This window comes from Glycine max, chromosome 6 (genome assembly GCF_000004515.6).
Source record: "Glycine max cultivar Williams 82 chromosome 6, Glycine_max_v4.0, whole genome shotgun sequence".
Classification (NCBI taxonomy): Eukaryota; Viridiplantae; Streptophyta; class Magnoliopsida; order Fabales; family Fabaceae; genus Glycine; species Glycine max.
Window position 1 is genome coordinate 158,908 of NC_038242.2, and position 273,381 is coordinate 432,288.

The 273,381-nt window shown below is 32.0% G+C and overlaps 29 protein-coding genes, 3 long non-coding RNA genes and 1 pseudogene across 55 annotated transcripts; 10 read left to right on the plus strand and 23 right to left on the minus strand.

Annotated features, from left to right (window-relative positions):
- The first annotated feature begins 3,544 nt into the window (after positions 1–3,544).
- Positions 3,545–8,376, plus strand: LOC100807755 (chromo domain protein LHP1-like). Its single transcript, NM_001255255.2, has 6 exons — positions 3,545–3,785; positions 3,879–3,904; positions 3,989–4,075; positions 4,173–4,628; positions 7,857–7,917; positions 8,057–8,376. The coding sequence occupies exons 1-6, from the start codon at positions 3,561–3,563 to the stop codon at positions 8,102–8,104; spliced, it is 903 nt and encodes a 300-aa protein (NP_001242184.2). The 5' UTR covers positions 3,545–3,560; the 3' UTR covers positions 8,105–8,376.
- Positions 8,377–11,644: 3,268 nt separating this feature from the next.
- Positions 11,645–12,666, minus strand: LOC100809897 (50S ribosomal protein L3, chloroplastic-like). Its single transcript, NM_001317607.1, is given in 2 exon segments — positions 11,645–12,052; positions 12,131–12,666. Coding segments are annotated over 2 exon segments (795 nt in total). The 5' UTR covers positions 12,636–12,666; the 3' UTR covers positions 11,645–11,762.
- Positions 12,667–13,657: 991 nt separating this feature from the next.
- On the minus strand, positions 13,658–27,396 carry LOC100812583 (UTP--glucose-1-phosphate uridylyltransferase). 4 transcript variants are annotated; one of them, XM_003526814.4, is made up of 19 exons: positions 26,545–27,396; positions 26,355–26,445; positions 26,217–26,277; positions 25,923–26,000; positions 25,795–25,845; positions 25,657–25,709; positions 25,045–25,117; positions 24,767–24,824; positions 24,599–24,645; positions 24,451–24,501; positions 23,941–23,973; positions 23,722–23,759; positions 23,564–23,639; positions 23,433–23,459; positions 16,884–16,967; positions 16,701–16,799; positions 16,516–16,620; positions 15,032–15,103; positions 13,658–14,095 (listed from the first exon to the last, which is right to left on the minus strand). In XM_003526814.4, the coding sequence occupies exons 1-19, from the start codon at positions 27,269–27,271 to the stop codon at positions 14,069–14,071; spliced, it is 1,851 nt and encodes a 616-aa protein (XP_003526862.1). In that variant the 5' UTR covers positions 27,272–27,396; the 3' UTR covers positions 13,658–14,068. The 4 variants fall into 4 exon arrangements, with proteins under 4 accessions (XP_003526862.1, XP_006581086.1, XP_040872137.1 ...); XM_006581023.4 differs by having other exon boundaries at positions 26,355–26,448; positions 26,545–27,387; XM_041016203.1 differs by lacking the exon at positions 23,433–23,459.
- A 2,824-nt stretch (positions 27,397–30,220) lies between these two features.
- Positions 30,221–35,262, minus strand: LOC100801746 (MLO-like protein 1). Its single transcript, XM_003527546.4, has 13 exons — positions 34,917–35,262; positions 34,671–34,846; positions 34,457–34,573; positions 34,290–34,350; positions 33,949–34,043; positions 33,696–33,770; positions 33,493–33,581; positions 33,304–33,353; positions 32,857–32,897; positions 31,288–31,497; positions 31,052–31,119; positions 30,860–30,920; positions 30,221–30,762 (listed from the first exon to the last, which is right to left on the minus strand). The coding sequence occupies exons 1-13, from the start codon at positions 35,104–35,106 to the stop codon at positions 30,529–30,531; spliced, it is 1,467 nt and encodes a 488-aa protein (XP_003527594.1). The 5' UTR covers positions 35,107–35,262; the 3' UTR covers positions 30,221–30,528.
- Positions 35,263–39,578: 4,316 nt separating this feature from the next.
- LOC102664389 (uncharacterized) lies at positions 39,579–49,236 on the minus strand. Its single transcript, XM_006581024.3, has 12 exons — positions 49,202–49,236; positions 43,724–44,878; positions 43,530–43,643; positions 43,404–43,436; positions 42,960–43,131; positions 42,657–42,835; positions 41,692–41,828; positions 41,365–41,460; positions 41,206–41,275; positions 41,043–41,120; positions 40,790–40,916; positions 39,579–39,950 (listed from the first exon to the last, which is right to left on the minus strand). Exons 2-12 carry the CDS (start codon positions 44,747–44,749, stop codon positions 39,889–39,891), a joined length of 2,094 nt encoding a protein of 697 aa, XP_006581087.1. The 5' UTR covers positions 44,750–44,878; positions 49,202–49,236; the 3' UTR covers positions 39,579–39,888.
- Positions 48,923–51,083, minus strand: LOC100305970 (uncharacterized). 2 transcript variants are annotated; one of them, XM_006580860.4, is made up of 4 exons: positions 50,807–51,083; positions 50,044–50,159; positions 49,588–49,951; positions 48,923–49,238 (listed from the first exon to the last, which is right to left on the minus strand). In XM_006580860.4, exons 1-3 carry the CDS (start codon positions 50,913–50,915, stop codon positions 49,598–49,600), a joined length of 579 nt encoding a protein of 192 aa, XP_006580923.1. In that variant the 5' UTR covers positions 50,916–51,083; the 3' UTR covers positions 48,923–49,238; positions 49,588–49,597.
- A 2,580-nt stretch (positions 51,084–53,663) lies between these two features.
- Positions 53,664–58,891, minus strand: LOC100802811 (protein FAR1-RELATED SEQUENCE 2). 8 transcript variants are annotated; one of them, XM_014777170.3, is made up of 9 exons: positions 58,735–58,891; positions 55,473–57,591; positions 55,323–55,379; positions 55,153–55,221; positions 54,941–55,006; positions 54,796–54,858; positions 54,656–54,721; positions 54,521–54,559; positions 53,664–54,438 (listed from the first exon to the last, which is right to left on the minus strand). In XM_014777170.3, exons 2-9 carry the CDS (start codon positions 57,543–57,545, stop codon positions 54,361–54,363), a joined length of 2,511 nt encoding a protein of 836 aa, XP_014632656.1. In that variant the 5' UTR covers positions 57,546–57,591; positions 58,735–58,891; the 3' UTR covers positions 53,664–54,360. The 8 variants fall into 8 exon arrangements, 7 of the variants coding, with proteins under 7 accessions (XP_014632656.1, XP_006581090.1, XP_006581091.1 ...); XM_006581027.4 differs by having other exon boundaries at positions 54,796–54,864; XR_005891916.1 differs by having other exon boundaries at positions 54,405–54,438; positions 54,796–54,817.
- Positions 58,892–60,933: 2,042 nt separating this feature from the next.
- LOC100780849 (DEAD-box ATP-dependent RNA helicase 50) lies at positions 60,934–64,361 on the minus strand. Of its 2 annotated transcripts, XM_003526838.4 has the most exons (5): positions 63,424–64,361; positions 62,366–62,579; positions 61,832–61,963; positions 61,551–61,726; positions 60,934–61,430 (listed from the first exon to the last, which is right to left on the minus strand). In XM_003526838.4, the coding sequence occupies exons 1-5, from the start codon at positions 64,266–64,268 to the stop codon at positions 61,205–61,207; spliced, it is 1,593 nt and encodes a 530-aa protein (XP_003526886.1). In that variant the 5' UTR covers positions 64,269–64,361; the 3' UTR covers positions 60,934–61,204. The 2 variants fall into 2 exon arrangements, with proteins under 2 accessions (XP_003526886.1, XP_040872139.1); XM_041016205.1 differs by having other exon boundaries at positions 61,551–61,963; positions 63,424–64,352.
- A 1,012-nt stretch (positions 64,362–65,373) lies between these two features.
- Positions 65,374–69,351, minus strand: LOC100781926 (uncharacterized). Of its 2 annotated transcripts, XM_003526840.5 has the most exons (6): positions 69,211–69,351; positions 69,107–69,138; positions 67,380–67,568; positions 66,733–66,780; positions 65,675–65,736; positions 65,374–65,593 (listed from the first exon to the last, which is right to left on the minus strand). In XM_003526840.5, the coding sequence occupies exons 1-6, from the start codon at positions 69,285–69,287 to the stop codon at positions 65,534–65,536; spliced, it is 468 nt and encodes a 155-aa protein (XP_003526888.1). In that variant the 5' UTR covers positions 69,288–69,351; the 3' UTR covers positions 65,374–65,533. The 2 variants fall into 2 exon arrangements, with proteins under 2 accessions (XP_003526888.1, XP_006581092.1); XM_006581029.4 differs by having other exon boundaries at positions 65,374–65,736.
- A 357-nt stretch (positions 69,352–69,708) lies between these two features.
- Positions 69,709–72,675, plus strand: LOC100803333 (uncharacterized). Of its 2 annotated transcripts, none has more exons than XM_006581030.4 (6): positions 69,709–69,845; positions 69,914–69,988; positions 70,055–70,238; positions 70,360–70,451; positions 70,875–70,985; positions 72,444–72,675. In XM_006581030.4, exons 1-6 carry the CDS (start codon positions 69,738–69,740, stop codon positions 72,603–72,605), a joined length of 732 nt encoding a protein of 243 aa, XP_006581093.1. In that variant the 5' UTR covers positions 69,709–69,737; the 3' UTR covers positions 72,606–72,675. The 2 variants fall into 2 exon arrangements, with proteins under 2 accessions (XP_006581093.1, XP_006581094.1); XM_006581031.4 differs by lacking the exon at positions 72,444–72,675 and adding an exon at positions 72,064–72,365.
- An 858-nt stretch (positions 72,676–73,533) lies between these two features.
- Positions 73,534–75,523, minus strand: GSA1 (glutamate 1-semialdehyde aminotransferase). Its single transcript, NM_001251114.1, has 3 exons — positions 75,300–75,523; positions 75,061–75,234; positions 73,534–74,957 (listed from the first exon to the last, which is right to left on the minus strand). Exons 1-3 carry the CDS (start codon positions 75,456–75,458, stop codon positions 73,890–73,892), a joined length of 1,401 nt encoding a protein of 466 aa, NP_001238043.1. The 5' UTR covers positions 75,459–75,523; the 3' UTR covers positions 73,534–73,889.
- Positions 75,524–77,366: 1,843 nt separating this feature from the next.
- LOC100803866 (exportin-7-B) lies at positions 77,367–98,533 on the minus strand. Of its 7 annotated transcripts, XR_001388954.3 has the most exons (29): positions 97,899–98,533; positions 97,659–97,819; positions 96,906–96,971; positions 94,889–95,015; positions 94,685–94,794; positions 94,496–94,591; positions 92,687–92,810; positions 91,930–91,997; positions 91,057–91,143; positions 90,710–90,862; positions 90,488–90,583; positions 89,224–89,283; positions 88,999–89,117; positions 88,776–88,863; positions 86,618–86,722; positions 85,657–85,761; positions 85,530–85,582; positions 85,375–85,438; positions 84,537–84,671; positions 83,348–83,460; positions 83,170–83,263; positions 81,138–81,357; positions 80,669–80,799; positions 79,425–79,577; positions 79,146–79,274; positions 78,680–78,778; positions 78,338–78,376; positions 77,742–77,963; positions 77,367–77,634 (listed from the first exon to the last, which is right to left on the minus strand). XR_001388954.3 is itself a non-coding variant. In XM_006581034.4 (28 exons), the coding sequence occupies exons 1-28, from the start codon at positions 98,134–98,136 to the stop codon at positions 77,820–77,822; spliced, it is 3,159 nt and encodes a 1,052-aa protein (XP_006581097.1). In that variant the 5' UTR covers positions 98,137–98,533; the 3' UTR covers positions 77,367–77,819. The 7 variants fall into 7 exon arrangements, 6 of the variants coding, with proteins under 6 accessions (XP_006581097.1, XP_003527598.1, XP_006581095.1 ...); XM_006581034.4 differs by having other exon boundaries at positions 77,367–77,963; positions 79,431–79,577; positions 85,657–85,758; positions 94,898–95,015; XM_003527550.5 differs by having other exon boundaries at positions 77,367–77,963; positions 79,431–79,577; positions 94,898–95,015.
- A 3,617-nt stretch (positions 98,534–102,150) lies between these two features.
- LOC102665955 (uncharacterized) lies at positions 102,151–104,763 on the plus strand. 2 transcript variants are annotated; one of them, XM_006581035.3, is made up of 4 exons: positions 102,151–102,410; positions 102,486–102,635; positions 103,416–103,624; positions 103,781–104,763. In XM_006581035.3, exons 1-4 carry the CDS (start codon positions 102,299–102,301, stop codon positions 104,507–104,509), a joined length of 1,200 nt encoding a protein of 399 aa, XP_006581098.1. In that variant the 5' UTR covers positions 102,151–102,298; the 3' UTR covers positions 104,510–104,763. The 2 variants fall into 2 exon arrangements, with proteins under 2 accessions (XP_006581098.1, XP_040872140.1); XM_041016206.1 differs by having other exon boundaries at positions 102,507–102,635.
- A 3,855-nt stretch (positions 104,764–108,618) lies between these two features.
- PIP2-2 (aquaporin PIP2-2) lies at positions 108,619–110,113 on the minus strand. Its single transcript, NM_001368852.1, has 4 exons — positions 109,661–110,113; positions 109,294–109,589; positions 109,080–109,220; positions 108,619–109,001 (listed from the first exon to the last, which is right to left on the minus strand). The coding sequence occupies exons 1-4, from the start codon at positions 109,938–109,940 to the stop codon at positions 108,882–108,884; spliced, it is 837 nt and encodes a 278-aa protein (NP_001355781.1). The 5' UTR covers positions 109,941–110,113; the 3' UTR covers positions 108,619–108,881.
- Positions 110,114–115,278: 5,165 nt separating this feature from the next.
- Positions 115,279–120,117, minus strand: LOC114255746 (uncharacterized). 3 transcript variants are annotated; one of them, NM_001368854.1, is made up of 13 exons: positions 119,870–120,089; positions 119,648–119,785; positions 119,466–119,547; positions 119,307–119,383; positions 118,994–119,094; positions 118,491–118,620; positions 117,941–118,057; positions 117,768–117,853; positions 116,808–116,874; positions 116,491–116,569; positions 116,075–116,166; positions 115,791–115,934; positions 115,279–115,717 (listed from the first exon to the last, which is right to left on the minus strand). In NM_001368854.1, the coding sequence occupies exons 1-13, from the start codon at positions 119,969–119,971 to the stop codon at positions 115,682–115,684; spliced, it is 1,251 nt and encodes a 416-aa protein (NP_001355783.1). In that variant the 5' UTR covers positions 119,972–120,089; the 3' UTR covers positions 115,279–115,681. The 3 variants fall into 3 exon arrangements, with proteins under 3 accessions (NP_001355783.1, XP_040871971.1, XP_040871972.1); XM_041016037.1 differs by having other exon boundaries at positions 119,466–119,542; positions 119,648–120,107; XM_041016038.1 differs by lacking the exon at positions 115,279–115,717 and having other exon boundaries at positions 115,791–115,930; positions 119,870–120,117.
- An 11,677-nt stretch (positions 120,118–131,794) lies between these two features.
- LOC100812030 (uncharacterized) lies at positions 131,795–133,759 on the plus strand. The gene is made up of 2 exons (XM_006581037.4): positions 131,795–132,130; positions 132,749–133,759. The coding sequence occupies exons 1-2, from the start codon at positions 131,852–131,854 to the stop codon at positions 133,583–133,585; spliced, it is 1,116 nt and encodes a 371-aa protein (XP_006581100.1). The 5' UTR covers positions 131,795–131,851; the 3' UTR covers positions 133,586–133,759.
- Positions 133,760–136,558: 2,799 nt separating this feature from the next.
- LOC100815248 (probable BOI-related E3 ubiquitin-protein ligase 3) lies at positions 136,559–138,139 on the minus strand. The gene is made up of 2 exons (XM_003526900.5): positions 137,422–138,139; positions 136,559–137,168 (listed from the first exon to the last, which is right to left on the minus strand). The coding sequence occupies exons 1-2, from the start codon at positions 137,728–137,730 to the stop codon at positions 136,614–136,616; spliced, it is 864 nt and encodes a 287-aa protein (XP_003526948.2). The 5' UTR covers positions 137,731–138,139; the 3' UTR covers positions 136,559–136,613.
- Positions 138,140–142,345: 4,206 nt separating this feature from the next.
- Positions 142,346–144,625, minus strand: LOC121175029 (uncharacterized). The gene is made up of 2 exons (XR_005891918.1): positions 144,254–144,625; positions 142,346–142,743 (listed from the first exon to the last, which is right to left on the minus strand). It is a non-coding gene; the product is annotated as an uncharacterized lncRNA (long non-coding RNA).
- A 4,502-nt stretch (positions 144,626–149,127) lies between these two features.
- On the minus strand, positions 149,128–159,157 carry LOC100818972 (E3 ubiquitin-protein ligase UPL3). The gene is made up of 18 exons (XM_003526907.4): positions 158,091–159,157; positions 157,868–157,978; positions 157,653–157,769; positions 157,323–157,493; positions 157,082–157,243; positions 156,665–156,916; positions 156,373–156,494; positions 154,859–156,293; positions 154,436–154,531; positions 152,019–153,590; positions 151,693–151,917; positions 151,504–151,608; positions 150,730–150,810; positions 150,563–150,631; positions 150,340–150,468; positions 150,065–150,187; positions 149,457–149,708; positions 149,128–149,350 (listed from the first exon to the last, which is right to left on the minus strand). The coding sequence occupies exons 1-17, from the start codon at positions 158,940–158,942 to the stop codon at positions 149,643–149,645; spliced, it is 5,688 nt and encodes a 1,895-aa protein (XP_003526955.1). The 5' UTR covers positions 158,943–159,157; the 3' UTR covers positions 149,128–149,350; positions 149,457–149,642.
- Positions 159,158–160,401: 1,244 nt separating this feature from the next.
- On the plus strand, positions 160,402–166,977 carry LOC100780850 (synaptotagmin-2). The gene is made up of 12 exons (XM_003526921.4): positions 160,402–160,680; positions 161,084–161,182; positions 161,284–161,334; positions 161,428–161,551; positions 161,729–161,847; positions 161,941–162,042; positions 163,511–163,585; positions 164,078–164,154; positions 164,255–164,501; positions 164,587–164,934; positions 165,837–165,965; positions 166,818–166,977. The coding sequence occupies exons 1-12, from the start codon at positions 160,570–160,572 to the stop codon at positions 166,944–166,946; spliced, it is 1,611 nt and encodes a 536-aa protein (XP_003526969.1). The 5' UTR covers positions 160,402–160,569; the 3' UTR covers positions 166,947–166,977.
- Positions 166,978–181,341: 14,364 nt separating this feature from the next.
- MYB48 (MYB transcription factor MYB48) lies at positions 181,342–182,343 on the plus strand. The gene is made up of 2 exons (NM_001248708.2): positions 181,342–181,695; positions 181,767–182,343. Exons 1-2 carry the CDS (start codon positions 181,433–181,435, stop codon positions 182,209–182,211), a joined length of 708 nt encoding a protein of 235 aa, NP_001235637.1. The 5' UTR covers positions 181,342–181,432; the 3' UTR covers positions 182,212–182,343.
- Positions 182,344–197,837: 15,494 nt separating this feature from the next.
- On the minus strand, positions 197,838–198,866 carry LOC100785493 (actin-depolymerizing factor 5). The gene is made up of 3 exons (XM_003526930.5): positions 198,760–198,866; positions 198,411–198,670; positions 197,838–198,100 (listed from the first exon to the last, which is right to left on the minus strand). The coding sequence occupies exons 1-3, from the start codon at positions 198,778–198,780 to the stop codon at positions 197,950–197,952; spliced, it is 432 nt and encodes a 143-aa protein (XP_003526978.1). The 5' UTR covers positions 198,781–198,866; the 3' UTR covers positions 197,838–197,949.
- A 3,456-nt stretch (positions 198,867–202,322) lies between these two features.
- On the minus strand, positions 202,323–205,217 carry LOC100788681 (peptidyl-prolyl cis-trans isomerase CYP21-1-like; annotated as a pseudogene).
- A 1,254-nt stretch (positions 205,218–206,471) lies between these two features.
- Positions 206,472–207,787, plus strand: LOC100804930 (protein EXORDIUM). The gene has a single exon (XM_003527552.5). The coding sequence runs from the start codon at positions 206,720–206,722 to the stop codon at positions 207,623–207,625; it is 906 nt and encodes a 301-aa protein (XP_003527600.2). The 5' UTR covers positions 206,472–206,719; the 3' UTR covers positions 207,626–207,787.
- Positions 207,788–209,916: 2,129 nt separating this feature from the next.
- On the plus strand, positions 209,917–210,874 carry LOC121175030 (uncharacterized). The gene is made up of 2 exons (XR_005891919.1): positions 209,917–210,079; positions 210,153–210,874. It is a non-coding gene; the product is annotated as an uncharacterized lncRNA (long non-coding RNA).
- Positions 210,875–215,203: 4,329 nt separating this feature from the next.
- Positions 215,204–218,620, plus strand: LOC100806005 (endo-1,4-beta-xylanase 5). The gene is made up of 8 exons (XM_006581039.4): positions 215,204–215,576; positions 215,668–215,702; positions 215,781–215,928; positions 216,200–216,372; positions 216,471–216,572; positions 216,778–216,924; positions 217,014–217,652; positions 218,097–218,620. Exons 1-8 carry the CDS (start codon positions 215,501–215,503, stop codon positions 218,430–218,432), a joined length of 1,656 nt encoding a protein of 551 aa, XP_006581102.1. The 5' UTR covers positions 215,204–215,500; the 3' UTR covers positions 218,433–218,620.
- Positions 218,621–224,996: 6,376 nt separating this feature from the next.
- On the minus strand, positions 224,997–229,417 carry LOC102667561 (uncharacterized). Its single transcript, XR_005891920.1, has 2 exons — positions 229,283–229,417; positions 224,997–225,526 (listed from the first exon to the last, which is right to left on the minus strand). It is a non-coding gene; the product is annotated as an uncharacterized lncRNA (long non-coding RNA).
- Positions 227,920–232,651, plus strand: LAX7 (auxin transporter-like protein 7). The gene is made up of 8 exons (XM_003527554.5): positions 227,920–228,450; positions 228,584–228,769; positions 228,891–229,003; positions 229,234–229,417; positions 229,551–229,648; positions 231,028–231,235; positions 231,343–231,600; positions 232,101–232,651. Exons 1-8 carry the CDS (start codon positions 228,295–228,297, stop codon positions 232,341–232,343), a joined length of 1,446 nt encoding a protein of 481 aa, XP_003527602.1. The 5' UTR covers positions 227,920–228,294; the 3' UTR covers positions 232,344–232,651.
- A 5,857-nt stretch (positions 232,652–238,508) lies between these two features.
- On the minus strand, positions 238,509–240,431 carry LOC100807066 (uncharacterized). The gene has a single exon (XM_003527555.5). The coding sequence runs from the start codon at positions 240,429–240,431 to the stop codon at positions 238,509–238,511; it is 1,923 nt and encodes a 640-aa protein (XP_003527603.1).
- Positions 240,432–248,763: 8,332 nt separating this feature from the next.
- On the minus strand, positions 248,764–250,244 carry LOC100805096 (uncharacterized). Its single transcript, XM_003526966.3, has one exon. The coding sequence runs from the start codon at positions 249,999–250,001 to the stop codon at positions 249,048–249,050; it is 954 nt and encodes a 317-aa protein (XP_003527014.1). The 5' UTR covers positions 250,002–250,244; the 3' UTR covers positions 248,764–249,047.
- Positions 250,245–253,539: 3,295 nt separating this feature from the next.
- LOC100807596 (uncharacterized) lies at positions 253,540–255,848 on the minus strand. Its single transcript, XM_003527556.5, has 3 exons — positions 255,604–255,848; positions 254,400–254,844; positions 253,540–254,089 (listed from the first exon to the last, which is right to left on the minus strand). The coding sequence occupies exons 1-3, from the start codon at positions 255,752–255,754 to the stop codon at positions 253,738–253,740; spliced, it is 948 nt and encodes a 315-aa protein (XP_003527604.1). The 5' UTR covers positions 255,755–255,848; the 3' UTR covers positions 253,540–253,737.
- Positions 255,849–258,688: 2,840 nt separating this feature from the next.
- On the minus strand, positions 258,689–262,553 carry LOC100808127 (probable magnesium transporter NIPA6). Its single transcript, XM_006581040.4, has 8 exons — positions 261,988–262,553; positions 261,831–261,921; positions 261,580–261,740; positions 261,363–261,490; positions 261,146–261,283; positions 259,685–259,777; positions 259,466–259,583; positions 258,689–259,241 (listed from the first exon to the last, which is right to left on the minus strand). Exons 1-8 carry the CDS (start codon positions 262,250–262,252, stop codon positions 259,147–259,149), a joined length of 1,089 nt encoding a protein of 362 aa, XP_006581103.1. The 5' UTR covers positions 262,253–262,553; the 3' UTR covers positions 258,689–259,146.
- A 3,525-nt stretch (positions 262,554–266,078) lies between these two features.
- Positions 266,079–266,864, minus strand: CYP3 (peptidyl-prolyl cis-trans isomerase CYP3). Its single transcript, NM_001251759.3, has one exon. The coding sequence runs from the start codon at positions 266,816–266,818 to the stop codon at positions 266,300–266,302; it is 519 nt and encodes a 172-aa protein (NP_001238688.2). The 5' UTR covers positions 266,819–266,864; the 3' UTR covers positions 266,079–266,299.
- Positions 266,865–273,381: the final 6,517 nt, after the last annotated feature.

Genomic DNA, 273,381 nt, shown 5'->3' on the forward strand with positions numbered 1-273,381 from the left:
ATCTATAATGCTGGAAGCAAAAACAAAAAAACTAACTAAGATAAAACAGAAATATTCTCTTCTAAAGTTTAGGAACTACTTTCCTAGAGTTTAGTAATTCAAATAAAACAAAAATATTCTCTCCTAAAGTTTAGGAATTACTTTCCTAGAGTTTACTAATCACTACTTTGACTAAGAAGTCTTATTCTGTAAAGTCCTAACTTCTTTCTTAGAAACTCGAACTTATTAACCAGTAGTGGTTTGGTGAATAAGTTTACAACCTGATTTTCTATTTTGCAATAAACAAGAACAACAACTCCATCTCTCTGCACTTCCCTTACAAAGAACAACTTGATATTAAAATGTTTAATTTTCCCATGAAAAACAATATTATGGGAAATAGCGATCGCAGCTTCATTGTCAACAAAAATCTTTGTACTCTCCTTTTGCTCCATGTTAAGATCAATAAATATTTTTTCACAAAACTTGGTTAATAGCACGACAACAACAACAAATCCAACTTATGCTATAGACTAAGTAACTGTATCTTGTTTTTTCGAGCTCCATGAGAAAGCACTTAGATCCAAAGTTAAAACAATACCCTGAAGTACTCTTCATATCATCAATTGAGCCACCCCAATCACTATTTGAGAAACATGTTAGCTTGAACTTTTCAGTTCTCTTGAACTTGATGCCAAAATTGCTAGTGCCTTTGACATATCTTATCACCCTTTTTGCAACCTTGAGATGCATTTCACTTGCACAATTCATAAACCGAGACAAAATGCTTACAACATTTAAAATATCAGGTCGAGTTGTTGTAAGGTACATCAAACACCCAAATATCTTAAGAAATTTCAAGATGGTTTGTAACCATACCAAACCTCAAATGGTGTTTGATCCTTCAATGCTTTGGTGGGAAGTCTATTTTGAAGAAAAACAACAGTACTTGCTGCCTCTGCCCAAAATTTCTTTAGCAAATTCTTCTCATACAACATGCATCTCATCATCTCCAAGATATATTTATTTCTCCTCTCACTAACCCCATCTTGTTGTGGGGTATAAGGATTAGTAAGTTGATGTTGGATGTCAGAATCCTCCCAAAATTGATTAAATTTTGCAGATGTGTACTTGATGCCATTGTCAGACCTCAAAATTTGAATTTTGAGACCACTTTCATTCTCTACTTGACTTTGAACATCCAAAAAATTTCAGCCACCTTTGATTTGAACTTAAAGAAAAAGTCATCAATAAATATAGTGTAATACAAATTGCCTTTCAATGAAGGTGTTCTTTGAGGCCCTACAACATCTGTCTGAATCAATTGCAACTTTCTTAATGCTATCCATGCTATCTTTGGAAAAAAATTTCTATTTTGCTCGCCAAATTGACAAGCTTTGCAATTTAAAATTTTATCCTCGAGCGCAGGGACATCAAGTGTTAACCCCTTTTCACTCAACTGCAGCAATGCTTGACGATGATAATGCCCAAGCCTCTTGTGCCAGATTTCTGTGTGATTTTCTATGAGAGAGAAAATAGCTTGCTCATCCTCCAATGGATTTAGAGCAAAAAAATTTCCTTTCATTTTCACCTTGAAGATTTCTTGACCAGCTGCATCTTTGATTAAGCAATATTTGTCTTCAAATACAACTTTAAATCTTCATTCAATTAGTTGGCCGACACTTAACAAATTTTGGTTAATTTTAGGAATGAATAGGACATCAACAATACATCTAGTGCCCGTAGAACTTGTGATTGCAATTGTCCCCTTTCCTTTGATTGAGATATAATCACCATTACCAATTCTGACTTTGGTGACATTTGTTGGCCTCAAATCTTTGAAGAGTGCCCTGTCAAAGGTCATGTGATTGGTACAACCACTACCAATCAACCAACTTTCACTTGATTCACTACTTAAAAAGCACGTGGCCACAAACAGATGGTCTTCTTCCTCTTGATTAGCAATTTGAGTTCCCTTATCATGGTGATTTTTGTTGGGGTAGATCACAACTTCATGCCCCCGTCTGGTTGCACTTGTTGCATTTTGCATTTGGTCTCCTCCAACATCTGAAAGGTGGATGACTTTTTCTGCCACAATGTTGACAAGGTGGAAAGTTTTTCTTTCTTCCCTTGCCTTTAATTTTGTTGTTTGTTGTGTTTTCATTGCTCGACACCTGATTCTGCTTGAAAAAATTCTTTTGTTTTTATCAACTTCATGATGTTTGATAGGCAAAGCACCTTCAACAACACAGTCTTGCTTTATCAACCTTCGTTGCTCTTAAGCTTGCAAAGCATGTAGCACTTCTGCCAAAGTGATTTTAGACAAATCCTTTGTGTTTTCCAACGAAGCTATAAATGCTTTATACCTCCGGCACCATTACCAAAATTTTCTCTTCAATTCTTGAATCAGCAAAATCAATGCCCAACAACTTTATCTTGTTGCCAATACCCAACAATTTGTTTGAGTATTCCTTGATTGTCTCTGACTCTTTCATCCTCTGGAGCTCAAATTCCCTCCTTAAATTAAGCACTTGCATGCTTCGTATTCTGTCATCTCCAGCGCATTCCTCCTTTAGATAATCCCAAATTGTTTTAGGTGTTTTCAGAGTCATGATTCTGGTGAATATCATTTGTGAAACACCAACAAACAAACATGACCTCGCTTTTGCCTTCTTCATCTTTCTTTCCTTGTGATTTTTAATTTGAGCCATGGTAGGATTTTCAGGCCGCGAATATACCTCATAATCTTCTTCCACAGCATCCCACATATCTAAAGACTCCATGTATGATTGCATTTTCACTTCCCAAAGATCATAATTCTCTCCATCAATGACTGGAAGAGTAATATGGGAAAAACTTGCTTCACCTTCCATGTTATAAGTCCCGTAAGAATATAACTCTTGATATCAATTATTGGTTTTTAACTAATAAAGACAATGTTACAAAACTGAGAGAGTTCCAAGGAAGCACACTCACAATTTGTATCATATTTTAATTTAGGAGACATATTTTTTAAAACTCCAAACAAATATTTATATAAAAAAATTGAAACAAATAAGATAAAAAAGAAGAAGTAATATACATGAGAAAATACATACTTAATGTATGTATAATATTATTTATAAAATCTAAAATATCAATTAGATATCTTTGTTAATGTGTTAAAACGTTAAACATCAAACACAATAAATAAGATAAAAATTGAGGGAGTTACAAAGAAGTTGAATGTGACCTTAAAAAAAATTGAAGTTGCTTTAGTTATGGCGTGTATGTTTTGATTCAATAAAAATGTATTAGTATTTGTATGGAAAGACTTATTATTAAGAAATGATTAAACATAGATATGGAAGCAAATGCAGAGGTACATGACAGGTAAGAGTAAGACAAGAGTTTAGTATTGTGTTGTAGTAAATCTGAATTAATAATAAGAGAGGTTGTGTTACTTTTAGTTACTTTGGTGGGTCCCATTTACATGGCTTTAGTTGGAGAGAGAGAGGGGTTAACTAAGCTGAGAGTGGGAGGAAAAAAAATATAAATAGAAGGAGCAGTGGAAATTGGTAAAGCTAGAACTAGAAATTGCAATGAAGAAGAGGAGCTGCAGCAGTAGTAGTTCAGTTTTTGAGGAGGCGAATGGAGTGGAGGATGAGGCCGAACCTCAACAACCTTCATCTTGTGCAGCAGCAGCACTTGATGAGTTGCATAAAGAGAAAAATGAGAATGGAGAAGAAACCCTCGTGCCTCCCAATCCCAATCTTGACGATGGCTTCTATGAAATCGAAACAATACGCCGTAAGAGGCTACGCAAGGTAACCATTACAAAGAACCGAATCACTTGTTTTTTTTCTTTTTCTTCTTCTTCTGACGCTGAATTAATGTTGTAAATGCAAATGCGAATATAGGGTCAGCTCCAGTACCTAATCAAATGGTGAGTTGTGTATTTTTAGTTTACTTGTTCACATAATGATAATGTATATATAGTTTGTGAAGTGAAATGTGTTGTGATTGTCAGGCGTGGATGGCCTGAGACTGCCAACACTTGGGAGCCTCTTGGAAATCTACAGTCCGTTCCTGATCTCATTGATGCTTTTGAGGAAAGGTAAGCTACTTCCTCTATGAATATCATATCCTCTATTAATTCTCCAAAAAAACAAAAAAGAAGAAGAAGAAGAAGCTAATTCTCCACGTTTCTCAAGCCTCCTCAAGTCAGGAAAACATCACAAGCGCAAGCGCAAGCATGCTGATGTGGTTCAACTCACCCAACTCAAGAAGCGCTCTGAACGTTCTACCACTTCTTACAGCCTTAGACATTTCCCACCCCAAGTTCCCACCCTTACAAATGATTACGATCCAAAGCTCAGTGAACTTAAGGAGGCACCAACGAACACTGGGGTTCAGCTAGATAACCTTGCAATACATTTCCAGCATCCAATTCCAAGCAGAGGAGCAAAAAGGAGAAAATCTGCTTCTTCTGTCAAGAGGTTCAAGAGAGACCCAGATGCAGCTGCAATTCAACCAATTGCTGCTCCTATCCACATGCCTGATGCTACTAATACTGCCTGCAATATTGTCAAGATTATCAAGCCAATAGGCTATTCAGCTTCATTATCTGACAACATGCACGATGTTTTAGTCACCTTTATGGCTATGAGGTTTGTCACTCAACCAACAACTCCAAATTTTGCTCTTACACCTTTCATAAAAAAATAAAAAAAATTATATAACTGTATTAGTTTTCTTTACGAGTAGGTTTACTTAACTAGTTCGATATTTATACATATTTAATTTTAAAGGTTTTGGTTTTCATGGTTTGGTTTGTCAATTTTGAAACGGGGATGTCTTAGGATAACCATTTCCATACTAGTGCTATAATGATTAGGTCAATACTCAATAGTTGGGTTATTTGTTAGTGCTACAAGAAAAAATGTTAATAGTATTGATACATTATTTACTTGAAGTTTCACAACCTAAGGGTGTAACAGAAAAACGCCTTTTTGCATCAGATGACACCCTAATAGCAAGTTCATTTAGAACTGGATGCCACATTTTGCAGCATTCCGTATGGAAAAAGGAACACTTTGTATTAAAACACATTTGAAGACTCTATTATACTATCTTCGTCCCTAAATATACGACTTTTTTTTTTTTCAAATTTGATTGCCATAAGACTCTTTTCAAAGTTATTTTTTGCATTAATTTTTTTTTTACCAAAACATCCTTAATTACTTTAAAATAAAGGCTATGAATTAAAAATATAAATGCATTCTCTCTCTTTTAACGATTGGAAAAGAAGCTAACACACATTAATTTGAAAAAAATATTAAGGTTAACACACATTAATTAATTAGGAAGAAAATAATTATGTGGAAAGAGAGATGATGAGTCCCAATAGTATCAAGGGTAATTTTGGAAAAACAATACAAATTGTTTACACATTTAATGCTACTAACTAAATCAATCAATTTTCTTAATGTGAATTAGTTAAAAGAGTCTTATATTTAGGGACACATGTAGTATAAGAAAGCTGTTTTGCAGTCATCTTGTAAGAACCTATTTTAGTCAATGGGAATATCAAAAGTTGTTATATTGTTTGTCCTTGGTAATTGGCAATTTGACAAAACTGAGCAGGTTTGTGCTCGTTGGATGATTTTCCTGTAAACCAACATATTATGCCAGTTGAATTTATCTTATTTCTTGTAATTTCACTTTGACTATGTCAGCACTCCACTCAATTGTCAAAATGAAATATTTGGGATGATTTAAAATTTTATTCTTCAGCATACAAAATGGTTTAATCACCTTGATTATTAACTAATACTAAAAGTGGTTAGGTTGATTTATTTATTATAAATTTTAATTTTATTTAAAGACTACTCATGACATTTAATGTTTAAGAGGTGATTATTTTTCAAAAAGATAATTTTTCAACCAATGAGTATACTTTATTTTGTTGATAGTTCAATAAATGCACTCATTTTGATGGGAAAGAGTTAATATCATTAATAGACCTCACAATTAATTAGGGGTAAAAAGGAAATTTAATAATAAAGTAATCCTATGTTCCTTATAATTAGGACCAAAAAAATGTTGTCTTTTATTTCTTATATATATATATATATTGGACCGGAGGTAGCATTTGTTATTATGTGAATGTGATGAAAATGCTTTGTTATTAAATCAATTTTAAGGCATATCCAAACACGACAGAAAAGATTTTGAAAATTATTGATGAGGGTAATTTAAAGTCTAGTAGCTTTAAATTTCTTGAGATTGAAACTTTCTTTTATAGTGCCAGTTGAAGGTGTTGTTTTTCTCTTTGGTTATTAAAAGGAAATGCTGTTGATAAAAGGGAAGGAGAAGATAAATGCAACTAAGAAGCTTAGATTTTGTTCAATTCCTTTCTAAGGAAAAAATAATACAATTGAAAGAAATACTTATAAGACTAATAAAATCTTCAAAATCTGAACACTAATGCCTTCAAATTTTGTGGTTCATTTACTAGAGGATAGATCTCGTAGAGAAAGAATCTATTTATCTATCTATTCATAATATATAAAATTTAAAGCACGAACTATATAGCATTGCTATGTAAACAATATTTAACAACATAATTTATCACATCAACATTTTAGCTCAGTTGTCATTATTCTATCTTTTCAAAGACAACTTTTGATATGATTTCTTCCTTTACCTTCATAATAACTATTTTATTCAATTCTCATTGATCTTCATAACTTTCTCAAACTCAATAAATGTATATTACTCATTTAAATTGAGAATGAAAATCTTATTATGTTTAAATTTTCATAATTTATAATTGAAATAAATATAGATTTCAAGTATTTTCTATATATCAAAGTTAAAAAAAAAACTAAATATTTACAATTTATGCAACCATTAATGGCATTGATAAGTATAACACAAGACAGGATCAATGGTAAATGCATATTAAGATACAAAAGAAACGACATTATCAATTGAAGAAAAATATTCACTTGTCATAAGCAATTTGAAAATAAGACATTCAAAGTGAAAACACCATGAGATAAAGAGACAATTTTGGGATGAGATTCAGTTCTTGAAAAATTTAAAGTCATCCAAACAAACAAATGACACAAGATCCTACGATAAAGAACCAATCTTGATTCAAAGTTTGAAGAAAACTAATTTAAAAGAAAAATAATGTAGGAGACAAACATGTTCAAATAAAGACAATTTCTGTCAAAAAAATAAACACATGTTGATTGTATTTAGTAAAAAAAGAAACATTTTTACTTTTAAATTATATCGTTAGACTATTATCTTGCTTTAATTTAAAAGAATATTTATTTTCTGTTACATAAACACTAGCAAAATTTATTCTGAAAGGATTTACTATAATATTATTGTTATATTTTATAAAACATTAAAACTGTCACAAAAATTTAGAAGATATGAACATTAAAGCTGTTTAGATCCCTTGTACATCTTGATGGAAATCCATTGAAGAAACAATGGGACAAACATCATGGAAATGCCATAAAAATGATCCCATCCCATACCAGATCTGAGAGATGATGAATTTTCGAATATTTGATTTTAGCATTGCAAACATTTAATAAGTTGTTGGTGCTAATCCTCTTGAGTTCAAGAAACCAAGTCAAACCCTTAGTTTTAAATGGAATACCAGCTGCACAAAATTAGCAAGTGAAAAATGATTTTGGCGTTACATTACTTGATTTTATGGGAGCCTAGGACTTCATTTCCTTATGTAAGTTTGTTACTGGTTTTGTATCTTTTCCAACGCTTTTATGGAAATTGAAGTGAACTGGGTTATTTTCCATAATCATACTGCATGCAGCATGCTTCTTTACATAATGCTTACCTGATTAACGTAACAGGTCTGATGGAACAGAAGTGATGGTGGATAACAGATATCTCAAGGCATACAATCCACTTCTGGTAATCCACTATCTGATAGGAATAGCAATGTTAGATTGAATTGATTATTTCCCTGTCAATTTTGCTTGGATTCAACGTTTTGAAAATGTTTATGTGGCCTCTTTTTACCTAAAGCTAAATGATTTTCTTAATTTTCCAGCTGATCAATTTCTATGAGATGCATCTCCGGTATACTCCTACGGCGTGACTGAACAGAGTAATGAAGGGGCTTCCTGTGTTTGCTGTTAGTGACAACAATGTAGTTTTGTAGATGCAGCGGATCGTGAAGGGTAATACTTTTTTGGTTAGTGTATGACGATATAACCATTAGACCAATTGTTTTAAATGCCTGCCTGCATGACTTGATACTAAGACAACCAAGTATTAGAGACTAGGAAATTATATTTCAAATATTTGGAAACCTCTTTAATCTAATTATTCTACATCCCGTTCTATCCTCTCGTATTATTACTGACTAACATGTACAAGAGAGAGACACAAATATAATTTGTCATTATTTGTGTTGGATTTATTTTTTACCTTGTGTGTATGTGTGTTTCACTTTTTTTAATAGCATTGTCATATCGAAAGTTATTCGAGAGGGTCTAAACTCGTATTCCTTTATATTCTTCATTTATAAATACTAGATAAAAATCTCCAAGTGGCATAACCTTTATTTTCTTAGCTCTGCTTTTGCGGAAAGCAAAGTGGCCAAGCCATGACTCGTGTCCTGTGAGAAAGGGCTGGCATACATTACAAGTGTTCCAATTGCTAGGCGGCTTTATTTTTCTTCTCTTGATTCCAATTAGTTTCTATTTTCTCCAAACCTTGACATTTCTCTTCCCATATAGGAAATAAATAAAAGATAAAATAAACCAAAAAGATAAATATACGTAATTTTTTACTAAATATCTTTAAAATGTGAAAAAAAAAGTATTTATAACTAAAATGAGCATCAGGTTTGTGTCAAGTCAAACATACTAGATTCAACCTTTAATTTGATACATTTTAAAAAATTTAAAAATCAAAATCAGTTTTCAATTTTTTGTTTGTTGTTTCAGACTGTTTTTGTCAAGGTTTTAAAACTTGTTTATAGTTTTACTTTTTTTGTTTGTAGTTTCACCTCATCACAACCTTATAATGTTCTTTTAAAAAAATAATAGTTAAAAGAGGTTAGACTCTTCATATAAAGTTATGATGAGGGAAATTTTAGAATGAGAGCAGGACATAATAGAAAATTTTAATTTAATATTGGACATTTTATGGGTTATGTCCAAATTAGGTCATGATTGGGTCAGACTAAAAGACCTAAATTTAATGTATACTTAAAGTTTAAATTCAAATCCTACATTTCATTTGATCGATTCAAGTGGAGCTGATTTCAAGTTTGATGTTGGTTAGATCAAAGAATTAAAATTCAATTCAGACTTCTAAAACAAGGCCCAAGTCTAGTAAAAGATAAGTTTGTATAGATTTTTATGGGCTAATCTTAGATCTAACCATGATTGAATCAATCCAAAGAGTTCAAACTTAATTTGTGGTCAAAATTTAATTTTCAAGTCCTACATTTCATAGATAAATTTGGACCAAGTTGTTGTTTGTTTGCAAATTTGATGTAGGTCACATACCACAATGGGCCAAGTTGAAAAGGCGCATATTCAATTTTAGATTCTAAAATAAAACCCAAGCTAATGAAAGCTCATTTTTTATGAGCTTTTGTGGGTTAAGCCTAGATTAGGCTAAAAAAAACATAAACTTAATTCGTGCTCAAAATTTAAAGCTCAAACCCACCATTTCATTAAATGAGTTCAAGTTGAACTAGTCACGAACTCAATACAAGTCACGAATAATAGCAAGTAAGGCTAAAAAAACTCAGATCCTATTTAAATTTATAAAATGAGGCTTAAACCAGGTGAAAGTCAATTTGTATGAACTTTGTGCGCTAAACCCAAATTGGGCCATGATGGATTAGGGTAAAAAAAAAGCTTAGATTTAATTCATGGTCAAAATTTAAAGCTACAACCCTACATTTTATCAAGGTCACTAACTATAATAAGTCAAACCAAAAATATTGTATTCAATTTGGGGAACTAAAATGATACACAAATCTCATCGGAACATGATTATATTGCACTAAAAAAGCTCAAATTTAATCAAAATTTAAAGCCCGATTCCAATATTTGATTGAGTGGATTCAGCTCGAGAAGGTCGTGGGCTCGATGCGAATTATAGACTATAACGGTCTAGCAAAAAAATCAGAATGAATTCAAGCTTCAAAAGTGGAGCTCAGTTTCTCTCTCCAGCATGCCATACGAAGCATTAGTATTCATTGATTATGTGTACAACTGTGCTGCCGACAGAAATAAAGCCAAAGATGTATGATTAAATTGACAAGTAGAAATAATACGGAGACAATGCAAATATTCTTTAAACCCTGAATTTTCAGGAAGAGGAAGCCTCATTAATTCTTTCAGGTCTTGCTACTGCACCTACGTTTGATATGGGAAATCAGAAGTCTAGAGTTGTACATTGTTTGCCCTGGATGCTCTTTTCTACTTTACTTTCATTTCCACAATCAGAAGCAACACTGCCACGACTTGGTCCAATTCCCAGTTTAGGCAAACCTCTATTCGGTCCATCAAGCAGAACACAACATTTCTGCACATAGTCAAATAGTTTTGTTTATGAGCGGATGGGAGGGGAGGTTGCTCCACTTCATCACAATATCTTACCCAAACAATATAACATAAAGCCAAGTTTAGATTAGATTAGGTTTTGATGGTGTCAAGAATAGCCCTAGGTCTGATTCTTTCCAAATCCTTGATGAACTCGCGAGCAAAACCTCGATATGCATTTGGAGAAGATTGGCAGTTTAGATGGGAAAATAGAATAGAGAAAGAAAGGTTACATTCAGTGGGAATGGTGGGATCTCAGCCTCTCTCTACTCTTAAGCTTTACTCCACCACTTTTCTTTCCTCACTAAAAACTAACACTTGGTTATCTTAAATACGATCAACCACTAAGGAAACTCCTCCCATTAATATATTTTCACACCATTCTTAAAATTTTACGTATTTACGGGATTTAAACACCTTCCACTCAATCTCACACATGCTAATCAAAGAGTGACAACGAAAATACTACGATTGAAGTCAAACCTTTTTGATTTTGCTAATTAATTTTAGTCAAATCTAATTCAGATATGCGGTTGAAGTCAATTTCTTTTATTAAAATTAAAAATATTCTTCATTTTTTAAGAAGAAAAAAACAAACTTATAAGAAAAATAGACGTAATTAAAATTTCAAAAACAATACATTAAAAATGATTTTAAGACTTCGTTTTTTTAGGAAAAGATTCAAATTCAAACCCTTTCCAAAAAAATGTATTTTAATTAAGGTACGAGGAAAAACATTAATTTTGATAAATCTTATAACATTTATCGGACAAAACTAACTTAAAAAGATAATTTATTTAAGGGAGCCCCTCCCATCAATATTTTCTTGTACACGCATGAATCTTATATAAAATAACCAGTAATTACATGTTAAATGATTCAAGTTCCTTCCACTCAATCTAAAGACATGTTAGCTAAGTAGATTAACAAAACAAAGACATGCAAAATCCAATTTTGCTAATTAATTGGAAGTTTTGGTTTTGATTTCCCTAGCTCTAGCTCTAAATATAACCGCGGCGTCTGACATGACAAATTACATCAGTTGTATCGAGTAAGATGATACTGAACTCATAGTAATAATGTGCTGTGTATAACTCAATCAATGTAAAATGGGTTGAAAGAAGCAATACATAAACTTGCAACTAAAAGGCTAATAGGAAGGCACAACAAATACAATACAGAAAAGATGTGCTAATTCTTTGGAATGTTCTTGCCGACAATCTTGGCAGGAGTTATCCTTAGAAGATTGCCTGGCTTACCAGGGAGAGCACCTTTGATCATGAGGACATTAAGATCTTTATCAATTTTGACAATCTTAAGCTTTCTGATCTTCCTCTTGGTTCCTCCCATCCTACCAGGCATCTTCTTCCCCTTGTAAACACGACCAGGCGTGGTTCCAGCACCAATTGATCCTAGTTGTCGGTGACTCTTGGAACCATGTGTCATTGGACCCCTTTTGAAGTTATGACGCTTGATTCCACCTGTCAATTAAGCCACAGTCACCCCCATTGTTGAAGGAGCACAAATAGATAAGAAAGTAAAAATGAAAAAGAGACGACCTTGGAAACCCTTGCCAATGGTGGTGCCAGAGACATCAACAAGATCACCCTCCTTGAAAGTTTCATCAAAAAGAAGGCGCTGATTAAGGTCGAAGCCATCGATGGCTTGAAGACGGAACTCCTGAAGATGGCGCATGGGAATGGCGCCGACCTTATGGAGATGACCCATTTCGGGTTTGGTCAATTTGCGGTCTCTGACCCTTCGGTAACCAACCTGGACGGCGTCGTATCCATCGGTGGCCTCAGTTTTGATCTGGGTGACGATGTTGCCTTCTTTGAAACCCACGACAGTGACAGGAACAACCTCTCCGTCGGATTCGAAATAGCTCATCATACCCAACTTGGTGCCCATCACTCCAATACCTGCCTCCATGCTCATTACCACTTTTCCCCCTTTTGCTCTTCTTCTTACTTGCAATTGAAACGGCAATGGCAATGGCAATGGCAGCCGAGAAATCGAAATGGAACAACGCTGTGTTGGTGACGGAACGGACAAGATCGACATGGCAGCTTATCTCACATACACACAACTCAACTAAGCTATAAAAACACTCTCTTTAAGTCTTATCCTCTCTCACAATTCAACCCTGCAACCCGACCCGATTCTTTTTCTGCATTCATATTTTGGCCCAACTCAAACAAAATACAAAAAACGTTTTCCTGTATTTGATTAAAACTGTAAAACAATAATTAGTACTGAAAAACATTTTTTTTTAATTTTATAAGTTGAAAAAAATCTACTCAAAATGAATTGAATTTAATGCGCATTTCATTTATTAATAACTATATTTTTAATATAAATTTAATTAATTGACTTAAATATCTAGTAAACATAAAAAGGTTCATTTTCAATTTCTACAAGATTATCTTACTTTAACCCTTCATTTATAGAAATGTGTCAAATGTAACATTTATCTTTCTTTCACAAAAAAACATCTATAAAAATAAAAATCATACATAACACATTTTCATAGTTAAATAATTAGGCTATATAATTATTATTTTAGAGACCAAAAATAAACATACCTTTATTAATAGAAAATAAAACATATTTAATCCATTAATCTTTGTAAATGAGAATTATATCTTATTTTAATTTAAAACAAATCAATTCATTTTAAACCAATTTGGATCCCCTAAAAAAATACTTGACAAGTGTAAACATTTTATCCACCATTATATTATTTATATCTTTACTCTTGAATGAAAGTGATTCTAAAAGTTATCATCTTTTTCATCAAGTCGTATACAATAAATATCTTTAGTTTCATTTTTTACAATTTTTTATTCCTTTTGAATACTATTAATTTCATTTTAAATCATAATACACTATCAAATTAAAAATACCTTTTTCAGATAAATTAAAATTTAAAACTAGGCAATTTTTGGAGTAGCCTATGTAAGTCAATGACAAGAAAGATTTTCAATTCAGAAAAATCTTGGTCAATTTGATTTTTTTAAAAGCAAGGCAGAAAAAGAACAAAGCAGTAAATTTTGGGGGTAGCTTATATAAGTCAATGACAAATATGCCTTAAAAATGTCTTTTCTGTAATGTATGCTCCAACTCATTGGTACAGTAAACAATTGGTGTGATTCTAATAGTATCTAAGGCAAAAAGACCAGCAAAACTGAAACTATTCCTATTCCTTGTCTCAGCTTCTCAGGCTCTCAGCTGTGACTATATCAAGCCTTGCCCTAAGAGTTACAGGATGAATAAATAGATGAGCAGACAATTATTTCACCACTATCATGCCGCTTGAAAAAAAAATGTGTAAGGAACTATTTGCTTCTGCAACCTTTTAGTTCCCAGCAAATAGAAAAGCTAAAAGATGGCTGGCTGCTAATGTGACAAACTAAATTGTATAGCACTGCAAATCAAAGTTCAGCAGTCATGTATTCACTGGAACCAAATCTCAGCAACTTCGACAACATTCATCCTTAGATATCTGCAGGGTCGTTGATCTCCTGTAAAACAGCAAATGTGATTATCAGAAAAATATCATAATCATTTCATTGATACTAATAGCTATAGATAGAATGCTGGAGAATCAATATAGTCCTCATGCCCTTTGGGTCAGGATGCTGAAAGGCATTAATTTTGTTGAAACATAATTTCTTCACCCTAGTCAATTTTCAATGCCACCTGCACATCAAGTGCTATCCTCTGCTGCATGAAAGCTTTAAATTGAATGCTGAACGTGCTTTAGTTGCTAATTCGAGCAAAGCTAATGCAAGATTCAGATTCTAAGGCAGTTTGTGCTCTTGATCAAATGAAGCCAGAATTCTGAAACTCTAGCTTCTTTTTTTTGTTGATTAAAAGTTTCTTGAAGGACGGGGAAAAAGAGTTATCTGAGGTTAGAAAAGAAATATCAAGATTCTGGTTCCTGGTTGTAGGATAATTCAAATTGTACATGAGATAAATTGTTACTAAGGATTATGTTATTCTCAATCTAAGCTTGCTGTGATTCTTCAATTTGCTAACAAAATTCCAGACATGAGCAAGTGGGTCCAACATCCATCCCAACCCCAACTAGCCCACCACCCCTAAAGGTCAAAATATGGTCATCCAAAATCCAAATATGGTCATCCACCTCCATCCTGCTCTTAAGCTTGCACAGTCAGGCTATCCAACTGAAAGGGTCTCCCAGTCAATGATGACAAAAACAATTACAAATCCCCATGCTTTGATCAGCAAACAAGAAACAAAAGGTACCCATTATACCAAGTCCAAACGCTGATAAAAAAAACAGTCCAAACAAAACAAATTCTCCCAACACGCATCCAACCTACAAATCACAACCCCACAAACAGCACCAACAGAACAGAGAAAATAAAACCAATGAAAAGGTGAAGTTTTGTAATAAAGAGACTCCAAAGCTCGTACTGAAGTTAGTATTATACCTTATTCTCAATCGTCACCCCATCAGGAATTTCCAATTTCAAGCCAGGTTTTGCAGCAATAGTCACTTGCCCCTGAAAAACAGTGTTAAAGATCACATAAATGCAAGAAAATCATAACACATAAATGCAAGAAAATCATAACACATCAGTCTCTCATATAGTAGTTCAAACAACAAAATATATATTAACAGGAAGTTCACTGAATTTGAATGCTTACAATAAATTATAATGAGATTCGTATTGTACTTCCAGTGTACCTAATTTCAATCTTCTATTCCATACGAAAAGCAAATCATTTACCACAAGTTTCTAATAAGCAGAAACCTTAGAAGAAAATTTGTAAAAGAAAAAAGAAGAATCCTACAATTATTTTCATAACGAGGACTTAACAAGCTACTGCCTAAGGATATCCAGAGATTTATTACTTTAAAATTAAAAAATAAGAAGTGATTTATATCTTTAATGGATTATTCAGAGATTTTCCTTTCTAGTTAATCTAGGATAATTTGAGTGCTAGAGATATAAAGCCAATTTAGGCCTTCACCTACTAGGTTATGGTCCTTAACATGGTATAAGAGCTTCTATAATGTAATGGTAGTCATGAGTTTGATCTTCATTTCCCTTCATTTTTCTTCTAAAATAGAGTTGAATTTCAGTACAAGTGAGCCTGTATGTTGTCCATGCTCTGTGTCTTTCCCTTCATCCTTTCACTGGATTCTTCCATGAGGGGATGTCTTATAGATATAAAACCAAGATTAGCATATACCTAATAGCTTAAGCTCTTAAGAGAAAGATGGTCCTTGACCATGAGACCAGAATTATCTTGAGATTTTTATGCTTTTTAACTTCACAAATTATGATATAGCTGTCTTTATGAGCAATGCAAAATTATCTCTTTTGATGATCAGCCCCCCACTTTTCCACCCCCACTGCACACAAGATCTTCCAAAAAAACTGCGTGTGTGTGTTTTGTTTGGGAGAGGGGGTTGTTCTTATGTTCCTCAACTCATAGGAGAAGTTAACAACTTAATTCTTCAAATCTTTACACTATATGTGGATTCTGCAAGTGCAAGTACTATTTCCGTCCAAATCTCTCAGCCCCATTATACTCAGTTGTAGGAGTAGGACCATATTTTGGACCTGCTCAGGCCTTCAAATGAGCTTTTAATATTGGACTGCAGTTTGGAGTCTTTTGACATCACCAGCAACCCATGTTCCAATGTTTTTAGAGCTTTTTAAAATCTTTTGTAGTGTTGAAAATTTGCTATAAATTAAGCAAGATCAAAATCTATCGGCATAGAAATACTACTATAACTTATGAGAAAAATCCCTGGTATTCAGAAAAGGATAAACAGAATACTGCATACAATTCTTAAAAAGTTCAAATATGAATGCCATCTTGTACTATATAGATAATTAAAGGGAATGAAGAGCAAGTATTCAACATGCAGCATGACCAACAGGGAAAGGAACATCTATTATACCTTCAAAGTAATATTAGCCCCAAACCACACATCACCTCTCACCATCAAACTGTCCAACTCAATGATGCTTGGAATGGATCTGAAGCGACTTTGAAAGTCACCAAACTGAGAATTAAAAACAAATACAATTCATAAGAAAGGTCAAAACTATGCAAGGATAAGACAATAAAACACTAAATTTTCACCTTTTCAAATTCAGGTCCCAAGTCTATCACAGGATTTAAAGGGTTAGTTCTAGCTGGATTTCGAGTTAAAACACCTTCTCTACAAGTGTATAGATCTGACTGCAAGAATACATAATTGGTGAGAGAGTCAGTCATGTACAACATCAGTAACAGAATTTGAATATACAATTAAGTGAGTGTCACCTGAAGAAGTAATAGATCTGATGTTGCATCCAAGGGAAGAAAGCGAGATTCGGGCACGGAGACACCAAATACATTATCAAAGAACTGGCGGCATAGATAACACATTAAAAACAGAAATTAGTAACTTCATATCTAACAGCAACGACCTTTTGGTATACCAGTTAATAGTTTCTTCTCTCTCATTTCACGAGGACCCAAGGCCATTGTCACACCACTTAATATTTAATTATGGATTTATTATCTTTTTGGTCCCTCATCTTTTGTGGATTTCCATTTTTAGTCCCTCAATTTTTTTTATTCTGTTTTTGGTTCCTCATATAGAATTTTTTAGGGACTAAAAACAGAATGGAAAAAATTGAGGGACTAAAAATGGAATGATTTTTTTTAAAGGACTACAAATCAGTAAAAAAATTACGAGGGACTATAAAAACAGAAATCCACAAAAGATGAGGGACAAAAAAGTTAATAAGCCATTTAATTATTTATCCAAATTAAAGCTTGCAAATACCAAATACAACATAAGATATTATTAGTATTTATAACACTGGTAGTTCTAAATGTTTTAATAATACAAATGTCTTGATATTTAAATATTCATTCTAATTAAGCTTGCAGATACCAAATGCAACATGAAAAATTTTAGTATTTATAACACTGGTAATGCTAACTGATTTAACAACACAAATGACATTTAATACATGAAGTCACAACATCACATATTTTAAGTCATGAAAATCCTATTAACAGGCAATTTAATTTACATGGCTGCACCTTTGGAAGGCATATGAAAATGATATGAACATGCAGTCCAAGATTGATATTGTGGACCAGGGACCAAAAGCTGTAGCAAGGCATAATTCAAGTCAATTAGTCTGAGTAGTTCATTTTTAACAGTCTGGTCCACTTCCTATACCTCAAATAAAGGAAAGGTCAAATTCAAAGTAGTAGCGGTTGTTGAATGTTGAATATTTCTTTTGTATTTTAGCTTTGTTTGGTAGCTTAATCTGTAAGCCTTATTCAGAAGGCAGCAGTGAGATGTCACTGTCATCTCTCCTCTCTTATTTTTTTTTTTATCCTATATATATGTAACATTTTGAATCTAATAAAGCTGAGAGAGAAAGTGAGGTTTTGACTCCTCACCTTCATTTCAAGTTGGCATCAGAGCAGGTATCATCCGCCGTCGCCCGCCGCCGCCGCCGCCACTTTCCGGCGGCCATTTCTCCGGCGAAGCCAGGGTTAGGCTCGCCTTGGGAAGCGCGAGCCAGCCGGCCAACTCGCGTCGGCAACGGAGCAGCCACGCGCCGCCACCGTCCCGCGCGTCCTCCGGCGCGTGCAGTCCACGCGCCGCCGTCCCGGCGCCGGAATCGCGCCGCGCCTCCGCCGTTCTCTTGGTCGGCTTCTCCTGAGTCCGTTCCAGCCCTCAGTTTCCAGTTTCGTCACCTGGAACACTACAGCCCTATTCTCTCCACCTTTTTGCTCCCTTAGGGTTTCACCTTGTGGCTCAAAATGGCTTCCCCTGGACCTGTTTTCTCCTTCTCCGGGACTCCAACCATCACAGCTGCTAAACTCAACTGGAAAAATTACCCCTCATGGTCTGCTTCCGTAGAACTTTGGTTTCTTGGTCAAGGACACCATGACCACTTGGAGAAAGCTTCCGATTCTGTTTCAAGTGACAAAAGAGCCGAATGGGAGAAGCTTGTTTATCAACTGTGTGCTGTGTTATGGCAATCAGTTGAACCGGATATTTTGGATATCCTTAGATCATTTAAAACGTGTCGTTCTTTTTGGAAAAAGGCTCAAGAAATTTTTGCCAATGATATTCAGAGCTTATTTGATGCAACCATGAAGGTTACAGCCCTCAAGCAAACCAGCCATGACATGATTGCTCATGTGGGTAAGGCTCGGGCTGCCGTGGAAGAGCTGAGAAAGTTTCTTGTGGCTGATTCATTAGAAGAAGTGAACAAGAAACTGGACAAGTTTTACATGGTCCTTATCCTGAGAAGCTTACACTCAGACTTTGATCATGTTCGTGATCAAGTACTCGCTGGGGATCAGGTTCCATCCATGGATTCTCTCATCACTAGGCTTCTCCGTGTGCCTCACTTATCGAAGGATGAAAATCCTACTGATAGTGTGGAGACGTCAGCAATGGTTGCATCACGTGGTAGAGGAGGCGGTCGCAACAGCAGAGGAGGCCGCAATGGAAGGGGTGGACGTCCTCATTGCACCTACTGCAAGAGGATGGGTCACACCCAAGAGAATTGTTATTCGTTGCATGGGTTTCCTGACAAGGTTGCACAGGTTTCTAGATCAGAGAAAGCAGAGTCTAAGTTCTCTGATGAGGAGTATCAGGAGTATTTGAAGCTCAAATCCGAGAGACCCAGCAACCAAGCTCAATCCTCATCTGTACCATGTTTTTCAACAGCTTGTATCTCTCAATCAATTGAAGGTCCTAGTCCTTGGATACTCGACTCAGGTGCCTCTGACCATATTTCTGGTAATAAGTCTTCCTTTTCATCCTTTTCCTTACCAAAAATTCCTCACCTCGTCACTGTAGCTAATGGCTCCAAGGTTGCGTCTCAAGGAAGTGGTCAAGTTTCATTGTCTCCTTCCTTGAAATTAAACTCTGTTTTATTCCTTCCACAGTGTCCCTATAATTTAATCTCACTAAGTCAATTAACTCGTTCGTTAAATTGTTCAGTAACCTTTACTGCTAATTCTTTTGTTATTCAGGAACATGGGACGGGGCGACTGATTGGAGAAGGACATGAATCACGAGGACTTTACTATTTGGAATCCAATCCACCTGGGTCTTGTTTTGCAATCTCAAAACCCAAACTTTTGCATGATCGTCTAGGACACCCAAGTTTATCAAAATTGAAGATGATGGTCCCTAGTCTTAAGAATCTTCGAGTCTTAGATTGTGAGTCTTGTCAACTAGGAAAACATGCCAGGTCGTCATTTCCTCAAACTGTACAAAGATGTAACTCGGCTTTCTCTACCATTCATTCTGATATTTGGGGACCAAGTCGTGTTACATCTTTTGGTTTTCGATATTTTGTAACCTTCATTGATGAATTCTCCAGATGTACTTGGGTTTATTTAATGAAAGACAGATCTGAACTTTTGCCTATATTTGTGTCATTCTACAATGAAATTGAGAATCAATTTGGAAAAACAATTAAAATTTTCAGAAGTGATAATGCTAAAGAGTATTTCTCTCATGATCTTTCTTCTTTTCTGTCTTCCAAAGGTATTCTACATCAATCCACATGTCCTCACACACCACAACAAAATGGTATTGCAGAAAGGAAGAATCGTCATCTTCTTGAAACTGCACGCTCCCTAATGCTAAATTTGAATGTTCCGATACATCATTGGGGAGATGCGGTGCTTACTTCTTGTTTCCTAATAAATCGGATGCCTTCTTCTTCTCTTGAAAACCAAATTCCTCACTCACTTGTCTTTCCTCATGATCCTTTATTTCATGTCTCTCCTAAAGTGTTTGGTTGTACCTGTTTTGTTCATGATTTGTCTCCTGGTTTAGATAAACTCTCTGCTAGGTCAGTCAAATGTGTCTTCCTGGGTTATTCTCGTCTTCAAAAGGGTTACAAATGTTACTCTCCAACCATGAGACGATACTACATGTCTGCAGATGTAACCTTCTTTGAAGACACACCTTTCTTTTCACCCTCCGTGGACCATTCTTCATCTCTTCAGGAAGTTCTTCCTATTCCTTCTCCTTATCCCCTAGATAACTCAGGCCAAAATGTCAGTATTGTTCCATCTTCCTCACCAAATTCACTTGAAGTCATCTTACCACCTCTGACTACAGATCAACACAGGACAAGGCAGATTGGATCTCCAGTACCTGAAGCCTCTCCTAGTGATTCTCGTCCTTCTTCAACCAGTCCTCCACTCATGGATCCGCCCTCTCCTTCCACTTCTTCTCCTCATTCTGATTCACATTGGCCCATTGCCATCAGAAAAGGTACTCGTTCTACTCGTAATCCTCATCCTATTTATAATTTCTTAAGCTATCACCGTTTGTCTCCTTCATACAGTTCCTTTATTTGTTCATTGTCTTCCCTTGCCATTCCTTTCACTGTCCGTGAGGCACTTGATCATCCTGGCTGGAGACAGGCTATGATTGATGAAATGCAGGCCCTTGAAAATAATGGTACTTGGGAGCTTGTTCCTCTTCCCCCTGGTAAGACCCCTGTGGGTTGTAGGTGGGTCTACACTGTTAAAGTTGGGCCCACTGGTGAGGTTGATCGGCTTAAGGCTCGTTTGGTAGCTAAAGGCTACACACAGGTATATGGCATTGATTACTGTGATACTTTCTCTCCTGTCGCCAAACTCACCACTGTTCGTCTGTTTCTTGCTATGGCTGCTATTTGTCACTGGCCCCTCCATCAGCTTGATATTAAGAATGCCTTTCTCCACGGTGATCTTGAGGAGGATATTTATATGGAGCAACCACCTGGGTTTGTTGCTCAGGGGGAGTATGGCCTTGTGTGTAAGCTTCATCGATCTCTCTATGGGTTGAAGCAATCTCCTCGTGCTTGGTTTGGTAAATTTAGTCATGTTGTTCACATGTTTGGACTGAAACGAAGTGAAGTTGATCACTCTGTATTTTATTGTCATACATCTCCTGGAAAATGTGTTTATCTAATGGTCTATGTTGATGATATAGTGATTACAGGGAATGATGCTACTAAGATCAGCCAGCTAAAAGAGCATTTATTCAGTCATTTTCAGACCAAAGATTTGGGATCTTTGAAGTATTTCCTTGGTATTGAAGTGGCTCAATCAGGAGATGGTGTTGTGATCTCTCAGAGGAAGTATGCCCTTGATATTTTAGAAGAAACAGGTATGCAAAATTGTAGACCTGTTGAAAGTCCTATGGATCCTAATTTGAAGCTCATGGCAGATCAAAGTGAAGTTTATCCTGACCCCGAGAGATATAGGAGGCTTGTGGAAAAACTCATTTACCTTACCATCACTAGACCTGATATCTCCTTTGCTGTGGGAGTGGTTAGCCAATTTATGCAAAATCTTCATTTGGACCATTGGAATGCAGTCATGCGTATTTTGAGGTATATTAAGAGAGCTCCTGGACAAGGGTTGTTGTATGAAGACAAAGGTAATACGCAATTATCAGGATATTGTGATGCTGATTGGGCTGGCTGTCCCATGGATAGGAGGTCTACATCAGGCTATTGTGTCTTCATTGGAGGAAATCTTATTTCTTGGAAAAGCAAGAAACAGACGGTTGTAGCTCGGTCTAGTGCAGAAGCTGAATATCGATCGATGGCTATGGTTACTTGTGAACTCATGTGGATTAAACAATTTCTGCAAGAATTGAGGTTTTGTGAAGAGTTGCAAATGAAGTTGTATTGTGATAATCAGGCTGCTCTTCATATTGCCTCAAACCCAGTCTTTCATGAAAGGACTAAGCATATAGAGATTGATTGTCATTTCATTCGAGAGAAGCTTCTGTCCAAGGAGATTGTCACTGAGTTCATTGGTTCTAATGACCAGCCAGCGGATATTTTGACTAAGTCCCTAAGAGGACCCAGAATTCAGACTATATGTTCCAAGCTTGGTGCATATGATTTATATGCTCCAGCTTGAGGGGGAGTGTTGAATGTTGAATATTTCTTTTGTATTTTAGCTTTGTTTGGTAGCTTAATCTGTAAGCCTTATTCAGAAGGCAGCAGTGAGATGTCACTGTCATCTCTCCTCTCTCTTTTTTTTTTGTATCCTATATATATGTAACATTTTGAATCTAATAAAGCTGAGAGAGAAAGTGAGGTTTTGACTCCTCCTCACCTTCATTTCAAGTGCGGTTAAGGGACCAGCCAATTTTTCATCAGAACCTACAATATTCACGCTTTCATAAATTGTCCACACATTTGTTCAATGTGGAGCTTGTTCTAACATCAAGAAATGTTTTACATCATACAGGAATTTGAGTTAAGTATGGTCTTCATCTGAATGGTTGGGATGTCGATGCAATAGTGAATGTGGCTCACATACAAGTCCTTGGAAACTTATTTCTCAAGAAGGATTTTGTATTATTGAGGATTTCTTATCCTCCAATCTTTTGTATTTGTTTCTTTCATTCAATAATAAAAATTCTTCTACCCAAACAAAAACAAAAAAAAAAGGGTTGCTCTAACAAATTTAGGTGCATTTTTTTATCCATGGTTGCTATATCAATGGGGAGATTTCTTTAATAAAATATATGGGAAAAGTTTCTGCCCCTTTAAGGAATGATCTTCTTAAGTTTTTATGCCATTAAAGCTTAGATAATCCATAACATCCCACAACATTTTAACTACATGTTCGTTTTAAAAACATACTCTAATCTGAATCCCTGATAGATATTTATGGCAGTAATTAAATAATTCAAAACTCAAGGGCTGCAATTACTTCCACCTCAAAGTTGAAGGCATGATTCTAGTTTATACCTAAGCAAAAATATAAAAATAGAAGCACAAGCACAAATGGACCACAGAGAAGCGTAAACAATTATGCATATACCTTTATTGCTGGTCCAGCTGCTGTGTCCTGTAGAAGAGATAGTCATTTTCTTGGCGGCAGTAAGCCATTCAATTCATTCTTACATAAGCTATCAATAGAGTAATGAACTAATGACAGCTAGGGAATGATACCTTTGAAAATGAGGGCTTCTTCTGCCTTACTTCAACAGTGTCAACAAACCTCTTGATGGCTCTTAAACTCACCCACCTATGCAAAGTATAACACATGGAATTTAGCACATTTGGTAAATTTCAAAAAGAAACTGAACAAAAACCAGTTTTTCACTCACATGTTTGTTGTATCGATGAGTTTGAAATTGTCCTTCAACTTCAACACATCAATCAGGAAAAATAAATTAAAATACAAATGAAAAAAAGATTGTTATAATATTCTCACAAGTCTTGTCAGCAATTCACAATAAAAAATTTAAAACTATTTCTTAAAATGAAACAAAATATAATACAAACATGCAAGTTATGAAAATGAAAAAAAAAATATTATAACTTACGTGTTTATCTTGGTCTCCACCAATCTCCCGAAGCTGCATAGATTACATAACATATAGTGTTTAGCCAAAGCTGCTCAAGTTACATTAGATATGTCATAGCACCAATTTAACAAGTTGTTAGCAACCAAATTACCCGTTACCTTATCAGCATCTGACAAGAGCTACTAGGTCCTGAGTCCTGATCCTCAGGACCTAGACCATTCCAGTTAAGAGAAAAAGAACTTGCATCAAACAATCATAAAATATGTTTCCCCATAGTATCTTCAATGACAATGAAATTTTCAAATTCCAATAAACTTCACTTATATGTGAATTCAAAAAATTTCAACATCCAGTGTATATATTAAATTTTCTGAATTAAAAAAATTGTAATATATGCTCATATAATGTCACATGGTAAAAACTTACACAATTATTGAAGACCAGTTGATTAAGCATCACGCAATTCCAAGTCTGGCACGAATGTTAAAGAGACTAAAGGGGAGTAACAGTGAAGGAAAAAAAATATACCTTAAATTTCGTTGTGGGTAACATTAAATTAAACGAATTGCTTGGTGTCACCTGGAAAAAAAAAGTAAAGAAAATGAAAGAGAACTCATATGCCTTAAAAAGAGAAGTGGCAGCTCTTCATGTGATAGATAAAAATATTTCTGCATACCTCCATGCAATATTCAATATCATTTATCATCAAATGATTTAGTATGTCTACAAGATACAGTCAAGGTTGACAAAAATCAAAATGTGAATCTCGGAGCTAGGTTAGTAAGTAATGAGCAATGACTCCAAGCAATAGTGTCATTAATGATTAGAACTATAAGAAGGATACTTGGATCAAGGACTGTTGCCACATTGTCCGACTTCAACACTAGGATATACTCCTTACCCTGGAAAATAATATGAATAACTTAGTTAAAACTGCACAACAAATGTGCACATCCCACACAGGCACATGTACAAACATATTTAATTATAGCCAGTGTTGTTACAGTTGAATAATTCAAGAGGTGTAGGCACAATTGTCCTACACCTCTTGCTTATAGATTTTAAAGGAACAGGACAAAGGCTTTGATAGGACCAGTGCTCAACTGCATAAAAAGTCCATACCTGTGATAATAATGAATCAAGGGTTCCACCAGTCATTAGTAAACGGAACACATCAACATCATCAAATGGATGCCTTCACACGTCGAATTAGCAGGTTAGTTTAAAATGCTAAAGTATATATCGTGAAAGCCAATTTGCAAGTCATGGAGAACACAATTCAATAAATTGAAATATACATTCTGTCAAGTCAATTGTTTTATTTACGGATAATTAAATTTTGACCATTTGACATAGCCAATTTGTAGTTTCATAGCTGACAAATTATTTGGCATCTCTTAATTTACAGATATTTAATATTTACTGTTAAATTTTTTTTTCAAAAATTAAAGTAGAAAACTCGAGGTATTTTAAAGGAATAAGATATTTAGACTTTTGCATTTCTTTATAAATTAACCCAATGACTCTAAGCTTCGTCTCCACACCTAAATTACTGCTATAAACATCCAGACTATATCATGGTAACACTAATACCTAATAACAGTGTTTTTTAAATGTCCATAACAATAACAATACCAATCAATCAGTACATAAACGAGATATCTCTACAAAAATGGAAATAAACATCTAGTCTAGAATAGAATTTAATAGAAACATATTTAAAGGATGACATACACTTCCTCCTTGCTATAATATTCACCCAATGATTTCAACTCTCGATCTTCACCCTACATAATATATATTATGATGTATTGATCAAGAGAAATCACAAACCAATATCAATTCATCCAAAAATATAAAACAAGCACAAACCTGTTTAAAAGTGTGCACTTCAACACTTGATTTAGAATACTTCTCCAAAACCTATGAAAGATGAAGCTAAAAATTCAATAGTGGCTGAGGTCAACAATCGCATATGGAAATTGAAAATGACATTTCACCTTTAGAGAACTATCATGAATGTCATCTTTATTGAAAAGAAGCAATGGAACCCTGCTTCCATACTTGGAATTGAGGGTCTACAAAATCACAACAGCAAAAATAGTAAGAGTTAAAAACAACAGGTCAGTGGCAACATATAACAAGGGAACATAAGAAAATGTAGGTGAGGCAAGTGCACAATCCAGATCATTCATAAAAAAAGAGCAAGGAATAAACCAATGATTTGCGTAGGAAAATGGTCATATAAGAATGTGTAATTATCATAATTTGTACATTAAGTATAAATGTCTCACCTCAATCTGGTTAATGATCAAATCCAGATATGTCAGTCCATCACAAATATCAATTGCAGATCTACATGAGAGCAGAAAAAAATTTATCAGTGTAAATTCATCAAGTGTGAAGTTTTGAGGAGTTGGATGAATGCTTACTTGGGACCGTCAAAACACATATTTCTTCCTTGAGAACCATTAAACTTCAAAACAACAAGCTTGTCCAAAAGCTTCTTAGTTTCTTCTATATCTGCTTTAGATGTGAAAATTGCTCGGCTCGGCTCAACTTATATCTAAAAGGCAACAAAACAACGGAGGAGAAAACAGAAAGCAAATAAGTTTAGTTTACCTTGAGGTAAGGGAGCTAAATTATCGTAGAGAACTACGGTTACGTCGACCTTATCCAAATAGGTCTTGCCCTTGCCCTTGCGCGGAGCTTCTTCCATTTGAGCATCAATATCGGGATTGGCAGCATCAGACTTGGCCTTCTCGTGAAGCAAGGTTTTGGTAATCAAATTACAGAACAAATAAACGAATTGGACAGAATGATTGGCGGGAACAGGATAGGCAATGCGCTTATAGACGTCGAGGGGCATGGCGGAGTCGACCAAGGCGACGACGGGAATTTGAAGCTTGAAAGCCTCGTTGATGACAGAAGACTTACGCTCGGTGTCGACGATGAAGATGCAATCGGGAGGCTGGGTGGGGCCGAAGACGAGCTTCTTGTTGCGAGAGCGGAACTTCTTGGGGCTGAGGCTATTGGTGAGGAAGCCGCCGGTGCGCCAGAGAGAGTTGGTGGAGGGGCTGTAGGAGCCCACCTTCTTGGTCATGAGGTCGAAGATTTCGTCGAAGAGAGGGTTGGTGTTGATGAACATGAAGCGGCCGTTGTGGCGGGCGAGGGAGGCCATGAAGTTGCAGGCACTGCGCATGCAAATGAGGGTCTTGTCGGAGTCGATGATGGCCATTTTGTTGCGGAAGCCATAGGTGAACTCCTTCAAATGGTGAGCGGCAACACGTCGACCCACCTGAGCATTGGTGCTAAGCAGCTTCTGTATCACCACCGAATGGATCGTCATTTACTCTCTTCACTTCCACTTCCGGCTCCACTAGGGTTTCTCGATTTCCCACTCCTCTCTCTCTCTCACTCTTTTCCCAAAAATTAAAAATAAAATATGACTATGTGAAATGTCACAAGGAGCAACTTTTTACATATTCAACCAAACTCAACATGATTATAACGAGTCATGTTGGATTAATCGGATTTTAATATTTTTAAAAATAAATATTTTGTAAAATTATTTTTTTAAAATAATAATTTGTTTTTATTTAAGTTTTATAAATATATAATGACTAAATATACTCAAAAGATATTAAATTATAAGAATAATTAACTAATATAATTAATGATTTCAACATTAGTAGGATATTCTTATTTTAGATAGAATAAAAGTATTATACTAATATGTGAAAATATAAATAAAATAAAGATATGGATAAAAATAACAACTAAAAAAAGAAAAAGCATGAATGACTAATAAATTATGTGATTTAAAAATTAATGTGCAATAATTAATTTATATATAATAATAAATTTAATCATATGATATAAGTCAAGTTAGGTTAAAAAAAACTAAAATTTGTTACCCAATTTGAATATTTTAAAAACTCAATTCAACATAATTGGATTGGATTAGATTACAAGTTAATTCGGACTCATGACCCTTAGGTAGGAGGGTTTCAAAAGTACATTTAAGATTAAGATCAATTTGAAATTATGTTTGGTTGTGTCTCAAAAACAGGTTTGAGAAAAAAAAAAAATAAACTACCTTGAAATTCTGATTGTAAGACAAAAGTAGTTTCAGAAATAAATTTTGGCCTTGAAATTTAGTTTGAAAGAAGTAAGACTTGAGGCACTTTTATAAATTATGTTTGTAAACTTTAATTTAAACATAAACTAAATTATTCGACTAGGGGATGAACTATTTCATGAGTAGTGTGTATTATTCAACCAAGACTTAGTGTTCTTGGGCAGTTCGATTAGAGTGTAGGATAAAAAATGCAAGTGAAGGTTTGATCCAATGGGATTCGATAAAATCCAGTGATTCAGACTGAGTTGGTTCAATTGATTTCTTTTTACAAATTTTTTATGTTATTTCTTTTTATATTTTCTATGACACATTCAATTGTTAATAATTAATTATTGAATAACATATAATATGTTCTTATAATATTATTATTATTTATCTTGATAACAATAAATAATAACTAATTATTATCATATTAATCATGATATGATTTAATATTTATGTATTTTATACATTTTTATTGAATTTGTTTATCATCATTCGATAACTTCCGTTACAAAACATATAATATTTATGTATTTTATACATTTTTATTGAGTTGGTTCAATTGATTTCTTTTTACAAATTTTATATGTTATTTTTTTATATTTTCTATGACACGTTAAATTGTTAATAATTAATTATTGAATAATATATAATATATTCTTATAATATTATTATTTTTTATTTTGATAACAATAAATAATAACTAATTATTATCATATTAATCATGATATGATTTAATATTTATGTATTTTATACATTTGTTTATGATCATTTGATAACTTTTATATTTAGTCATAAAAAAATAAAAATTTATTTAGTTATTTGATGATAATACTCATAATAATTTATAGTAATAAATGATTATATAATAATTTATAATATAAAAATATAGGTTGATCATATTTTATTAGATATATTACATATAATTTTAATATTTTTAATATATATACCATATCAATGGGATCAATAAGTATCTACAGATGAAACCTTTGACCTAGTGTATTGATCTAATGTCTGGACTGAATGGATTAGCGGATTGGTTTTCTTCCTCCTCTGATATATATTGGGAACATTTGTTCTCAAGGTAACACGCCACCCCTCATGTTATTAGAATTGCTGTTTAGGGGTCGAGCCCCTCCCTCATACCAAAAGAAAACGTATGCTGTGGCTCGCAATTCAACTCAGCTCACTACACATTTGAGTTCAATTGGATTGAAAAATTCAAGTTCATGACAATTATTAATAAAAATAGATTTGACTCATCAACTTGTGATTCACTCACGTTGAACTCGCAGTGAGTCGAACTGGTTGGCATGTTAAGGGTTAATAATTTTCTTTTTTAATTTACCCACTTACCAAAACCAATACACTATAATAAGTCATGGGTTAGAAAAGGAAAAGTAGAAATATATCACTTGATCATGGCTGACACAAATAATTGATTTTTCCTAACTTTTGTTATTCGTTGTAATCAATTTTTTTACTTTCATCTATTTTTATTTTTTTTAGACAGGTCAACTCGTATAACTCACTAACTTGTGGCAGATTGCGTTGAATTGTCATTTTCTTGGCTCATCAAAAAGTGACCCGAGTTAATTTGGACTCAATTTTTGCCTAGCTTGTGGTGAGGCAACCTACGCGAGTTGTTGGGTTCGTTTCTTAATTTACATAATTTCAATTTCATTACCATAATAATTTGAATGCACCCGCCTAGGTGCACGCAAATATCTATTTCAATTTATCAACACAATACATTATTAATTGACATTATTTATTTTTATACTTCTAACTAAATGATGTAGAGTTACAAAACACTCATACATTTAATATATTAATGTCTATCAATGTCATATTCACAAATAAATAAATGTTTATTTGTATATAATGATAATTTTAATTTTAATTATATGCAAACAAATATTTATTTGTCCTGTGTAGAGAGTTCCTATTTTTATTTATATCCAAGCCTTTTTTTTTGGAGTTATAACTTATTTATTCTGCTGTCCTACCAGTTATTGTAAAGAAAACTTATTGCAAACTGTTGAGTAAAGTGCCGGGCGTTCCATGTACCTGTGGGGGTATCAGAAGTGATATTTCTGATAATGAAGGAAGATTCCCATCTACCAAGTTTGTCTTGAACTTTATCAACCTAAAGTAGCTTAACTTTACATTAAATAAAAGACACATAATTTTAACAGGAACTCAAGTTAGAGAGAAAGGCAGTGTCAGCCTGTCTACGGAAGTATCAGAGGCAAAAACCTGAGGGAGGACGAGTGTAGTAAGGAGGTGATGACGAATCTTAGAAGTTAGAAATGCCAATGGCATTACTAGCATCTACTCATATAGAACTTCGACCTTACGCCTACACCAAGTCAAACACATGTCCCACAATGCTACACTGTTAGCAAACAAAATAATATAAAGAAAACTGCAATTTGTGAGCAACTTTACAAAATAAGACTGTAAATCTTCACTTCTATAGGCTACACTGAGTTGGTCCCATCAGCTTTGGTGGCAGAAGAACTGCCTCCTGGAGCAGATGCCTTCTTGAAAATTGACCCAAGCTGGATTCCTGTATTAGCACTCTCCTGAGAACTTCCTTGGCCAGGATTGCCATCAGCTTTTAGTCCTTTCCTCTTCTTCGCCTTCTGTGCCCAACCAACAATGTTTTGTTGCAAATGCTCATTAAATATTGCCCTCTTATAGTGAGTTCCCATCTACAGTGAGAAAATAATGAAAACCAACGCAATGAGGATACAATTTAAATTCACAAAATTAATCTGCACTTCAGTTTGAATAGATATGCAAGCGTACCTGCGTAACAATTGCATACAGTGGCAGGGTGCTGTAGCTACATAGTACCTGAATAAATACCCTGTAACCCCAATATATAGAAGGGGATAAAGGGGAGGAGAAAAAGATAAAAGATTGAGCTTAATAGTTCAAAAATTACGAAGAAAGAAAGAATTCATAAGCTCAAAAGAAAAGAAAATTGTCAACAGTTACCCAATAACAAGCCTTGGAACAATGTATCGAACTTGTCCCATTATACAGGAGTCAAATCCATATGTGACCTAAGAAGTCAGAACACAAGCTGTCTATTATATTCAACACAACTACATAAAATTACCACCAACTCCACCAAAAAGGAAAATGAAACTAGACAAAGAAAAGAACACGAAGAATAAGATGAAAGGTTGGCAGAGAATAGCCCAACTTATGCTTCAAAAGAATTTACTTACCCATATCCAGAAAAAAAATGCTATCTCAAAGGCATTTTGGAAAAGGATAAAGTGAATCAAAAAGAGGACAACATGGGGCCGATGAAACCAAAAATGTTCATCTGATGGCTGCACAACTAAATCACCTTCTATGGCTGCATGCTTTTCAGCTACTTCTTGAGCTAGTTGGGTTATTACGTGCCCCAGCTTAGTGCCCACAGCAAGTAAAAGCTGAACAAATGCAAAACAGAAACTATGAAATTAATGAAGGGGGAGGCACAAGGTGTGGGGACAAGCAAGAAAACAAATGATATTCCAGACAGTGAAAACCTGTTAATACATCAACTTGCACGGAGAAAATAAAAATATAGACAAGCATGTCTATGCATACAGGTTTAACAAGAAACACCGATGGAAAGGACAACACAAGCATAAATGTGACTCTTCTATAACCAATAATAATAATATTTAGAAAAATGCAAAAAGAAAGGAAATTCCAAAATAACCAGCAACAAATGTCATTCTTAGGGGGCATTTGTTTCAGAAGAAATAAAATAACATTTTATGTTTCGGGGAGCAAGATTCCTTGGAATAAATATAATATACCTAGGAATGGCATTCCTAGAAATCTATCATGCTCACAATTGATATTATTATGGCTTAAAACTTATTCCCAAGAATATTTAATTAGAATTGCAAAACAAAAGTATCACTAAAATAAATAAAATTTCCTTCTTCCCTCCCACAACTCATTACCCTTTTTGCAAGACCTGCGACATGAGTCATTCCTGTTCCAGATTAAGTAGCAAGGGCCCAATTAAGTGAATTCACCATGTATCAGGACACTAATAAGACCCAAAAAGGCTAGTGTCAGCACCTCCTTACATTTCACTCACAAGGGGTTCAGCAAATAGGGGAATCCACATTCTATGAGGATTACCTAATGGCCACACTTGGCTGCCGTAGCTGTGACTCACAGCCAAAGACTACAAAATAGACCACTAACAGAGACACAAGATATACACACCCTTTGAATACATTGTTACTGGCGTAGGCATTAAAGTGCCTTTGCAAGTATCTCTCCATTTCCCTCTATCCTTCTGAATCAAACTGAGACTCATCATTAACCTTGAGCAGAAAAGGTGAGCCTCAGAGATCTTTGGAGACTGAGCTTGATTAACTTCCATTTTAAAAAACTATACCTGCCTACCTCACAATGATAAATGACATAAACTAGTGGGAAATAGTTTGACATGGTAACTTTTCTTGCTTAATTTTACCAAGTAATAGATATGATATTATACTAGTGTTACATGAATTTTAAGTATATTGTTGAACCAATTTCCTGGTTATCTATGCAGCAGAAAACCAAGGTATGACATAAGTTTAATAGAATAAAAAATCAATAGTTTTTGAAACAATCTACTAGCTTGATTTGATTAAGAAGCTTGAGGAAACATTGCAAATTTTTTTCCAACCCTTGAACAAAATTAAGACAAGGGTATGCAAGCCTAGTAAAATGACTGCATGGCCATGGAAATGTCCACACTCCACACAAAAAAGGGGCAAAAATTTAACCAAGATACTTACAACGACGGGAATAAAAGCAATCCAGAAATACGTATGCCAACCTGGAAGGATTAACAGACATCATAATAGCAAGATTCAAAGTAATGTTCTTCGGTAATTAGCAAAACAAGCAACTAGATCAACTACTATTTATAGGAAAAAGTATATGTCATTATTGTTAATTGTCATGCTTGAAATTCATCCCCAAATCATAAAAAATATCTTAAGCTCAAAGCTCGATTCCTTTTTCACCGCAAAAAGTGTTATTTAAATTAACTTCATGACAAAACACACAAATAAGGAGATCAATAAGACTACCACGTCCATAAACAAGATCACAAGGCGCATGCAAAAACATAAAACCAGGTTTTAGATGCCAGTCTTGACACTGCAAAGTAGTGTCAGCCTAGGTAGAACCAATTAAATGATGACATGCATAAAAACATAACTTCCTGTCTTGTAGCATACCATTGATGTTAAGCAACAAGAAGATAACCACAAAGAGCCAAAGATACCAACTGCAACCACAAAATATAATTGTTATTACAAAGAATCAATAACTTTACACAATTGACACAAATGGGATAAAGTTTTCTTGGCAATTAAATTTATGTATATGTGTGATATGCATAGAAGCAATAATACAAAAGCATTTACCTTATACCAACAACTTGCTTGAAATCATCTTCGAGGGCACGAATCATGTACTTGTGAAAATTAAACTTTGGATTTGTCCTGCAGTGGGTCTACAACAAAGAAAAGAACCAAAGGATAATTTTTAAGATTCAAGCTTGGAAGCCATTGACCAATATCTAGCTGAGAGATTATTTGACAACAAATATGGAACAGTAGAGCTTTACCATAATGAACCCATGTCGCAATGTCACATAATCTGATTTTGTCACAGATCCATAAAACTGCTTTAAAAAGGATAGCTGAAAGAAACAAAAAATGATTAGGTGAAAACACTATAAAGATACTCGCTTAGCTTTTGACTTTCTAAATGTAAGTGTTAGGAATCCAAAAATGAAAAGACGCAGAGGGGTTTTTTATGATAATGATAAAGAGTATATATTCTATTCATTCAAACTTACAGACCATGACAAAACTTACCAACCAACCGACAATAGCAGAGTCTTTGTCAAAACCGGCAAAACGACCCCTGATAAAATCATGCTGGTGTACCTGAGTGACCTTTGGTTTGAGAACTGCATTTAAGCAATAGGCATTTTAAGTAGAAGCAGGAAAAGAAAAAGATTTAAAACATAATCAGAAAAATTCTTTCGAAAGATCATTTGATGGTTTGGTTGACAGAAAGTAAAATTAGGCTGTAGACGTTGAATTGGTTTGAAAAGCGTGTTAAATAAAATTGAATAAGAGTGAAGGATGCAGACGATAAGAAAAGAATCGAAGACAACAAATAGAGAACACAGTGAGCAAAAGAAATAATTAACCTCGGCCAGTTTCGTAGTTCTGTTTAGCAATTGAATCTTCCCAGTGTTTCCACTGACGTATCTATAAAACAAAACAGAAAGAGAGTGAAGATTGTAAAGAAGAAAGAAAGAGAGTAGAAATGAAGGAGGATTAAGAAGTGGAAGAGTAGAGGTAGGGGTCTGCTCACTCTGGCGCCTCCGAAGACAACGGTGAGTAAGGAAAAGGAGACGTGTACGACAGCGAGGACAAAAATGAAGATGTGAAGATGGTGAAGTGCTTCCAAAGATAATAAAGGTACCTTGTTCTGAAAAAGTGAAAAACAAAACAAAAGGCGAGGACGAGGGGTGGTGGATTAGATGAGATCTAAGGAAAAGAAAAGTGAGGGAGTGAGAGGGTGTGACCTTGCGGACGCAGTAACCAATTTTAGTGGCGGACTCGGACTCAGGCGTGGAGTGTTCACCGGCGTCGAGATTACAAGGGAGCATGTGGCGCGTCAAACTGGGACGAACGCAGATTTTGGTAATGCCGTTTTGTGTAACCGTGAGAAGCAGGGAAATGAAGCCCAGAAGCATCAGCTCTGCCAGTGCAGCCAACAGATCATGAATTTGATTTGAAGGCTCAGTGCAAAGAAAGAAAGAAAAAGAAACCTTCTTTGATCTTCTGGAGAGCTTCGTAGAGCGACTTCTGGTCCTTGGCTTTGAGAAACTTTCCGCCATAATGAAGGAGGCGCTCAGCAGCGAGAGATATGGCGACGATGACTGTGCAAACGGCGGCCACAACCCACGTCGGAGTGAACTCCAGAGTTGCTTCCTCTTCTCCTCCTCCTCCGCCACTCATTCTCTCTTGTTTTGTCTTGTCTTTCTGCTCCCATAAATTATTATATAATACTACTCATCATCATAAAAACAAAACAAGCCATCCATTGTTTTTCAACTTTCATCATTTACGCTCCATTCCCCTGTCTCACATCTTTTCCACCTTATAGACAACTTCCATTCTTTCTCTAACCACCTTTTTTCATATTTATTTTAAAATTTAATTTTTTAACATTAAATCAACATAAATAATTAAACATTGTGTGTTGACAAAATTTACATATAATTTATTTTTACATTCATAATCTAAAATTGTGAGATAATTATAAAATTATTTATAAAAAAAATTATGAATTTTAATGATCTTCATTAACATTATCAATATTTTAGAAGAAAAAAAATCTAGGATCATGAATCCCATTTTCTAAAGAAAAGGCGGGCAGTACAATATAAAAATGTTTTTAATAAAAACAACTAAATAAGATATTTAAAAGCAAAGCAACTTTTCCGGTGATTGCTGAAATGATATTTGCTTTTAAGCTGTCATGGTTACACAACTAGACATTCCCTTCCCTCGTCACTCACAACTCCCAAGTAGTGACAATTGACAATTATCTTATTTTTTTTATTTTCTCAAATAAAATAAATAAATTGTGGAAGAAAACCCTTTGTTAATGAAAAATGTTGGATTAATACCTACATGCTGATGATATACTTAGAAAGATAAAGGAGACAAAAGTGAATCAATAATTGATATAATACAATAGAAAAAATATAAAAAGATCATACATATTAGTGATTAAGTGTTTGAAATTAAATAGTTTTAATATAACGTGTCTCTATTATATAGGTTATATTCAATAAATTTAGCTAAAAAACTAGTTTGAAACTAAAAAAACTATTTGATAGTTTAAAAATTATTTTATTAAATTATAAATACTCGGTAAAATTAATTATTAAAGTAGTTAAAAAATATAAAATGATAAAAAATAATAATATTATGATATATTAAAAAAATATAATAAGAAAATAAATAAATATATTAAAAATAAAAGTGAAAAAATATAAAAAAAATTAAAAATTACATGTTAGTATTTTAAAAAATGTTATTTCAAAAGTAAAATTTTAAAAAACGTTAAAAGTTACTGATAAATTACTAAAAAAAAATTATTTATTAAATAATTAAATAAATTTTTTAGCTAATAAAAAAAATAAAAAATTAATTGAAATACCTTATCAAATATAATCATAATAAAATTAAAATAATGTAAGATTTTGTTGTATTTATAAATGTGTGAGGATGTATTTAACAAATAAATTTTACTCAACTTTTTGTATTTATAATATTTTTTTAGATTAATAACAATCACACAATATGTATAAGATTAGTATAAGTGGATTAAGAAATACCCATACAACGATTTTTGTCCCAAGAAAAAGATACCATTACTCTTAAGATATATTTGAAACGAAAAAAAAAACTTATGATAAAAGCTAGACAAATGAAAAAGCCAAACTTGGAATAAATTATAATTTAATCCCCTGTAATTTTTCAATTCGTTATTTTAGTTCTCTGAAATTCATAATTTTTGTTCAATCTATTACATTTTTTTTTTTGTCTAATTGAATCCTAAACTCGAGCAAGTTGAAGAACACATGTGTTCTTAACGTGGCAACTCAGACTTTCTAACAATGTTAATTAATACCGCCTAATATAGGAAGTAAATTGGTTGATGAATTATAATTCAAAAAATTTTATATAATTTTAGAGATTAATTTGACCAATATTTTTTTTTGAAGTCAAGGTTGGAAATATATTAATGAGGATCAAAAGACTGTAAAGATCAAATTAGTGATTAACCCATTCTTATACCCAAATTAAAGTAATATACTTCATGCTTTGCTGATAAATTTTTTATCTCAATTGTTAATTTAATGTTTTTTTTTACTTGAGACCTTTACATTCCATTTTAACTGTGAATTAGAAATTACATTTCAATCGAATATAATTTAAAAAATTCAATAAAATATTTTGAGCATGCTAGTGAATAAGTATAATAAATATTTTTAAAATGGTTAGTATTTTGAAAATTAACTTATTTTGACAAAAAAAAAACAACCATTAATTCCAAAAATTAAAGTAATATACTTCATGCTGGTTTAATTTATTTTGACAACAAAAAAAACAACCATTTTAATCGATTAACTTCTCTATAAAATTTTCAATAAATGGTTAGTATTTTGAAAATTAATTTTGATCTAACATCCATTAATTCCGAAAATGTTGTTTACGGTAACATATTGGCAAAAAAAAACTATCAGTCACGATTGGTAAAAAAACAAATAAAGTGTAACATAATTAATAAATAATTTTATCTTTTTACATATGATCATGAGTTTAATTAGTGATTCATGCCTATAGAATCAATCCCTTTAATAAATTTGAATACCTCAAAAAAATTATCATTGACATTCAATTGAGGGGTATCCTATTTCACCAATAAGAAAAAAAAAATAAAAAACTGGTGCCACAAACCGAAAAGTCTTTGTTACGTGTAGTAGTTGACTGTAGAATTTATTAGGTACAGAATCGTGGTTGCATCGAGCCACCGACTCCCAACAAAAATAAATGAGTTGAAAGCTAAAATTAAAAGCAAATGGTTGCATGTACTAGGGCTTGAAAGGGGCCAATTTATATTTTTTGTGGATAAGAATGGTTATTTATCTCTAAGATCCAGATTCCCCTTAAAAAAACTCTAAGATTGAGATGTGGATATGTGGTGTTATTTGTTTATTTTTTAATGGTTTTTGAATAAGTAATATATCTCTTCGTATAGAGCTGTTTCTATTACTAATCGAATGATTTTTCTATGTTTTCTTAAGCAACAAAATGTACATATATTAATTTGTTAGAGCTTAAAATAATTTAAAAAGTGCGTTAAATTTTTTTTATATTTTTAATATAATAGTCCTTGAAAGTATACAGCCACAAGATTCAATCAATTGAAAGAATAAAAATTCGGATTCAATCATTGAAAGAAGCCAAGAAGTACAATAATTATATATTGCCCTACAACTTAATTTAACTGTTTAATGTTAATTTGATCCTCAAAAATGATAATTTAATGTTAAATCAATTCTTAAACATTACAACTTAACGCGAAATAATCTTCAAAAACTTAAAAGCATGATGTTATTATCACACTTTTTACACATTGACAAACTTAATCAAAATTTATATTTTTTTCATATATCTCTTTCATCCCTAATTATAAGACACTTTTGTTTAATTTATGTTTCTTTAAGACAAATAGTTAGTATACTTAATCACATTAAATTTATCAATTATTTGTGCTATTATTTTAAAATTATCATTTTTTATCCTTCTATTCACTTAACTATCTTTTTATTAATGTTTAAAGAGAAAAATAATTAAGGGTAAGTAAGGAAAAAATAATTAATATATTTAAAAATTAGAAAAGAATCTTATAAAAATGAAAAAACAATTTTCTAAAAAAAATCTCATAATTAAAGACAAAAGCAAATTATCACCGCTAAACAATTTTAGGGACAGAAATATTTATTTATCCTAAATATTTTAAATGTATTTGTTTTTAACCATATATTTATATATTTATAGACACACCATGCAACTAGCTTCTATATATATATTTCAGTGGCCTTGAAAAGTAAAACCCGTGCATGATTTACAAAACCATGATAAAAAATAGCTTAATTTGTATATCTTTGTAAACAAACTAAACCAAATGCCTTTTAAAGAAAAAAAAAATCTACTGCTTAAGGGAAGCAGAATCAATATGCTTCATTGCAACTAAAAATTAATATTCATTAATACTAGAATTGCATAATCCAAAAAAAAGTCTTATAATAGTTTTTTTATTCAATATAATTTTTTAAAATTATTTTTCAATATACTTAAATTGTAATATGATTGTTATACTCTTAAAATATAAGATTAGTTTTCATTCAAGATACTCGATTTATGTTTTTTTAAGTAATAATTATAAGATGCAAATAAAGATATTTAAACAAAGAATCTTACTAACTCGAGTGGACATTGATTAAAAATTAAAAGAAAAAACATTTTATTAAAAATTATATAAAAGTGCATTCTCACATAGAAGCGTACTTTTTCGTATTTTGATAAAAAAAAAAAAAACATTTTTCTTTTTACATCCTTAACTGATTAACATTTTGCCATAAACAAATATTCGCTTCTCATACAAAAAGAAAAATTGAGTATATTGATGATTTAATATGATGTCCAATTTTATTAGCATGCGAGGTATTTTATTACATAATAAAGATGGATCTTCTCATATGTTAACTTGTCAATAAAACACTGTTTGAAAATAATTTGTGGTGGATTTGAAATGATCAAATTTCACTATAAAAAACATTTTATTATTTAAGATAAAATATATATCCAGCACGCTATACAATAATTAGATTGCTTGCATCCGAAGTACTCTAGCATGATTTATGAAGTACTCCAACATTCATCCCAACATATTCTCGTGTCTACTAAGGCAATAAGTAGCAGTATAAAAACTCTTGGTACATTTTCATGGTCGATCATGGGCATGACAATATTCTGAACACAAATTCAATATATATTAATTTGATATTTCTTCCGACCTGAGTACGAGGATGGCACACAGTATATTAATTAAACACACACGCCAATACATAATGTATTTAATTATTGACGGATGTTCTTAACACAAAATATCTTTGAATTTTATTCACAGATTATTTATGGTCCAACATTGTATTGCACGTGCTACTGTTTATTGCCTTTTTCAGACGAATTCTTGTACCAACTCATGAATTTCGCTATAAACTCTGTAAGAAAAATAAAAAAATAAAATTGTGTCATGAAACATGTAATGGGATTGATGGATGGTCCAATATCATATTATGAAACAACAAAAATAAAAAATAAAACTGAAACAAAAATTTCGGCCGAAACAATACAGAATATGTATTTGGGCTCAAACAGAGCTGTAAATAAAGCTTCTGCCATAATTAGAGACGGAATAAAATAGGTTATAGACGGAATATTGTGGTCTCTACCAAAGAAGGATTGGTACTTTCAATCGGATAGAAATTCTCTCCATTTCTTTCAGCTTTTGAAAAAATAAATGAAATGGCGAGGATACATATTTTTTTAATAGTGATATTTATTTTCTCAAAAGTTTAGTAATACAAGAAATGAAGAGGATCCATTCTCCTCTCAATCAAGGGACGGAGACGATTCTTACTAGAAAGAAAGCTTAATTATTAAAATGGTTCATTTGTTTATTTAAAAAATTAATTAAGTCCTCGTATTTTTTTTCAAAAAATGTATTACGTAGGCCTTTTTCATTCAATTGAGCTTGAAGTCACTAAGTTACGAATTCTAACAGTTTCTGCATACAAATAATAACGATTAAAAACCACCATGTGTGTATTACGTGGAACCAAACCAAATAGTGCAATCTATACTTAATAGGAATTATTTGATATCATTTAATATTATATTTATTATCTATAGAAGAAACTTTTAACGACCCACGCCTAGCGTAAAAAAGTAGTTTGAAACTATTAAACTGAGTTACGCCTCTGGTGTTATTTGCAAAACAAATTGCCATGAATTAAACATAGTAAATACTAAAGGACACAAAATTAGAAAGTATTTTTACCTTCGACTTTTAAGTAAGTTAACCTATTCTGATTGGTTGAATCATAGTTCTTCTCATCCGATTCCGCTTGTTTGTTTTGAGCATGACCGAACTGCTTCATAGTTTGAAATTTGATGTCACTAGGTCTCTGAAAAGGAATAAAATATAGTTTCATGATCCCCTTTAGCTTTACAAAATTTAGGGGACAAAAATATCCACCAAACACAAAATAAATTAAATTACAAAAAAAAAAAAAAACAGTTTGAGTTTTTACAATGAACTCCTTGTCGAGTTTGGCAACCCCTGCCCGTAGCGATTCATCAACTAGATTCGTTAACTCTGGTACCAATGACTGCATGTATAGTCCAAATTTACTTATCTCATTTTCACGTTAACAAAATATTTTTTTTCTTCTGAAATACACCATCATGTCTTACCTTGTAAATAAAGTCGGGAGGAACATCATGAATCATAAGACTTTGAAGTTTTCTACGAATGACGTACAACCTATAAGAAAGGAATAATGGTTGTAAAGTAAGTTCATCAGAAAATAATAAGAATTGTTTTCAAATGAATTCTAAAGCTCAATTCCTTACTGTCGTGGACTTTGCTCTTCGGCTACTTTTTTGGCAATATTAAAAATATCTTCCTCCCACCCAGTTAGAATTAAATCGTCGTCTTTGACAGCATCCCTGCATGCAAAACAATTAATCATTTGAGAAAGTAATGCCATGCAAGTGCCTGAGCTTAATCTCCCTCAAGATATTTCTTTTTTAAAATTTCCAAGACTGCTATTTATCTGTTTCTTTCTTAAGTTGTTTTTCTCTCTCTTATACATTTCACTCCAAAATTGATCAAATAATGAAATTGACTAAAACAATTTTCTATATGACAATAGAAAAAAAAAAACATTATCGACTTACTTATTTCGGCAAGTGGCCTCCAACGATCGAATGGCTTGGCGTAGATTGTTTTTGGACCTCAAGATTATCTTCTCCACTAAGTTGCGTGATAATTTTATTCCTTCCTCTTTTCCAATATTTTCCAAAATCTGAACAAGCTGCTGACTCAAAAGCATGAAAAAAAAAAAATCAAAGCCTTATCAAATAACGTAACTTTAATGGTTAATTTGGTGTCTTCTCAAAACATTAGTGAAGAATCTATGATTTTTGTTACATCTAAGTAGTATAAAATCCATTTCTAAAGTTTTTACTCATAATTTAGAAGAACATCAAACTTAGTATAAAAGGAGAAACATCCACCGTGATGTCAATCTCTAACCTTTATAAAAACTAATAATGGATATGAAAAGGGAAGAAAACTACACCCTCTCATACTAGTTTTAATTATTGTAATTTCTATCGCCTGTCCATTAGGTTATACATATGTTTGGTTCTACCAAAAAAAAATACATACATGTATATTTTCTTTCTTCCCTCTAATTAATTGCATATTATATGCAAGGATTTAATAACACGATACAAAAATGTACCAGATGATTAGATTTTCAATCTAGCTATCCTTCTACTGCAACTCAATTTGGGATTATAATTACACAATTTTGCCAACTGGATGGCATTCCAAAACCAAAAGTCACAGATATGCCAATCTTGCTTATAAGTGTTTTTTTTCACTCAAGCAATTCCGAAAATCTCTTTTCAAGTTATGTAACGGACTGAAGCAGTTAATGCGTTATATTTTTCAATACATAAAAGAATTTTTTTATTTCTAGGAATCAGAAAGAGAGAATGTATAATAATTTATGTATCTTATTTGATCAACCGAGGGATTAAATTAATGGGAGGATAAAATAGTATTAAATTGTACTATTAGTTTTGAAAGGAAATAAAATGAACTGAAACGGAAAAAAGATGTTGGAAATTGTAACCTCTTGGGTTGATGGTGATGAAAGGCGGACAGTGATGCAAAGTGGCTTGACAGGTTGGAGCTTTGATTCATCAGAGCAACAAAAGAATACCTTATTACAGCCTTTGTACTTCTCTAGTAACCACTTAATATACAACAAGGATTCTATGGATAGTTTCTCCGCCTCATACAAAATTATTGCTTTCCAACAAATACAGTAGGTACTCAAACGTGTTAGTATTAAGTTACTTGATCAAGAAACAACGACACCTTTATTTTGCATTACTAGCGGCTAATTAATTAAAACTCTTAAGAGTGTAGGTACCTTTGCAGTTCTCTGGGCAACAAGGCTCCGAGTTATTTATGAGCTGGCCATATGTTTCCTTGAATAAATCAACAATTACATGCTTTTCATATCCCTTTGTCTCTGACAGATTCACCTCAACATGGTGGAGTGATTTCTTCACTCGCACTTGGAGATTATTCACCATTTCACCCTATGCATGGAAATAAATTTAACCAGGCAATCAATTTATTTTTCTTGTTAATCAACAAACGTAATATTACTATGGTGGCCTCCAACTGCCTTAGCGGGAATAGTGACATAGATATTTGGGACTATTCGGTTGTAAATTGTTTTTAAGGAACAGTTTGATTTTTTTCTTCTTTCAATTTTCTGGTCCATAGGAACAATTAGTGTATCATTTTGTTGAAGAAAGTGATAAAAAAGAGAGCATATAAATGATGACTGATGGTAAATACGTATTACCTTCATATTGAAGTTTCTACATTCTTCTATGACCTGTCATTCAGTAGCAAAGTAAAACTATCATTGTAGTTTTTCTATTGTAAACACACACACACACAGGTTACAAATATATCTAAAATCATTTACCTGCACCTTGTCGGCGCCAAATACCTCTCGAAGCATAGCCCGTATCATGGATCTCTTTCCAACACTTGGTGGTCCTTCAAATATAAAATGACTGCAGCCACAACCCTCTTTCACCTGTGCAATTATCCCAAAAGATGTTGCGAAGTTGCTCTTTTCTTAATAGACACTGATAAATAAAAGCGAACATATCTCACCTTTGCTTTGAGCTGAAGGGCGTTGTCTTTGTTGCAGATGAAGTCATCTAAGGACATGGGCTGGTATTTGGTTGCCCAAGTATACTGGTAGACATTTCCACCCTCTTCGCATTGTGATTCTGAAACAGACAAGCTTAAGGCCTTCTTCTCCTCTACATGGTCGCTTCTTTCTGTTTCTGATACTCTCTCCCTCAATGGCTTCTCTTCAATAATCATTTCCTTTTCCACCAAGACACTCTCCCTCAATGGCTTCTCTACAATAATCATTTCCTTTTCCACCAAGACACTCTCCCTCAATGGCTTCTCTACAATCACCATCTCCTCCAAAATCATTTTCTCTGATGCTTTGTCTTCTAACACACTAATCTCTCTCAAAGGCTTCTCTTCATCCATCACCTCCACATCAATTTCTTCTAATGAATAATTCCCAACTTGACTTTCTTCGGTAAGAAAGTCAACGTGATGATGAGCTGCATCGAGAATCAAGTCCTTCAAAGTGGGTACTCCTGGTGGGGTAGTTTTGATACTGAAAGGAGGAGGATCAATTGATGATAGAAGGGCACTGTAATCGGTGAGAAGACCTCTATAGTAAGGACTAGGGAGGTATGAAAAGGAGTTGTTGGGAGGAAAAGGAATAGGATGGTCGTCAGGGGTCCAAGAACTAATTTTAAGAGCAAGAAGACCTTTATAATATGGACTAGAAAGAAGGTGATCAGTGGTAGTGGTAGGGGTATGAAGCTGAGGCTCAGGGATAGCAAGGGATTGGTCAGTGAGACCCTTGTAATATGGACTATTAGAACTCTGGTGGTCATTGATGTGATCATATGGGCGAAGGTTGAAGGAAGGGAAGGAAGTACTAGTACTAGTGTTAGTGTTTTTCCTCCTACTTCTCCCAGACTTGTTGGAACGGATGTTGTGGCGGGAAGGTGAGATGCGAGTCTTGGATAGGCTCTGATCGGAAACAGTTGGTTGCTTCATTCTTGGGCTTGACAGTTGCATTGCCAGATTGTGCTCACCACTCACCATTGCTTCTATACCTCAACCATATACCATATGCCTCACAATTTGTACTCGGACTACCCAAGAATGCGATACTATCCATGCAACTACTTCGTTACTCACTAGGTCCACCTTTTCATTCTTTCCACGCCAACTCTGTAATATTCCCATTAGCTTAATCAAATACCTTTTTTTTTTTTTTTTTTTACAAAAACACGTATTCATCTATATCTCCTGCAGCCTACGGCACACATACTCTACATCTCTTATATGATGGTTGTATCTATTTCATTTATCACATTATATTACATATTGCATCTATATTTCTTTCTTTCTGGATGTATATTAGCGCTAGGTTTCCTTGCATCATTTTCGTTATCATTTTTATTAGGGTTAACTTAAATATGCTTTTTATCTTCAAAATATTGACTCATTGGTTTTAGTCATTCAAAAATAATTTCATTACATTTGGCCTCTAAAATTTTCAAAATTCTCCTTTCAAGAATCATTTATTTATCGTCGTTAATTTGTTTTAATGTAAGCTACTCCACCTATTGTTAACAATGTGACCGAGACTCAAACTATTACGGTCAATACATTTGTTGATGTTTGTTAATTACTAGAATCAAATTTTACCAACAACAGGTAATATATGAGTTTAATTGTATGAATAATAGTTATAATATGATTTTTTTTCTATTCGTGTAGGAAACACCAAATGCTAATGGTGGAAGAGATACAAAAGCTAATGTTGAACATAATGCTGAAAATGAAAGTGCTATAATTACAAGTATAACTTAATGATAAATTAATCTTTTAATATAAAATAATATCATATTGGTCTTAAATATTATAGTTTAATGCTAAAATAATTTCATAAAAGTTTAATAATAAAACATAATTATTATACTTTTTAAACATTTAAGGACTAAATTAATTTTTAATTTTTTTAAGGATTAAATTGTCATCAAATTACATATTTAGGATCCAAGCAAAAATTGTTATTTAGCCCATGGTAAAAGACATTAAAATAAGAAAGATCGACAAACTTCAATGGAATTAGTGGTCAACAACAATGATTGTTTCGTGTTCATATTGTAGTCTTTAATTTGAGTGCAACGTGTAGAGAATTGTATGCATCTTCAACAATGGCCAATGGGTTTTTGTCCTTCAACAAAAAATGCCAAGAGAATGGGTCTTCGAGAATGGTGTTAGGCAACAAGAATGACTTGCAATTTGGAGAAAAAAACCATGAAGAAAGAATAGACAGATCGTGGCCTAAGTTCTCTGTTTTAGATGAGCCAGCATAGAAAGGATTCTGCAAGCGATTTGTCTCGGTAAAGGTCTCTGGACTCGTAAACTTGTACGATTCTACAAGTTGATTAGTGTCTGACGGTCACTTTTTGTGATTTTGTTTTGTTGCAGTGATAATGTTTTGATTCATATTGTTAATGATTCACGTTCTAGAAGTCTAGAACTTTTGAGGGGGGAAATATAAAACTATCTATGGCTTTAAATCTAATAGCAGTAAATTTGGAGTAAAAAAGGTACTTTTTTATTTATTTAGTGAATTTCAAAGTTGTCACAAATTTCATATAATATTTTCTTCCGGTAATCTCTTCCTCGTGTTGAATAGCATCGACGGTGCATTCCTTCAAAGAAGAGTTGCTGAATAGTAATTTAGGAGGTTGAATTAGAGATTCATAATGAAGTAGAAAGGGAGTAATTTAGGAGTATGGACTAAGAATAGTAAACGGGAATGAAAGAGTAGGATTGTGAAGAAGGAGGTTGCTTCATATTTGGCTATATATGCCTCTTAATTTCATAATATCCACGCAACGCCTACCTCGTTACGTTGCTCACTAGGTCCCCCTCCACCTTTTTCTTATCACCACGCCAACTCTACATTGTTATTAATGGAGTAATCGAGGATCAAATATTTTTATACAGACATGTCTTTATTATTATTTTTGAGTTTGTCTTAGGCACCTCAAGTGAAAACGAGATTATAAAATATTAAGAATCTTTAATCGTAAAAATAGATTCTTTCTCTTCAAGTTATATATTTTAATTTAAAATATAGGAGTAAATTTATCGTATGTATTTCATTTTTAGATTCATATCATATAATACAAATTTTGGAATATAGATTCAACAATTTCACACTTTAATTAACTAACTCTATCCTCTCTTGACAAAGGACAGATCTCGCAAATATGAAAAAAAAAAGGAGTTGAAGACAATAAAGTTTTAATATACATAATTATATTGATTAACAATTTTTTGGTGTATCATATAAATATATTTAAATTTATGTAAAATTAAAATTAAATTATTATAAAAGTTTAATAGACATGCACTACTGTTTTAGTGTTAGTTTACAAGTTTTTATAGTATTAACCAACAGGAAATAATTTTCAATTTAATTATTATAAAAGTAAACACATTTATTATACATAACGATATATATTAATTGCTTACATTATTTATTCTTGTTATAATTAAATAATGAAACCACATGTTTTAACGATAAATTAGAACCTTAATATCATTATATAAGAATAAATTAAAGAAATAAAATTTTTAATTTAAGATAAATTAGGCTTACTTATTAATTTTGGTTTTTTTATTTAAAATTTTCAATTAGTTCTCTGCTTTTGAAAACTTCAATAAAGTCCTTTTTCAAAAAAAAAAAATCTCCCATTAAACCTTTTTCGTCCAATTAACGCTAACAAACAAATACTGGCGACTTTGATTTATGCATAATGGTGGTTATATAAAGTGCTACCATTATTATTTTTTTGGATAAATTTATGAAACTGCCACAAATTTGTTTCCTTCTCTTGCTCTTGTCGTAGCACAAAGCCACAAACTGACAACAACAAGGTCGAAAAGGGGATGCTAGAAAGTGCGATGTTGGAGGACACTGAAACACTGTGTTTGATCCCTAAGTGCACTTGTCTCACCTCCCACACTACTCAAGCCCAAAACCCTGACCCGCTGATCCTCGTAATCATCATTTTTTTAATATTGTAACTCTATAATCGCCATTATGCATCAATCAAACTGTCGGCATTTCTTTGTTAATGGTGTTAACATTAATTGGACTTTTTTTTATAAAAAAAAAACCTGATTGACCATTTTAAATAACTAAATTAATAATTAAGTCAAAAAAATTTAAAAAATAAACAGTGTAAAATAATTATTAATTTGATATGATATTTAAAATTTAAATTTATAATCATAAATAATTAAACGTTAACAACCATATAAGTTGACGTTAAATTTAAAACATTTGAGATAAATAAATAAATAACAAAATAGAAATGTTTAAACAAAGAGAAATCACATATATTAAATGAAAATTGACCAAGATAAGTTTTCATTCTACTATATTAAAATAAAACATACTTTTTCATATAAAACCATTTGTTCTGAGCATCCGTGCCTCCTTGCCTCAAATTTGTCACTGCTTTTGAATATTTAAAAAAATCATGTAACGTTGTATATAGAAATATAACTAAAGAGTAATTTCAAATTTTACAACCACTTCATTTATTTTGTATATTACCATGTTTAGTCTTGAGATTGAGGCTGAGTACTTAAGAAAGTCTAACAACAATAACATTGAATGTCTATTACAGAATGGAGAGACGGACAGGTGACTTTCCTAATGTTATGTTCCATTTATTTTGTGCATTGAAAATGAAAAAAAAAAAAAATCTGGTAATTTAGAAGGATCGTCTTTCTCAATATGGTCATGCCAAACCCACAATCATACTTGGTGCAGGACATCACAAAACTTTTAAATTTATCATACATTTTTTGGCATAATAAGATTTTAACATCCTAAACCAATATAATTGTTTAATGTTTTGGAATGACAGACACTCATGGCACAGTATACCATGAATAGAACTTGATATTATATAAAAGGCTTGAATATGTTTTTAATCCCTGTAAAATTAGTGAGGTTTAATTTTAATCCTTATAAGAAATTATCTTTGGTTTTTATCCCTACAAGGTTGAAATTTTGTTTTTGGCTCCTACTATTATGCAACACTCATTAACAACTTAGATGTTTAGCAAAAGTTCAAGTGACCATCCTAGGTAATACCTATTAGTGATGAACTTTAGGGACCATTTGAGATGCACTAGCATACACTAAACTCTAGCATACACTAAACTAAGTCAAGCATGTGAAAATTCAAATTCTACTTAATAAACTAGCCAAAATTTACAACTCATTTTGTTCATGTATACTTTAGGGTGAACATGGATCAACTTTGAGAGGATTTTAAATCTAAACCAATGAAAATGATAGGGCCAAGTTGGGTCAAATGACCCAACTGATCACAATCATGTTGGGACGAGTCATCGGATTAGAAATTAAAATTTCAACATGTGACTTGCAAAGGAAGAGTCAATTTTAAAGATTTCAACATGTGACTTTTATAATACCAGAGGCAAAAACCTTACCACTGTGCCAAGGTTCACCCTGAGCCTATTGCCAGCCCTAGACATTATATTATTAAACAAAAATTCTTAGATCAACTGAATAGAAGAAAAACTAAAAATGACCTAAAGCTAGCTTACAGTGAAAAACTTCTTTACACATCATAAAGACTATGATTTGTGAAAATGAGTAATAATCCATAAAATTGGGTTTTCATTGCAAAGCTTCATTCAAAGCAAACTGGTTTTCATACGTTACAATCATTTTGAACCTAGCACTCTGAGGCCACTACTTCTAAAAGAGCTCATAAATCTCATTCACATCATCGAACAGAGATTCACAAAAATGATATCATAATCCATACAGCGAATTAGATGTTGGATATTTAGGAATTGAAAGGTCTGCATACCTACAAAATGTTAAGAATCCTTCTCATCTGGAGGATCACGATCAACTACAGCAAGTGGATCTTCTCCAGTTTCCGATGGGTGCTCAGATGGAGGGGGTTGTTGCTCTTCATTTTCATTGTTCTCAGGGTGGAAATTGATGGGGAACTTTGTGACCCTTGGTTTATCAGACAAAATGTTCCTTTGAACCCTATCGATTAAAACCTTTGGTGGAGGTTCCTCTCTCAGCTGCTCATCATCATAATCATTGTTCACATAATAGCCAACACGAATAAATTCCTGACCCAGATAGGAGCAGGTCAACAGAAGCACAGTGACACCAATTATATCTTCTTCACGAATCTTGGATGGATCTGGTGGATCTGCCTGCAATCCAAACAGTGTATTAAAGGTTTGAGTGTATGAATGATTGCATGGTGCAACACAGAACTCAAAAGATTAGTATTCATAAAGCTTGCCTGTAAAACAAAACGATAGTTTCCAACGTTGACAGGACCAACAAGGACACTCTCTAATAATTGATCATAGGTCTCATCCTCAGCAGATCCAACATAAATGAGCTTCCATTCCAAATCTGCACCCACAAGACAACATACATTGTTACAACCAAACATGGTAAAGTAGACCACAGAAATAAGATGATGCGTGAGTAAAATAATAGTGAAAACTGAAGAAGGTGGGAAAATAGGCTTTTAGACCCAAATTCGACATGAGAATTTCAATTAAGCTTGTTCCCTGAAAATCAGTCAGCAGAAAAATGAAATTGAATATTTCAGAACTGTTTACAATGGGGACAAAAAAAATGTTTACAGAACAAGGAGAACACTAAGTTATGAGAATGTATGATCAACAAGCAATGCTTTAATAGTTGAGCAAAGAAATCCCCCCATTCAGTACAAAGAAAAACTATAGTATGCAATCCGTGATATGGTTGAGAAAATACATGTTTTCGGGTAAATTGGGGGTTTGCAGAGAAAAAAAGGTGTCCTCCCTTTTACTTATGTATAAATAGAAGAAGAAATGAAAGGGGGATACAGTATAGAGTAAAAAGATCTGACAGGGGTTGAAAAGAAAAAGTCTATATGTCATATAGCTTGGTATCTAGAACAAATAGTGAAGGCACAGGGAAGAAACTAGTCCTAAAATCAAAATAGTTAGCGAGAAAGAGAGAGTAGAGAATGGAAACCCTAAAATAAAAAAAGAAGAGAAGGAAGGAGTTACCATCTTTGAGAGCGGTGAGACACTCGTAGGAAATCTCGAACTGAAAGGGGGTCAGAAAGGAAGCAGGGTTGTCCAGGACGGTGACGTTGGTGATGTTCACAGCACTCATCTCAGTATTCACAAAACACAAAAAAGAAGAAGAAGAAGTGTGTTGGCGGGAGAGGGTTTTCAAGACAACACAACTCGCCTCCGCCCAGAAAAATATCACTAATGCATACCCTATGAATTAAGTTGGATAAATGCATACAAAAATGTGTTTAAATTTCCAAAAATATCATTTTTCTTTGCTTAAGTACTACTACCAACCCAATTGATAGTCCGTCTCACAATCCAATTAACTAACAAGTTTAAATTTTGGCAAAATAATGGGCTAGTTCATACTTCTTAGGCCACTCGCTTTTTTAAACATAAAAATACAAAATTATCAAAATAAATTAACTTTCATATAACAAATTAATATAATTTCTTAATTACTATAAACTTTTATAGTATGCTTGGACTTAAATTTTTACAACTTAGTCATGCATTAGATGAGTGTTATTAGGTATATCAACTTTATTGCTTGTGTATTCAACATTTTTTGTTAATTCTAAAATTATCTTGCGTCAAAAAATATGCAAATCCGTGGTTGATCTGTATGATTTGTACGGATGAATTTTATCAGTATGAGTTATACATATCATGTTGATCCGTATGAGTTATACGGATGAGCTTAATTCGTATGACTCATACGAATCAACTTGAGTAAATGATATTTTTGCTTCGCATTAGACCAATCATATTGGTATATCAGGCTTGACCCATTCTAACATTCCTTATCAATTGGTTATTGCAAGGGCTAATGAAAAAAAATACTAACAAGTAAGAATATATCTTACTCCGCTTAAACATTTGTTGTTGTTAAAAAAATAAACAATCAATATTACATGTATACGTATAACAAATTATAAACTTACTGAAATATTAATTTTTTTTTTGTTTTTATCAAATGAGATTACTTTACTTATTCATTTTAAAGGAGATAAATTTATTAGAAACATTTGTACGTATTTATGCAACACCCTTTGTTGTGGCAAAAAATCATTTCAGATCTATTTTATTTGCTAAATAAATAAAAACATGGCAACAAAAACTTATTGTGTCATGTTTAATGAGCCAAAACAAGGAATAAGAGGTTAACCTCAAAAAATAAAAAATAAAACCTAAAATACACTTGTATTCTTCATTTCTTTTTTCAATTTAGTTTGCTAGATTTAAAAAATTCTACTTTCATGCCTCAAAGTATCTTTGTTAGACCAAATTAATTTTTTCTATTAATTATGTTAATTTTGGCTAATATGACAAATGCTTATTTGATGCGAGAACTCTTATAAGTTATTATATCACCAAGTTGACCAAGTTAACTTACAAAATAATTGATTTGACCTAACAAAAATAACTTAAGGAATTAACATTATTTTTTTCAACTTAAAATACCAAAATACCAAAATATAAGAGACCAAAAGTGTATTTTATCCCAATTAATATTATAGTCAAATCAAAACAAAAAAAATAATACAAGCATTAAATAAAATAATATAATGCATTTAATATGATAATTGTCAAATTCAATTTCTTTAAATTGTAAAAGTCAAGTTAAAGAGTAGTAGTACTTTCGGTCTTTTTTTTTATAAGAAACAAGTTATAGTTTAAAATACACTATTATTTGTTTCTTATAAAAAAGGATTAAAGGTAATAATAATCATGATAAAAGAATCATCAATATTAAGATGATAATAAAATTCATGCACATATAACATTTTATAAAATTGTTGAATATTGTTTTCTTGATTTACTCATCAACAATTACATCTAATCACCTTAAAGAAACTCAAAATAATTAAAAGAGTTTAAATTCGATTCAAATATATTAGCTTTCACGCTTGGTTACCTAACGTTTAGTTTGGGCTTGACATGCACTTTTTTAATGAATATTCTTATTCTTATATCAATAATAAATGATACTTTTCGGATTTTTCAAAAAAGTTTAACCTAAATATTAAAAAAAAACTTATTTAGAGATGTTAAAAGCACCATAGAATATAGTAGGAAAAAAAAAAGCACCATAGAAAATGTTTAAAAGTATGGAAAAACATAATAAATAAAAAAAAACAACATTTCAAGGAATATCAAAAATAAATTTTCAAAACTTATAACATAACAATATTGTTTGTCGGTCACACAAATAACAATGAAACAAGTTTACCTATCTTCATCCCCGTCTCCACAAAAGGTGGGACAAGTTTAGGTGTATAAAAGACGAAAGTGAAAAAATAAAACTCAACCCATTTCCACCGAATTTTATTGGGTTTGAAAAAACCCGCAGAAAATCCATCTCACATTTTAAAAAAATTCTGCTTATACTTTGATTAAAAATTTAATTATATTTTAATTCAATCATTATATAATTTAATAAAAATAAATAATGTAAACATATTTAAGAATTGAATATATTTATAACTAAATGTATAATTTTTAATTTTATTATAATTAGTAACACAATTATAATTATTTATTTAACTATTAAAATAATTACTTTATATATTAATAATTATAAACAATAAAATATGAAACTAATTATATAATTAATAATTACATATAATTTATACAATAATATAATTATATAACTATATTATTAAAATTATAAAAATATATGTAACAGAATGGAACGGAAAGTGACATACCCAAATCCAATCCTGACCCTACTTCCCAAGTTAGAAAGAATCCAACCCCCACCTAGGTCAAAGCAAGTTTTTTCCGTGAAAATGAGGGTGGGTCGGATGGCTACCCATGAGTTTAATTTTTATAGGCATGCCTGTTACAAACTCACAACTAGTATTCATTCAGGAACGGATTGCAAATACAACATGTGGAATTATTTGTTTAGGAAACATCACAATGATCTTGCCTCAGTCAAATTCTAGCATATTTGGATTTTAGTTGGAAACCATGAAAAGTTATCATAGGCAAATTTTTACCAAACCATAGCCTGGATCTTTTCCAACTACAATCCAGAAACACGAATATGCAGTAGTTGTAAGCACTTCCTCTTCATCCCTCAGAGCCCAGAGGCAAAGGTCCTTCACTTACCAGTCAGTTACCACATTTGACCTCTTCTTGCTGTGCTCATGGAATGGTGGGAATAAACATTTACTTAGTTATTCAATTGTTGTGCATGCACTTGATTATGAAATGATAGTGTGCCCTTTGTACTTAGCACATGCCTCAGACCAGTGTGCAGTTGCATTTCGCACACCATCATTAGGATCATTCCCAAGTAGATGCTTTGGCCTTAGAGCCACAAAGGATGTGAGTTACTCTCTTATCTTTGCATGGGCTGTTTTAAACTATGCGCAAGCTTTTTATGACTGAGCTAAGTGCAAGATTTTAGGTAGATAAAAGTGTGTGGTGGAAGTCATCTTTTTCCTGTTTTTTTGGTTGAGTGCAAATTTTCCCTACTCCTTAAGCAAACAGTGGTTCCTTAAAACATATTATCTAAAACTGCATTCTTCCAGCTAAGAGGAAAGTGATTTATCAACATCTAGTTGCTTTGATGTAATGCCATGGAACTGCGAGTCCCTAATAGGTTGTTCCTGAAACAAAATCATATCTCATGAATCTACTTTGCAGTGAAAACTGAAGTGCAAATTAGAACTTAGTCACGTAAGTGCATACCATAGCTTTTGGCGTTCTGAAAGTGAGCAGTCCTTGAAGCTGCAAACACAAACCAGCAGAAGCTAATTTATCTTGGATTTAAAAATAGTAAGCTATATAGTTTCAAAATGTAAGCCATAACCAACTAGTAACTACCGGTCTTTGCATGCTGTGCTGCATTTCATAATGTGAACCACGGCTTGGCATGGAATGCAATTGCCCCTGAATATTGAAACAAAATGAGATCCATAAAGATCTCGGAAAAAAGAGCCTAGGAAAAAGTACATGCGCCCTACCAGCCCAAGAATGGCCAGTTGACTACCATAATAGCAATCACGCATGACAGAAACTGAGTTCAGCTGCGACTTTTAAAGTACAAAAAACAATTAATTTATACAATATCCAACTATAAAAAAAAGTACAGAGAAGAAAAGAGAATACATCTCCAAGCACATTCCGTTGAGCCCCATAATAGACATCAAGAGTCGAAGCTCTAGAATCCAAGTCCTGTGTGAGAACAAAAACTTATCTTATGTACCCAAAAGAATAAAATAGAAATTAATGGAGAATGAACATTTAAGAAAACTGAAAGTGTTTAAGTACTATAATTAGATACTTTTCGGGACAATCATGGGCACAGAAATACTACATACCACAGTTTGAATGTCCTGCTGAGAAATGTAACAGTTATCAAAGTTGTGTGCTCTTGTATTTCTCTGTTCCTGCACATAAAATACCACTGATGATCCTACAAAGTATGAGTGATATGAGTTCAAAGCTTTATCCATGCAAGACAAGGCTAAAAAAGTAATAAGTAACAAACCCTCTTTTGGAAATCGTCCAGCATCTTGATATTGATTCTTTCTGGATCAGAGCATTCCTGTAATATACAAAATCTGTTTAAGAAGGCCCATCACTTACTACAAGTCAAAACAAGTTCTAGCAAGACCATATTAGTTGATCATCAACTAACCCTTTTATTAAATGACTTCCTTTTCTTAGTAGGCTTTGCCCTGTGGCAACCATCATTTTTCTCTTCAACATCAAAACCATTAAGAACCAACTTGTTGGACTCTAAAGTGCTTCTAGCAAAATTGTTTGCATTCACACAGTGTTTATAGATTTCTTCCAAGGCCTGGGATGCAACACGGTAAGTATCTTCAGATAAAGATCCAATTTCACTTAATATAATGGCCTGCCTACAAAGGTCATTAAAACGTTGAACTCGATGAGCAGTCCTGGTAATAACATCACCAACAAATTGATTGGCCTTTGCATCTTTCATCCATCGTTTTAAAATATAATGGGATGGAATGTTGGTTATGCCAGACTTTTGAAGGACAAGTATTGCATGTCTACATAGAAAACCTTTGTATTGAAACAAACAACATGAACAACTGACATACAAATCTGCTTCCTTCCAAGAAACAATAAATTTCTTCTGCTCCTCAAAATCATCAACAAGAAATGTTACATTTGCCCTTTTCTCTGTTTCCTTCTGGAGATGGCAAGACATCATTCCCAATATTTCCAACTGAAATTTTCTAAATATGGCATCTGTATAAATTGTAGATAGCTGCTTCTCAAAAGGTGATAAAGACCTTAATGCAGGTTGCTTTTGTTTTGTTTCAAAGTCAGCTTTGGCTTCCATGTCAAAACTGTCTATAGAGAAAACTTTATACTGTTCAATAAACTCCTTAAAGGTAGAATCAACACAGATATACTTGTCGAAGGATGATGATATACTTTCATACCTTACAGTTGTTGACAATCCAGCCAAAGAAATGTCCTGCATAAATGTAGGCACCCACTTTTTACGATCTTCATACAATGACTGAACCCATTCATCATTCTTTAGTTCAAATCTATTAATCAATTTCCACCATCTCTTTTCAAACTGCTCATCTGAACAGGAATGATGAATGCATTTGTCAAATTTTCCCATAAAATTATTATTTTGATCTATGATATAATCCAAGTTCTTGGTGATTTTACATAAAATATGTGATAGACAGAAACAATGACGCTTATCTGGAAACACTTCCATAACAGCTTCTTTCAAGAATTGCTCTTGGTCTGTAATAATAACCTTGGGAGGTAGGTTACTCATTGCTTTAAGCCATGCTCGCATTAACCATATAAAAGCTGAAACAGTCTCCTCCCCAACCAGTGCACATCCAAGTAAAATGTACTGGAAGTGATGGTTGACTCCGACAAAAGGAACAAAAGGAATTTTATATTTGTTTCTCAGGTAAAAAGTGTCAATCAACACAATATCATGGAAGTTTTGATAATCAAGTCTTCCTTTTGAGTCAACCCAAAATACAGTTCTCAAGTGTCTATTCTGATCCAAGTCTATTGCATAGAAAAAGTTGGGATTTTTACACTGCATAGAGACAAAGTATTCAATCATTGACTGCACATCTCCCTCCTCTAGAGCCAATTGCATACCCTTCTTCTGAGAAGCTACAATACTTGTTTGTTTGCTACCCCTGAAAAAATCATCAGGACAGATCCCATGATTGTGCTCTTTTACAAAATTGTATATGATCCAGTTACCATCTTGCTTCTTCTTAATATGGATACCAGCCTTACAGCCTGTCTTTTTACATGGTCGTGGATTAACCACTGTACCAGACTCACGCTTACTTCCAAATCTGGAACAAGCAATTTTAATATCAATAAATTTACCAGACTTTTTTGAGCGTCGGCTGGCTTTTATTGTGATGCCAAATCCCACTGAACGAGCATATTCTCTGTAGAACGAATAGGCAGCCTCCTTTGATTCAAATTCCAATCCATTCTGTGGTTCTTTAAAGGGAAATTTATCAATAGCATCCACTTGATTGGAATTCAAATCTACCTGATCCTGGCAACAGAAAGCATTTTCACTTAAAACTTTCTTAGAGTGTTCAGTCATTGACGAAGGATTGATGCTTTGCTCCTCAAGGTATATATCACATGCTGTATCTGTAACATCATTTCCACTAGATCCACTCTTAAGCATCTCATGCTCACATATAGGTAGCTCCAGATCAATTTCCATGGATGACACGGGACATTAACAAATGGAGAAGCTTCTATCATTAAATCTGAAATGGAGAGAAAAATACAATCTTATTGAGACGAGATACAAGCACGAACTGTTGTGTAATGAAGACATAAAACATTTGGAATGATCATATTTAACACAAAATAATGAAGAAGACAGAAGCACAGAACACTTCAGCATATGTGAAATTTAAAGATTCCATACTGAACAAATTAAATATTTAAATTTTATATTACAAATTAGATCATGACTATAAATTCCATATTTAATTATAACTGATTTTCCATATTGATATTTGATTCTATATATTCGTAAATTGATTTCAACAACATAAAACTTAAACCTAATATTTTTACTAACAAAACAAAAATAAATAAATCATATCTGAATGGAAGAATAATTAAGCAATAAACAATTTGTCCTTCCATTAAGGAATTTGAAATAACTTCAACATACAAGAAACTTGACTACAAAAATAAAAACTAGGTCTGCAATTAATCAATTGATAGGTCCAGCCTCAAGCCTTGAGGGAAAAAATGAAATAAAAAACATAAAATGAAGGAAAATGGACAGAAAGCAAGCAGTAGAAATCAGTATATCAAGGGAGATTATTGCACAAGAAGGGTGCTAGACATTGGAGTCTTGATACATGGCGATAAAATTCTATTCCCTAAGTTTCTACATGTACGAAGAAGCGAAACTGTTTATACTCAATTCTGTGCTGGAACTTCTAGTGGTGTCCAAAGTTTCTGAAACTTCTGGTAACTACATTAAGAAAAAAGGAATTCTTGGGAAATGTACTAATTCTAGTTTTGAAAACATTAACTACTCAAATGACTAATAAAGTCAGTAAGCCAACAACTACTTCATTAATTAATTTTGACAGGAAAGAAAGACAATGGCATCATAAGAGTAGCAGGACTCCAAGTCACAGTCAATAATCCGAATGTGAGCATATGAATGAATTACTTGAAAAACTAATAATAAAGAATAAGCGAATCATTCAGTAAGCAAAAATTTGGTACCCTCTCATCTCATGTCAATATCAAGAAAGCCATTTACTCCAGATTCAATAATAAAGCGAGTAAAAGCAAGTTATGAAGAAAGAAAAGCAATCGTAAATTCGTAATTAAAAGAAGAGAAAGGATGAAAAATCGAAGGGAAGGAAATTGAAGCAAAGTACCGAAACTGAGTTGTTGACGAAACCGCCATTGCGCAGAAGATGCTTTGCTCTCTCTCTCTCTTGTTTATTTGTTTCTTTTAAAGACGATTTTAGTATAGAAGTTTTTTTTTAAATAAAAATCTCATTTGAACACATTCATTTTAGTATTTCTAATTTTTGGAATTTAGTTTTTAATTTAAAAAAGGTTTTAATTCTTAAAAAAATCTCAAATCATTAAGTCTTAATATAATAAAAGTATTATTAAACCGTTAGGAATTAAGGTTATAGATTATCTAACCTTGACTATTGAAAAAAAAGAAAAGAAAAGAAAATAAAAAATTACTTGGAGTCTTATACAAAGAAAACGTATGAAACTAGAATAAAATATATTTTTGTACTCATAAATATAAAAATATTTAGATTTAATTCTGTAAAATTTTGAGTAATGTTTTCATCCTAACAACATTAAAATCTGATATTTTTTTTAGCTTGATTAATTTTATACCTACGTCACTCCCTCCTTGGTCTCATTATTGACCGTGGGAGTGGATGATTTATGTTAAAAATCGTCATGGAATACAGAAAAAATCAACACAATTTTTTAAACTCGTCTTCTTCTTCGAACCCCATCAAGCAACACAGTGGGAGACAGCACCTTCGCCGCCTCGCCGACGCAATTGAACATTATCAAATCCAGCAAAAACAACACAGAAAATCTCCAGAAACAATAACAAAGACAGAAAATCGCCGGCGCAACCCAGATCTCGGATCCGCTACCCATCACCATCCCAAAACCCCCACCACCCACCTCTTAAACCAACAACCGCGCCGCCGCGGCCGTTTCGATCTTAGCAAGGACGAAGAGGAAGGATTCGTCCTCAAAAACTCAACCACAATTTTTGAATGCGAGGAAGTTTCTCGAAACAGAGAAAAAAAAAACGAAGAGAAACGGCAACGATTTTGTGCGATGTTGATATTGCTGCAGTTGCGACGCGGAGGTTGTCGAACGCCGGCGGCGGCGAGAAATCGTGATCGTAGCAGCACAAAAAGAACCGAATGACATACGGGTGACCACAAATATCTTTTGATGGGTTTACTTGAAGAAGGTTGTCTTAGGCACGGTTTTGCGATTTGTGCTTCTCTTATCAATGAATCTGGCAACAGCAAGGGTGCCCTTTTGGATATCAGAACCTCTCAAAGCACCCAAGTTACCTAGCATCCTACAAGAAATTATTAAATCTTTGAATTAGAGTTTAATTAATGTTTCTGATGTAGCAAGAATCAAGAATGAGTGCTTCAAGTTTCGATTGCTTTTTTTTTTTTCTTAATCTAAAAATCTTTAATTTCATTGTTTTTATTCTTTCGTTTCAATATTTTACGCTGGCAAAAGCAAGTTGAATAACAAGACATAATCAAACCAGACTGAAGTAGAGCACTTGCGTTCGAAGAAGATGAAGAATGGTTTAAAAATTGTGATAGTTTTATTTTTCATTTTGTTGTGGCTTTTAAATCCTAGAAATTTTTTCTGAAATTTACATTAAAAATTATAGGTTAAGTCCAAGCCAAAAAATAAAAGATTTTTATTTATGAGAACAAAAAATTATTAAAATTTTTACAGAAATTAAATTTGAATATTTTCATATTTAAAAAATAAAAAATATATTTTAACCTTGAATCTATTCAACATAAAAATATTAGTATCTCTCACTTTATAATTATTTCGTATAAATACGTCTCAAAAGTATACTTTAAACCTAAAGAACAACTTGGGATCCCTAAAAGTTTAAGCTAGGTTATTTTAATCATTGAATTTTTTATTTATGAAAATGTCATTGAAAGTGTAATCTATCATAAACTATAATCCTTATTTTAACACTAATTACTTATGTTTAATAGACAAACTTATGAAACATGTTAAGTGTTCCACAAGTTACTTATGTGGCTAATAAGTACACAAATCTCTCTGTTCAATAACTAAATTGATGGAGCATGATAAAAAACGAATTTAACTGTAAACAAAAAATTGATAGGTGGTGGATATTTAGATACCCGTTTTTACATTACAAAAAAGCCTTCAAGTACTAGTTAAATCCTAACACATTTTGTTTTTCCTTTCTTACTAGTTTCATTGACAATAAAACGAGTGAATGTGGAAAACGAGTTGATGCTTGCATTTTGCAAACTACGACAGGTAAAAATGCACCTAATAACTAGCTTAGGTAACAGTCAATCTTCCATTTCATACTTTAAAGAAGTAGATAATTAATGTAAGTCATGCTTTTGCTACAACATGTGTTGCAAAGTGCAAATCACCTTCTGCGAATGTTACTAATAAGCCAACTATGGATCAGCAAGTTGCTCTTAATAAGGTGGTTTGGGATGAGAGAAGTAGTTAAGCAGCTGCTAGCTCACTCAAATTAATACAGTATGTTTCAGCAGTCGAGTTGAGAGCAACCTCTCCAAGTACTAACTCAACTTTCTACTTCACCAGCTAATAAGCCGAAGGCACATCATGTAGTGGGTGACCCTTCTGATTTCTTTCCATTATTTTGCGTGCAAGGGATACTTGCTTGCCAACCACAAAGATAAATGCCTTGCCCACTCCCTTGGCACCTCTGGCTGTTCTTCCAACCCGTCGTACATATTCACTTGGATCACGTGGGAAGTCAAAGAGTATGACATGATCCACTCTTGCAAAATCTATTCCCCGTGATGCTCTGTGACACGTTACCATAATGACTTATTTTCAACAGATCATCATCAAACCAGTGAAAATTAACTTAAATATAAAACTTCAGAAAGGCAAGCCAAAATTAAAAAGTTAAGACATATAATACCTGTCGGTGCAAACCATAAACTGGGAGACTCCTTTTGATGGAGAACGTGTAAACTCTTCCATACTAGCAAGCCGTGATTCTTGTGTCATGGCAGCATGGAATGGTAGAACTTGCACGCAATTTCCTTTTCTATCAAAACGCTTTAATAAATTTTCAACTTTTCTGCAGGTTTCAATCTGCAATTTTTTTTTTTGGAGAATTACACCAAAATAAAAGGACAAATGCTGCATAGAAAATTGAAAATATAAAAAATAAGTCTCAAAGGTAAGAATGTGGAATACTTTGTTGCAGAACACAATAGTTCTTGGGACAGGACTTTCCTCCACAAGCTGCAGAAGTGCAGTTTTCTTGTTCAAAAATGCTGTATCAGGAGTTTTTTCTTGTCCATCTTCTCCACTGCAATCTACTATAATCTGAACAAATGAGAAGATAATCATCACACCTAGGTACATGGAAACTGATGATTCAAAAGAGAAAAACTTGCACAGAATTCAGTTACATAACAAATATTGATTTGCATTATAGTGGTCTAAGAATATAATAAAGCACCAAAATATCCCTTGCACGCTAAGAATATATAATGCATGTGTGTGCCGTACCAGTTTTATATCTGTTACAAGCTATTGTATGAAGTTTGTGAATAAAATATCATTCAATTTAAATCTCATGTAGGAGACAGTGGTTATGTTTCCCATACTTTGTCGGCAAATACATGGACTGAGTTTTACTGTATTCAGTCAGCATATTCAGCCATGCTGTCTTCTATCCAAGAAAAATGAAATAGAAGGAAAAGGAAGTTACAGCTGAAACCTGACCTCTTGAAGGCGAGAACTTATTCGGTGCATGCCAGGCCCCATAATCATTTCACAATCAGGAAAAACTTCAACCAATTTGGTGTAAACATTTTTAGGTAAAGTTGCAGTCACAAATAAATACTGTGTGTCAACTGGTGATGAATTGATCAAGGATTGAAGAGCCACTTCGAAGTCCTCATCACCAAAGAGTATATCTACCTCATCCAACACAGCACTGCAACAAATTATTGTTGTTAAGATAAATTTCACAGTCGGTGTGGGTGGATAAAATATCCTAAAAGGAGACAACCACAGTGAGGAAGGAAAGAGCATGGAAGTCAGGTACTTTTTTTATTCATTTAACAGGAAAATGATACAAGATATTTGAATGGACATATATCCACACCACAGCAGCTAACATTTATCCCAATGTTCAGATTCATGCAAAGTGTTAATCTTAGGTACTAAGGGAATTGCATTTATATGTAGTTAATTCTGAAATGTATATAAATATATGACCGAATGCATTTTCACTCCAGCAATTCATCTAGTCTAAAACGGACTCCTCTAAAATGAAGAAACATATAAAGTGAGAAAGGGAGAGTGAATTTACTGTTGATTTGGATCAAAGAACCTTGATTTTTACAGTCCTCTTTCTAGAGTAGCCATATTCTTATTCCTGATATGATATCAGTGCAGTTTCAACATCAATTTCCACATTTTGGATACTTCATGTCATGCCATAATGACAGCAGATCAATCAGCAACAGAGATCAATTTTGTAGCACACATCAAATGAGCAATAAAAATTATGTGCTTGTATATAATCTACGTCATACTATTTGAGTCAGAGATTAAAGATTTGTCTCCAGCAACTAGACCAAGAAACTCCAAGAACCAATTTAGAACAAGTTACACTAGCTTGTATTTCATTGTTGTGCATGGTGTCAACAAACTGATAAAATAGTAATGGAAATTAGTTTCATGACTGCTTGTGTAATGATAAAACAGAAAACCAGTGTATAAATTTGTAATGGTAGTAACTTAATTGAATAAAAGAAAAAGACGGCGAGGTTTACCATCTTAGATTTGTTAAATGCAAGAAGCCTTGATTGATGAGGAACAGAAAACGGCCAGGTGTAGCTATTAAGACATCAACTCCCTGCTGTAAATTTTCCAGTTGAGTTTTTTGTCGAAAACCACCGGTGACAACCATAGACTTGAATGGAACGCCAGATTTAGACAAGGAGCGACAATTATCTAAGACCTGAGAAGCCAACTCAGCAGTTGGTGCAAGAACAAGGACTCTAGGACTAGGAGCTTGTGAAGAGGATTTACTAATAATTCCTTCAAGCTCTTGTTGTCTAAGGCGCTGAATGATAGGAGCCAGATAAGCAAATGTCTTACCAGAACCACTCTGGTCAGCAATGACACAAGTCTTTCCACTAATAACAGGTGTGAATGCCATGGCCTGTACATGGGAAGGCCGGCTAAACAAGAGTTTTTGGAGGGATTCAATCATATACTCACTGCACCCTATTTCTTTAAAGGACTTGAGGCTGAAAAACTTGGTGTCGCTCACCGATTTGCTTTGTGCCGGTGGAGTATAATTGGGAATCATATCCCATCTTTCTCCTCCTCGTGTACGAGACTGAGAGCGTCGGGGTCTAGGGGTGGCTACATAATCATCATCATCTTCAAGGTGAACGGGGCGTCTATGGCTTTGGTCCTTTCCTCTTCTGTGGACCAGGAGAGTCTTCACTTTCTGGGCCTTGAGTCTTCCGAAACTTGAGAATGGAGAACCGTTATCCGTGTTATTGGTTGAGGTTGTGTCATTTGCAGAAACACAAAGAAGGTGTCTGTGTCTGGTCGCAGCAGAACGATTCAGGAACAAATTCGAAGGAACAAGCTGCCCAACCACCATTTCTCTGCTCTTCGCTCGTTGCAGCTTCCCAAGATAAGTTTCGTTTCAACCCGCCTCCAATTCTTTTAGTTCTAGGCCCAATATCAAAATTTTATTCCAATCAAGACAGCTATTTTTATTAAAATTTCAACTCAAATAAACTCATTTCAACTATTTCATAAACTCACTCTCAAGTTACAATAATCATAAAAAAAAATATTCTAAAGTTATCATAGTGTAACACATAACAATGGGAGTCTTTTCCCAACTAATAATAATTGATATAAGTGATTGCAATATGTATTTTTTAATCAAATGGTTTAAGTTTGAATCTTAGTTAACCCTTAAATATAAAATAAATCATATTAAAAGAAAAATATTTATCTTATATGCACTCATATTTTTCAACAAAAATTAATTACAAATAATTTCATACCAATTCCATGGATAGAAAAAAAACAAAGTAAGAGTGGCTTCCCTTTAAAACGACTATTTCTTGTTCTTGAGTACATAACTTAAACTTTCTAGTGTTTGCAAGTTGTCACTTTGCTATTCGACAACCATGAAGCTCTGCCACTGTAAATTGAGTAGAATTCAAATGTAGGAATAAAATAAAAGTTGATAAAAGCATTTCATGCTATTCTGTCAAATTTCTATATTATATTCCTCCCTTTATTTAGACTTGCAAGTCCAAATAAGAAAAAAAAAATCACCTGCATATTTATTAATCTTATCGTTCCATCAAAATAATAAAAGAAAAACTTCATTCTACACAATAGTCAAACAAAAGTGTGATAATTGAATTTGATATCAATTAATTTCATTCTTTCTTCATTTCATTGTTACCCATCCATAAATATCCAAACATCGCCGGACGACAAAACAGAAGCCCCACGGATGAAAGGCACAAACATGATATATATACTCTATGATAATTAACCTTGAAAAGTTTATTATAGTTCGTGTTATATCAAATATTTCAGTTTAAATTTATTTTTAAACAACAAAAAAACGTCATACCCCGGCTCTATTATGAAAGCTACTATTTGTAAGATACAGAATAAATCTTTAAATACAATTCCTGAATGAGCGACACCCCAATTTACACATACACAGGCGAGGTTGATATTCTGAATCTGATTTTCAAGATACATATATTAGTAATGAGTTTGACAAAACAAGTCACAAAAACACAAACAATAAGTAGCTGAGCATCAAAGTGTTCTTAAAGCATTCAGCAAATCCACGATCATCCAAAAACTTTATTAAACAATCCAAGCCAACCATCATGTGGTGAAACTAGGATTAGCACTGTGCATTTGGCGACGAAGTTCTCCAAGGAAGTCCTGTTGTGACACAGAAGAGGAAGCACTTGTAGCTGGGGCCATAATCTGATGAGATGATAAGGGGGAGGAGAAGGAGATTACCTGTTGAGGGGGTCTGAACGGAGTCCATCCTGATGTCCCACTCGAATACATAACTGGCTTTTCTGAAACGTCAAAGTAGCAAGAAAAAATTAAAAAGCTTTGTACCAGCAATACAGAACACACGCCCATGCTTAACAGTTCATATGCAGCACATAATTTATTATTGCTAGCCTTTACCAAAGCCGTCCATGATATCAATCCTCCATGCGATAGATGCTCACAGAAGTGAGAAAAATGGTTAAACAAGAGATCCCAACATAGAGACAAAAATAGTCAACACTGCTGCATATAGAACGATGCTTCAATGAAAGAATGATGATATCCATCACTTAATTGAGTTTTCAGCTTGAAATACGTCAAAGCACTTGGACTACTAAGTATAAATGAGAATCATGAATAAAAGACTGAATTACTGATACTGCATGTGGTTGAGATGCTGACCTACCCAAAAAAATTAAACACTATTTACACTAATTAGTGTATAAGGTAAGAAGAACATCTTTTAGTTACTTGATTAGAGTCAACAGAACTCTCATAGGCATCTCAATTATACAATAGACCACTCCTAACATATCTAATCATCAATTACTCATGAATGACACAAGATTAATCCAATTAGTAATTAACAACTTTAATTAGGTGCTTTAAAATCACCAGACTATGCATATTAATTACATGCGCAGGAACTTTGGTTATATGATAGAAGAAATTATCAGAAAGGAAGATAAAGTCAAATAAGTTGTCCAGTTTCCAGCTTATAATGAAGTTAAAAATATATGTTTTTCTCCCTTTTCCATTTGTAGTTTAATATAAGTGCAATTACACTTACAAGAAACTGCTAGCCAAACATGCAAAAATATTTGGCCTACAGTAGTCAGTCTGAATCACTTCATATTCATAGTTTCACTGATGACCTCAAATTAAGTCGCTAAGAAATGGCGATTTAAGTCTGAGTTTCATCATCGTCAAGTTAAATACTATAAAAAAGATGCCATTTTTTATGGTTGTGAAGTCAAATACTATAAAAAAGATGTTATTTTTCATGGTTGTGCACTAACCAGATGAATCTTTGGGATTATTGTAGGATTGTAGTGCAGCTGTCCAACCTGAAACAGAAATTTATGGTCAACAAAGATAACCAAGGATATGGACAAAACATACTAGGCTTGTAAGTAAATGAACAAACTCCAGCCTCCCCCACCCATCCCTTCCTCTTTGCAATCCAATAAATTTAAATTCTGTTTGGTGCAGAGCTGAATAGTTAAAATACTGAGGACAATAGAACCTCTAATGAAAACAAAAGGCATGCAACCACTTAGTTAATTATTCACTAACTGCTCCTGACTATAATTGCCCAACACCGTATTGAGGGTCTAACAGAAACTAACTCAATGGAATGCAAACGAACACTTTTCGAATCCAACAAGAATAGATGAGCAAAAACCATATTAGACAAAACTAGAAGTTGGCCTTAGGCATCCTCATTCAACCAAAAAGCTCAATGAAGCCATCATGATCCATATGCCCCAAAAATCTGCACGTCAAAACTATGCTTACTAATTCAAACTGATTGTCATTTGTCATTTGTCATAGACAGACTCACGGTAATGTTCTAATAAGAAAACCTAGAAATCATCAGAATGAAAGAATATGTAATTGCTCAATATATGCAAGTAATCTCAAGCAAAGTTTGGGATATACTTACGATCATTAAGCAGCTGGGCAGCTGCACTACAACTACACCCTTCTAAAGCTATTAATCTTGAATAGTGATTCTCATTAAGAAGATTACTGCTACCAGCATCTCCGTGATCTGGAATGTGAACACTTCTTGAATAAGCAACTTGATTCTTTTCTAAGTCATTCCCGATACTGTTTGTCCGATCAAGCCGATCTACATAAGTCAATAAAAGACAACCAACTTATAGAAAAAAAAATCACTTGCAACAAGAGCAAGTATAAAGACTTCCTCTCAACTTCAATAGTTTAACCATATATTTTTTGCAAATCTGATGGCTAAGAGTAACTGACAGTAATTCTTATGATATTTCTTTTAACTTCTTTCCCATAAGACAGTTCCTGAAGGCTGAAACCAACACTGTTATTAGTCTGTTGTCAACAGGGATGGATCTAGGGGGGACGAGGGGTGATGCCTTGAAATATGCCCCCCAAAGTCAAACTGATTCAATTTATGTTTATCCTTTTCAAAAACCATTTCTATCTATTAGATTTTTCATGTAAGTAAACTTTTTTGTTAAATTGACAATATTTTGATATACAGAAGAAAATCATTAATGCCTAAAGAAATACTAAAAATTAAGATATATAAAGTAAGAGTTTAAAAGGAGTAAACAGGTCTTAAATCTGTTTTGTTTCTGTTAAGTTGTATAAACTCGTAACTATATGCAAATGTAGGGCGTGCAAAACTAACTTCATTATGTTGTGTCTGACTCACCCCTGCAGTTTGTCCCAGTTTCAATGTCTCACCTTGTCATTAAACTTGAGTCGTGATTTTTTGACACCCACAAATATAAAACACCTAGTTGACACCCTTATTTTCTCTCTATCTCTCTGTTCCTATCTATTGAAAAAAACACAAGTTTCACATTGACTAGATATAAGACCAAAATAAAATATAATCAATATATTAGTAGAGAGCAACCCTCACCCTATGAGCTAACTTATGAGGTTGAGTTAGATCCAAATCCACATTTTAAGATAATATTAGAACCTATCCTAGATCCATTAAATGAACCACCTACCATGTTTTCCACGCACCAAACCCAAAAGTGTTGGGCGTGAGGAGGTGCATTGAGAAAAATTCAAGTCCCACATTCTAAGACTATCAAATCATATCACTATCATACCTATACTACTTTCTCTCGAAAGGTGTCAACTACCATTGGGTGTCAAAAACACTTTTTTCTTTAAACTTTGTCATACTTCCTCTTGTGATTCATTCCATCATCATATAACCAACCTATTCCTTTTATATCCTTTTTCAAAATGTGTGAGAGGTGTATGTATGAAGGGGGGAAAAAAGGTGCTGTTTTTTTATTGTTAATATGTCTTAAAAAAGATGGTTATATGAGGGAATAAAATTGAAACCAGGGGATGATAAATGAAATCAGGGCATATCCCAGACTAGGAACTAGATATAAGTTATCTACTTCCCATTCTATAAACAAAAGATAAGCACGGTAAGAAAAGTAGCTGAGCTACAGCAAATAGAATTTGCAACCGAAACCTGACTTGCGCAATTAATAAGGGCTCAACTTCAAAAGTAAATAAAGCACATCATACTCATGAGCTATATTTCTTTGACATAACTAAATACCCATTTGGAAAAATGAAATTTTTGGCAGTGGACAGAGCAGGTGATTCAAACATCTAAAAACAAATAAATTGGATGAAAATAAGGAGTGAACTGACCAGATGATTTGCGCCTGTTGGCAGAACGGTTCCTGCAAAAGAAAGAATGGGAAGAATTAGGAATTGAAAAAATATAAATATAAATATAAAAGAAAATACATTACCTCTGGTTGGGAGGAGCATAGCGCTTCACCACTGGGGCCGATTCCGTTGGCGGAGGAGCCTGAAGATTCTCCAGCATGTTTCTGTAACTACTTCTGCTTCTTCTTCTTCGACAGAAGAGAAGAGAAAGAGAAAGAGAAGAGTTGAATTCCAATTCAGAGAGAGAGAGAGAAAGCGCATCCTCTTTCCCTTTTATCTTATCATACCATAATCAATCAATCAATCAATTCAATTGAGCCGTAGCTGGGTCGGGTATTCGGGTCGCTCCGCATCAAGCGAGTGACACGCCATTCACTGCTCACTGCCCGCTTATATTACTTGGAAATTATTCAAGTGTGTTAATAATTTATTGTGTTTATGAGTTTAACTATTCAATTAAAAAAATAATAATTTATAATTAAATGATAATAAATTAAACTCATGAATAAAAAAAGTCCATGGAATCTGAATATTAGTGAGTCTTGAAGTAAGTAATTTGGAGAGGGAAAAACGCAACCTAGCGGCAGCGGAAGGGTGGCGCGTGAGAGAGATGGAGGAAGGTAAAGAATGGAGCGTGAAAGAGAAGAACGAAACTACGACGCGACCATCCCTAAAATCGGATGTTCCATTCAACAAATATGAACTATGGAAACACAAGGTCCCTTTCTATCTAATCACTTGTTTTTTTTCGATTCATAAATAAAACTTATTGGGTGCGATTCGCAGTTGAGGGACAATTGCTACAAAAGGGTGCGAGAGGACAGAACTCGCTTACTCTGGAAATTTAGATACAACCAACAGGTAAGTGGTAACTGATGAATTCATCATTTGTTGTTGTTATCATGATGATGACATGTTGGGTGGCAGGAGGAGGAGGACATCGTCAAGTGTGCATTCCAGGATATTGTATCTGATGAATTGAACAAAATCAAACGCACGGATGAGCTGTTATGGGAGTATGAAGGTCCTCACCAGGGTGAATGCCAAGACATTTTGTTAGAAATGCAAAGGATCTTTTATCAAGATCTCAATTCCCAATCAACCATACAAGGCAACCTACTTACTCTCAAATTTTCCATATTCCTCTCATTTAATATTATACATACATATATATATATATATATATATATATATATATATATATATATATCAATAAGTGAATCTCCCTGCAGATTTAGAATGTGATATTGAAACTTGGGAAGATGAAGTGGATGAGTACCTGGCTCGTGCAGTTTTTGAGCATATGCAGCTAAATGAAGATGAGGTATACTATTCAAAACATTACACTTTCCCAAGTTTTCTTCTAATTAGATATTGGCACCAGGCCACCAGCTCTTATTAACACCAGTATTAGGTTTTCATTCTGTATCTATAACTCTCTTCTGTCTCTGGATCATGAGCATGTTGTTTTCGCTGCCAATATCTGTATCTGTAATATAAACCAAAGCTCAAGTGTCCTATGGTCATTTCTGCATAATCAGTGACATTTCCACGTTGCATTGATTAGAGAACCAATATCCTTGATGATGTTTCAGCGGTGTGTTGCAAAAAATATGTACTTGTGGTGTTTTAATAGTATTTTCAACATAAAAGAATACAAAGTAAGCTTAAAAATTGGAGTTTTCATTTTTCATTTTTTATTTAATTGGAATAAAGTCTCTGATTTGATTGTGAAAATTGATAATAGGCTCATGGGAAAGAGATTTGGTGTCCTATATGTAAGCAAGGAGAGCTTAAAGACAGTCACAATCTTATACACTGCACTCGTTGTGAACTTCAACTAAACAAAGCTAGTGAGGTACTTATATTTACTCCCTTTGTTAACCTCCCAATGTCAACACACTTTCATATACCTTTATAAGTCAATCTCATATCACCAAAATTACTTGGAGTATAAGAACTGAAAATATCCATCTTGGATGCAAAATGTACCAAAGCACCACTCGAATCATAAAAAAATAGTCTAGTGTTTTTTGTAGGGGTATTTATGGGTTGAATTGGTTTGGATTTTCCCACTATTGGAGAACATGGAAGTGGTTTTTGTGTATTTATTCTTGAACTTGTTTGAGAATCAAGGGGCAATGATGCTATAGATTTGAGTAGCCTAGCTCTATATTAAAAATTCAATGCAGTGATATGGATTATACAAATGGATTGAATGTCAGACTGAAATAAACTTTATGCTTCTGGATCTAACTTCTATGCAGGAGAGAAATTCTCCAGCATAGATAGAGGATTGGCTACTTCCTTTTTTTCAAACTCCTATGCTAGACCATGTGAGGCATATGTGCAAGGGTGAGAGGGGGATTTAAATAGGATATTACAAACTCTTCTGTGTGGCATTAAGTGTGGGAACTGGGAAGCAATGTAGTAAAGTTGAAATTGCATGGGACATAAGTGGGTATTGGGTGGGGGGAAGAGAGACAAGAGAGGTCAGCAATTATTCAGTGAGGATTTGGGGGAGGTTTCAGGTCTCTTGAATGACTTGTAGTATCTTTTCTTTTCTTATGGAATTCTACAGAACCATCTCTGTAAGAATCCAAAGGAAAGAATGATTTTTTATCGGTGAACCCTAACTCCCAATTGCTATGCCAATATGGTAGCCGCTTTAGGCTAGGCTGAGGATAATGAGTGGTTTCCCTGGATATTCGATAGACTAGGGCTCTCCCTACTTTGTAAGAGTCTAATCCTTTCTTAAATGGTAAGATGATTTCTCTCTCAATCTCCTCTTTTTATTTGTAGGCAATATGCCTTATTTCTTCTACTATCTCAGCCAGCCCAACTAGCCTAAATCCCTCCCTCACTAATAGACACCTAATTAACTACTAATGGCTATCTATCAGTACTCGGCCCTAAAGTTTCACCTTGTTCTCTAGGTGAACAGTTTGTGGCTGCTGGAATGAAGTTCCATCGATGTACAATTGATTGAAGCATGATGTCCAAGCTATTTGTGCCTACAGCCCAAAAATAGCTCCCACTCCTCCCATGTCAAACACAATCTTTTTATTTGTTTATAGTAAGAGCAGTATACACCCGTGAGAAAAGATTGAGATATTTGAGTGTATCTCAGCTTTGTGATTTGGGTGAAATATAATATTTTGTAATCACCATTCACCACAATGATCGTTAATTGAATATATACGATAGTCATATCTGCATGTGGTTATAAGTTGTAAAAGCTGAATTACATTTGTTCTTACACTTTCGCTTTATTTACACAATTATTATCACACAATCTTTTTCTTCTGAGATTCAGCTTACTTTGGACTTTTTACGGGACCGGCTGGCTGAAGCCCACACAGAGCATCTTGATAAAGGTTGCAGATTGAAACCCAAATTTTGTATGAGGACAAAGTTTAATTTAACTGCACTGTACATTTCATGTGAAGGTTGTGATACATTTGAGGTTGTAATTTAACAGTTTCGTTATTATTTGTTATATAAATATCTGATCAGCGTATGTCAAAAAATTTCCCTATCTTGTTTTGCTTCATTTTAATATGCATGGGAAAAAGGTAATGTGCTGGTAGAAAAAAATATGTTGAACTTAGAAACTCTTGAGAATACAGAAATGGAAGTATCTCTCTTTAGATTTTTATAAAAATAAAAAGAACTCAACACTATTTACCATGTCAAAAAGTCTATAACTTTGCTCCATGCGACAGCAAGTTCCTTATTATTATTTGAAAATAATTCGTAATTTGTATATTGCTCGTCTCTTGGTCTTCCTAAAAAATCCTCCGAGTAATGCACCGGCTAATTTATTTTCCAGTCGCCGCCATTTAGCAGATTTTTTTTTTGCCCGGAATGTTTTTGTCTTGAAAAGTGAAAAACTTTCATTAACAGTGCAGAAGCTTCTGGCTTTGGACGTGAGCACCTGAGTTGGTTTTTATTTAATTGCTATGCATTATTGTAATGCTCTTTGTTTAGTATCCTATGTTACTTAAGTGATATTGTACATTTTCAATTAATGATACTTCGAAAAAGAAAGAAGAAAGAGATTTATAAAACTTGCAAACTGATGGTTGGGGAAATTTCGGAAGGCACTTGAGACGCACAGTTACAGTTCAACTACTCACTACTCAGACCCATAAATGGGAGAACCCTCGCTAAATAAACCAGTATGTAACTGTGCTGTGGCACTTGCTGATAATTGTCGTAAGAGGAACAGATATGCATACAATGTAACTTTAACTAATGATTTATGCAAACTTTGTTCAATTAATCTACAAGTAAAGCATACAGTCCATCCTTTGAAAGCTACAACAAACTTTGACATCATGTTCAGGTTCATCCGTCCAGTAAATAATAAGGTTCATCTATGTTCCCTAAAGAATATCAATATTGGATCACAGCTCAAAAATTAGTTCAATTTATCTAGCACAAAGACAATTCTCTATCTATTCCCACCCCGAAAGTGTGTAGTCCACAAAGATGTATACTGATATGTAATGCATTAGCAAAATGCATGCCTACATTAAAAACATAACATGTGAAACTAGAATGAGGAGTTAAACAATGAATTCGAATGCTTACAAGCTTCAAATTCAAGTAACTCACAGCTCAACATAATACACTGGATAGATACAGGATGCGAAAATGATACAGATCATAACGAAAGCAACTGCCATAACAATAATCTAAATTGACCTAAAAATTCACCCTCCGAAAATTAAATTTGCAACAAAACAAAATTTAACCATCAGATCTCCCTGAAAACCTTCTCAGCAGCGGCTATCGTCTTTTTTATGTCATCAGAAGTATGTGCCAAGCTGGTGAAGCCAGCCTCAAACTGGGAAGGTGCCAAATAGACACCTTCCGCCAGCATTCCCCAAAAGAACCTAGCAAACTTGGCCGTATCACTCTTTTTGGCATCTGCAAAATTATACACTGGTCCTTCTGTGAAGAAAAACCCAAACATCCCCCTTATATGCCCACCACATATTGCATGGCCTGCCCGCTTCCCAGCTTCGATGATGCCCTCAACAAGCTCACCAGTGATTTTGTCCAAGTACTCGTAAGTTCCTGGCTCCTTAATACGCTGCAGGGTCTCTATGCCTGCAGTCATGGCCAAAGGGTTCCCACTCAAGGTCCCAGCCTGATACATTGGGCCAGCTGGTGCCACCTTCTCCATAATATCCCTCCTCCCTCCATAAGCGCCTACCGGCAGACCTCCACCAATGATCTTTCCTAGAGTTGTTATATCTGGAGTTATGCCAAAATACTCTTGAGCACCTCCATATGACAAACGAAATCCAGTCATGACTTCATCAAACACAAGAAGGGTATTGTTCTCCTTGGTGATCTTGCGCAAGAAACTATGAAAATCAGGCTTAGGAACAATGAAACCAGCGTTTCCAACAACAGGTTCGAGGAAAACTGCGGCAATTTCTCCTTTGTTGGCCTCGAAGAGTTTCTCAATGGCCTCGGTGTCATTGTAGGGGGCTGTAAGGGTTTCAAAAGTGGCAGCTTTGGGGACACCGGGAGAATCAGGAAGTCCTAAGGTGGCAACTCCACTACCTGCCTTAACAAGAAAAGGATCAGCATGGCCATGGTAACAGCCCTCAAACTTGATGATCTTCTCTCTTCCGGTATAAGCACGGGCCAGACGGAGCGCACCCATGCAAGCTTCAGTGCCTGAATTGACAAACCGAACCATTTCAATGCTGGGGACGGCATCGATAACCAGCTCTGCCAAAGTGTTTTCCAGCAGACAGGGTGCACCAAAGCTGGTTCCTTTCTTCATGGTTTCACCCAGAGCTGCAAGCACCTGCGAATGTGTTCAATATAGAATTTAATTTTCACATTTGAGTACGACCCTATCTATCCATTTTAATGTTTTTCTATAGAGTATTTAGCATTTGAAGAATTACCTGATCATCAGCGTGACCAATGATTGCAGGACCCCAGGAACCAACGTAGTCAATGTACTCATTGCCATCGATATCCCACATACGAGACCCTTTGACTGAATCAATCACAATTGGTTGACCACCCACGGATTTGAAGGCACGAACTGGGGAGTTCACGCCTCCAGGCATCAGCTCCTAAAATCAAAATCAATTTCAATTTCCAAATAAATGAAAGGAGGAAAGACAAAGCTAAAGCGTACCTTGGCCGCAGCGAAAGCTTCCTCGGACTTGGTAAGAGTGAGTTTGTTATCGGTCTTGGGGTCGATAGATACGGCCATTGCGACGGTTCGTGATCGCGTGGAAGAGGAAAGAGACATCCCTAGAGTTAGCCTCGCTCCAGTGATAGCCGAAACAGCCATTTTCGGAATGAAGATGCGATCAGAGATCAGAGACGACAGATAAGACTCTCTCACTCTTCGTCAAATGAAATGCAAAACCTTACACTCTCGAGTTTCGCCTCATCCAACACACTCCTTTATCTCTCTCTCTCTCTCTCTATATATATACTGCCTCCTTTAAATTCATCATTTTCATTTTTATTTTATTTTTACATAAAATCAAGTTTTGCAATTTACAGAATTCAATTCAATTTTATTACTGTAACATAATTATGCTTATAATTTATTATAACATGCATGTGATTGGATAAGACATAATAATATAACTATACAGTATAATATTTTATGTGACATTATACATAAAAATTCTTACACTTACAAAATTCACTTTGTTATTTAACAAATATTTAAAGCAACTGGAATCTAATTTGTCATGAAGTATATACACATATGTTACTCAAATTTATTAAAATATTCTAAGATTGTTGTCTCTCAAAATGTTAAAGATACCTTTTCGGAAAAGAAAAAAAACGAGTTCATTTTTGAAAACACAAAAAAGACCACCCAAACGATATGCTTTTAAAATATTATGGATTACCTTTTGGAGCGTTCTGAATAAAAAAAGAAATTTTCACTAGATAAAACTTGATAAGTTGAAAGTTGAATTTACATAAAGGCTAACAATTGAAATATATATAGGTATAATATGACATTATGAAATGAAACTATTTTATATTAGAGCGAGAGAATTAAATCTTAACCCTATAATTAAATATAAACGGTTAAGAATTAATGTTATATAATCACTAAAAAAATCATGTGATTTTTTTTAAGAATTATGTGACTTTTTGGATATTAAATCTCAACTCTTCATTTATGATTATATGATCTAAATTTAATATTTTTACTCATAAGATATTTTTTTTCTCGTATATAAACTCAATTTAATTAAATGATATAATTTGAGTTTTGAAAATCATCATGTTAAATATTAGGTTACTTGTTTATTTAAAGAACGGTAAAATCCTACTTGACTTTTACTGCTATCGGACAACTTATTGCTCCATCTTAAAAAGTTACTATGTGAAACAAGAGAGATCAAGAGGATAACAAGGTTATATTAAACAATAATAATGACTCCAGAAATTTCAAACACTTGGTATTTTATGTGATTGGATTTGTGGCATTATTTCCTCTAAATTTTGCAAATGCTAAAAATAACCATTCTCATTCCCATCATGCATCCATGATAAAAGATTTCTCTATAAAAATGAGTCAAAGTTTAAAGAAGTGAGAGCAATCCTAAACATACAAGAACAGAGAAGGATTTTTTCAATAACATTTTCAATTGCCGATAAAACTCACTTTACACCATCTTTACGACCCTTTGTAGTTTGGAATTAGTCAAGTTTCATAGTAATCATGCAAATAAATTTAATAACCTTATGAAAAACACAACTCTACATCAAAATACTACATTTAAGCGACATTCAGCGGCTCTGAAAAACACAACTCTTAAATAGAAAAAGCGAAAGAATAAAAAAATGTAATAGAAAAAGGGAATGAAGACAAACTATGAAATTGCATTCAAACATCAAAATAACATTGGCCAACACAATAAAACGCTGCATCTAAATTTTGTCGTTTCAAGACAACCTAATATTTAAGCGACATTTGTTCACAGATTTTCTGCCACAAATTGCAAGTTCGAGTTTTCTTCAAACAAATATGAAAAATCAGTATTAAGCGACATTTGTTCACAGATTTTCTGCCACAAAGTGTAACCTTTAGTTTTCTTCAAACAAATTGGAACATCTCCCCCCCCCCCCCAAAAAAAAAAAATCATAATGTAGTCAATTAGGTACAAACTTTCAAAAGATTGAGACCGAAATGAACATTTCTCTATCACCATCTAAACACATTTTAATATCAAATAATATCTAGCATGTTTCTAAACAAATATCATCGATAATAATATACATGATTTCTACAAAGAATATATCTAACCCAATCACTCTACATTTCAGGTGGTTACCGTTTTATCCCTCCACTAGTTTTCTCGTCCATGACCCTTTTTGTCCCACCCACTTCCTTACATCTTCGAAATCTTTCCATCATCTTTGAACTTTGAATCATCCAAATCTGAGTATAAAGAGAGTTATCCGGTACCACCAAAAGTATACAGCTATCTTCCACACTGCATGAACAGTAATTACAAAGAATACATTTGTTACAAGACCAAAATGAAGAAACCGCATAAAATGGTTTTTTTTTTCCATGATAGGACTCCAAGGTGCCACCCACCAGAACAGAGTGCACCAGATTCTCCAAAAAGACAATATACAAACACCAAACTCTCATATTTACTCGCATAAATTTGAATTATTTGGCACGGAATTCATGCCGAAATATGGTGAGATTTTGAGTAAACTTATCCCTGTTTTTAGAATCTATGCTTAGAGCAACATCTGCCATGAGTTTATCAAAGCATGAAGAGAGCCGCTGATGCTGATGCTGATCCATTGGCTGCAAAAATTAACCAACCCAAGTCACACAACATAATCATAGTAGAAAAACACAACTCTTGGTTCCCAACCACCCAAATACATGTAAAATATTATAACAGTAACAAAAGCTGAACCACTAGTTTTCTATTAGCAATTGCCACCACTTTGATGTATTCTAAGTGAGAGATAGATACAATAATAACTATGATCAGTGCCCCACTAGTGGAGCAATATTTAGGGTCCTTGTGTCTCTTTGTTCAAATGACTTTGTCATGTGTGAAAAATGAGAGGCTGCATTCTCAGCCATATATCCTCAGTACCTGATCTGTAATCCAGATTAAAAAAACAAAGAAATAAAAAATTATAGCCCAAGTTTAGTGAGAAGAAAAATACCTGTGATGACAAGATTTGAGCTTTCAGATCTGAGAATATCTGCAAGTAAATAATAACTCAGTCTATAAATTAATTGTGCCAAATAAGAATCAAATAGAGACTGGCTAGAATTGTGTGGGAAATCAGTCGATAATTGCTTATGCTTATGCTAAAAACATGAATAATTACATGAATACTCGACGCCTAAACAGGAGTATCAATAAGTTAGGCAATAAATGCACTTTAATGTTACACTCAACTTAAGCTGGAGTATATATATCATATGTACCAAAGCTCATTACATATATAACTGTTTGCAGTAAATTTAATGAAAATAGAACAGAGATTGAAAAGGTTCACTACCTGCTCATTAATGAGTATCAAACTCAACATTGGCCTACTCAGACTCCATTGGTTCCCACAGTCTTCAAACAATATGATCTCAAATAGGGTCTTCAAAATCTTGGGATGCAAAAGAGAGACACCCAAGTCAAATAACCCAACTAAAATGGTCCCTCGTTACCAGTTTCAAAGTAGGAAAAATGAATAAGATGAGCATTTTTCATAAAATAAAATGGTAGTTTGCTTTCTCAAGTATTCTTGAGCATGTTATATGCACAACACAATGAACACATAACTTCTATCCTATGATTTGAAGGAAGGTTTGCAATCAATATGTGAAAATTGGGGTGTAAAACGAGGACACTGTGGTTTTAATTGAAGCTGAAAATTTTCAGATTCCAGACAAATAAATTCATAAAAAAGTTAGAGCAAAATTGAAGAATTTTTAACCGAGCGGTGAACAGCAAAATATAAAAAATATATTTACTTCTGGAAACAGATTGGGACACTCTGCAATATGTCGAGCAAGATTGACAGATGCAGGTAAATTTGGAGCCTCTCCCATAGTGATATTGTTGAAATAGAAAGCAGCCAAATTATCAACAGCAGATGCACACTGTAATCAGAAATTTGAAGAGTTGGACAAAAGCATAGGTTAAAAGAAACCAAATACTTGAATATTTACATCAAGCAGAATCTCCTAAAAAATGCTATGGAAAAATGTCATTTAGTCTGAAAACAGGAAGATAGAAATGAGATTTATTACAATAACCTGTGATGAGATACTTGTATCCAACCCTTTAAGTCCAGATTCAAGGGAGCCAACCATATGCATAAAGGTGTTTGTGTCCAAGTTTAATACAAAAGTGATGTGGCTGTTGAACAAAACCTCCAAGAAGGCAAAATAAGCCCTTGTTAGCTGCATAAAAGCAAAAACTAAGTGAGATTCATCTTAATGTATTTCGCAAGCTGACAGAAAACTAACCCAACACATAATTCAGGAGCAAGATAAAAAAGATCCTAGATAAATGAACGCTCATGGATGTTTTTATATTTAACATATTTCCTCATGCAAGAGCCCATTGGTCTTGAAGCAGTGTCAATGCATATACCACTGTGCCTTGTGCTGAAATTCAACTTTTATTTAGAATAGAGGAAGCAAGCATAAACTCATAACCACTTGGCCACAGAAGCTTTGACACCATACGAATCACCAACATCCTAAAAGTTTAAGCTGTTAGGTAAAGGCTCGTGAATTGTTTTATATTCGAAAGTGTCAAATATAACCCTTGGGGGTAAGGATCTTTCAAGCAGAGGCAATTTTAAAGAACCTAACATGTATAGCCAAGATTACAACCAACATGTACATAGCTATATACATATACATACAGGGTTGATCTCTGGAATAACTTGGTTGGTGTTTTGGTGTATTATTTAGTTTGCCCAAGGATCTCCAGCAGCTCCTATCTGTTAATTTTAGAGGATTTGGCACCAGCGGAGATGCCAAAAAGCGTTGGCATCTTTATTGTTCATAAGACACCTCTTGAGTTCATATGGGACCAATTAGTTTTCCTAGCTTTATGTTTTAACAATGATCCTTTGAAGGGGAGGGAGGTGTTGTATTTACACAGATTACCATGTGTTGTAGGAGATATAAGGTTGGCTTGGTGGTAAAGGATGAAAGGAGGGAAGGGTAAAACGTGAGTTCGAATCCCCCTGCTAACAAAAACTAACAAACTGACAACTAACATTTTCCGATTAAAAATAATAATAATGTTGTGTTGCTTGTTTCCTATTCTTTTTCCCCCTTTTATTCTTGGTAATAGTTCTTCGTGTTGAAGATCCCATATTAACCAACGATATGACCAAACATTGCTCATAAAAAGAAGTTTTTAAAAAGATTTTAATCCATGTAATCATTTAGTTTTATATCCTTCACTTAATTAGTGCAAATTTAATTTGAAGAGTACATAGGATAGGACTTATATGGCAAGAAAATAGTTTGCATACCTTCCTATAAGCCAATATATCAGACATAGGAATTGACAGTGTCATCTTTAGAGCAGCATCAAGAGCGTCAGATAGAGCTCTGTCACCATATAGTTCAAACACACCAAAGTTGACATAATTTCCTGAAAGGGCTGTCATTTGATGCAAGATATTAAATTTAGCCCGCCCACATACAATTTTGCTAGTACATCAATCATGCAATCTACTCTCTAAAGTATTCTGTCCCAATAAATAGATACTCATTCATGTAACTCTATTAAGCAAAATCATAAAACAACTCAAGCATTTGACTAGAATACTCTGCACCAAATTGTATATAAATAGATACACCAGTTTATATAACTCTATTGAAAAACATTATAAATAACTTACTATCTGCAGCAATTTACAAGCACACCTAGCAAAACTCAAGCAGAACACTAGACCATGCTCCAGAAATAAAAAGAACCAACAAGGCATAGGATTTCACCTCTTGACAGTATCGTTAAACAAATCCATATTCCTTTATATTTGTATGTATAAATATCAGCAGCATTTGGAAGAGACAGAACTCTAGATCCATAAGCAACAATCAGTTTACTAACTTCCCGGAAGAGAAGTATGCCATTTGGAGAAGAAGAGTCAAATGTCAAACGCTGAGCTTTATTTAGCACAAACTCAGCCATGAACTTCAACAATGGGGTCGTAACCTGCAGAATCAAGCAAACCCCAGGGGGGAAAGAGGAACATACATCAGAAGTAATTCCACCTGTAAATGACAAAGTACATTTCACATTTGTAAAGGGAAAATTAGAACCTAACATGTTTATTCTTGCACATTTCTATCACTCATCATCAAGTGCAAGAGAAAGAAACACAATAGGAAAAGAAGAAAGCAGCAACAAGAGTGTCTCTACTAAATAATCAAGATACTTTGTGAACATAGGTACAAAGGAATTAAAAGGAAAGAATAGAAAATAAGTACTTAAAACTTATTCTAAGACATCATCGAGATACTTATTTTTCATCAATTCCAATATGGGGTCCAACTTCCATCTCTAGTCTGTACCACTTTTTGAGTCTTGGCTATTTTGTTACCTTTATTGATGACTTGTACAGAGTACAAGGTAATCTTTCAAAAAGGATGTTCAGAGTTGTTTTCTATTTTCAAAGCTTTCTGTACTGAAATTAAAAATCAGTTTGCCAATTCAATAAAGAATTTCCATATTCAAATTATACTTATTATTATTTGCTCTTAAAATTATACTTACTATTTACTGTTCATGCTAGAGAGTATGCTCACTGGAGACCCTCAGTCTCAGCTCTAAGCGAACACAAGTCTAGTTAGCATCAGAAATGTGAGCCATTCCTATGATTTTCAAGAGGTGGCACGAAGGGTAATTTAACTAGATTCATGGGAAGGATCTAGAAACCATTATACAGGGCCCAAAGGTCCAAGGCTTACGCATTCCTTGAGGTGTGGTATCTCTCCAAGTTGTAACTGCAGAGGTTAATTAGCCACATTGGTAGGTAAGCCATATAAGGCCACATTAGCAAGTCAGTCTTTCAATTAGGTGATCCACGGCCCCTCAGCATCAAAGCCTTGAATGGTGTAGGTGTTATTGTAGTTAGCCCTTGATCGGGCAGTCCAAAACCCTAGTTCCTACTAAGGCAAGTTTTCTCATAAATAAGACCTCACACTGCTCTTATCACAGGAAAATACTTCCAAGCTAAAACATTTCAAATGGTCTCAAGATTAATTGGAGGATAATAACAGGCATGCCACCTCTTGAAAACTGAAGCATGACAACTACCACTTGCATTATTAGCAGTCAAATGTTAATGCTTTCTAGAAATAAAATGTTTAGCTGGGGTTGTAAGTTTTGATTTTCTGCAGATTGATCAACTGATAGCTTTTTCTTCTATACCAACCCTAGCCAAAAAAGGTTTATGTAGAAAAGTATCAGCATTTGAATTCAAAATAAGGTAACTCTAGTCATGATCCAATCTGAAAGAACCAACAATAGAAATATCATGAGCCATTGGAGGGTTGAAGGTAGCAACCCCATATCATGCATTAGCAAACCCACAAGAAAAGTGAAATCACATGGCTGCCAATTTTGTATTGAGATGGCCAAGGACATCTAAGGAGCTTGGGGTTTGCCCCATAAGCCACCCTTGTCTCCTCAGCCATCTGCAACTCCAAAGATATTGATTAAATGATTAGAGATAAGAATGCTAGCTCACCATGACATAAGTCATGATAGGAAAAGTTACTAGTAAATATAGCTGAGGTAATGCCAGAAAGGTTACAAAACCAAGTTGCTGTCAACAGGGCTGCAAACCATAAATTGAGCCCATGTTATGATATTATGTAACAATTCATGCATTGCGCTAGCATCTACCAAATGATATTTCAAAATCACAAATCTTCAGTTTTACATGAGTGAAGAATAATGGGACCAAAACCCGCCATTTGAATGTATATGTAGGCAGAAAAAATTATCAGCAAGGTTCATTACCTCTGGGGTGTCTGTCCAATGTGAGATGCCTTTTAAGAGTAGAGGCATGTGTGCAGGATACAACCAATCAAATAGAAATCCATATGTTCGGCGGCTAAGAAATACAAATATGAAAAACAGAGAGATCAGTTTAATTCCTTCCCTCAGCTTGAAAAACAGAAACAGCACAACTACCAACCTGTTTGTGGCCATTGCAATTCCTCTAAGGTCCCTCATCAAACCAACAAGTGCATACCTTACAGCATCTGTTCGAAATACTGCATCAGGAGTTGATTCCAAACTGAGAAAAACCTAAAATAGAGAGGGGGGGAAATATCATATGCTGACTTTGTCCAAGACCAAAAAGTTAAACAATTAATTATATGAAAAATCTATCTAGGTGTTATAATTAACAAAATGAAATAAACAGCAATTGCTATTATCTTTCACTAACCAATAACATAGAAGGTAGTCGAAAAGCTAAGGCATAAGCATACTCATGTCCACGTAAAGTTTTACTTAAAATTATATAAAGAATTAAGAAAGTAACAAGTTACAAGAAAATAGGTCCCTGAACAGATTAGCTAACGAACAGAAAACCAAAAGGAACACAACAGAAACCCCAATCGAAATAACAACACCTTCCAGTCATGCTCAATACCACGATAGTAACATCTCTTCTGAACAAGTTGATCTGAATACCAGAGACAACAACAACAACAACAAGTGATAATTCAAATACTAGAGATGAGGAAGATAAATAATGAATGTGTGAAGCAGTCATGACCATTTAAACTACGGGCAGACTCTACTATACTTTGTAGTGGATAAGACATCAACAAATAACAATCTTGGGCCTTTTTATCATAGGCAGTAACATTTTGCTTTTTACTTCTCATGTCACCAGATTTCCTCCCAGAAACATGCATTACCCTGCAGTATACCTTTTTTCAACAACTGATCCAGCATGATCTATATAACAGTCACTATTTTTATATGATGCAGAATTTTCATAATGCAGATCCAGGAGGACAGGGAAATCACCAGAGATAGTACAGATCCCCATTATTTATGTCTAAAATTATTTCCTTATATAAAATTTAATGTTTTTCATATTATCAATGCCACATTATTGTGTTCAGTATTTACTTATTCAGATTCACTGTGCAATTTTGAGTGATAGAACCTATATAAATCGATGAATATATAAGAAATTGCACCAAGATTAACAGAGCATAACAGGCAGAATGTAAAATCCAGTCATATTATACATCCAGTAATGTTAAAATATTTTATTAACTACACAATCCAATCTGCACTCATTAGTAGAGAGGCATGAGATTAAAAATTACTATACAAGCATATTAATGAGATGAATGATGGAGTACATGCTGGAGTGGATCCATTGAAGATTTAAATTTCACAGGGCTATCTTCCATGAATATCAACCAGCCAATAGTGTAATAGAAAGTTGTTCTGCTGCGAGTGCATCTTTTTGCTTCCAAAAATGGAAAATGTTCCCTCTGAGATTAATTACAGTGAAAAAATAATTAGAACAGAGATAAGTGAAATCTAATTCTACAAAAAAGAAAAGTGGAGAAATACAGCAGTGCAGAGAGGGAGGTAGGAAATGCAACACTACTCAGAATCAAATCAATGTATATCATTCCAATCTGCCTATTATAAGACACAAACCACTAACCAAATAGCAGAGAGATCATCACTAGCAAAACATGATGTCATCAGCAAGAAAAATTCAGAAATGATGACAAGAAAGAACTCAAGATTGGAAAAAAGAAGCAATATCACATGAAAAGGAGACATAGATAGCAAGGAATGAAACTCAGCCATCCTTGAACCATTTTTTTAAGCAATTTACATAATATTGGTACATGAACACTAATTTGTATGCAACATAGTTATAACAGAAAAGAAAAGAAATCTAGATATTACCCATCCAGTTAATTTTTTAACCAAAAACATAAGCCAAGCACAATCCTGATCAACAATTAGCATTATGCATGAAAAAGAAACAGCTAACTATATATACAAAATAACTCCATATTACAATCTTAGTCAAGTGTACTTGTAATTGTGTCATGCAAAGCTCAATTTCTGTCTACACTTTATATGTCAGTGTATCAACTACTGGTCAGCTTTTGCTTGTGCACAGTAAATGATAAACCAAGAGAAATTAATGAGCAAATGAAAAAAAAGATATTCTACCGTATGATTGGCAACAATAAATTTCACTGTGTCCAACTTCAGAAGTAGCTTTCCGGTCATGTAGCTGTTGCAAGAAAAATCAATTTATTTGGGTGGCTTGTCCTAATTACAAAAGAAGAGGTAGCTAAATACTCTTTAATCCAACTAAAACTAACCCAGATGCAAGCTCCAAAAACAAACTCAAGGCGTGGTCAATGACTTCTTCACTCTGAAATTAGCACAAACACAATTAGTGTGTTAAATCACGAAAGAATTGAGATGAGAAAACAAGCTAAAAAATACCTCTGTGTAGCACTTAAGGTTAGTCACAATCTTGCCAATAATCACATTCAACAGTAATAGATGATCATGTAGGCCAAGAAGTTCAGATAACCGGGCGTATAACTGCTGCAACATAAAATATACAAATGAAGAGATGCATATATGCCATGTTAAATCTTAAGCATGGGTACTTCAATTTGTGAGCCATACCTGTACCAGGTACATTACATACTACACACAGGTATGCATTGGCTATGCCTGGGTATCTACTGGGGGGGTATTCGTTTCAATGTTGTTAAATGGAGGCGCCAAGGCTACCCAGGCATGGCAGGTTTTTGCCAACTGCCATAGACAATTTATAAAGGGAAGCCCGCTATGGCGGCAAACATAGGCCACAATGGCGTGTTTATATCCGCCAATGATAACACTGAATGTAACTGGGTACACCTGTCTCAGCCCTCAAGTACTAGAAATCATTTTCAGTTAAAATTCGATGTTTTTTTCCTTCTCTCCCAATTTTACATTATTCTACACACTCAATTAAACTCATTAATCATTATTTGCCAAGTTGAGAGAAGAGCGTAATCTCTAGTCATGCTTGGTGGTGATAGTAGGTTGGGACAGTATACCAACTAGCAACAGTAGTGCACAATTGCAAGGATTTAGGAAATCAATTAGCTAGCTTTTTTTATTAAAAATATTTTCACAATTTACAGATATATTAGTCCATTTATGTATTTTGGATTTTTTTGATTTCATCATTTATATAATTTTGTTATGTTTTACTATTTCCTATATAATACATACATATGTGTGCACAGGTCTACATATATAAATATAAATAAATAAATAAATTTATAGAACTTTTTAACATACCCATACTTTTTTAAATTTGTCATATTTTGTACATGTACCCATACTACGTACAGGGATCATATCCATGCAAAATGGCTTATTCTCAATAGTTAAAATATTTTATTACCTTGGAAGAATGAATAGCCTGATCTCCTACATAAGACTTTCGGAAATGCTGAAAGAAAGTAAGAATTGCCCTATCTAGTCTTTGTTTGCTTATCTCACCATATCTCTGTCAAATGCCAATAACATGAAATTATAAGAAATACATTCTTCTAAAGCACGTCATAAACTAAATTTATCATCAAGAAAAACAAAATCAAAAAACAATAAAACAATACCAAAAAACATAAGATTTCCATTCTGCAATTGCATTAATAGAAAAGAAAAATACTAGGTATGGTAGTTGCCCAAAAGAGCAAGTGATTACCACCAGTTGCATGTGAACTAATCAGTTACAGTGGAAAAAAAATAAGAAACATTAGAAGGCACTTCATTTATCACATAAAAATCTTAGCAATAAAAAATATAGTAAAACCATGTTCTAGTCTCTAGAAGATACACTAGTTATCAACTTCACCCTATCTAGATTAGTTTCATCAATTTGAACCCCTAAAGTTTGAATGTTTTGGTAGGAAGGCCAAATTTGTGGCAGTGTGCACTTCATGCAATCCTTTGGTGTTAAACTCATGAATTTTACAAGGACTCCACCGTCTCTGAATTATGACATCCTTAGTTTTTCTATTGTTCTTCCGCACCCTTTTCTTTTCTTGTGATAGAGGATGCCTTATGCTTACAAACTTTTTATTTATACACCCCTTCTCTGTTTTTAATAAAAATTATTTATGCTAACTAATAAAGAAGACAATACCTTCAACCAACAACATAAATACAAATTCCTAAAGATGGATCTCCTAACATACAACCAAAGACATTTTTCAGTTAAAAGTTAAATGTCATTGTTGAGAAAAAACTCAAGTCCCACATTGGCTAAAGATAAGACCACAATAGAATATATAACTGAAAGGCAACCCTCACCCTTTGAGCTAGCTTCTGGGATTGAGTTAGACCAAAAATCCATATTCTAAGCAGTATTGTCACATGGCGGTTATGACGATGCCATAACGACCTTACGAAGGTGTAATGGCGGCCTCCGCAATCCATTAGGCGCTATTCTAGCTCATATAACGTCGTCCACCATTAGGGCTATGGCGCCTGCCATAACCGTAACGTCGTGGCAGTTCACAGTGAGCATGGTGGAAGTGGCAGGTTTTCGGTGTTTTAATTTTTTCAAAATTTTTGGGCTCAGGTTGGCCCATTAGCAACAACCTGACACGAAACACTACTATTACTCTTAGTTGAACCCTTTCCTCTATGAATATGAATCTTTTCTCACACTCACTCAAACCCTAGCTGCAAAAAACCTTCCCCTATGGGTGAACCCTCCGGCGACCCTCTCTACAACGGTGACTCTCTCTGCTCTGGCGTACTCTGTTTTTATCTTTCGTTTTTCTTCTTTCTTTTTTTCCTGAACTGATTTTCTCTTCTTTTCTACTCTTTTCAAATGTTCTTCACTCTGTTTATTATGTTTGTGTATGTTGGTGCTGAAATTCCCTTTTTCAGAATTGTCCTCTGTTCTGTTTTTTTAATTTCTGAGTTTTAATTCTGTTTTTTCAGAATTATTATTTGTTTGTTGTCCTGAGGTTTTCTTATAAAACCTTATTCCAATTATTTTTCAGTTATAGGATAATGTCAGGGAGATGGACAAGCACTCAAAACTAAAGCAATGATATATATATATATATATATATATATATATATATATATATATATATATATATATATATATATATATATTTCTTTTTCTGCCATAGACCACCACACCATCCGCCATTTAGAAATGGCTCTTAAAGGTGTTCACCGCCATCTGCCATAAAATGCTATTGATAACCTTGGTTCTAAGATGGTATCAGAGCCTATCCTAGATGCATTAAACAGGCCACCCACCATGTCATCCGTGCACCAAGCCCAATAGTGCTAGCCGTGAGGGGGGGTGTTGAGAAAAAACTCATGTCTCATTGGCTAGAGATAAGGCCACAATAGAATATATAAGTGGGAGCCAACACTCACCCTTTGAGCTAACTTTTGGGGTTGAGTTAGACCCAAACCCACATTCTAAGAGCAATGATGCAAATTTACAGCTTTATAGGGTTAAAGAATAAAAAAGGGAAACAGATAATTCAAATTCCAAGGCATGCTAAAAAACTAATGTTGTAACAGTATACCTGACTGTGTATTCCACTGTCTGTTACATTTATCAACTGTAAAACTCGAGCTGAAAGTTCAGCATCAAGCACTTCCTGGGATTCCACACTGCGTATAAAAGTCACAGGAAAATAAGACTACAAACAAATTGAGATGCTTGATAAGCTATGAACACTGCTCAGAACTTCTTTGGCGATCCACATCATTCCAATTGAAAAAGGCAAGAGCTAAAAAGGTTTTTACCTACAACCAGTACATTGTTTTATCTTAAGAATTGCAGCAATGATATGAACAATCCAAGCAAGTTTATCTTCAATCACAGTGAGGTCACTGCTATCAGGAACATGTAATCTTGCTCTTTCCTATTCAGTCATTAAAAAGGGTTAAACATCAATTAATAACTCATTTCCCTCAACAATAAAGTACAAAAGGATAACTAGAAGCATTCAGGGAAAGCTATAATCACACCGTGTATATTTGCAGGACTGGCTCCATTATATTCATTACAAATAAACTACTGCTTTCATACTGCACAATGAACAAAAGAGTCAAACAATCAACATAGTTCAATATTGCAGCAGAATTGCAAAAAAAATTATTTAAGAATGAAGAAAGAATTTCCTATGTTGGAAGCTAGATTATCTTCAGCAAAAGAGTAACGTAACAACCATGATATCTATCTTATTCCTTAATCAGACACAGGAGATTTGGATTCAGTTGGACAAATTAAATCAAAGTTGTCTCTTGGCAGTCACTTTCTCTCTGGTTGAAAGGTTAACCTAACTTTAGTAGGTTACAAGGTTAGAGTGGTGTTAAAATGGAACACTATTTACCCTTTTTTGTTTAGCTTGATAGCCGGTGTGCTCAGTATAATGAATTTCAAGAAAATATTTTGAATAAGACAAATTTTATATATAAACCAAAAAAAAGTACATAAACTGAAAAGAATAAGATATCCTCCGTAACAAGGATACAAAATAAACAGAGAAAAAAGAAACAGCCTGATCAAAGAAGTTAGACATTCCAATTTCTTTGCATATCTGATTTCCATGTGTACTAACAGACACTGTAGAAATGGTAATTTCTCATATGTAATTATCTGAAGGAGATAAGCATAATTTAACAATTGGTCATACTCATATCAGATTTTTTAAGTCAATCCTGACTTGAAACTCAATTTGGCAAAGACTAGATTGGCAAGTATGGATGTGAAGAGACAGGTCCTTTAATCTTGCAACTCTAGGTACTTGTGTGTCAGATTGGGGAATGATTATGAGGAAATTGTCAGGTTGCTTCTTATTGGGACTCTTATGATTCATAATATGGCACCTCATTTTTTCATTGGGAGGTCAACTTGCTCCCGGGAGAGACAAGATTTTGGCTCTTGGTAATTTGATGCCCAAAAACATTGGTTCGGAGTATTAACTAAAGGTATCTTCATTGTGGAATCAGGCTGTTAACAGTATGTCTAGTTTAAATCATAATACGTGGAATGATAACCTAGCAATAGTCACAACTCATTCCAAACCTAAAACATTCATTTTTATTAACATGCCTCTTTTTAAAAGGTGTGTTAACAGCAATAAGTTAGATTCCTCATTCCTGTTTGTTTTAGCTTTGTATTGATGTATTCTACTGCTTTGTTATATCCTCCTATGGAATCCATCTTGCCTTCTAATGAAATTTCTTCTATTAAAAAGAGAAGAATGAAAATATTAAATATGGATGATACCTGAAATCTACATAGGCATGGGAAGCAATCTAATTGATCCTGAAGAAGTTCAGCATTGTCCAAGGGGTTCTCAGAAAGATCATCAGGTAATCCAGCCTACAAAAATGGACAGATGTTATATTTATGACAGCTGACTTATTAACAGAAGTTTAAAATTAAATAATACAGCCTGGAAGTATGCAGCAGGCAAAAAGTAAAACATGCATGGATAATTGGAAATACCTGCACAGAGTTGAATCTTGATGTGATGAAACTTTCAGTAATCTTGGGAACAAACTCATCCAGTAAGCTTGGTGCATCACCTTTTAAATATGGAACAGAAGACACCAATCTAGACCACAGCCCTAACAGGTAGTACACACTATTGCTAGCCCACTGACAACAAGGTATCAGCTTAATCAATATCTCAACATTTCAGAATACAGGTGCAAAAAACCTAATTTGAAATTATTAACTTATGAAGCATATCTTAATGATAATTATCACATGATGTAATCCTGAATATGATTTTTAAGCGCAATATATCATGTATTTTCTGGAAAATATTTTAAAGCAACACAATAATTAACCTGCCATGATTGCAAAGATTTGAGAGTAAACTCTGCAACCAAACGTATCCAATCGCTGTAGCCTTCCATATTAACAAGCTCTGACAACTGCAGCATTTAGTTTAAAAGTTTAGGTGACAAGTTCCTGGTTAATTGGGGGAAGGATGTGATTGCAGACCAAAAGGGTGTTTGGATGGCATAAATTATAGAACATGTAAAATTTCTCCAAAGTTTATCGACATAACTGTCCACTGTATTGTTAGAGTAAGAAAACTAACAAATCAGAGAAAGTCTATTTCCTAGTTTGGAGGCAGCAGTTTTGGGGGAGATAACATTTGAGGTTGATTTTCAGGTGCATTAAATGCTCCCCAAATTTGAATACAAATTTGTAAACACTACAATAAACATACAATTATATGAGAGACATAAAGGACAAGCTACAAATAAAGCAGTGGGATAGGGATAGGATGCCCCCATGATAATTGACTTGAACTGCCCCAGTTAATAAGTACAAATTAAACATTTGTGCCACTTATTACAAGGATAATACACAAATAATAATTACATTAAATTTAAACAAAATTAAAATAATATGCTAGCTAACTACAATAAACAATGGCAAAGTAATTATAAAAACTATTGTAAATCTTTGTAGTTACTCTCCTAGAATGGTGTGTATTAAGGTTTAAAACTTAAAATCCCACAAGTGTTACAAGGGACAATTTGTATGATGCACACAGTAAAGTGCCCTTCTAACTTCTAAGCCAAAGTATGTACCTAGCCTCCACAGCATGAACCCCATCTCCCTGCTTATGTACATAGCATTACTACCAATTAGAAATAGAAACCACTAGATACACCACAAAAAGGAGAAAAAACTACACATACGTCTACCTGATAATTCACTCTGAACCGACCAAGAAGACGACAAAACTCATGGTAATTATCATGATCTGCAAGACCTGCTTTCCAATACAGTTGAAATTATAAATGCATGACCAAACAAGACAACAAAAACAATGAAATGAAAATAAAGGATTAAATAGTGCTTAAAAATGTAAATGCAATAATGGCCAATATTTGTGGTGTGTAACTTCTTTCTTCACAGCATTTTTTGCTTTTCTGAACCTAGAGGGATTTACTATGGCTTTCCCCTTTCAATGCTGCTGAAAAATAGAGCACAATTGAATCTTAAATGAATCTATTTCCTGATTAATAGTTTATAAAAGATAACCACATGTTCAGCCCAATTTCACCTGTGATTACAAAACCTCACCAAGAGCTTTTACCTAGGTCATGTAAGAGCATCTACAAGTTACCATACAACCCATTGATGCAAAAAATTAGATTGAAACTCAGTTCCTACACTGGCAGGAAATAACTGATCGGTTCGTTGAAGTGGAAGAAAGTTTGAACAACCCAAGGCAGAGATAAATTGCCATGATGACAAATGCATGCATAAAAAGAAAATGAGATAGAAAGATAATCTTTTTTATTTAATGCCTGCTCATAATCAATATGTAACAAGAAATCCAAAAAAAAAAAGGAAACAAAAGACATATTTTTCCTTTAGCGTGTAATAATAGAAGATAATATTTCCAGTTTGTCGTTACAATACAAAAAAAGTGAAGAAGTAACAAGCCTACAACACCTTGCCCTGTTTGCAGGATTACTTTGGTTCCTGTCATTAAATGGGCCAAAAATTTAGAACGGGCAGCATCATTTGTAAACAAAGAACGTCTTACTGACGCTAGTCGCACCAAGCACTCCAGTGCCTGGAAAGAAAAAAAATTAATGCCTAAGAGAGAGAAGGTTCAAAAGTACAAGCTGATGAACCATCAATAAAAACATTTCACAAAACAAAATGAACATTAATTAATGATTACTAAGGAAACACTTCTATTGTCAATTTTCTAAAATGAACAACATAAATCAATAAGAAAACAATTTGTCATCTAATAGAAGTGTTAATATCAAATTGAAAAATATTCAAGAAAAGCCACCTTATTTAACACCTCAATATTACGTTATCGTAGTACTCAATTTTCATGCAAATGTACCATAAAGGATAAGGTAATGTTGAATAACTACTTTTCTCAATGCAGCGCATTGCTTTATTTCAGAAGGAACAGTAAGTTTACACTGCCCTGCAGCCATTCACTACCATACTCTGGTGAAGCTTAGGATGTTTACTTTGAAGTTGATACTAATCAAAAGGTTTTGGAAGAGTCATGAACAAAGGTTTTCAAACAAGACCACTTGCTGGCATCACTCTTGACCTTATGGTTCCTCCCTGTCACACATGCCAGGAAATTGAAGAGGCCTGTATTTACGAATTTTCTTGTTTTCATTTCCCTTTTCTGTTTTAAAGTTTACTAATCTGGAGGTTGCAACAGGAGTCCCAAGACATGATGAAGGTAAAAAGAAAGGTAGGCTAAGTGTGAGATTCCTATGGAAGAAGGCAGCTGCTAGGATAAGGCGGTTAGCTGTAAGTGCTTTATATATTTCGCCTTATGACGATTAACAGAACAAGTCATCTTTTTCATTCTTTTTTTCAATAGAAATCTTCTTCCTTTTTCTCATTCCTTTCTTCTCCATTCTAAAAAAAATTATTCTTTTATTTCATAAGAAGAAAGAAAAAATATTGCTCCTAGGGCCAAAGTAGATCATCTTTTTCACCTTTTGTAATCTATTAACTGGAGATTCAGTTGTTTATCTTTTTTTTACCCCCCAAAAAACACTTATATTATCTCCCTGATGTTCAACCATCACATTATTTAAAAATAAGAAATCTCTGCAACAACCAAGAAGGTGTGCCACCAGAATTTGCCAGTCATCCTCTTTCAAAAGACCATGTTTTCGTTTCAAACTTACTAATATATGGTCACCGTTAAAAACATCAATCATGCTCACTTTTGCTTCATTATAACATTGTAATCACTTATTCAAACATTTAAATAGCACCTTATCATTCTTTGGCCAACACATTTCCATTCTAAAGGCTTTTTCATCATTGCCAATCTCAACTCTCAAATAGCTAGCCTACATTTATAAGTTCAAAGTCTAACAAGTGGCAGGATAAAACCTACAAATAGGCCACAAAAGAAGAAAAACTAATGAACATTGATGGTTGACAAAATCCTTTGAATGCAGAAAATTAAATAAACCCAGAAAAGTATGAAATAAAATGCCATTACATACATAATATTTGCCCTTGATATGTTAACACTAAACTTTGACACTGATATACACAAAATCATTTTAAGTTAATCAAATTTGATCATTCATGCTAAGATAGTGCTCTCACTTGATATATATTTAAATAAAGGGGGCTATAATCAATGTAAGTAGTAGACAATTTCCCAAGAACCAAAAAAGATTCAAATTTTAGTGGTTAATTAGTGAACTTCAAGGCCTAAACATTAAAAATACAATCATAGAAACAAACGTATATACAGACCTCCTTTGAAAGAGGGGGCTTTGTAATGGCATAGTAATCAAAAAATATTTGTAGGGTTGAAGAATCCTCCAAAACAGGCTTCCAAGGTGATGGAATCTGCAAACCACCATATTCCAAGATAGTAGATGAACCAACATTGAAGGAATTCATGTAGGATTTTCCATAAATAAAAATAAAACAACCAGATACCTGAACTGTGCCAAACTCATCTGAACTTTCATCAACAGAAGTCCCCACAAAATCAAATGATAAACATTTCAAAGATAGAGCAAGTGCCAATTCTTGCAATTGATTGACAACTGCAAAGTATATAATCTCAATGCTCAAAATCATGATAGCAAAAGGTAAGAAACATGGTACTAAAGAGGGACAAAATTTTAAGCATGAGTATACCCATTTTACCATCATTCTTCAGTTGACCCAATGATGTTAAAGATATCTGAAATATCTGAAAAAGATATTGGTCCCTAAACGAGCAAGCAACCCTTCGATGATTTGTTGCAGGCATACCAGAATTGGCCTGAGGAAGGATTTAAGAAAAAAGAAGAGATCTAAGCACAATAACAAATGTATAAAAGTAATTTTGAAAAGGTTTAACAAATCAGGTTTTTAATTATTATTTATTAACACAAACCTATCAAAAGCATCAGCAACCAAAACAATTATTTGAATTGCATAAACCTTTGGAATGAGGTTAGCACAAATTTCAATGATGACCTCATGAAGCATATGTTGGCACATGAACAGTACTTTAAACTTGTTAACAAATACGTGACAATGTGAAAACTCATAAAAAGTGCAAGAAAAACAAAAAGTATTAATTAGAAATTCCCCCAGTGACAATATGAAAACTCCTAACTCGTAAAAAGTACAATAAAAAAAAGTATTAATTAGAAAATTTAGTCAGTCTCTTAGCTCTATCCCTAAAAAAACATTCATACAAATGCCCAATGTTGTTAAGATAGAGATCCTACTTAGGATCGGGAGGGGGGTTGCAAGATCGTAAGACATAGAATCGTAAGATCCTACTAAAATATAAAATTATACATACATACATACATAAATACGCACACGCACGCATGCATTCGCGCGTGCGCGCGCACACACACACACACATACACACATATATATAGAGAGAGAGAGAGAGAATATGATAAGAAAAATTATAAATGTCAACATTAAATTTTAGGATCCTAGACATAAAAAAAGATCATAGTACTTGTATCAAAAACAAGAGTAATATACATGGACCACAGAAAAACATGAGTATCAAATATGATCTATTTGAGAAAATTAAAGTTCAAATAAGTCATAGTGAAAGATATGCAGGTCGCCAGGAATCCAGAAGACAGCAAAGAGGGTTGAGGGATGATGTGCAAAAGAGATGAGAGAGATGGCATACACAGGCACAGATACTCAACAATTCAGATCATATTTCAGAACAAGAGAGGGAGAGAGATGTTTGAGAGAGAATAGGGCGCAGGTGTGTGGAGGCGCGTGTTCAAAACTCGAGAGAAACGTTTGGCAAAGAATAGGGAGCAGAAAAGGCATTTTAGGGCAAAAAAGGGGGGTGTAAAAGGGGTTTGGACAAACTGGGCCACGCAACCCGACCCAAAAATCCAACTTGCTGGAGCATAAAAATCATCCGATGTGACAATTTTGCTCCTATCTCGCTGCAATCTCACCCAGGCACAACACAAATTCCATGCACGATCCAGCTCAGGACAAGGGTGCGAGATCGTAAAATGGAGCAACCTTACGACCCATCCAGCAATCTTGACAACATAGTGATACAATTATATCAGCACACCTAAGAAGGAAAAAATTTAACAAAAAAAAGGAAAAAAATCCTATATCCCAGAAATTCCAAGAGTACTACAAAAATCTTCAGAAAATTTGCCAACCAAAGACACAAATACTTCCATGAACTTCAAAGGATCTTACTTACACTTTCAAATATCACTTAAATAAATTTTCATATTGTTATAAACAAAAAAGATATCATCAGTGACAAGCAAATCTTTTTAAATAAAAAGAAGCACAAGAATACTATAAAATCCATGAATATGAATACTCTACTAACTCACAAAGTACATACAAAAAGCAGTAAAATAGGAATATTAAGACAGCTGCCTCAACTGATAACTTGAAATCTCTATGTGGTGTATCAAGAAATCTTCTTTCTGTTTTTTATACAACTTTTCCAATAGTAAACCCTTCCTGTTATTATGCCACAACCCCCATTTTTACTGTTCGACTTCCATATCAATGGACGGACTCCATGAACAAACACAAACAAGCACAGACCCACTCAATACGATAAATCTGCTTATCTGCCAACAGTATTTTGTAATGTCCACACTACACACCAGCACCAAACATATTCAAGTAGCACAAGTTAAATTCTAACCTGGTTCATCTCAGAGATAAGCTGACTTAGGATCTTCAAACCAATGGCATAATGACCCGGTGTTGCCTGGATTGAAAAAATATGTTATGAGCAATATGTCCCAGAAACATAAATCTAACAATTGAGATGGTGCCTTAGGCAATAACTTCACATTAAATACTGATGTCCAGTTAACCTAATAGGATTTAAGAAAAAAGTTGCAGAAACCAAAGCAACTACTAAAAGTGATAAAATTAATAGATCACAACTTAAAGAATAATAGCCTATTTACACAACCAATACACGTCTGACAAGGTGAAGAAATCAGAAGTGCGATCCAGTGTTACTACTTCAAGTAAATTGAGACAAACCATTTTTTTAGTTCAAGAGATATAAAGCTACAATTGACGGCTGTGCCAAAGAGAATAAACTACATTCAAGATTTTAAAAAATGGTACGCGGCCTCAATTTTAGCCACAACATCAAGGTTTGTTGGAATTACTGTGACCACAATTGTGGCCACATCGGGCTCATTTGCCCACAATTTCCAGCAATGTCAAGGATCGTGATGAAAACACGACTTCAACTTAAAATATTACCAAAGTATGTACGACTGCTATAAAAGAAAATTTCTCTTGAACAGCATGGATAGGAAATGGCTGAAACGTAATGCCAACAAACACCCTTATGCCTAGGTTTTATTCGAGTCCGGCAAATCATCCTTCGATGTAAAATATCGCAATGCATACAAATTAAACAATCACTTTTAGTCACCTGACTCAAGAAGTTCATGGACTCTGTAACCAGGTCCCGGAATCGGTCATCATCAAACCATCCGAACTTTGTGACTCGACACAAAAGTTGGATCAAAGAAGCAGTGACAAATGGCTGTAACTCGGGTCCTCTGGTCGCTAGATAGTTGATAAGGTACGTCCCTGACATGCATTAAAAATAGTTATATGAATTCCAGCATTTGGAGTCACCGAAGAGAGAAATGAAGAGAAATAATAATACATATATCAAGGCGAAGCTTCAAGGCAAGGCTATGTTCGGTGACTTGTTTCAACAAACTGGAACTAGCCAGCATCAATGCATAGGGTGTCAAGGCATGATCAAGAATGTATTGGCATTGGGAAATGTATTCAGTGTTCATGGAGAAGCATTTCAGTGTGTTCTCCGCGTGAGCACGTTCCACCGAGTCCTGCGAATTATATAGCCTCTCACACAATGCTTCGAGTTGTGCCAACTCCATCGCGAATCTCAGATTTCACTACGGACGATAATTAGGGTTGCGATGCCAACGACTAGGCGGCGGCGAGGACGAGGGAGGAGCCGCCGGCAACCGCGAGACGACGGGGAAGGTAAAGAAATCGGAATAAAGAGAGGATTTGGTTCTACCACAAGTGCGCGACTACGATCACATCGCATTGGCCAAACGGAAGAAATTCTTGTTCTTGATCCATCTAGGTTTTCTCAATCTCTTTCTTCCTTCGGACTTCAGAGGAGTTTTTCTTTTTTTTCTTTTCTTTTCTCTTGCTTATATGTTATGCGTGAACGACAAAAACCGTTTAATAAATAAATACTTTCCATTTTTTTATTCATGCACCGACTATGTTTTCTTTATTTTTTTAAACCGCGAAATTAGTGGTTTTAAGATTCTTTTATTTACTACGTAAAAAAAAATGAATAGGTTAAAAAGTTATTTTATTTTCTACCATGTTAAAAAAGTTATTAGAATATTTTTTATGTACTTGTGTATTTCTTTAATAGCAACCCACTTATATTATTTCCAACGAAAAACTTGATGAGAAATAGATTAAGGTGAACTGGAATAAAAATGGTGATCGGTGTTGAAACTAGCTACCCTATATAAAGTAGGAAAAGTCAAATTCACTCGTCTTCTTACAAAACAAACTCTAAAGTTTGGTAATTGTTGAAGCAGCATACGACACTGATTAATGATAACTCCATGTTCATAGCGATAAGTACAACTGCTATGGGCACTATTCACGACCTGTTACCCGTCCATCTTTATGATAGCATCTTCCACCTCTAAGTCTCAAAGCAAGATAATTTACTAATACTACACTCAAAAACTAATCTATATCATTTCTCAAGAAGCCAATACCAAAAGCACAAGGTTGAATCCTCATCCACAAATAGTAGTATGTTTAAAAATTATTTTAAATGAAAATATTTTTAGAAGCTATTCTTAAACAATAACATTTTTTATTAATATGTTATTATCCTAAATAGAATTAGCATAGATTTTTCAAAATAAGATCTCGAATATAAAATGGCCAATCAAATTTTTGACAAAAATTAATTATTAACCAAATTAGTTAACTCCATTAGAAATTATTTTCTATGGTCACAAAATAGACAAGAAGCTGAGCACTTCTTTGTCTGGCTAAAACAAAACCAAGCTTTGCAATTTATCATCCTGGGATTTTCGGTCTTCATCTTTTAAATATTTTACCATTATATTAATTACTGATTTTACGGATTTCTTTAAACATTTTAATTATTGTGTCAATTATTTTAATTACAGTTTATTTATTATTTATATACTGTCTTTTCTGATTTTGTTATCTTTTGTTCTCTTCATTTCGTTCTGACTTCAAAATTTTGTCCTTATCAGTTTTTAAACATGAGCATGTTTGAGAAGTTTTTATTGTATCTTGAGAGAGACTTGCGCGCAAATAAGTAATTTAGGATAATGTGATCACCTGATGAAGTCATTCTTGGGATCTTCAACATTGTTTCCAGCACTTAATCCTAATATGTTCTTCCCCACTTTACTTACATTCTGCAGAGGGAAAGACTAATTAGCAAGCCAGGATTCGCTTGATTAACCAAGATAAAAACAAGTATAGCCGTTGTGTGTTTCAATTTCCCCAAGATAATTTCTTATCATCAAATCAAACTACGCTATTGTTACGTGTGGTTGGAAAACCATTTCGTTGTTTAGTTTGTAAATTGAGGATGAATTTTCTTTTTAAAGCATCTTTCACATTCGTATCTATTGTTCACTGCTGAATAAATAAAAGTGGAAGAAATTAAATAAAAATTAAACAAAAGTGAATTTTCTCCAAGGAAGTTGCTATTCGTCCCCTACACCTTCCTGATCCGCAACCGCGCGCCTCCACATCGCATGGCCACCTCTTATCAGTCACCCTCCAACACCAGCCATCGGAGGTCCATCGCCTCCGCCATCTCCCCCTCAGCGTCGCCGTTTCCATCTTCCGCCACAGGGATTTGAGCGTGGCGGAGAGGTCGAGGTGTGGCGCGACTTCCCTCGGCTCGTGGATGTGGACGGCGACAGTAGTGAAGTTTCAACTCTTCGCGAAAATTGCAGAAAATTTTATGTGCAACAGAAACACAATTCGTCGCATAAATTACTCAACGGAATTGAGTTTGCGCTTCCAAAGGGTGATGACAAATAACAATGAAACAGAATTATTCATGGTATATGGGTGCTAAATAAAATATCCAACCAAAAGTGTAATTCCATCGTAATACCACGGAATTACACTTTTTTTTTTCACCCCATCCATAATAGCAAAGCAAATTAGACATGTCAAATAAAAATAAAGTTGTATTGTAATAATTGAATTATCTTTATTTTACATAAGTTATTTAATTAATCTTTTATTATTATTTATAAAAAAAAATTCTTGAATATATATGATGACACTATTTTATAAAAAATCAGATGTTATTTCATTTTTTCTTAAAATTATTTTTTTATGTTTTTAATTTTATTTTTTAAAATTATAATGTGGGTATGGGCATATCCAATATCCATTTGGTACGAGAATGGAAAATCAAAAATCATACCCGCAAAAGATAGGGATGAGTGTTGGGAGGTGAAAATGGGAACAAGAAATCATATACTCATCTTGTCTTGTTGTATCCTTTTGTCATATTTAATACAAACATGATTATGTTGCTTTTTTTTCGCACTCATACAAAGTAATCAAAATATGATTTTATTGTGCAACCATGAAACGCAATTGTGTTTTCATTGTTTATTCTTTTGCACTCCCTCCATAAAAGCAATAAAAACATGATTATGTTTTTTTTTATTTTTTTACATCTCATAGAAAACAATGCTTTTTATTATGTTTTTTTGTTTTGTACAACAAAATTGTGTTTCGTTATTTTTTTTTTCACCCCTTTAATAAATAACGAAAACATATTTCGTTATATAACTGTACAACAAAATTCTCTTTAGGTTAAAAGAGCATTTAAAAAAAAAATATCAGCGCCTTTGTAAGATTCATTAGCAATGACAACAAGACGAATAACAACTACCTTCTCCTATTTGATTTAGGGGAGGAAATGGGGAGTGACATACAAATATCTCTACTCACGTGAAAAGAAAATGAAAGAGAAACAAAATCTCTTGTAAGAAATAACAAATTTATTCACTTAAAATACTGATTAACTTTTGTCTTAAATAATTTTCACACACAAAAAAAAAATCATTTACACATATAAATGAGGAATTCATTGTGGACACGTTAATAAAGTAATAATCATTTTAATATAAATGAGAATGTTAATAACTTTAATTTGTAAATGTGTAAGTAAAAATAATGCCACGTCTCTTTTATTTAGTATCTTTTACACCAGTAACAAACTTAAGTTTACATTTTGACGAAAATCAATTACATAAATCCTTCAAAGTTAGGATAATCTTAATACGATTTAATAGTATTGTATCTCATTTTTTTTTTAAATATGATAATATAATTCTCTCTTATTAAATGGAAAAATATATTCAAACATTTCAAATGATAGTTAACAACTGGTGAGAGAGAAAATATAATTACGATATATGATATAATATGATAAAAAACATATAAAAAAAATAAGAGATGTCAATAGACAACCAACATCTAAATTTCATTCTTTATATTAAGTTTATAATTTTCTGACTAATATTTTAAGAAAATTGATTAAGAAACATAAATGGGAAAGTTTTTATTATAAAAATCATAGAAAATTACACAAAAAAAATCATGAAGAGTATAATTTGTGTATCTTAATAAAAAAAAAATATTTTGAGTTTTTTAATGAGTGTCCTAGAATTGTTGTTAACATTTGGCTTTATGTTTATACAGCTCAACTGTTTTTATGCCTTAAAAAATGGTCGTTGTTGGCGCGCGACGCGAGTGTCTAGAAGACAAGACTTTGACACAATATATAGGTATATTTTATGAAAAGGTTGATTCAAAAATCAAAACTTGTCATTATGGAATGCAAGTTTGGTCAAAGAAACTGTAGAAGAATTTGCAGTCGGGCAATGGCAATATATCGAATGGACGCTTCCTTCATTTCTCTCATAACTAGAAAGTTGAAACTTATAGATTTTTGGTTGGTGGCACAGGTGATTTAATTTGAAGCATATGGCTTCCAACTGTGTAAATCTTTCTAATCCTTACCATCAATGTACCCAAGCTTGCTCCCAAACCACCATCAAGACGTCGCACTCCCACATAAACAAAAACAAGACTTCAGGTTAGTTAATTAGTTATTTCTTCATCTTCTGCTTTTCTCCTCCATCTATCCTCTCTTGATATCTCAAGTTTGCAGGTTATGGCCCAAGTGTCACAGATGCTCAGCTTGGAAAAAAGATCAATAATAAACACAATCAAAACGTACGAACGTACCCAGGTTGTCCTAAAGCATCCAATCCTTACCACCAGTGTGATCACAATTGTTACAAAAGATTATCCGATTCAGGTCGCTACCCTCTTTCTCTCTCTTTATCTCATATTACTGCTCTAAATCGATAATTATCTTCCTTTCATGTATGTAATTCATAAATTAATAGAATCACATGAAACTAGCAGTGGGGATTTTGAACAATTAATTAATGACTGACTCATCTTGGTGCCAATTAATCTGAGAATTTTCTAATTTCACTGTTTTATTATTGAATCTCCGTCCTCTCATTTAAATTATGTCATGCAAAACAACATCTCGGATTTAACTTAAAGTTGTGTGTTAACTAGATTGACTAATTAATTTTGTTTAAAAATGGACCGGTTTAACCGAGTGAGAATTAAGTTAGGTATCTTTCCACAAGTTTGTATCCATTTTGCTTGACTAATCAATGAATTAGTTTTCTTTGACAAAACATTCTATGCATTCATATTATGATTGAGACAAATTTTTGAATTAATTAATGAGTTCAGAAATATGAAGTCACTGTCCATTCCACAAGCGTATATAAATAACGCGGTGCCTTAAGCATATATACTTTTTTCTGATAATTTTTTGTACGACGACTCATATAAAAAGGTTTAATATTTTTTTAATTCACATAAATATGATCAAATTTAATTTTATAGTTCTCTAAAAATATTTTTATTAATTTTAATTTTCATAAATTTCACTTTAAAAATAATTGATGTGACATTAGTAAGTAATAACATGGTTTTCAAAATTTAAAAGTACAAAAATGTTTTAACAGATTGAAAATAAATTTAATCATTCACAGTCCATTAATTCTAATTGCAGGTGCTCCTCCTCCTATAAAGCTGGACAAGAAAAAGAAGTTAGGTTCAAAACCAGAACCCCCTGTTCTTGACAGTGTTCCTGCCTCAAAAGTTGGGGCAATTTACCTATCTGATGCTTCATCACCAATATCACAGTATTCCGAGAAGAAAAAGGTGGAGACAGAAAACAATGAGCACGTTTCTCCTCAGACAAATATCCAAGCTGTAAAGGTAGGTAGTGGGTCACTCTTCTGTCTCATGTCTCATGTTTCATGTCATGTCATGCATGCCTTGTAATTTAATTTTGAGCTAACTAAGAGTGACACAAATTAAACACATGTCATGTCTTGCATATATCATATATGCATGCATGTGTTTCTTTCGCAGCCTGTCAATAACAAAGACCAACCAATTAAGGAGGGTGAGCAGCACGTTGGGAACCCAATGCTAACAAATGATGATGAGGACAAAATTGCTTCTAATAAAATTGTTCCAATCAGCCTTCCTATTTCAGAAAGTGATGATGATGAGTCTGTGATGAGTTCTGAAGGCCGTCTTCAAGTTGGAAGATATCAAATAAAAGAAAGTTTTGGTTCCATCTTGCAATCTATCCTTGACAAGTACGGGGACATAGGAGAAAGCTGTCAGTTGGAATCGGTTGCCATGCGCTCATATTACATTGAGTGTGTATGCTTTGTGGTGCAAGAGTTACATAATTCCTCATCGATAATGCAATTAAGCAAGTCCAAAGTCAAGGAATTATTGGCTATTCTTAAGGATGTTGAATCTGCACAACTTGGTGTGGCTTGGTTGCGTAGCGCCCTCGATGAACTAGCTCAAAATATTGAACTCATTAATAGGCACCAGGAGGTAGAGGCACAAAAGGATAACTCTGGTCGCCAAGTGGAGTCATTGAGACAAGAGCTAGAAACAGAGTTGGAAAGTTTGGCTCAGAAAGAACAAGAGGTTGCCAATATTAAAACACGAATTCCTGAGATCAGAGGTCGTTTGAGCCAGCTCCAGCTCAAGTCAGAAGAACTCAACAGAAGCATGCTATCTATCAAGTCCAAGGTTCATAATTTGCATATCAAATCTTTGGTGGATGAACTATTATAAGTCTTCAGCAAATTCGTTTGTGGTGCACGCATATTTATGAGTTATAATTAATGCTTGAATATAGAATTCAATAGGTTACTGAATAAATGCATGCGGAGCGATATATATTTTATTGTTTAGAGATTATATCAACACATACTGATCACTTAGGGTAGAGAAATATGCACGCTCTCCATTGGATTTTGACTTTAATTGTTTGTTTGATAGTGTTGTTGATCTTCAGTTGGAAACTCTTGTATCTCTGACTGTATACACATTTTATTCCTGTAAATTTTATGCATTTTTGTTTTTTTTTTAAATGTAGAACTAAATTATTTCGGTTTATTCTAATTAAATGTACGTATACACATTTTATTTCGGTTTTTTGCTTTATTCTAAACCTATACACATTTTATTCCTGTAAAATTTATTCATTTTATTACAGGGTGGTACCTATAGTACCTAATCACAAAGTGCAAATACTCAGTTTAAGAAAGGGAAAAGAAAATAAGTTGATAAACTTTAACCTTTTTGAGAAGTTTTGTTTTCCTCTTAAGTCTCGTGATTATACCCTTTTATCTTGGTTGATTGCTCGTAGCGTAATTTGTATCTGATGATCGACCAGCGTCTTGGGCAAGCACTAAAGTTTTTTAAAAAATAAAAATAAAAATAGGTTAAACATATAATTTAGTCTCTATACTTATTAAATTAATCCTTATATAATTTTGTGTTGACCTGTTAACTCATATTTTTAGGAATCAGATTGATTTAGGCACATATTTTTACCCTCTAAAAGAACATTGGATAAAAAGCGTGGGGGCACTGTGAAGTCTGGTTTGACCGTTCGGAGGACACTTTGATTTTGATTTATACCTCGCATATATTAAGTGGTCCCCACCAATACATGTTTGCAAATGAATTTAGAGTTGCTTATGGGTTCGTAAAAAAAAGTTGTTAAAAGTTCTAAATAGCAAATACTATTATAATTGAAGGATACTTTCTTTTATAACAGTGACATTAAAGTTAGAACTTAAGATTTTATATGAATTATCTAAATCTTCTGCCATTAGATTGATGTCAGCGAGTTTATATCGAAAGATCTATTAAATATGAGTTTAATAACTCTCGTATTATTAGAGATATTCTAACAATTTTTTATTATAGATTGAATTTTATTAAAAATAATAATAAAAATATTAAATAAAAAGAGAGATCCACATTGTTTTATATTTTTGTATAAATTTCAATTAATAATTAAAAAATTTATTCCTAGTATTTTTAAACAAAAATTAAATATGATATTATAAGTATAATTTATTATAATATTATAAATTAAAATATAAAATTTAGAAAGAAAAGAAAGTTTTTTTCTCGTTTCATTTTTTTAATTAGACATCTTTATTATTTTTTACTTTCTTTCTTCTCTACCCTGTAATGAATTTGATTAAGATGATTTATTTTATCAAATTAATAACATATCCTTACTATTTTTCTTAATATAATTTATAACTTATAATAAGTGTCGTCCAATAGTTTTTTTACAGATAGAAAAATTAATAAATAAATGGAATAGAGTAAAAAAAATTATAAAACTAAACATATTATTAATATTACATTAAAAAAATGATAATTATTGGAGATATTAATAAAAAAGTGATTATATTATATTGAAAAACTAAAATGAAACTTATGAGACTTGTTTTTTTTTCATAAACGATATCCTCCATTACAAAATAAGTGTTGCATTTAGAAAAAATATTTTAAAATAAATATAATATCAACTTTTCAAGGTAATATTAACTATTTTCTCCACTAATAATACTAATAAGTTTCATTTTAATTTTTAAATATAATATTACTATTATTTTCTTTCATCTATTCAATAAGATTTATTTTATAAAATTATTATTATTATTATTTTGTTTACGTAAAATAACTTAGAATAACATGTATTTTGACCCAGAAGAAGTTCTTATTATGGGATGGGACAAAGTAATATTTTATACACTTAATTTATTATTGTAAAATTATTAATAAAATATTCATTTATTCCATGTACATATAGATTTATTTATTGACCTGTTAATATATAGTATTAGTGAGAAAAGTTATTCTTTGAATTAATAAAAATAGTGCAATGAAATATGACTATTTTATAGATATGGTTTAGAGTAAATTACAATAATCATTTTTGTTAATTGCTTTTATTATATTAAACACCTTTTTATATTTGAATCCTATAAAAAATATTATAATTGTTAGTTTTTCTTTCACTTGCCACTCTTTGATATATTTTTTTGGTAGACGACATCCTTTATTATTTTAGACCTGATAAACATTAGTTTAAAACTATTACGTACACAAGGAACACATGATTTTTAATGATTTTTCTTTCTCTAAAATGTTCTTATTTGTTTCTTTTTAACTTTGTAATTGTTCCTCCTTAAAATGGGTATCAAAAAGTTTATGTGTGTAAAATAATTTATATTAAATTTCAACAAGCTGAATCAAAATTTAAAATTCAATTAAGGAAACTAAAAAATTACATATATTACATATTAAATGACTGCTAACAAAATTGTCCATGTTAGTATTTAAACATCATTTTCTTTTATCTTTATTTTTCTTTCATAAATGAATTTTTTTTTCTTAAATATATTAACGAAAATTTCACGAACTTAACAAATGGAATTAAAAATAATGAGAAATGAAAAAGCAAGACGGGTAAGAAAAACAAAGCAGAGTTGATTGTAATTAACTCTAGGTTTTATTGGCAAGTATTTTGTCCCTTGTTGCGAAAGCGGAAACGGTTCCTAGCCAAAGAAACAAATATGCATGCATGGCGTGGCAGACGCTAGTGCCCTTGGAGCCATGTGATGAACTCAAGGATTTCTGCTTTTTCAACTTTTTGTTGGGTTTAGGCCATTGGTTGGTTGGGTATCCCAATCCCACTCTTTCGAAAGCGGTGAACCCTTTGCTATGTGTAGCAATTTCTAGCATACTTTTACTAAAGAGCCTGATATGCCACCCCCTAAAATGCCTTCTAAGTTCCCCGATCACACACTCATTCTGCCATCTATGTTCAAACCAATATTCTATTAGCTAACATTTCTCTAATGCCAGCCAAGCTAACAAGGTTTACATTTTGAGTTCTTATGTTTTGTATGCATTCTTTTATTACTTTTCTCTTCAATTATGCATTTCGATGTTAGACCTAATTTGTTTGGATTAGATTTAGATTTCGTTTTTCATAATTTAACAGAATAAAATTAAATTTGACAAGTATAATGTTTTAAACCAATACTAATTTTAGAATGTGATTATGATTCAATTATTGTTAATTGAATTCAATGTAATTAATTTGAATTAATAGAGATCTATAGAGTACATAAATTAGGTCTATTCAATAACAAATACGATATGAATAATTTAAAGCATCTTTATCTCTGATTGCTTTACAAGTTTTTTTTTTTTATGATAGCATTGCTTAATTTACTTTTATTAGCGATGGTTCTCATGATTAAAAAAATAAATTCTTGCCTCAATTAAAATAATTCGAAAAAAAATAAGTGTAAATAAAAAAGTAAAAAACTGAGTCACTTAAAGGTTACTTAAAAATTGAAGCAAGATGTGTTATGATGAGTTGTTTAAACATTAAACATAAAGTTAAACTATGGGGGACCAAAATTAATAGAAGATAAAAACACTTAAAAAATGTATCCATTAAAAATAAAAATGCTATTGAAGTCTAAATTACTCGTCTAATTGCTTTGGATTCTTGACCGCATTTAAACACAAACCCCTACACCCCAAACTTGATTAAACATATATCATCGGGAAAATGACTGAAGTTGCGCCATGTTCCATTTAAATTAAAAAATCTAGTTTTATTTTTGCTCGAAAGGTCGCATCAGTTATACATTTTTCCAAGACACTGTCTATGCATTACTTTTACGATGAAAACACTTAATTGTTTTTGGATATAAAAAAATATAGTAGTGTATGAGAAAGAAGAAGATAGATTCATATCGTTTTGTGCAAACTAATTGTATAAAACGTTGATAATGTGCGAATAGGTAGTTTTTTATTTATCTATTTTGCAGCATAAATATAGGAGTTATATACCCATGTTAGCTAGAAAATTCTTGGCATAATTGAACGCAAGCGAAAAAGGTTCACATTCCGACAGCAAACCCTGTGGGTTGTGTTCACGGGAATTTTGGTTAGAAGTGTAAGCGAACGGACAAATGAGACAGGCGGGGAGATAAAAGGAAGGAAGAAGAAAAAAAGACGAATTATCCCCATACACAAGGGCATGATGATCTCTCATACAAACAAAAGAAATAAATAGAAAAGAAGAGGCGAATTGGTGATGATGACATTGTCTTGGGAACTAGTTGGTAGGGTTGCTCCTGAATGAACCCAAGGCCTTAATAGCCCCTGCTCTAAGGATGTACTGGTGGTATGCCGCCGCCGCCAAAGCTCCCACCAATGGCCCAACCCAGAATATCCACTGCAACCAAACACAGATTACATTTAATTTAATAAATCAAACAAGTCATATGACGTGGACAATAATAGATCCACATACATGCTCGTCCCAAACTTTGCCATTGTTGTAGATAACAGCTGCACCCAAGCTCCTGGCTGGGTTGATCCCGGTACCGGTGATGGGAATGGTGGCCAAGTGAACCATGAAAACGGCAAACCCAATGGGCAATGGGGCCAACACCTGCAAAAAATGAAGAATATTTATTAACTAATTTAGATGCGGGGAAACGGGGAATGAAAAGAAATAAACATACGGGGACATGGGAGTCACGCGCGCTTCTCTTGGGGTCGGTAGCTGAGAAAACGGTGTAGACAAGGACGAAAGTGCCGATAATCTCAGCACCCAGAGCACTGCCTTTGTTGTAGCCTGCGCTGACGGAGTTAGCACCGCCGCCGAGGGAGTTGTAGGAGTGCTTCATGAAGGCCTTCACCAACCCAACACCGCAGATGGCACCAAGACACTGTGCTACCATGTAGAACACGGCGCGAATGAGAGACACCTTGCGGGCCAGGAACAGGCCAAAAGTCACCGCAGGGTTGATGTGTCCACCTGTGTTGTGTTGTGTACTTGTGTTAACGACAAAAAAAATGAACGAGAAGCGAAGAGGTGGGTAAAGTTACCAGAAATGCCGGCGGTGCAGTAGACGAGGACGAAGATCATGCCACCGAAGGACCATGCGATGCCGAGAAGGCCAACGCCGTCGCATGGTCCGGTCTGTTTCTTGTGGCCGATGATGGTGGCGACGGTGACGTAGAGGAAGAGGAGTGAGGCAATGAACTCGGCGATGAGGGCTCTGTAGAAGGACCAGAGCTTGATCTCGGCAAGGTCGAAAAGAGGGGCTGGAGGAGGGTCTACGTAGTCCTTCCTCTGCAGGCCTTCTTGGCTCACTTCCTTCGACATTCTCTCTCTTGACTGGGGTGAGTGTGGGAGTGAGTTGCTTGCTGGTTTTATGGGAGAGGAAAAGGAACGGTAAGTTGAGTGTGGTGTGCAACTTTGGAATCAACAAGAGTTACAAACTTAGACTAGTAGAGTTGGAAAGAGACTGGGACATGTGAGCCAACCCAACCCCTATTACAACGCTCATCTCTCTCTCTTATTACTATTTTTCCTTCCAAAATTCATAAAACAATAGGAGAATGGTAGCAGCTGTCAACAAACATCTCACGACAAAAAATACCCCTGCTGTTCTTGTTGTTTTCTTAGTATTTAAACATACATTTTTATTTATTTTAACTCTTTAATTTCGTCAATTATTTACTTAAATAAAAAAAAAAAAGAGAGGCAAGAAGGAAACCGTTTGTTTTATTTTGGTCTCAGCCTCGATATAGAAAACCAAACGGCCTTTCAATTTTCAAACTTTCCGTTGAGTAAAAGGATGATCCGGTTCTTTTCTGGTCTGTGGTCCTATCCAGCCAGACGCAAACGTGTCATAACTTACCATTATTGCTTTCAAATTGAAAGAAAAAGCAATCATATCATACCCAATGCACCCTTAATTCATACATACATTAATGCATAAGTATGTCATGTTATTCCATGCATTTTATATACAAATGTTAACATGTTATAATAATTATTTTTAAAATGCTTATTTGAATTATCTGGTTCGGTTTAATCGTGGATACTTTTTATTTTAACTTTCAAACTACTCAAATTGTATTTCTGAATGGGTTTGGTTTGAGGAAGGAACCTTTTTTTTTTCCTGGCTCTGGCACTCTACTTTTGGCAATCTGAATTCTGGAGTGAGAACCATAGTCAAACTTGTCCTCTACACTGCCATCTATTGAATGCTTTGTCCTTGTCCATCGACGCCACGGCATCAATGTTTTATTAAGCACAAAGATTCAGTGGGGATGGATGCTTACCATTGAAAATGATGTCATTTCCATCAATTATATACTTCTTTCTAAGTTAAGAAACTACTCGTATCATGCTTATATACTTCTCACCAAATATTATTTCTTGTCACGCTAAATATATAGTACTATATTACCAACTACCTTTGCTTGCTTTTTGTGTGAAATCATCATGTTTTGTAGTTTAGGTTGTGTAAATATAAATAGACCATATAATTATAATTCTGAATTGAATTATAATTTCATCTGGACATCATTTATGAAGGAATACTCGTGTGTGATGTAACGTCATGTATGAGTAACAAAAAATTAATCCATATTAGACATCTCTTATGGAATGACAATAATGAGGTGAAGAGATGAAGAGATGGCGGGTGCGGCAAAGATGAATTTGGATCCTCTGCAACATTATTTTATCTCTCCAGCTCTTCTATTAGACAATAATCTCCTCTAAAATATAAATTCAAGTACACGCTTGCGTTTAGAAAAGACGATTTCTATATAATCGTTTTTATTAATATGTTAAGTGCTATTAAAATGTTTTTTGAACACTATTGTATACGCTTCATTTATTGTTTAATGTTGTAATTCATGCAATACTAAATAAACAAGGTTGGTATCATACAATTGATTACGGTGAAAATAGGTCAAATGGCTTATATGAAATCTACAATGTAGCCTACATAAGACTTGACCTTCATTAAAAACTCAGACTTATTAATAATGTATTACTTTAGTACTTTAATAACACAATCATTTTACCTTTTTTTCTTATACTCAGCACAGTCATTTTATCTTTAACATAATTATATGTTTTACTTTTAATTTTTTCTTTTATCACAAAATCTGCACTCAACCTTTTTATTTTATGACAAATTCTACTTCTATATATTTTTTTATTTTTTATAATAAATTTTATCTTCAACTTTTACACTTATTATTGGATAAATGATGAAAAGTCAAATTTGTAAGTTTGTTAAAAAGTAACAAATAAAATGTATCAAATTAATTTATTATAATAGAATTTCTCAAAAATTAAAAGATTGGGATAAAAATTACAATTAGGTCAAATTAAAAATATATTTGTATTTGTTCTTTAATATTTGTCACGTGTGAATAGCTTTATTCCTCGGTTATATTGAACTTTTATGTCCACGTGAAACTCTTTTTACTTTTTACGAAGGTGTATAAAGCAAGTAATGCGCTGTACTTCACACCAAAAAGTGATACAGATGATATGAAAAATGGCTTCATATTTTTTTTAATACAAAAAATTGGTTTCATATTGATTAAAAGTGATGAAAGGTTATAAAATATGGGAGATAAAATAATTATATGTGATATTGCATATGATATTAATTTACGTTTAAAAAATAAAACCGATTTTTTAAACTCTAAATGTAGAAGGAAAATTTTGGCAAAAAGAAAAAAGAAAAAGAGTTCTACACACATAATTTTATTTTTGTAATGCCAAACATAATATAAAAATGATATAAATAAAGCACAAAATAATAAATAAAAAAAATATGCAACAGAGAAACAAACATAAGATAATCAACTAATGTTGGAGTGCAATTGAGTTTCATCTTCTTAAACAAAATCTTAAACTTTATAAATAAAAAAATGTGATTAGAAATAAAATCCTCCTATAAACGATCAATCAAAAAAATTTAAATTAACATGGATATATAATTATTTTTTAAATAATAACATTTTAAAATTACATTTAATTTTTAATTCAAATATAATATTTAAATTTTCCACTACAGATATGTCAAAGTTAAATACATTAGATTAGACATATAAACTGTTAGGGACTCGTGATAAAGTTTGACTTGAATTTCATTGGAATAATGTGGTTTTTTTATACACTAATACTGTGAACTAAACTGGTTACATGATATTATTGATAAAATATAGATAAAAAATTTAAGAAGGTAAACTTAAAAGTATAGAAAAATTAATGTTATAAACATTCTCTTTAGTCTTTCTTTTTTAGAAAATATTAGATATTTCTTAACTATAAGAAATATAAATTTATTTTTAGATACATTAATTATTAAATTTTTATATCTTTATTTTAGCATAAAGTTTGTGTTAATAAAGTATTCTGTCCATTTTATATATAAGTAGACGTATTCAACAAGGAATAATCCAGTATTAAAACAATTTTTTACACGAGTGGTTAAATTATTATCATTTTTTTACATCAATTAAATTATTATCCTTGAACATATAGACACTAAAATTATTTATTTAATTTTTAAAATAAGTTTAAAATTTATGATATTATACTATCATTAGTGAAATTTGAATAAAAAATAATGATAACCGGAAAAAGATAAAGTAACTAAAATCTACGCTCCAGATTCATCATAAAAAAAATGTTATTAGTATTTATAAAGTAAAAAAAGTTTTTTATATTAATAAAAGACCATATATCTTGGTAAAAATGACTAATATATATATATATATATTAGATTTCATTTATTATTAAATCAATCATTAAAGAATATTTTTCTTTTAATCTATGTTTGGTAGAGTAAAAAACAACAAATTAAAAATATGAATTCCACTTAATTTTTTTATTATTTCACTCATTAAACCATTCAGAAAAGGGAGAAAAAAACAGCATTATGAGGAAAGGAAAAGTGCAGAAAGTGAAAGGGTGGAGGGTAGGACATGTCATAGATGACGTCATCGTCATGTGACATTAGCTGGCAGAGTGTAGGGGTGCATGCTATGCTATTGCTAATTGGTGTCCCTCCCAGCTCTACAGAATATTTCTATTTATGGATATGGATATTTATATATAGAATGTAATTAATTAAGATTTAAATTTAATAAACAAACCATTTCAATATCTCACTAAATGATAAATCATTTAATTATTATTTTACAAATTGCTAATCTCATGGAATTTTTTTTAAAAAATTGAATATTCTTTTAAAAATAACATTAAATTACATTATTCTCACTTGGAGATGTAAGTATTACATTGTTTTTTATGTTGAAATATACAATTTAATTTACTTAACATTGTTCTCCCTTGTTTTTGCTAACAATTGCCTTAAAAAGCAATGACTATAAAGTTGATAAATAAAATGTTATGAATTTAATAGTATTAATCAATTATAAAACATCTATAATGTAATTTTTAAAGTAATTATTAAAATATTAAAGAACTTAAATATAGATGACAATCGTATAATTGAATGACCACACAAAAAGCAATTACATAAACAGAATATTTAAAACCAAATTTATATTAATAGTGTTCATGAGTTGGATTAGAATAAGTTTAGCTAAATTCATTATTCGATTTTATCAAAATTATACAAGTTGAATTGAATTGAGTTTGTGTGATTTTGTTGTTAAACTTGATCACAAATGTTTTAGTTTGAGTTGGATCAATCAAGTCTAAACAATTAAAATTATTTTAAATATTCTAAAAAAACAGAATTTATTTTCTTACCAATTTTAACACATTCTAAGGAATAAGGGTATTGTATTTTTTCAACTAAAAACAAATACACGTTCTAAGTATACTGTATTTCTTTAATTATTATAACTTATTTATTATTTGAATAATCTTTTATAAGTAACAACAAATAATCCGTTTAAACAAGTCTACGGACTATGGATTACTAATCTTACTAAACAATCAATACTCAAGAATTTATTTATTTTTAACATAACTTATAGATGCTGCAATTTCCTTGGCATCGACAAGAATTTATTTATTTTTAACATAACTTATAGATGCTGCAATTTCCTTGGCATCGACAAGAATTGGTTGTTAAATTAGTCACAACTATGTCATTAAATGCTTTATATTTTTAATTATATATATATATATATATATATATATATATATATATATATATATTAAATTAAATATTACATCAACATATTAACTTCATGGTTCAAAAATCAAAATTTATTATTCAACCCATACATAAATAGATTTAAATGGATTAAGTTGAGTTAAACTCAAATACTTAAAAACGTTAAAATAAAATAATTGAATCAATGTGTCAATTTGAGTACAAACATTACTCATGTATGTGAACACCCCACCCCTACTTTATATTGTTGTTTAATAATGTGATATTATATTATTTAATAAGTACAATATTTTTTCAATGGTGGAATATCAAATTTAAACTCTATGTGAATCTTTCACAACTAAACATCTTTTGTAAATATGAAATACTTTTCTTCGAAAGCAGTAACTAACCTTTGTCGAAAACCATGAACACATAATGTGATATTTTTCTTTCAACATGATTTATTTCATGCTCAAAGGTTAATCAAATTCAAACCCTGGGTTGGATAATTTTTTTTATTGATATATATTTAAGAAAAGTAGAAAAATAAAATAAAAGCAAAATATTTTCTTTTATATATATATATATATATATAAACATTCCAGTTTATCGAACATGTCCCACGCCTACGCGTGAGAAGAAATCCGAGTTGCAAGGAACTATGTAATAATTATTTTGTTTGGTACCCATGTAATTCTTTTAGGACAACACGACCTGGGCCAGCCCAACAGAAAAGGGTGTGAGCGTGAGGACTATTGCACTACCAAGGCTCACTAATAGTACGTAATGAAAAGAGATTGTTGAATTCATGCAAAATTCGATAGTATACCTATACCTATACAATTCAATAAGCACTTACGGCTGGATCTTGATCCTCTTTTCGTCGCTTTACTTTGAATATATACACCATGCAAGACGAGGCATGAAAATGTAACAGCAGTTGAATACGAGGACGTTATGTGTGGTCAAAACGTGTCACAATCCAGTTTATCTGCAAGGAGTACATTATAGTCAATTTTTTGTTGGGTATAACCGGGAACGTTTTCTAGCATAAAGCATCTTACAATGTTGTTTTCGGGTTTAGTCCAATAAAATCCTTGAACAGCAATCACGGCCAAGTTTGAAGATACGATGACAAATATACTCAAGGAGTGTTTTCCCATCCACTCCAACAACGCTGTCAAACGCCTGTGACCATGAACATCTACCTACATGCATTTGGGTAAATGTATTACAATCATATTGGGTTCCTTACCAAAGAAAAAAATATAGCCTATAAATAAAGAAGGAATCGTATATAATATCTCTGTCCATATAGTTTTCTCCGGTAGCATCACTTGGCACTCACCAGAAAATATAAAGCAATGAATGTGAGACCAGAAGCTGCAGAAGTTAGTAGCATATAACTGACTGTGTACAGCGATTTATTTAGAGGAATTCCTGAAAACAAACGGCAAAAAGGAAGGAAAAAAAGAAGTCAATATAAACTTTTCAATGGCATCAATCAACATAGAAAGAAGTTAATTTGCTGAAAAACTAAACAGTCATATGATTATGAAGAGAGAATGCTCAATTTATTATTAGTAAATAACTGTTAGATTTCATCTTAAAACCAATTGACATTAAGTAAAGTTGTCCAACAGATATATAAGCTGCACTCCAAGAATTGGGGCAGCCGATGTGGGACTTAGGTATTTTCCAATAATAACTTCTAGTAGGCTCTTCACAAACTGAAAAAGCCAACAGATGGTTTACAGCTCAAACCTATTAATGCCAGAAACAGTCCAAGAGCCAAAAATGAAAGGGAAAAACACATCCAGTTGTATAGGCGCCCTTTGTGGTCCTACAGGACAAGCATACAGAAAAGAAAAAGGTCAGTTGACTTAGCTCTACCAAATAACCAACAAAGAAATTTAAAGCCACAATTTAAAGTACATGCGTGGCAGATTATTCAGTGCCAAAATAATCTACAAAGGGAAGTGCACTATTAGACCATAGAGTTAGGATTTAAAGAACTTGTATCTTGAAAATGTTAAAATTTTACAGGCATCGAGGTTTGGAAACTTGATACATGATCTCACCTGTAGATGGGCAAGAACGTGACCATACTGAAGTCCAATTATGCACGAAACTGCAGCTGTTATGGAGCTGTGAACAAGTGACGAAAATTACAGACTGATATATAGTATGAAATGTTGTTCAAAGAATATTTTCTTGCCAAATTATCAGCAAAAAATCAGAAAGACTGAGAATCAGGAAAAAATGACTACATTATCAACACCTATAATTTACTCTATAAAAATGAATCATGGAAACTAGACTACAACAGAAGGAACTAATGCATAAAGTGATCACATCATTAAGTACAACTGATAACAGTCACAGAAACATGGGGTCAGTCAGGTAAGAAAGACTGTTCCAAAGAATAAAGGCCTATAGATGAATATCACCTGAAAGAACATCACAACTTGGTCTTTCCTAAAAAGTAGAAACCTTTAAAACTCTCTTGTAAAAAAATGTTTCTTATAGAAAGATGCCTGCAAAAATAATTGGATTAAATTACCTAAGTATAGTGATTGAACCTGTCCTAACAAAGGACTGCTAGATCAAAGCATTTGGTAAAGTTATCTATAGTATAAACCAAACAAGGAGGTCATTGGAGATATAAAGTTGGGTGGATGGTTAAGAAACAAGGGAAGCAGGGAAAGATCATGGGTTCGATCCCCCTTGCTGACAAAAAAATAACAATTAACATTTGTTTGTTTGTTTGTTTGTTAACATTTGCTGATAAAAAATAACAAGGATGTCATTTTTTTATTAGGGGTTTGAAAAGAAAAAACAATTAGATTTGATTTAAAATAATATTACTCGGACCTTGTTATATTGTCTCAGTAATCTTAATGGAATACTTTGTTTAAAGAGAGTTTCTAGAAGATACATCTTCTAAAAGCTTCCTGATCAGCAAAGCGATCATTTTCATATGCAACAGAAGCTTCCAGTTGCACACAGCATAGCAGTCTCAGAACATTTAGAGTGGTTACCTTAAAATGCCTTCTGGGTCAAAAGGAGCATGACACCATGAAGGTGAACTATCTGAAACTTGACCCTTAGCAGACATATTGCACCCCTGAAAGTTAGATCATCAACAAGGCATTAACATGTCACATTGTGCAGTAAAGCATTGAACAAAGAAATGGGATCAACAATAATATACCTTGAGATTTCTGTAAACAGGCTTTCTATACAGATGGTCAAGACCAAGAATATAGCGATCAATCATTCCAGCAGAATTACAGGCAGGTCCAAGATCACCTCTCACTGAACAATTCACCTGATATTGAGTTGAGAACATTGCATGCATTATTAACTAAATATTTTGAATTTCACCACCAGTATATTCTTAAACAAATGAATTTTAAACATGAATAAGCAGGTAAGTTTTTTTTTATATATAGAATTAATAGGCATTTGACAGCTATCTACAGAGTAAAATTTGATAAGAATTCAAATTTTGAAGGTAGCAGTTGGAAAGTTTAAATACTACTGTTAGAAACATTTAATCACCCCTCAGCTGTAGCTTGAACTATACAGCATGTACATTCTACCCTAACTACCATAAGTGCCAAGGAGTAGCAAACAGAAACAATTTTCTTTAACCATAAAGTTTTCAATATTAAAAAGTATGAAAAACAAATGCAAAACAAAAATTGATGCAAATAAAAGATAGCAGACTGAGGAATGAGGAGTGCTGAGCCTACTCTCACCATGTAAATATCACCACCACCAATAGGAGGCAATGAAGAGGTCGAGGCTGATACATCAAACTGCCAATCTGGAACATATAGACCATACAGTAATCCAGAGTAAAGTGCCAACAATATTACTGCAACAAACCTGCATAAAAATATTTGTAAAATTATGAGTAAAGGAGGACCACATGAGAGAAATATGAATATACTGGATGTAATACTAGATTAATGTATTTTGCTGACTTCATTCAATGTGAAATGGAATAAATCCTGCTATTTAAGTGTATTTAATTTTCTACTAACAACTTTGGGTTGGGACTTCTGAATTTAGAAAGTGCCCAGTTAGAGATGTTAAGTTTTACTTTTAAACATCTTGAGGCAGCAAATAGGTGTCTGAAATTATTATACTTATCAAGGATGATTTTGGTTGACTTTAGAGACAGTCTTGATTAATAGGGCAATCAGATATAGACACATTAGAGCCCTCAAATTTAATAGTACTGACATGAAAACCATACCATTGCCAGTAGTAACTTTTGACGAAACCTAATTCTTTCCATCGTGGAGCTGGAAGCCAGATCTCGCATAAAGCTGCAACAATGTATCCAATAGATATCCTCTGGATTCATAGATGATGAAATGAAATTCGTTAGCTACTGCAAATAATATGTATGCATAAACAAAATACCAATATGAACCATCCGTTATGAGATAGAGTCATATATCCCATCTATATCAATATTAGTTACATTTAATTGTACAGAGAAATTTTGGATGAAAAGTAGTCAAGAAATTACAAAAGATTATGTAATGGAATATAGATGAAGTTACCTGTAAAATGCCCAGCCACCGAATTCTTTGAATGTCAACACCAAAAGTCAAGGAAGTAACTCCGTGAAAATAGCCACCTGAAATGAATACAATTGCAAGATGTGTTATTTAAGTAGAGTGGCAGGAACAGGTGTTGGATGAGCAAGAAGATATTACTACCTTGAAGAAGAATACCAAGAGCAAAGAGGTTGAGAGCTCTAGCAAAAGCTTTCCATGTAGCTTGGGTTCTATGAGGCCTTCTCTGACGTTTGATGAGGAAAAGAAAAAAGAAGAAGGCTTTAATGAATGAAGAGGAGAATAGGTAAAATTCATGTGAGAAAAATAGGTAGGAAGGTAGGTACCTTATAAACGAGGGCAAGAGAAATTCCAGCAATGAAAAGAAAAAAAGGCATGACGAAATCAGCCAAGTGAATCCCATTCCAGGGGGCATGAGCAATGATGGGGAAGATGGAAGCAGCATAATCCACAAATATCATAAGCTGAAAGAAATTCAAGAAAGGAAGAAATAGAATTTATTGGGTAGAAAGCAAAGAAAGAAAGAAAGAAAAGAGCTAGTTAATTACAAAAACAGAGAGGCCGCGAAAGACGTCAAGGGAGGCGATTCGGGTGTTTTGAAATTGAGTTGGCTCGGAATCGTTGAGAAGCAGCGGCTGTGGATCAGCCATGGAGATTCAGGCGGAGCAATAGCAGTATCCTCCGTCAGAGTTGTTTGATTTGAGACAAAACTAGGAAAGATGCTCTATTGTTCCAGTTTCAGTTTGGTTTTTGGTGTTGACTAAGAATGCAAAGGATGTGAGCGTGAGAACCTAAGAACAAACATGCTTATGCTGCTCAATGTCTTTGACAGCGTGGCGCCAGCTCATTGGCCCAACCCCTACCCCAACTTGTCTTTGTCCCAGATTTCTAGGAATATAGTACATGTCTTTTCATTATTAACAAAATACAAATACTAATAAGAATAACAACATCTTTAATCATTGTTATTAGATGCCGTTCTTTTAATTTTATGTAACTTTAAGTATTTTATACAAAAATTATGATTTGTGTGATGGAGGGAATACATCCGATTCTTACCCACTGAACAACTTTGTTACTAACAAGTGTGATATTGGGACATATTTACATACACATATGAGTATGACCTTCACCAAACAGTTTTAAATTTTAATTATTTTCATTAGTGGGCAATGGATAAACCCGTAGTAGCGGAGGTACTATGCATTGATTAAAATATTTCACGGGAACACGAGACATTCCATCACACGCACTGCAAAGCCAATCATTCTTTTTAGGAGGGGACAAATATATGAACAAAAAATTAAAATAATAAACTCAATTAAGCAATAGTCCAATGATTCGTAAAAAAAACAAAGGTTATTTGGATAAAATATTGGACAAAAAATACTTGTATAAAGAATATTGCATTGCGCGTAAAATAAAATAAAAAATATTGAAAGGAGTGCTATATTATAAGCAGTGGCAAGGCTTGAAAAAAATAGATGATGCAAAATGACGAATTGAAACTATATTCAAAAAAAAAATTGTTGTTTATAATAATTTTATTCTGGTCGAATATAATTGCTTCCAATAATAAAAGATATTTGAAGTTTATAAAAAAAAATGTTTGATTATGAGGTGAAAACACGCATTAAATTTGTGCCAAGCTCCTACATTTGATAAACAAATGTTTGTAGGTCCATAGGCACATTGTGGGCGGATAGACATATTTGTAGATCCTTTCTAACTAGGGTTAATAATCATGATAATTGGTAATTCCGTAAGAATTAATTAAGGGAGTAAAATACAATAATATCACCTTTTTGTCTGATATGTCTCCTAAATACTAACGGAAGCACTGTTATAAAACAAACACTTTGATTAAAATAGAATAAATTATATAAATTACTACTAAAATTTCGTGAAATTAATTTTCTTTTATCCTTACATACTAACATCCTTAATGATTTAAGAAATATTATACTGACGTCCCTTGTATATTATACAAACTCTTTGATTGTTTGAAAAATACTACACTATATTTTCTTATGAGAAATTGTTTCAAAATGTTAAAAAGTAAACAATAAATTTATGTATTTTTATAATACCTGAAAAAAGTAATTAGTGTAATTTGCTTAACAAAATAAAATGTAGATGGCATGCAAGTCTGTGTTGTGATCTTATATATTTAGGTAGTTTGGAGTTCGACCTTGATACAAATTGTTGAGAAATCATAAGGTAATTATGGGAAAGATTTTCATGAATGAAGCAGAAGCCAAGCACACAAGTACGTACATAGGTTGGTGTTGGGGTTGAATTAGAGTTAATTAGGCTTGAAGGGAGGAGAAAATGAAGTTACTGATTGATTTTTAAAATTCCACGGGAAGCATATCATAGTATAGAATTTGAAATTGATATAGGAGAATGAGTAGCCTAGCTAGGCATAAGATCAAGGGCAGTGACAAAGGTGTTTGGCCGTGAGCACTAAATATTTGCTTTTCTGATCGATGGCCAAAACATTCAAATACAAGACTCGTGGAAGATTTATTTATATTACTATATATCTTGCAATACAATTTTCAAACATTAGTCGGATAAATAAATGATAATAATTGTACCTATAACATCTCCCATGCCTTCCTGAAGGAGTTTCTTAAGTGAATAAATTCTTTTTTTTACTGATTCTTTTTCATTCAAATAAATTAATACGATAAGGAGAATTTTTTAAAAATAAAATTTGTATCTTCTACAAGAAATTATTTCTTAATAAAAAGAAGTAATATTTATTATTCAAAAATTATGTATGAACACCATAATTAAATTAAATTAAAAATAAAAAATATATAAAAGTATATTTTTTTTGAAATTTTCAAAATTTTTTTATTATTGAAACAAAATTATGTATGAATATCACATTATATTATGGGACTACAATAAATAACTTAAGAAATTACAATTAATTAAAAATATTCTTTAGAGGCTAAAATCAACACATGACTCTCACATACTCACTCACCAGAAAAACTACTCCATTAAATATATATCATTGACAAGCTAATGATCAAGCATATTCTATTATGCATTGATCTCCAATATACTACCTAAATAAAGCTATCTTACATAATTAACAATGTTAACAATTTTGCAAAATCATCTTACAGACATTTTATGCATAATTAAAAGCAATCTTCGAGAAATGTGACCACCAAGAATTAACAATGTTATGCCAATGCCGAGTAGCATTCTTTGTTGCTAATGGAAACATGATCATGAAAGTCATGCACTAATTCCACATGCATGCATTATAACACATGTGATTTTTAATAATATTTTTTAAACATTTATTATAAATGTTACTAAAAAAATTTGGTTGTCAAATATAAATAATATTATTAATATATTTTTACAATATTTTATCATTATGATGACGTATGTCTTTATGGAAAAACAATTCACTTGTTATTCCAGAATCTTTTAACATTACTTTACTATCGACTGGCAGGGGTAACTAATGAAAAACATTCTCCCTTACATATGCATTACCTGTCATATTAAAAGAAACATGAACAATTTCTTCATTTCAAAACACGTACGGCATATAGGATTCTCAAATAGTACAACGAAAATATAAATGTAATGGCAGCAAAGTCCACTAGCTAGAAAGCGATCTAATTTGGTTAAACTGTTAAAGTACCCAGTTCAATTATAACATAATCCAGTGTGCAAAGTATAGCACCGAACTTCCCCTGTAATACTCATTATGATTCGACTCTTTTTACTACATTCTGAGTTATTATGAGAATAATTTATAACTTTCCACACTAATATACGTGAATTCGTCCTTGTTGTTATTGCCCCAATTAATGTTCCACAGAAGATATTTTATATCAAGAAAATCATATAATGTTTTTTACAGCACTACTTTGAGCAATATATTTTCTTATCCATCATCATCACATCAATCATTTTATCCCATCTCTCTCCTCTTTCAAACTTTGTTTTTGTTGTGAAAAACAAATTGCATAAATTTGTTCTATAATAATTATAATTTATCATTGTACTGTTAGTTGTTGAACTTAGTTATCCACTGGCACAACCTGAGTTTTTAAATTTTAAGTAATCACACAATAGGATTTTTTTTTTTCAAAAAAGAAGAAGACCCAATTTGGTTCTAGAAAAAAAAAATCCCTAATTGATTCTTCTGAATTCTAAAGTTTGAGTAGTAATTTTTTCTCTACTCTTGACACATGATTAAACCTTGAAAATGAATATCAAATAAGCTCTGAAAAAATTATTAGTAAGCTAAACCAGTCATTTAAATGTTAATCAAAGTGTCTCACTTTTGTAATATTGAGTGATTAAATGTTTTTCGTTTTTACTAAAGATGAAAGTGTTTTCTATGTATTTTTATGAACCAATTTGGGCATTAACAATTAAATTCAAATAAAAGAAAAACAAAAATAATCTAATTAGAAATATTAACAGTATGAAATAAAATTATATCGTCAATTAATCAAGTATTATTATATGGTAAATTATTGATTTTTGTAATAATTATTTTAAAATAATTTATAATTATTTGAGCATATAAAAACGTTTATAATAACAATGTATCAATAATAAATTAAAAAAAAAATGGCAATAATTACATATAAACCACACATATTGTGCGAGGGAACTATCTAACAGTTTCAGATTGAGCATGTTTTGTTTACTGATCATATATATAGAATACAAGCATTGATTGGTTACAGTTTGGTCCAGTTCTTAAAATTGCAAACCCGACTATATAGATTCCGGCCTAGGAGGAGGTCTCACTTGACGCCGTCTTGTTTCTCGTCTCCGATGACTCCGCCTTTTGTCACTGGCCAGTGATCTTATAAGGGAAATATGGTCAGTGATTCTTGAACATGCATGTATTTCACATATATGCATATGTGGGTTGCTACAAGTTTGTTGATATGTATCCTAATCAAGCAAGTTATGAATATTATTAGCTTCGATCTGATCCATGATTCATTTTTTTTTTTGAGGGAGTCCATGATTCATTTTTTAAAAGTTATTTTCCTTTTTGATTTAAAAAATAAGCTCTACAATTTCTTAAGAATTTTTCAAAAAGTATATTTGATATAATTTCCCTTTTTAAAGAAAAAAATCCAAAAAGCAAACAAACACGACTTAATATTTCATATAACATTCAAATTTAAGTATTTTTTTAAAGTAAAACATGAGAATAAGGATTAAACTTGAGATATTATAAGAAAGATGTAGATTTGATTTTCACATTATATATTATTATCATTTGGGGCGAGGGGGACAATAAACTTTAACAACATTCGCATTGCAATACTTATGAAGTGGGGTATCTAATAGGAATCGGCCGGTGCTCATCCAGCAATACAACCTGAAGGGTTGTATGGTTCAAAACTAAATAAGCATTGATCGCTATTTTTTTTGTTGAATCAGCGGGGTAATAGCCCCAGTAATTTGATTAAAAATCACGGTAGAACTTAAATTCACACGAACAACAGCAAAAACCTTAACTTGATTTAACAGAATAAATCGTGATTAACTATACTATCTGCCACCTGATTGATTTCCTTCCCTTAAAACATGAGACCAAGCGAAATTTCCTCCTGAACTCTTGTATTCGTTTATACTTTTAATAGTTTGGAAAGCGGGATGAGTATTGGGGCAATCTTTTAATAACAACATTGATCGCTTATTTAAGTATATGTGCTTATGCTTTTAAAAATTAAAACAATAAATCATTTTTAAATAAAATATATGTTTTAGTGATTGGATGTTCATTTTTTAAATAATTTATTAATAAAATATAAGGATCTGAGTTTTTGTCCAAGGAGAGGTGTTAGTTAGAAAAATTAAGTGCTTATGAGGTGCTTAAATTGAAAAGAAAAAAAAAAGTAAAAATAAGTTATGCAAATATGTAAGATCCATTTAAGTATCTTTTAAGAGTTGCTGAATTTAATGATTGAATCTGAGATTAAAAAAAATTAGTTCTATAATCAATCCAATAAATCAAAGTGTTAATCACTACTCAACTTAGAATGTCACGTGACATTAGTGATTAGTGATTACTTTAGAATTCTAATACAAGCTTATGGGATATATATGGCGGGTCCCACCAAAAATTTAAAGATACGGTGGTTAAAAAGAAAAAAAAAATACTTGTTCATGACTATATGCGGATTCTACTAAAGCAATTAGTGAAGATTAAGAAATCGTTAGAAAAATATTTAATGCATTTTACAGGTTTAAGTAAGCATTTTTCTAGTAGCTTTTAACCACAAAAAAATGAATCGCTATAAAATATAATTAAAATTGACACATTTCCATCACTTAATAACAAGATTTGATCATAGAGTAAAAATATGGATGGAGAAAAATATCAAGGATTAAGAGGTTAATTTTTTGTTTAGAGACCAAAAGTGAATTAAAAATGTTTATGGACTAAACATATGATTTATCCAAAAAAATTAGGCTTTATGTTAGTTTTAGTTCATTATGTTCCACAGATGTTTCGCTTTGATACATTAAGTTTTAAAAGTTTCATTTGGATCTTTTGTGTTTTTGAAATGTATCATTTTGATCATTATTTCAATTTTTTGTTAGAAACGTTATTGTTTTGTTAACTTATAAATTTTAAAATGGTTCAATATCACTTTTGGTCCATTATGTTTTACAATTGTTTTACTTTGGTGGTATATTATGTTTTAAAAGTTTCATTTTGGTCTTTTACATTTTTTAAATATATCGTTTTAGTCTCTTTTTTAATTTTTTATTAGAAACGTTAGTGTCCATTATTGTTTTAAATTTTAAAGTAGTTAAGTTAATATAATGACGACAAAAAATTGTCACTATCTTTTTTATTTAAAAAAAACCACTAAGTAAATGAAAAAATATGGATTTGAAATCACGAACAACAATAATCTTCACTATCACATACCCATTATCTTTTCGTCGTTCCGCTTCTTGTTGTCGATCTAAAAAGATCATTGCCCTGCCTCCGCTTCTATCTCTACCACAACCACTCTACTCGGCTGGAATTGCAGTCTCATCTAACGACAATAATCGTCTCACTGTCATCGCCGACAACAATGTGTTGGCAAAGGCAAAGAAGAAGAGCGATAGTGCCCGATTATGGATGAGATTTGATCGATTGGGTCAGTCATAATCATCTTCCAATGAAATGTACCATTTGGCCTTTCTTTGCGTTGCTTGACTTCGCTCGATTCGTTTGTAGATGTCGAATGAAAAATATTCTACTTGCCCAGTCCAATCGTCCGCAACAATGGAGGTCTTTGCTCACAAACCTCACAAAGAGTCGCATTTTGACTTTCTTGTTCAAATTTGAGTTAATTGGCAAGTTAGGATCATGTTTTTATCTTTCTTTATATCTTGAATTTTCAGTGATTCTAGCGAGATTATGTACTGATATTATTCGATATGTGCGGTGCTACATTTTGTACCTTTTCAGGTCTAGAAGAGATGATGGTTTTTTAGTTGTCTATTTTTTTTTTTTAAATAAAATAAAGATAGTGGTGGATTTTAACTACTACTATGTAAAGTTAATTATTTTAAAAGACTTAATGTCAATTTTGATTCATTATGTTTCACAATTATTTTACTTTGATATATTAAGTTTTAAAAGTTTTATTTTAGTTTTATATATTTTCAAAATATATTATTTTGGTCATTTTTTAAAATTTAAAAGTCAAATAATAACATTTTTTTTTACAGAAAATCAAAAAAAGTACAAAAATAATACATTTTGAAAACATAAAGACCATAATAAAACTTTTAAAACTTAATGCACGAAAATAAAATAATTGTAAAACATAATGAATTAAAACTGACATAAAGTCAAAAAATAAAGAGGATCATTAAGGGTGAAACTATGTATTTTGGAGGGGGGCCTCGGTCCCTTGATTTTTTTAAATTATATTTTTTAATATATGTAATATAATATTTAATAATAAGTTTATTATTTTCATTTAAAATTTTAATTATAGAAATAATAGTATTTAAATATTAATTATTTATTTTATTTCTTGAAAAAATATTTTATTCCATTTTATAGTATTTAATACAAAAATAATGCTATTTTTCTCTTTTTACACAAATATATCATTTTTTTATAAATATTAATATTTTAAGGTCTTCATCATTTAAATAATTTCATTTTATTTATTTTTATTTTAAATAATGTTTATTTATTTCCTTTGTTATTATCATTTCCTTTTATAAAATGTATTGTTGTTATTTAAAATGTTATAAATATTTAGATTTGTAACTAGATGGCTTTATTATTTTTCTTTGGTTATAATTGATTCGAGGAATCAAATATTATTTATAATTATTATTTTTCTATGAGATAAAGTTACACTAAATAAAAGATTAATAACTTAATTTTTGAGATATATTAATAATTATTCTCCTTTTTTTATTATTATTTATATACTTTTTTCTCTTATCTTATATTTATTTTTCTTCTTATGGTTAACTCCAATCTAATTTTGACGTTGAGGGTATGAATTTAATTTATATTTTTTTTACTATAAAGCATGATTTTTTGGTCTAAATCAAATATATCATTTATTGATCAACGTGTTTGGTGGTTATCATGTATAAGTCTAATTTTAAATTTATGAAGGTAAATATCATTATATAAATTATGGAAAAATAAATTAAATATTAAATCGTACCAAATATTTATCAAAAATGACTTTAATAGATTTTAGGTCTTTTATAAAATAAACAACTGATGATTTTTTTATTACAAAATGATGTAAATTATATTCGGCCTCCTGAGGATCATAATACAAATAATTGGTGGATCTTTTGGTGTGAGCCAGTATAGTGTATGGTGGGTAGCTTTGCGTTCGCGACGTGTGCCTAACACACGAAAGCGTATGGCCTGCGCACTTTAAAAAGTTGGCGATCGTGTGGGAAAGCAGTGTTTTTGTCATGGTCTGCTGCGGGAGAAACTTTTTGTTGAATGTGGACTTTATGGCACCCAATCACCAAAGTCCCACAAAACTTACTTGGCCCAATAAAGACATAAACCTCCCCAAAAATCTACAACCACTACCTCTCACAATAATCAAATACAACTAAATTGTATTCTTGCCCAAAATAAACTTAATAAAATATTTAAAAATTAATATTACATCCTTCACATATCTTTTGGTATTTTTTTTTTTATTTTTTCCAAAATAATTGATGTTTTAAAATTTCAAAGTCTAATGTATTTTTCTTAAATACATCCTTATTTAATATTCCGCATGAGTAATGCAAGTATTAAAGACTAAGGTATTAAATAAATATATTTTAGTCCAAATATAATTTTTTTTAGTTTTATCAAACATTTTTTAATTTATGTGCAATAACTTTAAACATTAAAAGATATGGAAAAAAAAGATATGAAAAAAAGATAATAATTCTGATAGAAGAAGTAAAAATCAAAGAGACATGCATTTTTTTCTTATTTCATTCTCATCACTACTCAACAGTCTATGCCCCTCTCACAAACAAGACGCTCACAATAAGGTTTAGTCTTCACTCATAAGATGATATATGGTTGCAAAATCAGAGTGGGAATTCCCTCTCTTTTAGCACCTTGGAGGAGTTTTTCAATATTTTATTGAGTGCAAATTATATTTAACAAATATTTAAGTATCATTATAAAAGCATTAGCCTATAACCACTTACCAAACTCAACATGAACAACATATACACAAACCACAAGCATTCGTAAGGCTTGCAAGTTTCAACTTGTGTTTGTCTGCGATTGTCAAGGTTTGTGAATCCACGAGTTTTTATTGTTGGACCGGTCGAAAATGACCAACGGCCTAATACTATTAGTTGTACGCATTAATTTGATTTAGGAACTTTGTTCATACAACCTGCTTACCTTTTGGTAGTGATGAGATATTAGTGATTGTTGCTTTCAAAAAGGAAATAGGCTTAATTGCAAAAATAGTTTTTCTATTTTTTTTTTAACTCACTAAATCGATTTTCCTATTTTTGTAATTTATTATCAAAGTTTTCCTTTTTTTCAAATTGACTATCTGAGTACCCAAAATAAAAATTGGATGTTGATCGTTAATGTAAAACGTTGACAATCATGAGTCTACATATAATTGGTTGTTTAAGAGATATTTACAAATTAACTCTCATCAATGATTATCTTAGTAACAATGACTGATGAAAAATAATTCACCACAAAGGCCATAGAATCGAACCTTGACCTCAACTTTGCTTTCTACAAATGCTCTTGTCGCTAGACCTTCCATCTTCCTCATCATCATTGTAATAATTGAAAAGAAACAATCGTTGAAGGAGAGACAATGAAGAAGCAGAGCGTATACAAAACCAAGAAGAGGATATGGGATTTGTGCACAAATTCGCCATCAATATCATAAGATCTGGTGAAACTCTTTCCAGATTTGAAATATCACCTGTCCGTTCATCGCCATCGCCATCACCTTCTGCACCTTGGTTGTCGGATGAGGATTGAGTCTAGGTTTAAGTTTGGATTAAGAATTGAGGGGAATGTGAAAGTTAGGGATTTATGGATACCGAGAAGGTTTTCTGATTCATGGAGGAAGTTTACGGGTTTAAAAAATAGATGAGGTAAATTGTTAGTAAGATAATTATTATGAGGATTGATTTGTATATATCTCTTAAACGACCAATTATTTACAAACATGTGACAATAATGTGTTTTACATTAATTATCAACGTCCAATCTTTAGTACATTTAAAAAAAAAAACTCTAATAATAGATTAAAAAATAAAAAGATCAATCTAATGAGTTAAAAAAATAAATAAGGAGACTATAAGGAAATAATGAAGATCATATTAATTTGAACAACCAAATCATGGTAACATCAGAAGAGTATATATACACATTTGAATCTTATTCACCACACACTACAAATCCAAGTAATTTCGAAAGCTGCAAAATTTTACTGGTTTAAGTGATGTAAATAATCGAATTTGGCCATGAATTCCACGTAGTCAATACACTGGAAAAAGGGTTGTCAATACACTGCAAAATTTATTACTTTTCCCGTTTTATCCCTTTTTTCCTTTTCTCCGTCTGTCTGACTCTCTCCATCAGCCTTCATCTTCCTCTAATTCCACCATTGTGTGGCACTGCTTCTGGTGGCTTTTTTTTTTTTCCTCTGATGATTGGATTAAATGAAAATGAAAACAACGAAGCTTTGTGCCACACAACTAGATCTACCAAAAAATCAAAACCAGATCCGCTCCACAATCAGATCTATAAAAAAAATGAAACCCAAATCCACATCGGTGCTTCCGATGGGCATCTGAGAAGTAGCTGGTGAAATCGAGGAAGAAAAAGGCGATAGAATCGACGCTGAAAGGGTGGGGCCAGAAGGATTGAGTGAAGGAAATGGGAACGAAGTGGAGGAACTCGAGGACGACGGACTTTGGGCACAGATCGATGGAATCGGGACAGTTAGAGGATGTCAGAAGCACGTCGGGGAGGACAACATTCAGCTGAATGAAGGAAGGAATGAAGTTAAAATTTTATACCATCTTAACGGTCTCCATTACTTTTGCACACGAGATTTAAACACTCATACTAAAAATTCAAAATATGTACATTAGCAAAACTCTTAGATAAATAGTTAACTATGAATTAATTATTATGCTAAATTAAACATTATTCAAACTTATTAATGCTAAAAAATTTCTCATGAGTTGTTTAAAATTAAAATATTTTTTGTTAATAAAAGTTGTCGTTGGAGTATTTGACATTCCATTTTTCATACAAACATAATTGCTTAACTATTTTTTATCAATAAAAAAATACTTTCCAAGCCATTAAAATGGCTCATCCATTTATTTCCTATTTTATTTCATTTTAGAAAATATAGAACTATAACAAATTTTCAACTTATTTCCTTAATTTTCTCATTGATAGATATAAATTTTTGGTTACATAGACTTCCCATTTTAAAAGGAGCGAAATCTGCAAAATTGGCATTGGCTATAAAACATAGTTTTAAAAATTATTTTGGAGGAGTCGGTCCTATAAAAAAAAAATTGTTGAATTGGTCCAATGTTTGATCCGAACAAATCATGGAATCAACTTTTAGAATAACCAATAAAAAATTGGGAAACTAAAAAGTAGAGAAGAAAAAACTAGTTCACGGGTCAATAGAAAAATGTTCGATAGAGGGTTGTTTTCATTTGTTCTTAAAAAAAAAATCAACTTAAGGTATTTATCTTAAGCTATAAATTATTAGAAGTTAGAGTTAAAATTTATGGTATTTTGATCTGAAAGGTTGTGTGTATTTTGAATGTTAAAAATGTAAAAAATAATATATTTTTTAAAATTTTAATATCATAATTCTTTAATAGTATTATTATTATTGTTATTTTAATCCTATAAAAAAAAAAAAAAAAAGACAGGGTTAGGTAATACTAATAGAAGGAAGGAAAGAATCAACGTTCCAGTCTTCATTTGTGTTTTTGTAGATAGAAGCCCAGCCATGGATAGGCTTCTATCATCGCCTTCACCCCCTTCTTTCACATTTCTCACTCGATTCGAATCTGCAACTGCAAGATTCATTTTCACACGTTCTCATTCTCACTTGAAGCGGGTCACCTCAATTTGTTGCCAGCATGCTAATCCATCTCCTTTCACTCCCTTTCTCGCTTCTTCCAACCACCCCAATACTTTTCCATCCATTTCCTCTCCTTCAGTTCGCTCCACACCCGAATCCCATTCTCTCAATCAAATCAAAACTGGGGCTTTCCAAAAACCAAAGGTATGATTCTTTGTACTCTCAACAATTGTTATTGCTAATGCCGTTTGGTTATTTGAATTAAAGAGTAAATCAAATCTCCCTGTGTTTGTCGGCAGGTAAAGCTACTCTTTGATTTTTAAAAATTCCAGGGAACCTTACTATCCAATTCGAATTTCATATGTGTGCTAAGGGGGAAGAATCTTCCTTTGAAACCTAAATTAAATGCCATGCTTCTTGTAAATTTAGTTTATCTGTTCTTTTACTGTTTCAATCTGTAACCCTGCTTCAGTTTTTTTTCTTATTTTCTCGCGTACCAAACAAATCTATGACCCTGGTTTGGTACTAGGGCAAGTTGTTAGCTTCTTAGTGGTTTTATATGGTTTTTGTTCCTTGACGGCTTGACCAATTTCTGTGCCAATAAAACATGATCATCAAGTTTCTTGTCAAGTTATGTGTAATTGAATAGAGACTTGGATACACGGAAAGTTATGGGTGGCATATTTCAATTTATTGTTTTATTTTGGTTTTGGATGATATTCTTGACGGTAGTACTTTTGTTTTTCCCTAGATCTTTTAAAATTCTGGTGTATAAATAGGTGTTAAGAAGAAGAAAAAATTCCTCTATGCTTTTTGTCTCAGGCAATAACAGCTCGGACGCTTGTAATACTTTCTGCTCTTGCTATGATCTTAATCCAACCAGCTATTGCACCAGCAGCTTTTGCTACCTTTCAAACTGCTGCCAAGACCGGTGGTCCTGCTGCTGCAGTTGGTAGAAAACTAATCCATACTGAGCTCCTAAGTAGTGCTTGGACTGGTTTCTTAGCTGGCTGCTTGCACACCTTATCAGGGCCTGACCACCTAGCTGCCTTGGCTCCATTGTCAATCGGTCGAACACGAATGGAGAGTGCTGCTGTTGGAGCCCTTTGGGGTTGTGGCCATGATGCTGGTCAGGTTCTTTTTGGGTTAATATTTCTTATCCTCAAGGATCAACTCCATATTGAAATTATCCGAACTTGGGGCACCAGAGTGGTGGGTCTTACTCTGCTAATAATTGGTGCTTTGGGAATTAAAGAAGCTTCAGAAGTACATGCCCCAATTGTTGCATTAGAAAGTGATGAATGCAATGTCAACGTGTATGAATCACTTGATAATCCAACAGTAGGCAAAAAGAAGATAGGTTTTGCTACTTTTGCAACAGGGATAGTCCATGGCCTGCAACCAGATGCATTGATGATGGTGTTGCCTGCCCTTGCTTTGCCTTCACGTTTAGCTGGTGCTGCATTTCTCATCATGTTCTTAATTGGAACTGTAATTGCAATGGGAAGTTATACTGTGTTTATAGGCTCGTGTAGCCAGGCACTGAAGGATAGAGTACCTAGGATAACCGAGAAACTCACTTGGGCTTCTTCCCTTATTGCAATAGCCCTCGGATTGGCTATCATTATTAGCCAGTTTTTTGGGTTTCATCTGTATTAAGTATTAAAACATTTTTAATCAGACTTTTTTTGGTATTTAGAAAAAGTAGAGACGTTGGACAGAAATTTGGGTTGTTTAGAGGAAGTACAATCCAGGAAACATGTGAAATTGATTGTTGATTATTTACTTTGCACTTGAATGTGTGTAGGTATATGTAAGTTCCATGATTCTGCAGCTGAGAACAGCGTAGCTCTTTTGTCTATATTTCTGGAATTTATTTTATATACTGTTGTCTGTCAGAGTTAAATGTATGATGTCTTGGAGTTCACTACATCATGCCATTATTATGCGAGAGTTTTACAACAAAAACAGGATAAAAATTAGTCATTTGAAATTATCATAAATTGTTGGGAGGAAGATGATTCTAAAGAACTGCTGCGTGGTAGTTCTGTCAACAGATTTACTTGTGTTTAGAACTTCATCTGCAATACAGATTGATTGCCACCCTCTCTATTCATGTCTATCAGTGGCAGCAAGAAGTAGCTTCTGCATTTAATGTGTTTTGTTCAGCATCAAACAAAAACTCGCGTCTCTACTCTAAATACTCGCCAAGAGCATCAACCAAAAAAGACGCAGGAGCAAATATACCAAGCTTCCACGTCAAGTGCTGTTCCACACACATTGATAACGTTCATGTCTATTTCGTGAAGTGCCATGGTTTTTTATGTTAATTCTCAAGATTTGGCTGCAGCTTCAATTAAAACTAAATTAATCTTGTGTGTCCAATATCAGCATCAAGTGCTTGCAATATAAGTCTGTATTGGATGTATTGACAAAATCATGATGACGAGTTCCTGATTAAACTAGTGTAGCCCTATCTTAAAGCTGGATAAATTTGAAATCAGTGAGAAGAGAACTGATCAAGAATCCCTCAAACTGGTCCAAATATCGGTACATAAAACTGGTTTGAACTAACATTATTTTATTTTATTTTATTTTCTTTGAAAAATAAAATACTTTGAGTGTTATATATTGTTAATATAAAATCTAATCACAAATTATTTTTAATATCATTTTTAGGTGATTATTATAAGAGTTAACAAATATAACATGGTATGTATTATTTATTCTATTATTAATTTTTATATTGTCGGCGTGTGCATTGTTTATTTTAATATTTTTTATTTATCTAATAAAAAATCAGTAAAAAAATTATACTTTATTACTTTCCACTAAGTAGATGATTACTTGATTTTGTAATTAATACACGTATAAAAAATTCAGTACACTAATCGATTATCTTTTACTATAATCAATTATTTCAGCTACAAAGTATAGCTTACGTGTTTATTACAATGATGTTTTACTTAGAGATTACTCAGAGATTAGTAGCAGATTACTTATTTGAATCACAAGTTTGATCCATGAGTATGTAGAACACTAAATACTTGGTAAGGAAGTTTTATCACTTATAATATATAATATGAATTTAAAAGTATTTCTCACAAAAAACATCAAAATTATATATTTTTACTGAAATTTCATGCCAAAACTATCATAAATAATTAAAGATAAGATTTAACTACTGATAAAAAAATCAATATTATATATATATATATATATATACACCCACAGAAATCTTTTAAACTTTAATTCCTATGTTTTTTTTATACTTATTCAGCTTATTATTTATTAAATGAAGAAAGCCTTAATTTTTTTAATATTTTTAAGACATTAAGTATTTTTACTTTTACGTTTAATATTTTACAATAAAATATTATGATGGTAAATAAGAAAATATTGTAAGAGGTTATAATATTAGTTATATTTTATAAAGAAAGTATTAAATGAAAAATATAAATGTTTTTAATATCTTAGAAACACAAAAAATATTTAATACTTTGGGTTTCATAAAAATTTAAAGTCATTTTTAATTTTGTATATTTTTAGTTATTAACTTTCTCACTTATTAAATGAAGAAAGTTTTAAATTTTTTATTCTTTTAAGACATTAAGTATATATTTTTACATTTAACATTTTTTAAAAATGTTAGGGTGATTAATAAAAAAAATATACTGTGAGAGGTTACAATTTTATTTATATTTTATAAAGAAAGCATTAAATAGAAAAATAAATGTATTTTATATCTTAGAAACATAAAAAGTACTAATACTATGAGTTTAATAAAATATTTATTGTCATTGTAAAACTCTTTGTAATTTTTTTTAGATTAACCTTTTAAATTGTTAACAAATAAAAAATGATCTTTAATATTTATTATTAAAATAAAAGCTTACCATCTTTGGTATCAATTTTAAAGTAATATAAAATTAAAAAACTTAAATAAAAATATTAAAATCAACAAATTTATCATATATAATAATTCAAAATTGAATCACAATATATTTTTTATGTTATTAATTTGTTACCAAATTTTTTTATCGATACACATACTATTTTTCTAATAACTTTTTATATTTTGAAAAAAAATTAACTACCAGTATATTTAATAAATAGAAAATTAATAAAAAGAAATCATCCTTAAAAAAAAACTGGTGATAGAACCATGATAAAAGTTGGCCCTATGAAACTTCTTTTATGGTGAAAATACTTGGAAAAACTAAAATGTCACATAATCAAGAATAAACCATTCATCCGTTTAAAATATCTAAGAAATGGCAATCAGCATGAATAGACCATTCATCACTGACCTGCTATCACATATCGCTCTTAAAGATGATGCATATAATCGTACAATTTACTTTTAATTATAAATTTGTGATATGGAAATATCATCTAATGCATAAAAGGCCCAAATATAAAAGGACATTTGGAAAATATGGTGATTTTCAGTCAACTATTGTTTGCCAAATTTATCAGGTTATCTATCTGCATTGGTATTTTTTTAATGAAAGAGAATCATTAAAGAGACACAATTTGTTTTGCAAGGATAAATACTACTAACAAATAATGTATTGGAACACCTAATCGATATTTTGACTGGAAATCTTAATAGTAGTAACAAATAAGCAATTTTGTTCTTTAAAAATAAAAACTAGTAAAATGATGTCATATTCAAAAGATCAGCCTATACAATTAAAGTCTCTATACTGGACTTTTTAGGCATACTACAGACAGGACAAACTTGCAGAAAAGGCTCACAAGTTTTACACGAACAGAGGTGCCTGCAAGGAAGAATCATAAAACACGATTTTTGAGAATTACAACATTTGCAATCCATTGTCCTTTTCCTAATTTGTTCAACCTCTTCCACCCCACCACCACGGCACAATCTGTTTTCTCCCGTTCCTTCTTCCATTGCCCTGTTTCTCATGTTTTCATCCCAACACGACTCTGCATCCTCTGCTGTCACCCTATACAGAGCTCTTTCTTTCATCTCTTCTAAGGTGTTATGAAGAGACAGTACCATAGCCTCGTTTTCCTCGGCTACCTTCCGCCATGATTGGTTCTCCACCTCCAACCTTGTCAGAAATTCTTTCAACTCAGTGGTTTTCTTTGTTGCTTGGGCAATTTCTTCATCTTTCTGTCTCAACAAATGAAGAGCATTCGCTTCCACCTTCTTCAATAACTCTGACACATGCTGTTTCCTTTGCTCTTGCAACAAAATACTCAATTTTTCATTCTGCACAAAACACAAAACACAAAACAAATGCTGATTAGATTAAGAAAAGACACAAAAAACAATTCTCAATTTTTTAATAACAAATATTGAAGATTTGAAATAGCGGTTAACAGTGAATTTGTCGGGTTCTTTGAAAGTGCAGAGTGCGGGCAAATGTAACCGAAGCGGTCACTTTGTCCTTGATTTCGGCCGAAATTGCGGGTGCAGACGTCTTAATTAATTATAACACCCTGAAAAGAATTGGTAAACTAACCTGTGATCTGATACAGTGATCAATCTCCCTCTGTTGATCAAACACAATAGCCAAGCTTTGAGGATATGAGGCTAAAGGTTGAATAACGTTCTTATGGAGGGCGTAGTGGTGGACATTGGAATTAGAAAAACAAGAAAAGTTGGGATCAACAAGAGACATGTTCTGATTCATCTGCCAGGCATGATGTTGTTCTACTGGTTGTTGCCTATGACCATATGCTGCTTGAGAATTGTCTGCCATTAAATTCTTTGACCCATAAAACGGAAACGGAGGAGCATTGTTGGGAAACAACTGTGCTTCAATGGCCATATCCTGTTAAAATAAACACCGAACCGTTGTTCTTCACCGCATTTGCACGCAATTGCACAGAACAAGATTAAAAGGATGGATCAGATTCAGAGGATGAACTGGGTGTGTTGTGATTGCGAGGAAGACGCAGGCAAGAATCGGAGTAGTGTGGCAGTGCTTGGTGTGCAAGGATGCATATTTATAGTGGGGTGGAAATAATAAATTAATGGATATATTTTGAATGAATAGAAATAGTAACTGAAAAAGTTGAAAAGGAAACAAAAGAAAAGGCCTAGGATACTGCAGAGTCTCTCTCTCTTCTTTTATTATAAATTTCAGAATTAAAGAAAGAGGAGTGTGGGACGCGGTAAGCAACGACGCCCCACATGCAGATTTTGTGACTTAACTCAGACATAGGCGTTTCTTTCGATTTCATTTCAATATAAAGAACACAAAAAACAAAACTGACATAAATAAATTATACCTGTGGATGTGAAAAAGTCAGTTTCCATTCAAGAGTAAAATTTTAACTGTCAGATTTTTCAGCAGTTTCATCTCTTAACAAAGGAAAGGATTCAAACCGTACGATGCGATTTACTGTCTAATAAATAAATATCCATGGAATCCTTTTTCCCCTTCCGTAATTCCAAGTTTATTACTGATTTAGGAGGTTATTTCGCCTTAGAAGTTACCCATTCAGGTTTTGCCAAGCTTATTAAGAAATTAATAAAACCAATGCTATACATTAAATCATGAGATGATCATTTGTTGCCATTTTATTATATTATAAATTTAATTTAAATTATACCCACAAAATGTATAACAAATCGTATATAATAACTATATTAGTTGTAAATGAATGTACCAACAAAAGTTACATGTAAAAAAAAAGTTTGTGTATAGTATATAGGATAGCAGTTTCTATGTATATTACCAAATTGTTTTAGACAGATGTCTTATTAAAATAGAAGTACGTTATTTTAAATCGTGTGAAGTTCTTAGTTTCACATAATTGTATTAGTCAATAATTTCTTTTATTTAAAAGTTTTTTTTTTAATGGGCAATAACTATAGTCAGAGGCTAGTTTTTTCTCAATGTCTACAAAAATGAGACTTATTTCTTTCCATATAAATTTTGCTGGAGAAAAATGGATTCAAATTCCATTATGCATTTCTTTCTACATCAAAACAACATCCTGGTATTCAATAAAAGCAGAAAATCTAAATCAATTTCATACAAAGACCAGAAATCAAGTCATGGTCAACATATTTAAATGCAAAAGAAAAAAAATTAAACAATTCAATTCTAATTAAATATTAAAACTTTATTGCATATCCATTTAAAAATAAATTAAATAAGTCAAAAGAAAAAGTGTAACTCTTAACAATCTACAATAAATAGGCTGAACCTATTGAATATGATTTTATTTATATAATAAATTTTTTGGTCACCATAACAAGTAGAGTCATTGACTTCTGGTGCACCCAAGAGACTGACTATTCTGTATAATAAATTTAAGATCATTTAATACTATGATTAATTAATATGAATAATTATTTATAAATTTTAATATGGAATTTATGAATTTATTTGATAAACTTGATAATTAAAATCAAACCAATTTGGTTTGACTTAGTCCAATTATTGATTATTTTCACTTCAAATTTGAATAAAATCAATTATAACAGATTCAATTATCAGATTTATCTTTTATTTAAACCTAAATTAATAAAATCAGTCAATTAATTCCAACTTTTAAATAATATATCTAAACTTAGAGCTTAATTTGTGCTTCAATTTGTATATTATATTTCTTTTTCACTGATTAATAGATTTTTTGGTAACCAAACCAAGTATGATCATTGACATCTCGTGGTCGTTAGGGGCTGACTGTTTTGCATAATAAATTTAAGATCATTTAATATTATCGTTAATTAATATGAGCAAGTTATTCATGAATTTTAGTATTGTGATCATGATTAAAATGTAAGAAATAAAAAAATAAATATAGAAAAAATTGATAATTGGTCTCAAATTCAATTAAGTCCAATATTGAGATAATTATAATTATTTAAGGTATCATTAAAATATAATTTAATTAATTAAAATGTAAAAAATAGAAAAAATTGATGATTAGAATCAAGTTGCAAATTTTGATAAAGGGATGATTAAATGTTTTTATTTTAAAATAATTTTTTAAAATAATAGGATAAACAAATTTATATTTTAGCTTAACTTCTACATGCTCGACCAACTAGATAATATTTTTAGTATGATTTTAATATAGTGATTATAAAAGATTAAAAACATATAATATATAGTGACCAGTGATTGAATGAAAATATAGTATATGTATTACTTATTTTAATTAAAATGTACTACTTGTAATTTATAAATATTTAACATGCGACTTTTTTATGCCAGGTGCATGCTAACGTTGGTAACTTGGTACATCACCGTTTCACTCTATTTTTTAAAAAAATTAAAAATATTTAATATTCTTATTTATATGATTAAATATCGTTAGAAAAAAATAATTGGATGTTATAAAATCATTTCCGCGTTAATATGAATATATAAGCAGTGATGTCGGGAAAAATGTGGTAAATTTCATTCAACAAAAAAAATCACGTTTTTCCAAAGAAAATTTATCAGCATCAAAATGGTTCTGTTCTTTGAGTAATTATCAATCATTAAGTTTGTTACGTAAAACAAAAACATAAGTTTGGCTCGTTAATAAATAAAAAAAGAGTACTTAATTTTATTTTATTTTTACCTTTTTATAGCACACTTACCCTCTCATACACTTTATAGATCACCATAAATCCATAATCCCACGTTAATCATTTAAGTGTTCAAAATTATATGAATGTCTCGTGTATATAATTAAAATCTCGATCTCATGAAAACAACTCAAACTATTATAATATGGTAGTAATATACTGCGTATACTTTTTTTTGGCGGGTTATGCTATTTTCTTCTGTACGTAAGTGTTGTTATATTTTTTACATTAATTTGAATTATTGAATTTGATTTCAATACATGAAGATTGTATAAGCTTTTTTTTTCTTTTTTCTTTTCTGAATTGAAGATTGTAAGCTAGTATTCACATATTTAATCACATTATTATTAAAAATAACATGCATTGAATTATGATGCAAGTGACTGAATAGGTGGTCAATTAGATTTTTTTATATCATTAATAAAATTAATAGATACTTCAAATTATTGTTATTAAGATGAGAGAAATTTCTAGAAGAATTTATTATTAATTTGAAAATTGATAATCATAAATATATGACTATATTATATTTAAATAATTAAGATTAAAGTATACATATTTTTCAAGTAATTATGTGATTATTATATAATTTACAATATAAATCATTGATATACGACTGTATAGTTAATATTTGTAATTCTAATTTAATTTTCATAATAATTAAATATTTTAATGGGAGTATATATATATATATATATATATATATATATATATATATAATTGTCTACATGTCAAGTCAGATAATGAATTTAACATGCATTTGCTATTTAATTGCTTTTATGGAAACTGGAAAGTGATGACAAAAATTTTAAATATAATATTTTATTTATTTTAAAAATAGTTTTAAATATTTTTTTGAAAGTCAAAGAAAAGAGATTTTATTAAATGACACCAGACTGCAGGCACAAGGAGTATCAGTATTAAATAATTAATAAAATATTTGATACATTTTATATTAAATATTCTTTCATCACTATCCATAAAGTAATTAATAGCAAAGAAAATAAGTATTATGTTTTTTTATCATTAATAAGTATTATATTTAATACCGAAAAAATTATTAAATCATTTTATATTTTAAAATGATAAATACTGTATTTGCATTAAATATCTATAATTTTTTATTTACCTCACTAGCGTATCTTGATTAACATTCTTTAATTAACATAAATAATATTATTTTTCATCTAACATTTTTCTGTACATAATTATATTTATTAAAAAACGAAAATTTTAAATTGTTTTTTTATTTTTAAATCACTAAATACAATTTTATTTAATATTTTTTATATAGTAATAAGAGGATAAATTAAATAATTTTGTTTCAGAATATAAAAATACCACATTTAAAAATAGTTATTAAGATAATTAATTTCTATAACTGAAATATATCATTATAAAAATAAATAATATTTTTTTTACAAAATAAATGATGACATGACAAATATGTATAATCTGTCGATTTTTTTATGAACAGTGTGTGGAAATTAAACTTTAGCAAATAATGTAACTATTAATTAGTTAAGGATATGCGCACAATATATCATTATCAGTTTTTATTTGAAAAATATACGATTTCAACTTGAGAAGTTAAAATAGTTTACGCGTGTCTATGTTTCATGAAAGATTTTCTTTTCTATCTTCGGTGATCTATATTTGAGATTAACGAGGGTATAGGATTACTAGTGTACGTGGTAATAACTGGTGATATAAAAAGAAAAAAAGAAAAATAATATGCTACACACCATTCAGTGAATATTGCTAAAAGGTACAAATAAATAAATATATTTTTTTGAAAAATGAAAGATCAGACGGTGTAATTAATTTAAACATATGTCAGCTGAAATGGAAAGTGAGGGTTATCCTAATATTTATTTAATGTTAATTAAAACTTTTCATAATCTTTTTGATTTATTATATATTCCATGCAGAGTTGTGGGCCACATACAATAGCTTGTAAGTCATGCATCATTTTCTACAAATAAAAAGTTCGAATCATCTCGTTTTCAAGACAAGATGCATGTCTCAAACTCTCCACTAATCATTTATGCAGAATTTTATTCATGATGATGTGGTTTTTGGAAATTTTTAACCTTTTTTTTTAATTACATATTGCTTTATGAGTGGTTGATAGCGTGTATAAATCTTCTCATCCTCCAAAAAGCCAAAAAGTACACGTAATAACCATCAGTTGTATATATCGCTTAATTTGTTTTGAGGAGGGGGAGCCAACCGGAGTTTTTAGCCATAACTGAAAGTAAAAGGCAGAAAAAGTTTATTATATATAATATAATACAATGGCTCATAAAAAAATGAAAGCATGCATATGCACATACGCATATAGTGATCTTGATCTCTCTGAAGTTTGGACATTATATTGAACCAATCTCTTTGGAAGTGCACATGTATTGAGAGAAAGGAATGAGCATGACTCACCTTACGGTGGAATCCCAAATCACGGAAACATTATAGTAGTAGTTTATTACCGCAAAGAAATAAAAGGAAAAGAAAAGAATCATGTTTCATTTCCCTAGGTGTTTGGGAAAAGTCATTGGCACTATTTGAAACATTAAATGAGATATTAGATTTTGGTATAGAAGCAGAGAGAGAGATGGACCCACGTGCACGCCACCCACTTTGACCCCATGAACTCGTCACTACTAGTCTTTCGCAACCGCAACCAAAGGGTAGGGTGCAATCCATGTGATTGTGAAAACATAACCTAATATATATTACTATGCCTTGCCATGCTAGTGTATTTGTTATCACTCTTTCTCTCGTGGAAAATGGGCTTTGCTTTTTTTGAAACTAATTATTATAGACGGGCATGTTCCATTACGCATACCCCGTTTATTTCTCGTATTTGACGCAACAAGTCTTTGCAGCAACTTCTCAACTACTTTGTCTTTGTTTTTCTTTTTTGGCTTTGATCCTTCAACCTTGAACCATGGAACTTACGCTGTAATTGTAAATGCCAGTCCCACCTCCTCCCCCCAAGTTACGTGTCCATAGTGGACTTAAAAGAAACTCAGATAACAAATATATAATCAAGTCGTTCAACGTCATAATTGTTCACTTTTGGACTCTTATTTTGCACACTCATGAAACTTGAGTAGTTGGTTGATTTTCAACCAAGGAAAATCTTTGGTGGAGGAGAGGAGGGTCCCTTGATGTTGTGATTATTCCATCTACACCCAGATACCACTGGACTATTACATTGTTGTGAAAGTGAATTCAAAGTCTGCGCAATGACACGCACAGTCCAATTAACTTAGTCTAAACATTTTTTGTAAATTTAAGGGTTTTTGATATCAAGGATCAAATTAAAGTAAATTTGTTCATCAAATTAAAAACATATATTATGGTACAAATATTAAATTTCTCTTTTTAATTTACTAATAAAATTCTCTGTTTCTATATCCTTAGTATCACCGTACCCTTAATTAAAATATAAGGACTGGCGTTTGAATTTAATTAGTTTTGAATCTTGAGTGATGATTACATTTCAGTCTTAAACAGTAACTACTAAATTCAATAAGCTAATCATCTTAAGATATCTTTGATTAATCTTTTTATTTGATGATGTATGTGCTAGGCAGCTAAGAATTGTACGTTAGCAATTCCCGTACATATACATATATACTATTAAAAGTAATGCTATCTTTTGAAAAACGGTGATGCAAATTATGTAATTGGAGTTTCCTCCATTTAATTTCACGTGGGCACGCCGAGAAACACCACTAATTAAGCACTGAACGTACCTGCTCACCTCACCAAGTTATGTTGTTACTACATCAAAACCCTGTCCTACTCCACTACCAATTTGAGTTGAAAAGAAACATCTACTTTTGTTAGGTTTTCATTATATATATATAAGGTTAAAGCAGAGGTGATTCAATGCTTTTGGTAATCTGAGGACCACCGCCACATTGGATAATTGAAGATAAGTTGGTGGATTCGTCCGTACATGCCTTTGCTGAAACGTTGCCGTGAGAGTGATACACAAGTTGCGTGGTCTTTGGTTCACAACGATGATCGAGGCTATGTTTGTTCCTTTTGTTTGTATCTACAATGACAGGGATATTAGATAATTTCGATTTGTACGTTTTCTTATTAGTCAATCATGTGTTCAACATCTACCCATCTACGTACGTAATGCTAATGTTTCCCCATCTTTACATAAATATATATAATTATAAGAAAGCAATAGAATAATGTTTAGTTCGATTTTTGTGATATGCATGCCTTCTCTACTAAAAATAAAGCTAGGTGGCTCTACAATATGATCATTTTGGCAGTATATCATATATAAATATTCTCTTGAAACACTGATTACATACGCAATCTTCAATAAAATGAGTATACTTTATCGAAGCTGCCATCTTTGTAATACGTAACATCAGTAATATATAACAACATATGTAATAACAAATTAGCAGGTGCATAGTAGTAGTTTATAGCCATTGCCTGCATGTATATGTTTTTGGTCTTTGAGTAACTAGAGATGTGCCCATAGCAGGGCTAGTTTTCAATATTAATTAATTAGCTGGCAACTTAATTAACGCCAGAGACGAGAGGATTAAAACAGGTAAAGACAAATTGATCGAATATAAAACTTAGTCGGTTAACAGATCTACTATTAATTTTAGAGTAAATTACTGAGTTTTCTTTTATTTTGTTTTTAATCACACAATATTTGTTATTTCTATACCTTACACAAAAAATTTCATATATTGTTATTATAACAAACTTAAAACTTTAATTTTCAAATGAAATTAAAAAAATTACATTTGTTATAAATTTTGACTAGCTAATTACATAATCTATTTCTTAAATATTAAACAAATTTCCTTCTGCTTTTCATATATAAATTACAATTGAATATTTCTACCAACTTTCAACACAATTGATAAATGATTGAATTTCTTAAATATCTTGACACCAGTTTAATTCATAATTGTGTATATAAATAAAATTTTGTTGGAAGAGAGATAAAATTTACCTCGGTAATTTGAGGATCAATCTTATGACTTCCAACTATGACAATAACTTGCTTTTAGAAGAAAAAAAAAAACAATGGAATACCTCTGCAACATTAATCAAAAGTTTGGAATTACTAGTGTATTTAAACGATAAAAAATTGATGATATTAAAATAATTATTAGTAACAAATATTATTTTAAAATTAGTGTAACAAAAATTAAACATGTGAATTATTAACAATTGAATCAATAAAATATGATATATTTATTATTATTTAATTATTAAAAATCAATTTTGTAAAATAATTTTTTATTTCATATGATTAAGTTTTTATTCAGCTTTTAATTATTACAAATATGTATTATTTATTTACAAAATGTGAAATGATAATTTATTTACAAAATGTAAATTTGAAATAGAAAGAGTTTTATTTAAGAAATAGGTTAGAGTAATACTAGTTGGATATCGATCGAGGAAGCTTCCAACCTAGTAAAACCTGATATTTCTCATTATACGAGTGTTAAGCTAAACTCTGACATTTGACGGTATTAATCTTGGCATTAGTTAATAAACAATATCCGTGAAAGTTACCCAAGATTTTCTATTTGGTAACGGTAGTGGAAAGTGAAAAACCAAGAAAATTATAAGAAAGTGAAAATTGAATCCCCACCACGTAGACGAGGAGCCCGACACACGCAAAGTTGGGGGAGATTGGAGATCCGTATAATTATTTTTAATTTTAATTTGTTAATTAATAATAAAACAACTTATTAATTTAATAATTTAGTTGTTATAATATTTATTCAATAAATAAATATTGTTTTACATTTTTAATATGTATTTATTTAATTTATTATATTTGTTCATTTAAGTTGGTTTTTAATAATTAATTAATTCAATAAATAATTAATTTATGTTTTTTAAGCAATTTAATTATATTTGAAATTTGAAATAGTTATTTGTAAACTATTTAAATATCACTGATTCCAAATTTTTATAAGTATGTATTGTACAAATTAGTTTAACAAGAAAATCTATATATGCAAATGACAAATTTTTTTTATTGATATAGTGATATAAATTTTTTGACACAAATAGTAATAAATATTTATATAAATAGTATTTGGAAGTGTAAAAAAAATACTCATTTATTGGAAATTTAAAAATTTGTGGTAAGATTTTTTATCATATATTTAAGTTTACTAAAATTAGTGATGTGCAAGTCAATAAATATTTTTTAAAAATTTGTATATTGATTTATGAACATATAAAAGTATTAAAAAAGTTAAATAAAAAATTAGTAAATATATATTTATGAAAGTGAACTATTATTTGAATGATGACATTAATAATTATTATGATTGTTTTAAAATGCAGATTATGGTTAGAACCAGAGGTTTGTGTGTCAGGTAGGATTATAGGAAGAGCCTTAGGGAGAGAAGTGAATCATGAAGTTGTACTTGTTGTTGAGGATGTTGATCATGCAACTGACGAGGTCCATGAATAACCTGAAGAGGTAGCTGCTGCTGATGTAGTTATTAATGCTGAGGGTTTTTCAGGCAGACCTCACGACACATCAGTTTTGATGGATTATGTTCATCATGTGACGATGATAATTTGGAATGAAGATGTATTTATATTTTTAAATAAATAATATTTTCATAACTAGTTCTTATTATTATTCAAATGATTTTTATTTTTATTTTGAGGAACGTTCTTAGTTGAAGTTGTTCTCCCATGAAAGGAAGGTATAGAAATTTGGCTCTAGAGTTTGAAGAATATTTCTTGATTTTACCATTAACTTTGTCATATCAGTAATAATAATATTTTCATCCTTAATCACTCGATCAACATATGAATGTCCATTGTCCAATTAATGACTTGGCAAAATTAGGTAAATATAATTAAAATATGTCAATAAATTTTAATTTGAAACGTCTACTGTCTACTTTAATAAAAAAGAATAATTTTAATATTTAACTAAATGAACACTAAATTTATCACTTCCAACACTATAATTAATCCCAATTCTCATGCAACTTGCAAGCATCCCAAATTTATAATCACGTAGTACATAATTACCACGGTATTTGCGTTGTTAGGGGGTGTTTATGGGTTGATTTAATTCGTATTTGAGAGAAAAAAATATTTGAATTAATTAATTTTAATTGGTTTAAATTCATTTTTTTTGTCTAACCTAAACCAAACCAACTAGATAATAAATGAGTTGATTCGGTTTGGGTCATTGGATATTCTGATTATTTTTTTAAATAATTATTTTGATTTGAGTTTGTGCAATTAATTTATGTTTAGACAAAAAAAAATATTAGAGCTAATAACATATTTGCAGTCCAACTAAAAATTTTAAAGTTCTATTTTAGTTATTTTTAAAAACACTTTATTTTAGTCCCTCTAATTTTGGAATATATTCAACTTTTTTTATTAGATGGAAAGAAAATATAAATATATCCCACATTCTATCTTCAAGTTAGCATTTAATTTAAGATTCAAAGGTGACACATTTCAAAAAAGAATTTCAATTTTTTAAAAGGATAAACACATTTTGCCCTAAAAATAATGTGTAATTTAAGTCAATGTAAAGTAAAATTTAAATCAAACTAATTCAAATTCTTATTACCCATATGAATGAATCAATTGATATGAGATTATTTTATCTCTATTAAATATCTTAAATTTAAATCATCAATATACATCTTTAAACATTTAAAAAGAACTAATGCAAGAGATAATATCTGAGTTAAGAAGAATTGTCTCTAACAAAAAATATATATAATTTCATAAAACAAAATCTCTTACTATTTGATTGATGAATTCAACAGTTTTTTTTTTTTACCTTTTTTTAAAAAAAGTTTTATAAATTTTAAAATTATTTTAATTTGATAACTAATGAAATAAGTTCACACAGTATAAAAATCACAATCACTATCATAGATGAATAAAAAAATCAATTAGTTCATATAAAGTAGTTATAAAAACACTGATAATAACTACGTTACAAACTCTTAATAAAATAATAACTACATTACAACATAGTATAATGTTCAATTGATATAAAAGAAAGTGTAATGCTCAATTCAATTTTTAAAATAAGAATAATTACCAAACTAAATTACAATAAAAAAATTAAGTCAGCCTTTTAACTTTTTATTTGATCTGCATTCTACTTTTAAAACCAGCTAGATAAATTAAACTGGTTGAGTCGTAACAATCACTTTTTAATCATTTACCAAGTATATCACGCATCACACAATTTGAATTCAAACAAAACCTAAATATATAAATATAAATCCACCTTTTTAATCATTATTTTGAAAAAAAGGTATTACACAACTTTATTTTTTATTCAAAATGTTACTCGTAAGATTTATCTTTTAGAAAAACAATAAACAAAATCTTATTTTTTAAAACGCTAGACCATTTTTTTATTCAAAATAATAAGATTGGAACAAACGGATCTAAGTCACGTTTCTAACAACATACTTTAGTTTAATGCATAAAAATAAAAACTGCAAACGTAGGAAAATCAATAATATAATGCTTGAAGTCATTCACTTAACATAAGCGAATGAGGTCGACAAAATTTTACAATAAAACTCCAAATGACAAGTAACTAAGTAATATAACGAGATTATAAAGCAAAATATTTTAAATTATTTATTTTCCCTTTACCATTTTTTCGTACATGCTAATTGCCAATAATTGGAATTACAAACAGAATAATGAAATTTTTTAAAAAGAAAAAAGAAAATCAAAATTTCATCATTGCTATTCTATTTACAAGTTCTAACAGGTAAAATTAAATTAAGAGCTCCGTAAAGTCCCCTACACTTCGAAAATGTGGCTACCCGATTCAACTGCAATTTATGGGAGAAATTCTTGTAAGTATGTCAGAAATAAAAGAGAACAATATGAGAAGAACCTCCCAGCCAGTTCGGGGGGAAAAAGTAACAAGTTACTCACCTGAACAATTCCACAACCTTGCAATTTGCATTGAGCACGGAAAATGAGACTATTATTCGAGAAGCGAGAAACGAGGAGCAAAGCAGATCCAACCAAAATAAATAAATAACTGAGCCTCGAGAATAAAGTCTATAAACCCTGAACCATCTATTAACATGCAGGGTAAGGTTGGTTAGTTTCAGAAACTCATGATAAATCAAAGGATCCCCGGCCCTCGTTGATTGCATAGAGTAGCTTCTTGTACATAATTTCCTGTTAAAAAATGAACATAGATTAATACCAAAAGATGCAATATCAGAGTAATGAACATACGTATGAATTTTGGAGAAATAATTGTTTAGTTTTGTCTAGTTTCAAAATGAGATATTATAAAAACAAGCAATTTTTTCTAGAATTAATTCCAACCAAACATGGACATGAGAGATAATATAATCAATAAATTTATGATGCAACAGTTATTTGGACACCATTTTCATTGCACCATTTCCCTTCTGGAGAATAAAAACAATAGAAACTTAGAAAAACACATTTTCCCCCAACAAGGTGTAAGTAAAGGTAGGAAGACATTGTGACGTAAAAATCATTTCTCGTATGTCATATCACAGTACCTTGGTAGAGTAAGGAGGAAGTTTCAGGTAATTAGCACATGTCATCACACTAGGCAAGTCATCATCTGCTGATTCTGAAGGTCCATTCCCATTAGATGAAGTATTAACTGCGGTTGACGAAAGCTACACCAAGACCCAAAATAAGGCATGAATATAATGGAAATAACAAAAAATAAACATGCATATATAACCATGAAATTAATATGGAAAAGAATTATTAAAGTACAAGATGAATAAACCTAATATCACGTTATCAAAAATCCATTTCTGAATACCTTCCTCACAATCGTTAGTTTTGGATTTAGAACTGCCAGCCCTCCAGGTGGCAGCCTAGGTGCACCAGTAACAAATTGACAGAAGGCACGTTGCTGCTCTGGTGTGAACCCTCCCATAATTTCAAGTAACTGAAATAGCATCCAACAGAACAGCATCATATATAACTAGCTCTAATTTTCCGTCATACACAATATTCCTTATAATTAGGGGAAAAAAGCATACATTAATAATGGCAGGGCTCTTTGCATTGTACCCATGGTCGAATTTTATATGATCAGCAAGTGTCTCAGACTGCAGTAAGATAAATAACAAAAAAACTTGTAATTTCAATGCCTTGTTCTAATATTTTAACTAATATTAAAAGCAATAATAAAATTGGGCAAAAATACCTCCCACAACTCCCTGCAGCCGCAAAGCAAATTATCTAGTTCTTGAGGAGTAAAAATTTGTAAAGACGAGATGTCAAAAACCTGTATTAAACAGCACAAGCATACAAGTGATGTTTAGTTTTCAACTAAATTAAATGAGCCAAAAGTAACTAATTTCCCCATCAATATCCTCTTCTCATCCACAAGAGAGTCTACCAGAACCATAACTACCCACCCATTTCACAAACAATATATTCAGATTTCAGAATGTAAAAAATTTAACATCCAATAACTGAATCTTGCAATTTCCATTTTGTGCAGGGAAAGTATGGTTGGTGGTTGGGAGCCAATGTAAGTAAAAGAACAGGAGCATATATAAGCTCCCAAGTGGAATATTCAAGCATTAGAGATAAACAGAAGATATTTAAGATCTCAGTAAAACACCAAATAATTTTTAGTGAGACAGAATGTCACTTAAGCATTTCAATGACATGTTAACAAATTAATGTCATGCATCAGGTAAACTAATTCCAATCTACAACTACAATAATCTTATCCCACTAGGTGGTGTCAGCTACATGGATCTACATTGTGTGCAGTTAAAAACAAATTCTCAGGGATGTGGTGGGACTTAAGTATAGGAGCATGCATAGACAAGGATGATAATGTCAATAAAAGCTATTTTCCAATGGAAAGGGGAGAGGGAAACACCTTGTTTTAGAATAATAACATGCTCCACGCCAACAATGCATACGTTTAAAGTTAAATTACTAATTATTAAGAACAGCATAGAACCTGGTTAAACCCTGCTCTAAATGCTTCTATTTGCCGCATGATTCCAGTCTTGACAGTTGCATCTGCCACCAAGGATATATACTCCTCCAAATTGTTGATATCAACCTGAGAATTTGAGAGTAAGTTAAAGGAAATTTCTGTAACACAAGAACCAATATCTAAAGACTAGCTCAGAGTTTAACTCCATACAATTTCATCTCCTGGCTTCAAGGTGTATTCAGGATAACCAGGGAGTGTAAAATCTAAGCAAAGATCTTCGATTGGCACCCCATGAAAATGCAAGTTAACAATTGTATCTGTATAGCTACCACCAATAGATTCTATATAATGTTTCCGACAAACAAGGGCATTGAACTCTTGCAAAGTCTTCCCAAGCTCAGCATCAATGGACAGAATGTCATGCAAATCAAGATCCTGCCACAAAGTGAAGGTTAGGTACATAGACTAGAAGAAATTGACCATCAGATTAACAATACAAATGAAAATGGTTAAAACATCAATATTGCACAACATACTTGGCCGAGAACAAGCTTATAAAATGCCACTGACAATGGCAGGTCCAAAAGTCGTCCGTCTTGAAGAGCTTTAGCCATAACACGACCTAGCAGCCGGAAATACTCAACGACTTTTGAAAACCGGCTACCCTCTGATGCATCAGAATTTGTAGGCCAAGGCCGAGGAAACAACCCCAGAGGAGCTTCAACAAGTTCTCCATCTCCAGCCAAATTAGGCCCAGAGCCATCACTTTTCTTTTTCTTTTCATCTCTATCAATTTCCATTTGATGTTTTTCTGAAGAATAAGATCTCCACATTTGCAATCCAACTTGTTGCAAATCATGACTTAGAATTGTATAAAACTCAAGGGTGGGACCCAGGCCAGTCCCAACTTCACCAAAATATTCTACTTCAAGTACAGCTTTTTGGCTAGAATACATCCCCATAACTTTTGCAGCAGAATCCAAGACACGATTTCGAGAGACACGAACCTTTTGGCGCTGCAATCTCCCAACTCTCACCTCCCTCTCAGTTGTTGATCCATGACCATCAGCGCCTTGCTGCTGCTGAAGTCGATACAATGCACGAGATAACCCAAATGCGGTAGAATAAAAGTACTGTCGTCGGGTGTCAAAAGGAAACAAGAAAGGGCATGCTTTAGTCAACTGGCAACACCATAAGGGAAGACTACCACTGCATAGTGCAAGGGCATCTTGTATTTGCCTAGCCAATTTTGGAGTAAGCTTACCACTCACAAATTCCTCTGGAAGCACCCTAGCACCAGTTGTAACACCTAGCTCATCTAAATCCAAGATTTTTCCCTTGGCGAAGCTATCAGAAACCATTTGGGTCCTCAAATGAGGCGCAAGCTGGTTCAAACCCTCCAGCACACGCAGGAGTGCCAAAATATTGTAGGTAGGATTAGATTTCTCTAGATCACATGGCAAGTCTCCCTGCAATATACTGTCTAGAACAGATGTCTGATGCAATTTAGCTTCTGAGCTGGAATTTAATGCAGACCCAGATTTGGCAGATTTTGAAGTATTTGAACTTGATCCACCATTGGATGCCTTATCTGGCTGGTTTTCTGCCCTTTGATAAGTGATGGTGTAAATATCACCCCACAGGCTGCTTCCATCACTAGATACACGGTCACTGCCAGCAAGTCTCTCATCATCATCTTCATCTAGCATGAGCTGTCTTTGAATTGCCTGATATATAGTCAAATTCCTATTAAGATGCTTCCCACCAGCAGTAAAAATCAACTTTGGAGGATCATTAGAACTACCAAACAACAGGCGCCCATGCCTATCTCTGCCACCCCTGAAACCTCTGCTATTAGCATATCCAAGTCCAGCCATAGCAGCAGCAGCAAATGACATTGCACCCCTTGAGCTAGATGAATACCCACTCCTAAAATCAGCAGAGTCACAACCCCTGGCTGTACCCGCTTTGCTGCTAGAACCTGAAGCTGCATTAGTCTGGCTATCACTTGTTGCAGGAGCAACAGTACTCTCCTCAGCTGAGTCACCCAATTTCACATCATGCACTTCGTCAGGCAAGTAGACAGGAAGATAATAATCCCTCCGTACCTGCACAAAAATAAAATAAATAAATAAATAAAGCAAGCTGATGATGCATTAGATGATGGTTAGTGAAATAATATCATTTCTGTTTGATAACATTCAATTAATAGCATGGATGCAGCCAAATCAAACGATATCATCCAATCTTGGAATCAACAATTAATGATTATTAAAAATATAAGAAACAATAAATACCATTTCTATTTGATAAAATTCAATAGCTAGAACAAAACAGCTAAACCAAATCATAGTATCCAATCTAAACAACAATTAACGGTAGCATCCATTCTTGGAAACAACAATAACATTTCTATTAGGTAAAACTCAACTCCAAGAACGGAAGCACCTAAATGATAGTTTTCAATCCTGGTAGCAACCAATTTTGTCAAGATCGAGATTCTACCTAGTTTGAAAGAAGGTTGCAAAATCGTAAAATGTAGATCATAAAATCCTAGCAAACAAATTATATAGGTTTATGTATGCATAGAAAATATGAAAGAAAAAAGTAGATAACATTATAGCAAACTTAAAATTGAAATTTCATACTTGTAGCATCCAAAACAAGTCATAATTAGTCACATACATAACACAACCAGAAGACCACAAAAGAAAATACTTCAAACATAACTCGAAATTAGACAGATTTTTGGATTGCACAATCTCACTAGTTCAGTGATCTTTAAATCTCACAACAAACTCATTTAAGATTTTACATGTGATTCAGAAAGGAATGTGTCAGCTAGATTGTGAGATCTTACCATTTAGATCACAAAATGAGATGTGAATAAAAGTAATAACAACCATAAGATGAAATCTTAGAAGAAGAAGAAGAAGAAGAAGAAGAAACATACATCTTCACGGTCTTCATCCTCATCATCAGAAATATCATCATCTTCAATCACCAAAGCCTCATCAATTTCAACAGGAGATATATCCAATTCTTCATCCTATCCCATAAAGGCAGTGGAAAATAGTGTCAAACAATAAAAAACGGCTTAAACAATAAAAGCCACGACTCAAGTTTAAGATGCTACAGGAAACACATCAACTGAAAAGCATCATTTTAATCTAAAGCAGTAAAATAAAAGCCATCATCAACTAACTATTAGATGAAGAAGTCACACCAATGGTTTTTTATCTAACAAAAAGAGGGAAGGACAATAAGTATAAGTATAAACAAAATACAACAAGGATTAAATTATTCAGTATTATAAACCAATTTAGATTAAAATTATTTAACTATTATGACTCATTCCCAAAATTTAGCAACATACCTCAGAAGTTGAGTCGCCATTTGCAGGTTTCATTTGAGCGTCTTTATCTAGAGCTGCTCTTCTGCGCACTGCATTCCTTGTTTGGGGTCCCCGTGCTTCCTCCTGCGCAGGTTTTAATACAGCTTTACCCTTGCTCTTAGATGAGCTCGTGCCATTGTCTTGAAATATTTCTTTTCTAGGTGTATCTCCTATATTAACAGATGATCTGGATCTGGATCCGGTTGAATAACGAAAGGCAGTGGAGGGAATATAAGAGGAAGGAGATGAAACACCAGCCCCTGCAGGAGTTGTTCCAGATTCAGAATTTTCAGTGCCTACAGTAGACTTTAGACCAGATTCACCACGCTGGACACGAGCCCATAGAAATTCCTCGATGGCTGCTAGACTTGCTAACGGATCAATCAGTACCACACTGGATGAATAATCCTTAAGTGACTTTTCACCCTGGGCTCGACAGAAACGTAATTTTATGGGCTGAGATAATGCACTTAGCCCAGAGGAGAGACGTCCACTTCCACTAGATGACCGAGATGAATTACTCAGCATTACAGGGAAACGCTCCAAGGAGGACAACACATTTTGAAGCTTCTGAACCAAGACAGTCATAGGAGCAACAGCCCCATTGTCAATGCTCAAAGGTAATGCAACAGCAACAAATGACTTGAACCTTGTAAGTGCCTGTTGGCGAAGCTTGGGGAGATTGGTTTCTGATATTCGATCTTTAGAGAAATACCCACAAGAAAAATAATTTAGCAAGGCTTCAACAACACCACTACCGATAAATTCAAAAGTAGATACACTATCTCCTTTGCCAAGTTCCTTTAGCATGTCAGATATCACCCCAATCAAATACTCTTCTGTGTTAGTAGAATCATCATCCAGATCAAATCCAGAAGCTTCAACTTTTCCCTTGGCCTTACTTCTTTGGTCATCAACACCAGTGTTCAACTTCGAGCATAGATTTTTCAGATGCAAAAGATCATCACTAACACCCACTTCAACAGACCCAGGATCAGAAGGAAAGTACTTGTCTTTAAAAGCATTAGCAACTGAGCTAATGGATGCACGGATACTAGAATTAGTTGTTGGAGTTTCCACAGAACTTGGTGGCAAACCAACATTTACTGGAACTGGACTCTTCAAATCATCCGAACGGTTCGCATCGGGATTTGAATTACCACTGCGCAGGCGATAGCGTCTAGAGCGAGATGAAGTTCCAGATACAGAATCAGTATCCTTCTCAGCAGATGATGTTTGTGTAGATATATTAGTTGCATTTCCAGCCAAAATAAGTTGGTCAACTGCATGAACCACACCTTCTCTGACAAACATTTTAGAGAAAATTCCAGGAAGCTTTTCCATAAGAATTTCTGAAATTTGCAAGGCAGGAACCAAAACATGTGGATCTTTCCATGCTAACACACCAGCTAAGAAACTATATCATCAAAGTGACAATGCATAAGTTTTCTACAGAGAACATAGAGCAACAGCAACCCAATTGAAGTTCTAAATACCTTGATATATTTGTTACACTCAACAAAGACTGGATCATCTCAGCTGTGCTGAAATACATCAATTTTCCAATGACAGAAAGACATTTGTGCCGAACTGGACCATTGACGCTAGCACCATATATCTACTTCAAAAGTAAGACAAAACTATTAATAAGTCACAGGAGTGAAGGAATGAAGAAGTCAAGGATATAAAAAATAGAGCTGGTTATTTATTTAAAAAATTAAAAATTTATAAACAAATCACAAAATACAATTTGAGCATTTTAACGATGAGTAAATTTAAACATTGAACCTGCATTAAAACTGGGAGGAGATCCATCCCAAATTGCTTAAGTAACTCAGGCTTATCATTTAATAATTTTGCACGAGCTGATATTTCATGAACATTTCCATTTGTGTCTTCTTGTATCCCGGGATTCCCAGAAGGAGGAGATTTTTTCACAACAGACTCTTTCACAAACAAGTTGGAGCTGACAGGAAGAGAAATGGTTCCTTGAGGCAATGGAGGCAGAAGTTCATTTGCCAGGTTCACAATCTCAAATATCTAAATATTAGAAAAGAGAATTAGGATAAACTCATCTTTCACAAAAAGAGAACTGAAAAGTTTTCTGAGATTTAAATGATGAGATCAATGTCACAGTCTATCAAATGAACTATAGAGATACCAACTACATCTAATAGACCAAAAGAACTCAAAAGCACATCATACCTGATCCGCTGGCCTACTCAATGCAGGCGAAACAGAGGTGTTAGAAGAAACACCGGAACCGGATAGTATATCTTTAAGTATGCCACTAGCTCCATGGAGAAGCAACGTTTTAGCTCCAAGAGGAGACCCACTTGCACATGTGGAAAGAAGGCGGATCAAACCCTGCAAGCACCAATGAAGTCAAATGAACAACCCACCAAAGGATAAAAATATCAGATTTAGTGGCAAAGATTGCACTTACAGTATATGTTGGGGTGCTGAGAGAAGCCTGCCCACCTCCAGAACCGCTGGTAGAAATGAGAGAGGCAGCTTGTGTTACCAGTCCATGATTGCACAATTCATCTAATTTGTCTGGAGATGATGCAAACGCTTTAGCTATTCGTGTCAAACAAACAGAGGCATGTTCCAGGACCTACAAAAATTAACATTGAATATTATGAAGACTCAAATAGATAATTGACAACATTGTAGGAATCAATATTTACATAAACAAAATTTCCTTAAAGGGAAGGAATGACAAGGAAAGTGCAGTTTTCATTTTTATGACAAGCAAACATGGCCTTGGCCTTACCTTGGAGTCGTGGTACTGAAGGAGGTTTGTCAAAAGTGGAACAGCTTCCATCACAAAGTCAGCTGCATCAGGAGGAAGCTTCTTGCACATATTTGCAGCAGTAGACAATGCCACCCGCTGAAACATGATTGTGTCAATATAGGCTTGCCAATCAAGGGTGGCAAATGCAAAATGAATCATCACCCTTTGATATTAGGATTTCATTGATGAGTTACCTGAACTCCTGTCGAGAAGAAGTCCAAGTAAGAAAGAACAGCCATCAGAGCTCCAGCTCGAAGACAGGCAGTTGGGTGCTCCTGAGAAATCTTCTTTAGTGCTTGAAGAGACTGCTCACATCAACAATCACATCTATCAGAATTCAAAGTAAGACAAAATTCTAAAAAGAATTCCAGATACATAATAACTAAAGGCATAAAAGAGATTGAGTGAGAAAATAACCTGCTCAGCCAAGTCCATATACTCTATGGTAAGCAGCCTCGCACAGAAGATAGAGACTGCACCATAATGCACAACAGCAGCACAGGATGAAGGAAGCACATCACATAAATGGGTTAGCGCCCTGGCCGCAAGAAGCATGACATCGGGATTGCTCTCATGATTAAGCAAGCCCACTAGCACAGGAACAAATGAATCAACCGAAAATGTACTTAATGAATCTTCAGTGCCAATGGAGAGCATGTCACAAAGATGCGTCAATGCCTCAACCTGACGACCTTCTTCCCCATCGGCACGCAAACCAGACAATATCTGCTTGAGTCCGCCAGTCTGGTGAGAAGAGGGCACAGAACCGCCCATAGCCGTAGCAGGAAGCAAATCATCCAAACCAGCACCAAGTTTCCGAAGAAGCCCTCGAAAGGTACTGGCAGAAATCAAATTCTGGTGCAGAATTCCGACACCGCCCTCACTATCATTATCATCGTCGTCATCCCCAACATCTTCAGCCTCCAAGTTCAACGCCAAGGCTCGCTCCCGCTCCGCATCCCTAATCCTAACATCATGTTCTTTCTCCTTCCCTTTGTCCGAATTGTCCCTATCGAAATTCTTGCCGCGGCGATCACGTCTGGAACCGGAGGATTCATTGGTGGGGTCCATGGGAGAAACGGAGTTGTTGTTGTTGTTCCTGGCGGAACGAGAACGTGTATTAGCAGTAGTTGTGTTTGGGATGGAAGAAGAAGAAGAAGAAAGACGAGAGCACTTGGCGGAACGAGAGGCGGTGGTGGTGGTGGTGGACGAGGATGATGAAGGGGCAGCTGAGGAAGCCTCCGCCCGCTTACGACTACGAGTTTCCATACAAAACCCAGAATCACCCTTCAATTTGTCTCACCTATCCTAGATCGATCGATTGGATTAATCCCTTGCATCTCAGATTAAATGTATTAAATTAAAATCGGCGAAAACCCTAAATCAAAGGAAAATTCCCAATATAGTGTACAGAGAGAGGAGGAAATTGTTGCATGAAAACCCTAAGGTGAGAGGGAGAGGGAATAAAAAAGGAACAAGAAAGACAGAGATATATCAAATACGCCTTATATACGTTGTTTGCACATACATCCACTCGTCACTCTAAAACACTGAGTCAGAAGTCACAACTCGCTTGCTCCCTCCGCGTCGTTTTCAGCTCATTGAAAATTATTACATTTCATATCACCCATTTTTTATATATTAAATACTTGCCCTCTCAACCTCAACAAAAGCAGCAACACTGTATCTTTTATTTATCAATTTAATTTAATCTCTCCTTGTTTGTTTTAGTTGTGAGAAATAAAGGGGAGAAAACAAAAGTTAATAGGTAAAAAATATGATGAAAATGAAGATTGTTTGATTAAAGATAAATAAATTAAAATAGACACAAAAATATTAAATATGATTTTTTATTTAAAAAACAAAATATAAATAATCCAAATTGCTAACTCTCCACTCCTTCTCTCACTTATTATTTGGTTTGATGAAAAGGAAAAAAGATGAATAAACTTAAACAATTTCATGTCAATTTTTTTACATGATTCAGTGTTTTTTTTCTGAAATATTAAATCTTTTTTAACATAAAAATATAAAAAAAATTGTTAGAAATGATGTAGTAACATGTTTAATTTTTAAATATATTTTTTTCTTTATAAAAATTATATAATTTGTTTATTTTAACTCATTCTTCCATTCGTCTCTGAAAAAAAAAATATTTCGTTCATCTAAACAAGTAAATAATTTTCTACAAATATAACGGGTATTAAGATAGTATTTATGATAGTAGATGTTTAATCATGTGTTCATATGTATAAATCTCGAATTAAAGAATATTAATTAAACTCAAATAATTTTATGTGAATTGATTTACATGTTTAATAGTATTTTTGTTTTCTTAAAATATTAAATCATTTTTTAACTTAAAATTATTTTAAAAATATGTTAAAATAATACAGTAACATGTTTTATTTTTTAAATATCTTATTTTGATTTTATTCATTATGAAATGTAAACTGACTTTTAAAATTGGATATCAAACAAGAAAGTCAAAGATTAACTAAATCGCATAGTACATAATTAAGAGATAAAATAATTAAATATCATGTGACTTTTCCTCAAATATATAATATCATGAATAAACAAATTATGTGATAGTATCATTCCGAAAAAAAGTTGTGGTAGTAACTTTAATTAATAAGAATAACATAATCATTTGTGTTAAATCCTTAGTGATAACCATACTTTGTTTTTATTTTTTTTGGTATAAATAGTCTTTTTTTAGGGTCAAAATGGTTCGCATTCCACGTTTTGGTTTGAACATAGGAATGGTGATCCGAGGAGAGCTCAAGTACATCGGAAGTGGCGCATTTGCATGATAATTTTACTTGTAGCATAAGGAGAGAGAAAGAGATTGGGATTGTCCTCAGAGCAAGTTGAAACAAAATTAAGAACTGACATGGGTTTCTTTGGCACCATATTTGGTTTTTTTGGCTTTGGAATTGGGATTTCTATTGGTTTCGTTATTGGCTATTTTCTCTTTATATATGTTCAACCCACTGATGTTAAGGTGCGTAGTACAAACAAAACATGATTCTTAACACATTATCTTATTTTGTATTCCACCCAATTGTAAACCTTTCTCTTTCCTTTAGATCCATGTTTGAGTCTGATTTTATTTGTTTTATTCATTTTTACAAGCTAAGCAATGCTCTCTAACAAGTTTTTGTAAATTAAGATCATAAATTATAATAAATAATCCTTTTCTTACATGTCATCTTGGAATTCAATTTTTTTTGTCTTTAGCAACTTCACTACCCATAAGAAAAAAAATTTAAAATAGGTATAATCACACTATTATATATGCAAAAAAGCAATAAAAAATATAAAATTGATGGTAAATCTTTGAAATTTTGACATTTTTAATGCAATTTTTAAGTATTGCACTAATACATTATTGTTGGCTTGGATAGGATCCTGAAATTCAACCATTGGCGGAGGAAGACTCGGAAACTTTACAGAGAATGATTCCTGAGATACCACTTTGGATAAAAAATCCAGACTTTGATCGGGTAAGCAATGAGTTACACTTGATATCTATCTCTGATATTATGCACAATGCAATATGAGTATTTTAACAACTACACTATTATTTATTGGTGTTTTTATAAAGGTTGATTGGCTTAACAAGCTTATCGAATATATGTGGCCATACCTTGATAAGGTATGTTTTATTATATTTCTTGACAAATATCAAGTAGCATAAAAAATTTCTTCTTTTTTGTGTGATTTTTTTATTATGTGTTTTTTCATCTAGGCAATATGCAAAACTGCAAAGAATATTGCAAAACCAATAATTGACGAGCAAATACCGAAATATAAGATTGATTCTGTTGAGTTTGAAGAGTTCACACTAGGATCTTTGCCGCCAACTTTTCAAGGTTAGTTTATTTGGATGGAATTCATTGTTAGATAAGAACCTTTTAGTGGTTTCCACAAATAATATAAATATTACCAATGCGTAAACTATGTTGATATCTAAATTTCATTGGTTTTTATTATGATTCTATATGAATTTCCCCATTTTTCTTATTGAATACATAATTTATTCTTGATAGGAATGAAAGTTTATGAGACTGATGAAAAAGAGTTAATTATGGAGCCTTCTATAAAATGGGCGGGAAATCCTAATGTTATTGTTGCTGTTAAGAAATTTGGGCTGAAAGCAATCATTCAGGTAATTTTTTTATTGTGTGAATAAGTAAAATACAATGTAAGGTGATGGGAAGCTAGATGTTTCTTGGTTTTAAGAGTTTTAAATTTTTTTCAGGTGATGGATTTGCAAGCTTTTCTTGCACCTCGTATTACTTTGAAACCTTTGGTTCCAAGTTTTCCATGTTTTGCAAATATCTATGTGTCTCTCATGGAAAAGGTTTGTATTGGATAAGTCTATTACTTCCTCTGCCAATTTTTTTACCATGTAAAGCATTTTACATACATGTGACATTAGAATTATAAATGGTTGTGAAAGTGTTACTAAAATCAGCTTGGCCCAATCGGTTGGACCAATTCAACTAAAAAATGTTATTTAGTTGGTTATGACGTTAGCGAGTTGCATTAAACCAGGTTAAACTAGTGAAAATCCATCCAGGCAAACCGTTTATTGTGTCCAAACTTCAAATACAAGTATTCTTTCATTGGTCCAAGAGCACGAACATGCCTTGCAAGTATGCATAAGTCACTATTTAGTGATCTGTTGCACATCACCCTAGTTGAATTTGAATTAAGGAGTTGTAGCCACATCATGTATTATAAGCAAAACTCATAAAATCGGCACAAGTCAAAGGGGAATAAAAAATGCAAAGCTCTTAACTTTATCATTAGACTAAGATTCTATTCGTAAATTAAAATGAGAACAAAAGGCAATCGCATATTTCCTTTATCCATAAAATAAAACCTTCTTTTTATTTTAAAGGATTAAAAAATTAATGCACCAAACTCCCATTACTTCTTCGATCACCATTTTAAAATATGAACACCCACCAAATAATATTTACCTTAAGGTGCAAAGCTTAACTTTATCATTAGGCTAAAATAAATACCTAATGTATGTGTAAAATGTAATATATATGTGCGCGCGTGGAAATTATTTATATTAGTTCTGAAATTTAACCAATGGTTTGTTGGTTTGACCACTTGATTGAGTTAATAATTGATATAATTCTAATAACATTGGTTGTGATGAATCGTATCCAAGTATAAGTGTGGATTTTGACAATTAGTATGTGATATGAAATATAGTTCTTGTAGGAAAAAACACTAGTATAGTCAATTCATTTTGACACGTACAATGTTAAATTTTTTTCTTACTGAAAATGGTTGAATTCTGAATAAATATCTATATTGTTTTGTTGTGAATATCTTGCATTGTCATTTTGCCCTCATTTTCAAGACGATAGTTTAAGACCAATATAGTTATCTGTGAGGAATCCCATACTTGATAGTCTGTTTTCATTTTTCACACAACTTGAGTGACACAAGCAACCCTTGCACTTGATCATTTACCAAAATGACCCATCAAAGCCATTGGAATTTTAAACATTAAAGTTGAAAGTGTGTCCATCAAAATGTTTTACCATGCTCTAAGATATATGAAAGTGAAAATCATCTATCAAACTAAGCTTTTTTTTTTCAACAAAGGGATCTTGTTCAAATAACCTTTTTTTTCTTTTTTCTTTTTTGGGTTGTTTGAGCACTTAAGGATTAATGGTGATTGAACATTTTTTTAGGTGGGTTTCTTATTTATATAACAATGCAATGTTTTGCACTTGCAGCCATATCTTAATAATAATTTGTATTTACCTTTTCACTCTTTTGCTTTGGCATCTTTCATTGTGTAGCCACATGTTGACTTTGGACTAAAGCTTGTAGGGGTTGATCTTATGTCTATTCCTGGCTTCTACAAGTTTGTTCAGGTACATGACCACTATTTTTTATTTTGATTTCTTCATTTTTTAAACCTATTTTAGTGATTGAGGTTTAAAGCTATTTATATTCATCATGTACTTTTAAAGAAAAAGCGATCACCCCCCTTTATGATAGATAAATTCTTATGGTAGGATTGAAACAATGGTTACTCAGATGTATCATACTTTGAAATATGGTAAATAAATAATAATAATAACACATTAATAGTTATGGCTATAATTGAGGTAAACATGAAATGAGAAAATGTAGTGTAGACTTATACATATAGAGTTTTGAGAATGAATGGTTTATAATTATGTTTTATGTCAATCAATAGTTTGTTCATTGAAGATATGAATTAAGAGGCTTTTTCTAGACTATCAAAGTGGTCTAAGTGTGACAATTAGGTAGTGTGTTTGTTCCTACCTTTTATGCTTAACTAGATGAGTTGATTGAAATATTTTTGGCTTTTAAACTACTTTAAAGATTGTCATTTTCAGGAGTTTATTAAAGATCAAGTTGCAAATATGTATTTATGGCCTAAAACCTTGGAAGTTCAAGTTATAGACCCAACAAAGTATGCTCCAAATTTTTCATTATGAGTTTGTAATTATTTGTTCAACTACTTTCTAATTTTTAATAATTTTTTTTGTTAATACAAACCTTTGTCATGTTAGAGCCTTGAAGAGGCCGGTTGGAATTTTAAATGCAAAGATTTTAAAAGCGATGAAGTTAAAGAAGAAAGATCTTCTTGGTGCATCTGACCCTTATGTGAAGCTAAACTTGACCGAGGATAAGTTGACGTCAAAAAAGACTACTGTGAAGCATAAAAACTTGAATCCTGAATGGAATGAGGAGTTTAGTTTGGTTGTTAAAGATCCTGAGTCTCAAGCTTTAGAGCTTTATGTCTATGATTGGGAGCAGGTTTATGTCTATGTCTATTTCTAAAAGTTTCATCTTTTACTTTCCAATGATGCATTTGAATTGAATATTATTTTTGTACACTTAGGTTGGGAAGCATGACAAGATGGGTATGAATATGGTTCCTTTGAAAGAACTTTTGCCTGAAGAGCCTAAAGTTTTTACTCTTGACCTCCTAAAAAACATGGATCCTAATGATGCCCAAAATGAGAAGTCTCGTGGACAAATTGTTTTGGAATTGACGTATAAACCTTTTAGAGAGGAAGACTTAGCAGGTTTTGATGAAACACAACCAATACAAAAAGCTCCTGAAGGCACTCCACCTGGTGGTGGTCTACTTGTAGTCATAATCCATGAAGCTCAAGACATAGAGGGAAAGTACCATACTAATCCACATGTACGTCTTATTTTCAGGGGAGAGGAAAAAAGGACTAAGGTAATGCCCTATAAAAAGTATTATATTTTACACATTTCTTTCTTATAGAATTGATAATTAAATAAAAATATGTCCCTATCATAAGATTAAGGGCTTGAAATATTTTAAAAATTGTTTCTTCTTCCTTTTTTATTTAAAAATATCTTCTTTTTTTTCCTTTGATTGATTTGATTACTTTGTGGGTCCCTAATCTTTTACCGATTTTTTATTAGATCTTTAATTTTTGTTTTAATTAAGTCTTTGAACTTGTATTTGTTTTTTAGTTAGATTCATGCTAGATCAAATAGAGTTATAATTGAAAAATAAATACAAGGCGAGTTCTTGAACATAATAGTTTAGAACTTGCAAAAGATAGACCTACAAAAGTTGGTAATATTTTAATTAAGTTTTTAAATTATATATCACTTTTTAAGTAGTTCGCTTAACTATTTTTTAATTAGCTTTTTGAAGTTGTATTAATTTTTTAATTATGTCTCTATTGGATCTAGTAGAGACCAAATTAAAAAATAAATACAAGTTTTGGAACCCAATTGAAACAAAAAAAATTTAAGGATCTATTTAAAAATTTGGTAAAAGCTCCTGGACTCATAGATTAACTAAAACTTTTTTATTTTCAAATATTTGTATATAAGATAATAGAAATTTATTTTCACATAAATAATTGAAAAAATTGAAACATTATTGGAATTAAAATGAAAATAAACATAAAGAATATTTTAGTGGTTTGATTCTATCAAGTATAAATATTCCTTTTGACAGTAATTAAAAATAAGTTGGAGATGTCAAAAGATAAATATATTTTTTTAATAGTAAATGTATGTTACAGTCAATTTGAATTTGAAATTTGTTTTTTTTTTGTGACATAGTACTAATAAATACATGTTTGCTATTACGAATGATAGGTCATGAAGAAGAACAGAGATCCAAGGTGGGAAGAAGAGTTCCAATTTCTGGTGGAAGAGCCCCCCACTAATGACAAATTACATGTAGAGGTTGTTAGCACTTCATCACGAAACCTTCTACGTCAAAAGGTATGTAATTCACAACTTTTTCACGGTTAAAGAGTTTTGTCATTGCAAAAGTTATTCGAGTAAGGATCATTTGTTCGTGTAATCTGCCAAACATTTAGTGACTTAAAATTCTAATATATAAATTATGATATAATGTACGAAAACAATTAGAGAGGCAAAAACGTATAATGCAAGATGCTTGGTGATTTTCAAATTCCTAAAAATTAAAAAGGACTATTATTTTAATTTTGTACAACAAACAAAGAAAATGACATGATCTTTTGTATGTTTATTGAATTGAACATGTGGTATGTAGAATAAATGTTATCAAATTTCATGTGTTTTGCTTCTATATATTTTATAGTGCGCATTGCTTATGAACTTTGGTATATTTATTGGATTTTGTGTTCATTGTTAAAATATATACAAATTTAAATGCACATGCATTTTTTTTTCTTTTCAATTTTTACCCGGGGGGTGGGGGGGAAGGGTCTTAGGATATTGTGGTTAAACTAAATTTTGTTGAGTAAATCATCATATTAATCTTCGAGATGGTAAGACCATGCATTTTAGTGATTGAAATTTTAAAAATCTTATACTAGTTTTTACTCTGTAAAAATAAATTGTTTTGGTTTGTTTAAACTTTATTTTTTATAGTTGTTTTGCACTATAAAAGACTAAGATGAATATTGACTAATGGCTAACATGATTGACTAATGTAATTTTGATGACTATTAATATAAAAGTTTTATTTAAATGTTTGTCTTCCATGGAAACAATAATCTAAATACAGCAAGACTTTAGTAACTTTAATATATGCTATCTTTTTGTTATTTACCTTTCACATTTACGTATTTTTTTTTTTTACACTAGGAATCATTGGGCTATGCTGACATCAGTCTTGCAGATGTTGTTGCCAACAATAGAATTAATGAGAGACACCATCTTATTGACTCCAAGAATGGTCGCATTCAAATAGAGCTACAATGGAGAGCTTCATAAGTTGGTTGATACAATTTTCCATAGACTTGTTTTTCTTTCTTCTTCTTTTGAAATAGAGTCTTGCGCATGCAAATAGGGAATGGAGGGCATTAATAACATTTCTCAAGGTATAATTGAGGTAGATCGATTTATTTATCAATCATGTACATGTTTGTAAAAATAAAAATAAAATGCTCATTTGAAAGCAAAATCATATACACGTTTTGGTTTAAGACATAAACCATATGATTAATAACACATGGCATTATGAAGTGTGAACTTATATCTAGCATGACCTAAACTTGATTTTATATGGTCTTTTATTTGATCTTTTCTTCTTCTTCTTTTTTTGTACAGTTTTGCATAAGTGTTTTTTAATTAAAAAGTTGCCTAGACATTAGTACTATGATCCCATTTGTGGAGACATTCATTCTCTACAAGTTACAAAGTTATTTTTTTGGAGTTTGTTAGGGAGAATTAACTCACACCATTGAATATTCTCTCCCTATCCACCTAGGTCATTTTGGGTATAAGTAGCCATGGATAAGAAGGATATAAGAAATTTAAAATTGAAGATAAGAAAAGGTAGGAGATAAGATAAAAAATTTAAAAGATAAGAGATTTAAAGATAAAAAAGTATAAGATAAAATAGATAAGAAATTTTAGGTCAAATATAAGAAAAGTAGAAGATAAAGATAATGATAATATGTTTAAAATATGTTGGAGTCTAACATGCCAAAACTACTCTTCATGCAATGTTAATAAATCTTCTCTATGTTATTCCAGTTTTCATCCACACTATCTTTATCTTTGGTTTCTCGCATGAAGACTATAATCAATAAACAATAAAGCACATAAAAGGGTAATAAAAACTAGATTGCATTAAATAGATAATAGGAAATAATTACATTACAATAGTTGACTTGTCAGGCTCCCAACAATGGAGTTTAACCTTTTATTGGTATAAGAGGTTTTTTCTTTAAGTTTTTGCATAAATTTTCCTCTGAAGTACTTAAATTTTCTTATTCTGAATCCTGTTGGTAAAAAAAAATACAATAATGTTAAATTCCTCATTATTTCATTAAAAACAACAGTAAACTGAATGAATTCTAATCATTCTTAGTCAAAATTAACTATCAATGAAACTCAAATTTCACAGTTATCATAGATATTAGAAAATTAGTCTCTTTTCTCAAATTTAAAATGAAAAAATTTCATACAAGATAAATTATTATTTTTAATATTAAAAATTCGTATATAGTCTTCCAATATCAATAGGTTAATTGTTTTGTTCTTGTATCTTTCGAAAAGAAACAAGATCTCTAAGAGCTATTTCCTAGATCCGAAAGAGAATACTATGGCTCTCCTAATAACTAAAAAGTATATCATGCCTAAATCTAATTGGGGTTAGCGGTGGTGGAGGAATGTTAACTCCTTGACAAATGTACCAATTCGTCCAAATAGTATTTTAAAACGGTAAGACCGAGTGTCGAGTCCATAAAGACTTTGACTATACTCAGAGAGTTTATATATATTCAATTTCAAGCAATTAATAAATTGAACCGAATATTTGCAACATGGTAACATATAAATGTAAATTCGACATAAAATTGAACTATAGAGCTAGCATGTACGAGGTTGAGAAAACAAACACTCGGAGCAGTAAAGTGATTGTCGATGCAAAATTACGGGCATGTTGGGGACTTAGCCTACCAGAACTACTCTTGATGCAACATTAATGATTTTTCTCTATTCAATATTATTTCCATTATTACCTATATCCACTTACTTACTTTAGCCATGATTTCTCACATGAAAAAACCTAACCTACATAATTTCTCCCCTACCCCTAATCCCATAAGAGATAAATCAGACAAGTTGCAGTATGAACAAAGATGTATAAATTAGGCTAAATAATACCATTCTGTCCATAAAGATGGATTACTTAAATGTTCTTTTCCAATTCCTAAGAGATAAACATTTTTCAATGCTTAAACCTTATAACATTACATGAGCATGAGTGATCAAGTCACAAACATGACAATAAACACAAAAAAGAGACAATACTGAAATAACATTAAATAAATAGTTAAAATTATTACATCAAGAGTGTTTGGTTGCTAAGCTCCCAACAATGAGTGGTTTAGCCTCTCATTATCATGAGAGGTTTATAAATACAAAAGGGATGAAGGAAGTGGGAGGGAATAGAGAAAAATGGAGAAGAATATAAATGAAATGCTCCAAATGAATGAGTCTCTCTAATGGACGACCCTAATTTTTATTACTCAATAGAATCAATGAATTCCTTTATTGCTCAAAATATCATTTTAATTCTTTATATTTTTAGTAATTTTTACCCATGGATCCTTTAAGTTTTAAAATTTTTTATCCTATAAAATTTAGGACGTTACCTAAAATGATATTTTCTTTCATTTTACATTAACATTATTAGTATTTTTTAAAGAATAATTAATTTGATTATAGTAACGATAAAAAACTATCATTATGTTGTGCGAAGTATGAACTTACTCTCACCACCCACACCTAAGACCTTGCTTGACGGTGCCAGGGAACAACTTGTTGGTAACTATCAATATGTTTAAATAAGTAGTTAATAAAATAATTAATCAATAACTATGAATAATAAGAATTATGACGTATATATATTTTTAAATTTTAACCTTCATTATTTTTTTTATTACCTACACCACTACTTTTTACGTAGTTATTTTTTTTAACTTTTAAGCTGTGCCTCTCTTCCCCTAGTATAACAAGTCAATATTTTTTTATTGAATTATTGAAAATTATAAAATTCAAATCCTTCGTCTTCAAATAAATGAATTTGAAATTTGTGAACAAAAACGCGACTATAGACGCAACGAAGAAAACAGCAGTTATAAGCAAAAGCTGCGTCCAGTGAAAATAAAGTTAAACTATTGGGTCTCACAGATGCGAATCAGTGCTAGTTGATACAGTAGCCGCAAATTAAAATTCAGGAGATAAGCAAATTAGTTCAATGGGTGGATAATGGGGCATGACCTTACCATTCTCTTTGTCTTAGTTTCTGATGCCAAGATCAAGATCAACTCTACCAGGTAGGTGATCACCTTCTTCTATGCATCCTGTTTTTATTAGTTGGAGACGCAGGATAGAAAGATAAGAGACAATGGATAATATTTTCTTGCGTATAAGATACGTTATGATGTTATGCAATATTGGATTGGAGGAAAGAAAAAACACTTTGATTCCTCCTGTACCGTAAATTGAAGGGAAATAAAGAGATGGGTGTTTTCCATTAGACAAACTTAAGAAAATCCTCCCAAATCCTTCCCATCACATGACCCCTCACTTCCTATTTATAGTGATGGTGAATTACTCCATTCATGAATGTCATTTGGTGGACTTTACTTGTCCAACCTCTGAACCTAATAACCTATCCTCTCATGGTAATTGAGTTTTCCAAGAGTAAATATACATTCCACTACCTCTTCGAATGCACCTCTTTAATTTTCATTAACTTGAATTAAAATTGGAAATTTGGATGGATTTTCCCAACTACTAGCAATTGACAGTGAAAGTTATCCATTCACCAGCTTAAGGGGAGTGTTGGGCCATGTAATTTTGTATAGAATACTTCCTTATTCATTGTAATTAGGATTAGACTTCCCTAATTTCTTCCTTACTGCATTATGTGTAAATTAATAGCCTAAAGTCTCTAAGTTAGCATTTATTACAGTTATTTTGCATGCCTGTACTGTACCTTCTGTAAATTATCAGAAAGACAATATACTTTTCAGTTCTCTTTTCTAGTAGGGGTATAGGATGAAATAGAATAGAATAGAATGCATTTCGTCTGATGTCCAGTTCCATTCCATTCCTGTTTTGAACAATCTTAACCAATATTTTCAAAACTAGATCAATCTTTGAACTGGTCGAGGTATCTAGAACCAAATAAATATGTCATAATTCTTATGTCTAAGTTTCAATAATGCATAATAATGTCCATTAACAACAATAAGTCTATATCTAGAATTAACAACAAGAAGTCTATATCTAGAATTAAAAAGAAAATGATAAATACTATAGGTTGATTTTTCATTTTAATAAGAAAAAAATAAAAACACGGTATTAAGCATCTTTCGTTGACCCACTATGAACCATTTTTTTACCAGTTTCCCAGTTCTTTGACCCTTTTTCTCATGAGTAGTTTAGTGGTTTATTTAAACCAGACACTAGACTGATTCACCCTCTTCCAGTCAGACCGACCAGTTCGGTTTCCAGAACACAAATATCAACAATGGAACCTATTATCATTTATTTCCATTCCTTTCTATCCCTTTCCATCAGTAAAAAAGGAGGCTTCTAACCTATAGCGGTGGCCTACATGATGGACTTTTAATTTATAATCCAAATTAATGTTTTATGTATATATTTTTTTATGATTATGAATATGCCTAGGTTTTGCCTAGTATATTAGGTGGAATTAACTAATTCATTTTCTTGTTTCTATTTTGCTACTTGATCATATTAAGTTTCAGTATCATGTGCATGAATAAATTTAAAACATATGAACTTAGCATGCACACAGTAGTGCCTTGCTACCCTTGATTTGTTAGGGATAGATAGGTTGATCCTGTTTTTTTAAAAGGAAAAGAAAACAAGAAGATAAGTGGATGGTGGACCGTATATATAATTACTAAGTGTGAATGTATATATACAGGTTTTGATGATGTCAAAATATTTACTTGATGAGCTCATATTGATTCAAGATCAAACAAACAAGATCAAGAAAAGATAAGGCCTTAGTCAATTTGTTAAAAGAATCTCATATTGATTGTTATAAGTTTTTGGCCTCAAAAGTTTGTTTTAAAATGTTTTTATCAAAAGTTGATCAATTCAAAATAAAATATTTTTGAACTGGTAATCGATTACCAGAGGTTCTGTAATCGATTACTAGAGATAAAATGCACATGAATTTTCGAAATTTGAATTTTGAATTGTGTAATCGATTACAAAGTTTCAGTAATCGATTACTAGCAAAAAGACTACAGAAAATCCTTTGAAAAGTCATGACTCTTCAAAATACAACTGTGTAATCGATTACCAGAATTCTGTAATCGATTATCAGGAGAAGAATCTCATAAGATATTTTGAAAAGACACATTTCTTCAAATTGTTTTTGAATAGCCACAAAAGGGCCTATATATATGTGTCTTTACTTCAAAAAATATTCAAAGATTTTCAGAAAAGAGAACTTAATTGTCAAAATTCTCTCAAACCAACTATTGACCAAACACTTGCAAATTTATTGAGAATTATTCTAGGATCTTCAATTTGTATCATCTACTCTAAAGGAGAGAAATGAATCTATTCATCTCTTTTAAAACTCAGTTGTAATCAAAAGAATGTTAGTCTCGACGTGTAAGGATCTTGAACACAAGGGTGAGGGAACCCAAGGTGTGTTCAAAGGTTGTAAAAAATTTACAAAGATAGTGGAAAATCTCAAGTGAGTTACTTGAGGACTGAACATAGGCATGGGAAGTGGCCGAACCAGTATAAATCAAGTTTGCAATTTTCTCTTTCCTTATCTCGTTTATTTTATTGCAACTAGTTTTGTCTTGTACATTTAAAGAACATTGATTAACTTAATTGTTGTTTCTTCTTCTGCATTCTGAACCTATCATATATCATTTAAAAGTGAATTAAGATTTGTTAGTGGGAAATTTTTGAAACTTAATTCACCTTCTTCTTAAGTTATTGAGGCCACTTGTCCAACACTAAGCTCCGCCCTTTCCTCACATTTAACACCTTAAACATTGAAGGATAGTGAATTCTAGTTAGTTTTGCATAGTTAGCCAGTTTATTTAGGTTATTCTTATTTTATTCTTTTTTTTTCCTGGTCTTTTTGGGGATGATATATCTCTCTCGTCCACATTTCTTGTACTTGTTTCTCTCTTCTAAATAGTAAATGTTCTTTTACTATCCAAAAAATAAAATGTATGAGTTTGCATGTTCTATAGAATTAGGTGAAGGCTTACTTTGTCTTGGCGCAATACCTAATCTGAGGTTTTCAGGATTTTGACAAAGTTGTCATGAGTTATGCCATAGAATAAGGAATCTATTCTATGATGAACCATTTTAAGAGAGAGCCAATTGTTTGTGCTCTTCTGTAGACCTCTGTTTTCTGAAATAAGTATTTGGCTGGTTTCTTTGGTGATCTGAGAGCATATGCCTTTTTGCTTTAGTGTTCTGCTTCTCAATTTTACTAAACAATAACAAGTTTCTGGGTAGTCATACTATCTGGAGTAAATGTGGTTTATACTTTAGTGAAAGTTGGTAGTTAATAAATGTATAGGAGCATGCTGAAACTCAAACTCTAGTGCTAGTTAATGGGGTGAATTTCAACCGTGTAGGCATTTGTCTGGTTGAGGTCCTAACTGGTGTTTGGTATTTATGTAACCTCGGTGCTTGAGATTCCTAAGTTCCTACAATGAGGTTGAATGCTAAAGTCAGCAAAATGTTTGCAATATACTTTTGTGAAAAATAAAAAATTATCTCGGTTAACTTTTATCAGAATCAAGAAATGTTGCTGGATTTACTTTTATATCATATCCAGACTGATGAAACCTGCTACACCTTGATTCCATATTCTCTTGAAACAGAGGTAGGGAGGATTACAATCGTTTAAAAAGCATGCCTGGTATAAAATAAAAATAAGATATACATTCGTAAGTACAGAATTGAACCAGCTGCCATATTGCTTACATAAATTTGAAGAAAAAATGTTTTCTTTCTCCTTGTGCTTCCAGCTTGCTGCTGATGTAGTTGCTGTTGAGGTTACCTGGGTTCCCACTATTGGTTTTGTTTCTTGAAGGAGGGTATGTTGTTGTGTCATACTTCTATTATATTGCTTTTTAGGAAATCAGTTCTTGCTAGCACACGTAAATGTCTATCACTTTTAGGGTTTAAATATTTCCAAGAGAATGGCAGATTCCTGATGCTAAACAAGGTGAGTTTTCCAAATTTTTGTCAGTGTTGCTACTCTTACCCTCAGTTGTGGAGGGGAAATATCTTTTACAGTTGTGAAAGTTGTTCTGCTTGCTGTTCAAGCAAGCTTGGTCTAAATAACACAATACGACGAGAACCATGAAATTAATAATGTTATATGAATACACAAAAATTATGTGAGTGTCGTTGGTAGATGTGCTTCATCTCCGTGATATCTTTAAATGCATGGGTCTTCGTGACTAGGATGTTGTTGAACTGTCCATGGGACATGTGCTGGTAATTCCCCCTTTGCACTTGCATACACTCACTCACACACTCATTCTTATTTTCTTTTGTTATAAGGGTATAGCACATCCAGAGAGACCGGGGTTTGATTTGCCCTTAGACAGAGGATCCTCTAACATATAATAACCCATACTTAATGTCAAACTTAAGTTTTGAGCAATGCTAGTCATATTTGGCTTAACACAGGTACATTTGTAGAGCTTGACATTTTACTTTTAGCTAAACATCATTCTGATGATGAAATTTTTAAAAGAAAATTCTAGGGAGTTGCTTAAACTTCCAACAGAGAAGACTTTATTGGAGGATCCTGAATTTCATCTTTACATTGTGCTATATGCAGAGGTATTATTTAATCCAAATGACCATTTCATAATCCCTTGTGACTTATTTGATACTCTCCTGGCAATTCAACATTTTTCAATAGCATTCATAAGTCTGTCTATTTATAATGCCATGAAGAAACTTGTATAGCTTCTTGCTGTTAATTATTAGATCAAATAATTTAACCTGAGCTCATTACATGAAGTAGAAGTTGGTAAGTTACAAACCTATTTCTTCTCCCCAGTAAGCATTATAAATTATAATATAATCTGTAGTTTATTTGCTCTTTGTGGTTATCCTGATACTTCAAAAGATAAAATGGTTTCTCATTTGTCACCTGCATGGTAAAACTAACAGGTTAATAATTTTGTTATTTAATGTGTGATAATTTTTTATTGATTCTCTCTTCACTATTTTTCCCATCGGTTTTTCGTGCTATATCTATTCTGATCATACGGTGGCATTGTTTACCTTCTATCAATACTATTGTAGCTGACGTTTACAACAAACTAAAATCTGAAAACATTTTTTGCCTATTAGCATGTAACTTGGATCAATACTAGATTTGTTCAAGTCATCCATGAAAACTTTCCGTATTGATTTAAATCCTATCTAAATAAAGAGAAAAAGACAATAGCTATTTGCTAAGTTTTGACTGAATTTGATGTGTCGTTGAATTACTTGGGTTTGTTTGCTGCCTCATGTTTACAAACCATGTCCTACTGGCAGGATGAGTATGCATCTCTTCAAGATTATGCTGAATCTCATATATAAAACTAAAACATGAGACCTGGTTTGTGCCAAGTTCAGAGATAACATCTAAGGATGGAACTCTACTAGCCCAAAGTTCCTTTGGTTGTAGTTACTGCTGCTGTGGTGATCCTTAGTTACTAGTATGGAGTTTGCAAGAGATCTTAGTAGACTTACCTTTGTAGATCTCTCTTGGATGTTATGAATATGTGTCCTATAATGCTGCTCTATTGATTAATTTGGCAGTTTCACTATCTGTGTAATTGTTCTTAGCAACAATAAGAGCACCACTAGTTATTCCATTACTTAAAAGCAACCGTTATCATATCTAAATACAAATTTCTCTGGTCGCAGTTGAACATGCCTGTTCTCGAAAGGTTAGGACTTAGGACTAGGAGGTTAGATAATTAGACATGCTCAGAGAGACAAAACTTATTTGGGCGAGGAAATCAGGACGAAAACTTTGACAACATAATCCTAGGTCTATGTTTAGATCTTTGCGTAAGTAATGTAACCTGCTCCCGGGTATTATATACCATATTAGTATAGAGAACTTTTCTAGGGGGAGTGTAGATCACTGATCATTTTTAACTAGCTCATTGATAGTTGTGCACACGTGTGTCTTTTTTTTTTTTTTTTTTATATATATATTTGCTGCAATGTTTGAACCTGTGCTTTGATGGGCTCTTGCCCCATAATGGTGTATTTTTTTTTAAAAAAATTACGTATATTTTAAAAAATTATGAAAATGGATAAATTGGATTTCAAAGTATGATTTTGTTTTTTTTTAGAAAATTGTTATACTAAAATCGTATATGTACATATAATTTCGGTTTTTTTTATTATTAAAAGTTGAAATCATATGTTAAAATATGATTTCAACATGTTTTTTTTAGTTATTTCATAAATCGTATTTTAACATGCCATTTCAGTTATTCGAGAAAAAAATATTTTAAATAAATAAAAAGTAAAATCGAGCTTTGATATATGATTTTTTTATTGTAAAATCGTATAAGAAAGTACGATTTATCCATTTTTATAATTTGTTTTAAAAAATACCCATTATGGTAATTTTTAAAAATTCTACCCATTTCCGTAATTATCCTGCTTTGATGATTTGAGAATATATCAACAAGTCATCACAATCTCAAGGGAAGAATTGACTGAGCAGCCGAGTAGGAGACAGCCTACATTTAATATTACTGAAGACTAAAGAGATCATATATGCTTAGTATATGGCTTGTATCAACATCGCTGGATAAATACAGAGCTGGTGCTTGTTATGATAATTACTAGTTCAAATATGGATCATGTTGTCCTTTAACTTCAAATGGATCTTCCTGTAACTCAGTACTTGTTTATTTAATTCCAGTCCAAGATCAAATGTATCTTCTCTTCCCTAAAAGCAATCCTGCTTAAGTCAAAATATTCACATTATGCTAAGATTAGTTCACTAGATAGAAGTGACTTGTACTGCCTAAACTAACAACATGTTGGTACTTTACAATATGTCCTAATTAAAAGGAAACAAACGAAAAAGGAGAAAGGAAGGACCTAAAGAACAACGCAAGACAGGTTGAGATAGATGTGTATCTGCAGTTGGTGTCTGTCAATCACAATAATGTTACCAAACTCCATAAAAAAATAATTGTCGTATGTGAGGAACACATATCTTGAATCACGAATGATAGCTATTAACTTTTATCCACCCTATAGTCATATACGTGTCTATGAAGCAGACATATCGGAAAAGGTTCGGGTTTGGAGACCCACATGGGAAGGACAGCCAAAGAGGTAGGTAAGGGATCTTAGGACAGCCTCCCACAAGTACCTAAGCACATGACATACTCTTGTTGCTGAGCTGGTTCTCACCATACTCAAAAATCAAAATGCAAATCTTGGTCACAATTTCCTTTTGATTTTTTTATTGGAAAATATTAGTGTTATTATTATTATTATTATTTGTTATTGGAGAGATTTCAACCCGGGATCTCTCCCCTTTCCCTTTGAGTTCAGTCCCTTTTTCTTTCCTTTTTATTTTTTTTTACTCAAAATATTTGTGCAAGATTGATTGGGGAGAGGTGCGCATATGTTATTAGGGATGGATCTACATTGTTATTTACGGGGACAATTATTTCTACTAAGTACATTTTTTTCTTAAATATATTAAATAATTAGTGTTTTTGCTCCATAGAAAAATAGGTGTTATTCCCACCAAATAATTTTTTTTATAAAAAGAATATAAAAAATTATAAAAGATAAAAGAAAAAATAATTTGATACCAATTTTATACATTTTATTTTATAAAATTCATAAAAACTTAAATATTTTGATTTTTTTAATCATGAAATTTTGTATTTTATTAAAGCTAATAATATTTTTCATCTGTCAAAATATTAGTGACTATTTTTTTTCTCCCACTAAAGAATCTTCTGGATCCATGAGTGTATGTTGTTCCTCCTTTTTGGTTAGCTAAGTAGGTTGATCATTTGTAATAATAACACCCAGCTGATAACGACCACGGGTGATACTCCATTTATTAATGTGAGTAGTTACGCCATTTATCCTCTTTATTATCCTTCAATAGTTTAATGTATCATTATCAATATTACACGACCTATGTTAGATTTTTATGAGTTATCTATGAATAGTAGATTGAAATCAATAGATTTTTAATGGCTATATTTTAAAAATGATAATTTTCATGACCTGACCTAGATCATTATAAAGTAATAAATTATATTAAATATTGACCTAACACGATTCGAATTGACCCTTAAAAAATATTTATAGAGTGAAACACTTATAATATAATTAAATAAATGTAATCTTTTAAACTAACGTATACAACAACTTAATTTCTTAATTCTCATACAAAACTTTAAATTGTTTTTTTTAATAAAAAAAATACATATAATATATGCCCATAATCCCAGTTGATGTGTTCTATTTTTAACGACACAGGGAGGATGACCACCAGACTTTTCCCAATTGTCTAAGTAGAAATTCAGGTCAAATGATCTTTATCAATCATGGCCCATCGCTTGTGTTCTTATTTTCTTCATATAAATTCAAAACGAGTGTAATAAAACAATTGTACTGCAATCTAAGAAACCAATAGGGCAATTTTCTTGAACCAAACAGAATGTGTTGGGTAGTACCTAGCTAGAATGTGTGAAGACAAGGTAAATATGAAAGATTGAAAGGAATACAAAATTTCAAAGTCCTCTCCTCATCAACAAATTAAAGTAGGCTACCATACTAGGCAAAGTTTAAGACGAAAGAAAATAGACGAGAACAGATATTGGAAGGCAAAGACAATGATTAGACGAAGAACTCAAAGGCAGATGATCTTACCAAACCAAAACGTAAAAATTGAGGCAAAAACTAAGATGAAAAAAGGACGAAGATGGGGAAGCTCAAAGATAAATGTTTTCAGGATAAAATGTATCATTCCTTAATGATTTTGGTATCTAAAAAGTTAGTAGTTGTTGGTTGTTACCTGTTGAGTTTTAAATCATGAAATCTAAGATTCAAACCATAGTGTATTTATTTTTATTGATTCAGTTCACCCGACCGTATGACCAACTCAAATCAATTTTATTGATTTGGTTTGATCTTTTATATTTTTGAGTTTGGAACACACCAACAAGTACCCCTATATTAATGTGTTAAAAAGAAAACCTCATTGACATGCATGCCTCTATTTGAAAAAAAGTAGTTGGGTTTTGTAAAGTATGCGCACCTTCATTGTTCTTTTGGGAGTGGCAATCTATATCATGCTGTAGTTCAACATGTAACTGAGCCAAGAGTCGGACTATGAGAAAAAGAAGGCAAAAGTGGACCCAATCTTTTTACTCTCCCTACTTGAAACCAACTTTTACCTATGAATATCCACTCCAAGAGAGTGGTCATATACAAGAAAATATTAACTGCGCATCTCATTTTGAGATGGATTGGAGTGTCCAAGAGAGATTGATAGAAAAAAAAAACATCCTTAATTATATTTTTACCACTAAATATCGTGCGATTTTAATTTGTCAAGTTCTATTTGCTCTAACTTAATCTTTTGGGTAACCTCGTATTTACAATTAAGTCTTCCATCAATTATCTGTTAAATAATTATAATTGATAAAAGACTTGATATAAATAGAAGGGTACCTTATACTTTATTTGGAGAAGAAGAAATAGGCTGGAGAGGAGAAAAAATGGGTGAGATTATCGAAAATAAAAGATAAATATGTTTGATAGAGGAGAGAAATTTAAAGACATGAAACTCACTAATTATTTTTACTCTACTTTTAACCTGTTTATTTTAAACGGAACATCTATATTTACTTCTCTATTTTTTTTTTATCAACTGTATTTCTTATCTAATTCTTTTTAAACCTACTAATCGGACCCGCCTAGAGAATGTTTGCTAGGAAACTAATATATGGTATTTAGTTGTGTGCAATTGGGTGGAAGTTTTCCCTGTGGTGTGGCTTGCCTAAGGAAAGTGGAAGGTGAACAAAAGGCCATTTAGAAGGACAACCACACATTGTATCATTTAATCTTTCTCTTCTTTGAACCCAACTTCCAACTCTTCTAGAAACGTGTCACTATCATGCACCAATATAATAAAGAACCGCAACTACCATTACCATCTCTATGCTTTCGCACATGAATAGCCAAACTACCGATACATTTCCTTCCAGGAAACCCACAACAACCAACTTACTTTAATAACTATATGTTTTTTTTTCTCTCCACGAAATCCATTATCTCACTTCCAACACGGAATAGTTTTTTTTAGCTATTAATGGCACTATATCGTTTTTTTTATAGCTTACTTCAAATAAATAATTTATTTTTGTTATGTTAAATGAAATACTACTATTAAACATGCATAATGATACTCTTATTAACTCCAATTTTCAAAAATATTGATTATATTAATAATTACATACGATATTAATTTTTATTGAATAATTTAATAATACTAGTATATCGTTAAATGAGTCAAAATCAAATTATAATTATATTTGTGGTTACTTAATGAAATCTAGTTAATATTACAGAATATTACGTCTTCCGATAATGAGAATAACTGAAGAAACCTCTGGACCTGTAATTAAACTTCCATCGAATACAATTAACCTCTACTTCTAGTGGTAGTTCTGTGTAGGGCATGCATGCTTAATACAACTAACAGATAAATTCTTTCAAATTTAATTAAAATATAATTATAAATTGAGAAGTGAAAATTAGAAAGTTAATTAATTAAAATAAAATAATTTAATAAAAATAACGGTTGAACTCATTAATATGTTAAAATAATATAATAATATATTTAATTATTTGGTTACAACTTGAAAGCAGATAAATATATTTTTATATAATTATTGATTTTTATAATTTACTTTTAAAACGATTCATCATTTTAAAAATTAGGATAGTGATTTTTTTTTAATTTTCCCATTTTTAAATATTTTTATTTTGTGAAATGAGATTAAGTTCAAACACTACATAAAGTAGTATTTAAAAAAAAAACTACAAATTAGTGAAATAAATTATTTGATGTACCAAATAGTTTTATTTTTCTAATAAAATTTTAAAATGGTTAAATAAATTAAAAGCGAAGCATTGTTTAAATTATAATAGAATCTTCAACTTTTGTTCCATTGATTAAATTTTAAATAACTATGGGATGTTTATTTATTTATTTAAAGTAGAAATGGCTTATTAACTGAAAAACATGTCAATAATATATATATTTTTATAAAAATAGATAATTTTTTTTAAGAAAATGAAAACACGGAAAATTGATTTTAGTATCTTTTCAAAATATTTAAAATAAAATCATTAAATTGATGCTCCAATAAATTCTCTTATAAACCTTTATAAAAGAAATATGAAATGAAAAAACCTCATATATTAATTATGTAAGCATACCTAAAATTTAAAGTGGGGTTAAATGGCGGAGTGGCATAGTCCTTACGGTAATGGCAACAGGATCACATGTTAAGAAGCAATTATTGATAAGTGAGAGGCTAATTTGTTTTTTTCATTTAGCGGAAGAGAATTGAATAAAGATTGAGTATGAGAAAAGGGGCTATAAGAATGAGGGGGTCGGGGGAGGGCATATTGTTGGAGAGCATAGGATGGGAAGGTCCCCTTGCTGTGAGAAAGCACACACAAACAAAGGTGCATGGACCAAAGAAGAAGATCATCGCCTCATTTCTTACATTAGAGCTCACGGTGAAGGCTGCTGGCGCTCTCTCCCCAAAGCCGCCGGCCTTCTCCGTTGCGGCAAGAGCTGTCGTCTCCGCTGGATCAACTATCTCCGCCCTGACCTCAAGCGCGGCAATTTCTCCCTCGAAGAAGACCAACTCATCATCAAACTCCACAGCCTCCTTGGCAACAAGTAAGCATATCTCTCTCTATAACTATTCTTCATACTCCTATCTTTCTCATCCTCCCATTCCTCAATCATAGGTGGTCTCTAATTGCTGGTAGATTGCCCGGTAGAACTGACAATGAGATCAAGAATTACTGGAATACTCACATACGCAGGAAGCTTCTGAGCAGAGGTATTGACCCTGCCACTCACAGGCCTCTCAACGATTCTTCTCATCAAGAACCTGCTGCTGTCTCTGCCCCTCCTAAACATCAAGAGTCCTTTCACCATGAACGCTGCCCTGACTTGAACCTTGAGCTAACCATTAGTCCTCCCCATCATCCTCAACCTGATCATCCGCACTTGAAGACCCTTGTGACAAACTCAAACCTTTGCTTTCCCTGCAGTCTGGGTTTGCATAATAGCAAAGATTGTAGCTGTGCCCTCCACACTAGTACTGCCAACGCTACTGCTACTGGCTATGATTTCTTGGCCTTGAAAACCACCGTCGTTTTGGATTACAGAACCTTGCACATGAAATGAAATCATATTACTGAAATCTCTCTCTTTCTTTCTTTCTTTCTTTTCTTCTCTAATATAATTTCTTACTTACTTACTTACTTACTTACTTACTTGTTAATGGTTGCAAATGATAAAAAAGTTCCAGCCAGTACAGTTGAACATTTCCATTTTCCTCCTCCCTTTTATTCCTATGTTCATGTCCATATTTGGTACTTCTTCTTCCCTCCCTTCCGCTTATTTTCTTAATTCGTAATTGTGGATAAAGCCTAATGTTCATTCACCGTTTCTCCTCCAGCAAATAAAAAATAAAAAGCTGCCTCATGCGTAAGACTGCAAACTTTTCTTGTTTATACGATTGGTTCTTTCCAAATAGAATCACGACTATTTTTGTTATTATTTAATTTCTATAACAAAAGTTCGATTCATCACTTCGATCGATGGTAGAGAGAATTACTACAATCATTTTTAATCTTCTCTGCATTATTGATTGGTTCGTTTATTTACATTCTGGGATTCATTACTTCTCTTTGCCAACTAATTAGCTTCTACTGTTTAGGACACGTAGGTCTTGTTTGTCTTTGATTCGGATTTGAATTCCGATTCACATCAATTCCCATTAGTTTAGATTCAATAAATTAGATTCGTTGCATTTTCTGGATAGGATTGAGATGCGTTTTCAGTCATTTTGACCTGATTTTATTTCATATCATATTTTAAAAATTTATGATTAATTATTTGATTATTTTATGTAGACATTTATTTGATAATTAATAATAATAATGCATAAATTTTTAATTTAAGTTAACTTTTTTTTTTTTACATGAAATGTTAATATATTTATATTAATTGTTCCAATTATTCAGCTAACTAATATCTAAAGGAGATAAATTAAGGATCATTAGGTGTATCATGTAACGTGTTATATATTTTTTATTACTTAAAGTTAAGCATTACATGTTGTGATATGAGATATATTTTTAATAAAAAATTCATTTCCTTAATTAGTATCCTTTAGACACTTTTTAGTGTTTTCTTTTTAAACATATATTATTAAAAAATTCTTGACTTTTTTTAAAAAAAATAATTTAATCTTTCTTAATATTCAATATTTATTTTGTCAAAATACATATTAAGTCAATTCAAATTTAATATTTATTAAAAATATAATTATGTAATATCCAAACCTAAAATTAACCAGTCAAAATATTAAGTCGAGAAAAAAAAAACCCATCACAACTAATTGAAAAATGAGGTTAATTATCCCTGCATGTGCTTATGAATGGTAAAACAAATGCCTCAAACATGCCAATTCGATCTCTTTCTTAAATAATTTAGTTTTTCTGTTTATTTTGATGATCTGTGTATATGGACCAGGAAGACTGAAAACTATTCAGATTCCTTTGTACTTTTGGATGCTTTTTTGGGATTGTCTTTTATAGAGATAAAGGAAAAAATGAGACAGATAGGTGTTCATATAGAAAGAGTAAATGGATAAGCTGTGAGAGGAGAAGAAATTAAGATGAATAAGGGGTAGGTAATAACCTAATTAAATTTATTTTCCACGCTTTCCCTTCGCTAACTCTCAGTACGTAATAGCTAGCTCAATACATTTTTAAATACGCACTCGTGAATGCTCAATAATTAATAGGCTACCTAAATCGCGTGTATGAACTAACATATTTGTAGTATCACATATCCATCATATATTCTACCATCCTCCTAACATTTAATAATTTAGGTCACGAGTCAACAAACTCCATAACTTTGGTATGTAACGGTATACATGATATGTACCTACTTAGGTTTTGCCATTATTTTTTTTTTTTTGGACTTTTCAGAAAACCCTTAGATTTCAATTCGTATATTACACGTTTATGTCACCTAAAAAAAATACATATCAACAAATACACACATGGTATTTTGGAAGTTCACATCCCCCATGTAGATAAACAATATATCATTAATAAAATTATATTTTTTATCTATCAGTTTATCTTCAATTTTGAATTTGGTTTTCCTATAATTTAATTTATAAATTTGGTCTCCCACTTTTATAAATCCCTACAAAATTGATTCTGGAAGTCCGATTTGGACGTTGACCGTTAACCTCAGACATTGACTGTCACGTGTCAACGTCTGAATGGTTCCCTATAAAGACTTCATTTTTTATATGTAAAATTACACTTTTGATCTTTCAGTTTTACTCCAATTTTGATTTCGATCCCCTTATAATTTAATTCACACATTTGGTCCCCCAATTTTATAAATCTCTTTATAAATTCAGCCAAATTTCATTACTGGAGAAGTTGTATTTCAAATTTCAAACAAAAATACCATTGTCATACATAGGCCACTTAAGCAATCGTATGCACATAATATCGCATGGGGGCGCAAAAAAAGAAAAAAAGAGGGAGTTATTACATAACCTTTTCAGACCTAGGTTGGAATTCATGCGCCACTTTCTCAAATTGAACAATTCTGAAAGTGGGAGAAAGATAAAGAGTGATTTTTCTCTGGGTTCCAAGTGAGTGAAAAACTTGCAATGAAAAAGAAGTGTGAGATTTATCAAGACCTACCATGTTTCTAGCACCAGTGGCTAAACCATTCAAAAAGCCAATTTTGCAGGAACAATTTATAAAGGATTTATAAAACTAGGGGATCAAATGTGTGAATTAAACTATAGGGGGACCAAAATCGAAATTAGAGTAAAACTGAGGGACTAAAAGTACAGTTTTACCTACAAAAAATGAAGTTTTTACCGAGAACCATTCACACGTGGCATTGGTATGTGGCAGTCAACGTCCAAATTGGACTTTCAGGATCAATTTTGCCAGGATTTATAAAATTGGAGGACCAAATTTGTAAATTAAATTATAGGGGGGCCAAATCCTTAATTGGAGATAAGGTGTGGGACCAATTTTACAATTTTACCTATATTATTATACTTTTTAAAATTGACACTTTTTTTTGGGGGGGGGGGGGGAGACCATCATATTATATCTATATTTATAATAATTAAAAAAGTGTTAGAAAGAAATAATGTATGTGAAGAAGGCTAGCAGTTTTATATCTGATAGCTTCTTTTCCTTTTTTTCTTTACAAATAAGTTTTATAAGAGTACTTGTTTTCATTTAGTTAATCGAACAAAACAACACTGAGATGTAGCCTTCGATCTGGTTTTGGTAATTAAAGAATGTTTTGTGCTAACTTGGCCATATATATGGCCAATATACTACTACATGCTAGCTGCAGAAATGCCTTTTAATTTCTTTCTCATTTGCCCTTCAAATCATGCTTGCTTCCTGCTAGTACTTCTCACTCTAGTTGCGTATTGAGGATATATGGAAGGAACATGAAATTGGTAAGTAACACAAATCAAATTATTTAAAAGCTGGTAGCGAATAAAATATAGCGTATAGTGAAATGATCCTACTAACCATCGAAATTTATCTGCCACATTAATTTAGGTAATGTCACCAGTTTGATTTGACTTGGCATTTGGGATCGTGCATGGCCTTTCACTTAATAATATGTCATATTTACTCTAGCATAATAATTAATATGAAAGATTATAATACTGACACATTATTTATTTTAACAAGATAATTTTTTTGGTTTAACTGTGCTTTCTATTTTTAACTTTTTTTTTTTACAAATTTTACCTTAATTAAAAAATTTGTAAATTTTATCCTTCATTCAATGAGTTGACATGACATTAACATAAATATAAAATTTATGAGTAGAATTCGTTAAAAAAGCATAATTATGTCATAACACCATGTTAATGCAACAACAAAAGATACAATTTGTAATTTTTTAAAATGTTGGAGAGAAAATGCACCATATTAATTTGTTGAGATAAAATTTACTAAAAAATAAAAAGTTGAGGGAAAACACATAATTAAGCCTAAAATTTTATCCTTAAATCATTTTACATATTGGTTAGTTTTTATTTTTCATAAAAACCTGTTATGATAAAGTTTGTGTTTCATATATTAAAAAAATTAGGTAAAAATAGCATAAACTTATATTTTGATACTTGAAATATATTTTTTTTCAAAATGTTATTACCATCAATGTATTCTTTGATATTGATTATTGTGACTCAATTAATTAATAGATATATTGTTTTTATGTGGGACTAGCCTCCTAGATTGGAGTAGACATCTTAGTTTGATATTTTTTTTACCTAGGATGGAACACAAACCCCAGTCAATATCAACTATCAAGCATCATGCCATCACAATGACATACAAAGATGATGTCCACATTTTAAGTTATAGAACCTCATGCAAGACTATCCCATACTAAGTAGGACAGGAAAATCATCAAAATGTATCAGCAAAGAGAGGTCAATCTCTCCACATTAATCACCCACTAACCTCGTCATACCTACGGAGTAATTAAATATGATTACAAGAATAACATATTTTTTAATTAATAAATATTAATTGTTAATTTATTAATTTTTATTAGTAAAAAGATTTGAATTCTCAATCTCTCCTTTTTTCATTCTTCCTTTACCATTAACTAACTTTATATTTCCTAGAAAAATGAAGTCAAATAGAATCTCATATCCACCAACACCTATAAATAACAAGAATTGAATGCACGTAAATGATTCTCTTCTTTACTATCACTCTACCAAAATTTCTAAGCATTTGAATGTTTCCATTGTAGGAACACTCCCTCTAGTCACTAGAAGAACCACCAACTCAACACAATTTGTAGGTATATATATGATTTGTGGCACCTCCAATTTTTTCCACTTATATTTAAGTTTTTATTTTTATTTTTATTAAAATATTTGATTTAAAGTTTTTTTTTTTTGTAATAGTAACACACTAGTTTCCTTCTTCCATGCGTTTTACCTTCTTTTTTTGTCACTCACCATTTTTCTTTTCTCTCCCATTTTTGTTGCCTCTTTGTTATCTTAGATTGTGCTTCTGCACACTGCCTGTCTTTGCTTGCAGCCATTCACATACTCACCCAAACTTTATTAGCCTCTAATTGCTTATCATCTCTACCCTTTTTCTCATTTGTCATCTGTATTAAACTTACCATTTTCAGCATGCCATATCTATTATAGGATGAACTTCTGTTAGCTAGGTCCCCATCTACCCAACTCCTATAAATAGCAAAGAGTTGATCCCTTTTTCAATGATTACAACTTACAAGGAATCTCTTGTTGTTTCTTTGCCAAATATTTTACTAAATTGGATGCTAGAAGGTTTTCCTGTATCTATTTATAAGAAAACTCCCTCTGACCGTCGGAGAACTAACATCAAGTAGTAGATCATATTTAATGTTGCTCTTCCATAATTAAATTAATATATAGATAAATTTTCAAATGTTAATATGAAAATGATCGATAGGGCTAATTAAAAGAGCTGGTGAATTATAAATGAGGTGATTAAAATAAATTTTAAAGTAGTAATAATATCTTTAAAAGGAATATCCTAAAGTAATTAAAAAGAAATGGAGAAATTCTTGTATGATTTTGTGATGGAAACAAATCCCTTTTTCTACTAATAATTTTGTCAATTTCATAATCATAAGACCTTCGAACACACATACTTAGAAGAATCTGTGAACAAACAATATTTCATAAGAAAGTAAGTAACATTCTAAATATAAATACAAATACATATATAGATGATAGATCTCATATAGCAATGAGCAGAAAGGACAAAATGCGTGGTAGATTATTTGCAGCCAGATCCCTAAAACAAAGGCCATATCCACATATAATGGGGAGCGTCACTTATCAACCATCAGCACCACACTTTTTCATTTTCAAATGTGTTAGGTAGAGACATTAGAAGCTTCCACTAGATATTTATATGTTTCCTTTAAACAAAAATTACGACTCTCAAGTTTCAAGATATTATTTTTTTACTCAAATGATGAACAACAAGTGGCTTGGAGTAGGAGAGTTTTGGGATTTTAATTCATTGCTTTCTTTCCCCGTCAAGAGGGTACTGAATGTTTTTTTCTCTACTTTCTACTTTCTCAATTGTTAAATTGGTTCAACTTCCACAACATCACATGCACCTGACTTGTGGTGGGTCCTTTTTGTGTTCACTTTGAGACCCTCAATCCATCAAGACAATTTTTGAAACTATAAAATTGGAGGCAAATGCCTTGCATAATCATTTGATTGATCCCCGTATATTTGAAAAAAAATAATCAATTGCTTGTTAAAAGCACTTTGATCCACTCCCTTCTCTTAATTCAGAGGAGTCGTACTAGAATGAAAAGAAAAAAAAAATGAAAGATGGTGAATTTAAATCTTCTATTAATGAAAACTAACAATTAGGTATTGACTGATAAAAAAAGATATACATGTGTAAAAAATATAAATGACAACGTACATATATTGTGTGTATATGGAAACATGATTAAATAACACTAAATTGTTAAGATTTGTTTTCAAATTTTTTTTTGTTAAGATTTGTAAAAAAAATCATTAAATTTAATTTTTTACTATGCTCTATAACAGGTCCATCTATAGACACATTTTTTAAATCGCTTCTTCTTTATTTTGCTTACTATTTATTTTTGGTGTGATTATTTTTGTTAATATTTATATAACACTATCAAATAACTAAACAATTATTTTAAAATTTAGTATGCGATGATGTTGAATAACTTATTATTACTAATTAATCATGTTTAACAAAAAAAAGCAGTCCTTCACAAAATGAATCATGATTTGACGTTCTAATTAAAAAATATTATTATTATTATTATTATTATTATTATTATTATTATTATTATTATGCTGACAAAAAAATCTTATTATTATAAAGAAAGGATAAAATACACTTAATTCCTAAATAATAGAAACTATTATCTTTTTACCCAAGACGAAAATTATTATTATTATTTTCAGTCATATTTTTATTTCCATTTAATTCGTAATTATTAAAATAAAAAGGTTAAAATATTATTATTTTTCTACCCTTTATTATTATTATTCTTATTATTATTATTGTTTTTCAATTATATTTTTTATTTCCATTTAATTCGTAATTATTTTATACATTAACCATAAAATTGGGTTATAAATTATTAAAAATTCTAAAATATTCCTGCATTGATCTCAGAGTTTTTATGGGATAATTATAATTTTCATTATTTGAGTTTACATTATAATTTTTGTGATGTGATTCTAATGTCTTTTTTTCTTCTTTTCAATTTAATCCTTTAAGTTGTTTTTTTTTTTTGTGCCTCATTTTCCTGTAATTTTTATGGTTTATGTAATGTTTTGGTAGATTCATGATACGAAGTCAGTTAACAGCACTAGAGATGAAGATCTAAGATTTGGTTAATGATGATAGCATGTTAGTTGTTAGGTGTTTAAAATGGAGAACGAAACAAGGATAAAGTGGCTAAATAGGGCAATATGCGAATGGCAATGAAAGTTCTTTTCGATAGCGCTTTAAGAGTTCTAAACAATAATTTTATAGTGGAGAAAAATATTAACAATAATTTTTTTTATTAATTAAAATTTATTAAAAATCATAAAATTTAATGGGTCTCACTTCACATCTTACAAGTTTCTTTCATCTTTCATAAGTTTAATTTTTAATAAATTAAATTTTAACAAGTAAAAAAAGATGTGTTAACACTTGATTTTATTTTTCCACATTCAGTACATATAAGTATATAACAAGCACACTTAAGGGGACATCTAGTACAAGAAAAAAAAAATTAATTCTTACAATCATGATTTTTAAAAATAACTAAAATATGTTTAATGAACATAAATGTTTCTAAAAACATTTATATAAGTTTTTTTGTTAGTAAAAAAATAACATGATATTATTATAAAAAAACTTTCATTATTTATCATATTAAATGATGTAATAAGAGTATAATTATATTTTTGCCGCAATCTTTTTTTTAACTTAGAAAAGTTAAATTTCCCCTTCTCCTCATAGGAACAATTTTATTGGAAACATAACTAAAAAATATTTTTTTAAAATATTTATGAGAATGTTATATTTTAAAATTTAATCAAATATACAAAATAAACATGTTTGACTGAATTACTCTAGGTTAATGTTTTATAAAAAATTTTTTGGGAATTTTTGTTTTAATTTATTTATTAAAGTAGTTATTTAGGTAGGATTTATCGAGAAAACATTCTTCTTTAACAAAAATTGAACTCACATAGCAAATACATGGTAATGAACATAGTGTTGTATACAAATAATGTCATATAAACTAAGAAGTCAACTTTATTACAAATATGATTATTTTTTTTCATTATCTAATTGATCGATCAATTTCTTAGTAATCACCACAATGTCAACATTACAATATTGATTGCATTTAAACATATTAATTGGCCACACAAAAGACAAGAAAACATTATTTAAACAAATAAAATAATACATAGATTGGGTTGAATTTTCTTACTAATCAATGCATTTTTTGTTTTGTTTTAAGAAGACCACCCAACTACAAAACCAAATGAACCCAGTTTATAGATAGAGTTGGATCAAAAGTTGTAAATTCGCATATTGACGTAACTTGATGGGAAAAAAAGCCAAGATCTACAAGGTAATAATTACACAACCAACAAATAATAGATATAGCATTTCACCCCGAGAGAGATTTTGGGGGAAGAGACAACAATATTGCAACTTTGGGAAGTCATGGTTTTGTAATGCTACCAAATATTTCTACGATCTGGGACCAGGCTAGGATCAGTTGGGCAAATTGGATAACCATCCTCAATAAATATCAGTTGTTGTTGTGGCCTGGCCTGTGGGTTTTATTACACTTCCCTTTCCCGGCTTCAACAACCAACTGAAAACTGTCAAAGTATATGATGCAATGAACAAATACCTAGTTGCCAAACGTGACCATTTTTCAGGGACTGAAAACAACATCCCAACCCTTCCTGCCAGATTGATATTATAAATGCACTAAATTATTTTAGATCTTCGTTCTTTTGGATCATAAATATAGATCCTTTAGTGTAAACTTTTCTAGAAGCAGTTATAGAAGAAAAAAAAATACATATTTTTATTAGGGTATCTTATTTGTTTTTATTTATTTATAAATATTTATGGAGAAGATTATCTATATTCTCTTCTTTCTAGTTGGCTAGTATAGTCATTATTATTTATTTGTTTTTGAAAACATGAAAAAGGTAATGGCAAAGCTTAAGTTTTTTTTTTTTAGGGGAGCTTAAGATTCTGTTGCTTCCCTATTATTATTATAAAAATATAGTTACAGTTGGCATATTAAAACTCTGATGACTTTAATTCTCCTTGCTGTGGTGATCAATTTTAATGCATTATTTACTGTGGGTCTTGCTAGAGGAACTCTACAAAACCCTTGGGCCACAGCTGGGCCTCCGTCTACCAAATTGTGAAAGTGACAGGGTTTATAGATGCAGGATTATTGGCACTTGGCGCAAGATAGCAAAAACGTAGCTGGTAGGAAAAGTTCACAAAGTTAGGTGACATGTCAGAGATCAAAATCATGAGGAGGAGATTTAGATAAGCACCAGAAGAATAGAGAAGAGCGATGGCGATAGGCAAGAGACCAGAAATCAAATGATATATGGATAGTTGTACAGTTTCTATATATAATTGACACTTTTTTTAAAATTTTTTTTTTCTTAATTGACACTATATTTATATATTTTTTTTCGCTCTTTTAAGTGATCTCCTTTTCTTTATAATAGTTGTAGATTAGTTTTAGGTGTTAATGAATAAATTTTGAGAAAAGAAAAGGCATGAGCACAAGTGTAGAAGGGAAATTCAAGGATATGGCAATGTGCGGCAGATAGGCATGGATTCCCATATTGTTAGGTAGTGGTTAAATTGCTTGGGTTTGGTGATGCCGATTGCTGATTGCTGATTGGTGTGTGTGAGAGAGACATCCCTAACCCTAAGTCATCATCCCATGTAGTCCTTTATCAGTCAAGCATCCATCCCTTTCAACAAACGGAGCCTAGCTCAAATATCTTTTATATATATATATATATATATATATATATATATATATATATATATAAATTGAAATTCGGGTAAGTCTTATTAGGAGTCAAAAACTGATTTTTTAAAATATTAAAGATCTAAAGAATTGATGTTTTTTAACATATTTTTTTTATATGCATAAATTTGAGATTAAATTTATACTTAAGATAAAATTATTTGTCACCATATTATATCTTGCCGGTGAATTATTAATTGTATCCCGTGCCCTCTTACTAAAATAAGCCTCATCTTGCATCTACCCACCAGCATACATATATATTGCCAACACCATCGTTAAATCACCTACCTACACGACTTATTTTATGCTGTGGATCTCCTTAGATCAGGTACGGGTAAAGTTGTGGCCCACGGACAATAACGAATGGACAAGGTCCTTTTGAAATCGAGACTCCTTTTACACACTAATTTAACCGACCCTCCCTCAATCCTCCTACAATTTGGTTTGGCCATATTGGTTTAGGCTAGATTTGAGTTACATGAATAATACATAGTGCCATGTGATCTAAACACTTTTTCTTCTACGGTTTATTCGAAAACACTTTCCATTTTGTTAATTGGGGGACAAAACGTAAAACGTACTGAGAAGGTAAGAAATGAGTAGACAGTTTTATAAAATGAAGACATAATGAGATGATTGATATGGGTGAAGTTGTGTGCAGCCACTCTTTTTTGTTATAAAGGGCAAGGCGATGAATTTGGAATTCCATTTTGTGACATGCACGACTTGAATTTGCTGTACGTCCATATGCTTTACCAAACATTCTTAATTGAGTCTTCAATGACATTGAGAGATTAATTAAGATACCTTTATGGGAAGACATTATTTATTATTATTTTAATTGCTAGGCAATGTTGTTGTTAATTTGTTATTGCTAGTTAACACGTAGGACTATAGGAGAAGCAAGCAATGAAAGCACGTGTTACATTGTTGTCAGCCATTACACATTATTGTCCTAAGGTAATGGAGCAAATTTTAAACTCCCATTATATGAATTCTCTTTATAATTGACTTTCTTTATTCGTTAACTTTTTTATTCTTAACTCGAAGAAGTTCTTAAATTAAGAAAAAAATAACTATACAAAAAGGTGGGTGTTACACGTAGTATTATTTCAAGAGAAGAAATATATATGTATTACAGGAGAACCAAAAAATTTCTGGCACTAATTTATGGTCAAGCTCTTCAACAACATCTTCGTAATAGATTAAATTTAGTTCATATTAACAAATCAGGAAACTTTTAGTTTCATGACAGTTGACTTCATATTCACCATAGTATTTCTAGCAGTGGTTATGATTGACAGCACCTGATCGAAGAATCACTCTAACCGAAAGCGGCATGAATATGAAAAAAAAGAAAATATAGGGCACTTCCCTTTTAATTTAGTTGTCTTGGATTAAATACTTGGCCTGGCCGCGGATTCGCTTTGAGTGTGTTTATATAATTGGAATCTATTCCATGCTTTTTTGGGGTATCTCTGCTGGTGCATGCTTTTTTAGAGAATGATAACTGCATTGCATGATGCATAAGTATCAAGGATGAATTTTCCTGCGAACATTTTACCAAACATCCATTTAGAAAAGTACCAAGATTTCTAAATTTCTGAAATCTTCCAGCAATATAATATTGTCCATGATTGGAAGTTTGGTGAATGATCTTTTAGGCATGACATTGTCATCACATGCTGTTGGACCCTTTATCCTACAATTAAACTAAAAGTTCCAAGACATACCAACGATGAGCTTAAATATGATAATGACATTTTAAACGGTAAGCTACAATTATTGGATTTGTTTTCCGAGTTTCTTCACTTTCACGCATCTTTGAAATCGGTCGCACACACTAATTTATGAACTGGGTCTTTCACAAATTAACATAATAATAAAAAAAATAATTAAAAGATAGTAAGATTGAAAGTATTAATTGGGAGACTAGCTAAGTAGCTATTTTCAATTTCTTGGGCAAGCTAGCTAGATCTCACTTTAAGATGGTGTGCCCCAATTCCCTTAGGCTCGCCACATGCATTAAGCTTTGAAGGCAAGATAAGTCAAGACCTAACAATAACAACTTGCCCATAAGCCAATAGCCACAGTTGAGTTTGACAAATTTAAAATATAGTCTTACTCAGCCTTATACCAGCTAGCACAATATCAATCGATTTTGACATCATTACCGTCGCCATTAGATGTTGATGTGATGTGGATTTCGGGTCATATTGGCAAAACATTAAGTACTCTATAGACGAACTAACAACTTTTCCATTTATTTCCCATAGAGTTTCGTTAGTTTTGTCAATTCCGTGTGGAATGGTGTGGTTTATGAAGAAAATGATGTTTGGGGTACTGAAGTTCCAACTTGATAATATCAGTAGTGACTCACTAAACTGGACAAAACTTGGGATGATGGCATCACACCACCATCCTGAATCAATTAGCCATTTAGCCTGTGGTTTTTTAATTTTATTTCCTCCATGACCCGTGGATTAATTAGTTTGTTAATATGGGCGAGGACCCAAAATATGCATAGGCCTTCAAACCTTCATTAGTCATATTTGCTGGAGCCTTTTTTGATGAAATGATCCCAAACCTAAAAAAAAGGCTGTATCATTTTTGGATTTTTTTTTAACCTTTGGATAGACCATTTTGAAAGTCAAAATCATACATTTTGAATTTGTAAGGAACTAAAAGAAGGGGTATAGGAAATAACTTGGAGTTGCAGGAGACAACAGCCCAACAACCACGCCTACAAGTTAGACTTGATAAGTTAGAAACGTGCTTTACGGGGAGGTAGAAGGGTCCAAAAATATGTTTGAGTAAAATCAGTTTGAAGTCATGTTTAATTATTCCTCAAAAGTCAAAAGTATGTTTGATAGAAAAAATCCTCCAAATTAAACTCAATTTTAGAGAATTAAGATTTGAGATACTTTTAAAAATTTTAATCAAAACATGCGATCATACTTCAAATTCTTCATTTAGGGAAATAACGAAAACGTTTTTGTATTCAAATAAACAATAGTTTAGATACAGACAGAAGGGGGAAATGATTTTTTGGAAGTGGGATAAACAATAAAAGATTGAGTGATTATTATTTTTATATGTGTAAGTGAATCATGCCAGTTCAAAAGCTGTTCTAGCTATCTCATATATTCGATTCATAAGCATGAATTCCCTGCAAAGAATCACAAACCATATTATTAAATTAGTGTGTCCTTGAACTAGGTTTTTATTTATTTATAAAAAATTAGTTATTTTAATATTGGAGCTTAAAATAAGACTTTTAAAAATAAAGTAGCAATTATTTGATAGTTTTTATTTTAATTTAAAAAAAGAAAACAAATAAAATAAAAGAAGGAAAGAAGGATATATACAACAAAATGCAGACAAATAACATTTATTATTGGCGTGTTTGAAAAGAAAAATTTGAAAAACAATCCATGGACTAACATTTTCACGAAGAATGAAGCTTTCACCATTGGTTAAAAAAATATCAGGGGTTCATATTTTTACAACTAACATTTCTAACAAAAATTAACAAATTAAGATGTGCTATTAAAAAAAAACACACAGTGAACAGCTAACTGAATCTAACTTCAACTAATACAACTGAATCTAACTATCGTTAAAATTGAAGTGAACATGTATTATGCGTTTGGGCCGCCAGCAACAAGGTATGGCTCATAAAAAGTTCTTGTAGGCTCTCAACATATTCTGGGCCTAATGATTTTATGTTAGGAATTATTTAACTCAAGTCATTATTTTGCTTGATGAAGTTCAGGTGTATTAGGGATTAGACCATCCATAAAATTAAGTTGTATTAAGGATTGTCTAATCAATAATACAGTTGTTGGGGGTGCACTCAATAAATAATGGGGCACGTTAAATAATTACCTTTTATGTTTTATAAATTATACTATTATATCATACGTTAAAAAAAATAAAAACTTATAATTTTAATGATGAAATACACAATTCATTACTTTTTATAAATCAACAAATATTTAATATAAATAAAAAATTTACACTTAATTGGTTAAAAAATATGTATGAATTATCGTAAAATCATTAATAATTAATAATTAAATTTGATTTTGATAAACGAAAAAAAACAACTATTACAGACTTATTTATTATAACTAGTATTTTAGTACGTGTAATTTATATTATAGATATTTATTTTATATAATTAACTAATAAATAAATACTTATGTATAAAAATACATTATTATGTTATAATTAAAATTCATAATGAATAAATATTTTTAAACATTTAAATTATATATTTTAGATTTTAGATTTATGATAAATAAGTTATATTGTGATACAATGTAATTTTTAACCAACAGTGATGATTGTATAAAATCTCTTGAATTTTACATAGTTTTATGAATTTTTTAATTCAATACTTATAATAATATTAAATTTAATAAATATAAACTTTTTGTACATTCTCGTTAACCACTTTGAAAGTTACTTATTTGGTCAAACGAAATAATTCTATACCGAATTGATTATAATGCTAATTACAGCATATAACCAAGACTCTTATTTAACATTTAATATTAACCTGACTTAATTTTATATGTCTAGTTTCACTCTATAGTATTTTTCCTGAAAATGTTTCTTATCTAAATAGAATTTTTATAGTAATGTGTTAATTTATTAGTAAGTATATCAAATTGTCTCAACTAATAAAGTATTTGGAAATACGAGTGTTAAATTCATAAAAATTTTATTTGTACTTAAATTGATACAAACTCAATTTATAAACAAGAGATAATAAATTTAAAATAAAAGATAAGTAAGGAATTTGAGATTAAATGCAAATGATAACTTCATAATTTAAATATGGTGTAGCATGTCTAACTAACCTTGATGCAATGTTAAGGTGTTTCTCTATTTAATACATCTATTAAGAGACTCAACTCTCTCATGATAAAGAGTCTAATTTATCTATTTTTTCTCTCAAATTCCTTTGTACATATAAAATAGTAAATTGCATGAAGTATGGAAACGTATGCATAGGCAAAACAAGATCACTCGGTCCCTAACAATGAGTTGTTTAGATACCATTTCCTAGTTCTTTAGAAATTATCATTTCCTAATGTCTAATCCCTAAAACTAATGCATGGATAATCCCTACAATACAATGAACAGAAAAGAAACAATAGAAATTGCATTTAATAGATAGTAAAAGAAGTTACATTATAAAGGTATTGGCGGGGTGTATGAAGGAAGAGAAGAGAATAATGAATATTGAAAGAAAATTTTCCATTAAGAAGGATGTATAAAGGAAGAGAAATGAATAATGGATATAGAAAGAGGATCATCATCATCATCGTTAAATATCATGCAAAAACATTGATTAAATTAATCAATGTTAACACATCAAGTTAGTTTATAAAAAGTTGATCTAATCTACGTATCCTTTTACTAACAGTTTTATTTTTTTTGGTTTTAGCCAGCTATTGGCATACATGGGGTAACCACATTAGATATAATATATTATTATGATTTAAGATTTCATGGCCCACTTATACTATATATCACATTGAAGATGCCAGCCAAAGTAGTGGATGATGATGATAAAGCTATGATACAAAACGATAAGAAAAGGAGAGCACATGTCATGGGAGCTGCTCATGAATTAAAACTCAACGTACGTGTAACCACATCTGAACTGAAGAGATAAAAGGATTAAAACTTAATTAGCACTCGTATTTAATTTGATTCTCTGCCTGTCTATTTGGCTATGTCTCTAATTACATCGAATCCCATCTCCGTTGGATCGGTGGCCTGGAGTTCATAGCTGATTCCATCCAGCGCTCTTCTCAGCCCATCCTTCGAAGTTGCGTATAGAATCTTAGCTCTAATCCTTGATGCTGTTGGAGACCTGATCATATATTATAAATATTTCAATTCAAATATTCAATCAAATCAACTACCATCATATAATTGTACCTAAAAAGAACTTTAATTTTATTTCCTCCGCATAAATTATTGAGCCATTATATTCAACATTATTACTACAACTGTCAGAGACGACATAACTCATAATTAAAATAGCGCCACCGGACACTGGGTTGGCTACTTTTGTTTTGTTTGTATGCATAAAACCACGGATCAACAGCAATAAAACATAGGATAAGTACTAAGAAAAAGAGGGTTAAAATAGTAATAATGAAAAACAGATGAAGAAGCACCATGCAATGAAGAAGATCTTGCTCTTGCGGCAGTTATCAACGGTGACGAAGTCGAAGTCAAAAACCGCGTATCGGCAATCATCGGTGGGCAAGGAGGCGGTGAGATCATCATAGCCCTCGGTGGGGCCACCGAGTTTATCAACGGTGACGAGCCTTGATCCTTCGTCGATCTTGAAAACAATGTATCTGTGCTCCTTCTTCCATTTCATATCCATGAACGAGTTCTTGCACTCATCTGTAACCCACATTCCAGTCGTCGCCTGATCAGAAGTCAATTCACAAATCAACATCAATGAACTAGCTAATTAAGTGATCCAATAAATAAAATAACAGATTAGAGTAACAATACCATCTTGAAAGCCATCGCCATTTTTTCCGAAATTTCACTACTGTTACTGTAAATGTAAAATGGTTGGTCGGGTGGTATGAGAGCAACAGCTGGCCCTATATATAAAGTTTAGCTCCTCAAATGCCATTCATCTTCCCTCCTATTTACACTTTTGTCCTACATTAACTCTGCCTTATCTTAACTTTCTTTTTCTTATTTACTCTCTCCAATTTTTTATCACCAAAACATAGATTAAATATATAATTATTTCTTTACACTTTTTTTATATTTTTTAATTAGTATATCATTTCATTTATTACCAAAACTATTTAAAGCACATTACATTTTTTTATCTGAAAATATTAGTCATTATTCTGTTAATTCTTAACCGTGAGAAGATTTCAACCCGCAATTTCTTTATCGTTAAATTAATTTTATATATCCTAAAATGTGCTATAAATAATCAATACTTCAAGAAAAATAAAAATTTATAGTATTTTTATTTTAATTATTAAAGATAAAAATTAACATTATGCCATGTAATTTAGCTTATATTTTCAAAATAAAAAATATTCTATAATGTGAGTTGAAAAATAAAAAGGAAACCCACTCAAGTAAGCTAATTTGCATAAAAAATTATGTTTTAATTTTAATGACAAAGAGAATGGGATACAACTTAATTAGTTAAGTAAGATTTTCGTTGTAAATAGATCTTTTGATATTTATATTTTATTTTTACTGATAATTTTTTTTTAATATTTTTTATAAAAAAATATTAGTTATTAGTTTTGTTACTTTTAATATTAATGTCGCCATTACAGAAATAAATAAATAAAGTTTCATTTACGTGACAATGAATCTGCTTTTAGTTTGTATTTATTTTTTTCATTTATCTTTACACTAAAATGAATAAATCTAGTCTTCTGAATAAAATATTAATCATTCACAAGCACACACATATAATATATAATAGTCAATTAATGCAATATTTCTTGCAATCAATTAAATATTATAAATAAATTTTTGACGAAGAATCATTACAACTATACAGTTATACAGCAAGTCAAACGTAAATGTTCTTGAACCTGCAGTAAAAATTCCTGACCAAGCGGACCTGCAGTACAAATAAAAATAGTTAGTATTGAACGAAGTTACTTTGAATCGACGTGCTTATATAGCATTGGATCAGTACAAAAATGAAAAAGAAGTTGGATGGAAACTAAGGGCATATTTGGCTGTGACATGTGATGAGGGAAGAGAAGAGAAAAATAGAGATGATTTGATCCAAGAGAAATAAATAAGAATAAAATAATTTTTAAAAATTTAAAGCTAGTTGGTAAGTAATAAAACAATAGAAAAGAAATATATCTATTGAGTAAACGATCCTTTTAACTCTTTGATTCCCTTTTAAAACATTATATTTATAACACAAATCACTAAGAAGCCTCACTCCCAACTGCACTACCGGTCATCTACAAAATTAGACATGCGACCAATGATAAGTAGATGAACCGTATTATTATATTATAATTAGTTAATGAAGTTGAACCCTTCCGCATAAAAGAAGCATGCCCCAATTAGAAGGGAAGACGAAGATAGTAAAAGTTATTGCATGACAAATTCTTCTCCAATCTACTTATATGAGAGAGGAAAAAAACATGTGGATTCCACGTTTTTTTTTAATTTCTACACACTTGAAAGCACCTCTGATAAAGGCAAAATTTGAAGAAAAATAGGGTAATTGGTCTCGGAGTTGTCTACCGAGACAGTGCAGGAAATGTTCTCAAAGAAAATTCCGGAAGTTGGTAGTGTGGCAGAAGCTGAAGCACTCGCTTTTAGATGGGCTATCCAAACTGCATCAGATTTGTGCATTCAACATATTCTGTTCCAAACAGATTGCTTGCGGGTTCTCTAGCTTTGGAACAGTGGTTCTTCTAGTGCTAGAAAGTAGTGTCTCAAATGCTCTTCTTTTTTTGTAATAGAGCTACTCATGCTCTTGCAGATTTGTCTTTTTATGTTTTTAAAATGTAATGGGTAGAAGAGGTTCCCCATCAGTTGTGACGATGTATCTCACCTTGCATTTGTTTCGTAATAATATGTCACTCTTCACTTCAAAAAATAAAAAATCACCCCAGTTGTGATGATATATCTCACCTTGGCATCATTATAGTGCTTAAATTTTACAACTTTCATAATAATCATTAATGTGACTAACAACAGAATTTATTTGATATTTGTCTAATTCCAAAGTCTATTATAACGTCTCAATTTCAGTTTCAGGACTAAAATAGTAGAGTCATAATTTTTTAAATCACATGATCTGTGTGTTTTAATCTCCACTATATAGGTTAATTTAAAAATCATATTCACAACCAATTATGATTAAAATTACATTGTACAAATATTTTATACCAGTATGACCATTAAACTTTTTTTATATAAATTAAATAAAGTTTAAATCTATGAAAATTATATTTATAATATAAAAAAATTAATATTTAAACACACATGTGTAATTAGGGGTGGGTAAACAGGTCAGCCTGTTTCACGTAAGGCCCGCCCGTATAAGTCTACATTGACAGCGGACCGGACCAGCCCGTCCTGCATTCTTATACGGACATAATAAATTGGTCTACCCCCACCCCTCGGACTCCACATGTCAAACGGGCTGATCTGCATGCTTAATTTTAAAAGAATTTCAATTTCAGTAAAAATGTAACACAATCAAATTAAGTTCAACACAAATGTAAATAAAATATCAACAATTAGTCAATTACATCAATAAAATAAATAATGTCTTAACAAAAGAAAATCCAAGCAATAAATTTAAAATATGAAACTTAAACATCTCCAACAACAAATGATTTCATATTTAATGTAGCTTGAGCCTTCTCCATCTCCACATCTTCATATTCTTTTCCTAAAACTCAAAACGATAATAAATATTAAAATCAACTCAAGTTAAGCGATTAAAAGATAACAATTATTACACATTATTTATCTTACTCATCAAATCCTAGTAACCAATTTTTAGTACTTATCAAGGCTCGCACATTATCACCAAGAAACCTAATTCGATATTTGTTAAATGCCGATTTGAAAGACATAGTTGTAATTTAGATGCTCAAAATATCACAAGCCAACAATGAAAGATTTGGATTAAGCGGGATTTTTAAGGTGCTGTAGTTGGTGAGATTCTCAAACCATGGATTAAGCGGACTTACAGACAACTCGTGAACCCCACGAGCCAAACCCGCATAGTCCGTGAGTTAAGCAGAGCGGGCCCAAAAATATTATATAACCATGGACTATTTAAAAAAATCGGTCCATTACCCGCACGGACTGCAGGTCCTGTGAGCCAATTCATGGACCTGAGTCTGTTTACCCACCCCTAGTGCAATGATTGAGAGGCATAGTTGATTTATTTTTAAAAAATAATAATAATATTTTGCAAGGAAACTAAAGTGAATTTTTGAAAAGTAGAACAAAAAAAAAAGTGTACAAGTAACACCTATCGTTAAAAAACGTTAGGAAGTTTGCTAGAGATTCTAGTTCCAAAATTTAATATAATGCACAAACCATCATGGAAAACATATAACTACATTTGAAAAACTTCAAAAAAAAAACACTTACCAATTAAAAAAAATAAAATGCATAAGACTGTTTCATGGAAACAGGGGGAATTGACTGGTGAGATTTCCTAGACATTTTTACAGAGGAAATTTAATACTATAAAACAAAGATCTAATTCAAATTTTTAACTTGTCGAATAATTTATTGCCGCTTCACCAAGGAAGTTCATCTTTCCTTATCCCACTGACTCTTGGGTATCTCTCCAGAGTCTGCAATCACTACCTTCTTTCTGGGTTTCCCATTGTAGGTTCCAGCACCTCCTTCAATTGCAAACACAGAATCCATGCCTTGGACAACCTTGCCAAACACACCATGTTCTCCATCTAACCTGGAAAGTTCGCAAGCCAATTGATATCAATTTCTCATAATTAGAGACTCTTGTAAATTATGTGGTTTCTGCATACAACATTATCAAATAGTCTACACCATGAACTGACAGGACTCAATTATCTGGATAATTTCCCTGCAGCATGGCAGAATAACTTACCAACCGGTCTTCACTGTGGTAATAAAAAACTGTGAGCCATTGTAATCGGGACCTGAATTCACCATAGAGACTACACCTGCAACAGTGAAGTATATTTACATGGAAACAACTTAAACGTACACCTCAAAAATGAAGAAAAATGTGAAGTTATTTTTTTTAAAGAAAAAAGTAAAAAGCTTGCATCCAAGCATATCTGTTACAGACCAGCATGTGAATGTTTTATCTTGAAATTCTCATCAGGAAAGGTGCCACCATAAATAGATTCGTATCCTCTACCATCATGATGAACAATATCTCCGCCCTGAATCATGAAACCTGATATTATCCTATGAAATTCCTTTGTAATGAAGTTTTACACCACTGGCATTCTTCCCTTTCTCCCCTACAGAATATGCAATACTCATGATCAGTATGTAAACAAGATGGAGGTTAAATTAACAAAACAACATGAAGACTTCAAGTACCTGTGCACAAAGCTCTAAAATTTTCTGTAGACAGAACATTTTCAATCAATTAAAATTGCAATGCACCAGGATAATATAAACATTACTAATGTAAAATGACATTATATCCAATGAGGTAGCTTCATCGGGCAGATTTGTGTTAAATTTACTGAAAAAACTGAAGTATAGACATAAAGGATAACTCACAAGTCACAAACTTTGCAATTTCTTCTAAGGGGTCTGCTCACCATTGATTCACTTAAAAGGTAACCTCCTATTCCTACTTAAGAAAACTAAGTTACAGACTATGAATTGGAATAGGAAATCAATAACATACCCACAGTTTTTGGTACAACTTGGCCATACAATCCAATGACAATCCTACCTGCAGAAATTAGTGCATTGCAAATGATAAGTTAGTGCTTTGAATTGCCTACGTCCTCCTTCTAACCAGAATATTTAGTAAATCAATTTGGTCAAAATGAGAAATGGTTAAAATTTCTAAAAATTTCTCCAAACCTAAACGTTGTCCATCAATATCAACATCAAAGAATACTCTGTCTGTAATTTCAGGTTGTTCTTCTTTCTCTTCAACCTACAACAGTAAAGCTGAATTTTGCTATTGACAAAACACAATAACCAATCAAGATGGGAAATGTAAGTGGAAAAAAGTTTACAAATGAATGAACCATCAATTTTCAAACAAACTATGACAAAACAAGAATATAACTCCTGACCAGTAGGTCAAAGTCTAAAATATACAACACACAAAGCCTACTCCATAATATACTAAAATTATTCTCTTTCATTAGAAGAATGAGAGCTGCAAGAATAAAACTCAAGACCAGTAGGTCAAAGTCTGAAATAGGCTTTGATTACAAATTACACTTCCCAATTTGCATATCTAAATGCCTTTGTATGTGTACAACTCATGACCAGTAGGTCGAATTCAAGAAATTTTTTCTAGTGTTGTGGTGCGTTATTTTAAGATTTTTCCTTCTGATCAATATGTCACAAAGTTCACTTCCCAATTTGCTCATCTAAATGCCTTTGTATGTGTACTCTTTGCTATGTTAATATTTTGTTCTACTAGCTGTACTCATCACAACTTATCAATCTGAAGACTAAATTTGCCAATGTATCCCTAACCCCATCATCAGTCAAAGCCATTAGAAGGCATGAAAAAGATCAGCACCATTCCCCTAGGTAGCTAAACAATGTGCCACACAAAGAAATAGATGGATTACAATGCAAAGGCAGGCAACAACACAATCTGCAGTATCAAGGATCAAGCCATATCATAACCGAATAAGAATGCATGTGCCCACCAAGCAGTAAAAGAGTTACAATAATTACCACATGATAAAATTAATCAGAGAGCCATACTGTAATGCATAAGCTAAAATTTGGTTGCATTTGCTTCATATCAGAAAGTAAAAGTAAAGAAGGAAAGAAATTGAATTGCACCTAAAACCATTGGAACCACCCATTCAATCAGTAAAATCAAATTCAAACGAAACCCCATTAGACTCTTAGTGCCAAATTCAATGACAGATCAAACAATGTGGTTGAAATCCGGTTCAATTATCCGAACCAGATCCACAATTCAAATAAACAAAGAAAAGGACCATACCCATTTGGTACCCGATAATGCGAGAATCAAGAAAATTGAGAGAACACCTATGAGAAGGAGGCATCGCGGTTGAACGAAGAACGAGATCGCTCTATGCATTGCTTCAATACCCACAATGCTGAGTTGTATCCAGTCCAATCACACAAAAATCGCAACTTTGTGATCCGCCATCCCAGAGAGCTTACTGGGTTTGTCTCGGAAGGTTGAAGAAGGTTCCAGTTGCAGTATAGGAGCTGCAAAAGGCATAAATGTGCAAACCAAATAAAATAATAAAAGTTATTTGATTTTTAAATCAAAGCACAATGTAATTTTTTATGCTTCCAACAGAAGTTGTCATGCATGCAGTAAAGCTCTGATTCACGTCACACGAGTGGGCCAGTATGTAATGATATTTTTATTTTATTTTATTGAAATTGCTAGAATGCTTTTGAGGGGAAAAAATGATTAACTTAAATTTTCATTGTTGTTTAAATTTCCACCAATTTAATTTTCATCTGAATTAATCTTCAAATTTTAAAGCAAAAGAAGCTTCTATTCATATGACAAGATTGTCACACAACCATAATTGATGTGAGATCTTCTATCAAATCTTTCGACGAATGTCCTGAAATATTAGTTAAAATATATTTTGTTAAATACTTTTAATTGTTTTAAGATGTATTAAATGTTTTTTATCCTGATATAATCAAATTCTTTTAACAAATTATTATTTCTTTATCTTAAGAATATTAATCTACCTATAGTTAACATATGAAATTAAAATAACTAATTAAGCTATAATAACATATGCAATTGAGAGAGAGAAAGAAAGAAAGGTGCACTTCAGGTTATGATCGATACCATGTATTCCAACATATGCAATTTTTCAATCTTTGATTTGGCTGATAAATCAGAATTTATCCAACCTCATTATCGAGTCTGGTTGTAATTTGATTGTACATCAGATTCTTAACAACAAGTAAGATATACCAGATTACGATTTTATTATCAATCAAATTAAAAATATCTTAAGATCGTATTTTTTATTTTCTCTTATACAATTCAAATTGCTGGAAGACGGGCTAATTACGTGGCTCATATTTTAAGTAGCAACTCAATCTTTTCTTATTATGAGCATATCTTCTTTGTAATATCTCATTGTATTTACAATTTTATATTAATGGAAAGAATATGATTTGGTTGCTTGTAAGAAAAAAAAAACATTACAACAATTGATTCATATGCTCCATAGTGAACATTCCACACTTTAACAATTATGAAGTAATCCGTAAAAAAATCTGAACAAAATAAATTTAAAGTCCATCAAATGATCAAATTTTATTTTGATTTTTTAATAATTTAATTTGTTATTTTGAGTCTTATCATTTAAGTTGTGACATCTTAATATTATCAATAATTGTGATAATAATTAATAATGAGATTCTTTATTGTCCCTCTTTTTACCGTTTTTGTCACACGCCCATGACACCTGGAGATTTAAGCTATTTTTACAATTTCTTCACATTGTTTTCTATATCTATTAATAGGTGTTGTTTGATTCTTCTGTGTCTATAAGTTCCTCTCGTTCTTATTTATTGTAAGGCTGTTATATACTTATCCCAACTAAAGAAAAGGAAAAATAAAGTAGTGGTGGGGATAGTGTTTTTACCTTGGTTTAGGGGGATAAAAAAAGCTGGAGTTTTTTTTTAGACGCAAGAAGACACTTATAATTTTATAAATATGGGAAGAAGCAGCATAAGGTACAAACCAAATTAAAAAAAAAAAAAAAAAACTTTAGGAAATCAAATGAAGAGAGAGAAGATGGCTTGTGTTTACCCAGGACAGCTTCTCTTGTTGTGTCTGATACTGAGCGTGGTTCCAATAGCAGTTTCCGCAGGCAATGACGCAGCACCCCTGACCAACCATGGGGGACGCTTGCTGACTGGAAAGTTGAACGTTGGCATCTTATGGTACGGCCCAATTCCAAAGGCCCAAAAGAAAGCGATTTTGTCCTTCTTCAGGTCCCTGAACATGAACACCCCTGCCCCTGATGCTGCTAAGCAACCCCAAGTCTCATCATGGTGGAACATTGTGGAGAGCTATGGAGCTGCATCTGGCAATAATAATAATATCCCGGTGAAGGTGGTAAACCAAGTTTTCGATCCAAACTACTCTTATGGGAAAGTCTTGATCAAAGATTTCATTAAGCCCCTCCTTCCTAAGGCCACTGGTGGAAACAAAAATACCCTCGCTCTCATCATAGCCTCCAAGGGCGTGACAGTGCAAGATATGTGTGCCGGATCATGCGCCCAACACGGTCTTATTGAAAACCAACCTTATGTTGCAGTGGGGAACCCAGAGGAGGAGTGTCCCGCATGTGCATGGCCATTCCTGCCGAGCAAGGGCAAGACAGGTGCAATAATGAAACCGCCAAACGGGAATGTTGGAGCAGATGCCATGGTCAAGTTGTTGGCTGGTGGTTTGGCCGGAGCAGTCACCAACCCATTCGGAGATGGCTTCTTCGCAAATGCACACGGAGGCGATATCTTGGAAGCAACTAGCAAGTGTCCTGATGATCTTTTTGCAACAACCAAGGTATCCGTGGATCTTAAAACTGGTGGAGCCTTTAATGCTGTTGGTGACAAGGGTACCAAGTTCTTGCTCCCTGCTATTTGGAACCCAAAAACTTCTTCCTGCTGGACTCCCCTGTAAAACATCTCGTTTCTTAATTACTTTTCTATCATATGTATATATATCTACTGTTCTCATAGTCAGTTTTGATGATATATATAAACACTAATATTTTTGGACACTTCATTCTGCAAATACTATTGTGATCGAGTTTGTGTCAATAAACTATATCTATTCTTATCAGGTGAATGTAATTAATGAAAAGAAAAGGTTTATTTTCCCTTGTCATTCCCTCAATTCGTTGTAATTAACTTATAACATATGGCGATGAGTATCATTGAATTTCTGTTGGACGGCTGGTCTAAAACCAGTTGCGCGCATACCAAACACTAACATGAACGTAGATAGAATGCTACTAGCTAGTTGCCATCGGAAGCAGCCAACAGTCAATTGAAGAAGGGACATTGCACATTCATGCGATTTCGGTACTCCTGTAATATTCTTAATTAGACTTTAGACAGTTTGTTTTAATCTATAAAAGTAAAATAAAAATAACTCTGAATAGTAACATAATAAACTTTTCAAAATATATAAAAAAAATCATTATAAAAAAACTCTATTAATAAATCCTTAATCATAAATAACTTTTTTAGATATGAAATAATTCAAATACTACAATAAATTCATTTGGTGAGAAACTTCAACCGAAGTCTCATATTATATAAAATAATTTTATTGTATGTAAAAAAAAATTAAGTCAACATCATAAAGGAAATTAATATTAAAAAATATTAAAGAACATTCGTGTTGGTGGAAAAAAAACACTATATAAAATAGTACTATGACGCTGAATATATGCACGGGATCTTATCTTATTCCATCAAAAGCAAAAGCGATAGGGTCTGCTGAGTCTTCACAGCTTATCTGTGGGCATATACACGCCACGTACGGGAGCAGACCCCATGCATACGATAAGTAAGTATGCCGTACACAAGACACAACAAAAACACGGAAGAATAATCAATCATTTCCATTAAACTATATATGCAACTTTTCTGTCTCTCTATTTTATCTGCAAGTTGTTTATAATAAATTAATAATGAAATTTCAAAGTTAGTTCCACGACAAGGGGGCAGGTTGCCTGCGGAAGATTATAAAAATAACAAGTTAATAAAGTGAACAAATAAGCAAATTACTTCACCTTTCTTTAAAGAAGCGATGGCATATTATATGTCGAAAAATCCAGTTTGTTTTGGTCCTTGTAGAGAGGTCCCCCCTAGCTAAGTTGATTATGCTCGATCCATAGCGTAGAGCTCATTGGATTTGGCGTAGTCAACAACTTGGATGTTTTGGAGACGGATACAGCATGTTTTTAACACATTCGTTCATGAAATTTTTAAATTAAAATTTATCAAACAGTTATGGCAGAGAAAATAATCACTACCGAGATATTTCATTTTCAGCAAGCTCTAACTCTTACACGGTGTGATTTAACGAGATCAGGAATGATTTATACGGTGTTTCTTCTAACGATACCCGCTGTTTATGGTGATAACATGCATGATCGATACGTGTCTCACCTTAAGGGTGGAAGTGGTGTTTATTTATTTTTTCGGAGAAGGAAGTGGTGCATGTTTGTTACTCTTTACCAACCGATCCAATGAATTATGTGATATTTATCCAATATTTCGGATTGGTTAATTACGTAAATGCATGAAAAAAAAAATCTATAATAAAGTTATGAGGAAGTGCGTGTTTGAAGAAAATAACATAAAATTAGCCTTTTTAAATCTATATATATATTCACCATTTCATGTAAAAATTATTATTAAAATTTATATTTCAACGATTGATTATTTTTATGTAATTAAATTTTTTTATATTTTAAAATTACTGATCATAATATAATATTAATTTTAAAAAATAACAAATGAAATACATAACATGACATAATAGAAAGAGAGACAACAAAATGAAATAGATCGAATTGAAATAAAGTATATTATAAAGGCATATAAATATCTTTGATTTTTTTACGTCATATAATTAAATATCATTTATAATAACACATTATGCTCGAAATAGTCCCTATAGCTGGCAAGTATTTTGGATTGACGTTTACAAGTTAGTTATTTTTATCATTGATAATAAATGTGTTTAAATGTATATTTATTATTTAGAACACAAAGTATTGTAAGCATTCCTGTTAAGTTTATACTATCATACTATTTAAATTTTTTTAAGAAAAGCTCAACTTGTGCAAGTAGCAAGTAAATGTGCAAACGTCAAGGCATTAGATGATGACAAATTTTACTTAGTAAGGAATGATGGGTTGTTAAAGTAATAAATAAGGGTACAGCATTCACTCAAATATAGCAAATATATATAAAATGGGCAGTGAATCATTGGGTCCCTCCAAGGCCTCGTCGGCTACGGCGTCCAGTGGCTCGTGATCAGCCAGAGAATCCAACCCCATATGGGAGGCTCTGAAAACTGTTGATTTTTGGATTTTGTATATATATGAAAAATTAAAAGGTTGAGAGAGGAGACTTAAAGTTGTAAATTTTGATTAGCATTGTTTGTTGACTCGAATTTTATGTGTTTGCAGTAAAGCTGCAACTCCTGGCCATGGCTATGCCAGGTTCCCTTTACATATGGTCCATTGTGGTTGGCATATGCTATGCGGTGCCGCTTGCCATTACTCTGCCAACTGCCTCGGAGTTATTTGGCCTCAAATATTATGGTCTTATATACAACATTCTCATTTTTAACCTTCCCTTTGGTTCTTTCCTCTTTTCTGGTCTCCTTGCTGGCATTCTCTATGATTTGGAGGCAACTACCACCGCAGGAGGAGGCGACACTTGTGTTGGAGCTCATTGTTACAGACTAGTATTCATAATCATGGCTGCAGCTTGTGTTGTTGGCTTCTTCTTAGACTTTTTTTTTGTCATTCAGAAGTAAGAAGGTTTACAACAAGATCTCCTTGAGCAAACACTTAGTCACTTCAAGTAGACGATGATCCAAAATAAAGAGGGCATGTATGACACTTCTTGCATTGACGAGCCTTTTGCACAATGGTATCCTAATTTCCATTGGTATGGTTATCAGTTATCACTAACCTTTTTCTTCTTGGTTATATAATAAAGGCTGGTTAATTTGTTTGTACATCCATTTTGAGTGCTCTGAAGCATAATCAGCCTACGGTCTCTGTTGTAGCAATTAATAGTTGTAAAATGGCATGGTTTCAAGCAGAGAGAATTCTTATGGTAACAAGAAAATGTTGTCAAAGATATTCCATGGATGGAAATATTTTGCAATTTGTTCTGTGTTGATTTGATGTGCTTCTATTTTGGTGTCAAAAGAATTGCAAGGCTTAGTTTCATAGCAAATATTTACTTATTTTTCCAACTTTTTCCATGTGATAAGTAATTTGACGAGAGGCACCAAAGGAAGGAAAATTGATGTGAGAAGAGACTACTAGGAAGCGATCAATCTCCTACGATCTTTACTAAATTCCAATAGAGACATAATTTAAAATAAAATATCTCAGTCCAAAATTAGCCAAAGAAATAGAAAACTTTTGGTATTATTTTTAAGTGAAGACAAAGTTCGATCAAAAGAAGCTAAAATCAATTACGCTCTTTGAAGACGACTAGTAGTATTAGAAAAACAGGTTGTCATTAAGCTGAAGGAACTCTGACTTGTTCCAGGTGGGGTGAGAAATAATACACTCATGGCTTTAATCTTAGCCAACAAATACTCTTTGTTTTTAATTTATCTTCTGACCAGTTAGTATTTTGGTTCACAATCTTGGATTTTACGTTAAAAATTTTATTATTAAAAAGTTCTATATGATTTCACCGTATTCTTGCCAACTAAAAAAGCATGTATCATCCACACACATGCAATTTCTCAAACAAGACATAAAATAACTGTACAAAAGCATGTATCACCGTATTTTTAACTGTAATTTCTCAAATAGTTATGTTTGGAAATAGAATTGAAGTTGGCATATTCGTCTTCATTAATTTACTGTTTAAGTAATCCTTGTTTTGCCAAATCCATCAACATCAGCCTGTTGTCCCGTCCATGCCTTGTTGTCTTTTATATACTGAGAGGAGAGTTAAAATTGAAAAATATTAATTACATCAGTATTGCATATAATATTTGACAACTAGAGAGAAAAATATAAATATGATATAATTTATTATGTATTAAGAAAAGAGATAAAAAAAAAATATTTAAAATAGTGAAGTATTTATGTTTCATTATTCAATAAAATTCACTATAAACACCATAACATAATATTTCGGGAGTATTCATAATAATTGACCCGAGTTGTTTTTATTTATAGTTTAATAAAATGGAGATGACTGGGTCGTGAGGATCGAAGGCCAATATACATGAGGAAGTTGGTGCAACGTCGAAGAAGCAAAGTCCAAAGAATGTAAAAGACAATATGAAGATTGCATGCATAGCATCATATATAGGGTCAGTTCTAAGATTTTTTTGGTGTCGAACCAAAAAAATTACCAACTTATAATTATTGAAATATTATTCACTTTTGAATTTTTTTTATTGTAAAACTTATTAATAATCCGTTCATAATAAAAATTATTTAAATAAAATGATAATATTGATAGTTAATTAATATTATTCTAAAAGTCATTATTAATAATAACAGGAATAATTTGTAATCCATACAAAATCATTTAAAGTGAAATTAAATTATTTAATCTACCTTGTGACATAATAAATTACAAATAGAATTTTAATATTTTTAATTTTAATAAAATCTTTTAAAATAATTAAAAATATTAAAATTTTATTTGTGATCTATTATGTCACAAGGTAAATTAATTAATTTTATTTAATGATTTTGTATAACTTATTTAAAATTCATGTTATCATTATTTATAATAATCTTGATTATAAATGGATTATTAATGGGATTTATTAAATTATAATATTAATGAGAGTTTTTCTTTCTTTTGTTAAAAAACCATTGCCAATAAATATTTTTAATGTTTTCCAGTATATGAGATCCTTGGCGCTGAAAAATAATGTTGTTCCTTGCATTCCACAAACACGAGCACAATGCATGCCACACCAAATCTTAATTTCCATCTACGACTTCTCCTTCCTCTAAAAAAATAACCCAAATTGATCGTATAGCTGCAATATCGATTGGGGAATAATCATATCTATCCCCATCCAAATTAAAAATACCATACCAGAATGCTCGACATGTTGACAATATATTATTTTTCTTATTTCGGGTATTTTAATTTAAAAATAATTAATTAAAAAATATTATAGATTGAATCTTATAAAAATAACAAATGTCATTTTAAAGTCGCATCATATAAATTAAGATAGTATAAAAGAAATCATATTTAAACTTTTAGTTAGACATGTGTAAATAAACTTGAACAATTTTTTTTTCACAAATCAGCAAACTTCAAGTCTTCTGCTCGATTCCACTAGCTTACACCTCTTTCGGGCCCTTCCAGAATAATAAAAATAAAAAGGCATATATGTACAGAAAAAATATGTTTAGTATAAAAAATTATCATAAAAATTAATAAATTTATTATATTTATATATAAGGGTCTGTTATTAGATGAAAGTCTATACATATATTATTTATTCTTCTACTATTGCTATTTTATTTTTTGTGTTTTCTGTTATGAGTTGAAATTTGATTAGAAATATCAGAAGTTCTTCAATTGACAACAAAACAAAAACAAAACAGAATACTGATACCTTTCAATCAATGAGCAGGACCAATTTGGTGGAGTGCCTAGACCACGCAGAGAGCCCAAATGAGAATACATTGATGAGTTGTTGTCTGTTTGCCAAAAAAATCAACGAATTTGGGCAGAAGTTGATGATGCCAAGCAGCAAAGAGGGGAACACACTTCAGTTAAAGGCAAATATCAAATATGAAGTGATCTTCATGTGGTTTCAGTGACTCATTTTGTGTTGTCTAAATTGGTTGATGCCCATGCTTGACGCATAAGTTATTTAAAAGAGTATTTATATATGAATACTTTAATATCACCCATAATACTTCTTTAATTAACACCTATCATTTCTATATGTTTCTCTCTTATTATTTACTATCGTACATGTACTTCTCCTCTCGAAATAATATTCTTATAAATAAATAAAAAAATTGGGTGGGAAGAGCTCTACATTGTGCACATCGTGAGGGGTCCAAAAAGAAGAGCGCGTGCCAGTCCTTCAGTTTAGTTAATGAGTATTCAAATTTCAATGGTCCCTCCTAAGTTCTAACTAGTTACATTGATCTCTGAGGAGGTAGTGATGGCATCCCAGAAATACCATTCCGGGAAACTTCACGCTGGCTAGACTCTTTTTTTCTCTTCTTTTATTTGTTACAACACAAGTCAAGTTTTGTGGATGAGCACTCTTTTGGTATAATGAATTTCTTTTACTTATATAGAAATGTTAGTTTTCTTATTGAACCAAAAAATTTAAACATAAGCAAGCCGTTGCACTATGACTTTACTAAGTTTTATAGCTTCCACCTAAATTTTCATTCAGCCAACAACTAGTATACCAAAAGTAGATAACCTGCTTTAGGACCGAGAGTTAGTAATTAATAAAGGGTGTTTCTTTAGTTAATCAATCAATCAACGTAGATTCCATGTAATTAATACTCCTCCCATTCTAGTATGTATCTAATTATCTATTGATGTTTTAATTTTCTATTTGTATTTTAAAATTATTGATATTTTAGAAAGTGAAGACTTAAGTAGTAATATTCTTTTCTAGGGATACCCTTAATTATTTTGTCAAATGAATGGGAGATTACTGTTAAAGAATCAACAAGAGAGAAAATTTATATTATTTGGGTCTTGTACATCTATTGCAATATCTACAAAACATTTCTCATTTTGAAATTGATTGGTGTCTTGTTGATTCTTGAACAGTTATTTTTCATTCGTTAATCAATTCATTGCGTAATGTTATATATTGTCCTTTTGCACCTGATCAACAGCTAGCTGTACACGACCCAAATATGAAGGGCGTGATTGTTGGGCTCTTATTTCACATGAGTTTTGAACGATACATAATTCACCTTTTGCTAAATTATTTAAATATTTATTTAGTATTGTTAAAAATTTATGCTATCACATGGCTATTCGTGAAGGATCATGTGATACAAGACCACCTTATACATTTCTCACACTTTTGAGTAAGTATTTTGTTATGAAAAACTTATGTTTCTAGTTTTATTATTTCTTTTTTGGGGGAAAAAAATCGGGAAGGAGACTGAATATGAGGCGAGGATCCGCAAGTCCAAAGCAAAAAACAAGATATTGGTACGTAGTGGGGACGTTTAAGGGTGTGTTTGGAAATCTATATATTAAAACGGCTTGAACTGAAATTTTTAAAGTATAAATGGGAAAAGCAATGTGAATAATAGATTGAATTCAACATTGGAAGCAACTGTAATCCAAGCACACATTAAATGACTGATACCATCAACAATTAACGTTGCTAATGAATCAACGATTTGTTACTTGGTAATTAATGATGCAGCTAGAGAACTGAAATAGTAAAATGTGACAACTGCAAAGCATTATAGAGTGAACAGAAGGCTGTACAGAATTGTGACAAAATTAACACTCACATGAATTTATTAGTTCTCTTATTTGGTTCACGTAGCATAGCATTAACATGTGAAAAGAGAGCAGGGGCCTTTTCAGAGGACCCTGTTCCCTTGTGATATATATCACCTCCCAAATACCATTAACCTCGCAAGTACAATCCCTTGTCGCCTCTCCTCTCTCGTGTTCTCTGAGACACACTACTCCTAACACGGGCATTTGTATTTATGCTCAAACAGTTCGGTTCAAAGTTTATATTTATAACCCTTTTGTTTCTCACCACTAGGAGAGTGACCTGCGCCAATTTCTAAGTCCAAGGATGCAAGATATCCCCTTCTGTAGCCTTATAGTTTTCTTCTTTCTAATAGGGGCTTCTTTGGTTTCCCCTTTATATGGTTCTTGTTCCTATATGACTCCTCCTTTTCCTTGTTTAATATTTTCAGAGGCAAATTTTCAATATTCATTATTTTGGTTTCTTTGTTGCAGATGGGCCCCTATATGACTCCACTGCCTACACTGAGGTAATTAAAAATTTAAAGCAAAACACATTTCAACATTGACCTGAATGGGATTATCACTTTAATACATGTTCCTGACAGTGCAAAGAGAAGCCAGAGGAACCACTTTATGGAGGAGGACTTTTCAAGACTGAGCAACACTCTCGTCGTGGCAGCATTGCCAACAACAGCTATGTGCCTTCACTTGTTCTGTATAATCTCACTCAGGGCACCATTTACTCTTTTTCCGGTTAGTTATGTTCTCTACACACTTCTGCTTAATAAACGAGGAAAAAAAAAACTATACTCGCGTTATTTCAAGTTTTGTTTTAAAATTATTCCGTTGCCGGGATTTGAACCGGGTCTCTCGGGTGAGAGCCAAGTATCCTAACCAAGTAGACTACAAAATAAAATCTAAATGAATCTATTTGTAATGTTTACCTTTTCCATAGTTAGAATTAGGTGGCCTATTGTACAATTGTTAGATTAGATGTGATGTGGGTGCGTTACTCATATTACAGCATGGGTGAGAGTTAAAGATTCAAGTTCAGCTATGATAAGGACCACTCTGGAAACGGAGAAAGAGACACATGATTGCATTGGGACAGTTTCGGCCAAGCATAGATGCTGGTCATTTCTGAAGGGTGGATTTGTTCTGAATTGGCCTTCAAATTTATCCATTATCTTCTTCCAGGTCGCTTGCATTTCTTTGGTTTTATTCAGTGGTAAAACTCTTGGGTAATTATTGGATTTAAGATATTTGGTTTGTTTCTTTTAATTTTGTTTATGCAGAACGCTGATGGTAAAGATATCAATATAGATGTTGCTAGCCCATCACTCCAGCCATTTACTAAGCAACAATGGAGAATCAATCAACAGTATATAATCAACACTGTGGGTTACACGTCATTATTTGACCAAAATAATGGAATGCCTTAGTTGTTTTTATTTTTCCTATCATGATCATGTAACCAAACAAATTGATCTATAAGTGATGATGTTGCAATGAAAAGGGATGTATGTTGTAATTTTTGTGTTAATGCTATAGATCGGAGTTTGAAGAAGAATTTAATTTTGTTTTTTTACTTGCATTTGACAGCAAAGAAAGCGTGCCGTCACTATTCATGTGTCAGATAGTAACGGAAGGAGATTGGAAGGAGCTTCGATCTGTGTAGAGCAAATCTCAAAAGACTTCCCTTTTGGATCTGCAATAGCAAAGACCATTCTTGGCAACGTTCCCTACCAGGTTTGTATATTTTGTGTACCCCACTAAAATATTTCACAGCATAGCAAGTAACACGTGAAAAGACTCATCCTTCTGTTCTGTCCATTCAGAATTGGTTTGTGAAGCGGTTCAACGCGGCAGTGTTTGAAAATGAGCTCAAATGGTACGCCACAGAACCTGATCAAGGCAAGGTCAATTACACCATTTCAGACCAGATGCTGCAATTTGTTAGAACAAACAACATCATAGCGAGAGGGCACAACATATTTTGGGAAGACCCTAAATACACTCCTCCGTGGGTTCTTAACCTTACAGGCACCCAGTTACAATCTGCTGTGAATTCTCGAATACATAGTCTCATGAGCCAATACAAAGATGAGTTCGTACACTGGGACGTCAGCAATGAAATGCTCCATTTTGATTTCTACGAGGAAAGGCTTGGACCTAATGCCACATTGCATTTCTTTCAGACAGCACATAAATCGGATCCATTGGCAACTCTGTTTATGAATGACTTCAATGTTGTGGAAACATGCAGTGATGTAAAATCCACTGTTGACGCCTATATCTCACGGGTAAGAGAACTGCAACGAAATGGCATCTTTATGGATGGAATTGGCTTGGAGGGTCACTTCACAATACCCAATCCTCCCCTTATCAGAGCCATCCTAGACAAGTTGGCAACACTTGGCCTTCCCATTTGGCTTACCGAGGTGGATATAAGCAAGACACTTGATAGAGATGCACAGGTCAGCTAGATCAAAAACTTTAATTTCTATACACAATTAGAATAAAAAGCTTTATACCATTCACCAATTAGAAATCATGCATGTTAAGTATGACTTTTAAGATAATACATGATAACTTTTTATTGAATGATTGATGGTATATTTATATTGTCACTACACTTTTAAAAAAATTATTAGATAATCTAAGACTCACGGTGCCTACCAATATTTGCATCACATAAATCTTAGTTTTTTTTTTGACGAAGTGTATTTTAGTTTTTTAATTCATAAGAAAAAAAGTTTAATAACAGTTTATTACAATATCATGTGATGATTAGCTAAGAGTTATATGATCCAAAATCATATAATAATTTAGTCATCGTGTAAACTATGTATTCAAAATAATAAAAGAAAAATGAATTGCCATTAATTAGCTTATAATTGAATAACTTCTGTTGTGCGTAGGCAAATTATTCGGAGGAAGTGCTGAGGGAAGGCTTCTCACATCCCTCTGTGAATGGGATAATGCTTTGGACGGCATTACATCCAAATGGGTGCTACCAAATGTGCCTGACAGACAATAATTTCAAGAACCTCCCAGCAGGTGATGCGGTGGACAAACTTCTTCAAGAGTGGCAAACGGGTCGTGTAGAGGGAGTCTCAGATGTGCACGGTTCCTATAGCTTTTATGGGTTCTTAGGAGAATACAGAATTAGTGTCAAGTATGGCAATAACACTACAAAGTCAACATTCTCCCTCTCTCGAGGTGATGAAACTAGACATTTCACTATTACAATATGACACTTAGATATATAGTACTAGTATCTATCAAGCTGCTTAACTTCACTTGAAACTTTAGTGTCAAATTCAAATGCTATAATAATCACCGTCGTACGTAGATGACTAGTAATGTCAAGTCTGCAAGTTCTTCTAGTCGTAGAATGCTTGAATCAAGATGCTATCTTCAGAAATTCTTCTATATTTCCCTATTTGAGTCTTGTGCATTGTTTCAAATATATATTAATTAAATATGTATCTTAAAAAAATATGATCCAATCCAAATTAATTAACATTAATTGATTTGAATCTAAATATCTTCTAATTAATTCAAACCATCCCTATCAGGGACCAGCCCGTGAGAGAAGAAAGAGGAAAAGAAGGGAAAAATGACGTTGATGGAAGAAAAATAACATTAACATGCATGTTTATCCTCTATTAAATATAGGAAAAGTGATTTGATTACGATTGAGACATTAGATTTTATCCCTCATTTTCTTTGTGAGCATGCATCTCAGTAAAATTGAAAATTAGCACTATTAAATTAGAATTTAGAGCAAATTACAGTATCATTCCCCAAGATAGTGTTAACTCATTTTTTTGGTCCTAACTCTGTTAAAAAAGTAAGCCACGTGTTTGACATATAATTTTTTTAAAAAACTTAACCAAAATTGCCCCTTTCTTCTTTGAGTTCCCAAAATATGTTGAAGCTTTAACGCATACCTCTGTTGTATGAAATGTGAACACAAATAAAAATGCTGGAAGACTTTCTCGATTGAAAGATTATGCAAGATTATTTTGCTGTACCATTTAGCAATATTAAAAACATGTAATTACCATAATAAGTAGCATGATGCAGACTTCATGCATGCGTGAGGCAAATTAATTTTGATTATATCAAATGCAGAAACTGAACCATATATGAAGCGCAAAAAAAAATCAGATCCTAAACCAGAACTGAGACGACAAAGGATACAACCCATTCGCAATTGTCGCCACCACCACCAACGATGAAGGCCCCACATCGGAAATGAGTGACCCTCCGTTGAAAACAACCCCTTTCTGCACACCCGCTTCCGAATCCTACCCGTTGTAACCATCTTAGAATAAAGCGTTGAAGGAGAACACGATCACAGATCTGAAACATCACCGCGTTCTTTGAAAGAACACAACCATTCCTTGTTTTCATTTGTAGCCATTAAATAACAATTTGAGTTCTGATTTATTATTAGTATTCTTTAGTTCTTATTTATAAGATTTTATCATCTAATGAATTAAAAAAATTTACACAAGGCGATCAGTGATTAATTTAATTAATAATAAATTTATCTTAATTATATTTTTTTGTCTAAAATTAATATGTCACTGATATTCTTATTTCTTTTTCCTCTTAATTGATTATTCATCTTTATAATTAATTAGGGATATTTTAATTAAAAATAGTTAATTAAAAAATAATATGAATTGCATCGTATAAAAACAGAACACTACTTTTTATTTGTTTGAGTCTTATTTACGGAAGGAATAATATCTCAATTGTCAAGGAATAACATTTTATATATAATTTAGGCTATTATAAAATTTTCATTTTCTATTTTCTCAAATTCATAATTTTAATTTTCTTAAATTTTAATTGAGACATTTTATTTGTTAATTTTAAAACATTCATAATTTTAATCTCTTATTTTTCAATTAAGATATTTTATTATGTATTTTAAAAAAATCTATAATTTTTATCTTTATAACCAATTTTAAACATTAATTTATGTACTTTATAAAGATTAACATTTATTCATGTGATAGTTTTTTTTTAATTATTTAATTATTAATAAGCTTAATCTATTATTTTCTCTATTTCTTTTTAATTGTTGGATTTTGGAAGAATTTTTGTTTCTATTTATTAATTTTTTTCAAAATTCAAGATTATATTAATTATTTTTTTTTTATCAATTACACCCTATTTGTCTCCTTATCTTTAATTAATTTATGCATGTATTTACTTTGATGAAGTGGGAAGAGAAAGGGGTGAAATACAAACCTCACAATTATTTTATTAAAATAACGATTATATTTCTTAGTTTCTACAAAACAATCTTTAAAGATAGATAAAAAGGAATGATGATAGCAGAAAAAATTAAAAGTATACAGTGAAGTGGGAATTTGATTAAAGGGACTAAAATAATAGAATTTTTAAAAGTGTAAAATAAAATATTTCAATTAAAAAATAAAAAAATTAAAATCAATTTTTTTTAAAAATAAGAAATAAAATATCTCAATTATAAAAAATAAAAGAGATTAAAGTTACAGATTAAAAAAACAAGAAACAAAAATTATATTTTAGTCAACCTATAAATTAATATGTTCTACCGAATAAGATGCTGACACGGATGTTGATGATGTCTGGACTAGTGTTTTATTGTGTCGGCCATCTCTATTAAACAACTCATGAGGTACTGTTAGGGTGATTTAGGTAGAGTTTGTCATTAAATGAAATGATTGGTAAGATTAATTTTTCATTTTTTATTTATATTTAAGATTAAATTTTTTTTATACGAATTTATTGTCATTCTATTTTTGAAGTATTAAAATGATTATTTATCTTAAAAATTTTGACATTTATATTATCATAACTAAGACAACCAAACATAATCCACTATTTTAGCACTTCAATGAATGAAATTTATACCGAATGTGTGTGCATTATTCTCTAATATTGTCTCAAAAAAATTTCACTGGTACTGATACTAGTTTATAACATCATAACTAATCACTGTACATCCAACTTAATTGGTTATAATTGTTATTTTTTGGTTGACAATAAGTCATATTTAGATTTTTTTTTTCTAAAAATATATTATAAGAAGATCAAATTCAAATCTTTTCTTACAAATGTAAGGTGTATTATGAACTGAATTACATTGATCCAGCTGTTATGATTTTCATTTTAATAAATCAAGTCGAAACTTTGACTGAGTATGATTGGAGCAAATTTTATTTTGCAACCAGATTAAGAATACTTCATCGTCTACTAAAAGCAGCTGCTGCACCGCCTGAACAAAACTGCACCGCTTGAAAGAAAATTGATGCACCGCTTGTTATGTGTTTATTATCATTCCTAGCGATAGAGAGTCACTCTGTGCCCGTGTCTCTCTAAAATTTATAAATAAATAAAAAACAAAAAAAAAAGATAAACATAGAAATAGTGAAAAGTTATTATAGGTTAAAAAAAATTGAAAGTTTAAAAAGTAGTTTATAAGAAATTGTATAGATTATTAAGTGCAAATTAAGGAAAAAATCGAATGTAAAAGTGAAGACTAAAGAACAATTATAACATATATAAGTTTTATCTATTGGTATGGATTATTATTAATATTATTAGTCTTCTCCGGTGTTTGAGTGTGAAGTGCTAAATTCTTTTTCTTTCTCTCGTTTCCTCGTGCAACGTGTGTGGGTTTTTATTTGTATCTCACTGATATCAATTATGAACATATTAAAAAAAATATAAAAATCAGCGCAACCAATTACTCATTATCAATATCGGTTATTGCTTATTAACGTACCACAACCGATTACCAATGATAAAAGAAGGATTTTTTAAGAAAGCAAAATGTGTGGTTATTTCCAGGCTATCTTACATCTCTACAATGAAGAAATTCTATCGAGTAGGACTAGCATTTTTTTTTTTATTTCTCTCTTTACTTATTTACCAATACCAAACAATTCAAATTTTTATGATATCTCTATTTCTACTCTTCTCAACTAATTAACTAATACAGCGTTAGTTTCAATTTACGTAAACAACTTTCAACTCACTTAATAGCATTTGAAGCAATTGAATGAGAAGGGAAGAAGACAAAAAGAGAAATGAACTATACAAAATTGTCAGGAAACACATCAAAACCTAAATCGCTAATCAACCTTGTTATTTAAATGGCATGTAGCTCAGGATAGACCTAGAACCTTGTATAGACAATACCAATTGTATATAACTTTCAATTACTGGCAGCCAGATGAGAATGAGGAACAGAAGCAGACAGACTTGACCAATCTTTCGAGTATCACTTGAGATGAAGCATCTCATTTTGATTTTTAGTGTGCTCAGCACATGTTCCTCCATTTATCCTTCAGGTCTTCTGGTGTCGAATGCTTACCAACCTTATCAAACACATGAGAACCAAATTGCCAAATTTTTTCCATTCCTTGCCAAACTTCTGCACTCCCTCCTTCACCGAGAAAGGAAGCAATTATTACAACAGTTTAAAACATTTATATCCTTGATATACATAAAACCCCAAAACTCAGGCTGGAACAAACACGTCCGACGATCCACATTCTTTAACTTTCTAACACAGTATTAGATTGTTCTAAATCAAAAAACTGTTGAGGAAGCAAAGAAATACATGTCTGAGGAATGATGCTTGCACAGAAACATAATGCTGTTAGCTACTTATAAAGTATCAAGTCATACTGGTTGGAATAAGTGATAAGAAAAGAAAAATGATACCTTTATCAGATCTTCCTCCTCAGCTGTCCACGGAATTTTCTTTCGTCTTAGCCGATTACCCAGAAATACTTGCTAGCTTGGGGTTTACTGTAAGTCAAAATAACCAATCCAATTAGAATGACCACAATAGTGTCAGTAGTCCTTCAAAGGTAATCATTACCATAAAGGCTGCATTTGGTTCATGAATAATTTTTGCATTCCCAGAAATTTTGAGGTGGGATGACACATTCCCAAATTTGGTACAATGTATGAAAAATATGTCCGCACAATACTTATTCAAAGATATTTTATCAATTAGGATTCCTACAAAATCATTTCCAGTAGAGAAAGGGGGACGGGTTTATTCCCATTCCATAGGAATAGTTCTAGATTGTTAGAAAAAGAGAATTTGAGATTAATTGCTTTAGTTCGGAAACATGTAAAATGATTTTCTTAGGATCCATTTGATTTGAGATAATGTTTTCTATTTTCATTTTTTGAAAATAGTTTTCATTTTCAAATTCTCAATATTTAGAAAACATGTTTCATTGAGTCTTGCATAAGAACATGAACCAAGAGGTCTTGGTAAGATATATTCTGCTGGTGGGGCATAATGCTCCAAAAAATATTATCAATGAAACAAAACAGATAAGGTGGAGCCGAAAAAAGGTGACGTCGAGAAGCATGGAGCCAAGTAGAGGGTCACCATTTTGCATAATCCTGGTGCTCTTGAGGGCATTGAAGAACAATACTTTATTTTAGGGTGAGGAAAGGGAGGGAGTCCAAACCAAGGTGAGGAGGGGAACAAAGGAGGTAGAAAATGAAGGCAATCACTTTTTTTCTTTTTCCAATTTTGATTTTGCTTATGAAAATGTTTTCAAACAAAATATTTTCTAAAATTTAGGCAAACATAGCACTTTTTTCAGTTTACAGTGAACATGGAAATAGAAAATTGACAAACCAATGAGCCCTTACGTCCTCGTACATCAGTGACAGCATTTATATGGAAGTTATCTTCTGACTGCTGACTCAGCAGTCAACAGTTAGCTACAACCTAACTATGAACACAACTGAAATTATAATAGAATAAAACAGATTATAACAAATGCACAAACAGCTTGTATTAACAGCAAACATGTTTATGATTCCTACATCGATTTATCAAAAGATCGACTTTCTTGCATTCCCCTGCTATCTTCCTTTGGAGGGCTATTTGCTGCCATCTCTGCTTGGAATTGAACGAGTCCCAGGAGACAAGAGCCAGTCAATGCCAATGATGATCAGGTTGACTGGACACTGGACTAACTCCATTGGGCACTCCATCATTCAGCATACCATCTACCAAAAATGGAGTTGAAGCAAAGGAAGGGTGAGATTACTCCTGGGGTTTTCTGGATATTCTGGGAATTTAAGATGAGATTTTTTTTCTACCTAGATAAATCAACAATGGCCATCAGCATCCCATGAGGGCCGTGACAAATCCATAATGCCTCAAAGCATTCAACGTCAATGATTCTAATCACAGTTGTAGTGGATTTACCAAGGCCATTATGTATCTTTTTTTATGACTGCTAAGTCTTTATTAATATAAATAGCCTTGAGAAACACTTTTTAACCTACCTTTTGTTTTATTTTATAATTTCCAAGAGTTTTGGAGAGAAAGAATTACACTAACAATAATTGAAGTTCTAATTTGTAATGATTCAATCTCTTTTACTTTTAATGTATTATTATATGTTATTTGATTTTTCTATAATCATGATTGATTAAATCCCTTAGGCTTTAGATTGTAACTGTGAACACTCATTCCTTATTTCAATAAAAAAAAATTAATATTATTCATATAATTGTGTTTTTCTATTATATATTAGTGACTATCTACTTATAATTAATTAAATTATAGAATGATAGAGTTCATAAAATTTGTATGCATCAACTTTCTTTATACAGACTTGATATTGCTCGTTGAATTCTTACACCACTCAAAATTTGTCTTTATTGAACCTGTCGACAGATATATCAAAATTTATATATATATATATATATATATATATATATATATATATATATATAAAGGCTCCAATTCGTCACATGAGGCATGCACGTAGTTTAGTCTTCTTTTTATTGGCTCTGTCGCAAATATGATGTAGATCTATTCTTAGTAATCAACTGGGAAAGACCCATAATTGAATCACGACATGGAATTTACATTAACCATCATTTTGCTTCGAAATTGCTTCAGAACGTGCAGAACAGACTGAATACACTAATTATGCAGACACCCACGTTAACCACCACTTCGCCCGACAATGAACTACGGTAAAAATTTAATTGATCCATAACAAAGATAATTCTATATATCGGAACACTAATAATACCATTAAGAGCTGACAATAATCAATGAGAGGCAAGGTGCTTATTATGCTAGGAATTTTTTTTAACTAAGTAGTATAAGGTTTGTAACAAACTGGAGGTGATCAAGGAGACACAAGTCACAGAGAATATTTCTAGTCCCAGAGCCTGCAAAGCATGACTAAAAATGCACTGGGATATATATGGCCATTTTAACAGACTTCCCGAGTATGCTTTTAGGACCTTCAAAGTCATAATTAGCGGATTTTCTCAACAACCTTGCCTGCAAAGAAAGTCATGAAATAATAGTGATGAATTACTGACTACATATATAATTGTAGGAATTGCTACTGCAAAGTGCAAACTGTATTTCTAGTAATTAAGTTTTTAAGTCATGCATGCATCCCTCTCTAGTTTATTTCCCTGTGATGGCAGGATCGGTACCATTGGTAAATCATTATGGTCAGTTTATCATCATATATATGAGAGGAAGCACAATAATCAATGACTTCTTTAACCTGCTTATTCGAATATAAACAAAAAAATCCGAAGGTTTGGTAACTTTTCCTGCTGTTTATAGGCCAATGTCATAAAATTTCAGCATAATGAAAGAAAAAGCAAGGGAAGAAAAGAAAATTATTATTTTTACCCAATAATGAGAAATAATGTTTTTATGAAGCTTTTTGATCGCTTTAATTAAAGGTTTGAAAATGCTGAATAAATATATGACAAAACTGAAGTAAAGTTTGGCTTTTTGCCTTTATCTATTTATTTTGTCTGACTGTATTTGATATATTAGCTACAAGCAGAAAAAGAAATAAGAAATTGTGGGACGCTGTGTTCTTTCGGTAACAAAATAAGAGAATCTTTTCGAAAGAAGTTTTCTTTTAGAAACGGGGTAAAGTAAAGAAAAGAGAGACTCCAAATGATTATAAGACAAAACAAATATATTTTTTTATCCTACCAGCTGAAATCACATCAATTGTAAAGATTTAAACTCAGCGATTTTTTTCTGTTTTCTTTTTCTCTCATTTTTTCTAAATTACTTTCTCTTTTTTCATTTTTTCTGGATCGATTTTATATCTATAAAATATGTTATGTAATAATTAATTTCACCATGGTCTTACAATATTATTCATGTATATGTCCTACTTCATCCGCCATATGATCATAAGAGTATAATATATATTATTAGGTTTAAATATATTTTTTATCTTAATATTTTTTTTTCTCTATAAATTTATTTTTTTCATTTTAATTTTTATAAAATATGTTTATTTTATTTTCATCCTTAAAATACTTTAAATAACACTTTAAATAATAAAAAAAATATTTTAAACAGTAAAAAACATTATTTAAAACACTTTAAGAATAAAAAATCAAAATAAATATATTTTGTAAGGATTAAAATAAAAAATAAATTTATAAGAATAAAAATATAAAAAATACTAAATTACAAACATAAAAAAAATTATTTTAACTTATTATTTATCTATGCAAGTAAGAAAAAAATAACATGTGGAAGAGAGAATCGTAATAAAAAAAGTTGTGTACATTTTAGGATCCAAATGCAAGATATATATGGGATTTCTGCGCGTGGTTTATAAGACCCTTGGACTCTATATATAATTTATTAAGTTAGCAGTATTTAACTTTCATGATGACATATATAAAAATATATAAATCCAATACATGGGTAGACTTTCAACCTCTTAATGGTCGAATTCGATCTGTTTTATGCGTATATATATCGATCCAATATTCTCTTATGAAAAATGTTTGCTGGATATCCAATGTGTTATCGACATCATATATTTAGAGAGAGAAAAAAGAGATAAAAAAATATAAATGTAATAAAATTTATGATATAATTGAAAGAAAGATAAAAAAAAAATTAAAGGTGTTGATACATAAAGTGTTTAAAATAAACAGTCATTTATGTATTTTTCTTTTAATGTTTGTCTCAGTTTGCATGTTAAAAATTGACGTTAACTCCTCTTAATTCAATTCAAACCGTATATTGAAATGTTTCATCAATCATATATCTAACCCGAAACCATTTTCAGCATTTATGCTTCTATGGTTCTTCAATCTTGAATTTCTTGAAGGACGACTCAAGTATAACCACTGTTGAAGGAAAGTAATCTCATGTTGATTAAATGAGAAAAGGAACAAAATAATTTTTTAAAATAAAAAAATTAATTTTATCTAAAACTATGGTGAAATAATTTTCTGACTTGGTCAAACTAATTAATTTGTGGGGCATTTTGAATTGGTCCACCAATTTACTTGAACAAGTATTTGCCTTACAAAACAACTATTCCCCATCATCTCATGTACTTTTGTTTCAGAGGAGTGTGTTATAACATTGTGAGATAAATAAAAATCTTTTAGAGGCAGGATCATCACACGCCTCATATTACCAATCAATATTTGACAAATGCAAAAATGTTCAAATTAGTGGTGAAATAATCTATTATGAGTTTTGAACATTGAAGGAAAGGCAGCTTCTAGCTGAATATGCTTGGACTAAAGGAAGTAGTGTTATTGATAATATATTGGCACCAATCAAGCATACGTGGTGCAGGGATGCTAAAACCTGTTCTGGTCATGTAAAAGGACATTTTTGACAAAGGAAATTACTCTAATAGCTAATTAAACTACAATTTCAAAATGTCAGAATAGAGCAATCAACTAGTGAAGCGGGAAGAGAAGGATGCAACTTATACTATATATTTTATTTAATGTCTCACTTAAATTATATCTAATAGTAACGAATATATTAAAAAGAAATGGTTACAAAATTCATCTTAACCTTTTCAGACTTGCAATACAAAAAGGTTCTCGACAGCCACAGAGAACCTTTTGTGTCATGCATATCAGTATATATATACCACCACCACTCCTAAAGTCCTCTCCGATCCAATCCTTGCAAATCTCAACCCAGGCCACAGTACTGCAACTCATCTAGAGAAATAGAACAAGTCACCATTCATCACCAACCTTAAGTGTGATAGAAAAGTGATCTAGATATTGATCAGGAAGAAAAAAATGGCATCGGAGAAAGAGGTTGAAACTGTAATAGTTGGGAACTACGAGGAAATGGAAAGCGAAGGGAAGCCTAGGGATGCAAAATCCAGGTTATTAAGTTTGTTGTGGCATGGTGGTTCTGTTTATGATGCTTGGTTTAACTGTGCTTCCAACCAGGTTGGTTTCTGAAGTGATTAGAATATCTTATGCTCCATTTCATGTAGCTAGTGTCCTCCAATTAATACATTGATTAGATCTTTACATGCTTTTCTAGTTGATGTTTAATTATTTTCATATATATACATGTCAGGTGGCTCAAGTTCTGCTAACGTTGCCATACTCATTTTCCCAGCTGGGAATGCTTTCTGGCACTCTTTTTCAACTCTTCTACGGCTTGCTGGGTGGCTGGACTGCTTACCTTATTAGCGCACTCTACGTTGAATACAGAACCAGAAAAGAGAGAGAGAAATTTAATTTCAGGAACCACGTCATCCAGGTTCCACTCTCCCATTCTCAAATTCTAAATATTATATTGTCTCTCTGCAACTTTTTATATATACTTCGATCTCAATGTATGTATCTATCTGTTTTTAACACTTACAACTTAACTATTGCAGTGGTTTGAGGTTCTTGATGGGCTCCTCGGGAAGCACTGGAGAAACGTGGGCTTGGCCTTCAACTGCACATTTCTTCTATTTGGATCTGTTATCCAACTCATAGCTTGTGCAAGGTATCATCTAACATTATCAATTCAATTCTAACTCCAATGCAGTGTGAGTATGAGTCTACATCGATCCTTGCTCTAACTCTTTCTTCAGTACTGTTTATCAATTTACGTTTAATTTTTATTGCACTATTTTTTTCTAAATATTTTGCTGTTTTTTTTTTGTTTTTTTTTTAAATAGAACTCTGTGTGCTCTAACTTAGCTAGGAATTACATGGTTATTAACTTTTGTGCAGCAACATATATTACATAAATGATAATTTGGATAAGAGGAGTTGGACTTACATCTTTGGAGCATGCTGTGCCACCACTGTATTTATCCCTTCCTTCCACAACTACAGAATCTGGTCCTTTCTTGGCCTCCTCATGACCACTTACACTGCTTGGTACCTCACTGTTGCCTCTCTCCTTCACGGCCAGGTAATAACAATTTAGATTTGCAAATAAATAAATGCATATATATACATATATATATATATATATATATGAATTATTATATTTATTAGTGGCTACTATAATAATATGCGATCTTGATGTTACTATGATTGTGTAGGTGGAGGGGGTTAAGCATTCGGGTCCGACCAAATTGGTTCTATATTTTACGGGGGCCACAAACATTCTCTACACATTTGGGGGACATGCCGTTACTGTGTAAGGCTGATATCTCATCTCATATATGATATGATACGTATCTATTACGTTTTGACAAAAGTGCCTTGTTTCTTTCCCACTTCGTTAGGACGCATGCATCTATGCTAATAAATGTTGCCAATGGGATAATTCTTGCATAACTTTGTTCCACTCAAATTGATTATATTATGCCAACATCTTTTCTAATTATTAACGATGCATTATGCAAGTATTTCTTACTTATGAATGCCAAACTGGAAAGCGAAATAACCTATTGCAATTGGGGCTAAATATCATTTCGTTTATATTCAATTTTGACTTTTTAAACACGAGATGTACAATGTAGCTAGCCTATTACCATCTTAAGTCCTTTTCCCATTGATTTTGCTTTTTTTTTTCTTTCTTTTTACTTTATAAGACGAGAATCGTAACTTTTTCATGTTTGGTTAGAATATTAAAATTCTGATGCGGACGTTTTTTTCAACTTTTCTATTATTTATTTTTCCAAAAAGAAAAACCCCTGTTACGCATGCATGCAAATTAAAGAAGTGCCCTTTTTCTGGGGAATCCTTGAGTTCCTTTTTTGGTTGTAGAAAGCCAAGGTTCTTTCTCTAAATAGATCAGCTTTAATGCCTTTTTATCATGAGGACAGGAGAATTCCAGCTTTCGTTGCTGAAACTTTCTGATCTTTTGGAATTGGATCCCCTACAGTGATAATTAAACTGTATTAGGTGCAGTTCTAAATCTAACGGTGATGACTTCTCAAAAAGATTTCCATGCTTTAAATTTGATATAAAACCAATCCTTCTGAAAGGTTAGGATTTGTGTAGTTAAAAATATAACTCCATACATATGTAAGACTAGGGGTGTTCATACCAATCCAAATAATCAAAAAACAAATAAATTGAATATTAAATGGATAAAAAATTTGGAAAATCAAATTTTTTTTATTGGATTGGATTGGATTTCGAATTTGATTTTAGAAACTAATTCTAACCGAATTTTATTTTTATATTTTCAAATTATATTTTTTAATTGAACGCTAAGAAAAACTACAGTATGTTTAGTTGATTTATTTTTTTATTTGCTAACACAGATTGTTGTCATGCACTTTCTTGCAACACTATGTTTAAAAATACTTGAATAATTCTAATTTTTTTCTACAAAATTTTCTTATTAATTCTCTTGTTAGATAAAAAAAACATTGAATTAATGTTTTTAAATTTTCAACACGTTAAATATAATTGTTTTTTATTTAATATTTTCTTTACAAAAAGAAGGAAAATTAGGAGAACATAAAAATATTCCTTAAACTTTGCTGGTTTTTTTGTTGTTAAAAAAATAATGATATTCTTCCAAGTTAATTGCTGGAGTGAATAAGACGTGTGTTGGTGGCACAGGGAGATAATGCACGCGATGTGGAAACCTCAAAAATTCAAGGCCATATACTTACTTGCTACCCTGTATGTGATGACATTGACTCTTCCATCGGCAGCTGCAGTATACTGGGCATTTGGAGACATGCTTCTAAATCACTCCAATGCTTTTTCTCTCCTTCCAAGGTCACCCTTCCGTGACATGGCTGTCATTTTAATGCTCATCCACCAGGTACGTACTTAATACTATAAGTTACTAGTAATAACTGTTTCATTATCCATATTTATCATTTTTCATGTATAGTAATTGAAATTAATTTGGATATTGCTTGCATGCAGTTTATAACATTTGGGTTTGCATGCACGCCACTATATTTGGTGTGGGAGAAAGCAATAGGGATACACGAGTGTAGGAGCCTGTGCAAGCGTGCTTTGGCGAGATTGCCGGTGGTGATCCCGATATGGTTTTTGGCCATAGTTTTCCCCTTCTTTGGTCCCATCAACTCCACCGTTGGATCTCTACTTGTCAGCTTCACCGTTTACATCATCCCCGCCCTCGCCCACATGTTCACCTTCAAATCACCCTCTGCCCGACAGGTACTATATTCCTATATATTAATTCAACCCAAGTGCATGCTACAAAGTAATTAATTAATTGCGTACAAAAAAAATGCTAACTCGGACTACTCGCAATTCAATTGAACAGTTCGAGAAAAATAAAGTATGCATGTGGGCCATCTCATTACAGATCGATCACTGAAATTAGTCAGAATCCAAGTCTGATTGAGTAGCAGTCTTACAATTTACTATTCCATTTATTATTCTGAGCAAACTGTAACACTTACTATTATGCATGCATTGTTGCTTTTATCAAGAGAAACTTTATTTGTGCGTAAATTATGTATTAAACATATTAGTATTATATTGTATAAAAATTACCACAGTAATATAGTAGGAGTATAACAAAGCATGTAAATTCGAAATAATTAATTACAAAGATATGTAGCAGTACTATTTAATTTCCCATTGAAATACTCCACAAAGTATTCATATAATTTGATTGCTGATGAATTGCAATATATATAATACTAATGCAGAATGCGGTGGAGCAACCTCCGAGGTTGGTGGGAAGATGGGTGGGTGCGTACACGATCAACTTATTCGTGGTGGTGTGGGTTCTGGTGGTAGGCTTTGGATTCGGAGGATGGGCAAGTATGGTCAACTTCATTCACCAGATTGACACATTCGGTTTCTTCACAAAATGTTACCAGTGCCCCACACCCACTTCCGTGGAGCCACCACACCTGAACGCCACCGCGCTCTCCCCTCGTGCTCACTGACTACTGTCACTCTCTTCCATCAATTCTTGCTACCCATTCATGCCAAGACTTCACTGCCCGCCCATTCATCGCTAGCTAGCTCAAACTCAATCATCAATACATTTCATTTTATGGAGAAAGATAAATAATATTTTAGTCATATACTATTTGGCTTCTAATTAATTACATACCCTTTTCACGTTTGGCAGCATACAATGCATTCTTCCATTTCTTAATTTATCTTTTTTCTCTAAGGTAGTTTAATTGCTGATCACTTTTGTCGTTGGGACTTTCACCAAATTGGTGGAAAACAGTTGCACAAAGTTTATTTCTAGCAATTTCCTAGACCAATCGAGTGGGGGAGTTACTTTGAGTTGCGTTGCTAAAAAACTGCTAATATTGCCTAGAACAATAAGACTGCTGCTGCAGTACTGACATATATGGTGAAGAATCAATGAATCATTTAACAATATTCTATCGTCCAGGAAAGGGTTGCGCAATTAACAGAAATATTGAGATCTATTATCTGTGAGTTATTATTATTATAAGGTCTAAACAGATGTTTCATGAAAAGTCTGATCTCTTGTACGCATTTTTTTATAGCATGCATGCGAAAAATGAAAAAAAAAGCGAAAAACCGAATAGAACAAATTTAACCATAACACACATCAATGCGTTGACACTTTTTAGTTAAGAGTAATGTTATGATACATTCTATTTTCGAGTTGTAGGTTAGAAGGAAGAGAATGATAGACATGAATAAATAAATGTGATAAATAATGTAACGAAAATTTGGAAAAGAAATAATAAAGTAGAAAAGATAAACAAGAAAGTGAATATATATTTAATATTTTCCTTCTCTTAGTTACTTATCTAATCAAATAAGTCACATGTATGTTTCAAATTTATCTTTTCATTTTTTATGATCTAGAATAATTTTTGTATTTATTTATTTGTAAGTAAGGCTAATTAAGCTTGGTGGCCTGGTTGAAGATCGAGTTGGGCCTAAAATTAGTTCATTTTGGTTCCTCCGTCTAACAATGGATTGTCCGTTTTGGGTTAAATTAGTTCATTTTGATTCCTCCGTCTAACAATGGATTGTCCGTTTTGATAGCTTTAAATAAGTGCAAATTTTATTCCAATTTTACGAACTTAATGTGGAAAAAATGTCTAGCATCCCTTTGTTGCTTAAAAGGCCCAAATTTAGTCCATTTTTGAAAGAAAAAAAAAATAGATTGTTAGGGGATTCTTTTGACTCTGTAATGAATGAAAACAAATGGGACTCTTGAAAATTATTATTGGTTACTGAACATCGAAGGACATGGGAGAAATCCTTGAAGATTCTTGTTATATTTTCATCTCACACACATATATCTGCTTTCTTTCCCCTTTCTATGAGCTTTATTTTTTAAGGCTAGACCTTTTCCATCTATTTCATATAGGAGAAAGATTCAACCTTCAAATTAAGCCAAAAAAATCAAAGGATGGACTCTCCAATCTTGAAATTTGTAAAGATAGTAAAACAAATTACTAGAAGATCTGTTAGCAAGACAATCAAATCTAACGTTTAATATCTTATGGCTGCATCACACGAGGAAAGTGTTGTAGAAGATCATGGTTGAAGAGTAAAAGATGATGAAATGAGGAGAAGGTTAAGGAAATAATAATAAAAGAGTGAGACTTGTGCTTATAGTTACAAATTTAACAAGAAAGTATTCAATATCTCTCATCCTCAATTGACAAATAAAATGGGTGTGAAAATGAGTTAAAGATTCTGATCTTTAAATAAATGTTTATGCAGTAAAGATTTCTAAACTTTTTAAAAGTTTAATTTTTTAGTATATAAACAAAAGTTTAAAGTTCATTTTTTGATTTTTTATTTATTAGGATTTTAGGAACTTGACTGTCATTTGCAAGGTTGATTATGACCCAAGGTTCATTGGGCCAAAAAGATGTAACACCTAATTTGGGCTCAAATATTATAGGACGAGTCTTACGCTATATTGTATTGAGAGTTCAAAATAATCCTAATAAATTCAATCCATTTGGAGTGAAATTTATGTGTTATTTCTTATTTATCTCTATCATTTCATTAATATTTTGAGAAATATTAGTCACATTGTCTCTAATACTTTCTAAACAATTAAATAAAATTTATTAAAAAATATCAATTATGATTAGCATTCCTCATAGTATTTTTTTTTTGGACTGCCAACTTTCCTCTTAAAATCTGAATCTTTATAGAAAGAGATATTGAAGGGACATGGGTGGGGCCTTGCTTTTGTGTTTTGTGTTTCTTTTTTTTTTTTTGTTCTTTTTCTAAATCTGAAGAGTACCCTTTAGAAATAGGGTTAGCTAGGGACTGGCTTCTTTGCGGTTTTTTTTTTTTTTCATTTTTGGTTTTGCATTATAAGCAATTAGCTGATGGATTTATTATTGGTTTGCTTTTGGGGCTTAGGGAAAAGGAGAGTTTTGGTGAGGTTCTGGAATCATCATCGGCTAAATACTCTGTTTCCTAGGGTTAAATATCCATCGTGAACGTAATATGCTCTGCCTTACCTTATTGTTGAAATCTCAATTATCTGGTTTGCATATATCATTGTTCTGCTGTTCGAATGGCTGTGTATATTTTGAATATATTAGGGTGTGTTTGGTTTGCATTTTCATTTCCTGTTTTCATTTTCTGAAAACTGTTTTCATTTTCAAAAGATTAAAAGTCTGAAAATAAGTTTGGTTTGACTTCTTGTTTTCTGTTTTCATGAAATAAAAATATTGAAAATTTATGATATATTGACTTTTTGTCTTTTTGTATTTTTAGATTTGCTTAAAATTATATTCATTGTCACCACAATTTCATTTTATTCGAAATGAGATTTCTGTTCTCAACTGAAAACAAAACAAAACACTGAAAACGAAAATTTATTGTTTTCATTTTCTGGTTGTTTCATTTTCACTGAAAATGTTTTCAGAAATCCAACCAAACACATTTTCATCATCGTTTACTATTTTCAGTAAAAATGAAAACAGAAAACAACCAAACCAAATATCCCTTACTGTGCAGGAAATGCTGATTTGTTGTCGTATTTTGTTTGTGGGTATATTTGTCAATCCTGGCTGAGCCAAGAGAGAGGATACTCAACCAAATTTAATTTTGGTCATCCAATTCGTTATACATGTTTTCCAATGGAACAATAAAAGAAAATATGGGTGCTGTTTGTTCTCTATAATCCAACGGGTGCCGTGCCTATTTCATCTAACGGCCTGAATAGATTTTGTTTTCTTATTTTTTTATCATTATTATGGTATTAGTGTAAAATATTTATAAATTTTATTAATGATTAATTTTTATCGGAGAATCTGATTCATTATTTTTAGTAGAATCTTAATGATTTGTTGATAAATAGATTTTATTTTCAAAGAAATTGATACAGAAATTACGTTAAAATGTGTTTCTGAATTTGATTTACTTATTGCTTCTAGTATATCATTATTGTGCTTCTAGAAATTGATAAGAGAAATTACGGGAATTCTAGTATGAATTTGATTTGCATAAATATTTTTCCCAAACCATTAACTTATTCCTTTCGAATTATATAATAGTTGGAGATTTACTAACCAGTGAAATGGCTAAGCAACTCGAAACAGTATAGTATAACCGTTTGGTTAAGCTTCACTCGAATCCGTATTTTATAAATATCATGTCGACATACTGGGCTTCTTTGCAGTTTTGCCAATCAAATAAATGCTAAATAACGTTCAGTAATCCTTCAAATTAGAGATTAACTAACAAAATCACCTGATTTCTACATGTCTCCTCCCAGTCGGATGAAAATAAGGATGGTAAAAAGTCTGTATCGTACTCCCGTTATATGTACCAATTATGTTTAAGTGTGAAATTTTATCTGAAACCTTAGTTTTGAAAAAACAAGACTTGGAAATATTTTACAAACTCAACTTGTAAGCTATTTAGTGTCTGTGCTTGGAATTATTTTTTGTTTTAGATTCTATAAAAATTATTTATATTTTGGTCTTTACATATAAAATATTTTTTTTTAAAAATGGTTTTTTTTCGTTTTCAAAGTTGAATTTAATGCAAAAAAAAATTAAGACGTTGATGGGAAAGTTTTGAGCAGAGACAGACATTGATTTTTGTCAAAACTAGATTGGTAATTCAATTTGTTATATACATTCTTTCTCAATTTTCTTTTTCTAAGTTTTGAGCCACATCAAGTTGTATGTCAGATTCACATTAGGGTGTAGCTGCATTATCTTTGATCATTCTGTTTTGTTGATGAACATTCGTCTAAATGCTTCTAAATTATAGCATACGTAGATTATGATAATGGGTAATCGTTATTGCGTTGGATTGACCTTCATAGCTATACCTTCAAAAAATTGAGTTTGTGAAGTGTGTACCACGTAGTTGGAAAATGTGGAATGATGCCAATTTGCTTCAACTGTATTTAAGAAACTGATTGCGATTGCTTATGACTTTAAGCAAGTTACTTTTACTTTATAATTCGGGCTTTTTAAGTTTTATAAATATTATTTAAAATCTTTAACATTTACAAACTTCAGGTTATATTGGATATAAGCCTAATTTTTATAAATCCTGCGCTAAGAAATGTGTTTTGCAACTTATGTTAATGAAGGCCTTGATGTTGGAACTGCCAAGAGCGTATAATGATTTGATTTTCGTGTGATTGGAGTTGAAGAGGTTGTCATGAACACTATTGCTAGTCTCATCGCTAGAACTTCATGGATTCCTTTTGCGGAAATCACTTTCATTTCGAGCCTTAACTAAATGCAACAAAAGATGTTTCCATTCATGTACCCAAAAAAATGTAAAATTTGTCTCTGACAAAGTATTCGTTGCTATTTATTGTTACTGTATAGTTGAAAGTGAGTTTCCTGAATAAGATTGTGTGTCAATATTTGTTGTTTGTAATTAAGCCATGTAAGAAGGATTTCAAGCCAAGTAAGAACAATACCAAATTGATTCACATGTCACATCTGTACAAATGAATAATGTTCATGGTGGCATTCGCGTAACTCACAGAATCAACTCTTTTATTTAAAGTTTAACGTAGGAAAATAATACGTGTACATCCATTATCTGTAAGTGATATAATGTGATAAAGAAGAAATATAGAATGAAATTAATAATGAGTGTTGACTACGTGTTAAAATAATAAGTATATCTAAATATCAGGACTTTTTAACGTATCAGTTCTACGTTCTTGAATTTTGTGAGAATTTTTAATTAAGTCCCTAAAATTAAAAAAATGTAATTAGTTCCTTGAACTTCATTAAAAATTGTAATTGGATATTTGAGGGTAGTTTATGGCCCTTAAGAAGAAATGTTTATTTGTATTTTTTATCTTTTAAGTATCATAATATTATATAATTTTAGTCTTTTATGTTTCTAATTGCATCAGTTGGATGATCATGTATAAACAAAAAACTAAAGACTTTGACCTAACAGTTTGACTTTAGTCTCCTAAGTATACATCTTATTTCAATACCAACAGGGAAAGATAAACGGAGGCAATAAATTACATAGTTGTGATATATGAGAGATTTAATTTACACAATTAAAACCTAGAGAATTAAAATCATATCTATAATACATGAGAGACACAAATGGGACAACTAAAATCTAATGGAGTTAAATCACATAATCGTATGGGTAAGATGATTGATTCCAAGAGGCATCCAAAAACACCATAATAATTTAAGATTGTTCTTTAATCAAAATTAGTTTTTTATTTTGATATTTCTTGTAACAAAAAATTTTACATTAAAAGATTTACTTAGATTAGAGATTTGAATTCTGATTAAACAACAAACAATATTGAAAACATCTAAAAAAAAATTCAACCTAAATTGTGTATTAAAAACATCCACACAACACAATAAGAAGAAAGAAATCCAATGAAACAAACAAATTAAAGGATAAAAGATTTTCTTAAAAAAAAAATAATAGATAAGCATATATTTCTACTAGTAATTGATAGTGCAAAAGAAGACGAGCCTAAATTAATTTGACAAGGGCGACAACCCAAGATTGCTAATTTTGATGGTATATACAGTAGTGATGCAGGGCGAAAGAATAAAAGAAAGAAAAGGAAGTGGAAGGTTACGTTGTGGAGGTAGGTATGTAAGTATGTATGTATGTAAATAAATTCAGCGGAATCCTCTTCCTCTTGATTGATAGAGTTCGAGCCTGCTCTTGGCCTCTGGTAAGAGTGGTTGGATGGAGGGTTCCTCGATGAGATGTGCCTGCTTGGTGCACCATTCGAGAACAATGAGCACCTCTTCTTGCGCCAGAGTCTCGCTTTTGGGGACGTGCAGCGCTATGTAACAAAGCAGCGTGACGGAAGGAATCTGAACCATTTGCTCCCCAAAGTAAACGAGTTGAATCAAGTGCTTGGCGCCCCCTGCCTCTATGATGGCGTTGCAGTGATTCTCATGAAGGTAGTTGTCCGTACAAGCAAATTTATTGAGCGCAATGGCCGCTTCCATGCTAACCTGCGCCTCTCTTTCGTCCAGAAGCCTCACCAACGGCCCTATGAGTCTTGTTTCGGTTGCTCTGAATGTCCTCGCCAAATTTCCCACTGATCTCACGCAAGCTATGAGCAGGTCCGGTTGTTCTTTTTCGATTACTTTTAGGAGTTGATCCACCACTGCCTTGGCTGCCGGGGAAGTTGGCTTGAAAGCAGAGCGCCTCAGCTCCGAATGTTGCTCCGACACTGCAGTGATTTCCATCAACGCCATTGCCGAATACGATTGCACATCGTCTGGTCCTTTTTCCAACAGAACCGCGAAACACAAGAGAGCCCTTGACTCTGTTATGCTCCTACACACTGTCAAGTTTCCCCTCGAGAGTTGCCATAAGGCTCTGGCTGCCATGGCCTTCATCTGTGCCTTTGTCCCCGCGTCTTCATATTCCCTCCCCTTAATACTCGTCCCTGCAATTGACATTTGCGAATTATTCCCACTCTGCTGCTGCTGCTGCTGTTGTTGTTGTTGCTTCTTGTTGTTGGCTTTCTCCTCCTCCACCATGGCTCCCTTTATGGCCATTGTGTTGGAAACCACGTTGTGCATCAGATTGGCTGACTGATTCGCCCCCGGGTGAGCCACCATCTGCTTATCATCTTCCTCTTCCTGCGCGCTCGTTGTGTTACTCGCCATTAAAACCGAGTGAATGGATTTGTGTTTGTTCGCAATGGCGTACTTGCTATGCTCTTGAATTGTCTCAAACGCCAGATGGCTAACCAGCAAGCGTATGGCATTGTTCTGAGAAAAATGATCCTGGCATTTCGGGTGATTCGCGGCGAGTTCAGAAATAGCCCACGCAACAACCGTTTGAACCTTCATGTGGCCTTCTTTGAGGACCTTGGCAAACACGGAACAGACACCAGCATTGACAATGTGTTCCACGCTTTCAGGATCTTTCCCAAGCAACCCGATGGCTCTGGCAGCGTTTTCCTGACCGTCCATTCTTCCTTCCTTGAGAAGCTTCAACAGCGGTGGCACGCCTCCTTCTTCGATGATGAGTTTCCCGTAACGGTCGTTGTCGCGAGCGAGGGAGACGAGGGAAGCGGCAGCGTCGGAACGTTCGTCCAAGGAAGCGCCGGAGAGAAGAATGGCGACCTGTTCCCAGATGAGGCAGAGGATGGGCTCGTTGGCGGCGATGGGAGGGAGGCCGAGGTACTCGTCGTCGCGCTCGTCGGCGGAGGCAGAGACGCGGAGGAGCCATTGGACGTCACCGACGGAATTCTCGAGCTGCATGGAGGTCTTGCGGAAGGCTGTGGCGGGGATGATGGTGAAGAGCTTCTTGATGAGGCTGTTGGCGCGACATTTGGTGACGAGAACGAGGGCCTTGTCGAGGACTTGTTCGGTGTCGTCGATGATGCGGCGCGTGGGACGCTCGTAGAGGTCGTTGCTGTTCCTGGCGGCCTGGCGGAGGAGGCCCGCCAGCTTCTCAGTTTTGGATTTCAGTTCCAGACATTCCTGTCGGAAATTCTGGGCCTCTTCCGCAAGCTTCGAAACCTGGTCCGCCATTTGTATCGGGCTCGCCAGGATCTCCTTGACGATGCTCGACATGTTTGCAGCGGACCCTCACTACGCTGTTTCGGATTGATTGATGATGGGATTCTATTGTTCCTGTCTTAAATCAAAGGTGCTTGGGTTGATTGGTGGGACATGGAGGGGAGAGGCTGACGGAGAGGGTGACGGCGCCGGAGAGAAGTGAGAGAGAATTAATATGGGAATGGTTAAACGGTTTTTTCTCCCTAAGTTTTTGTGTTCAAAACTACCATAATAGGAAGCTCTTGGATGGATACATATAGTTGGTGCAAATGGTTGGTCCAAACCCAGCCATGACGACGATTCAAGTACTTGGGAGGACAACTTCTCCGCTTCCCACACCCATATATTAGCGATTGTACACCACGCTCTCTATCCTACCCCCCTTCTTGCTCTCCTAATCCTACCCAAAACAGTTACACGCGCCATGGAGGAAGTTCATATTATATTTAATTAATTACACGCCGTGCGAAACCGCGATTGCAATCAATTAAATTAATTACAAATACCTACACTAGTCATCGCTAGTAAAGGGAGATCAATTTTAATTTATCTATACTATATCATCATCTTTTCTAAATGTCACTTTCAACAACTTTAAGCATTATTTTTTACCGAGTATTATTTAAAATTATAAATCAAAACATTTCTCATAATATACATTCATATCAGTTTTTTTTTTAAAGAAGATCAATTTTTTTATAATTGTAATAATAGTAATAATAATAATGATTAATAATTATCATAATAATTATACTTATTATTATAATAATTGTCAGTGGTGAATATGATAATTGTTATTGAATAATTAAATAAATTCTTTTAAGATATGTTAGACTAAATGTATAATTAAGCATTTTTTATATTCAGAATAAAAATATTTTATAAACAATTATAAATAAATATTTTTGACAATTCTGAATTAGAACCTTCCCTGGTGTTCTCCACCGTACGTTCAAAAAGTTTCGCACCATTTTCGCAATTCTGAATAAATAACAATGAAATCCTTTTCTTCTAAAAAAAACAATGAAATCTATACTATATATATCTATACTTTATACGTATAAAAATGTTTTATAAAAGAAATTTATACACATGGCATTCTCAAGAACTCTAAGCATTAATTTTTTTTGATCGAGTATTAATTAAATTTATTTGAAATTAAACATCAAAACATTATATTACATATATATAATATACATTCATATCAGTTTGTTTTCAAAAAGAAGATCAATTTTTTTATAATTGTAATAATAATGTTTAATAATTATACTTATTATTATAATAATTCTCAGTAATGAATATGATAATTGCTATTAAATAATTAAATAATTTGTTAGGATATGTTAGACTAAACTTATAACTAAGCATTTTTTATATTCAAAATAAAAATATTTTATAAACAATTCTAAACAAATATTTTTGACGATTATGAATAAGAACCTTTCTTGCCTTCTTGGTGTTCTCCACCGTACGTTCAAAAAGTTTCGCCATTTTCGCAATTCTGAATAAATAACAATGAAATCCTTTTCTTCTAACATAACAATGAAATTTATTACTTTCTTTTAATAAAAAAAATCAAATGATTACTACAAATAACTGTGAAATCCTTATTATCATAATTATACAGAGTATAAATTAATTTGCTCTAAGAATTGTAAATAAATATTTTACATTTTTTTACTGAATTTTTTTTTACATATAACGTTCATAAGATAAAAAAAGAAATAGGATTACCATACTAATAATAATAGTAATTTATTTTTTACTTTATAATATTTGAAATTATTATGAATATTAAGATTGATTAGCATAATTTGAACATATTATTCATCCCAATATTTAAGAAGCATATACGGTGTATCAGATTTATGTACTCTCTCGCTTCATCGTTCTTTGTTTTTTTTTTTTTTTTTGCTGTTGCGAATTCACATGTTTTGATATAAGTCATGCCGTTGTTGTGTTGATTCCTTGGGTTGTCTTTATTTTCTCCATGTCTCTTTGTTAAGGTAAGAAAATACATTCTCAAATTGATGTGCATACATATCAAAAAATTGATATAATATAATATCCATACATTTCACTGATTATATTATATTATATTCATAATTTTGGAAATTTGATCACGTAAATATTATATCATACAATTATATTATATTATGATTATAATTATAATAAATTCCAATAATATTCATATCCATACAATTAATTAATCATTATTTATGTTGGAAACTAACCAAAATAATTTTGGTAATTACTGACAAGTAAATGAATAGTAACGTCCATACATTATGGAATAGAATAAAATTTTAAAAAGGAAACTGTGCAGGCAAATTAGTAGTTAGTAGTACTGAACAAATGACATATACCCTATATATATGGGGTATTTTTTAGTATCCATTACCCTTTTCACTTCCATATTCTTCTGCAATGTCTTGATCGTCTCAACAATGATTGAATTTTAGGTATTGATTTTTTGTGTTTGGTTATTCTTCCACTTCCATACTCTTTCTGTAGTCTGTTAATCGTCACAACATTCATAGAGTTTTAGGTATTTACTTTCTTTTTGGTTATGCTTACTTTTTTTTCTTATTTGTTCATATGTAATTATTTAGGATATGTATTTTGAGTTTTCACATCATTCTTCCGTGTTTATGAAATTTATACCTTTTATGTCTTTTAGTAAGATACTGTTAAGATAGAATATTTATGTTATTGGTCGTTAAAGTAGACAAAACAGCATGTATCTGGGAACATTTTTTTCACTGATAATTGGAAAGAATTTGTGACACAAATAGAATTGCAAGAGGGTCAGTTGTTGAAGTTGTGTAATTTGAATCTTTTTTCTCTACAATCATCCTTTTTATTCTAGGCTAATATATAAATTATGATGTTTTTACTAATCAATAGTTTCTATTGATTATTAATTTTAAAAGAATGATAAGAATAATATTAATTTTATGCATTATTATCATTTTAATATTGTTTACAGAAAAAAAGAATAATAATATAGAATTTAATGTTTATGTACTCATAACGTAAAATAATTTTATATTATTTTTAAAATAATTATTTTAAAAGTCAACAAATTTATCATACATAATAAATTATAATTAAATAATTAAATGATTATTCAAAACTTTTTACAATGTGGGTACATAATTTTTTTCTCAATAATATATCCTTATGCCTGCATATTTGCAACAAAAAAAAAAGTCTAATCGATCAGGTATTAAAAAAAATCAAATCAAATTGCCTTAACAATTTTGATCCGATGTTAATATTTAATGCAAAATTATAAATTAAAATGTAAACCTAGATTAATTGATTGTAATTAATTTCTTGTATAATTCAAATTATATTTAAAATAATTCAAATTTAAAAATACTAAATTTAAAATATTTTATAATTAATGACTATAAATTCGAATAACTAAAATGAAATCAATCACTTATTTTTTTCAAAAAAAAAAATCAAACCAATAAGATATTAACAAAATTAAATCAAATTTCTCTAAGAAAAGGAACTACGATATTTCATTTTAATTAAAAAAATGAAATCAATCAGATATTAAAAAATAAAAACAAAGTGCTCTAACAATTTTATTCCGATATTAATATTTAATTCAAAATTGTAATAATTGAATGTAACCTAGGATTGATTGATTGTAATTAAGAGTGCAAATATGCAATGGAACTACAGTATTGGTTAAGGAGCTAAAAAAAATTATATCTACAACTGTTTTGATGGACATTAATAAAAAGAAACAAAATATTGATCCCTAAAATGAATTAGGTGCCTACGGACCCCTGCTTACCCTTTAAATGTTAGAGAAAACAATATTTATTGGTTTTATGTTTTGTAACAACGATTAATAAAAGTCAAGGATCATCTTTATCTCATTTGGGTATCTATCTTCCAAGACTTATGTTCACTCACGGATAATTATATGTTGCAGTTTCTAGAGTAAGGTCAAGACATAATCATAAGATTTTGATATTAGATGATCATCATAAAGTATACATATTAACAAAAAATTGTTATTTACAGATAAGTATTTGACAATATATAAATAATAAATAGTATATATATTATTCTTATTTGTATTGGTATATGTTCATCAATCATACTATTTATAAGTTCGTAAAATATACATTTTAAACTATAAAAAGTCATAGATATGTTAAATTTATAATGGTATGATAGACATCAATTTTAGTTTATTATTAGATGTATATTAAAATTTCATTTAGGATATAATATAGCATATTCAACAATAATGATTTGATATATTAAATAAAATTTTAATAATAAAATTTTTAAAACTTTAGATAATTTCTAATACAAAGTTTGATAAAAATAAAGTTATATGTATAAAATACTTTATAAAAAAAATTCAAAAACAATGTTAACCCATGCTTGGCATGAGTCATCCACTCTAATTGTTAATATAAAAAATAATACATTACTTTAAGGGGGTGTTTCACAGGAAATAAGTTTTTTATAGCCCAAATCATGATTTATGAGAAATTCAATTTTTGGGAATCAATTTTTAAAAATATGTAAAATACATTTGATTAGTCTTAATATGTTTTCTAAGAATTAAATATTCATGTAATATACATAAAAAAAATAATACTAGAGTCAACCTAATATTAGAGATTTGAAGTAACATGCATGAAATTCTAAATTTAAATCTGAGTGTGACAACCATTGCAAAAAAAATATATATAAAATACATAAAAATAATAAAAGTTTTATTATTAATACACAGATATTAAAAAAAAAACAAAATATTAGATACTAAATTAGAACTCAGAGATTATTAATCCATTCTAAAAATACAGAGTTATTTTTAAAATTTAAGCTCATCCAAATTAACCTTAGGCTAGACGAACTTAGAAGGTCAGGTAGGACTAGTCTCACCCTTACCATGTTTATAAAATAAAATACACTGATATTTCCAACTCTTTAACCACCCTCATGTTGTCTTTATTTGTGTACTTGATGTTCTTAATTATCTATTTCTTTTAATCTATACTATCATTTTTTTCTATCTTTAAATTGAATTTTAATAGTTTTTTAAATCTAAAAATTAAAAATAATTTTATATCATAATTTAATTATTTTTTTATAAATCTAAAATATAATGTATATATTAAAATATTTATTTATTGTATATTTCAATTTGATAAAATAAGCATTATCCTGTAAAATACTATTTAATCAGCATTTACTATTTAGGTTCTCGGAATCATAATTGCGTATGCATAATATTACCTTTATTTTATAAAGCATAATACAACTTTTTAACTTGCATGATTGTGTAATGCGAAATAGACAAAACATTAATGACTTTAAATAAATTGCATTAGTCCATTTCAATCAATTCACCTTCTCTTGACCCATTTTCCTCTTTTTATATGAGATTCAGAGATTTTGTTGTTCTTGTTTCTTGTTTGGTTCCGGTGGTCGTAATCAAATAATGTATAACTTAAGGATGAATCAACTAGCTAGGATTGCTATCTGGTTTGAGCACGTGTTGGATCAGTGACATCAAATTACATCATATTTAGGTGGACGTTGCATCACCCAAATGAGGGCACTTGAAAAAGAAAAAGCATAACATTTCTTGTAGCACATCAATTGAGCCTGTTTTCAAATGTTAAGCCCAGGCCTCAGTCAGTTATTTTTGTTTTGAGTTATTTAAAAAGGCTTATTTTAGGTCCAAATTTAGTTTAATATTTTGTCCAAGTCCAAAATTAATATTTCAAGTCCATTCCTTAATATATTCAAGGCATTTGCTATATCCACCCCTTCTCTTTGTTTATCCATTCCCCTTTTTATTTTGTTTTTCAAAAATGTTCTTTTTAAAAAATACACTCCCCTTGTCGAATTCTTTTTTTTTTTTTATAGAAAAAGGGAAATATTATTAAGAAAACCTACAGACCAGGTGCAGGATGGGATAAAACCATAGAAAAACAAATTAATTGTAAATACACTGCATCAATCATATTTGTGGGGAACTGTTTCAGAGGCTCCAACTCGCCCAACTGCCCCCTTCATGGAACGAAAAAGAGAGAAGGGGGTGGTTGAGATGAAATACAGAGGGGTACACCAATTTCAGAAAATGACCAAGAGTATATTTGGAAAAATAGTTACAAAATAAGCAAAAGAGAGGTGTATTATTAAAAGTGGGAGGTATATTTAACAATAAAAAAATCCCCTCTAGAACTCGCTTGAAACATAGACTACTTACGTTTGAAGTGAAATATTTTCGGAAACATTTTTTTAAATAATCATCTTTACACATGCTACTAGTCTATTGTTAAGCGATATATGTGTGCCACTAAAACCACTATTAAAAATTATTTATGCCACTAAAACCATACTTTAATTATAAGGACTAATATCAAATATTCAGCATAAAAGGCACTAAGTCAAATTTTAAAATTTATTCAGGGACAATAAAAAGTCACTTTTCACGTGAGTATAACAGTTATATGAATGTTCCGTCATTAAAATTTGTCACATGTACAGTACTAACGTGGAATTTTTTTAGTGATATTAGCACTAAATTGGTTAGAGATGTTGATGGCTATGGGTTAAAGGAACAAAAATAACTTAAATAATTTAGATGGAATAATTTTTGTATCTAGATCAAACTCAAATCGAATAAATCAGATCTATTAAGTTTTGTATTGGATAACAAATTTTACCCGTTGATTTATTGACTTGGCTGTTATTTTTTATTAAATTATTATTATATATAATATGTATTTTTAAATTAAAAAATAATTAATAATTTAATTAAGAGTGAGTGAAACCTTGTCCACTCACCTCTTGTCTTTTCTGACTCATTTTTCATATATCATAGCTTCACTCACAAAACTTAGGGTTTGAAATATTTTAGATTTATTTAAGATTTCATCTGCACTTGATTATTTGAGAACATTGGAATTTTTAAATTATGATTTAATAGTTTTAGTTTTAGTTTTTTATTTTTATTTTTAGATTTCATGGATGCGGTCTTTATTTATTATATTTCAATTTTTAAATCATACTTAATATAGTATGTTAGCTAATGTGATGATGATGAAAATAATTCGATTCTTCTTTGTCTTTTCTTCCACTATTTTACCACACCTAACAATTAAAATAATATATTTGGTATTTCATCTAATAAAATTTTTAACTTATAAAAAATATTAAGTTTTAAAAAATACCAAACAAATTTAAATACTTTGATCCAATCCAATCCAAAATATTTACAAATAGATTGATTTAAGTTGAGTTTTATTTTATCATTTTCTTAAAAAATCGACTCAAATTAACTTATTTAAATTTGATTAAGTTAGATCAAAGTTTTGACCAAAGCTCAACTCAAATTAATCCACATACACCTCTAAAATTGATAGAATTAAATGCATGAACAAAAACAAATTCTGTATTTAGAAATACAAAAATAGGAGGATTTTTTTTTAAAAAAAAGATTAAAATCAAAATTAGAAGGACGAGAAACATGCTTAATATTAAGAATACATGCGCATCTATAAGTTTTGTTTGTGTTATAATAGATGAATTTTCAAAATCAAAATTAAAATTAAAATTTATATTTTATTTAAATCAATTCGATTTTTAAATTCATTTATCAAATTTTCAGTTTTTATTATTTAAATTAAATAAAAACCTCAATCTCTGTATGCCAATCAAAATCTGACATTATCTCTAGCGTGAGACGTTTATTATTTATTTGTGTAACATCAAGTCTGATAACAGCTAAGCACAAGTTATAAAGACGTTTTGTATTTGGATTGGGCTTTGTGGTGTTTGGTTGTTTGGTGCTGATAGGAGTGTGTATGGTTTAACACGTGTAAAACTAAATTAAATCCAATTTTGAATCAATTATACGGATTTGATTTAAAATCTAAATTATATTACTTTATATTTTAAATTAAGCTAAATCTCTTCAAATCTAATTTCAAAATTATAAATAAAAAATCAAAATCGAGTTTAATTAAAAAAAATGTTTTAAATTTTAATCATAACCGTTTTTAGCCAAAAATAGTTATTAAAAGTTTAAACAAATTAAAGCATCCATTTACTAGAAAGAAAAACAATTACTAGCAGTGCAACTTAAATAGTTAAATGTCGATTTATTTGCATTGAAGTAAGTGTTTTTGTTGATATAATTTGTCTTTTTGCACATGCTAGCTGTCGGCAAAGCAGCCTGTAGTGCTAGTGGTAGATGATGTTAAAAGAGCAATTAACACAGATGATGTCGATTTATTTCATTTTTTTGTTATGAAGGTGAAATCAAATTTTGATGTAATTATTGTTGACAAAGTCATGGAGAAAGCAATTTAATTTATTTTATGAAGGTGAATATTCTGAGCCCTATCATGAGCATTTGATACAAGACTTGGGGCTGTGTACTAGCAGCAGGAAATGAAATTCTTTGTAAACGGACAGGGTGCATTTCGATATTCCAGTTTACAGTTTAGAATAAAATCTATACAGCTTTACAACAAATAAATAAAAAAAGTACAGTGACGACACCATCAAAGATCAAAGGAACACACAAAGCAAAACATCCATCCCTAACAAACAATATTAATAGTTGAATTCGGGCATTCAGGCTTTCCCTTCGACCCTTGCATGAGTGAGTCCAGCGCATGCGTCAACGAAATCCTCGTCAATGAAATCCGTGGAGAAGACCTGAAGCCTATCAGCGAATCCTTTGGCGAAGCATTGAGCGATGAAGAGCCTGGCGTAGCCATGAATGCGTCGGGTAACAGGTTTAACACAGAGAACGGGGTTATCCGCGACGGGGGTAACGGTGTTCTCGATCCTGTAGAAGTATTTGCGCGACGTAACGGGAGGGTGCTCGCTCAAGTGATTCAAATTGCCGTCGAACTTGGTGGAAGGCAGATCCGTGTTGATCCAATTATCCTTCAGAAAGCCCGCACTCCAGAGAGGACTCCCAGGTTTGGGCTGGGACGATTTTCTGGGCTTCCAAACGCAGATAACTCTCTTTGGCAACAACTCCGCCACGGTCTTCCCGAAAACGGCGTCGTCCTGATGGATCAGATGCTCCCCCAGCTGTTCCTCCAGGTACTTGTCGAATTCGGGAGGGTCCTCGTGGCCGAACTCGGTTCTAATCTCCAGGATTAGGATTTCGGACTGCGTGTCGGAAAGGAACTTCTTGACGTCGTTGAGGACGAGGTCAACGCCGTAGGTGAGGAGGATACCGTGGCAGACGCGGCGGTGTTCTTGGACGCGGATGTCGAGGACGCGGGTGCCGAGGGAGAGCTGGCGGTAGATGGAGAGGGATTGGCACTGGGCGAAGGGGCGAGTGAGGAGAGGGATGCCAATTTTGTTGGTTGCGGAGTCGTGGGTGCCGGGCCAGACGATTTGGTTGATGCGGAGTTTCTGAGGGTCGAGATGGGACATCCAGTTTTTTCTGTCTTGGGGACGGTAGTCGGAGCCAGGGTAGTCTTCTCCGCTGCTTTTCAGATCGGACAGACTCTTCTTCTCTGTCTGGATTGTCTTTCTTCGCTCCATCTGTTTAGACACCTCTGACCCCATCTTCACTCCTCACTCACCACTGCCCACTCCCACCATCACTTTTATATATACTTTTATCGCAACAACAAATTTTTACATTTTTATCATTCTGATACCATCATTAAGATTTTCGATTCTTAACAAAACTTTTTTATTTGAAACAAGTCGAGCATGTTATAATTCTGCCACTTCAAAAAGGAAAAATCACACTCACCCACTTTCTCTGCTTTTAAGTCACCAGATCAATTTCATGATTTTCATTTTTACATATCTTAAAACACGTATTACTTTATAAATATAAAGATATATAAAATAATAAAAGTATTTATTAGTTTGTATTTATTACTTTAGCCTATAATCACATTTTTTTTTCATTTACAATATTCAAATTCAAAACTTTACTTAAATATATTAAATTTAATACTATTTGAAACAATATATATATATATATATATATATATATATATATATATATATATATATATTAGATTATAAATATAGAGATATAAACTTTTATAAATATTTAAGGTTGAAATAAGTCTGTTATAAAGTTAATATTTTATTGAATTTTTTTTCCTTATAAAACATTTTTTTTTATATAAAACTTCACAAAGTTAATAAAAAATATAATTGTCTTGCAAATTTTCTTAAAAATAAGAAAAGTTTAATCCAAAAATCTGAATTGTGAGATTTGTTTAAAGACTTATAAGTGCGGAAAGTCGCCGTGACTTTTTCTCGCTAAAATCAATCAATCTGTTCCAAACAAGTTTGAGTACTATACTAAGGAGAAAAAAAGAAAGGAAGAGAGAGTTTATTAATAACAATACCAGAACCCTGAAATTTTAAAAAATAACGGAATTTATTTGTGATAAAATTATATATAGTTTATCAATAAGTTATTCTTGAGTTAAACACGCACCATAGCATAATACAACAATAAGGGCTATATATGTTACTTATATTAACATAATTTAGTAAAGATATAATTATTTTAATATTTAAAATTAGAAAAATGATTTTTTTACATGATTAAGTAATAAATGTTATTTGTGAAAATTACTAAAACACGTTTTTTTTTCTTTGTGAAGTGGACACACCATTAGTTAGAAATACCAAAATGCTTTTGCATTTGATCGTTTTCTTTTTCACCTCGATGCTCATATTATCAATTGTAACCTGACTTATTATAAAATGTTTGTGACAATAAGTTTAAGAAAAGTAATATGCCTTAAATAGCATTAATTATTTTTATTTCTTTACGTGTGATTTTAAGCCACACTAACCAAACTGTGCATTAAGGATCAAAAAGTCAAAATGGATTTTTTTTTAAACAATTATTAAATAAGAGGCTTGAGAATATGACAAATGTTGCCAAATTACGATATGATGAGACTTGGGTGTTTTCTCCACTCAAATTTTCTTCAGTTATCTTGAAGGATTTTAATTTGGGAAGGGAAGGGCCCCTCTAACCTCTATTACTCAATTGTCTTTTACAATGTGGAGAGCCATCGTCCTCATTAGTCATTATTGGTGGCCGGTCATCCCTCTCATTGGTCCACTTGTATATGGCTGTCTGTCCAAACTCGTCTGTCTTCATATTTGTTTTGATTTACTATTTGTTAAGCTTTCAAGCAAAGTGAAATTGTTGCAGTACTAACTTAATTAGCTCTTAAATTAAGCTTAAAAGATCAGATATTAAAAACCAATATATATATATATAGACTTGGGATTGTGAGAAAATATTGAGGAGCAATTAAAAGAGACGATATGTAGTCCATATATCAAGTGGACGCATGCATAGTATTGAGAACATCTGCTATAGTAAACTAGAATCTCAAATTTCACATCCTAATCGGATCTTATTTTGTTGGAGCCATTGATTTAATTTCGAGGTGACAACAATTCGTTGGCATCTATCTATCTGCCAGTCTGGTGTGGTTTTTGTCTTGCTTAATTTATTATCAACGCATGTGTTTTGACCGCCACTGCCCAGTTTTGTTGCTTTAATTTTAAGGAGAAAATATAAATCAGAAAAAAACAAGTAAATTTTGTTCTTGATGCCTAAGCACTACATGGATCAATTTGTAAGTTTATAACAAGTTTTCCATTTTAAAATATGATTTAATAATATTGTATATTATTGAAGAAAAATGTTTATTATTAAAAATATTTTAACTGATAAAGAAAGAAAAAGGTTAAATATGATTTTTATCTTTTAAATATTGACTCATATTGGTTTTAGTTCTTCAAAACATTTGGTCTCTCAAAATTTTAATTTTTTTCTTTTAAGTCTTTTATTTAACTCGTTATTTTTTTAAAAAAAATAATTTTTAATATAAACTTAAATTAAAACATTTATTTTTTAGATTTTTTTTACTTTCAGTACTTTCAATATATGAGGTCCAACATGTAACATAAAAGTTTTCTTTTATATTTTTCTCATTTTTGAGTTAATAAAAAATATATTTATGGAAATTACTATTATATTCATTATATTATTTTGAGTTTGATAATTAGGTTTATGCACTATCAGTCAAAATAATAATAATTTTATGCGCTATAACATAGGAAGCTCTCGCATTGATACTTGAGGCATTGGTTTGCAATTATCTAAAGTAAACTAACAGCCGGATATTATATTATCAAAAGAAAAAAAAATGGATTTTATATATGCTCATTATCACATTCATTACTATTATCAAATGAAGTATTTTTTTTTCGATACTTGTCAAATGAAGTATTATTGAAAGTAATATTTTCATTAATGTATTATGGAATATAATGTTTAAAAGATGCTGATATTCTATTATGTGTGACCTACTAGAAAGAACATCATATAATTAATGTGTATCTACATGATTAAATTGATTTAGATAAATCATAATTTTTTCTAAATTTGAATGAGTGGTCTCATTCTTGGACAATGGTCCCCAAAATCCAATCAAACAAATAGAACGAACAAGTTGAAAGAGAGAACGGAGTTAAAACAGAAAGAAAAACAAAGGATAAAAAATGGTACGTGAAGTAAGGGATGTAATTTGTTAAATTATAGATCTTAAATACAAAAAACATCATTAAAAGGAATTTACTAAAATAAAAGAAAAGGGTGGATTTTTCGTCTTCAAATTTTAATGTAAGTTGCTGTACTCCAACTAAAGTAGAAGTGAGAATACATTATAACTTCCAAACTCCTTAATGCTTGATATTCCATCATGATAAATTTGTAATTTTTAAAATAGTTATATTAAGGTGACAAAATAAAATTGTTAGTACATAGACAATAAATTCTTACTATTTATGTATATAAATATAAACTGAAAAAGAAACAATTGCATTTAACTTGGCACGCGTCATGAGGAGGAGGGACTTACAAATAACAATCGATCGCTTGGGGAAGGCATGGCATGTTCATTTCTTGACAACATAAATTTTCATTCAATCGATGCTAAAGGTATGAACTATTGCACAGTGTGTAAATTCATATACTACTAGTTCAACTTTCGTTGGGTAGAAACTAGAAAGAGTGGTAGATTTTTTTTAAGTTGGAGTAACAATTATCTTAAAGAACAGCAAAGATACTACTAGTATGATAAATCTAAGGTAAAAAACCATACAACGGTAAACCTCCATATATAGAATAAAGATAAAGACAAAACTTACACCAGTACAGTACAAGAATATTCAATTTTCTATTGTGCATTTTTAATTGGATTATTCCCCAAAACAATCCTTTCTAAACATGCTATATATAAATAAATTATTTGCAAGTGGTGAATTTGCAGGTGACATTTCCAGCACCAGAATTGGCCCTCTTGAAGCGCAGAGCAGTATGTAGAACACTCCTAGTTGTGCCCATCAAAGCCAAATTCATGTGTTGGACGACGCCAAGTGGATGATAAGAGAATTGAAAGCTGTTATAGGAGTTAAGAAGTGCTGTGATCCCTTCTCTGAGAAGAGTCCTGTAAGGGTCTCCTCTCCCTTGCAACCCATGCCACAGTGTAATGTCTGTTCCGTATCTTCTCGCCGCAACCATTCCAAAAGCCACTGCAACTTTTGTGTCCCGGTTCACACCTCTCCAGTAGCATTTGTATTCTGGCAGTGTCCACTTCCTGAAAATCTACAAAGTTATATATTCATCTTCTTTTAATTAATTCAACTTGTTTAATTATTAAAGTCCTTATTATGATTTTTAGAAGGACAACTTAAATATATACTATATTAATATTAGTACACATGTATAAGGTTTGTCCTACCTAAACATATGCACATATGAATCAGTCATGCTTTAATGTGATAGGCATGCATATATGTAGGTGATTCAATTAGTTTCAACAACTATTAGAGAATGTTATTATGAGACAATGTGGGAAGTTAAATATTAACCTTAGTTAGTCGGATATAAAGTATAATTAAACTTACTCTGATGGACATGCTGAAGCTTCTGCAAAAATCACTGGTGGCAGGGGTGGTAGTGATGGAAGTGGTGGCAGTGATGGTAGTGGAGGCACTGGAGGTAGCTTGAAATGTGGTGGAGAGTTGGGTGGTGTGTCTGGTGCTGGGACTGGGTTGGAAGATGTTGAGCAGTACTGCATGGGTTGTGCGGGCTGAGCAAGGAGAGAATCCACTGTATACATTTCCATGTCAAACATTCTAAACATGAGTTTAGGATTTTGTGAAGGACCAGCCCCTTCACCACAACCCGTTGTTGACCCTTCACCACTGCCTGAGACATGGGCAGAACAACCACTCAAGTCGGGTGCGCCATTGAACCTCATTGTATAGCTTCCAAACCAGTTTGTTGTTTCTTCTCTTGACATTGTAATTTGCCCATTACTGTCAGCACAGGACAGAATTACTTTTGCACCTGTACCAAGCAAGATCACAATGAAAGATCATATGGATGGTGACCAAACAGCATTTATTGAACATCTTGGTAATCTTTTCAAACTTCATTTATTGGAAGAAGAAAGTGGTTGACTTGTCCATGCTTTTTATCTGCCCAGAGGCCGTTAGGCAGCACTTACTAAAACAAGAGGCAAAAAGGATTCTTTCCCTTCACAAGATGTGAGCAAGGGCGATAAAAAAAAAGTAGAGAAAAATGTTACTGGTACCACTAATTTTATAAATGAAAGAAAAGCGAGAAAAATACACGGTGTAATAAATGATGCCACAGAAGAAATAGAGGCAGAAAAATTATTATATTAGTTATTTATAAATAATAACTATATATCTAAAAAGTATTTGTAAATATCAATAGAGTACATGTAAGAGGTATGGACTGTGAATTACAGATCAACCTTAATATAGCTTTTAATATAGTTAATTATTATAAAAAAATAAATTTATCATATGTGATTTGTGATTGAATAATATTATAAAAAAAAATCTTTAGAATTTGACAAAATAATTATTTTTTAGAAAAATAAACTAAATTTAACAGTCAGTCAGAGCACCATTTGTATTCTGTAGAAAAAAGTCAGCTGTAAACATTTTTCAAAACATAATTAAATAAGATTGTGAATAAGCCATTACTTGAAAACAAAATGTTTCGTGCATGTGGAGTACACTAGTTGAAGTTCCAACCAGAGACAAGAACAAAAATGCTGAAGGACTTAGATCTGACCATTAACAGGATAATCAAAAAGGGATCTCTGTCCGTCTTTGCATTGGTCACAGAAGACAGTGCCAGTGACCATAGTGTCTGCCTGCATTCCATCAATGGCCACGGAAAGAATGAGAAATGCTGCAAAGAAAAGCTTCTCCGCCAAGTCCATGAATACAGCTGGAAGCCCACTAAGCAAAAGCAAAGAACCAAAGAAATGGATTTGTGAGATCAGAATGTGAAGAACACTTAAATATAGTTGAACCCAAGCGAGGAAAAAAGTGAATGAGCACTAAATGACGCTCATTTTTGAGTTGTAACACTCAACTGCTACATTTAATGTTGTATTCTACCAAAAAATCAATTTTCAAATGGGATTGAAACTGTGGAGGCAGTACGATATTCATTAATGTTAGATTGCTGAGAGTTGAAATAGGTACCTTGTAAAAAATTTAAGATATTACCCTAATGTTGGTAATAATTCATTATTTTTATGACTTTACGAAGGATTTTACAATAGAAAGTTAACTTTTTTATCAGAAAAAAAAACAGCATTGTCTAGGGTCCATCATAATAAAAAAAATGTGGTGAATTTACGAAGAAAATTTGTTCTTAATAACTCTTTTTCCTTGTATTTTAAATTATCCCAGAAGTTTGATGAAATGAAAACGATCGTTACTTCCTCAATTATGAAAATAAGTTTTTTTTTATGAATATAGAAGTATTTTTCACATATTTTACAAAGTTTTTTTTGTACAATCATCATCGGAAAAAAAGTTTTTTTTTTGTACGTTCTTTATAGAATTGTTTGATAATATGCCATTATATTTCTTAAAGAGTTTTTGAACATACATTGTTAAACTTTTTTTAACAAAGATTTCATTATTGAACCGTTGAAATTAGGTTAAATTAATTTGTTATTTTCTAAACCGTTTAATTTTTTTAAAATATATTCAGTGTGTAATTAGGTCTGTAAACTTATAAATCATTTTAAAGTAAAATATGGGTTAGAGTTTCGTAAAATTGAACTGAATATTCATATTCCCTATGAAAATATGATAACTTATTTGAAAAAATTAAATAATTCAAAGACATGTTGAATAATTAACCTAGTCACTTAGTCTCTGAATTGTTTAAACCTTTTCAAATAAAGCAGGAAAAAAAAATACTTTGTGCAATGGGGGTAGGATACTCACCTAAGAGAATTTGTTAAACAGTTTGACATTATTACATATTTATGATCTGGATTAATTTTCACGTGATATGTAAGATTTTAAAAAATTTTAATAAATTTCGATTATAAGGCACATAGACATTGATCTAGACCATAATGATCCTCAATTGGTTACTAGTTTTCAAAGTAAAATTTTCATTTAAAATTAAGTTTGATCCTCGTTGCTGTCAATGTAATATATATATATATATAAATATATATATAAGTTACTTTAAAAGTTTTAAGATAATTTATGGAACTAACAGGTTATGAACTTTACAAGAAAACTCTTATGAAATTATTGAAGGAATTATGAATCAGAAAATAATGTAGAATGAGAACATGCAAATCTTCAGATTTAATTAAAGAAATTCGATCGGTCCAGCTGCTCCTTCAGGAGCGGCACTCGTTTGTATTATAAATTGACTTTTTTTAACAGCAAATCATGCCATGTATTCCATTTATTGCACATTGTGATGCCCATACAAACAATGCACGAAGCCAAGAATGGAAAAAACGGTGATGCATGGTGGAATGTCACGGTTAGAATTAAGACAGTAATCATGTGTTATGGAAGCATACGTGGGGGGTTCTAATTTCTATAGCCGCTGCAATTTGAGCTGATGGTGCCATGGCAGTACGTACGTGATGAGTATTTAGTGAGCCGTCGAGGTAGCCAGAAACATTGATGCAAAATAATCCGCAACTGTCGGAAAAATAAGCTCCTTGTGTGAACTGTATCTCGTTCAAATTTAAGAAACTTTTCTACTTTCCAACCACAAGATCACATGTCAATGCCAGGATTTATTAGTTCCACACTATTGTTGAATACAGCATGATTATATCTGTAATTTTAGAAACTATTTTTTTTTTATCAGCGGGGATTAAATAAAGTACTAAAAGATTTATAATATTCAATAACTCAAACATACTATTTAATCAACTGAATTAGATTTCTCTTCATCTTTACAAAGTAATTTTGTTTTATTTTATCTTTTTTTCTTTAATATATGAAACATTATTTATTTTTAAGTTTTTATTACTGATATTAAACTCTGAAAAAAATGATCAATTATCAAAAATATAAATCAGAAATTAGTTTCTTGGGGGAAAATGATCCAAAACGCAGAAGGGGTATATAAGTAAAAGTGGGTATGCGAAAAGCAATTCCCTTGAGTTGGAGATAAAGGAAGTGGGCTTCGTTTTGTTTCGAGTTGAGGAAGTCACTATCCCTCTCTACGTATGAATATGTGGTGATAGTTGGTAGCGAAGAATAGTGGCATTAGTGTGGTAGCGATGAAGATAAGGGAGGAAGTCACCATTGTATGCGTGACTTTCTAGATAGCTTGTGGTCGTTATTAATTCACGAATGCTCTTGTGGTCGTTATCAGTACAAAATTGTTCACCCTGTGGATCAATAAAAGAAATCATGTATAATATGACTTTGAATCAATAATTATAAAAAAATTAACAAATTTGTTATGCATAACAATTTGTAAGTGGATAACTGTAAAAAACTTATACTCTCATCTAAGTGTTTATTTATATAATTGTGTAGTATTAAATTTGAAATGCTTCATTATTCATACAAGGCGTGAGGGAAATTTTGCGTAAAGTAAAATAAGCGAGCGAGGACAGAACGACAAACTTACAAAGAAAATAAAATAAAAGATGATGCCATGCAAAAATAAGCCAAACTCGTCGTTACGTGGCATTATTTAGATATTTTTATGTGGTGAATAGTCCTATTTTAATAATTTGTGGCCATTTCCTAGTTCCTACCACCACCGTGGTTTGATGCGGACTCTGCACATAGGCGTCATTTATTTGCTCGTGCTCATAACAAAAAAATCGTGAAAAAGTTGAAAAAAGAAAACTATATCCACCAACTAATAACTAATCCACAGTTGCTACAAAATATCATTATAACAATAAATTTAAATATTCTTTAACCGAAATCAACATATTAATACCTGATCAATAAAAGAATCAATAGAATCAGGTAACTGAATGAAAAGTACGAGCTAACGTCCTACAAAAAAAGCAGAAAAGAAACACATTGCACTGGCTATCAAGGATGATAAAGCATACCATCACTCTAATGATTATCCAGTGTTGCAATGTGGTAGCAATCACCATTTCAGTTTGAAAAAGATTGCTTGAATCGTGATTAGCGAATCACACATTGTATAAGATGGTTCCTATGGTAGTTGTATACAATAGACTGCAAATAGTCAGAAAAACTATAGCATCACAAGCAATCCACACTGCAATGTTTCAAATCATGAATCCACTAGGTTCATGCCACTGTACTAGGAGAACCGGTTCTCTTACGTCAACCACGGGAAAAGTCACTTTTCAACATAATCTGAACCATGTAACAGGTTCAGGTGTCCATCTTCGATGCTCTTTACCAAGTCCTCACCAATGTACCATGTTAAGGACCCTGCATCAAATAGAATATCACTGTCTGCCACAGGAGAGTCTATGCACAATTGATAATTTTATTACAGGAAATAAAGGGAGAGGGGCATTCGGTAGTCATTAGGTAGTAAATAGAAGCTACAATCACGAATCCATAATTCAAGGGATTTCGCCTTGGACACATTTCAAACAAATAATTGGTAATTAGACATGCGCAATTGATTGATAGTAACATGTATTAATTACCTTGCTTGTTGGATTGTTCTTGTTCTCTTGTCGCATGCAATAAGATTGTTCCAGAAAGAACAATTACAAATCCACATATCTCAGAGGCTATGCTGCCTGCACTCTGATCAGACCAATCCTGCACAGAAAATTAAAGCAACCAAAAAGTCAAGCTTTCAAAAAAACAAGACCTTCGATATTGCACCAAATGAATTCAAGAATATGAATATGTCATGATACCTTAAACATTATCACGCTAGCAATAATGGTCAGAGTTGTGAACATGACATAATATACGGGAGAGACAATTGCTGTGTTGAATGTATCCAGTGCCTGAAACATAGTTCCATAGTGCAAAAATGTTCAAGATTAGTTACAAGATGAAGGAAACTAAGACAGACCTTAGATGGCTGATAGGCAAAGTCATATTAGGGCAGTAAAAACAACAGTAGAATTCTGTTAACCTGTTTGTAACTTGGTATTGAAATAATAAAACTTTAGATCAAAGACACATGCTGAAAGACTAGCAGAGCACCATTTAAAAGATTTCGCTTCATACTTCTAAGGATTAATTTGAACGGGTTGTATATTTAAGTTTGTATCAATTGCAAGAACTCAATTTTTTCATGCACAAAAATATGAAAATTCATAAAGATTGATCTGATGCCAACTACATTTATAGTTTCTTATCAACCACGACGTGTCATTTTGCACTCTCAATAATTTTAAACCATAGGTTAAATGTAATTAACTAGTCAAGTAGCCCAATTGATAATATACTTGATAGAAAATGCTTTAGAACTACTATGAAAATTTGGAGCTCGCAACAACCTTATTCTCTGAAATTTCAACAAGAACGGCATTGGGAACTGACATGCACTATTACCAGTCACCAACAATCTTGCATAGCTTCTTATAGTTATCTATCTAAGGTTTAGAGGGGAAAGGTTTCTGACTGGCAAGCCAGAGCTTTACAGTCTTGACCATTATAATTAAGTGCATGGTTTTAATTCTCTCTAGAAGCCAAGTTTCAAGGGCTAAGGCCTTTGATATAGATGTAGACAGTTATTATTAATACTTATGAGTAAAGAAGTTATAACTCAAGAGTTTACGCAGGAGTGCAATTAGCTAGTGTGCTAATGGAACTTTGGTTTGGGCAATAGAAGATCTCCTAGGATCTAGGAGCATATTTTTCATGACTAATTTAAAATTATTCAAGGTTAGCTATTTTTCAAATCAGCATACTAACATGCTTCATTCCTTGTTCTTGAGATATTGATGTATCCCATGGGGATGGTTTGTTTTAAAACGAAGGCATGAACATGCAATTTCCTATTCAATTGTGTCTAGTATATAAGGATCCAGGATCCAGTTACAATTGTAATTGCCATGACATGATTCTATTGCCCTGCATACTTTGGCTATAATAACTCCTTAAATTGCACTACCAAAATCTCTTCAGAAAAGGTTTTGGAAAGATGATGATGCATCTGCAGATCATATATAGCATGCACATCAGCACAATGTACATGGATAGTCAGTCAATCAACACAAGCTTCTACCTCAACCAGTACTGAACAAAGAAAGCAGACATCAATTTGTGCAGTGCTTAAACAAATATAGGAAAAGGTGACCTTCAATGCATTGATGAAGAATAATTTATGTTTTGCATGAGGCTAAATTTGATAACTATGCACTCACCTTGTTCAGGTAATTCAACTGTGTAATGATACATATGACAGTGACGGTAAGAAAAAACCAAGTTTGAGGATATGTTAATTGACTTGTTCCCTCTAATGTAAGCTTGATTGCGATCCCTATGGCTTTTGTGCTCATAACCTGAACAGTTTAGTTAGTTTGTGAAGTAGAATATAAATATGAAGCTTCCATCAAAGTGATTGGCGAAAACAAAAAGTACCAAAAGTGAGCCAATTAATGAGCAAATTCCCAAGTAAACCAGCATATTTGTCTGTCCGTAGCGAGGTTCAAAATGCAAAACCAAGGCTAAAACTACCGAAACTGCTGCCGCCACATAAACTAGAAATACTGTAGAAATGAAAAAAAGAGATGATGAGAAACGCGACTTCATATCATAGACCGGAAATGAAGTTAATAAAAACAAGGCAAAAACAAACATGGTTGAGTGGCGAGATCCCATATTTCTTGGACAGAATTTAAAGCATGCTCTTGAGGTGCATGAATAACAATGAGAACTGAACCCACAATGCAGAAGACGCATCCCAAAATGCCCATCTTCTGAAGCTTTTCCTTGAGCAAGAAGTGAGCCAAAACAGCACTATATATCCCGATAGATAAAGATGGGGATTGAGTGAGTTTGAAAAGAAAGTCAAACTAAGATTGATGAGAAGTGTTGTTAATATAATACCTGACAATAATACTTAGTGCACCAAGGGGAGTAACGAGAAGTGCAGGAGCATATATATAAGCGACAAAATTTGCAACCTCACCAATAAGCACTGCGAGAATATTGAGTTCGTTTAAAGAAGGTAAAAATTGGGAAGAAAATGAGTTAAGTTGGTTACTTGTAAGCATGCCAGCCCACCAAAGTGGCTGGAGTAGATAAGAATAGCCGCCAACTCCTGCGCGAGTGCCGTGGGTAGCAGCCTGCTTAAGACCTTTCTTTTTGAGGACGAAGCTTGCTCCTATGAACACACCCGATGCCACAGCAAGAACCAAACCCTTTGAGTTCTCTGCAATCCCCATCACTATCACTCTAACGCTCTCTACACACTTCACCACTTTTTCATCATTCTCATTTCCTCCGCGGAACCTTCCTCTCATACTCATACTCTGCTTCGCGACAATTCATTCATGCTGCCTCTGTCACCTCATTTCTCTCTTACATACGCTACAATTCACAAATTTCAATATTTTCAAATAATTACCTTTTTGTATTCTATCATCAACACTATTTATATCTAATCCAATCCAGTAGTCGAGGAATTCAAATCTCTTAAGCTTGTAATTTTGAAGTTGAGAGCTAATTAAACTACGATACAACTTATTTCTTTCAAATCTCTTAAGCTTGTAATCCCAACGACACGCCGGGTAAATTGATACCCAAGTAGTTAGTTTCATGGGGAGCGTACAGACAGAAAAACATACATTATGTTGCACTTAGTATAATAATTTTAAAGGAAACCTCCTCATTTGACGTCTTCTGCTAAGTTTATGTACACCAAGTACAGCTAAAGTTAGATCAATTACCCAGACCCAGAAAAACTCGATTGATAGCCCAACCCCAAATCCCTCTGGATCAAGACTTTCATGTTAACACCAACTCCGGCCCAAATTGTTCACCCAGGAATTAAATTAATAGAGAACAGTATACCTAAAAATACCATAGGCATATTTATTTGTCTGATCAATTCGACCAAACTCAATCATCCAAATTTAACCAACTAAATTGGCTTAGATTGGTTTTAGGTTTGACCTGAATCAAACAATTCAAATATAATTTTGATTGATTTGGGGGTTGGATTTACACTTTTCAAATTTAAATCAACCTAAACCAAATTAATTTATTATTTTTTAATGTTTAATTTACTTATTATTATGTGGCGTCTTAAATTATTTTTTGCATTTCACAAACTTTATATTGAATAATTTTTTTTATTTCATTTTTATTATTATATATGGAGTTTTATGATTTAGTCAATTAATTATGTTATTTTTTTGTTAAAATGTGTTACTTACACTTTTTTTGTTATATATCACATCAAGTAAATATGTAAATGAAAGTGGTTTTTTTTTTTTCCAAAATACACCTTCTCACGCCTATGTTTTACTAAAATACACATATTTTTGAATTTTTTTTAATATACACCCCTTTCATGTAGTTTTGGGGAGTCGGATTTGGCCACCACAACTTCAGTATGGTCTTTTTTTTTAATTAATTTGTATGTTTAAATTTTTATTTTTATTTAAATTATTAAAATAATATAAATATTATATTATATAAATATATTTTTAATTGATTTTAAAAATACTTTTTTATTAAAATAATTTGTTTAATAAGAAAATAATATTATTAAATATAATTAATTTTTTTGTATTATTTAATTTATATAAAATATTTTGTAGGTGAATATTTTTTTAAAATCTAAATTTTGTCTAATAATATATTTGTTTTAGTAAAAAAATTAAAAATTTTAATATTATTATGGTACTAAATATAATTTGTTTGTTTATGTCATTAGATTTTTTTAAAAAATGATAATACTTTTTGTTTAACAATTTATTTATAGAAGAATATTATACTATATTATAAATAAAATACTTAAACAATTACATTTGGGTAAAGAAAAACTTAAGATGAAGGCATGTTAGGACAATTGTTTCTATGGTCATGTTGCCGGCAAATTCCACATTTTTTTTCTATTTTTCCATTCATTTTCGTCTTCGTCATTTTAAGTAGAAATGCGAGTTGAAATCGGGCGATCCTTTGTTGTTCTCTTTCCCTTTGGATCAGCATCTCACTGATCTCCTTCATATTCTTGTCACATTAATTCGTGTGACAGTAAACCCAAGGGAGTTGTCATAGACATGCAAAATGTGTTGTAAAGTGAATAATGGTAACACATATTTTATGGGATCAACATTGACAGAATTATAGTTACTCAGGCAGCCATGATGTGGCCTGATATTCACCAAGTTGTGTGGTCTTGAAGTACGTCTCCTCAACCAACGATGACACCCACAAATGTTTTGTGTGTTTGGATATGGAATTAATAGATTTAGACAAATTTGTAATCATATGTCCCTAACGTTACCCCTTGTTGAAGCATTGTAACCGATCAAGTCATTCAACTGAACAAATCCAATAAGATTTGACATTCCTTCAGGATGTAGCATGGACAAATTCAAGGATTTAATCAAGCAAGTTGCACCGATGAAAATTTCCCCTTATGAAATTCATGAATCACAATTAGTCAAATGATTGTTCTTTCGATTACTGGAAACAATTCTGTCCAATAGAAATTTTAGCTATTTTTAGCAAACCAGTAATCCAAATGGAAGAATATATGTCTTGTGCACAACATCTTTTAGATTATCATTAGTTTCGTCATATTTACGTTACAATTGTATTTTTAGTATGTTTATCATTTCAGTCACCACAGTGTTTAATTTTATGTGTATCAATTATTTATTCAATGTGTTTTTTAATTTGTTTCAATACTACTAACTAATTTTCTCATTTTTTAATTAACATACATAACAAAACAAAAATTTCAACTACACATAAATTTAGCTAAAAAAATACATACATCATAACTAAAAAATTATACTATAATTTTCTCAAATTTTTACATTTTCCTTTATCTATATATATCTCTTAAAAAATTATAAAAATTATTTTAATAAAAAATTGGAGAAAATAATTATTTTAAAAAGCTTTAATTTTTTTAATAAAGCAAATATATTATTAGACAATTTTAATAATTTTTATTATTAAAAGTTTTAATCTTTTTAATAAAAAAATATTATTTTAATAATATTAAAAGTTTTAAATTTTTTTACTGAAGCAAATATACCATTAGACAAAATTCAGATTTAAAAAAAAATTCACCTACAAAATATCTTATATAAATTAAATAATATAAGAAAAGTAATTATAGTTAATAATATCATTTTATTATTAAAAAAATATTTTAATAAAAAATTATTCTTAAAATCAATTAAAAATATATTTATATAATATAATATTTGTATTATTTTAATAATTTAAATTAAAATAAAAATTTAAATATACAAATTACTTAAAAAAAAAAAGACCATACGAAAATCGGAGTGCTCAAACCTAACTTCCCAACGCTGCTTAAACCTGACTTCCCAAAGATGCAGGTAAGTGATGTATATTGAGAATTTTTTTTCTAAAAAACATGTATATTGTAGGAAAACGTAGGAGTGAGAAGGTGTATTTTGAAAAAAAAAAAAAACTTATTAAAGTTAAAGGAGCACTAGCCAGGGTTACATAGATGTTTTATAAGGAATATATTTAATTACGACTGGATGAAAAATAGTAAAATTGTTTTCTTTTTATATATAGACGAGTAATCGATGGAATTCCTTATAGAATTGATATTACAAGTTTGTTTGTTTTTTTTTCTAGTGAGAGAAGCTATAGATATGTGGAGGTGACCAATTTTTTTTTTCAATGTTGTATTTATCTCTTATATTTCCTCGAGTTGTCCTTAATCACCTGGATCATTGAATTATTTTTCTCTTATAAATAGACTATCCTCATATCTAAACGCAACAAAATTTCTTAAAGAACTTTGTAAATAAATATTTTTAATAACTACCAGAAAAAACATATACTGTGTACTACATTCTTTCTTGGGTGCTTATTATAAGATTCAATTAATTAATTTATAATAATTAAAAAATTTGATTAACTTAGTTAAGAGCACTAAATTTATGCTAAATTCATATCTTTTCTTTCTATTCAGATTTTTTTATTCATAGTTTAAAAAGTTTTTATGATTATTGTGGAACAAATTTAATAAAAGGTTCTACCATAAAAGCACAATATGAAACATTGGATTGGTTTATCATTATGATGATTGTAGTGTGACAATAGATTAATAAAAAGAGAGAAATGAGATTAAATTAAGAAGAAAATAACGAGGGCAATGGATTATTAATACTAACTTTATTTAAGGTAGCAGTAGCTAGCATGATTTTTATGATGAGAAGAGTCCAGCGTACAAACTCCAAATTAAAATCAGAAAACATAAAGATCTCAACAGGATTCCACTGAGAGAAGAGAAGCAGCATCATCAGTCATCATCCATACCCACCAATAATCCAAAACCGTGTGGATCACCATGTCTAGGAGAGTTGTCCGGAGTCAGCAACAACAACGGGCTTGGAGGTCTTACCGGAGCTGGAACCCACCTTCTCGATGTCCTTCACGACGTCAAGGCCCTCCACCACCTGCCCGAAAACCACGTGCTTTCCGTCGAGCCACTCCGTCTTAACGGTGCAGATGAAGAACTGAGACCCGTTCGTGCCAGGTCCCGCGTTCGCCATCGATAGAATGCCGGGACCCGTGTGCTTCTTTATGAAGTTCTCGTCCGCGAACTTCGATCCGTAGATGGACTCGCCACCGGTGCCGTTTCCGGCGGTGAAGTCACCGCCCTGGCACATGAAGTTGGGAATGACGCGGTGGAAGGCGGAGCCCTTGTAGTGGAGGGGCTTGCCGCTGCGGCCCACGCCCTTCTCGCCGGTGCAAAGGGCGCGGAAATTCTCGGCGGTGCGAGGGGTCGTGTCGGCGTACAGCTCCATCACTATGCGACCGGCCGGTTGGCCTCCGATGGTCATGTCGAAGTAGACCTTAGGGTTCGGCATCGTTGCAACTTTCAAGGAATTCAACAAAAGAGAGCAAATGAGAGTTGGTTGCTTTGCTGAGTTAGGGAGGAGGAGACGTATAAATAGCGCAATGCCCGTTCCATTGCGACACGTGGCGCCTTCTGAGTAGGGGAAGTCACTACAGTTAAGTTTAGACTTGGTAATTCCCTTCTCTTCTCTTTTCTTTAGAAAATAAATCTGTTTTCTAATTTCTTATATGAAATCAGCTAATTAGAATTTACTGGAGATATGATTTTTTAATTAATTATTACAAAAATTATCATTTTTTCTTACATAATTTTTTAATAAGATGAAAATAGGAAAAAATATTTATATGTTAAATATTTTAAAATTAAATTTGTAAACGTCTTGCTAAAGAGAGTAATGAATGTGTTTAGATTATTGGTTAAGAAATTAAGAAAAAATATTTATTGTGAAGATTATAAGAAAATATATAAAAAAAATATGAATAGTATAATTTCAAATATTTTTATTTTTGATTTTTTTAAATATGTTTAAGGCCCATAATAAATAACTAAATTTTATTTTGAGTCTTTAATAAATATTTTTATTGTTGCAGTTCCTCATATATTAACTTTTTTTATCTTTATGATTTATTAGGTGATGATGTAACATCATCATAACTACTAATAACGTTGATAAAATCAATTTATAAGAAAACATATCATGTAATTGATGGTACAAACCTAAAATAAAATTTTTAATAAGAGAGTCAAAGTAAAAAAAAATTATTAAAACATATTTAAGGCTAATTTTTTAACTGATGCCCTAACTACTAGTTAGCCTTTTTCATAATGATAAAGGAAACAGCATGCATGGATTGCGCCAGGGGTTTTACTTTTTCTTTTTCTGTTATTATTGGACTGATGGTGTTGCAATTATACGTGTCGTGCATGCATGGATCCAAATAAATGTGCACATCGATTCATTTGTAGGGAAGTGTTCACAAAAGATCAAATGGATTAGATTACAATTTTTGTCTTTCCTAATTTTAATTTTTCCTGTTTTCAATAATTTTACTTTACTTTCAACTCTCCATTCCTTCTCTTCAATTATTTTCTTGAAAACTGGGTATACACTAATTTAAATACCAACAAAATTTTTATGGATTCACTCAAACTTCTCATTTTACTTTATTATTTATGATAATTTGATGTATTTATCACTCGTTTAACAAATATTGAGGTGAGTGAAGATATTAATAATTGTAATAACTCCCCAATGTGCAGTAAACGAGTTAAGCTGTTTGTCACAGTCAGTATATATGGAGAGGAACTTCTTCATTGTCTTGCAATTGAAATGAAATTCTATCCTTGCCCTTCATGAGATTCTTCATGACCTGTATATACTATCGTTAATTGCTACCGTGTGATGTGCCATTTCCAATCTCTTTGGTGTCCGATGATACAGATATATTCAACATACTGCTACAAATGTTGTGTTATAAAGCTGAATTCACCACCCCCTGGTCAATTCTGGTTGAGTTCTTGCTGTGCTTTTGTTTACCGCTAATTGCTAATCCTCTTAACATGCATGAGCATCAACTACTGAAAATTATGTGGAGTTAAAATCATTTAATAATAAGCGTCTTACGTCTTCTTTCGTTGGAAAAAGCCAATACACCAGGAAATTGAAGAATGATAAAAATGTCTCAAGACGACTTTTTTTTTAATAAATTCTTTTAAATTTTTTAATAAGCTTTATAGTTAAATTTATAATATATTTTAAAAAATATAACTCAAAATTATTAATTAAAGTAGAATATATGTCAAACCCAACCTTATATGAAAAGCATGGAGAGAGTCTTAATGTTTCTGCACCGGGCCATTTGCTCACCATATTAATTTGGCATTGTCATTGGCTTGTTGTCTTTCTCCCATTACAAAGACTACAAGGCTCAGCTCCATACCACAGCTATCAACTTTCAGCTATTCCTCTTCTTGTTGCCATTTTTCTTCATCTTCTTCATCTTTTCATATTCTACTACGGCAAGGCTCAACTTTCTCGCTTTCAGACCATGACTCCAACTGCGTTTGCTTAATAGTACGTATAAACTAACTTGTCTCATACTAATATTCTTTATGTTGCAAGTGACTTTTTATATATTTCATTTCTTGCTATACTAATACTACAATTCCTAGCAATATTGATAGCATTGAAAAAGTACTTTTATCAATTCCAAAACACAAAATGAATAAGAAAAAATTGCAACTTTAAAATTAAAAGTACTTTTAACCGTGTGTTTCAATATTTACCAAAATTAATTCCATTCTCAAAATCATGGTAACAAAAAAATTAAAAGTAAAAATAACTATTTATTATTATTTTTAGCTTTCAACATGAAATTAAAACATCAGGCTTTGGTTGCTTCTCTTTCTCTTATGAAGTATGTCTTAGGTATGGCTAGAGTAGTTTATTTCTAGCATGTTTGATTAAAATTTTGGATCAGAGGTGACATGAATTTTTTGAAGTAACTATTATTAACTTTTGCATCAAAATAAGAATTGGACGTGAAAATCAAACAATACTTGGATCTCTAACACCATTCCAAACACACATGAATTCATGTTTACAAGATCTTTTAGTCAATATAGTGTTTGATAGAGATAGTTTTGGTAAGGAAAAAAAGAAGTTACTCTTTAAAATTAAATTTCAATGATTATCAAATTTACTTAATTAAGAATAAAATATTTCTTGAAAAAGATGGTTTGTCATTTTTCCATTGTCAAATTTTATAGATTAACTAACGATAAATAAGTGACTTGTAAAATTCTTTAATAAGGCATATGACTAGCTATCTTACATAGCATAACTTGTCTAAGGAATATAAAGACAAAATTTTCCTACCCATAACCCGGATGAGTGTAATTCAGTACACTCAATAGAGTACAATTTAATATACATGTCTCAAGAAACTGATGATAATAATTACATTATTTTAAGCCTAAAGAACAAACAAATCCAAGACAATTGCGTTTCTTCCCCATCTTTTAAGCAGAAATACGGGATCAAGTTTCGTTCGCTAATACTAAGTATCTCAAGTAAGAAATCGTGATTTCAATTATAATAAGACTATCTTTAACAAAAAAATTAGTTGAAAAACTAACCGAAAAATTAAAAAATTGAAAGATAATAATTTTTAAATTAGTTTATTAAATTATAAATATTTGATAAAATTAGTGATTGAAATAACTAAAAAATATTAAATGACATACATAAAATGATGAACATAACCATATCTTTTATTTGAATCATTAATAACGTACTTTAGCAATCTTTTTTCCTTTTAATAAAAATTTGTTAAACAATATTACATTTCCTTTGCCCGTTTGCCATCATCATTTAGGAAGGAATACATTCTCTTAATCAAGGGAAGCAAGCTACCAGAAAACTACACGTCAAATTCATTTTGAACTCTAACAGATTTGTAACTGCTTTTGTGTTAGTTTCTGCATCTATTCTAAATCTGTATATAAGTTCCTTTTTGCTCAATGAATAAGACAGAAACTTGTTTTGATCATCTTGCTCAATTTCTTTGCTTTCTTGTTCATAAGTTTTTCCTCCTATCTTCTCGAGCAATAGCCTCTGTTTTTTCTTTATCTCGATAGCTACTGCACCTAATGTGCAGATCTGTGCGTGGTAATTCTCTAGTTCAAGCTTGATTTGTGACATGGTATCATTGAAAAGCTCTGCTGCGCAATCAAGAGAAGTTTCTGAAGCAATTTATCCTTTCTTCACCTCTGTTTTGAGTTTCATCTAGCTTCGATCTTCGATTGTGACAATGAGTGAAAGAGATACACACATCCCAGTCATAGACAACTTCCTTTACTTGCATCCAAGCGAGAATCCCTCGGTTTCGCTTGTATCTCCAGTTCTTGATTCCACAAATTATCACTCATGGAGCAGATCAATGATGACTGCTTTGAGTGCCAAAAATAAACTTGAGTTTGTTGATGGAGGAGCAGCTGAGCCATTGAAAACTGACCGGACCTATGGAGCTTGGAAGAGGAGCAACAACATGGTAGTCTCATGGATTATACATTCCGTGTCTATGACAATTAGACAAAACATTCTATGGATGGATAAGGCTGAAGAGATCTGGAAAGATCTAAAATCCAGATATGCACAAAGCGATTTACTCAGGATTTCAGACCTTCGACAGGAAGCAACTTCGATTAGACAAGGTAACCTCTCAGTTACAGAATATTTTACAAAACTACGCATAATATGGGATGAGTTAGAGAATTTTAGGCCTGATCCTACATGTACATGTAATTCACGATGCACTTGTATAGCACTTAAAACTGTAGCACAGAGAAAACGAGAGGATCGGGCAATTCAGTTTCTTAGAGGTTTGAATGAGCAATTTGGAAATGTAAGATCACATGTACTTCCCATGGATCCACTTCCAGAGATTTCTAGAATTTTTTCCTATGTTGCACAGCAAGAGAAGCAGCTTGGAAATAGTTTGATAAATGTTAACAGCATAGAAATGAAACACAGCCTGGTTAATGCAGCAAAACTGGTTTGCAATTATTGTGGAATGACTGGACATACTGAAAGTGTATGTTATAAAAAACATGGCATGCCTTCGGGTAGTAATGAGAGGAACAAGATGAATAGCTTTAGAAATTATAAGATCTGCACTTACTGTGGGAAAACAGGCCATACAGTTGAGGTTTGCTATAAGAAATATGGATTTCCACCAGGTTTTAAGTTTTCTAATTCAAGGAGCAGTGGAAATAGCTTGGTGACAAGAGATGAAGCAATCACCAATGATCAAACACAGCAAATTGAGCCCAAAGAAATTCGATTTTCACCTGAGCAATACAAAGCTCTACTTGCCTTAATCCAGCAACCAAGTGAAGGGAATTCAGACAGTATGTCTAGCAGTTCAAAATAGATTGCCTCTTGTTCAGTTGATACAACACCAGTCCATGGTAAGCACCCATTTTTTGTGAATAACACATGCACACACTGCACTTGGGTCTTAGATTCAGGTGCAACAGACCATGTGTCGGCATCTGTTAGTTCTTTTAAATCATATACAAAATTGAATCCTCTAATCCTAGTTAAGCTTCCCAATGGTCACCAACTCACCATGTGTCAGCTACACATTCGGGTGATGTATGCATTTCTGACTCAATAGTTTTGTTTTCAGTTCTATATGTTCCAGCCTTTTCTTTTAACTTGATCTCAATATCTAAGTTGGTTTCTACAAACCATTGCAAGCTCATTTTCTCCTCTGATTCATGCTTAATGCAGGATGCACTCACTCAAGCCAAGATTGGTATAGTTGAAATGAGAAATGGATTATACTATCTCACTCCAACCAGACCAGCCACTTGTAGTATTGAAACAGAAATTGTTCATCCAAATTGTACCATCATACCAATAGATCTATGACATTCTAGATTAGGACACCTGTCTTTTGAAAGATTACAGAAAATGCAAGGCACTTATCCCTTTCTGAAATTCAATAAAGATTTAGTTTGCAATGCATGTCATTATGCTAAGCATAAAAGGCTTCCTTTTTTAAATAGTAGTACATATGCATCATGTAGTTTTGAAGTTTTACACATAGATATTTGGGGACCATGTGCAAAAACATCAATGCTAGGACATAGGTATTTTCTAACAGTGGTTGATGATCACACACGATTCACTTGGACATTTTTGATGCATACCAAAGCTGAGGCTAGAAAACATATTCAGGATTTCATTATTTTAGTTCATAATCAATTTGATAGTAAAGTTAAAGTTATAAGAACTGATAATGGGATAGAATTTCTTATGAATGATTTCTTATCTCCAACACCATTCCAAACACACATGAATTCATGTTTACAAGATCTTTTAGTCAATATAGTGTTTGATAGAGATAGTTTTGGTAAGGAAAAAAAGAAGTTACTCCTTAAAATTAAATTTCAATAATTATCAAATTTACTTAAGAATAAAATATTTCTTGAAAAAGATGGTTTGTCATTTTTCTATTGTCAAATTTTATAGATTAACTAACGATAAATAAGTGACTTGTAAAATTCTTTAATAAGGCATATGACTAGCTATCTTACATAGCATAAGTTTAAGGAATATAAAGACAAAATTTTCCTACCCATAACCCGGATGAGTGTAATTCAGTACACTCAATAGAGTACAATTTAATATACACGTCTAAGAAACTGATGATAATAATTACATTATTTTAAGCCTAAAGAACAAACAAATCCAAGACAATTGCGTTTCTTCCCCATCTTTTAAGCAGAAATACGGGATTAAGTTTCGTTCACTAATACTAAGTATCTCAAGTAAGAAACCGTGATTTCAATTATAATAAAACTATCTTTAACAAAAAATTAGTTGAAAAACTAACCGAAAAATTAAAAAATTAAAAGATAATAATTTTTAAATTAATTTATTAAATTATAAATATTTGATAAAATTAGTGATTAAAATAACTAAAAAATATTAAATGGCATACATAAAATGATGAACATAACCATATCTTTTATTTGAATCATTAATAATGTACTTTAGCAATC

Coding starts and splice junctions, on each gene's coding strand:
- MYB48 (NM_001248708.2), top strand. CDS start 181,433: ATGGGAAGGTCCCCTTGCTGTGAGAAAGCACACACAAACAAAGGTGCA. Junction 181,696..181,766: donor CACAGCCTCCTTGGCAACAA/GTAAGCATATCT, acceptor CCTCAATCATAG/GTGGTCTCTAATTGCTGGTA.
- LOC114255746 (NM_001368854.1), bottom strand. CDS start 119,971: ATGGCTGATCCACAGCCGCTGCTTCTCAACGATTCCGAGCCAACTCAA. Junction 119,384..119,465: donor TCTTGGTATTCTTCTTCAAG/GTAGTAATATCT, acceptor TATTCATTTCAG/GTGGCTATTTTCACGGAGTT. Junction 116,167..116,490: donor ACTGTTTCTGGCATTAATAG/GTTTGAGCTGTA, acceptor GTTTGTTTTCAG/GAATTCCTCTAAATAAATCG.
- LOC100805096 (XM_003526966.3), bottom strand. CDS start 250,001: ATGGGGTCAGAGGTGTCTAAACAGATGGAGCGAAGAAAGACAATCCAG.
- LOC100781926 (XM_006581029.4), bottom strand. CDS start 69,287: ATGCTGGAGAATCTTCAGGCTCCTCCGCCAACGGAATCGGCCCCAGTG. Junction 67,569..69,106: donor CAACAGGCGCAAATCATCTG/GTCAGTTCACTC, acceptor TGACTTATGTAG/ATCGGCTTGATCGGACAAAC. Junction 66,781..67,379: donor TGCCCAGCTGCTTAATGATC/GTAAGTATATCC, acceptor TTTCTGTTTCAG/GTTGGACAGCTGCACTACAA.
- LOC100803866 (XM_014777174.3), bottom strand. CDS start 98,136: ATGGAGTTGGCACAACTCGAAGCATTGTGTGAGAGGCTATATAATTCG. Junction 88,864..88,998: donor AAACAATGTACTGGTTGTAG/GTAAAAACCTTT, acceptor TTTTATACGCAG/TGTGGAATCCCAGGAAGTGC. Junction 77,964..78,337: donor CTCAAATCTTGTCATCACAG/GTATTTTTCTTC, acceptor TAATTTTTGCAG/CCAATGGATCAGCATCAGCA.
- LOC100785493 (XM_003526930.5), bottom strand. CDS start 198,780: ATGGCGATGGCTTTCAAGATG. Junction 198,671..198,759: donor TGGCGATGGCTTTCAAGATG/GTATTGTTACTC, acceptor ACTTCTGATCAG/GCGACGACTGGAATGTGGGT. Junction 198,101..198,410: donor AAGATCTTCTTCATTGCATG/GTGCTTCTTCAT, acceptor ATATATGATCAG/GTCTCCAACAGCATCAAGGA.
- LOC100802811 (XM_006581025.4), bottom strand. CDS start 57,545: ATGGAAATTGATCTGGAGCTACCTATATGTGAGCATGAGATGCTTAAG. Junction 55,380..55,472: donor GGAAGTCATTTAATAAAAGG/GTTAGTTGATGA, acceptor TGTATATTACAG/GAATGCTCTGATCCAGAAAG. Junction 55,222..55,322: donor TGGACGATTTCCAAAAGAGG/GTTTGTTACTTA, acceptor TTTTATGTGCAG/GAACAGAGAAATACAAGAGC.
- LOC100812030 (XM_006581037.4), top strand. CDS start 131,852: ATGGATAGGCTTCTATCATCGCCTTCACCCCCTTCTTTCACATTTCTC. Junction 132,131..132,748: donor GGGCTTTCCAAAAACCAAAG/GTATGATTCTTT, acceptor TTTTTGTCTCAG/GCAATAACAGCTCGGACGCT.
- LOC100801746 (XM_003527546.4), bottom strand. CDS start 35,106: ATGAGTGGCGGAGGAGGAGGAGAAGAGGAAGCAACTCTGGAGTTCACT. Junction 34,847..34,916: donor TCTCCAGAAGATCAAAGAAG/GTTTCTTTTTCT, acceptor CTGCACTGGCAG/AGCTGATGCTTCTGGGCTTC. Junction 33,582..33,695: donor TGCGACATGGGTTCATTATG/GTAAAGCTCTAC, acceptor TCTTTGTTGTAG/ACCCACTGCAGGACAAATCC.
- LOC102665955 (XM_006581035.3), top strand. CDS start 102,299: ATGGCTTCCAACTGTGTAAATCTTTCTAATCCTTACCATCAATGTACC. Junction 102,636..103,415: donor CAAAAGATTATCCGATTCAG/GTCGCTACCCTC, acceptor TTCTAATTGCAG/GTGCTCCTCCTCCTATAAAG. Junction 103,625..103,780: donor CAAATATCCAAGCTGTAAAG/GTAGGTAGTGGG, acceptor TTTCTTTCGCAG/CCTGTCAATAACAAAGACCA.
- LOC100807755 (NM_001255255.2), top strand. CDS start 3,561: ATGAAGAAGAGGAGCTGCAGCAGTAGTAGTTCAGTTTTTGAGGAGGCG. Junction 3,786..3,878: donor GCCGTAAGAGGCTACGCAAG/GTAACCATTACA, acceptor ATGCGAATATAG/GGTCAGCTCCAGTACCTAAT. Junction 4,076..4,172: donor ATTGATGCTTTTGAGGAAAG/GTAAGCTACTTC, acceptor ACGTTTCTCAAG/CCTCCTCAAGTCAGGAAAAC.
- CYP3 (NM_001251759.3), bottom strand. CDS start 266,818: ATGCCGAACCCTAAGGTCTACTTCGACATGACCATCGGAGGCCAACCG.
- LOC100808127 (XM_006581040.4), bottom strand. CDS start 262,252: ATGAGTATGAGAGGAAGGTTCCGCGGAGGAAATGAGAATGATGAAAAA. Junction 259,778..261,145: donor AGTTGAATTACCTGAACAAG/GTGAGTGCATAG, acceptor ACTATGTTTCAG/GCACTGGATACATTCAACAC. Junction 259,242..259,465: donor AGAACAATCCAACAAGCAAG/GTAATTAATACA, acceptor TATTTGATGCAG/GGTCCTTAACATGGTACATT.
- PIP2-2 (NM_001368852.1), bottom strand. CDS start 109,940: ATGTCGAAGGAAGTGAGCCAAGAAGGCCTGCAGAGGAAGGACTACGTA. Junction 109,590..109,660: donor CTGCACCGCCGGCATTTCTG/GTAACTTTACCC, acceptor AACACAACACAG/GTGGACACATCAACCCTGCG. Junction 109,221..109,293: donor CGCGTGACTCCCATGTCCCC/GTATGTTTATTT, acceptor CATTTTTTGCAG/GTGTTGGCCCCATTGCCCAT.
- LOC100305970 (XM_006580860.4), bottom strand. CDS start 50,915: ATGAGTGCTGTGAACATCACCAACGTCACCGTCCTGGACAACCCTGCT. Junction 50,160..50,806: donor TCTCACCGCTCTCAAAGATG/GTAACTCCTTCC, acceptor TTGTGGGTGCAG/ATTTGGAATGGAAGCTCATT. Junction 49,952..50,043: donor ACTATCGTTTTGTTTTACAG/GCAAGCTTTATG, acceptor TTTGGATTGCAG/GCAGATCCACCAGATCCATC.
- LOC100780849 (XM_041016205.1), bottom strand. CDS start 64,268: ATGGTGGTTGGGCAGCTTGTTCCTTCGAATTTGTTCCTGAATCGTTCT. Junction 62,580..63,423: donor CATTTAACAAATCTAAGATG/GTAAACCTCGCC, acceptor AATTTGTTGCAG/TGCTGTGTTGGATGAGGTAG. Junction 61,964..62,365: donor TAAGTTCTCGCCTTCAAGAG/GTCAGGTTTCAG, acceptor TCATTTGTTCAG/ATTATAGTAGATTGCAGTGG.
- LOC100818972 (XM_003526907.4), bottom strand. CDS start 158,942: ATGGAAACTCGTAGTCGTAAGCGGGCGGAGGCTTCCTCAGCTGCCCCT. Junction 157,979..158,090: donor ATATGGACTTGGCTGAGCAG/GTTATTTTCTCA, acceptor TGATGTGAGCAG/TCTCTTCAAGCACTAAAGAA. Junction 153,591..154,435: donor AGGATGAAGACCGTGAAGAT/GTATGTTTCTTC, acceptor ATTTTTGTGCAG/GTACGGAGGGATTATTATCT.
- LOC100780850 (XM_003526921.4), top strand. CDS start 160,570: ATGGGTTTCTTTGGCACCATATTTGGTTTTTTTGGCTTTGGAATTGGG. Junction 161,848..161,940: donor GGCTGAAAGCAATCATTCAG/GTAATTTTTTTA, acceptor AATTTTTTTCAG/GTGATGGATTTGCAAGCTTT. Junction 164,935..165,836: donor GAGAGGAAAAAAGGACTAAG/GTAATGCCCTAT, acceptor TACGAATGATAG/GTCATGAAGAAGAACAGAGA.
- LOC100806005 (XM_006581039.4), top strand. CDS start 215,501: ATGCAAGATATCCCCTTCTGTAGCCTTATAGTTTTCTTCTTTCTAATA. Junction 216,573..216,777: donor AACAGTATATAATCAACACT/GTGGGTTACACG, acceptor TGCATTTGACAG/CAAAGAAAGCGTGCCGTCAC. Junction 217,653..218,096: donor CACTTGATAGAGATGCACAG/GTCAGCTAGATC, acceptor TGTTGTGCGTAG/GCAAATTATTCGGAGGAAGT.
- LOC100803333 (XM_006581030.4), top strand. CDS start 69,738: ATGGAGGAAGGTAAAGAATGGAGCGTGAAAGAGAAGAACGAAACTACG. Junction 70,452..70,874: donor TGCAGCTAAATGAAGATGAG/GTATACTATTCA, acceptor AATTGATAATAG/GCTCATGGGAAAGAGATTTG. Junction 70,986..72,443: donor AACTAAACAAAGCTAGTGAG/GTACTTATATTT, acceptor TCTGAGATTCAG/CTTACTTTGGACTTTTTACG.
- LOC100804930 (XM_003527552.5), top strand. CDS start 206,720: ATGAAGAGAGAGAAGATGGCTTGTGTTTACCCAGGACAGCTTCTCTTG.
- LAX7 (XM_003527554.5), top strand. CDS start 228,295: ATGGCATCGGAGAAAGAGGTTGAAACTGTAATAGTTGGGAACTACGAG. Junction 228,451..228,583: donor TTAACTGTGCTTCCAACCAG/GTTGGTTTCTGA, acceptor TATACATGTCAG/GTGGCTCAAGTTCTGCTAAC. Junction 228,770..228,890: donor TCAGGAACCACGTCATCCAG/GTTCCACTCTCC, acceptor TAACTATTGCAG/TGGTTTGAGGTTCTTGATGG.
- LOC100807596 (XM_003527556.5), bottom strand. CDS start 255,754: ATGGACTTGGCGGAGAAGCTTTTCTTTGCAGCATTTCTCATTCTTTCC. Junction 254,845..255,603: donor TTTTGATTATCCTGTTAATG/GTCAGATCTAAG, acceptor TGCTTGGTACAG/GTGCAAAAGTAATTCTGTCC. Junction 254,090..254,399: donor GCTTCAGCATGTCCATCAGA/GTAAGTTTAATT, acceptor GTAGATTTTCAG/GAAGTGGACACTGCCAGAAT.
- GSA1 (NM_001251114.1), bottom strand. CDS start 75,458: ATGGCTGTTTCGGCTATCACTGGAGCGAGGCTAACTCTAGGGATGTCT. Junction 75,235..75,299: donor AAGCTTTCGCTGCGGCCAAG/GTACGCTTTAGC, acceptor TTTTGATTTTAG/GAGCTGATGCCTGGAGGCGT. Junction 74,958..75,060: donor TTGGTCACGCTGATGATCAG/GTAATTCTTCAA, acceptor ACACATTCGCAG/GTGCTTGCAGCTCTGGGTGA.
- LOC100807066 (XM_003527555.5), bottom strand. CDS start 240,431: ATGTCGAGCATCGTCAAGGAGATCCTGGCGAGCCCGATACAAATGGCG.
- LOC102664389 (XM_006581024.3), bottom strand. CDS start 44,749: ATGGTGAGTGGTGAGCACAATCTGGCAATGCAACTGTCAAGCCCAAGA. Junction 43,644..43,723: donor CCCTTCAGCTCAAAGCAAAG/GTGAGATATGTT, acceptor ATAATTGCACAG/GTGAAAGAGGGTTGTGGCTG. Junction 39,951..40,789: donor AACTTACTTAAAAGTCGAAG/GTAAAAATACTT, acceptor TTTTTCTTACAG/AGTTTATAGCGAAATTCATG.
- LOC100812583 (XM_006581023.4), bottom strand. CDS start 27,271: ATGACGATCCATTCGGTGGTGATACAGAAGCTGCTTAGCACCAATGCT. Junction 16,968..23,432: donor CAGCTGGACCAGCAATAAAG/GTATATGCATAA, acceptor CTATGCCGCCAG/TTCTTTGATAATGTATTTGG. Junction 14,096..15,031: donor GGGTGACGATTGAGAATAAG/GTATAATACTAA, acceptor GCTGTTTTACAG/GAGATCAACGACCCTGCAGA.
- LOC100815248 (XM_003526900.5), bottom strand. CDS start 137,730: ATGGCCATTGAAGCACAGTTGTTTCCCAACAATGCTCCTCCGTTTCCG. Junction 137,169..137,421: donor ATCACTGTATCAGATCACAG/GTTAGTTTACCA, acceptor TGTTTTGTGCAG/AATGAAAAATTGAGTATTTT.